The 250,625-nt window shown below is 46.7% G+C and overlaps 2 protein-coding genes across 2 annotated transcripts in view; one reads left to right on the forward strand and one right to left on the reverse strand.

Moving 5' to 3' along the window:
• Window positions 1-3,019, forward strand: part of LOC144160057 (histone-lysine N-methyltransferase SETMAR-like) — a 4,774-nt gene extending 1,755 nt beyond the window's left edge. Inside the window, 3 exon segments of the mRNA XM_077691675.1 lie at window positions 1,796-2,035; window positions 2,037-2,124; window positions 2,595-3,019. Of these exon segments, the coding sequence (XP_077547801.1) occupies window positions 1,796-2,035; window positions 2,037-2,124; window positions 2,595-3,019 (753 nt within the window).
• A 26,569-nt stretch (window positions 3,020-29,588) lies between these two features.
• Window positions 29,589-207,190, reverse strand: LOC144159193 (P-selectin-like). Its single transcript, XM_077690523.1, has 22 exons — window positions 206,575-207,190; window positions 72,728-72,845; window positions 70,039-70,097; window positions 67,277-67,486; window positions 66,096-66,188; window positions 64,380-64,502; window positions 60,166-60,290; window positions 59,165-59,330; window positions 55,564-55,713; window positions 55,242-55,418; window positions 52,988-53,167; window positions 51,997-52,170; window positions 49,430-49,609; window positions 48,795-48,968; window positions 46,406-46,585; window positions 43,743-43,940; window positions 42,868-43,047; window positions 42,176-42,352; window positions 40,453-40,632; window positions 38,113-38,154; window positions 37,909-38,017; window positions 29,589-36,703 (listed from the first exon to the last, which is right to left on the reverse strand). The coding sequence occupies exons 1-22, from the start codon at window positions 206,678-206,680 to the stop codon at window positions 36,265-36,267; spliced, it is 3,540 nt and encodes a 1,179-aa protein (XP_077546649.1). The 5' UTR covers window positions 206,681-207,190; the 3' UTR covers window positions 29,589-36,264.
• Window positions 207,191-250,625: the final 43,435 nt, after the last annotated feature.

A 250,625-nucleotide genomic window follows, 5' to 3' on the forward strand; every position in this document is an offset into this window, starting at 1 on the left:
GTTGTTGCGACCCGCCGTGGTGGCTCCGTGGCTAAGGCGTTGCGCTGCTGAGCACGAGGTCGCGGGTTCGATTCCCGGCCACGGCGGCCGCTTTTCTGATGGAGGCGAAAAGCAAAAATGCCCGTGTGTGCGAGATTTCGGCGCACGTTAAAGATCCCCAGGTGGTCAAAATTAATCCGGAGCCCTCCACTACGGCGCGCCTCATCGCCTGCGTTGCGTCGGCGCGTTAAACCCCAACAATCAATCAATCAATCAATCAATGTCGTTGTTGCGCCGTCCACACCCCTTCTGCGCATACTCGGCTCATCTCGGGCCGGCCCAGCAAGACACCGGTAACACTGTCGCTCCAGGAGCCATTAAAGGGTAAGACACCACCGGGCGTTCAGCAAGCCGAGCATGCGCAGTGGGGGTGTGGACGGTGCAACAACGACAACGAAGGGACATAGCCACGTCTCATCTAATAAAATTACACCATCTTCCCGTAGGGGAACCCTGAGTAGTATGCGAAACAGCCATGGGCTCACCGCAATTTCCAATTTCGTAGTTCCGGTAAGTGAAAAGTGTGGTAGTTACCATGGGACCCAAGCTGTAAATATAACGGTAGCTATGTACCTCAACCTAACGGAAACGACGAACTGAAAACTTATGGGCACTTGAATCGACCTCATGGCTGTTTTGCATACTACTCAGGGTTCCCCTACGAGAAGATGGTGTAATTTTTTTCCTTTTCAGGCGCTTGATCCGCCTTCGGGGAAACTAATCATCATCATGTGTTCTCCAATTGTACTAATTTGGCTTTTGTGCATTGAGTTCTGGGTACGGTCGCGATCAGTAAGGCAAACAAAATGCTTCCCTTTCATATCACGACAACTATGTTCGCCAGTATGAAGTGGTCACCCCTCGTATACAGGTATACAAGTATAAAGAGCGTTTACATCAATGTCTGGTGTGAATCTACTCAAAACAATTATAAACTTTACGGGAATACTGTACGAAAAATTCCCCGAATTTCCCCGAGGGGAAGAATGTGAAAGTGCGAATGCAGGAGTTGAATTTGCGCGGTTCGGTAATGTTCGCGAAAGAGAGATCACAGACACACACACACAACTACAAAGAAAGAAAGATGCATTTATTCACAGACACCTATTTGTGTTGTTGTACTTGATTGCTAGAGCGGATCTCAGCTTTGAAATTTCGTGTCAGTACTCCTTTAAGCAGGTGCATTAGCCCTTCTCACGCCCGATTCTTGGCCAATCCCCCACGTGGGTGTGTGCCATGTCAGCGGCCAGGCAGCGCGCGCCCATCTTCCCCCGTTGCCAAGGAAGACGAGGAGATTCCTGGCCAATCCCCCACGTGGGTATGTGCCATGTCAGCGGCCAGGCTGCGCGCGCCCATCTCCACGTGCGCGGACATCGCCGGTGGACGCAGGTTCAGGGTCGCTTAAGAAGTGCATTGCACTTAAAAATGGCGAGCCCTCAGGACCCCGTGCCTCGCGGCGACCGCCGAGTTCAAGGTGTTAGGTCGTTTTCACCGTCGGGTCACTATCATTGCGCAAATTTCATTGCGTGCAGTCCTTTTGTCAATATTAGCGGAGTCTTGTTGTTTGGAAAAAGTGAACTGCGCAACATACGAGGTCTGTTAGAAAAGTATTTGCCCTTATTTTTTTGCATACACCTGATGGAAATGAAACAAGCGCGCTTGCATGAGCCGACCTTGAACCATCGTCCGTATGCGTGAACTTTTTCCCGCCTGCCGATAGCATCCGTCGCTGGGACGCAGCGTTTGAGTGAGTTAGTGTACAGTGCTCTCGTCGGTTGTTTTAACGGAGAGACTACGGCAGCGCTACTGCATCAAATTTTGCCAGAAACTGGGCGACAGCCAAGTGGAAACCATTGGCAAGATTGAAACGGGTTTTGGTAACGATGCTATGAGCAGCATACAGATTAAAGAGTGGTACGACCGGTTTAAAGACTGCCGCACATCGGTGGAACACGAGCTACGCTCCGGTCGGCCATCGACATGCCGAAATGACCAGTGAATCCTGAACCATTACCGAAGTGAATGCTGTGTTATTGCGGGACCGTCGTGTGACTGTCCTAGAAATTGCGGAAGAGGTGGGCATCAGCATTTTTAGATGCGACGCATCTCTTGCTCTGAGGCATGTCCCTCCTGCGTCGTCGTTGTCGCGCCGTCCGTCCGCATCCCTCCTCTGTTCTTCTCTCCGACAGTTGTGCGCAACAGCTGTACGCAACACTCTCACTCCATTTCATTATCATAAACAACAGCTGCGTGCGCGCGCTTCGCTCGCTTCGCTCCGCTCCCGTCGCCCGGCGACACGCGGTGTGCGCAAGTGCCCACATGCGCGGCTCTCCGCCGTTGTCTCCTCTCCTTCAAGCGCTGTGAATATAAAGCGGATATCGCGCTGCAGTGGTTCGCCCATCTTCCCGCGTATGAGAACACTCGCATGTGATGGAAATTCATCATACGCGTTCACAACATGTTTCACCCGATTTAGAGAATCAACCCAACGGAAACACCAATTGAACCCCTCGATGCGCCGCATCACACCAGGGTTCCCTCATGGGAAGATGAGCGTAGTTTTTCGGCACATTCCATTATGACCAAATATTTGACCATGAATACAGCTGCAGCCAAATTCGTGGCGAAGCTGCTCACGGTGGGGCAAAATCAACTTCATGTTGAAGTCTCACCGGACATGCTGGATTCCACAAATAGTGACGCAGACTTCATGAACACCATAATCACTGGTGACGAGTCTAGGGTGTACGGGTACGACCCGGAAACCAAATCCCAGTCGTCACAGTCGAAGCACCCCAGTTCACCAAGACAAAAGATGGCCCGCCAAGTGCGCAGCAACGTCAAAGCGACGCTGACTGCTTTCTTTGACTCCCCCGGTGTGGAGCACACGAGTACGCACCACAGGGTCAAACAATCACCAAAGAGTACATCAGGGCTGTCCTCCGTCGCCTACGTGATGCTGTTCGGCGCAAGAGACTAGAGTTGAGGTCAACAGGAAATTTCCTCCTCCATCACGACAATGCTCCTGCACATTCTTCGCATTTGATTCAGACTTTTCTTGCGAAAAACCAGGCTCCTGTAGTTCGGCAGGTTCCTTCCTCTCCTGATATGATCCCCTGCGAATGGTGACTGTTTCCCAAAATCAAGAGGTCATTGAAAGGAGCGCGATTCCAGACAAGAGAGGACATTCCGGCTGCAACGACAGCTGAGCTAAACTCGATTCCGAAAGAGGCCTTCTCGGAATTCTTCCAACAATTTCAGCACTGCTGGGAGAAGTGTGTGGAGTCTCAATGAGACTTCTTTTGAGGGTGATTAGGTTTCCAGTGCTCCAGTTATGCCAGTTTTTTTTCTGCGTCCAAAGGTCGGATACTTTTCTAACAGACCTCGTACTTATTCGTAGGCAGGAACTTTCAAAGGTAAACTAAAGACAATGTTCCCATAGCTTTGGAAAATAATTGATCACTGCAACGCTCTATTTTTCAAACAAGTCCAATTTATTTCTACCTACGAAAAAACATTGTACCATCCGATAGCTGATCGGAGAAATTTAACGAAGGCTACTTAATTGGCGTTACCTACGAAGTAAAGAGATTATAAAGATTCAAGGGAGGTGTGCCAGCACAAGAAAGACGCGAATATATAAAAAATACATCAGGGATACGGAAACAATGCACACAATGCTTTACGCATTTCTCATACCTCGCGAAAACACTTCTGAAGTAGCAGAAGCTTTGTATTGGCGGGGTGTTGCAACGTATTTGAAGAACATAAGGCGCAAAAAAGCTTTACGCATTCCCCATACCGCGCGAAAACGCCCTTCCAAAGCAGCAGGAGCTTGATATTGGCGAGATTGTGCAACGTACTTGAAGAAAATAGGGCGCAAAACAGCTTGACGCATATTTCATACCTCTCAAAAACACATTTCTAAAACAAGAGACGCTTGATATTGGCGAGATGGTGCAACGTACTTGGAGAAAATAAGGCGCAAAAAAGACAAGGTCTAAAAGAAAAACAGGTACAACCAATTCCTAGGTTGTCTCTACCCTCGCTGTTTTCTTTTAGGAGACTTGAAGAAGGTCGCGCAGCTATATATTGACCCATAGGTTAGTTTCGCTTCTTCGTTTGACGCAACAAATATGCGCTGTACTGAATTAATCCTGACAGACGTTAGACTTCGCTGACTTGCCTTGCGAGAAAAATTAGGCGCCTCTGAAAATGATTTACGTAAAGTCGCTTGCCGTAGTTACATACTATGGGAGACAAATGGTGAAGGGGGCACGAACATTTGTGCGCATTGGTAAGTCGGCCAAATGGCTCTTCTTGAAAAGGCCTGCACACAACAGCTTACCGGACACGGCACGACAGCTAACCAGAGGTGAGCATCCGCGTACGAGTTCATGCCGTGAAGCAAGTTTATTAATTATCCACTGACATCCATAAGGGGAGGGGGGGTGGGGACGGGTAACGAAATGCGTTGAAAAGTATGAGGGAGCGCAACGTGTAGTGAAGAAGGCGATCAGTCGTATCCTATTTGCGGGCCGAATGTATCCGGAGGGCTCGAAAGACTCTTTTTGTATGCTGTTTGTGCATAGATGACCGAGAAAATATCTTGTGAATCCGCCATATGAACTGCAACTTTTGCCAAGCCATTGCTTGGCAATGGCTTGTCCTTTGCCGAAGCCGTTCCGCAGAATTTTCCTGGTACTGCTCATCTCCTGGGCACAGCGCAAAAATTTATAAATTGGAAATGTCTTGTCATCCAAAGGAAAAAAACTGCTTATGCCGGTATCAGCAAACAAAACTATACCCGATTCCAAGTTTCTAGTTTCTAATTCCGAGTTCCTAGTGTCATCTTCGGGACAAAACAATCTTGCTTCGTCAATTGCGTGCGGGGAACTGGATTACAGCTACTCGGGCTGTAATGGTGACTTTCATCAACATATATTATGCGTGCTAACTTTTCTCTGTGCGTTATTTTAGTCAATCTCTCATTTCCAATTCTTGTATACAGCAACTTGCATTGCAGAAACTCGGTTCCTGCAGTCTTGGTGTCACAGGCAACACAAGAGGGTTGTCCTTGTTACATAGACGAAGGACTAACGTTGGCTACGGCGTTGCCGAACAGAGCTCCGTCGCATTTGTCATATCGTAGTACAGTGATAAACAAGCGGCAAGCAAGAGGGAGAGCTGCCTCCGTTTCGAACGACGAAGAGCCGAAAGCAAAACCTGTTTAATGCACGGTGATACGAGAGAAGCGATGATAGAGAAACAGCAGCCTGCTGGCGAGTTTACAGCATGACTCGGGCAGACGAATGCCCTTACGAGAGCCTTAGGTGAACTAACCCGGCCTACCGGAGGACTAGAATTTACAAACACGAGTACCAACAAACCACACATTTCCAGCGCTTTGCGGACGGTGCGACAAAAGTGCAACCACACAAGAACATCCTCCACAGTTTTGGTGTTAGCCGGACACGTGTGCCGGATAGAGTGGAAGGTAGGCTTCTAACTGACGGTGCCGGAACACGCCGCGCTAGAACTGGATTCCGCCGGTTCCTGAAGCAGCCGCGTCATGACTCATCTACTGGTGAGGGTGCTTGCATGCCGTCTCCGTTTTGCTGAGACCTGACCCCAGTGCGGAAAGAGATGGTTTCACTGCAGCACGCAAAAAACTCCGCTCCACTGCACTAACTTGCACTACGTGCGCACAGGGTAGAGGCGCGCTGAATCTAACACCTTCTAGTCGACAGCTCCTCACAAGTTGTAGACGTAGACGCTCGAGTCACAGCATGGGTGCTAAAAGGTCTCCTGCACTTCAAAAGGTTGTAGAGAGCTTGTTTCCCCGCCCCCCTTCCCCCTTCCGAACCTGTGATATACTTGGGTTCACATCAATACACCGGAGCATAGCACTGAATACAGACCGTCGGACCTATGTTGGAAAAACACCCGACATGTCATCCGAAGGTCATGATTTCGGGGCCCTCACGGAGCGTGTGTATTTCTTCATTTTCGGCTTTTCCTACCGTTTCGAAATACATTAGGCGAAGTACGCCGTGTCTTTTTCATGGAAAAACAAAATTTCTGAATGGTAAAAAATATGTTGCAGCATATCTCTCCGTTTCAGTCTCATGCAACGTAAGTACACAGAAAGGTTAAAAGTTCAAGAAAGGTTTAAGTAATCCAAGAAAGACAATCATGCTTAAAAATTTTTCTCCTTTTGGGATTCGAATGCGAAACTTCTGCTTGGCGCGTCAGATGCTCTACCGATAGCGCTGCAGGTCCGTCTAAAATACTTTAATCCTTTTGAACTTTGGTGAATGGAAGTGTCCCCTGGGGTAAGGGGTGATAGCCAGCGCCGCTCCCGCAACTTCGGGCTGAACTGGACCCTCTTTCTTTTTTTACGAAGTGGGAGAACCTACGCGTATTTACGGTTACATAAGTTTGCTATTGCGTAATTTTAGCGGTCAACTGAGCTGCCCGGTATACTTCTATTTGAATACTACCTTACAGTCGACTTGGGTGGTCAGTGGCATAGTGACGACCTAGGTCCGTTACTTGAGGTTTATGCAATTTGGCTTTGAATTTCACAAATTCTGCATATAAAAATGAAATTCGGACAGTAATTGTACCTGTCCCCGCATCTTCTTTTGAGGACGGAATCTGCCGCTTCACAAACGCCCGTGAAGCGAAAATTTCAGGTGTCGGTAAAAGGCGCTTACAAAGCGCCTTTTTTCCTATCCAAATAAGCATAAACAGTACAAATACGGCCACGTTTTTTACGTGGCCGTAATGTTCGTTTACCCCTTGATTCCGCAATGTTTGAATGATCAATAATTTCGTGAGAGCACAGTGGTTTGAGATAGGTTGCGAGGCAGTGGGAGTGGTGAGCGAATATATCTACTTAGGCCAAGCTGTGACCCGGGATCTCAAACATGAGGCAGAATAATTAGAAGGATAAAAATGAGGCGGAGTGCTTTCCGCAGGCATTCTCAGACAATTAATGGCAGCCTACTATGGTTCTGAAGAAGAAAGTGTATGACAGCTGCATCTTACCGGTACTCACCTACGGGGCAGAAAGTTGGAGGGTAACTAAAAGGATTCAACTTAAATTGAGGACGGCTCAGCGAGCAATGAAACGGAAGATGATAGGTGTAACATTAAGGGACCAGAAGAGAGCGGAGTTGTTCAGGGAACAAATGCGTGTTAAGGACATATTAATAGATATTGAGAAGAAGAAATGGGCGGGGGAGGGCATGTAATGTAAAGGCAAGATAACCGTTGGTCATTAAGGGTAACAGAGTGGATCCCTAGAGAAGGCAAGCGTTGCAGGGGGCGGCAGAAAGTTAGATGGGCAGATGAGATCAAGAAGTTCGCGGGGATAAATTTGTCGCAGTTAGCACAGGACCGGGATAACTGGAGATTAATGGGAGAGGCCTGCACTCTGTAGTGGGCGTAGATAGGCTGGAGATTGATTGATTGATTGATTGATTGATTGATTGATTGATTGATTGATTGATTGATTGATTGATTGATTGATTGATTGATTGATTGATTGATTGATTGATTGATTGATTGATTGATTGATTGATTGATTGATTGATTGATTGATTGATTGTGTGGCTTCAACGCGCAGACACTACACAGGCGATGAGGTGCGCCGTAGGGGAGGGCTCCAGAATAATTTCGGTCACCTGGGGATCTCCAACGCGCGCCGAAATCTCGAACACACGGGCGTTTTTTGCTTTTCGTTTTCATCAGAAAAGCGACCACCGCGGCCGGGAATCGGACCCGCAAGGGAGAGCGGCCACCAACTCTGCAGTTACTCCGGCCTTCACTAGTGCAAGCTTGGCGAAACTTTTTCTTTTGTTGTTTTTGCTGAAGAACTTTGACATTATCGTAGCAGAAACAAATATTTGCCCTTTAACCTGGAATTTTCAGGCTTTCTTCCATTCGTAGCTGATATTGAAGAGAGCGCGAACCCTGCTCATTGCGTACTTTTTAAAGCATCGAGGAACAACTACAGCGAAACTGTGCTGCTTCCCTGAGATTTCGGTGAAACTGGTAGAGGTGGAAATAATTCTTCCGCGTTCGCCATGCCTTAAAAGCTATTGTATTTCTTCTGAAGAAAGAGCAAACAAAACCAGAGAACCAAACATGCTAATCTTGCAAAACGTTTGCTGCTTCGACGTTTTTTTTTCGGATGGTGTGCTTTGTGAAAGGCAATCTGCACTCCACGTGTCGATAGACGGAGTGATTAACTAAGATTCTGGGTTCTTCTGTCAGCCTTAAAGGCATCATTATTTATCGCAGCCGTGTTTCTCCATTAGTTTCGCATTGTACCTCTGAGCACTTCACACTACTGAATGGATGCATGAATTCGAACGGAGCAGACGAGAGAGGTGTTCGTAACTACATCACTAGGAAGACAGTTTTCAAGAACGCGGTCTTCGTGCTCTCTTCTATGTGTGTTGGAATGCCATCTTTCTCTGAGGCGTTGGCTACCATAAAGAAAATTGGCTACCATAAAGGCGTTGGCTACCATAAAGAACTTAAAGAAAATGAAAAATTGTAATAATTTACCTCGAGCTTGGAGGATGATTTCCACCCACAGTTGATTGTTCGACGGTCAGTAGGAGACGGCAAGAATGCATCGAAGGACGCACGCGTAAGATACTCATTCGAAGGGAAAATGAATCTTCCCTGTCGTAGAAGGTGCCATACAATGATTGAAAGTCTCCTAGGAATAATTTACAGCCCGTCCAGAAAAGGTGCTTTGAAATTACAATTGTGAAATTCAAGTTTACGAATGAATGGGTACAGTCTGTAGAAATTGGCGGGTTATGTCGTATTGTTGAGTCGGGCCCAAAGTGCTCCGGGAAGAGCAGTTGGAAAGCGATTAAAAATTAAACATAACGAAAATAAAGGTATTACAACACAATTGCGCCAAATGCTTTGAACGTTCTAGGAATGGGAAGGCGAAAGCCCGGCTGGATTTTTTGATGACTTGGGCTTGAACTTTGTATGGTTCTTTGGGTCGCGCCCATCACCACCTGATAATCCTCCGGACAGTGCCCTTCGAGGCTCGTTCCTCTCGCTTGCCCTCGCTTGCGGTGTTCGCCTTGTTCGTACCTTCACCTACGCATGTGATCGGTTGAAAAAAAAAACAATAAACCTTTAGGTAAAGCACAAGTTTTTTGTTTTTTTTTTTTTTAGCCAGGGTTATGTTGAACAAAACAGACAGAGCTTCTCCGGCAAAATTCGTTGTAATGCGACCAATCTGCAGTTAGGGTAACACTTTCTGAAATGAAGGACTTCACGGCAACTCGGGCGCAGATTTTGAGAGCGGAAGCTCTGCTGGGACTTCTGTGATGCAGCATAAAACAATTATATTATTTTCAGTTTAAACGAAAAAATTGATGTCACACTTAAGATTTTCAGTCATTTGAAGAAAAAAGCCAGTGATTATCGAAGGCTTCTTCACTGCAGTGTAGTGTTTGCGGTGCCGTCGCGTCGACGTTTCATGCGGCACTCATTTGGACATCCTGGCACGGTACAGGGCTAGTGCTGTAGTTACCTTAGTTGGCTGAGGCTCTTAGAGACCGGGGATGAAATCCCATTAGAACCCGAGTAAGTTTTCATGCATATTTTATATACTCATTGTCTTTTCAATTATATATAGAACGACACAGAATGCAACAAGAAATTCCAGATAGATGGGAAAGGGAAGTAGACGGGTGAAATATAAAGATAAAAAGATAGCGGTGGTCGAAGCCAGTCCACGTGCTGTCGTTAAAAAGATGATTCTGAAACTGAATCTCACGCTGGGTAAGCGCAATCGAAGGGGTGCTCACACGTTCACCTTCATGTCCTGATATCATGGAAAACGTTTCGTATATCTTACGGGACATTTTGTCTTTAGCGCGGAAGAAAATGGTGGTTTTGTCAAACGCGACTTCTCACTTGCACCTCGCACGGTGTGCTGCCAGATTTCCCAGTGTGCTGACCTGTTGGCAGGCCATGTTCACGCAGTCTTTCGTTGATACATCGGCCTGATTGTCCGATGTAGAAACGACCGCAAGACAAAGGTATCTTATATACAACACTCTCCGCGCAATTTACAAATTTGCGCATGTGCCGAAGCTTGCATTTTGCCTTAGATGCTCCATTTTCTTTTCTGAGCTTCAGAGCCTTACAAAGGCCACCGATCTTTAAAGGTGCAGTGAAAGCAAATGGGTACTCTATGCTTTTCCCCGACTTTTTTTAACCTGTGGGAAACGGCGTGAGCTTATTGCAAGACGGCAGGTGGCATGCGTTCTTTCACACCTCCTACTTCTACACCTTTCCTTTGACGACCGTTCTCGGAACTTTTTAATAGCAACGCGTCTCGATAGCCACTTATATTTAGCCGGTTGACTTCGAAGCTAAGGCTTTCCGTGATACAATGGGGGCAGGATTTCTTGACCGCGTTCGAAAGACACGAAAACGCGATTCCACGCTTGATTAGCTTTACATGGGGAGTCGAAAGGGGGTAAGCCCTTTTCTGACCGGGTGCGATAGGACCAGCAAGTGTGTTCAGAATTTTTTTCGAGGCTAAGAGCTAAAAATTGCAAGCAGTCATTGTAAGGAAGTTCATATGTAAACTGGAAACCACATTGAGCAGCCTTAAACATCTTCAAAATACCTATCAAAACGTCATGAAAGTTGCTGCTGGATGCAAGGCACACTAAAAAAATCGTCAACATAACGAAAACACTTAGACACCTGGTATGCCTTCAACGAATTTTGCACCTCTCTTTCGCCACGCGCAAGGCATAGGTGCCATAGCCCTGGCGCGATGCAAGAGCCAATTGGCACCCCATCTTTTTGCGAGAAACCAGACCCTTGGTTGCAAGTGTACAGTGCGCGTCAGGCTTGTCTAGGGCAAGCGAGCGCGTGGCTTGGGAGCGTGCGGGCGACATCTGCTGATAGCGGCTGGGTTAGAGATAGCTTGCCATTGCGCGTGCGCCGATCTCGGACAGGGTCAGGCCGGTCTTCGTTTCGCATGTGCCGCTCGAGTTTGCAGACGTCACCACCCTCGAGGGGCGATTGTTTTTCACTGTGGCAGCCAGGAGCGTTGACAGGCCAGATAGACGCGTCGTTCGACGTGGTGCAATAACCCATCAGGCGGTTACGCAATGCTAGAAGACGACCTCCGCTATCTTCTGAATCTCATGTTTAGCAAACGAAAAGCACGCAACAAGAACGCACTGCAGATCTTTCTGTCAAACTTGTGTGCGTTTAAGTGACGGCTGAACTGATAATGCGTGGCGTCAAATTACGCGCTTACCTCGTGTCACCCCCTACGACTGGCACTTCAGAATAAAAGCGCCCATTGTGGTGCGTGGCGTCTCTAAGTTTGAGAGGCCCATGCTATAAGACGACCGACCCGAGCCGTGTCCGAGATCCACGCACGCGCAATGGCAAGATATCTCCAACCCAGCCACTATCAGCAGATCAGCCACTATCAGCATGCTCAAAAGCCGCGCGCTCGCTTGCCCTAGACAAGCCTGACGCGCACTGTACAACGAGTCTAGATACAACTTCAGTAGACACACTTAATTGCATAGCTTCGGTGCTAGTAATAGTAGTCATATGTTTTATTTATTTATTTACAATACTGCCACTCCCATTCGAGAGCATAGCAGGAGGGCGTACATAATGTGCTTACAAGAAACGTGTGAATCTGCAGGCTTGCTTCATGAGAAAGAAGAAAAAAGAACATATGCAGTCAAAGACACAAATAATTATACGACTTTACGCATACACACGCCTATATTACAAGCTGTAGTAACAAAAAAAATAAACCAAAGAAACAAGTTCATCAAAAAGGTAAGAATAGCGCCACTACAAAGCTGCAGCAACAAAATACACAAGAAATGAACAAATTTGAAAGCTGGAAATGCTACACGTGTGCTGTTCGGTTCGCGCAACAATGAGTGTTATTCCTGCACTGAATAATCTAGCATTTTGGCGAACTTAGATAACGAGTCAGTGCTTGTTATCACCGAGAAGAAGAGGTCACTGTCTTCTTCGCTGCGAGTGGGGGATCCACTCGCAGCGGTGCCATAATGGCTTCTAGAAAATGTGGCGGCTGTGGTGACCTCTCCCAAGCAGGGTGTCTTTTCAACTTTAGCATTAGCGCTGGACTTTTAAATGCAGAGCATTTCTTAGTCTCGCCTGTTCCTGCGTCGGACGGTGTCAACAGTTTCGCGTCCGCAGCAGGTGCGCCTCTCCTTCCCTCCTCTCTCTCAACAGCAGCTGGCGCGCGCATGCGTCGTAGTCAGCCCGTTCGCTCCGTCGTGGTCTCGGCCTAACAGGTGCGTGATAGCAGCGCGGTGGGTCGTGGAAGGGCGCGCGCTGCTTGCGCATGCGCGCTCTCCCCCCCCCCGTACTGCTCTCCCTCTACTGCGCGCGCTGCAAATATAGCGGCTAGCGGTCGCTCGTGTTTTAGTTTTCAGTCACTGCGTTGCTCCTTCCTTCCTTGGTTGACGCTCGTGCCCACGTTTACTCGTGTCTGCTACTCCAACATCACGGAAGAAGCGGTGGAAGCAACACTGCCTTCAATCAGTACTGAGGCCCCAATGCTCTGCATTTACTCGTGTTCCCCTCGCGGGAAGGCGCGGGAATTTTTTTTTACATGCGCGTCTTATCGCCTTATCTACAACCTTCTCGTTTTGTCGACTTTCAAAAAAGTGTTTTGACACAATAGAAGCCCGGTTTCATGCGGACGCCGTGTGTCCAGAGATAATATCAGATCTTTTCGGTTGACGAACCGATTTATGGCGAACTGTATTAGTTTTCTCACAAAACGCCATCGGTCCCACTACAAAAGCTTTCGCTCTAAACCACCTACAAAACGACTCTCATCGGCCCTGTATTCTTCCGCCATGATATCAAAGCTGTCCACCTCCATTAAAGCTTAGTGTCGGGCTAGCTGGTGGAACATCATCTGAAAGGGTTGCACTGGGGAAAAAATCACAGCAACATATCAAATATCCTATATGACAGAGTGTAGAAATTTTTTGCTCATTTACGCGAACAGTCCCAGCGCAGCATTTCAAAGGATGTACACCTCACACGCTGGTAAAATTCTCTAGCTACAGCGCTGCCCAATGTAGTTTTATAGCTCGGTCTTATGAGAGTCAGAACGAATTCTTCTATTTTTATATCTACTTTGCTGTGTTTTAATTAATATCGTAATTATGAATCTCCTAGTAAAGGTGAAGAGGACGGGTTACGAGGTGGGGTTCATTCAATGCAGTTACTTGCTGGGAGATACGCTAATTTATTTCGAAAAGGAACAAACATTTTGGGGCACACAGTTAGGCATCACAACTCAGAAATGAAAGATGGCCATACAAAATAACATCGTGAAAACACAGGCATTAGCAAACAGTGTTATACTACCCAAGCACTTCGTCTGCTGACCCCTTCCAAGCCCATTACCTAGGAAATGCTAATGAGTCTGTTGGTGCAGTAAATACGTGCAGAAAATAGAATTTTGTGCGTCGGCTGGCAATGTAATCCCGTTAGAGAAGAGAGACAACGCACCTAAGCAATGTAGGGAAAATCGGCCTGAAAACAAAGTGTTAATATATTCGGGCATTGTCTCGAGGTCTCGTTTCGAAATACTTGAAGATCTTAGACTATATTACATTTTCATGTTTTGTGTCCTCTTTACTAGTCTTCACAATGAAAAAGCAAATGTGCGCACCATGGGTACGGAAGCTAGTGATGTCGTCTCGACCTTTAGAGTGCTTTCGCAACTACCGATGAAGATAAAGGCGCAGTGGCAGAGGATTGCTCAACTATACGTAAAACTTGGATTGAACCGGACAATCCATAAAATGAGTTTACGCGGCTTGCGTAAGCATTACATAAGCACTTTTAGCACAGCTTACAAATGGGAGCTGTCGACTTTCATTATAGTGCCAGTGTAACCGAATCGAATGTTCTCTCTGGGAAGGTAAAACGCAGGTAAAAAGATTTAAGCCTTAAAACCAGTTCGAGTGCAGTAACGCGTACTGTGTATACATCCTTAAATATACCCCACAATAATTGTGCACTTAAAACAGCCATCAAATGTTGCAGAATAGGGCATTAACAACCTTAGACTGCATTAGTTTGTGTATAAGTTCAATAAATTTTGTGAAATTGGTTGTTTTAGGTGCGGCAGAATTTAATGTAGCTGTGACTGTCATGAGATGTTCAAGCAGTTTGAAGAATTCCTTTTCTTAGGTAGCCGAAATTTCAATGAATGAAACTATTTTAAATTTACTTCACTTGAAATACTGAATGCACGGCATTTCTTTATTCCTAATTAACAGAAAAATTACACCGATTCCCGTAGGGGAACCCTGAGTAGTATGCGAATCAGGCATGGGGTCGATTCAAGTGCCCATTAGTTTTCAGTTCGTCGTTTTCATGAGGTTCAGGTACGTAGATACCGTTATATTTACCGTTTGGTTTTCATGGTAACTACCCCACTTTTCACTTACCGTAACTACGAAATGGGAAGTTGCGTTTCCGTGAGGTTGAGGTACGTAGCTACCGTTATATTTACCGTTTGGTTTCCATGGTAACTACCCCACTTTTCACTTAGCGTTACTACGAAATGGGAAATTGCGCTGACCCCATGGCAGCTGCGCTTACTACTCAGGGTTCCCCTACGGGAAGATGGTGTAATTTTATTGGCCGGGGGTGGGGAGTGTTAGAGTGGAGAGGCAATAAAGGCAGAGAGAGAGAGAGAAAGAGAAAGAGTCGCTGTACGTGGCATGAGTTTGTCTTTATTTAAGCATCATAATCATCATGTTCAACGTAGGTGACGTCGAGCTGTGGTTGGCGTCCCGCTTTGATTATGACCGCCTTATGGTCTCTGAAAGGTAAAGTCAAGGGTTGTTGTAGTGGATGAACCCTAAAGTTGCTGAAGATGAGGTCGATGCACGTTCCCCGGATGGTTAAGGGCTGCTTGTAATCACGGGCCGCCGAGACTCGCCGACGCATGCCGCTGCCGACGACGATGAAACGTCGAAGGAGCGTGAAGCATGCTCGTCTCGTGCCGGCCCAGGAAGACACCGGCAACACTGTCGCTCCAGGAGCCATAGAAGGGACCGGGCGTTCAGCAAGCCGAGCATGCGCAGTGGGGGTGTGGACGGCGCAACAACGACAACCACAAGGGAGGGACATAGCCCCGACCATGAGGTGCTTCACATCTAAAAACAAAATCTTCATCAATACCAGTGCCGCGAGAGCACCTTTCTTTGTGGAATTTCAAACAAGGTTTGGAACATTGTTTGGCTTTACCTAGAAACGTGCAGGCTGTTTATTGAATGCGTATTTTTTATTCCGTCATGCAAATAAATCTTGCAGAGTACGCCTAAAAAATTTGGGCCATTAAGTAATAACATTGCGTTTAAATTCCTAACTACTATTATTATAATACGCTACTAATAGAGCAACGAGATTCTGTTCGCGCTCATGTTATGCCAAACCTAAGCCGAATGAATGTCGCCAAGTATATTTAGAGAAAACCCCACTGAACGCCATGTGGCGCTGCAGTGCTCCCTGGTTTGGTAGGAAAATGGAAGTGTTCAAGATACCACTCTCCCGACGCGATGACTGGCACATCATTCGTTGTTAAACAGTTCCTGACTTCTAAAGACATCACATATGGCTTTCTAACAAAGTTTATTGGTTGTCTCTTTCCTCCCGTAACTTTTTCTCGCTCCAGAAAGGGAAACTCAAAGTGAAAGGACGTTAATTTGACACAATTTGCCACAATTTGGTACAAGATGAGAAGGTTTCGCAAATGGTGATTATTTTGAAGGACGCACCGCAAAGCAGGAGTTATAGTCAGCGTCTTTTTTTGCGATTTACTTTCCAAACTTCTGTGTGGCGTCCCCTCAAAGCAAGTGGGGTGCCTTCGTGTTATAAATGTTACTACATCCAGACCAATATAGTACTCACCGCCCTGTCACTTTGAGAAGTACACTGGCGAGTTCGTGCATGTACTGAACAGCAGAAAGAGGTTCTGTTGGGTTCTCAAGTAGGCTGTTCCGGACGCTTTTTTCTCTTATGGAGGCTTGCATTATTAGGCGAAAAAGACTTGCTCGAATATATTCGTGCAGTGAAAACATCGGATGTTTTTTAAGATGCCCTACAACATTCTACAACACAAATTTGCATTGAACTAGTAGTTAGAAAGAAGTAGTTAAAGGCAGTGTGAAAAAAGTATGTCTCACTGTTCACACAATTCCCTGACATTTACCTAAATCATTTACAATCTCAGAGGCAGCGGCTAATATTTTATATATTGACTCATCTTAGGTGGGGCACTTTCTTTTTTCCCATCTTAGTGCGGTTGTGTGCGTGCGTGTGTTTGTGTTATTTAACAAAGGGTAACGTGTTGATGCTTCGCGTGATATGCCTACTAACTCTTACATGCATAATTCCTTTTTTTTTCAACTCAACACTGTCTGTAGCTGGCACGTATTTTAAGCTGAACTTTGCCTGCCGCTGCATGCGGCTGTTTTCCCTGTATAGCACATGTGCTCTCACTGAACTTCCCTTAGACTGACACCTCGGTGTCAAATCACAATAAAGCATAGCGCGGATTGCAAGGTTGAGTGTTACAAGGAAGGAGACGCAAATTACATGCAGGGAGTGCAGAAACGAGCGCCTTATGATCAACGCTTCACTCCGGCAGCGGGTCCTTTGCCACGCCCTCACATCGTTGCTTCAGAATATCTGCGGCTCTCTGAATTATATCAACCGATATTTTATGCCACTTCCTGTCTGATCTGGAAATGCTGAACCCAAAGTGCACAGCCCTGAATTGGAGACCTGCCTACGCTTCAAAATGTATCGTTGGGCGAACACGGTGTGCAAAAAAAACCCTGAGGAACTTGGAATTGTAGCACATGTCTAGGATCCTGATGCGTTCCCTGTAACCTACAGTTTATGCTTGTATTTCCTTAGCCCTAAGTTACACTGGAGGGGTAAGGGGCAGGGGCTGTCACGAGTGCATTTGTTTTATGCTTGGCAAGTTTCCACTTGCAGCAACGAGGACACAAAAAAAGACGTGAAGAACACAGAGAGTGTTCAGAACGTTTTTTTTTTTTTCGGAAGCAATCGAAGAGGTCACTGGCGTGAATTCAGTATACAGTCTTTCAAAGAAAGGTCGATACAGTGCTTCACCAACGCCGCCTGTATTAACATTGCCTGACGCATCGCGCGCTTTTCAATGGGAAGGGTAGGGACGCTTAGTTCAGGCACTGATCCGCTATGTGGCGCGTGCCGGCGGACATCTCGCCTTACGTCACTGCTCGCGAGTCGCGAACGCTGCACCCACTTCTACGACGTGTGTCTGTCAGCTTGCCTGTTGGGCTTCAAGAGCCGTTTCGCTTACATCTTAGCCGTGACGGGGCGCTAGTTCTGTGGCGCACTGGGGATCTCGTTCAACGTGTCGGTCGCTTCATACTTGCTGCATTTTTCCATAGATAAAGACGGAGGCGGACTGAAATAGTCTAAGAACGTACTGATTGTTGGGTAGACATATAGCTAACAGAAAACGATATTTTCGGATGGGGGAGCCATTATTTTACTGATATTTTTCTTTCTGGAGTATTTAGAGAAGAAAAAAATGCGTGCCTGTTTTTTGTTCAGGCGCTCACTTCTACGATTACTTTCCAATAATATCACGTGCTTGTAAAATTCAGATAATTATAGGAAACAAAAGGATAAGCAGCTGCGATCTCGCCCCGCTGTCCGGGCGCTTCTACAGTACAGTCATCAATTTTAGAAGTGCGTACCGATGCGGAGTGCGAACAGGAGGGTCAAAACAATACCTAAATGCGGAGGGGATAGAGGGGGGATGCCCCACTCAGAAAATTTCAGGGCCTGTGATCCGAGTAGATAAGCGCGCAAAGCCGGCATCAGCCTGCGGCAGCGCAAGGGATTTTGCTTCGTGACAAAGGAAGTTTTATCAGTGACAGACCAACACAGACAGGCATGGTGAAAAACAAGAAGGCGTTGGAGCGCCGCCTCGGGAACGCTAAACAAACTTTCCACTATTTTGCATAGTTTCCAAGAAGCGGCGCTGGCTGGCGGACACGAAAGCACGCTGGAAGGCTAGGGAGCGGGGAAGGGTAGGAGAGAGCAACAGGAGAGTGGCTGTTTGGCCATTTTTCGCTCACGCGTTAGGCACTGTTTATACAGGCGGCGTTGGCTTCACAGATGAACACGGTCAGGCACTTTCCTTCAGGAAAGCTCCGGGTTACGACATGTAACGACGTCTGGACAACCTGATTTGTGCCGAAGTGAGCCTCTCCTCCTGTTTCATCCTCCCTGTGTGGTGGCTGGAAGGGTCAAGTGCAAAGGTACCAGATCCTTGAGAATGTCTTGGGAAAAAGATAAGTGGCAGCTTGCAACACTGGGAGAAGGAATCTCGTGCTGAAAGTGCATTTTAAGCTCTTAGACAGAACAACAAAAAAGTGAATTCGAACTACAACAGTCAGGACAAAACTAACAGAAAGATCGTTTACAGTCTGGACACCACATTTTTCTCTGCGTTTTACGCTGTTCCGGGTCCCCAAATTGAAAGTAACGGTGTTCTTTTGCGAGAATGAGAAGAAATCTCTTCCTGTGTGAAATGCTGGAGTACCTTACTTCGTGAAAGAGAAATTCGTCATGGCGACATGGAAAGTTCTCCGAACAGAGCTTGTGGGATGTGCATGTGGTACGCTTGACGCGCTTGAAAGAAAAAAAGCACAGGACGGTGGATCGACTTTTGAAGAGGAATATTGATTTTGCGTGGAAGAGAATGCACTCACAGATGTGGCTTTCACGTAGCACTGGATAAGTGGTGCATCGACAATGATACTACTCGTCACCAGTCTAAACATAGCCTAGATTTGAACAATGCATATCAGCCCCACACCGGACCTCGAGATGGCTATTATTATTTAATCAAACGCCTGGCTAATACAGCCAACTTGTAGTGTTGCTCTGGAGTGTAGTTCTCCTAAAAACTCTCCGCCTTTTTCCTTATATTGACGGCGGAAATTGAATTTTTCGGTCATTTTTACCGTTCAAAATACAGTAAATAAAATGATGAATTAACCTGGGGAAGGATTCGAAAAGAGCTGCTAATGGTTCCAAGAGGACCCACCTGCTCTCCATGTATAGTTCGACTGTTCGTAAAGCCCTGTTGCATATTTTTAATACCTTTTCTACCAAATCTCAATCGCACCATGCTTCAAAGTCAATTTATATGAAGTTTTTATTGGAATGCCGCATCAACTTGAGTGTTTCAATTCGATATGAGCCAACTTCCAACTTATTACCCCGAAATTGCTTAAATTCACGGCATAATTTTAATTACTTGTGGCCATAAACTTCTACATCATATAATAGCTTTGACGGCATTCCATAAAAACCCGGTAATAAATCCGGTTGTTTCCAAAATTCACGTTAGACGGTCTGGATCATTTCGAATAAAAAGAAAACGCTTATTTGTCATTTTGTGTTTCCTTTGCCACGCATGTTTAGCGTCGCACAGTTTCTTTTTAGGTCATAAACAAACTACAGGCACATTGCGCTGATGTTTGCCTCGCAAGCATCAGCGCCCTTTTCTGTGGTTCGGGGGGTCATTTCTTGTAGGAAAGGTGCCACGGATATACCAGGCTCGGCTCGTAGCATTCATAGTACGTAAGCCTCGGAGCCCTATCCGAGACACTATCAGCCGGGGTTATCATAAGTCAAGCACAGGCACCCACACAAAGAAGGCCCCTAAGGTGACGTCACTATAACAGGGCCGAGAAGAACGAACAGTTTAAGTGGTGCTGACGAAAATATGTTGTTGATATCGTAGCCGACCAGTCAGGTTAGAGATAATGCAAATGGCAGGGAGGAACCAATGCTTGCATCGCGGTCGTCTTTCTTTGCACCGTGTATCAGTTTCAACCTCGTAGATCGTTGGCGCGGCATGCTGCAGGCAGTGGGTGATAACTGGTCGAGAAATCGCCACTCCTTTATCGATGCCCTAGCGTGCGCTACATACTTTAGTACAAAAAGTGCTGCACTGACAGCGGCCTCTGTCCGATGCAACGTGCCTATAGCTCGGAAACAAGTTTCGGAAAAAATAATATTCGGCGGCGCACCCATTCTGCTAGATAAGCAATTCTCTTGTTCCGTTTCACGCGTTCGTCTGGGCTACAACAGTGATAAAGGGGATAGCTTGGTAATCGCACACTAATAATTTGCCGCCGCGGAACGACATCCCAATAACAAGGGCACCGGCGCTGCGTAGACCCGCCCTCCCGGAAAGGTAGTGCCCCGATCTGCATATATTGGGCAGTATGGTTGAAAAAGTGCTCACCTCACACGAAAGCGGGATTCGTTACACACACGTGTGATTGCCCACCGAGCGCTGACGCTGCATTTCTAGATTTCGGGCGATGCTAATTTCAACTCGGATGTCACAGCAAAGCTGGTAGTGCCACTGGAAGCGTCTCACGGCGTTATACAAGGTCGGGAGGAAAAGCAATGAAACTGGCAATACATTGCTCAAACTAGAATGCTGCGCCATTCCGCTTAATGCCTCACATGGTTCCATTCTGGCTACCGACTCACTAAAAGTTTCGACTACGAATAATTCCTACCACATTGATGAGAAAACGTGAAGTCAAGGAGCGTTCGAGTTGGGCGTTATAAGGACAAGACCGCACCATTTGGAGCAACGGTCCTTCTGCAAATTCCGATTATAGCTTCATGAACTGCTTGTATTATCTCTGTGGAGTTAAACGGCGCTCTAAATGACATTTTATACATTAAACACAAGTGTTCCCAATGCATAAAGCCGTCTGTCTATTTTCGCCGAGTGGAGAGTGGGTGATGTTTACATGAGGCCGGAGTTTTTAGCGAGTATTGATACACCAGTGTGGAATGAAAATGTGTAGTGTTTCAGCTGTGAGAGGAATCATGAGTGCGCAACCACCATTACTACTTATGTTGTATTCCCGAAGAAATCGGTCTGTCATTCAAAAGGACATCGTATACGCCCAAAGACAGGGTATGTATAAACAAACTCTTGTTGCATGAAGTACCTTTACACCTTGATTCGAGTCTTCTTCATTTTTTCGTTTCTGGTACAGGCTTCTTTAATTATTTGTGGTAAAGTCAACAGCCATGTTCTTTTTTTGTGTGTATAATACATTTGTGGGGTTTATGTCAACGTCCTGTCAGATGCGACATTCTTGTTACTTCGATACTCTAGTTTTCATGAAGTCACAAATGGGCCGTTCCCCGCAAGCTTAGTTCTTACAAATAAAAGCAATTGCCGCCGCTTCCCAAGATTCAATACCTCGAACAGTTCGTATTCCCTGTTCGAAGCGTGCGTAATACCGTTTCTATTCCCCTGAACGTCTTGAAGAATCCGCCAACACATTCAGAACAAACGCTGACGACGCAAACAAAAAAAAACAGCTGACTTTGACACCCGTGAGCAAACGCCCTTTGGAAGACTTGTTTTTTGTCACTGAAGAAAGAAAACACAAAAGAACTGCAAACGCAGACAGAGAGGGTAACCAGAAAGGCACTAAACCCAGTTGCGTATCTCCTTACTTTAGGTACGCCTTGGTTCATGGTGAAAGGACAAACACACGTGGGTGGGTGTTTTCGAGCACAAAAGATAAACAGAGAACCGAGAATGACGGGGTATAAGAAAGGTGAAGAAGCCGCCAAACACTGAAGCGAGGCCTGCAAGAAGGCGCAATGGGAAAATTCCTGAAGTGTATGGTTCATGTGTTTCGTGGAATCAGCACCAGGAAAACTCAGAAGCTGCACTTGTGCAAACGAAATATAGACTTCTACAAGAGTGAAGTGTGCCTGCGGCGGATAGAAGAGAAAATATTGTGAAACAGAAAATAAAAACAAGAAAAAACTATGAAAGAAAGAGTGAAACAGGAAAGAAAGGAAGATGGAAAAAAGGGAGAAATAAAGTCAACTCAAGGAAAGCAACGCACAGCAGTTTTCCGCGATTCAGACCCCAGCGTTGCCAGTGCTGCTGATTCATTGGTATGCTTTGTGGGGCGTTCACCTGATCGATGGCGAATGCCAGGGAGCGAGCGTCCCTTGGGTGGGCACGCCAACAACCGCCTTTTACTGCCCCCGTGGAACGCCGTGAGGTGCTAACGGTCTTGCGATTGCGCTTCTGCAGCCCAGAGGAAAAACCACGTTTGGGATGCAATGTGTTGAGTAATCTGCACGGTTGCTGGGGTAGGAATATACTACAAATGCCCCAGGGAGAAACACACACAAAAAGATGAGAACGGCGGCTGATGGTTGGTTGCGGTCGAGGCACTCAGGGGAAAATTCGCTCGAAGCTTTACTCGGAAATCACTGCACTGCTCCTCTGGCCTTTCACGTCTCAGACAGGCGGACGGACGGACGGATGGACGCACGCACACACGCACGCACAAACACACACACACACACACACACACACGCACAGACACACACACACGCACACACACGCGCGCGCACACACACGCACACACACACGCACATTGTGAGCTGCTTACGGCTAAAGCTTGTCTGTCATCATGGGCAGCACTTGTTAACCATACCACGACCGGCTTGCGGCCATCACTTCTCCGTCTCCTGTACATACCCGGCAACACCGACAATCGTGCTTCATCGGCGGATCATCATCAGTGTTTGGTCCGTGCCACCATCTTGCATTCCTGGTGACTCACCTCCTAATAAAGGAGCTGGGAAGCAACGGGTCCTGTCGCCACAAGTATATATATATATATATATATATATATATATATATATATATATAGAGAGAGAGAGAGAGAGAGAGAGAGAGAGAGAGAGAGAGACCATGAGGTTCAAAGGGCCAGTATAAAAATAGTGAAAGAAGTTGACTGACACGTTTCCCGTTTTTGTTGCCAACAGTTTCGGAGTTAGAAACTCCTCCTTCAGGGCCTGAAGAAGGAGTTTCTCCTGAAGAAGGAGAAACTCCTGAAGAACTAGTTTCTAACTCCGAAACTGTTGGCAACAAAAACGGGAAACGTGTCAGTCGACTTCTTCCACTATATATATATATATATATATATATATATATATATATATATATATACATAACACAGAAATAAGAGTTGGCAGTCAAGAAAATCTCGCAAAGCAAAGGGGAGGATGTGGTAGGTTATTGAAACAGATCAAGAATTCGGAAAGAAAGAAAGAACGAAAGAAAGTGGAGAAAAAATGCCCACCAGGTGGGACCAGAACCCACGACCTCCCTGACGAAGGCAAGTCTCTTTGGTTATACAATGGTAAAGCGTTATATTTTCATAATAGTGGTCATTGCTGTTAAAGCAGCGACTGTGGCTCCGTGCGAAGCACTGCTTCTTCCTCTTCTAGTATCCTATCTCGCGCTGTGGGCCACGTCTTCCTTTTTGTAAGAATTTTTATAACATTGAACATATCATTCACACATTAAGGCCTCGCTCAAGACGTGTTTCAACTGTGGCCGGGCGGCTGAATCAAGCGAGTGAGGGAGGCAGAGAGGGAGGGATGGGCGGACGGACGGACGGACGGACGGACAGACAGACAGACAGACAGACAGACAGACAGACAGACAGACAGACAGACGACCCCAATTTTAGCGTTTCAGTAGCCCATGAAAACCTGTTGTCTTTAAATACCAGCTGCCGGGTGAGCTCTTACGTAATGTTCTTCATTACGTGTCAGCTGGTCAAGTGAACTTCTTATCATTGGAACGTTCTCGAAAGTCAGACTCAGTAATTGAGCTGGAATAAATTGCGGCTGAGAAAAAATGAGAAAGTCCACCAGCAGCCCATGAACTGTTTTAGGGGGCAGGAAAAGAAGAAACAGCAATATCAAACCGTAGTTTTTCCCTTTGTATTTCCTGATATCATATGTCAATATGATTACATTGTACGTGTGATTCGAGCTATTGTTCTTTTTCTTATTTGTAGTCCCACTGTCTTGCTGTCCTGTGTGTTTACCGCGCTTTTTGGGCTGGTCAACTTGCCTGCGAGGACCTTTTTCTCAAATCGGCGTTCGTACTGTTTTTGTGAACTTCACAAGACAGTCATTCATTCATTCATTCATTCATTCATTCATTCATTCATTCATTCATTCATTCTCTCGTGATAAAAATAATAACAGTTTTCCTCAGGGACGTGAATAGCTGGAAAGCCCGTTTTTGGAGATTGGGAAGATCAGAAAGGTCCGTATCACATATATCCTGGCATAATAAAAGTGAATTTTGAACTCGACTTCGAGTTGTTTGACGTGCGGATGATAGATTAAACGAGCTGCATCGTTAGTGCCCTGGCGTTATTTATTGTGTATGCTCTCTGCTTATAGTTTCTAACCTTCATGCGGCAGAACGAAACCATCCAGCGTAAAGTGTTAATGTGTAAGGATCAATAATCTTTCGTGAATGTGCTTCTAAGGCGTGAACTATGAAAAACACAAAACATGAGGCCAGCGACAATAAAAACACGCTTTTTTTACAAATTCCTTCCTCCCCAATCCCCCTCCCCCTTTCCCCATTTATTTAAGAGCTCCGCACGAACCGTTGCCTCGTGGAAGGCATGCGATAATGAAACAAGTAACACTGGTGACAGGACATAATCCCCGCGCAATAGAACCAAGCTGCGAATACATTTCAGTGTATAGAATACATGTTACTGTATAGTAATTGACGCAATAACTTTCCAGCGGCTGAGGACCCTGCAAAAAAAGCATTTGTTATAATTGGTTTTACTCCACCCATGAGTTCCGTGGAGTAAGCGATGAATGAGCAAGCTGGCTTGATTGAGATGCCGGAGCCTTTGCAGTTTTAGAGGCAAAAAGACGTGGCTGTTTTTACATCTGATTAAAATGCGCTCGGGGAGGAAGCAGCGCTCACACAATCGCTTTACTGCGCGACATAAAGCATCCAGGTCTCCTCTCATTGAGGCTCCAGAAAGTTCTCTGGTGAGTTGCATTGTCTCATAATCGTCATTCGCTGCTGTTGTTTCCATTTCCCAGCGCGTACTCTGTTTTTCTGAACGTCATAGGTTTTTTTTTTTTTTGGTACCTCACTTTTTTACCTCAAGACACGACCGTGAAACAGGGATGAAATCATTCCGCCCTTCAAAAAATCTTATAAACTGTGAGGGTCCCCATAAAAGTTTCATTTTTCAAAGGAATTAAGACAGCTGCCATGTAGCTAAAACTTCTTACTTACGGCCAAGAAAACATGAAATAGAGTTGCCTTACTGCTAAGAAAAAGAACACAGAGAGGATTTGCCCGTCGTGCTCTTACGGAGCTTTTTCAACGTCATCTTTCCGAGGATGTGGTCACAGCATATACCGCGCAGCCACAAAGAAACTCTAATGACGCCGAGATACCTCCTAACGTGTCATAAAAGGGATTTAAAAAGGACGAGGTATCCCCGCGTCGTGTCAGTTTCGTAACCAGCTACACTTAAAATTCCCTTTTATGCGGCATGTAATATACCCATCTCGCACTGCGCAAACAAAAAATAATTATACTTCCGAGTGCCTAATCTTCAAGCCTCAGGTTCTAGAAGAGAGCGTCTACAAAACTGGATTGAGAAAGTGAGAACGGCGTTACTTTTGCGAATCCTTTGCCCGCACTACAGGTTTTCGGTGGGAGGACTTTTTGAATTGCCGCTCTGGCGTGCACGTGCTGACTACGCACAAGAATGCGACCCTTTGCTTTCTTCCTGTTAATATGGCTAAGAAAAAGAAGCTCTGGGCTACTGGGCATAATATCGCGGATTTGGGTTACTCGCACAGCGACTTTGGTTCTGACGGTGGCGAAAAACAAAAACGTGCTTATGTACAAAATGTATCTCATATGCGCTCAAAGAAACCGTGGTTCTGCAATAACAATTCATATGCTTCATAAGAAAGCGCCTCTTACAGCTACTTCCCCTAAACCCCCATTTGACCTATTTTAACCTAGGCTCTAATAAACGCCTGGCGTTAACCTCAACCAATCCACGAAGCCGTGGGAAACAGCGCTGCTCAGTTCAGGCACGTACGTCCAAGTCCAATTTGTCCCTATGGCGGAAGACGCCACCGGAGTGTAAGGACTCTTGGGTGCTTCCTAAATGGGGAATGTGGTAGAAGAGAATCTCAGCGGCCCTTCGCGATGACCCGCATACCAAGCCCTATTCTGCCATCCTGATAAGCAAGGCTGACTGAGCCCAGTGCAGCGATGCAGCTCCTGCTCCCGTCCAAAGAGAAGGAAACGTTCGAATAGCTTCCAAAGAAGGCATCCTGGACCACGGGCGTTTGAAAAATAAATTTTATTTTAAACAAAAGTTTTAATATTCTCGTCGAGCGGTTTTGGCGTCGCGGTAAATTTGACTTTCATGTGACTATAGCTGTGCAGTGTTGCTCGCAACGCATGACGTAATTCGCCGGGCCGAGCAACGCCGACATCCGTGTTTGCTGCCGGTCACCGAAAGCCGCCGCCGCTGCCGGCTTTGCGCATGCGCTCTCCGCAGCTGGTTCGCGAACGACCACGTGACCCGCCGCGCGCATGTGGGCTTCGCCATGAATGAGAGCGAATCCCGGCCATCTTTGAGCGTTGCACGGGAGCTGGCGGCTTTGAGCCGCCGTCAGGCAACCTGCGTCTTACCACCCCGTGGATATCGCCTGGCGTGCCTTTCCCCTCGGAAAACACCCGAAACGGCACCAGATCCGTAGAAAAAGGCAGGCTTTGGACAAATAGCACAATAATTACAGCTAAATTAAGGTTAACCACGTGAAACCAAGAATTAACCATGGTACTCCAAAATTACGCTTTGCATATGCAGTGTCAACTAAGCCGCCGCAATCTTTATTTGATTTTTGGCCGCCCTCTGCAATTTTCGTTCCCCGCCACGCTATTTACATGATAAGTACACACTCTTCTTCTCTGGTAACGAATACGGAAGGGCACCGAAACGGAGGGAGTCGCACAGAAGGTTTAACATATTTAGTGTTCCTCGAAGAGGCCATGAACAAAAGATGCAGCGCCTTTTTAACAAAAAAGCATCACACATTTTAAATTTCGCGCTACAGTCAGGCAATATGGGCAGTAGTGAGGCAATAGAGGTCATCACTAAATGTGCTTTGGTCGGCGACCGCCTATTGCACAAACAAGAACCTGTTTGTGCCGGAAAGTGACTGGAGTGTCATCACTGCGTCAGCTGCTCTTCTTAATGTCCCTATTATTGGTGTTTAGTGAGCGAATGAGTAAATCTTTTACTTGGAGCGATTGAATTAGCATTTGTGAAAAACTGTTATTGAAGTTCTGGCCGGCTTCAACCGTCTTAGAAGCCGTGGTCTTCAGCTGCCCGCGCTGGTTATGAAGGATCGGCTTCGACAGCAAGGCCTGCCAGGGTGGTAGAGGTGATGGTAGTGGCAACGAAGCTAATCTTGGCGTGTTGCAACGGCCTCATCACTGCAACATGTGTTACAGGGGGTTCGGTTCGCCTTGACAGTATTGTTACTGAAGCTGGTACAGTTCTGGGCAGAAAATTCAACCCTCCGTCTAACAACGAACAATGCTGTACACTAGGAAATACCATGGAGTGGCCGTGTCAGTGAACCCATAAAGGGCATAGTCGTACTGCATACAACGTCCCGATAAGAAATACCACTGCCGCGAGGATGAAGCGGAAGTGGAAATACCTTATGTGTATGGTAACACCGTGTGATGGTGGAATGTGGGCCCGATCGCTTCTGGTTTGGTTCGTTTGGTGTTGATGATGATCATAATGTCCTCAAAGATTTTCGACGTACCCACAAGGAGGGATCGGACACGGCTAAATCGGTTGCTGAAATACGTGAGGACCTCAAAATACATAATTATTTCTGGAAAGAGGCAGTAAAAGGAAACTTAGTTATGAATAAAATCCGAATTGCCCATTAATCAGCACCATTCAGCATTTCAAACGACCTGAAGCAGAAAGAAAATTGTGAATGCAATTATATATATCCGTTTTTGCAAACCCCAAATTTGATGCGCCAATAGATAATATAAGTGTAATCGAAAAAGTCAACCCCAAACGTTCAATTGGTTCCTTCAAAAGCAGTTGTCCAGCTGTTGAGAAACGACGACAGTCGAGAAAAAAATATTTGAATTGTTTCAGACTTAATTTTGAAAGGTTTCGTGTTCCGTCATCTTTGTCGTTCCGACTTGGGTTAAAAAACTGAAATCCATGAAGAGATGATAATGATGACGATTAACAAGCTAGGCGCCTTGGCCAGGTTAACCTCACCAGTATCATTCATAAGTATTCTCTCTCTCTCTCTCTCTCTCTTTCTGCGACTGAGATTAGTTGACTATCTTTTATTTTTATTTCATGTTTTCATTCAATGACTTTTCGTTCAATTTGTCCTTCAATTTTTTATTTATTTCTTTTTCCTTCGACTACTTGTTCTATTGAAACGTTGACGATGTCGATTTGAGGCAAAATGTAGTTTAACCGACCCTACCTATCGTGAGTCATCTAAATTTTTTTTGGTTAGTATACAAGCCCCAAATTTGCATCTCTCAAAACCCAATACAAAACATACGACAACAAAAAAATCTTGATGAATTACATATATGGGTCAACTGTGAGGCAGCGCCATTTTTAAAGAATGCCACCGAACCTACTGCCCTGCGTGTATGCAACACACAAAGCACTGCGCCAATGATATGTTAAAACGCGCACTTATGCTATATACATTATGTACAGGGGAACTTTACGTTGTTTTTGAACTGGTGTACATATATCTCACGAAGGTCTCGCTGGGAAGCTTACACTTACTCCCTTTTTCTACGCCTGTGCCTTAGTTTTTTTTACTCCGCTGCCTGAATGTTAATGTTAGTTTTCATCGCTTTACTGCGACTTTATTAATTAATCCAACAGGCGCTATAACAGGCGCGAACACTTTATCTTCTGCTATACACAAAAACTCTGTTGCCTTGGTTCATTAATGTTTGCCTTGAGGGGAAGTTACCTCCCTCGACATGTCGGCAATTGTAGAAATCGTACTCGGGCTTGTGTTCATGCGCACGTTTGTACAGTTGTTCGTCATCATCATCATCATCATCATCATCCTGGCCGTCTTCGCTGCCGTCGTCACCGTTGTCACCAGACTGTTTAGGTCCACTGCAGGACGAAGGCAACTCCCCTTCCCCTCCAACCACTCCTGTGTTGGGCTGCCCGAGTCCTTTCTTTACCCCCGCACTTTGTTAATTCATCCGTTCACCTAGCTGAAGGCTTTTCTCTGCGTCGTATAGCCTCTCGGTCACAACTATATGACCCTTGTGGTCCACTGGCTCTCGTGTGCCCGTATGTGTACGCAATGTCTGTCTCCACATTCTGTGATCTTGCCAACGTCCGTTCAAAAGAATCAACCAAGGATTTCGTTTGCGTTGTTTGTGATTCACGCACCCCGCAATAAAGTCATACTGCGACACAATGCGGACTTCAATATTTTTAATAAACTCTGGCAATCATAACTCACGAGTGTGCATTTCTTGCATTCTGTAGCGTGCACCCACAGAACAGCGGGAGGGAACGACAGTACCATGTGATTAGACACCAAGACACAATGCAGCTTAAAGAATTCTGCACTGATCTGCGTCTCTTCGAAATTCTATGCGTGTAAAAAATAACTTAGTAGCGGCCTGTACACGAACAAAGCGCAGTCCCACACACACAGGGGTAACAAGGGGATGGAGGGAAGGGTTAGTCACCGTGCGTCATTGTTGTATTCAGTTCGCGCAAGTGGCAAGCGGCGCATTTCAGTGCAAGATGTGGTTACAAGAGGTGTATTTGCGCTCTAAATAGAACACTAGGACAAAATAGGCAAGAACAACGGTGCTCTAAACGGCCTAGTTGGTTAGGTAAACATGGCCTCAAGTAGGAAGCACTGGCGACATACAGACTTCGAATGAAACTTTTTGTCCTTGAGCGGAGCACCTCAAAGTTTGCAGCAAGGCTAGGCCAATAAAAATTTCGCTACTGCGAAAATGCGTTGACTGCATCTTTGGTAACCGTCAGAAAAGTTCAAGTCAGGTAGCTCCATCTGGTTTTCTGAAGCAGTGCTGTGTAGACCATGGGGCAGGACGTACTGTATACATAACTTGACTCTCCAAGATCTGCGTTTGAAGACCTTCGTTTGCCGCCAGCTCACACCGTAAAAAGGAAACGCCAATTTTATTTCATGGACTAATTTCGCCACGTACTTTGCCCCCCACGGCATCGGAGCAGCCGATGGCGACATATAGGGCCACTCATTTCACCTCAGCGTCTCCCTTTGTTCTCCTTTGTTGGCACTCCTACGTGTCTGTTGACTCCAAAAAACCTTTTTTTACCTTCCTTATAAAACCTCTGCGCTGCTCTGCTTTCTGCACAATGTGTTCCTCATGGTACCTTTCCTCACAGTCCCCCACACTCTGTCTATTCTCTTCCATGGGTCTTGTCTACAGTTATGTGTCTAGACATTGAAAGATTTACCCAGTGACTAACTCAACTGCTCAGGTTGTTTGACCGTTAGAATGAAGCTACCCTTTGAGTTCTTCGACGAGTGCTCCAAATAAAGTGGTCACAGCATTAACTATCGGTCCCATCAGTTAACTCCAGTGCATCACTGGTGCACCTGGCATTAAAGCATAGCTTTCTTTGCCTCACTGGTGGAATTCTATGTCACCCCAGAACGCACCTCGAAAAAGCCAACTTTCTTTGACGGTGATATTGATCGTGGGTGGAGGGAAAGACGGTTAAAGAGTCATTATGACCAAAACGCACTGCTTGAAACACAACTTACACCATGGGATTTCACAAAGGTCCCTCAAGCGGAAGTGCACAATCAACCTTGTAGCCCTGGCCAATCCCCCCGATTGGGTACGTGCCAAACACTTCAAGGGTATCATCATCATCAACGTTCAAACTCGGATGACAACAAATAAATTGCTCACAAGATTGGATTTTGATTGGACTGGATTTGCGGTGGAAAAAGGCTTGGCGTTTCACCCGTCTTTGTTGCTACACGAACGGGTTTTGACATTTTAAACAATTAAACCCTCCCGTTAGGTTCGCTAGCTCGCTATAGAAGTTAAGTCGGTATACCAACCAGTTTTACTGGAAAAGAAAACTATGCGGAGACAGCTTAATTGCAATCTGATCATACAAGCCTGTAATTAAGTAAACTCCGCCAGCAGAATCAATAAATGGGCTCTCATTACTTTTATCCTGCTACGCTGGATTTTGGGGTGCTACATGGATACTAGAACGTTCTGATGAACGTAAATTTCCTAGAACGATCATTATCCACACAAGGAGCGCCCAGCAGACTAGCGAAAGTACGCCTCTTTCCCTATGGGGGATGAGGAATGAAACGCTAGGGAACGGTACCACTTTTGCCTGACGTTATTACATTCAGCTTACCCTCCCCACGCGGGAAGTAAGTGGAGGAGAGTTTCAATAGATGAGTGGCATAAACGGAAAACCGTATAAGAGATGACCCCGCAGAATATTTCAGGGACCATGGAAGCAACTAATTGCTTTCCTTCATTTGAAACGTTTCTATCTACGAGCAACAAACATGTCAAATGCAAATTTACAGCGTTTATTGATCTAATTGATAAAAAGAAAAAAAGAAACTGCGCAGCCGCTCTTTCTCAATGTCATAGGCGATGTGTGTACGCGTGAGCTCGTACCATTAGAAACAGTCGAACATTAAGACGATTTGTTCTGATGAAAATTCAAGGTTTTGTAGCTTAAATTGAAATCAGCCCTATTTTTAGTTTTAAGGCAGTCAACACATGACACGAACGAAGCCATATGCGCTGTCAACATATTTTGGCAGCCGCTGTGAACGTGGCGCCATCCTTTGGGTGTTCTATTTACACTACAACTGACAGATGGATGTTTTTGCATGGTATGTAAAACACCAATAAACGCTGTTCAATTTTTTGCAAACATTGGATATTTTGTACGGTTTCAGCTTTCGAATTCGAGCTCTTCAATCTCCTACGCAGAGCGTCCATTGGTATCAGCGCTAACCACCAGACGCACCTCACGCCGACGAAACGGTTCACATGAATTTTGCGGCAGTGCAGGAAGCCTCCGGTTTTTGCTAACCTGCGGCTTTTCACGCAGTTACAACTACAGACTGTTTGTTCTTGACTACGTTTGCAGTTACGTCACAAAACGGTGTGCGTAGCGGATGGTTTCGGATCCTGTTTCAAATTGAAGCTCCTGAGCTATGGCAGCTTTGTTTTGTGCAGACCAGGGTCTTCACGAGGTACGGTCGTCTAAATCTTTTCCATAAAGCCGAAGAGCATGTTGTCGTCCTGGTCGCTTTCAGACTGTGCCATTTTTTGCGTTGCCTGCTTATTACATAAATTCACGTTTTTTCCTGTGTGCTCACGACGAAATATCTATCATTCACTCAAGCCCGGGATGCTTTATCAATGCTTAATCTCAGAATAAAATGTTATAAGGAAAGAATCCTATTACAAGGCGATAAGGTCCCGTAAAAAGCTACTATACGTTTTTCTCTATGATGAACTTTATGGAAATAATATCGAGTACAATTAAGTGTCATTAGAAATAAAGCAATTGGCACAATTTGTCACCTTGTTTGAGTGTCCATGTAAGACGTGTCAGCTGGAATAAGATTTTTAAAAGAAGACCATCCCATTAACAAAAGTTCTAGTCAAGAGAAAATATTTATTTGGTACCATACCCAGCTTTCTCGCTCAACATTACAACCTCTCGGGAACCTAGCAAAGCCACTGTAGGAAAATGACATTTGGCATAAAGCTAGAAGCCAACGTGAAGATTAAAACGCTAAAAGAAGATTTCAGGTTTCTGACTATTTGTTTGTGTAATTCGCTGTCAAATCTAACTCCCCATGCATTTCTATGGGATAGTTCCCATGGCTCAGGAACCCAGTCGCGCAACGTGCGCTACTTGAAACTGTGCTAAAAGCAAGTATTCACCCCAAATATTATCTGTGCAAAAGAACGTTTCATTTCGCTAAAAAATTGCAGAGTAATCACTGTTGAAAGGACTGCCATGAGCGGGAAAGCTGCACATGTTTCGTGTTAAGTTGGAAGATATTCTGGTGCAGATAAATTGCGTTGTAACTATACACTGGCGTTTATAAATTCCATTGAAATAAGCAAGGGTCGAGTTTTTTACCGCTACAGGTGCATAACGCAATGACTATCAGGGCTTAATACTTTGGTTGTGCATTAACAGGGGAACTCCACAAGGTGTGGTCACGTGATTTAATTCATCTCAAAACTCGGGACAGTGATAAGCCGTTTCCAACAACTCCCTATACATAGCAATTTATAAACAAATAATCTCAAAATTTACATGGTTTTTAAGGACAAAATGAACAATACGTTTATTCTGTCAATTATGCGTTCCATGAAAACTAATATTTCTCGCTGGCCGAATACTAATCTCGTTTTGCCTCGGCACGATGCAGGGTGTTGCCGCCAAAGTTACATGCCTCACCCGAATACACACGAATACATTCCCTTGTAGGACATAACCGAACCTGTACTCGAAAATAAACGCTATCCATATGGCGTCACATTTTCGATAGAACCAACATTCTTTTACTCACTATTGGCTGCTGACGTTGCGAATTCCTTTCAAGTGCGACTGTTAGCAGTGTTTAATATAAAGGCAGAAGTAAACACCACTACAAAGGCAACGCTTTTGGTTGTGTTAGGACCCGGCTGACGCCACATTCTCGACGTTCTACGACACAAGTGGCAGGGACTGCGGGACACTGCGACGTGTATGCATCGTAGTTACTGGCACGCATCACGGTAGTGATGATACATCTTTAATTAGAGCTTCCGCTGGACTTGACCATTTAAGTCGCACATTCATTGGTTGAGATTTTGTTGCAAGCAAACTGAGAGCGTCGGCCACGACATGAAAGATGTACTTTTTTGGGCACAAGACTTTGGGTTGTGCACGTTCTTACAAAGCAAAAAATAAACATCCTCCATCTTACTTCCTCTTGGGTTCCCCAGAAGATGTACTTGAGTGCCGAATACAAGATATTTGTGATATCCTGAGCGCGAAAGTATGACATATTCTGAATTTTCCGTAGACATAAGGGCCCGCGGTGTTTAAAAAAGGAACCACAGGAAGACGTAACCAACATTTTTAAAGTGATCTTTCCTGCCTTGGTAGCATTTTACTTACGTCAATATTAAACTTTGCCGAAAGATGGTGCACGTACGACCTATGCATGCACACCTAGGCATGTGGGACAAAAATATCATTGTCTTCCGTGGCCGACCTGCCTCAGTGCACAAGCACAAGAGCGGCCGCCTGGCCTACCATCACTACATTGTTAAAACCATCATATCTTTTATAAAGTTATTCTCTAATTGACAGTTTTGTTTTCGACCTTAATTGTGTAATTACTATCTGGTGTTCGAGCTCTTTTCGGTCTTTTCATTGACAGTCAATGTTAGACGTGTATCAGTCAGCCTAATTTTCTGTGACAGTGGGGCCTTTCGAGGATGTCCTCATACTACTACAGGGCAAGAAGCCATAAGAGTTCGTAAGATACCGAGACACTGATTCACCACCTGCCTGCCCAGTAATTTCTGGGGGAAAGGCAGTTACCCATGCTGAAGGAGCGAAGAAGGTCTTCGCAAGAATTTACGGACTTTTTGCTTCGTCACGTCAGAACTTTGTTCATGCATCTCCTACGTCTATTCCATGATACGTAATTTTCACCTAACTCCTATGCCAAGATGTAGTCAACAAACATTCTCGTAGCCAGTGCCCCCATCTTTCATCCAGTCCCTATATAAGAATGTATCTTTACCTGTATCTTTCTTGAATCTTCCAAGTTTTGGCAAAGCCATTTATTCTAAAAGTAGACCTGAGGTAAAGCACCAACACAAGATCAAGTACTTCAGGCCTGCAAGGTCTCACTTGTCTGTGGTTATGACAAGAACCTTAGCAGACTATGCTTCTTTGTTCACTTAGGATGCTCGGAAAGTATGATCAGGCGTGTTAGTAATTTTCCTCTTGCAATTTTGTGCGAGCAGCTGTGCTACCTAATGGCGAGTGCAAACCCTTATGGTTAGGTGCGAGTGCCTTGCGCATCTACCCTCTATATAAATCGAGGATTCTTAGTGGAATACACATCCACCGTGGCCCCAGGCCGCATCCCATCCAAGCAGTCATAAATCCGTGCACGTACACGATGTTGTTTTTGAAGAAAAGGGCTGCGAGCTTGCAGCGACGGTGCACTTCCAGTTCATCGGGGTGTGCAGCTTAAATATTTGTGACACAAAAAGGTAATAAAGAATAACGCCAGACAACGCTGCGGCACAAGGCGTCACGGAGCAGTCTTTTCTCAGTTTCTGTGGCAAGTAGATTCAAAGTGGCAGTGACACACCCTCTTGCAGAAATCGTAGCTATCACAACAAAATAATAGCACGGTCTAATACCTTCTCCCTGAAACCACACTCTCAAAGAACTGCTAAAATCACGCAGATAGATCATTCGCACGTAATAATAGCGCCACTCCCTTTTCACCGACCTAGTGCATACACTACATAGCGGAAGCACACCGCCTCCTCCTTGTTTACACGCGGCACTGTTGACGTTAAAGTCCCGCCCAGTGGCGTCCCATGTGGCACAAACTATATGCATGACGCCGACGTTGAATCATGTGTTGGTAGGGCTGTCTTTTCGCGTATGCACGACTGTTTTTTTCGGCAAGACCCGGGCAGCTGTGACTTAGGCTGTCGAGACGAGACAGGTTTCACCAGTCAGAGCGACCAATCAGCCACCGACGTTCTATGGTCACCACCATCGTTACGCCGTAAGCTTCCGCCTAAGCACAGCTGAGGTAAACGAGTTCAACCACTGTCACCACGTCCCGCACCGTAGCAGTTCGCTTAGCGGTGCCAGCAAGAAGCAACCACATCTCGTTGTCGCGCGCCAACACTTGCAGACTCATGATTCCGCGGCTGCTCACTTCATTCGATGTATCGTCAGGGCAGTGTTTCTTATAGAACGTAGTCGACTCACGATTCCCGCACAGTGAAGAGCTTACACAGTGTTTTCAATCAAGCCAAGCAACACGATCACGATGGTATCACACGTCATGGCTCTGTAGTGTGGAGGTCATGTGGTGCCCGTTGCCGTTCATGCCCACCGAACCGCCCCTGTTTCCGTAAGCCTGGTGCGCATGGGGGCTGACGTTGTTGTTGTTGTGCCTGGGTGGAGCGTGGGGAGGAGACGGAGGTGCGCCCAGGCTACTTCTCGTGACGATCGAAGCGTTCGGGGCCGAAAGGTTCTGCCCGTTCACGGTGACGTTGGCGTAGATGGGCTGAGGCCCCGTGGCGAAGGTGACCAGGCCATTGGGGTTGTGCCGGATCCCAGGCCCGTTGCTGTACGGGGTGCTGTTCGCCTCCGCCGCCTCCAGCGCGAGCCGGGAGAAGGACATGACTGTGGCGTTGTCCTTCTCCATACCGCGGCTCACGTCGATGTTCTCGGTGTTCTTGACCCGCTGGGCCTTCCTGTTGGGAACGATACTGATCACCTTGGCTAACGCGCCATCTGCCGATTGCTACATCAACTTATCTTGAGATACTACAGCTTCACGTACGCATTCCGCAAGCTCTGTTCGTGCATCCATGTATGTTCACAGAGCAGATGAAAAGCAAGAGAGCCAGTGGAACAAAGGCAAATTTCGGCTATGACCATACTGATGGCTGCCTGCAGCAGCACTAGACTATTGCTAAAACCAGTCTTCGTTACTAAAAGTGAAGCATGGGGGAATAAACAGTAGCAAAAGGTAAATTTGGGCCAGTTCGTTTGGAATCATGATATAACAGCGCAGAGAACGAGACAACGAGCAGAAAGACGCGGGACGAGCACTAACAGCTGAATGCTTATGAAGACAGAAAAACAGAAAATACACAGACATGCGCGCGCACTATAAACGCATTACCAAAAGGAAAAATGGAAAGAAGAAACTGGAAAGTAGGTATTATCATGTTGGCTTCACAAAAAATTGACTTCACAATCAAGCAGCGCAAATGACGGCGCACTTACTCATGCGTCAAGATGCTTACGGATTGCAAAGGCTTCGGCAATTTCTCTTGTGCGAGAATCACTGGGCACAAAATTGACGGTCGTGCGATTAAATTCCGGACTGCAGCCACACGTGGAGCAATGGGCCGACAAATGTGTACAAGACACTCCTTTTAACGAGCATTGGCCGAATTATATACGAAATAGTATAAACGAAAAATTTTTGGAGACAACATTTGAGGTGTCGGCGTAACGCCAGACAGTTACCGGCCTCTGTCCCCCCTCCCCCCCCCCCCCCCCCAACAACCACTTCATCACCTACTTTCCACTTTCTTGTTCGCATTTTTGTTTTTCGTATAATGTTTATGGTCCGCGCGCATCTCTGTGTATTTTCTGTTTTTCTTCCTTAATAAACATGCGGTTAGTCAGCGCTCGTTCTGTGTCTTTCTTCTCCTCGTCTTGTTCCCTACGCTGTTATATTGTGATAGGAATAAACCCCGCACTTTCTATTAAGAAGAAGTTTTAGAAGGTAAAGGGGTAAAATTAATTTACGATATGAAAGAAAACACCGAAATCTAAATATTTTTATTAATTAAATATTAATAAATATTTTTAATAATAATTTTATTAATAATAATTTTATAATAATAAAAAACCGAGTGTCATTATTATTAGGTTGGAATGAATGTACAAGTGCACTTACGTCCTCATCCAAACGATTGCCACCACGATTGCTATAACGAGCAAGGCACCTGCTCCAACAGCGATGGCGATTCCCACCGTCCTTGAGGAGTCGTAGGTGTAGTCAGCACCTGCAGGAGAGCGGTCGCGTGGTTATGTAAATAAAGACTGACGAGAGATATCCGGGGAAGGGGTGCACGTAGTGCTAATTGACAATAATACTTACGATTGCTGTCGGCGCCTTCTATATCGTTGATCATAGGGATGTCTGTAAGAAACGGAGAGAGAAAGTCAGTTTTTCAAATTTCTGAGTGAATTTGTGTAGTACTTTCCGAAACGTGATAAGCTATGTAATTGGCTGTTTGTGTAATATTGTGTAGTAAAAGGATTTGGAATACTTTCCAGTCCCCTGTGCGCAACTGCAAGTGCTTCATCAAACGTTAAGTACAACAGTGAACTTCCGTGAAACACCGCATAAAACTTCGGACATAAAAAAACGAGGTGTTTACTCAAAACAAACCTAGGAATTGCCTTTATTATTGCATGGTGAGTAATCTGAACACAGTCAACTGCCCATGTCGAGAGGCGCAAAAAGTACATATTTAAGTCAAACATATGCTCAAAAGCACTGACAAAACTACATCCAGTAAAAAATTCAGTGCCTAGTCAGCGTTGTCTTCTGTTCCGTGTGTGTTCGCCCTTTTCAGCGCGTCTTTTCAAAGTAGTTTACAACAGGGCTTCTGCCTGAAGTCTCCATCGTCTAGAACTAATCAGCATACTTAGCATCATGTTTCGATCACACATGTATGACGCAATAGTTAGTATCGCGCTCCTAAATACCTCTTTTTTTTGGGGGGGGGGGAGAGAGGGGTGGGAGCGAAGTATGGGGGTTTAGAAAAGTTAGTGTACTGCTCACAAGTTATCACCGGAAGCACTTTTAGAATATTCATCATTTTGTGAAGCTTAAGCTAGAAAATATCTATCTCTACCAATACCGCAACGCTGCTTGGTATTCAGGTTACAGGAGGCAGAGGGGGAAGGAACTCGAAAGCGAGGCGAATGAACGATGTTAATTGGCCATTGCTGTTGCGAGGGGTGTGCCATCTGTACTCGAAGCTCCATAAGCTTACCAAACACCAATCGGTGTGTGATATCACAGCACGTTGTTAGAGGTGCATTTGAGGAGTAAATATACTGACCAAATTGTATTATGGTCCAAAAAAAATAAATGTTAGTGTCTTGAAATCAATACATTCGCGTAAGTATTTGCATTGATTTCTGGAAGCATACAGTTCCCATTCGCATAACGTGTCAGTTAAAAACTGATATAATATAAATGGTGTGCGATCCACTCCACCGGAGCTCCCTAAATCTTACCTCGCTAACTATGTCTTGAAATACCAGTATATTTATAATCATTTCAAACTTCCCTCTTGTGTGCCATAGGGGAGTATCTTATTACATTCATAGTTTCTTCTACATGAAATGGCGTGGTCATATTTCGTAGTAAGCTGAAGTATTGAAACAATGAAGACGATGAAAGTTTCTAGTCAGCAGCTATTTTTCTTCAATACCTAAGACTATCGATGTGATTGCTTTACTCAATGCTTAAAGTGAAGCGAACTCATTAATTCAAAACACGGAAAACTGGACGAAGCAGCCAGTGCACGGCTGCTTCCAACTCTATCAAATATCCATATTATATTTGCTCGCGCAATGAACGCACTCACATACTGAACACACCGCAAACTCTCAATTATAAAAATACATCACAACAAATGGTTTACGGGTAACTTCTCGGCGTTGCTTGCTAGAAAACCAATGCCGTCTCGTAACCACCATGCTTGAGACCAGTTATCTAATCCTTTTAGCGCCGCGGCAGGAGGCGATTGACCTTGAGCGCTGATAATTTGGAGGCACTCCCTACAAACGGATTAGACAACTCCACGAATAGGAAGCGTTCAAAACACTAACTTTGACTTTGTTTATTTTTTTTTTTTGAATGTTTAGTTACCTTCGCTCTGTACGTGCGCAATTGGGGCTACGAATCTTTTTCCTACGAATAATTATTTTGTAAACTAACACTCGGCTTAAATCTATGCAAAATTCTTCGTATTTTGAATCACCAAAGTTGTAAAGTGTTTCACAAAAGTTAGCTACAACTGATGATTACTTCATTGCATACATGCGCTTAATATATCCTCACTTTGCACAAATTTTTATATGTGCGAACACACTTCCGATGCAATTTTTATTGTCCAATAAGTCCCCATGCAGTCGCGTAACATGCACAAAAATTAGGCAAATAAATGTATGTCCAGTTCGCTTGAACTGTCAAGGGTATTGTTTAAGTGCGTGTGCACGCATATTAACGAGGAGTAAAAGCAAGTGTGGTAAATGCAGCTCATTGAATTTGTTTATGCGACAAAAATTCTACATCTATGTTTCAACTTCAGGAGAGACTGGAAGAACTTCAATACAGAAAAATTGCGATTACCATAAATAGTGCTCCTAAACAATGCTAGGTGTACAAAACATTCAAAATGGGTTAGAAATGAGACTGTACCTGTGCAGCGTGGTTCTTTGCCGCTCCAGAGGCCGTCTTCTTGGCACGTCCTCACGGCGTCCCCAATCAGCTTGAAATCGTTCATACACTCGTACTCAACGACGCTCCCGAAAGTGGTGGTCCCGTTCAAGACCATTCCTCGACCGTTGCTGACAACAGTCGGGGTTCCGCAATCGACCACTGTACGACAAAGATGGTAGAAAGAAAGAAACGTCGAGAAAATACAGATAAGACAGAAAGTTCACCCAGCATGTTCAAATGAGCGCCGCCCGTATTCTGCTCTTCGTGTGAAGATATTTATCGTGTGCTTTTAGTTCAAGTGTGCACTTATGCTAGTAGTGTAGTTCCATTAAACCTGTGCAATTGAAAAACATTATTCCGTAAAGGGTTTTCAGCGTATTTCAAAGCTTTGCACTCGGTTTACCATGGGGTTTTAGTGGTCATTTCATGCCATTTTGCTTGCAATCGTTATTTTAACATTGATAAAAACATTTTTTTTGCAAGCCGTACACGCAGTTGGGCGTCGGTAATCTTAGTGTGCGTCTTGCATTTGTACTTGGTGTTGTAGTTCGTTTTACAGAATACGCCTTGTTACTGGCGCTTTGCAATTCCCTCCCCTTTACAATAAATATATATTCTTTTTGTAGCTGCTCACAAATTCTATAAATTGTAGGCGTGCCGTGGCCTATTGTTGCTATAAGAAGGCCCGAGAAATAAAAATTGGCCGCGTATCTGCTTCTTTCGTTGCAAATGTCGTCAAAAGACGATAGTCTTTATCGACTTTTGCCAAGTAAATGCCTCCCTTCGCTTTCCCGCTCACCTGTCATTTTGTTCCTCGTGCGTCGCGCTAGTCCCATGGTTAAGACGTCAAAGGTTTGCTTAAATCATGTTAAATTTCCCGCGTTCCACTGCTCCAAACCGGGTGTCTCGATGCCAACGCTGTCGTACGGCGAAGACGCGCGTGAATCGCGGCGCCCTACTTCAACGTTTATAGAACCACGTTGCCCTACTCCACGTGCGTTCCAAACAGAACGTAGAACCTATCTAATGGAACCTTTCGTAACTGTTGCCGGTTGATTCCTTAAAATGCCGCAAGAAGCTATAGTGGCGCGGGCGACAGCAGGCGATGGCAAAGTGAATTTTTTTTCTGGAGTTGATGAAGTATTTAATTTCGCCAAAGTCACGCATGTATGATTTTTTATAAAAAAACTCTGCAAACATTACTTGTGTATTAATTTGTTCTCTTACATTTGCGTAATGTCTTGTTCTTCTTCAACAATGTTGACAGGTATGAACATTACACCGGACTTAGACGGGTATATTTAGCTGTGACTATATAAAACTATTGCGCCGGCATTGTTTTAGTTTGGCCGGGTGGCCGAATCGAGTCACAGACAGACAGACGGACAGACATACAGACAGACCAAAATTTCTGGGTTTAAGTAGCCCAAGAAAGACTATCGTCTTTATAAAACTAGTTACGTCACTTGTGTCAATGTTTCTGCATAACCCCATTACGGTGAAGGTTTCAGTTTGCTTTGTACTTATGTTGCCAACCTTAAATGCTGAACTCGAACTCCGAAGCACATATGGTGCCGCGGCTTTCCTGGACCTGCTGTTCTCTATGGTCTTCTGTTTATCTAATAACTGCCTCGGAAAGTTCCGCACACATCAGAATTGGCTGTATTTGTGGGGTGGTTTTTACGGGTGGGGGAAAACTCACGGCCACAGGTAGGCGCGTTCCCGCTCCAGCGTCCGGTACTCTGGCAGACTCGGGTGCTGAGCCCCTCCAGCTCGTACCCCGGCTCGCAGGTGTACTCGACCGATGCGCCGACCAGGCTGCTGGAGAATTTAATTACCGTCCAGCTGTCGCTGGCCTTCGGCTCCGGGCAGCGCACCTCTGTCGCCCAGAGAGAGAGAAAGGGTTAGGGAGGTAGAAGCTTATAATATATACAAGATCTAGCAGGAGCTAGTTGTGGTAGGCCTGACCCTAATGCAAAACACACACATGCACTCATACGAGGCAAACTGCCACACACCACCTTCGAAACGAGCGAACAGAAACACGATAAATAGACTAAACCCATCAATCTGCCTGAGCCTATGAAGTGGAAGCACAGGACTACTGCTAAAAGTGGCGCGTGTATCCTGAGGTAATTAATACCACGCACTATGCACAAGCCAAGGCGTAAAACCAAAATCATGAACCGTTATCTCCCCACTTCTTGCAATGTTGTGCCCTTCGAGCCAGAGCGAAACTAGTATGGTTGAGTGGATAAATTAATTATTTGATGGGTGATTGGGGCCGTTGACCACACGTGTACGCTACCTGACCAGTGAGGATGAGAAAATCCGCATGGAAGGAACGCTCATTATGTAGATAACCGTGCTTCATAATTTCCTTGATCCTCTTACCCAGGCAGAGTGGCTCCGGTCCGCTCCAGGTGCCGTTCTCCATGCACAGACGCCTGGGCGCACCATCCAGTATGTAATTTTTGTCGCACTCGTACTCCACCGTGGCGCCGTAGTGCGTCGAGTTGGTCGAGAGGAGCCAGTGGCCGTTGCCGATGGGAAGAGGGAAGCTGCACTCCACGTCTTTGGAGGTTGGGGAAGACGCAGAAAAGAAAAGCGGTCGCTGTAGCTGCGTAGATGAGGAGCTGTTTTGAACGAAGTGCGCCTGCTTGGATATTTATTTTTCAACCACGTAAAATTCGCATGAGCCATGGTATGCTGGCATAAAGCTTATAAAAACGATCACAAACAACGGACACAACAGGGGCAGACATTTTAATCCCTTTGATTGCAATGGGTGCCTTCAAAGGATGTGTTCATGTTGCGGTAAAACGTGATACAATAGAGAGATGTGGCGTTTGGAGGCCACAAATGGGGAAGACGTGGATTGCAGTGTCTTGAAGTGCGTCTCCCAGTTGCATGCAGAGGTGTGAATATATGTCTGCATGTCTGTGTTCCTTCTGAAGTTACGCCACGCCTAGTTCTCTTCTTATAGTTCGATCGACAGTGTCCTCGAATCAATGTTTCTAGAATAAACTGCGCCCCAAGGGAAATGCCGGCAGACCAATCGCCACGCCAGTCATTGGCGACACTAGACTGTACACACCACTTCGTTTGGTGTGTCTATCATTAAGGCATATTTTGAAATATAACAGATCTACTCATGCGTAGTTTTCTTTTGCCACTGCAGGCTTTGTTTATACTGGCGATGATTACCGTGTCCTTACTAATGTTTGTGTGCGTACTAATGGCTGCGGCATGAAAGGAGCAGTACTCACAGACACACTCTGGCACCTCTGATGTCCAGCGGCCAGTCGCCTGGCAGGTCCTGAGCGAGTCTCCCTGCACCACGTGACCCGTAACGCAGCGGTACTGCACAGTCGAGCCGATCTTGAACGACTCGGCTGAGGAACGGTCGTTGCCGCTGTACACCACGGTCGCATTCTTCGGAATTTTCGGTGGCGGGCACCGTATCTCTGTTCCAAGTACACAGAAGCATATTAAAATTACTCTGTATAGACCTATACTCAACCTCCTATACTTCTGTACCTGAGCAAAGGAGGTTTCAAGCTAAACCTACACAAATACCACTTACCTTGTGATACAATCTGGTGTCGTTTTCTTTTTTAAGTGTCATGCCTAGTTACATGCACCGAGTGTCGTTTTTAAAATGGGGACTCCAGTCTGGCTAGCCACCAAAGGTGTCTTTGACTAAAACTTACCCTTGTGTGTAGCTTTGAGATAAGCGTAAAGCAGGCTACGTCAATTTAGGAAACTACCTATTTTACAATAAAGATAATGTTCGAGAAGAGATAGCACGTCCGAATCAAAGTAATTTTAACTCGTAACACACTGCCACGCTCCTCCTCGCTTGCACACCTGTTATATCTTGTCTCCGCTTATCCATCTGGTGGAGATCCATGTCCCTTCCCGAGAGACAAATTCTCCTCTTCACTTTCTCTTCTCGTGTGTTTTTTAAACAACCGATTACTACTACTGCTGCTGGTACTATTGCTAGAAAAATGAGGGAAACCTAACTCGAACTAGTGTTCTCATCTAAGTATTTTTGCCTAAGTACTTAGCCCTAATTTAAACTAGATTCTTCCAATAGACGTTGAAGTGAAAAAAAAAACTAAAACTTTTACGTGGCGCGTAAAGCTTGTAGCAGAAAAGCTTTATTTTCAGCAAAATATTTTGCTCATAAAATCACTATTAGATCATCCTTCGACTGTTTCACCCACCCGCATTGCTAATTTAGTCAAACGAGTGGCCACTTCAGAATCCGACTAACTGGTTAGCATGTGCTCATGAAACAAAAATCTGACGTCTTTGAAAGGTACAGTTAACTTATGTGCAATTGGGTATGTGTACAAAACATGCCGTTTTTTTTATTTCTCCACGCAGTGCATTGTACTGTGAGGCAGCATGGCGTCTAAGCTGCTGGCGCACATCACTATTCTACCTCACACTTTTGGGAGTAGGTCACGTATCGGAGAACTTTTTTTTCTGTACAAAACTTGCCAACACCTTTCGGGCTTGGTTGTTAATCAAGACCTTCGTACCTTCTCAAACTATTTACAGTAATACCTCGTTAACTCGAACTCGGATATCTCGAAAAATCGGCTAAGTCGAAATTTTCAGAGGCACCGAACCATTTCCTATACGTCCCATGTATTCGTAGCCCTTTATTTCGAAGTATTTTTGGGTCAAACTGCGGATATCTCGAAATCTTTACTGAGAGGGTAACGAAAATTTCGCCGCCGCCGACCATTTCACAAGATTCGTACGATGCTGCCGCGCATAAGTCCCTCGATTTCTTTATGGTTTAGCCACACGTATCACAAAGCCGATGTTTTCCCCAAGCGTGAAGTCTGAGCCTAGAGGCATATGAACTTCGTCATGCAACCCTGTGGCATGTCATGTGACGGTAGAGACATGCGCAGAGGTACAGCAGTATGCGCGCGTGAGTGGAGAACTTATGGACGCCGAAATCGTTGAAATAGCCGCAAAAGCAGGGGACGGCGAAGACGGGGGGGGGGGGGGCGCTGAAAACGAACCTCCTCGAGAGGTGCCGACATCTGCCGAAAAGGGGAAGTTGCTGCACTTGCTGAGAAATAAGGTGGAGTGCAGCGGCGGGGAAGATCGGCTGATGATATGCGTCAAGCAGCTAGATTTCTTACTAGGCCCGAGTGCGATCGCAAAGCAGACCAGCATTACGCAGTTCTTTTATGCTAAGTAAAATTTCAGGGCTACAAAACCCACCCCATGATCGTCTCCTGTGTGTTCTTTTTCTCTTTAAAACCTTTATGAAAAGCAAGATTGGAAGACGCTGGTGAAGAGCTGCTTAGTAGCGCCTTTTTTGCAAAGAACTCGACATTTCGTGGCAATTCGTGCAACTTTGCTTATCTCGAAAATCCGCTTATCTCGAAATATTTCCCGGTTTTTACTACTTCGAGTTAACGAGGTATTACTGTACTACTAATTGTCATTGTCAGTTTCATTCATGGGTCACAACGCAATTAATAACTAACATGAGGACTGGCACAACACGAAGGACAATGATACTGCGTCCGACGAGTTAGGCCACAGATCTGTCTCTAATCCATCGGCACTGTCACAACCACCATTTAGGTGTTTGCAGGATACAGCTACGGAAGGCTGCCTGAGAAAGGCTTGTGGAAATTCGGAAAGGAAGCGCATGGGCGGCGTTTTTTGCAGCAAAACTGTGAGCAGACATAGTACATTTATTTTCCTCTACGTGTTTTGTCCGCGCGGCCTATAAAAGTTTTATATAAGAAGGGAAGGAAGAAGAAAGTAGGGAAGTAGTAGAATAAGGGTTTCGAAAATCACAAAAAGTGATTTTCCTACTTCCGTCGCATCTATCCCTGTATGACCACCGCTAAAAGTGCAACTTCAAACGTGTACTAGTAAAGCATGTTACCTTCGCACTTGGGAGGAGTGCCGCTCCAGCGGCCGTCCAGGGCGCAGGTGCGCACCTGCACGCCGTTGAGTCGGAAGCCCGCGCTGCACGAGTGCGCGATCTGGGAGCCGAGGTACGTCGAGCCGTTCTCGTACGACACCTCGCCCTTCAGGATCGGTGGCACGCGGCCGCAGTCCACGACTGGGTGGTGAGGAAAAAGCGGACAGGGCAGAGAAGAAAGGCCAGTTGAAACAATTCATGGAAGCTTCCGCTTACGCGCACGACTTCAATGGCGAAGCTGTTGTAGGTGAGCACTGCGGAACACATGTTCAAGTTTCAATATCATTTTTGGTTTTCATAGTTGCCGTGCTAGTAATCGTCGTCATGTGCATCGTATAGGTTGTCGTCTTCTTCGAGGCGAGTGGTGGATAGAAAGTCATCCTTAGCAATGTACACCTCTACCAGCTCAACTGGCAGAACCTGCACTAAGTCGAGCAAGGCCTCAACCACAGCGAAGACGCAGGATATATTTACGCGCAAGCACTGAAAGACACATCACTACGCATTTCTACAAGTGTGAAATTGTTTATTTACATGTTCCGTCGTTTCTTTGTAGTGCGCTAGTAGTAGTCATCGTCATATGCATAGATATCATTGTGTTCCTCACGCCAAGCACTACATCATTACATGCCCGGTTTCCCGGTAGCGCTTGAAGACAGCGCTGGAGTGTGTGTGTGTGTGTGTGTGTGTGTGTGTGTGTGTGTGTGTGTGTGTGTGTGTGTGTGTGCGTGTGTGTGTGTGTGTACGTGCGTGCGTGTGCGTGCGTGCGTGCGTGCGCGTGTGTGTGGGTGCGTGCGTGTGCGTGTGTGTGTGCGCGCGCGCCTGCGTGCGTGCGTGTGTGTGTGTGTGTGTGTGTGCGTGTGCGTGTGCGTGTGCGTGCGCGTGCGTCTGTGTGTGTGTGTGTGTGTGTGTGTGTGCGTGTGTGCGTGTGTGTGCGTGGGGGGGGGGGGGGTGGGGGGGTTTCTAAAGCCGCTGTCAGAGTCGGGGAGTCGGCGGTCGCCCCGAGGCACGCTCTCACGAGCGCTCGGCATTTTCTCGCTCCTCGTGTTTTTTTTCTACTTTTTTCTTTCTTTGCTAAAGTCACTACGCGTCCTGGGAAGGCTGGGCGGTCGCTGCGAGGCACGCGCTCATGGTTTTTTCATATTTGTTTTCCAACAAGACGGAACTTACGAGTTCTACAACATCGCCGCTCTTAAACACAATTCGCGGCCGCCGTGAACTTGAAACAGCGAATGCTCGTATTTTGTATCTGCTTAGTTTGTGCAAAAACGTATAAGCCGCAAACAAGCATTAAATCATAAGGAGCACTCCGTTGTCCAGCGGACAATTTAAAAAAGAAAATTTGTTGTCCTGGTTTTTGTATATACCCCAGCTCAATTAAAACCGTGACATGCGTTTTGGTGTATACAAGGGAACGCTAAAACCCTCCCCGGAAGAGCAAGTTTCCACGGTTGTCTTATTTTACCATGCTTGAATTCTGAACTGTAACTCCCAAACACCTACGACGCATAGTTTCTCCTGAACATGTTGCTTTCTATGGTGCTCTGTTGGTTAAATAACTGCTTTATAAACGGGTCCGCTTTGGTCACTGAATCATTACTGCACAAGCGTAGCAAGGCTGACAACCTACATAAATCATGCATGTTCATGGGATCATTAGACGCCAGTGCACAAAAAGCCCGAATTTTAGTCGTCGCGGCGTTCAACAGCCCGTCGTCGTATTCGCCTTAATCATCGTCTTTCACTGGTGGCCTACAGCAATACAATTTAACGTTACATTGATTTTCAAACTGTTGTAGCCCTCCCCTTTTGTATTCAGTGTACGCAACTAGATTGAGGTTCGCTCCTCCTACTTTTCTGTCATGGTTCACGTTTCATCCTCTGCCTTTCCGCCCTTTTTAATATTGTTGATTGACGGAACAGATAACCCCTCAACTGGTGCTGAATAGACTTTGTTACAAAAGAGGTTCGACAACGATTAGTTGGGTGGTCACTGAGTATTCCAGTGAGTGAATTATCTCCGTCCCTCTTTTCGAAATGGCACATTTAAGCAGCACTCATACCTACCATATTTTGCCAGAACCATTTCCCCTGATCTCGGTTCTTTCGGAAAAGGACAAACATTTCAGCTCCACTCATATGCATCAACTTTTCCCGCAGTGTCTCCCGCACCTGTCTTCTAAGTTTTGTGCCACTTGCTACCTGCCCCAGATGACTCCTTCCGGAGAGGAAAGTTTAGTTTTAAGTGCTTGATGTTGACTTGGCTTGGTGATTTTTGTAATAAGCGGTGAAGCAAAGCTGCTATTAGTTTTATTAAACACACATGCCGTGTGGCTGGCACGAAACTCACAAGTGCACGTAGGCGGAGCACCGGACCACTGGCCATTGCGAAGACATGTCCTGGACTCGGCACCCTCCATGACGTGTCCCGGGTGGCACTTATAGTGCACAGTGTCGTGAACCTGGAAGTCCTCCTCCACCACGTAGCCGCCAAGTGGGATCTCCGGCTCCCCGCAGGATATCACTGCGTCGAGATGGAGGAGAACCATTTGAACAGAGAAATATTTCTTCAGAGTCGCGCGCGCCGTGCTGCTTTTTCCGCAGAATCGTGCGTCTACGAGGGCCTCTTAACAGTGCTACTTGCCATAATATTATTTTCCCAATGAACTATTGCTCAATGACTAACTTTAATAAAATGTTCTTCACCATTGAGAAAAATAAGCACCCAACGCCGCTGACGATATTGTACAGCTTCATTTGGTGATGTAAAAAAAGAAAAAAGTAATTACAATGGTGAACTCTTGAAAATATTGATTATTCGATCTTACGTTTTGCGGACCCGGAGACACCACAAACCGATATAATTTAGCTTATGGGCATCGTTATTGCCTTAGTTAGCATAAAAAACAAATATAAAGCCCCGCACCTCATCCTTTTTTCTCTCGTTTACGACCCCATCCTGTACACAAACCACCTGGAACTTACTCTCGCAGGAAGGCTCAAAGTCGCTCCAGAGGCCCGTTTCGAGGCACGTCCTCGTCTCCACTCCGTCAAGGGTGAAGTTTTCCCCGCACGAGTAACGAGCCACGCTCAGGAAAGTCGACGTTCCATTGACGAGGTACACGTCCCCGTCTTCCAACGGCCTCGGTTCGCCGCAGTCGATATCTGCAGCATAACAAGATAAATTATAGTTGTATTTGTGGCAATCAGAAGCTTGACTTGCATGGAAGCTACGCGTGTGTGTGTGGCAGTAATGATATTCCAATATTTTATCACAACACATCGAGACAATAAGCTTACCAATGGAATTTTTTTGCTGATGCTGAAAAGACGGAATATTTTTTTTTAGCTTTGAGCAGTTTTGTTTCTTTATAATGTATTGTGTTGTGCTGTTACACGTTTTAAGTGCCTCCCTTAACCTTATCGCTGTTGCGTGTACAGGGAGCAACAATGGAAACGCGTCATTCAACAAAACAGCGGTACCGTACATATTAGAGCCTATTGATTTTATGCGATTCCGAATGGCAAATTTAGTTATATCGGGATGAAGAGCGGTAATACTACCTCGGAAGCTTCCACAACCCGCCGCGATAGTTTAAACATTTCGAATTCACAAACCCGTAATTGTCGTATTAGAATTCATTTACTTGTTCGCTTTCTATTTTACTTGGACAATGCGGATCGACGCAACGACACTGTACATCTGTGAAGGAAACACTGGTGATGTAAATTACCGCCACGCATAAGCCTCACTACCGCGACAAAATTTCCTAACTGCCGTTCCAGTAACACCACTCAATTTATCCCATGCAAGCTTTGAATGGTAAAAACAGAAAGGTGTCTTTATATGATCTTTGTCAAAATTAAATTGACCGTAATTGGGTTACTATCGTCTTTCTCTTATAATCGCACCACTTTTACAGGAACAGCTTCACAAATTTCTTCTTTTTGTCGATCCGCGCTAAATGTATTTCGGGTTTTGTGGATGTGGAATGTTTTTTAGGAAGGAGCTAGTGCATCATACTTTCGTACACATGAAGCTTTCTCGGCGGAAACACCCAAAAAATGAAAAAGGGGCGTGGTTTTGTTACATTCCCTGGAGACAACAGCCATGTTCCCATTTTATTAAGCGCCGTTAAATTCTCCGACTTATATTAGCTCTCCCCGCAGTTCCCATAAACATTGTGCGTATCAGGTGTACGTTTAATAAAAGAGTCTCGGGGAAGCGGCCTGTATACACAACGGTACCAAGAATAAAATGCTACCAAGTGAAAATGAAAATTTTAACTCAGGGCGCTATGGCAGAAAACGTTTGACTAAACATTTCGAATAAAACATACGCAGTAATGAACTCAGTACCTGCAACAAGTAGCACGAAGCGATATTCGCCCCGGTGGCCTTTTACTGCCTTCGAACAGCGCTGTGGCGTTCACAGCTCATGCCATGTAAAACTACGGTGCTTGAGAACACCACTGCACGGACGCGCCGTTAGTAAGGAAACTAAGACGCAATTCAAACGAAAAAAAAGAACAACGCTTAAACTGCGCACTGTTCGAAGCGGATAGTGACTTTTTGTGAAATATTGCGCCTGAGGTGGGCGAAGGCTCGGCTGCAGGTGCTCTAAGATGACTACTCTAGCTATAACAGAAACAAACAGTAATGGACGAAAATGAATTGAACATGCTGGGGCAGGAAACGTAAGCCTTCCTAGCATGGAATGCGAGCCGTGCGCTCTGCGCAATTGTAGTTCTTTGAGTTGCTGTGAATAGTAACACATCGTATAAGGCAGTGAAGTTGTCGGGAAAAATTGGACGTGTCAAAATGTTGGACAGCGGAATGTTGGGGAAACAATGGAACCGGACGAATAGGAATTTTACCAGAGGCATGATGTCCGCGTGGCTGTGGGATACTGGGAAAATATACCGTCAAACAGACATGTCTTGGCAAATTTATGAGTTATTCCGGTGCTCTTGACCATCTAAATTCAAAAATGGGTTGGGTGGTCATTCGGCCATTACCTGACACAAATTTAATAAACGCTATTAAGCGAAATTGTCAGGAAGCATAGACGCGCGAAATGCTTTACCACAGTTTTACCACAGAAAACAATTAAGATATAAACGGGATTAAACTCCACTTGGCAACTCAAAGATTTATTCTCTCTCTCTCTCTCTCTCTCTCTCTCTCTCTCTCTCTCTCTCTCTCTCTCTCTCTCTCTCTCTCTCTCTCTCTCTTTCTTTCTGTCTCTCTCTCTCTCTTTCTTTCTTTCTTTCTTTCTTTCTCTCTCTCTCTCTTTCTCTCTTTCTTTCTCTCTCTCTCTCTCTCTCTCTCTCTCCAAAGTGGGGGAAGCGAAGGGTCATCCACAGCCACCATTAATCAGTAGTGGAGTGAAAAGTAGTGTGTGTGGGTGAGTTCTCGTGTTTATGAAGGCAACTATCCATCCTTGGGTAAATGAATGGTTACATAGCTACATGCAAAGGGGATGACGGGTGTTTGCGCGGTTGATGAGGCGCATGCGCGGTAGATGGGGCGCAGCGAGAAGGGCAACTCACATTTGCAAGTGGGCTCGTCGCCACTCCACGTTCCTCCCAGCTCGCAGCGGCGAGTGTCGTTGCCGATCAACTTGTGGCCGGGGTCGCACTTGTAGCGAGCCTTGTCTCCATATCGGCGACCCTGGACGTCTAACGAAGAGCTTGGCACGGGGGACAGTGCCATGCAGTAGCTCTCTGCGAGGGGACGAACACGGGGTGTCAGGCGTCGTAACGGCAGACTCATACCAAAGAAGTTATTGGGGTAAACTGCACCACCGTGCTGCAATGGAAGTTTTTAAAATCTGTTTGTATTTTTAATCTCTCTGAGATGTCTTATATTAGCATAAATTAAAAGATTTCAGCGAGCGTAGCCTGTGCGGAAGGCTATAGTACCAAGATTGCCTCATTGTATCTCTCTGCCCCTATGTTCAGTCACTGCTCCTTGAAGTCAACAAAAATAAAAAGAAATCAGGGGGGATGCTTATAACTTCCTAAAAATTTGAAGGCGAAAACGTCGTTGGGCCTTCTATTGTTCTGCTCACGAACTTGTTGATCTGCTCATAAACTATGTCATATTATATCTGTAGTTTTGGGGGACTGGATTCCTTCTGTTGTTCTGCTCACGAACTTGTTGATCTGCTCATAAACTATGCCATATTATATCTGTAGTTTTGGGGGACTGGATTGACTCGCGCACTGAAAAAGGGAAGCATTAAACGGCTCCTATATCAATATCTCTATTAATACATTACAACATACAGTAAATGCACCCTGCTATATTTGAAACTCACTCCAGTTTTAACTACACTTCGGCTAAAAATATATACTTTATCTCTTGTCAGCAATACATCAATAAAGTGAGATAGCTAATACTTTTACATTAAAGCGCCCTTGTGAAAATATGGAACGAAAAGCATCAAGCAGACTTTAACGTATAACTCCCCCCCCTCCCCCCCCCCCAACTAATAGGACAAAAGACGGAAGTCGATTCATAGTAAGTAGAGGGACTCACGGAGGCAGGATGGCTTTGTTCCGTTCCAGCGACCATCCGCACCGCAGATGCGTCGGGGCTGTCCAACAAGGGTGTAGTTGGTGTCACAGACATACTCAACCGTCGCGTTGTACGTCGTTCTTGAGTGCAGCAGCACGGTGATGCCATTTTCTGTAGGATCGGGGGCTCCGCAGTCGACGTCTGTATAAAAAAAGGACACAGTAGTGCAAAAAAAAAATCCCTGCTTTACTAAATTGCCTAGCATTATCACGGACAGCCAACCACCGTCATTTCCAGCGTTGTAAAAAAATCTCCTTCCTTGAACACTATGAATCAATTCTTCCATTCCTGGTCTGCTATGTGCTACGTTACGCCCCGATGTTGATCGTTTTTGCAAACAACTCACACTGAAGGTGCCCTTTTTGACGCCTACGGGTTGATGCATAAAACTAGCAAGAGCGAGAAGCTCGCATTACTGTGTCAGCTGTGGGTGGCATTGTAATCGTTTTGAGGAAACAAACAAGGTTGCTGGATCTCAAACGCCCAACGTAGGCTGACATGCATGCTTACAGGGAGGAAACAAGAAGCCAAACTTTGTTCGCTAAATCATTGTTCCTCAGCGTGGCAGCAGCAGCGCTTGCTGAACAATGTGGTTCCTTCTTCCTCTCCGCGACTCGCTAACATGGTTAGCTGGCGTCCCACAAGTGCCTTCATACGTCTCACCCATTCCACGGTCGGTTAAAGATTAGGCTAGACATAAGTGGACTCCTTCTCACTCACTACTGAGCGCTAAAATAATTCCAAAATCCGTCTACCTCTATATTTCACGCCTCTCCCCGTATGCCGTACTAGTGAGACTGGGTTGCACTTGCCATCGTTTAATAAATGAATTGTCCTTGAGATGAAAATGAGTGTACACGCAAACTTACTTCATCGAAACGGTAATTTGTATAATGCGGAGAGGGAGAGATAGAAATTGAAGCGGGAAGGGTAACTAGGCGCAGAAGTCGCTTTACTGCCCTATACGGTCGTAATTGGTTTAGACGGTTAAAGAAAGGGCACAAGAAAAAGTTGAAACTGTAGTGTAGACGCGTGAGTACTCTTTGCCTTTCCTACAGACAAGGATTGTTCACATAACACAAGATAGAGCGGCTGGTACCACTGTGTATGTGTACAACTGGCGAAGACTGAAAATAAGCGCGTCCTGAAAAATGTCCGCTGTCAGATTGATTTAAACCACAAGACAGCGAAAAAAATTGATAACCACCACTACAATCTACACACGCTACAAGCGTCAGTGTGTCTGACACATGCAGAAAGCAGTAGCGTCTGCGGCAAACCCACGCGTCATTCCGATACACCGTTCATAGCCCAAACTGAGCCACCCTCTTTATTCCACACGACAGAGCGCGCCCCACCATACACATCCTTCAGGCTTATCCGGTTAGATCTGGACGTTTAGTAAAGTTCAGCGCTTTCAAATGGCAGCTCCGGGCATGCAGGAATTCTAATAAACAATGTTTTTTTTTTTAAACTAGCTTCATAGATACTGGTCGATTTGGCCGATAAACCTTTTTTTATTACTTTAATCGCTTCCACCTCCGCATTTCTCTCCGACTAGCGCCGTTCTGTAACTTACGCCGTCTCTGCGGTTCAATGAGCATTCAACAACTACATGGCTTCACTAAAGCGTTTCACAAACCATTCCTACCGCGTCACATTGAAGAGCGAAACAAGCTGCCAAAATCTTTTCACAGTGACAAACAACCTTGCGGTATTTAAAGAACTATAGTTGCCTCACTCTGATCTTTATTTGTTTATAATTCCTGCACTTTTCCACAATCTCGTCTTGCTGCTTTTTCTGTTTATTATAGTATCTTACAAAATTTACGAATGTTGTAGTGGTATTGAAATTTAGGTTTCGGTTTAGCTTTGTGCCAGTACAATATTTTCCCAAACCCGCTTGTGTAACACTCAGTGGGGTCCCCTAAAATTTCAGCGAATGATGTTCTGTTGAAGCTGCTTGGTTAGCACAATGGCGGCCACTTTGAATACTCGTCTCGATGCGGGCATTTACTGTGATGACTGATCAGTGCGCTCGAAAATTTCTCCCCGCACTTTGCATAATCAAGTCAACCGAGATTAAGACACCAAATATTTGTTTTTATTGGCCATCCCCAACAATTGGACATCTCCACCAATTTTTTCCACAATTGCACACTACCGTTAAACATAAACGAATCCCCGTGAAAACTAGCCGGTAACGGGTGCTTACACTTGCATGCTGGTGCGTTTCCCGTCCAGAAACCGGAAACTGCACACTTCCTCGTCTTGCTTCCGACAAGCAGGCTTCCAGTGGGACAGTCATAGACCACCTCCATTCCAACCCGGTAGTCCCTGCCAGCCAGGGTTGAGTTCTCCTGCTGGTCCGGGCTGCCGCAGTTTGAAGGGTCTGCATCAAGGTGGGCAAATCGATGACCAGCCACCTTGAGTTTAGAACGCGGCACTGTTTTAAATGTCGGAGTTCCTACATAGAACTCAAACACAGACCGTCTTGTGTGTGTGCATGTTTTGGGAGTTTGGAGAAGGCCACTCACCGTACTGGCATATCCATGGCAGGTAGTCCAGATCACAGGTGACGTCATTCCAGCGCCACTTTCGGCCTCCGTCTATTACAACGCAGTTCTGTTGACCGTTGTAGTTATTGGGCTGATCGTCCGCCCAAAGAAACTCTCGGACAGGGTCCCCTGGATGATGACACACCTCGTTATATAGCAATGCCTTACTAGTAACTAAAGAATAAATATATAGGGAGAGAAAAGTAAAGCACATTCCGTCTTTTTTGTTGTTGTTTCAGGTTTCGGATAGCTATGAATGACTGTGTCATTGTGAGTTTTTCCCGTTGTGAGAGGCCCTCTTTCCACCATGCTAAATCTTGCCAGAAAACGCTGATGTTCCCGGCTTTAGGTTTAAAATAGCTATATATAATTTTTTCATTTATTTATGTTTTTCATGGGCAATCCTGTACATCGCTAGCTGACTTTAAGTATTAAAAACAGCTTTTTTGAAATCCATCATTTGAAAGTTTGAAAGTTTGAAAGTTTATTGCGACAGCATGTACAGGAATGGCTATGCAGTTGTCAAGGAGGACGGTCAAAAAGGCTACAGGAAAAAAAAAAGCCTGACAAGGTGACGCCCCCCTCCCCCCTCCCGTTTTGGCACGACTCTGCGGGAAATGGCACGTACTTTGTGACAATAAAAAATAACAGAAGAATGCACACAATTAACACATAGAAAATCAGCTTTCAGTGTTCAGAAAGACACAATAATTACAATGAAAATTCCAAGAATCGCCAGCTGTTCTTGAAAATCAACTATACTGTTTCTTAAAACACGCCAGGGCAGCGGATGTGCAGTGTCCCGGATATTTCCCTTCAATACCACTTTGAGATGCAGCTAGGACTTTAAGATCCAGCTAGACCTAGATAAAAACAACTAAACTGGCCACAGCTCACCTGGGTAATTATTATGCCGACAAGTGCACATAAAAACGCCTATAGTTCGATCGGCTCAGGCTAATTCGTTTATCCATTTCCTAAATTAAATTAAAATTGATAAGTACATAAAAAAGGGCTATTTTTGTGAGCTTGAGAGTGGGCTCGTTTGGGCAAAAAGACGCCCATTTTTGATGTTTTGACCTGCGCACTGCGAGGAAAGGGTGACAAAGATAAAAATTGGCGCACTTTGCATTAGCGCTGCAAGCTGAAGAAACAGCAGAGCTGGAGGCCCCTCTCGTTGCGTCGGAAACCCGGCTGTTGTACCTTGCGTGGATTTCCGAAATTGACGCCGACAGTTTCTCACGACTAGCAGGCCCGGATCGTTTTTTTTTTTTTTTTCATGCGCTTTCACATCACACCCAAAGCGTACCTCGTTAGCTCGCGCTAGAACCGGCGGATACCGGTTCGCGAACTCCGCGTCTGTAGCGCCAGCTGTCCCGTGCTTCCCACTTCCGGTGCGAACGCGCATGAACTGGCAAGGAGAAGAGCACACGAGAGATCACGCCACGAACGCTTGGCAGGGTGTCCTGTAGAAGGTCAAGCGGTGCCGGTGCGCGCGATGACGCAATAGCTGGGCAAGGCTTCGCTCCGCCTACGCGACTAGGAGAAGGTGGCGTCGGGCGCCTCCCACCGAAGTAGTTTTTTCTGTTGGTATTTTTCTGCTAACGCCAACGGACCAAGCTCAAGCTTAAACCGCTCTGCTTTTAAAAACAACTGAGCTGCGCCCAGGCTTCCGTTACTTGAGGCCAGAGATTACCAGAGTTTACCAGCCAGATTTTTTTTTCTTTTAACAGCGGAGCTGTTTAGGCTTGAGCTCTGCCCGTGCGGATCGCTCACAGAAAACTCCCCTCCGCGAAGCGCAGAGAAGGACAATGCTAGGCCAAGAAGTATCAGGGAAAGCGGTGAGGAAACACGGAGCCCACGGAGTGCGCGCCTCATGAAAAAATCGGGCCCATCTCCCCGCGAGGGGGACTCGAGTAAATGCGTCGCATAGGGGGTGGGTGTATGGCGTTAACGTTTAGTGTTTGGGGAGTTTGTGGTGGTGAATGCGTTGTATCAGCAGCTTCTTGACGTAGTTTGAATGAGTCAAGGATATAAGGCGCGTTCGTAGCCTCCCATTCTGTGTCGGCTTTGTGGCGCAGTGGGTAGAGCACCATGTACATTGCGTTCCGCCCGCAGGGTCGAGGGATCCGAACCAGGCGCCGGATAGTATTTTTTTTTTATATAGTGTAGGGGGAGGGATGCGGACTACGACTACGGACGTCAACGCGGGTGACATCGTGAGTTACTGAAACGCTCTGCTTTTAAAAAAACGCTTCCGTGGTCGGTCGGCATCGAACCTGGGTCCATCGCGCTATGAAACCGGCGTCTATCTTATCATGCGCTATGATTGCATTCGGGGCACCCAGCATTTTCTTTCATCCTAGCGTGGGTGTTGGCCGTGCACTTTAGATGAGTTCAAATGTACGTTGGTTTCGGACTTTAGCAGTTTGTATTTTGTAGTTCAGGTGGGTAGATTGTGGACTTTTATTTACCGCAGATCGCAATGAGAAAGCTTCGCTTTTTAACCATCTTTCTCTTAAGAAAGGGCCAGATCTAAGGAAAGCCAAGTTAAAGGGACCCTGCAACGCTTTTTCCAACTTTTTTTGAATTCTGAAATGCTTGCAGAACGTAGTCACCGAACACACCCAGTACTTAGATTAGGGGTCGCAAATCACCTCTACCAACAATTACTACTCTATGCTCATCAGATAACTTAGAAACTCGCTCAAATAAGTTTTTTCTCTTTCCCGGTCCTGACGTTCTTCGAAAGCCCGAATTACGTTACTGAGGCCATGTAACGGCTGTTGACCGGTTTTCCTTCAGTTGCAGCAATGAATGGTTTCCGATAGCAACTTTAAAATTAAAGCCACAAAAACAAAGCAGTAACGAAAGACGTATCTGGAGCGACGAGCAAATCACGTAGTGGCGCTCCGTGCTGGCGATAACTGTAGCTTTCGCAGTGCTTCCAGACGCAAAGGAAAGAGTGAAAGCGTTTATCGAAAGTGTTGCAGGGTCCCTTTAAAGCTAGTGAAAATCACCAGCTCCGCTGTTTTCTGAGTCTTTGTATCTCAATTGCGAAGGTGGGCATTTTTTTTCTTTGATGGGAGAGGAGGCAACGCAAGTTCTACATGTTATTTATCTCAGCCATAGCTGTATTGATAGCTGAAGAGAATATAGGAAACTTTTACATGGTGTTGTGTGGACATGCACAAGTTTAAAGGTGGACATCTGTAGCCGCGTAACAAAACTACTGCAATGGGCAGTCACAATTCTTTTTCTCCCTACCAACATCGACTATACAAACATTACAATTATCTTTCTTGCAATTACGGACAATGCAACCTTCTCCCAAACCACGAGAAAGAAAATAAGCTAGCATAACTATCAAGAAAAAAAACTACGCTGCGATTTTCAGTTATTCTGAGAAATGCGGCTAGGCTTGCGGTAGCCACTACACAGGATCTCGGCGGTGGAGAAAAATGTATTGTGTGCAGGCAGGCAATATCCTCAGCCCACCAGGCATTCCAAGCATCAAGCAGATTTCATAAAAGTCGGCAGCTTGCGGTATCATAGTGCGGACATTAAAATTCGCACTTACCGCTCACCCAGTACCAGCCTCGCTTTCCCTGGCCGATTCCGGTGCGTCGCTGGGCACCCATCCAGACCAACTTTGACTTGAGCTTGTCTCTGCGTCGTTCCAGCTCGGCCGAGATGAACGGCAGCGTGAGTTCGTCCACGGTGTGCACCAACAGGCCTCCATGAGTCTGTTGGTTGAAAATGGAGAGACAGCGGTTTGCGAACAGACCAAGCATGAGAATAGTTTTAGCCATGAGTTTGAAAGGTGCACTGCTGTTATCATAAATCACCATCCATGCCTAGCTCCGAGCAAAGGTTTCTCCCTCACTTGCAAGTTTCTCCGTGCAGTAATGAGCAACAGTTTACGGTACACATTGTATGAAATTTTACATTACATTGTATGTTAAGCTTCCAAGGGCAATTTCTCTGTCTCTTCCGTACATCTCTCTTCTGATTTGTGGTTTCAGACTCTAAAGATTTGAGCAGGATAGCAGTTATTCGGGGATGCCCAATGAATGCTCTTCCTCAGTTTTACAGGAGCGGCGAATGCGAGGTCAGATAAAGCGAGAGGAGGAACAACAGAGAGGAGTGCAGATTTTAATTTCATTACTTTGCATACAGATAGCCGTATCCTGCCGACAGTGATGGGGTGCACGTTTATATGGTTTTGTTCTTAAAACCATCATTATTCATTGTTTTGTGTCTATTTGTAAAATCTTGAATAAAATAAAATAAAAACGAATTTCGACCTTTATCCAGCCAACTTCTCCAACCATGCATTACATATGTAACAAATAGGCTAGCCTTTCTGTGAGAAATTCGTCAAGTGCAAAAATATTGCGGGAAACATCCATCATCACCGTCATTTACCCCCATATAGACTAAGGGAAGCGCTATCTGAGCCGTAACAAAAACGTCTAACGCACTGCGTAAGGCATTCAGACACAGCATGGCATGCTCTGCACACCCGGCCAGCATCGAGGACAAGCGGGAACGCAACCAATGAACGAGAATTCGGTTCACCTGGCAGTAGGAGGAGGCGTCCTGGAAAGAACCACCACGGGTGCCCTGGAACTCGTAGCACTTGCGAATAAACGTGGTCAGCTCCAGCGGTTCCACCCGGTTTCCGCACCGGTCCGGAGAGAACTCTGTGCCGTGCCGAAGAAAGGTACAATTCTCTGATGTGCCAAAAAGAAAACTGAACAGAATTGTTTGAACTCTGAACAGAACAGGTTCAAAAAATATACAGGACATCGTATCAAGTGATTTGGATGCAGCTGCAGTAGAACAGAAAATCTGATGGAACAGCGGACGTGCTTTGACAAATGTATTTAGTGCTTATGATAAACTAACTTTTGGTAATTATTTCATCTTCTAACACCGCAGCGGGTGTCTTCCCTCTCCGAATGATTGGGGGCATTGTGTTTGGAATCGCGGTTGCTCGGAGCTTCGGACTGGAAGTCACCGGCCATGTTTAAAACGAGACCTTGCGAGGTGGTCGTTGTTAATCGGAATTAAATTATTTTTGCAGTTTCCAGAGTTTATTAGACAGTCGTTTGGTTCTGTCCACGTGGACACGTGCTTACCTGCAATATATTCTGCTCTGGTGGCCAAAAATAACGAATTTTAGTCTTGGTAATTGCAAGCCAAACGATCGAAATATGATCAAGACGATTACGAGTTTTTCAGTTTGTTTACTCTGTTTGCAGCAATGGCCAGGAGCTACCGAAGAGCTGCAGCCGCACTTGGAGGGGCAACAGCCTTTACCGCATCTCACGACAGCACACAGAAGCGCATATTGTTTATGAGTTCTTCTCACCTCCTCCTTGTATACCTTGCGGCAACCAATATTGCCTATACACCATTCGCTTTTTATTAACTTATGTGGTGGCTGGTGGATGCTTCGAAAAAGATAACAGCATCTTCTATAGCCAGTTTACAATAAAACTGCTATCCTTCCGGGGCGTTCTCACTCAACGGAGTGATATCTTGGCATAATATTTTATTCTAGGGGAACTTTCAGCACTGGAGCCCTCATGAGTAAGCTTCATGACATAGCCCCCCACTCAGCGTATCATGGGATTCTGATGGTGCAGGCTATTGCTTTCTTGCCCTTTTCTGTCTTTTTTAAGTCACATCCACGTCTGCCCAGCGGCTTTTGTTTCCACCATTGTCCGCTTAGTTGCCATCATTGTAGTTGCGCAATTTTTGGCAAAATGCTGACGTTCTTCATTTGGGAAATAAAAAACATCACTTTTAAACTCCGGGATAGCATTTGGTGCCTTATAAAGTACCCTTCTTAATTGTCATTATATTTCTCGTTCGTCATATTACACCACAGTTGAAGTTGAAGGAATTGGGGGCCATCTTCAAGCATGTATGTTATTGCACTTGTTACACGCGAAGGCAAGCTGGTAAATTGAAAATTTCTGGTACTCACCACAGCCTTAAAAATGCAACTCAAAGAGCGCACGCAGACACGCCGCACGGGGCATACTACTGAACTAATTCACGGAACCCCAAAAAAGCCCACATGTGTGAGTGCCGTGGTTGTCGAGCGAAATCTGTAGGTCACAGCAGCAGGACAGGATTCAAACGCCAGCTCAGACTGAACTGATCGAGTACCTTATTTGCCGGGTGTGGAATAAGGAATCTGGGTATTTGAAAAGACTGAAACCAAAGTCTTTCTACCCTCTAACTGCGCCAGTGATCGATATTGGCGCCATCAAAACTTTGGACAATACTTGTTGCAGCGCAATTTTTACAAAATGAGCGTAATAGTGGAAATTCATAACCACAAGAAAGATCGGTCGAACGTAGACGTTGACGTGATACGGCTCCTTTCCAGAAAAAAATAAAGGATATCAATAAACAAGTGTTTTAAAGCACTTCTTTACACGTGTGTTTGTTCACTTTAAGTGCACCATACTTGCTTGTTTGTTCATTCTTCCCTATAAAAATGAAAGGTGACCGTGGATAATAAATATGGCATGATATGGTCTCTGCTTAAAAGCACATTAAAGAGAAATTAAAAGTTTTTTGTTCAAAGCACTGACACGTGCCAGAATGGAAAACACACCAAATTTTGATGTATATTCTGCACTTCAAGAAAAACGTATCAAACATAGCGCCTTAGTTTTGTTGCCCCTTCCTGGACGATGCCCCAAAAGCTAGCTTGCGTGGTCGGGGGCCGCCGAGCACAGCACCGTCGACAAATGTCATTGGGCTACGTTATTGTGCCTCTGTTCCTGTTTGATCCCTCCAATTGAATTCTAGCATGCGGTTAGCACACACAATACTCTGCTTTCGGCACCTCACTACTGAGGTGCCTGCTGACGCTGTGTGGCAAAAAAAAAACATGAAAGTTCGTCCAAAGAGGAAGGAGTCATACTTCGCCGGCTCCCAGTTTCCCAGTGCCAGTGTTCGCCCTTCTTTCTTTTTCCCCATCGCGTTAGCGCTGTTAGAAGTACGTTCCCCAACTAACACCGTCCCACACAGCACGCTCTGACACAAAATATTCCCCACCGAACACTCCCCTTAATGCATCTCATCCTCTTCCCTACATCAAAAACACCATACAACATAGTGTGGGCATGCCCGAACACCCCAGCTTTCCCTCCCAATCCCAACCGTGCCCCTTTAGAGTGGGCGTCGACGCTGACCAGCTCCGACCACTGCTCGCAGCTTCGGCTGGTGAATTGGGCATTGAAGGCCGGCTACAGCAAGCGAGTCCTGTACTGAGGACACCCCTCACTGGTACAGAGTGACCGCAATCACAACGGATGGGATAAATAAAGTTTCGCCTTCGCCTAATGCTCCTCTTCATATTAGTCAACTTTTTTCTACTACTTTGTTTTCGTCAAAACGACGTCCCTGCAGGCCGTAGTGGAGGTAACCTGCTGCTTGTCAAAGGTTAGTTATTTGAATAAAAAATACGCCCATCCGCTCCGTACAGATGGCAAACCAGCGAGCTGCAGCATCGGCACGGCGTATATTCCGTTTCCCGCTCGCGGCGTCGCTGGTCGCAAGCTGCCTGCTCCCCGGGAGTATCCATTTCGAAGTAACCCGCGGCCAGCGTTTTCCATTGCCACGTTGACTCTGCTCAGCCCGTACCACCGCCGGTCCCGCCCGCTGTTGTCGTTTTAACTCTGCTTCAAGCAGAAGCCCGCTGCGAGAGAGACGTTTTTTCGCTCGCTCCGATGCGCTTTTCCCCCTAACAAAGCGGGTACATGCGGTAGTACAGCTACGCCATCTATAAACCTAACCAATCTCTCTCCCCTTACTTCTACTCTTCTCCAACCTGTCTTTTATGCGCATGCGCATGGGGTTGCGCCGAAGGATTTTCCTACGTACACGGGACCGCCGGCGCTATCAGTGAGAGGGAGACCCGCCAGAGTCAAAGATAAGGGAGATATAATCAGGGAATATGGAAAAAATGCTGTAATTTAAGATGCCAGCAATGACGGTGCAACATTATGCGCGAAACTAAATACAAATTTTGTTTGCACGCCAGCATACACGCCCTTTTGACTTCAAGAAGTAACGTGCTTGTATCGGTGCTCTGGAAAAATTACTGACTTGATTCCTCTCGCACAGATAATACAAAAGCCTTTCAAACAGTGAATAAAGCAAAGAGAGACAAAGTGAAAGCTTTAAAAAAGTCTGAGGAGGTAAGCCCTTTAAGGCGGCTTACCCGTTCATCTGAAGAGGCTTATATGAAGAGGTAAGCCTTGCTACTTCAGATGGCGAGGAACAAAGTGAGACTAAAGAGCAAAGAAATTTAAGTATAGTTAAAGAGTCCCTAAAAATGTATATTAAAGAACGTACGGCTCTGAGACCATACAGGAATTTCCGTCGACAGGCCCTTAGATTTGGCCCTGATTCCCTTCCAGGAACGATTCTTAGAGAACAATATCCGTCCCGGCTGTCCCAATAACCCCTGCAAATATACCAGCTGTGGGCGTTGAATTCTGATAGGTGGTGTTGGGAAAAAATCGTGGACCTCACAAAAGCTTTCAGAGCTGAAGCAACGCAGGCAGTCCCGAATTTCTGTGTCAGCAATAAAACGTGGCGAGAATTTCTCCCGCTGGGACGTGCTCCTCTCTTGCATAGGAATGCTGTCACCGGTTCAGTTTGCAAAATACAAACAGCCTTAAAACTTACGTATTCACTCGTTGCGATAGAATTGCTTTTTTTTTTAACACAAACTTTCAACCGCGCCTAAAGAATGCGCGTACCATTTGTTGTGAAGACCATGACTTCGCAGAGTGAGAGAGATCCTTCGCCGCCAACCATGTGTATGTAGACATAACGGCCCAAAATTGGATAGGCGCATTCGAAGTCCTTGGTAGATCCGTCCTCTGAAATGAAGGGACGGGACGTCAGCAGCTGTTGCCAGAATGAGATAGGTGCACACAAGACACGACCGTAATATTTGATTCGAAAGCGTTCCGGGAGCTGAAGCTTCTGGCATGCAGGCTCACCGGTGTGCGCTTTATACGTTTACAAAATATTGCAAATGGCGGCTTTGCTTTATTTCATACGTCCCTTGTTGGAACCACGAAATTAAGACGAATGCAGTTAATCATTGCAAGTTATGCCGGTCGCGTAAATCATATACGATAGTTCTTAACAGACAGACCTAAAATTGCTAAACATGATGCATTCAAATTTTAGTCCTGGATTGAGCACAAGGTGTATCAATTCCAGACTGGATACTAGTTACTATTGAAGGCAAGCCGGGTTGTGAAACGTTCCCAAGCATGCAACTCGTTAGAGTTGCCTTTAGCCAAGTTTACAAAAACCGTTGCCTTCCCGTTAATATTCCCCGATTGAGTCATGATCGTGATGTTTGCTAACCATCAATGACCTTGACGGTTTAGCAATGCAGAGTCTTATAACAAGCGTATCCAACCACAAGCATGCGCTAAATGTTTTTTTTTTAAGTAGGCAACCAATAACTTGTTAGCTTCCACGACTTTCGCTATTACTAACGCACACTACGACGTGGAGTTATACAACATTAAAACAATCTCAAACCGGTACAAAGTTAAAATCCAGCCGTGATTATAGGCCTTTCTTTTACCCGACTTATGGCTGTTAATCTGTTTTTCAGCAAAAAACTATTGCCAACGCCACTTTTTTTCAAGGACAATCTCGAGGCCTGCAGTGCAGTAAATTAAATTAATTTTGGTTCAGACCACCCTCTATAATATCTTCGAATACATGCCATTATAGGAAACGAATAGGATGGTTGGTGCATTACTACAACCACAACAAATTGCACTAGGAACAAAATTTAGAATGGGGCGCAACAGACCATGAGTTGCGTTTATAAGTGATTCGAAGATACCTTCCTTTATGGAGTGAATTGAAAAGGTTCTTCGTACACTTTCAAAAGCCTCGCGAAATCGTTCACTGGAGCGCCTCTAATTGGAAATTCATAAGGATGAAATAATCAAGGAGGCGCGTGGCAAGGTAGATAAGGATTTTCTTAAATACGTGATTCTGGCTGTCACATTACGCAGTGCGATCATGAGCTTTTGCGGTGAGTTATGTCATGCAGTATATTGCTTCTTTTTATTTTGTTGCGAATCTAACATCTCATATCATCGCATTTTCTCTTTAGACAGCAGCAATTTCTAGTAGGAGTACATTGTGTCACGGCCATTATTTCATTTTCTCACTATAAACCTAACCCACTTTTTTCAGGCAAAAACCTAATCCACGTTTTTTTAGGAGGCCTTCTTTGCTTTTATTTATACTGGGTACGCGGATGAAGTATGGCCAGTTATAGTACTTTCACCTTTGCTGTTATGGGTTGTACTCTCGCTGGTACAGCGTGCGATGGTTTCAATGAGACCTAAAAGTTCTGAATCACACTAGTACAAGGCGAATAGGCCTAAGCACATACGCTTGTCAATAAGAAAGTATATTTCAAAGTGAAAGCCTACCTAAAGTTCCTGGATACCAGGCACAAAGCCGACTTCCCTGCAGGCTGGACTGGTTGCTGACTCGAATCTCGAGATCGTGCAGGGGCTTGTGACCTGGCAAAACACATGAATACGGCAACCAAACTTCTGTAAACAGGATGTTACTTTTAGAGCTATAACTTCAATAGCGTGCAGCACTAACAAATGTTTTTACCTTAAGTTCACAATTTTCGATAGCAAAACTGCGCGGTTATTAGATATGCTTTTTAATGAGTTGGTTTTGCCCAACAACATTTACGCACAAAAGAACATCACAACTGCTGCGATTGTGAATTCGAATGAAAGTAAAAATACAGATGGGAGGTTTCCGGAGCTGTTAGGCATGTGGCTACTCCATTGTCATTTCCGGTCAAAGTAAGAATCGCATTGATTTATACAAACGGCTACATTGAGAACCAACGCTGCAATGTGTGCATAATTCTTGTACATAAAAACTGATCTTTCTATCCACTGTTTTCTCTAAGAATTTCATCTGCAGGACGGGTGTCGGCCACGTTTCAAAAGCTGTTCCTAACAACAGTACCAATACTCATTTCTCAAACGAAGATACTCGCTCCGTGCGGTGTCGGCAGGAGTCATTAGACGTGGAAAAACTTTGTATTGCATGTACACAGATCTTTGCTTCTTGATTTTGTTCTTTCTAAGTACGAAAACACGGGAAAGATGAAGAACACAAGAGCATAGCTTTTCTTTTAGGACCAAAAATGTTCTTGGCCTCAAGAAAGTGCAATAAAAAATAGGTCTTTCAGGGGTTTTTTTGTAACTGGATGTCTTATTGCGTGAAAAAAAAACTAACCGAAAAACGACGCAGTACTACTAGCTCTACCGGTACTACCATCACGTTTCTGTAGACACCATGTGTTAACACTTTCGGACATGCTGCTATACGCGCACGTCCTGCTTTCTAATTTGAGCTACCATTGTTTGGAATCGAATGTTGTATGCAGTGGTTTATTGCAGTCATATTGACCTTTCTATCATTCAAACCTCGTTGAGATCAGGGTATGTTCCGACTTTGTTGTAATTTCACAGCAAGGTGGTCCTGTCGCCGGCACCACTAAAAGTCCTGCTAGCTTAGTCCATAACAACATTACGCCTCCACAAGATGTAGAAACGGCCTATACTTGCTATTGTATACGTACCGCAACATCCTCTCGTCAGTAGGCGCACCACGCGCACCTGGTACGGCTGCAGCAGGTCAACCTGCCACCAGGGGGCGTTCTCGGTCTTGGTCTCAGTGCAGAAGCGATTCTCATGGAGAGTGGTGAGGTCGCCGTCGTTGGCGTTCCTCGCGTCGCCTCCGCGTACCGTGCTCGACTGGTTGGCCGGCTTGCCGTACGCCACGTTCACCGCTGCAATTCAGAATTGACGATGAGTGCGTAGTTCATGGTACATATACCCGCTGGAAAGGTCACGTTATGATATGGCATCCACGCCTTCTTGGAGGGACACCCAAACAAGTTATAAACATTTTGTCTGTGTTTATTTCGTAGTACCCCTAATGGCCCTCAATGCAGAGTATACACGGAGGGGAAGCATGCACAGACCATGAATTCTTCACACATGTTTACCAGTAGTACGATAAAAATACTATAAAATAGGAACGAAAGAAAAAACTTCTATACTCTAAAATATTTAGCGAATGCGAAATTTTTTTAGATAAACCAATTCTTAGAAAACATTTTGTAACAACTTTCCTGGCTTCAAACCATCTCCTGAATTTTCCAGTCTATTCATAAGCATTTTTTTCTGCCAAAAAGTGCGTTCAAACTGCCCTCATCTTTGCGCCATCACCGTGGTTAACTTGATGACGCTGACTTTGACGTCACTCTGAAATGTTCCCCGAAGTGAATTTACAGTACGTAAACTCGACTTGAAGAAATAGCCGTTATTGATGGCAAACTGGGAAGTATTACAATGAGAGACGACATTTCGAGTGGCCGTTTATTCGAGCCCTCGAGCGAAGGGACCCCCCAAGCGGTGATGATGATTATATACAAGTGATGCTGATATCTGCCCCATTGGGACTAGCACTGACGATAGTGGGGTGATTGTGAAGAAGCGCCCGTAGCATAACCCAGAGTATTGGGAGCGTCGTCACAGGATCTCACAATAAATTGTAAGGAATAGCATTTTATCAAATCTCATAGCAAACTTACGTGGGGTTATTGCGATTATTTGTGTTGTGACGAAGATGCATGCACGCGTTCTCTATTCGTGTAATATTTATCATAAACTAAGGGTGGGAAATTCCGCAAAAAAAGAGACAAATTAAGACTGCGTAGGTAATAACGCCAAAAATTCAAATTTCTAGAGATAGTGTTCGTTATGAAGAATATAGCCGTCGAAAGTTTGTGCCGTCGAGACTCTTAGGTAATTTCTCATTGAGTTTTATTCGGTTCCAAAAACTAGCGAAAATTTAAAAAAAAATGGTGCCTTTCGTGGCTAAACTTTAAAGCGTTATCCAAGGCACCAAAATATTTCAGTTAGTTCCAATCTCAGAAACGTTTACAAAGAACCTAGAAACCAAAATATGTATGGGGATCGTTGTGGTTGAAGTCTTGATTTCAGCTGTATCCCGACCAATTAATAGCTTACAAGTTCAGCTCTCTTAGGGTTTCGGCAAAGGTGCCACTAGCTGCCTCCCTGCCAAGCTTTAGCATTTTCACGAACATTCCGCTACTTCAAGCTCCCATTTCACGGGAACGTTTTATTCTCTGGTCTACATATTTTAACATGGACACCAGCGACGGCATCTAGCTGGGTATTTACCAATAATATAGGCGCAAACCTCCATCTTGGCTAGAGAGAGCTTATTGCCATATTTCCGCTAGGTGAGTTGTTTCGTGGTTTTATCAAAGACAGCGCCCGGCAAGAGGGGAAAAAAAAGCATAACGAGTAGACAGGATGACGGCTGGTCCCGTCTATCTGCTATTCTATTTTGTCTCTGTCATATTGCAGTCTCCTTTAGTTTTAATAGACCCCATTTTCAGCACGAACTTCCAGAGCCCTCTATTGCCGTCAAATTGAAACGAGTTACACAGGCGGGTGCACAAGTTAAACGTTGCATACGGAAATATAACAACCCTTCCGTTCGTCCTCGTACTAGTCTACATTATGTTTTAATTTATATTTATTTATCCTCGTCTGTAAACAAAAACAAGTTTTTTTGTTGTTCAGAGTCATGGTCATTGGAATTAACCTTAAACACTGGACAGCCTACATAGCGTCCATGGAGCTAGAAAAGTCTTTTATAAGTTCCTTGCAACCTTTGCAGCAAAACTTCCGTGACGTGAAGTGCTTTAGGTAGTGCCCTTTTACTTAGGCTATAGGCTATACAATAGAGACGCGATCAATTTCAGTTACGGGTACCTATAAACCCCGGTATTAAAAGACAAATACGACTTCGACAATTACTGCTTTTATAGAAGGTGACGTGGTCAAGCACCGCTCAGAGATGTCTACGTAGTTCATGACATTTATGAACTTCCAGTCGCTTTTCTGTTCTGCACATTTTTCTTCGTTTCTCTCTTTGCTTACGTGGCCAAGTATGGCATGTCAAATGCAAGCTGTCAGCATGTTGCGCAACACCTTCGAAACACTCACTAAAACACTAACTCCTTAAAACTACCGAATCTCTTACCTGAAATTATAAATCGTTTATAGCCCCGATAACTCATGTTGCGATGGCTGCTACACTAGGTTATACTACCAGGGCCAAACAATTGAAAGTTGTCCCAAAGAGAACGCGGTTGACGGAGTAGTGCTCCATCTTGGTGGCACCACACAGAAGTTGATTGATTACGATGTCCTTCGTTTACCTCGAGTGCGTTTGGAACGGCGCCGTCGGAGCAGTAAAATTGAAACTGCATGATTGCGGCAGAACTTAAGTCGGGACACTTACCACAGTACGGTAGGTTGCCGACCCACCGCCCCTGCTCAGAACACGATCTCGTCGGCGACCTGCGTGAAAAAATCAAATGAAAAAACGCTGAAGTTTTTACAGGAGCGACCAGAAGAGTAGAATGACAAACCCAATCGATAATCGCTACGACTTTTTGAACCGTGTGAACAGCGCCTCTCCAGAAAAGGGACACAATGTTGCTTTCCCCGTTAATTTCTTAGGTAATAAATAGAAATACCGCTTGAGCGTTTGCCTCCGCAAACGCTCAAAGAGCCTTACGAAAGTCCACATGCACCTTGAAAAAAAAGCAACAAGCGGCTAACTTGCATTTAAGACACCTAGGAAAAATGTACACTTCTTGCTGCCGCATGCTGCTCCACAATCAATACAAATTTATGCAGACGCGCTAAAACCTCGCACCGCTTTGGTTTCTTCTCGTAGGACATGCGATGTTAGCCGCACACCATCAAAATTTACGTTATCACCTTACGCAAGCGTGCACGGATGTGACAAACCTGTGAGACGCTCTGACAAGTAGTTATTATTTTCTGTCAATTTTCGTGCTTCAACAAGTAAGGATTTCGATGTACCCAAACTTAAACATTCGTTGCATTTATACAGTTCTACTTCTCAGCCTGCATTGTGCGCGTCTCCTCTGTTGAATCCCGCATCGACGCCTACCAGATGCGACGCGTTCTTTTATTGGACCCCTAAACGTTTCAAGTGGCTACTAATCTCGTCATATACGTCAAAAATTTTTTAATGTACAGATTAGGCGTGTATACGCCTGCGTAATCATGTCTCATCAGCCCACACGGCTCAAAACTGCAATCGATATTTGCGTAAACGCCTAACGATTCGGGAAAATCTTTATTCACGCCAGCTTTGCGTTAGAGTAATTTCCGAAGTTTAACAGTGAGAATCCCTCAATGCTGAGAGCCTTCAAACCAGCGGCATAGTGAGAGACGTGATTTGGAGAATGTCCTTGGTGTGTCCGCCTGCCTGAATTGAACTCCCACGCAACCACCGTTGCGAGGAACCCACCCCCGCAGCGCAAATCCCAATCTCTCTTGTAATTAAACTTTGAAGTAGTCACTTCTGCTACGGCGAAGCCTCTCGGGCATGTGATTAATGTTGCCCAGACCAGCTAGAGCTCCGACCATAGTGTTTCAATCGAAAAAAGTCTATGTGACGTATGCCATGCATACAAGTACTTGTATATGCACCCCGCGTTTCCCCTTATAAGGAAAGTGAATTATAGACGCGGTGGGCTCCCAGGAGAGGCAACTGCTTACACAGTGCATTTGACAGGGTAATACTCTTATACAATGTAGCAATGACTGCCTGTCGGTCGACGGGTAACCAATCCTGCTTGTGCAACCGAGGACTGTGCAGAAGTGTTTACGTCCACTACCTACGCAATCGTGCTCTTTACATCTGACAAATGCCTGACAGAAATGCAGCAAGGTGTGTGCTTTTCTCTCTCGCGGAGCAACGTAGAATAATTTTAAGGTCATGCACAGGGCTTTATTGTGAGCAGCTGGCCAGGTCCTTATGAAGCATGAAACGACAGTCGTTTCAACATTGACGACAGAAATTTGACAAAAGTAACGAATGGTGCTTGTATACGAAAAAAAACCCAGAAGTCCTGGATTGGCGCTATTTCGTCTGATAGTGCTCAAGTATTTCAACAACAAGCAGTCTCGCATCCAGCTAATACCTCATTATTTCAGTACAGAATGTGGTGTGTAGTATGCTCCAGTGAAACTGCCCCGTACGTACACGCACGTATGCAGGTCGCGAAGTCAGCCCAACTCATTTTTTTGTATCCGATATGCCCTCTGAGATGGTGTTCCGGCTAAGGTCGAAATCAGAGCAAATACTTGACAAGTTAGCATAACACAACTTTCTCGTGCTCCGTTTCTGTACTAGTGGGTGATCTCTTCAGGAGGAAGATTGCCTCACAGTCTTTATATTTCGTGTTTTGTCCATTCCGTCTTACAGAGATCTCCGGGCAATTTGAATGCCGAGGCTTGCTTAGACAAGAATGTGGCAGCTGATAAGTAGTTCCTCGACCCTGTCCTTACATCATGACAAACGATACTGCTTATGTTTTTGCCAAATAAAGCACAATTAAGTTCAGAAAAGAAAGTAAAGCAAGGTTAATATTGCTTACCGCGGCGTACAATGGTGTATTAGCTAAAGTAAGCAGGCTAAGTTATTGGCCGTCTAAACAAAATGGAGCTCTGAATTATCCAAGTTCGCCAACGCGCTCCGTCATAAGAAGTATTCGTGAACAACCAATACAAACATTCAAATTTAATACAAATCAAAGAAAAGAGATTGTGAATTCAAGAGATATTGAACCTCTGTGAAACGTCGTGCAGACTCAACCTTAAAAAAAAACATCAAATTTCACAAATTCATAATTCGGGTGTTTAGAGTCCCCACATACACACCTGGGCTATCAGGCGCGCTCTAGGGGAGGGTTCCGGGTTAATCATAACCACCTGGGCATTCTCAACGTGCGCCGAAATCTTGACACAGAAGCGTTTTTGCTTTTCGCCTCTATCAGAAAAGGCGCCACTGTGGCTGGGATCAAACCCCCGTCCTTGTGCTCAGCAGCACAAAACCTTAGCCACTGGAAACCTAGGGTGGTTAAAGGCAAGTGTACAGCACTAAGACTTACCCGAAGAGCTCGTAACCTGGATCGCACGCGTATGTGGCCACAGTGCCCGCCGTCCGGTCATTGTTGCTGAAGCTCACTGTCGAGTACAGTGGCACGGCGGGGGGCGGACATGACACCGCTGTAAAGGAAGATACGCAGAATATGTTAAACGCCATTTTAACAATCAGTCAATCAGTATGCGTTCTGGTCAAGCAGGCAAAGCAAGCATGACTCTCCGCAGTGTCGGATCTCATTTCATCCACCGGTGAACATTTCTAAGAAATGTGGGACAGCTGATATTATTGTAACAAACAACTGGTAGCAAAACAAACGTTCCACGACGATAATACCCCTGTAATGCATGCCGCAACAAAACAAGATGGCGAGAGGTATTTTATCACCGTCTTACAGCTTCGCAATTCTAAGGAAATATCATTCGAAACAAACACACAAACTCGAATTAACCAAGAAGCAGTCGATGACCTGAAAAGCCATCAGTGGTCTCCGGGCTGTTTCCTTGTATCTTAGAGAAAATTTTTGTAAGCCCTTGAAAGCTAGCAACGAATAATTTCCACGTCTCTGGAGTCACGCGCTGCTACAGACTGTGCAGATTCTAAGCACCCTTTCACCTCTTGTAGCCATCAAGTCGGAAAATAACATATCGAAAGCTACAAACTTGTGACAGCTGGTGCGTTGCGACCGTCAACAATTGGGCAAAAGGCATTGGCAAAAAAAAAACAAAGGAGACGGACCTCCGCGCCTTGTGCGTCCACTTGCGTTCTTTCGACCCCTTCTTATCTGTTGTTTTTTATTGTCATAACAATTCGTGAACTAAAAAGGTGTGCTTCAACCTACCAACTGGTCCGGTCAACTTCAATGGGCATCAACAAGGAATTAGACCATTCTCCCCGCCAAATATAAGACGTGTGATTGCACTAGACGAGCACTGTTCAGAAAACATAATGCACGCTTTACAAAGAGCTACGATAGAAGCTGTCTCCGAAACCAAGCAGTTTGGTCCGTTTGTATTCTAACCTTTGCAGAAAACAAAACTGATGTGATCGAAGCAACGCTGCAACATCTGCGCAAGTGGAATCCCCTAGACCGAACTGCCTCCCCCGCTGTCCTGTGTTTTGCTCGACCGGGTGACGTCACGAGGGTGAAAGCCACTCTCATTCGATGGCTACAAACACACTTCTGTCACCCCACATGTGTCATATCCTGCGGATTCTAGGGAACCACCGGTGCTCGCTTTCGTCATCCCGCTGCCCACTCGGGTACCCGCGCTCGGGTACCACTCGGGTGGGTACCACTCGGGCGGGTACCACTCGGCTACCCGCCCACTCGGGTACCCGCGCTTCGCCTGCCTACTCTACGAGCGAGGCAGGAGGCGACACTTGGGTGCCCTGCACTTTCCACTCAACTCTCAAGGGTGTTTTTTAACAATGGGTGCGGCCACCGGCTGAAAATTTCCGCCGTGTAATCCTCGCCCTCGTACCCTGGTTGCAGTAAAATCCCCAGCTACGACAACGCTTGAAGACCGGAGCACCTAGCGACACGAAACTAGAATACCTTTCCCTCCCACCTCCGTCAGCCTCAGAAGATCTGGTGTTGAACGACGAAAGATCGACTGGAAAGCACCGAAAGCTGAACGGGAACATTTACCAAAAAACCTGCACTGGAGGCAAAGGAGGCCAAATTGGCTAGCTTTCAGGAAGCGGAGGTCCGACTCAAGCTAATATAGTCAGTGTGGAACAATTTCATACTAATAATGATAGTCTTTCTGAAACTACCCGACCGTGAGAATTTTTTCTGTCTGCCTGCCACTCGAATGAACTCTCTGTCACCCGGCCTCCGCTGTAGAAGGATGCACTAAGTGAGCTAAGGCAATATGGTCTCACTCTCTCTCTCGTTGCCCCATCTTGCTAACTCTACGTTCGCACAACTTCGCACAGATGGGATGGGAAGAGCGTGATGGGTGGAATGGGGAGACAGGAGATAGCAGGGTTGGGAAAAACCCACAGCTATTCGACGGGATTAGCAGCGCAGCTAGGGTTACGCGGCCAGTTGCATGCTGTCTCTTCGGGCATGGACATTGTAGCTCTTGGCATTTCATTACAGCAACAGCACTAACAAACTTTCGGAGTGCCAGACATACTCAATTCAGAATTGCTTGTTATCTGGTGTAGACTCCTCTGCTGCACAATACGGCCCAGCAAGCTCTAATTATTAGACTCCATACAGACCCCCACGGTAGACTGCCATGCCACGGCATTTTCAAAGGGAAGACGGTGGCGTATGAGGCCCGTCAAGCCCATCCAGCTCTCGGTCGGCGTAATGAATATACGTATCTCATTACTGTTCCATAAGTTTGTTCCACCTGCACTGACGCCAGGCAATTCATCTCCGTCAAGTTTCCTCTCAAGAGCCTTTTTACCGCTCGTTGCTGCACTCCCTAACGACACAAAAGAAAACGGACTAACGAAAACAGCAAATAAAAACGCACAAAATAATAGGTAGGCGCACCCCTTCAAAAACTCGCTCTTCGCCCTTCCGGCGGCTTTGTTGTTGTTATTATTGTAGTTACTTTCTGCCTACCTGTACTCATCCATCTTGTCGAGTGTGTCTCATCGCGATTTGTTGCTTTTTTAGTGCAGTACCGCCCTCCTTTGTGCGTTTTCCTGCCCCACAACGACCTCCCGGTCTGTGAGCTCAGGCGACACTGGCTGGCTTCCGCAAAAGCAGAGAAGTGGCGCTGCTTCTGGCGTGCCGTAGTCTCTGTAGCGTGACGTATCGCTGCCGAACGTAGCTTTCCAGTGTCTGCTCAGATGCGCGAACTATTTGTTTGTTTGTTTTTTACATTTTAAAAAAATATTCCGTTTCAAGCCAATAACTTGTTCCCAGTTCTCGGGCGGTAAATTTCACTTTGGAAATTTCACTTCGGAGAAAAAATTCCGCTCAAAACGCCAAAATCAATTTACATGTAGAGAATTATAAAGCACCAAAGTGGCTATTTGCGCGTGTTAGTTGAACATGACCAGGGGAAAACAGGGCGGCTGGCACACGGACAAAAAACGTAGCTTTCCAGTGTCTGCTCAGATGCGCGAACTATTTGTTTGTTTGTTTTTTACATTTTAAAAAATATTCAGTTTCAAGCCAATAACTTGTTCCCAGTTCTCGGGCGTTAAATTTCACTTTGGAAATTTCACTTCGGAGAAAAAATTCCGCTCAAAACGCCAAAATCAATTTAGATGTAGAGAATTATAAAGCACCAAAGTGGCTATTTGCGCGTGTTAGTTGGAACATGACCAGGGGAAAACAGGGCGGCTGGCACACGGACAAAAAAAAGAACTGGACACACCTAGCACTCGTGTGTGTCCAGTCCTCTTCTTTTGTGCGCGTTCCAGCTGCGCTGTCTTTATTAGACAAAGACTAAAAAATGTTTTATATTTATTTTCCTCCTGGTTAGGGGCAATAATTTTTTCTTAGATTTTGAACTAAACAGCGCTGTTTTGCAAAAAGGCTTATTTAGTCGTCTCCATGTGATAACAGTATAAATGTGATACGCCGTCAACATTTCACGAGGGCGACGCCTGGTGAGGGACGTAGTGAGGCAAAGTAGGCAAACACTGTTCTCTCCAAACACATCTGCTCCTTAATGGCAGTAAGTTGACTTCACAGGAAATGCGCTCCGCCGTCGAAGCAAAACAAAAAAAACTCATAAAGTACCCTGACAACGCTAGCGGCATCTGCCTTTTCCTGCCTTACGGCTGGACCATGTTTTCTCCGTCTATCCCTAGCACGCCTCCTCTCTAATCAACTGCAAATGCCATATCGGCACATTGCGATGTCGTGAAGCCGACTTTAAGAAAGAACTCCCAGTATGACGCTTCATAGCGGCACATGGGTCTCATAGAGGTATTCATAAAAAAGACTCAGGGCCTTCGTATACTCATACATGGCCGCCTATACTACCTCCTGAAAAAATGTAGTCAACTAAGGCCCCTGTGCGTAGTAGTAATGCTGACCACCAAGGGCTTCTGTCTAGAGCACAGGAATACATGGAATCTTATGCACGTATTAAAGCGTCATAGGGCCTTCATACCTTGATATCATTCCGCTGATGACCGGCCGAGAAACGGTCCTCCCAGCAATTCATTTACGCGTGATAACAAAACAGGCTTTCAATTGATGGAGCACAGGCAATGGAGTAGCATCTTCACGTGCGCGTCCGCTGCACGGAACACGTGTAATGTGCGGAGGTCCAAATGACAAGGGATTCAATAAATATTGTTTTCCAACAGGGTTCTTTAAGTTGCAACCGTAGTTAGCCGAACCCCTCTGGCGGAAGTTTCACGGAGGCATCCGTCCGCTGTATGTGACCTCCTCTGTTTAATCAAAACTTCCTTGCCTTGACCGGTGAGTGTAACAGAAGTTTTCTCAGCCACCTGGAATAATCCTTGAGTGGGTCCGTAATTTCAACCCGAGCGTAATTGCAAGCCAGCGTGTCACCTTCAGGTCACACGCTTGAGGATTGTTCGCATTCCACTAGGACATATCGTCGCAGGCTCCAAAGCACCGCACCGTCTCGTTTATCCATTAGCAACCGGAAGCGAACGTTTCGCTCCCGCTACGGACGGTGATCAAAATGCGGCCATCTTTTCCGACAGCGAGCACCTAGCTAACTACACTTCGAGTTCCCGATATCATTCTATTGTGCATGGAAACTGAGACTCTTCGTACTGCCTGATGATAATAAATATCATCAACAAATTATTTAGGTCCACTGCAGGACGAAGACCTCTCCCATCGACCTCCACCCACTCCTGTACTCGTTATGGACACGCAAAAACAACGCAATCAGCTTCCTGAACGCAAATCAGTTGAACGATAATCAATCAGCTATTTGTTTTTTATTCGACGTTCATAGACACCACAACTGACAAATCCACCACAAAACCCGATAAATAATTTTTAAAGCATAGATTTCACACCGACTCCTTCAGTTATTCATATGTTCCGAAAGACATCACAGAATTGAATATGTGACCAGAAGAAGTTGATTTACGTTTCTTTAATCTGCTCTGTCTAGGTTCTCTAACCCTAACTTAGTTACTACGTCTGAACAAAGTATGTTTATATATATATATATATATATATATATTGTGTTACCTTTTGACGAAGAAGTTGCACTGTACATGTAGCTGTACGTGTCGTATCAATAAGCTTCCTATTAAACTGGAACCAAAGCCTTTTGTAATTCCTTCAACCATGCGTGGATGATCACGCCTATTCTTGCCCTTTTATTATTGTACACTTTCCTGCTAAAGCCTTCGTAAGGCCAGTCGTACGTGCCAAATAAATATTCAAATGAAGAAATAAAGGATGACCGCTAGCCGAAGAAAACCGAGCATAACGCAATGTCTCTACTTAATTCAGATAATTTACATCACAACGCGCTACTCCCTTTCTGAGGAAGAGAAGAATACAACTCAAAAAGGAGAAAAATGAAGGATGGGGAGAGAAGCCGGTCACCTAGTTGTCCGAAGACAAAGACGTTTATTCATGTTTCTGGCGTTTTTTCTCTCGAGCCCTGACTGCTGGGTATTTGCTCCCTTTTCCAAGCGACCCAAATGGCGCTTTGCCGTGGTCAGCGCAGACAGACGTCCGGTGCCCGCACAAGCATTATAATGTCTCGCTGCTTAGAAAACAAAAGAAGCCACACTGAATTTCCGGGTAAGGCGGACGACGCTTCGGAGATGGATGGGACAGAGTGCTGCCGCCCCTCGAGAGAATAAAAGTCCTTTACGCAGAACAAACGGGTAATATTTTACATTCGTTTCCTTGAGAAAGAAACTCATAGCCTGGTGGAAGCGTGAACGGATACCCTGAGCTCTCCTTCTTTGAATTTTGCCGTGGTTGCTGTCTAGCCTGCATTGCACTTCTGTAGAAAACGCCATCAAAATCCCTTTATTTCTGCAGCAAAATTGGAGGCGACATTCATAAACGCCAACGATTCCAACTTCGCATCCTGCTTTTCTTAGGACTCCCGTTTTTCGTTCTCTTTTGTCGCTTTGTTCGAACTTGGTAGACAACAGGACTGTTCAATAACAATAAACCAAAGAGACCGTGTTCAACTAGCGCCACCAAGCAGCTACGCCAAGGGTCACACGCAAGTATTACGAGCTATCGCTGAATTGTGAAGCCTGTCATTTTGAACGCCTCTGTCTACTCCGCCTGACACTTTAACGGTGGCATTTATCTTAGTTTCCGTCGGTAATAATACATTTCGCCTTTCGTCGCACTCCTCCTGTTCCCGCTACTGCCATCTTGGCTTGATAAACATAAAACTCGAAAGCGGTATTGCAATGACTGGACGAGAGAACATTTCCCCATCGGTTATTTGTCTGTCCACCGTCATCTTTTTTCTTGAAGACGCTGCACACTGGTACAGTTGACTCCCGTTAATACGAAGCACACGGGGACCGCAAAATACTTCGCATCAACATAACTTCCAATTAAACAAAAAGCACACGAACAGGATTGTTATTAGACTGCAGCACGTCTCCCTTGTTGATTACGTTCAGAATGTCGACTGTCATCGCCAATTCGAGCGTACGGCAAGCGTTGCCATGATAGTTGAGACATCGCTAAAATCAAAGCATGAAGTGACCAACTCGCAAATTGCTCGCACAGCGCTATGCGCAACAAAGAAGGCAGAGGACGTGAAACAGAGACATACGTACGTTGGAGTGATTCTCAACTGACGTGCCACTTTATCGACTGTGCGCTGCATTAGCTGAGATGGCGCCGACATAGTGCACAGCACAGCGGCGTTTGGGCGCTTAAAAACTTTGAATTTTATCGATAAATGACCGTCACCTCTATGCTTTTTTTTTCTGATACTTTCAAGTAATCAGTATAATTGGTCGTAGCTTCGAATTACTGGATGATGTCTTCCATTGGGTTGCATGTCACTTCCAATTAACCGCAACTTCCAATTAAGCGACTTCGAATTATCGAGATCCGACTGTTTATTACTCCATACCTTATCTATTTCTTCCACCACCATCTCGTTTCGGCAGCAAGTATTCTTAACCGCGCAATTACATAACTTATTTTGCGGTATTTGTCAAGCATCCGTTGTTCGCGTTGCTGGCCAGACGACCGTACTCCTTACCCTTGGTCTGCCTGGCACGACGCTCGTTCTGGAAACGTCGCCTCCCTTACCTTTACAATTTTCGACTACGCTACCTCGACATGGTTTGGTTACTTTCATTTCTTGGACTCGTCACTTTTACTGACCAGTCAAAGGCCGCAAAGCTTCTGTGATACAGACGAGAGAGCATTAGGACTGAATGTGGAATACAGCTGACCCGAGAAGCGGGTTTGCGCTCACGCAGGGCCTTCCGTGCAAGTTGGAAGGGTACAAATGTGTGTGAGAGAGAGAAGTCTCCTTATCACAGGAAAGCAGATAGGTCTGTCGTTTTTTTGCTGCCTAAATGCTACTCTCCGGGGATCAGAAGGAGGGAATACACTATAGGAACTATTGCGGCACAGGTGAAAGAAAGTGTGAGGTAAAGGGAAAAAAATACAAAAGAAGTTAGCATGTAGGTTTTAGCGGGCACGTAAAGAGTCTAGATGTTCTCACGGGGTCATGATATCCACTCATAAATAGTATCAGCTGATGTGTCACTGATCAGCTCACTGATGTCATGCAGGCAATGAAATAAAGCGGACAGCACTTTCCGCTGGAAGGAGGGAGATAGATGGTCATTGCCCATGAAGTGCTTGTAGGGTTGAGAAACTGTTGTTGCCGCCTTCCACACCTCCCTATTACACTGCAATGTGTGTAAGTTGACCCATCGCATGATTCGACACGTGCTCTAGTACTTTCCATGTGTTTGACACCTTGCAACGTACCCACCGTGCACCTCGAGCACCGATCTCTACGCAACACATGGGGCGAAGCACCTTAGGACCTCTCTTTGTCGGTGGCTTGTCCCTTGGCGACCGTGACCACAGTGTTGCGCATGCGTGAGGAGCATTGGATTGGATTGAATTGGATTGTATTGCATTGAATTTGGATGGATTAGATTGGATTGGATTAAGTTGAATTGTATCGGATTGGATTGGAATTGGGCATAGTGTACACACGCATTGTCACTCATTTACATGCGCCAGTGGGAAATTCCATGGGTGATTTACGGTAAGAACGATCCCCAGTGGTTCGCCCACTCGTCATGACTCACTTCGTGGAGATGCGTGATTTTTTTTCGTGCCTTGAGTGCACCGTGCACCAAAGACCCCTTATAAGCAAAATTAGCAGTGGCTTAGCTAGGCCGTGCCAGGATATACGTAGCGTGAGCTATAAGGTTCAGCTGGCTCTTCCTAGGTTTCCTCGTTGTCTAGGATTAGCTGATTATCATGTTTACTGCTGCTAAAACGACTTCCAATCCAATCTAGTTCAATCCAGTCCAGTACAGTCCAGTCCAGTCCAGTCTAATCCAATCCAATCCAATCCAATCCAGTCCAGTCCAGTCCAGCCCAGTCACTGCTCCTCGCGCATGCGCAGCACGGCTCTCCAGGAGCCACGCGAAACGGCTACCAAGCGGTTCCGGCTTGGCTACTTCGCCAAGCTGTCAGACATGGCTACTGCGCAACGGAGGCGCACAGCTGGGCACCCGCCGGAGCCAGTGCGCCTGCCGCGGCCATGACGTCACTCCTCTGGAATGTGCAGACCGGCGAATGTGCAGACCCATTTCTCTACACACCCGTACTCCAATCGGATTGGATTCCCATTCCAATCCAATACAATCCAATTCAATCCTATCCAATCCAATTCAAATCCAATCCAATCCAATTCTCTTCGCGCTTGCGCAGCACGGCCCTCCAAGGTCCACGCGAAACTGCTCAACTTCGGCCAGTGTAGCTTACGCTACAATGCTCGAAATGTTTTCCCACGCGAGCATGTTGTGTCAGGGGGACCTTCTCTTGTATTTACCTTCGTTTCATGTTTAGCGCCACTTTTCAGTCAACAAAGAGTTGCGCACCGACCATCGCACTTCCTCCTTCGTTCACCCGGGCCCTCAAACACGGGGATAACCTCAGGGCTTCCCGCTCTCAGCTCCATTCGTCGCGGTCGCACCAAGAAGCGCCAAGGTTAACGCACTCTCCGGGATCCCGTTCCTTTCGCGGACGCTTGCAAACGGAACGGACACATTACGGCCGGCGACAACACTCGCGTCTTCCGCTGCAAAAAACTCTGTGCGTGCACTTCCGCGCCTAATCGGAGGCGTTCCGGTTGCGCAAGGCGACGGGGACGGGTGCTGGGTACGCCGGGCTTCAGCCGAGAGGTTCTGGGGAGAAAAATAAACTGGTGTGCCACACGCACGTAGTAGACCCGAACTGAAACGTTCCAAATCACAGTGGCTTCGAGCAGCACGAGTAGGAAACTTAAGTCTGGCAGTTTTGCATGGAAGGGTTCTGCGGCAAAGGACATATTTTACTCTGCGCCGGCTGCTAGCCATCTTCTTCATCACCATCATTTATTATACCCTTAAGGCCCCCTTGCGGTGTATTACATGAGGAGGGAGCAAGTATAAAAATTCCACAGAAGGCGATGGTCGATGGTACAGGCGTAGAAGTGAGGCAGATTCATAATGAAATGGCAGCAACACAGCAAATATATATACATATATACATAAAGGCACTGTAGCAATGAAAATAAAGATTCAACTGAAATGATTTGGGATTAACTGCTTTAACACTGAGCGGTAACGTTCGTTGACTATGGTTTAGGGTGGGGTATTCCGATCTTCTACGGCTGCAGGTAAAAAGGATTTGTTAAAGCTTTATTTGACCCATGTAGGCACTGCAAACTTAACGAGTTAAACAGGCCACTCGATGAACGGGCAGGAGGGAGAAGGACTGTACTGCGTGAAGAGAAATTCTAATATATTTTGTGTAAGCGGCATAGCTGAGTAACTTGTCGGCGGATTTCGAGGGAGGGAAGGTGAACAGATAGTTTAACATTGGTGATACTTGAGCGTGGGTTGAACTGTGAGGAAATAAATCTTGCGGCATGATTCTGAATTGATTCAAGTGAATCGATCACGTAATTTTGGTGGGGGCTCCAAATAGCTGACCCATATTCAAGTGTACTACACGTAAAAGTTTCGTAAGCCAGTTTTGAATTTGGGGGGGGGGGGTGGGAGGGGGACAGAAGGTTAGAGATCTTTTGATATAGCCAAGTGATTTAGCCGAGGTGGCGGTTAGTTGCTGTATGTGCTCGCACCATGTTAGATTGCTTGATATCACTACTCCGAGGTATCGATACGAATCAGCCTGGGTTAGAAAATTGGAGTTCACCGAATACTGGAAAGAAAATTTACTGCGCGTTGTACGCAAAATGTAACACCGAAGCAGTTTGATGTGGCTCTTCAGAATATTCGATGTCCTACGCCCCTCTCAGCGCATATTTTGAGTGTAATTATTACATTTGCTGCGTCCACTTTTAAAGGCAATAATTTTTCCAGAGGTATCTGGCGTAAAATTCTTGTCTGTGTGTCTGTCTGTCTGCCTGCCTCTCTGCCTGTCTGTCTGTCTGTCTGTCTGTCTGTCTGTCTGTCTGTCTGTCTGTCTGTCTGTCTGTCTGTCTGTCTGTCTGTCTGTCTGTCTGTCTGTCTGTCTGTCTGTCTGCCCGCCTGCCTGCCTGCCTGCCTGCTTGCCTGCCTGCTTGCCTGCCTGCCACCCGGTCAAAAGTTCAAAAAAATTCGTGGCCAAGAAGCATATGTAGGCAAGGCCCTTTCGAACTACTGAAATACGTGGCACGCATCATACATATCAACAGTGCTCACAAAAAAGAGCTTAGGCATATTTGAGGCAAAACATAAGTACATAACTGACTGTATAATTACATAACTGACATAACTAAGTACATAACTGACAGCCCTCAGGCCCTTTTAATTAATAGACGGACGGGAAATTGGTTGTTACAAAAGCAACTAAAAATGTGGTAAAAACCAACGTGAATGACAGGCGGAATAAAAGTCAATACTAAAGAAATATCTCCTCGAGGTGTTCGAAGAACAACGAAAGAAAAGGTTCCTAAAGATGGCGCACAAGCTGTGCGAACGCGGGAAAATTGAATCAAGTTCAGCAAAACTCCACTGCATCTATTAGGAGAAGACGAACACGGTAAGCGAACAGCAAGGCGGGAGGAAGGGGAGGGTGAGAGAGGGTAATACGAGGCAGGGCGGCAGAAGTCTATCACCTTTACACGACATTTGCCGCGAAGTGAGCTGATCCTTTATTAGATAATATGTCGCCTCATTGCCAAGGAAGCTGCTAACGCCGATTGAGTATCGCTAAGCTTTCCCGACCGTATGGATTGGGGAAAAAGGACGTCCAGCCCTTCACTGCTTCGCGTTGGATTCTGTATTCCGTGAGGAAGACATGGAAGGCGGCTACACATGAACGACAGGGCAAGGTTTTAGCGACTTCCTCCAGAAAAGAAGCCAACTGAGAATACAGGTAAACAGTCGATCAAGCCATACTTTAGCCCACGCGTAAAGTATGCCCAAGCAAACACCAGCCAGTATTGCATTATCCCAAAATGATTTCTCACCGAGTTCCCACTGACTTTAACAAGTACGTATTTTTGCAACAAAAGAAACTTCACCCTGGCGCTCGGCGACTGTAAATGCGAGGAACCCAGAATCCAGGGCTCATTTGAAGGGCCGGCTTCAGCAAAAGGGGAATAAAGCTCCGGTCAGAGCCCAACTGCAACACCGGTCGCCGCTTGGAACGTTCACAGGGCTGCGTGGAGTCAAAAGCACTGCATAACGCTTGGGACTAAAGGCATTGCTCAAGCGATGTAGCCTCTCTCCGCGCATAGTGCAAGCGTACAACACAAAAGCGCCGCCACCGCTAGGCGCTTTAAAGAAGAACCACGCTGCGGAGCCCTCCCGCTGTTGGTGTGTGTGCGCGTTGTGTCACAAACGCCGCTGCTATTGTGGCCTCTCGTAGAGAAGAAAGGAGTGATAGGAGAAAGGCATGGAGTCCGCGTATCTCGACACACGCGGCAGGAAGAAGGCAAGAAGACACGACGACGGGGCCGGCAGAACAGCACGAGGCCGACGACGCTTCTTCTCCTGCCTGTGTTAGCCATTGTGGGTCCTTGTGAGAGTGCGAGGGGCGGCGGCGTCCGCCGTGTGGAAACCGACGACCCGCAATTAGGCAACAAGGTCCACGCCAGTCCATCCGTCGCGTCGCTTTCTCTTTCGACAACCCGGCGTAAAAGGCGCTCTTCTTGAGTGAGGCTGTCGTACCATACCATGGCTTGCTTCGAAGGCCAGCTTTAGGTTTCTCTCCTTCTTGTTTGTGTAGGGGGCGGAAGGGAGAAAAGATCGCTTCCTCGGTGAAGCGATGGTATCCGACATCAAGGCTTGGAGGCTACATTTAAGTTGCTTGTTAAGTTTTTGTGTAGAGTTGAAGAAGAGGCAGACAAGTAGGAAGGATAAACGTCGTCCTTGGTTTCGGGGTGAAACCCCTTAGGAGCTCGAGCTATCGGCGTGTTCTGTCATCGTCTCATGTTTTCACTGTACTGAAACACCGGGACACTCGTTTTCCAACGCCTCGCGCCACAACGCAACGCGTACTAAAAGAAAACTGTACTATGGAAAAAACCGGTTCAAAATAAACTAACCTGATTTAAAGATTTGTGGAACTCTCCCTGCCTACTTCCCTGTCCAATCGTCAAGCACAAGCAGAAGATGTTTGTAGGCGGGTTATAATTTGTGTTAACCGATTAAACCGAGATTAAACCGACACGGGTTTAATTTAAGCTGACCATTGTATACTGTCCTCACTGTTCGAGTCGGCTTTGGAAGAACCGACGCGACTTCCGGTGAGCTGACAGGGCTTCGTTTGGGAGCTCAGTGTCAATCGACGCGGATTCGTGGCGGGTGAAAACAATGCATTTTTATTTATAGGCGACAGCCCTTCTTGAGCTCTTCAAACGCGACAAGTTGGTTTGTCTGTCTCCCTGTCACTCGATTCAGCTAGCAGGCCAAAACCTGAAAGACGCTTCCCACGACAACGACATATAAGCCAAACCGTACCGAACTACTAAAGCCTTTGGTATCGGTCGTACGTGTTGACTTTATCCGGCGCCAAAAGAAAAGTTTGCACACCTTGCACTGGTGTTGCAAGGCTGGAGAAGCAGCAAAGCTGTGGGCCTACCTGGCTTCTCCACACACTGACTACGGATTCCAGGAGGCACGGAGCAAAAAGGGCAAATGTATGCACGTTCCTCGTAGAGCCAGCGCAACCCAAGACTACCACCCCCGACATTAACGGCGGCCAAGACGTCGTCTCCGCCTATCGAGTCAAGCCCGCTTACGTCACGTCCCTCAGACCCACTCAGGGCTTCCCCGCCTCAACAGCCTCACCCCGAAATTCTCAAGCTCAACCGACCAAACACGTCATGTGGGAAATACAACGGCCTCCGACTCAACGTGGGAAGCCCTCCAGCGACCCGCGCTCCACAGGTGCGCCATGCCGAAGATGACGACGGCGAAGGTGGGAGCTCCTGACGTGGGGCGAGCCCGCGCGCAAACCTGGATCACGCCGGGTGCTCCTCCCAAGGCGCACACTCGCGTGCGCTCTTTTTTTTTTTTTTTTTGCTAAAGCCACTGCGCGAAGATCGTACCAGGCGCCTTGAGCCGGCATTTTTTTATGGCATTTGTTTTTGTTAACGCCAAAGAACCAAGCTCAAGATTAAACAGCTCTGCTTTTAAAAAGCTCAGGCGTGTTGGCGGGAAGCTATCAGTGGACAGCGCACCGAAGCAAGGTTCGTTTAATTTAAAAAGCGGGTTGTAATGGTTTGTGCCATAGCACATGAAAACCTAAGCTGTGTGCTATCCCACCAGAAGCTGCATGAAGAATGCGAGCGCGGGAAAATTGAATGGTATTGTCATTGCATTAAGCATGGGAAGAGCGAGAGGGGAGACGAAGAGCCTGAAAGGTGAGAGAGGGTAGAGGAGAGCGTGTTACATTGCATGGCAGGCAGAGGACTATGCTCTCAATGATACTTGCAGCTGACAAGCAGGCACCCGGCAATTTGTTCCCCTGGAAATGACGGCCGGAATCGCTAGGGACCAACTACAAACACAGTGAGCTTCCCCTTTCCCACGCCATTCTATGAAAAAATTCACCTTTTTTCGAGGCATTGGAGAAGAAACACAAATTTTCGCAAGAAGCCGAAAAAAGTAACATAATTGCCACATAAGGCCGTCATGCGAGCTGTACTGTTGGTCTTGTCATATGAAAACCCTTTACCACCCCCCTGGTATTCAGATCACCACGCGAGGATTTGTTCCATCAAAAAGGGCTACTCGTCCACTTCGAAAACATTGCAAAGGCAAATGCGTGCAAAGCCTATTTAAACTCGTCTGGGGCTAACCCACGGCCTTGCATTGGGGAACCTAACCGGCATTTCAAATAACAAAACGGAAGCACCTAAACTGCACCTCCAAAGTGTTCTTGACGTCCGTTTGTGGGGACTCTTTCTACGGCTTGTGCTGGTGTTTTGTTGGGGATGCGTATCTGCAAGAAATGCATGCTCTTGCCCATATGCTTTGTTGCATATCTCTCGACAATGTGCGCATTGGACGACCGTCAGACGGAAAAAAACAAATGTATTTTCTATACTGATGTGCAGCTATTCTGATATCCTATTTGCCGAACATTTATGCCCTTGGCATCACGCGTTCAGTGCTCTAAGATACAGCAGAAAGCGTAAATAATAGAGACATACAGTGGTTATTTCTTGCAGTGGAAAAACTCACATTCACGAAAACATCGCTACGTCGTCGTTTGCGTAGCCACTAAACATTTGCACGCGTTTGGTTTCGTCAGTGTAATGGCTACCCACGCTTCCAAGTGGGTTCCGTACTCGTGACATTATCACGCGAGAACCTTCAGTGCACCTGAAAGCAGATAATCGCCCGTAGAACCCTTCCGTTATCTGGCAGAGTGTCTGTCATAGGTTATCCATTTGAAAACGACGGCAATGCTTAGTGCATACTGCATAGTTAGGATCTTCATATGCCGTAAATACGTTTTCCACAGATGAGCGTGGTATAGGAGAGCAATTTAATTGCCTCAAAAAGAAGCGTCAATCTTTATATTTAAACTGTGGTAAGAAGTACTTTCCGGTGAGGAAGGCTTGACGGCAAAATATTACACAGGGCGTGCGAAGTCTTGTACTAGTGAGGGATGCTTGCGTTCCCAAATCCAGCTCCGTTTTTGGTTGAGTAACCTCTTCACTAAATAAATATTTGTATCCCTGACTCTCTCTCTCTCTCTCTCTCTCTCTCTCTCTCTCTCTCTCTCTCTCTCTCTCTCTCTCTCTCTCTCTCTCTCTCTCTCTCTCCACTCTCCACACACACAATTTTGTTCAAAAGTCCCTTTCGAACGAGGGCATGGTTGAAAAGCAAGAGGTTGATTTTCAGCATCACCAACAATCGGCTTTTTCGTCTCACTCTTCGCTCGCTTGCTCTTTTCCTGGCTTACTGCACACAAAAAAGGCGGCTGCTTGGGCCATTTCTCGCGGACTGGGCTACCTTCAGGGGCCCCTTCCGCCACCCACCGTTTCTTCTTGGCCTCGGTCTTTCCACAAAGACACTCGACCACGTCGTCTCCGCGCTGATCGCTATCTATCGCTCCTATTCTTTCCCGGCAACTTCCGCCGTCAACTTGCGCCCGGCCCCGGGCATTTTGCGCTCGCTTTCATAACGGCGTCGCCTGTGCCGACGGGGTTGGCGTCCGTCCCGACACAGCGAAGCAGCAGCTAACGGCGCACACGCCATAGCTTCCTGCTGTGAAGCCCACTGTTTTGGCAACGCGGCTAACGACGCCCTGGGCTTCGGGTGGAAAGCGCGACGTACCCCCATTCTGGATAGCTGGAGGCCTAATTAGAGAGATCGCTTTATGGCGGCGCGCACAGTCTGTACATTATATGGCCTCGACATGGGAACGCCTTTTCAAATCCCGGTTTACACAGGCCAGCCCCCTCCGGGCCCTTACTCACGAGGTTATATCCATAACAGTGCACCACACGGGCCCTACAGCAATGCTGTACTCTTAATGATTCCAAGCGTGGAGCAAACGCCGGATCTATTGTTTGTTTTCAGCCTCGTTATAACGGCCTGTTGCAATGAGATTATGCAGGCTGGTGCACCGACGTCAGAACTCGATTGCCCCGCTCTGCTCTGCTGCAATTTGCGGCCCTCCGCGAAATTTGAATTTTTCAGGTCGGGCCAGTGACGCCCATCATTATCGAATGCACCAATTAGCCTGGTAAGCACTTAGGCCCCTCGAAGCCTTACCGATGTTTTGTTATTCTGTCTAGCGATGACGGCGTACGCAAATTCTTGTGAATAACAATTTTATTACTACCGGTTCATTACTTAGGTGGTCGTATGTAATATTTGAAGCGATCTCTGCTACTCTACGTCGTTGTTTGAGGTTGACCGTCTTTTGATGCTGCGGCGTTCATAATCTCCCCGCAGGCGTCTCGTCCACCAGACGTTACATGCACTACTAGGCGTTTCTCGACTGCTAATGCCAGGCAACGAAAAAGGCACGATCAGGTAGGAAAAGCACCACATCCAGCTTGGCACACTGTGCCAAGCTGGATGTGGTGGCTCAGTAGCCCGCCGTGGTGGCTCAGTAGCTAAGGCGTTCTGCTGTTGAGTCAAAGGACGCGGGTTCAATTTCCGGCCGCGGCAGCCGCTTTTCTAAGAGAGGCGAAAAGCAAAAACGCCCGTGTGTTCCAGATTTTGGCGCACTTTAAGGATCCCCAGGTGGTAAAAATCAATCCGGAGCCCTTCCCTACGGCACGCCTCATAACCTATGTAGTTTCGGCACGTTAGACCCCATAATAAATCAATCACATTTATACGTATCAAGTCGTAACCATCGCTGAGCCGAAGCATCGATGCGGAGTGCCATACAGATGACACAAACATCCGTTCGTTAATTAAGTCCAGATCGAGGCTGTTTAGGACGCTCCACAAGGAAACGGTCTTGATTGCTGAATTTTCTTTCTTAATTTTTTGACACGATCTTGTCCAAATATCACCCGGTTTTTGGCAGCCGCTCCGTCATTTTCCCACGGGATTGGATAAAATAAAAGCAAAAGATAGCAAGTTTCGAAAGCCCCCACAATAGGAAGTTGTGTGCGTGCATCCGTGCTTGCGTGCTAGGAACCTGCGAACGGGTCAATACATACAAGCACGCTCAATAAACGATACAAGCATGCTCAAGCACGCTCAGAACAAGCATGCTCAATACTTATTTGTGCTGACCACCCCAGTACATATCCGCACTGAACCCATTAAGCCATCCTTCCAGCGTCCCGTCAAAGGCGGCGGCTCGAGCATCGCACTCATCCGTTAGTGATGCTACGTGCACCGGTCACGCGTGGAAGCAGGAAAAAGCGCGTGATTGCGTTAAAAGGAACCCGCGTCATGTACTGGCCCTACAGCGTGAAGCAGCGAAAGCAACGGGCGAAAGTACAATGGGCGTAATTACAGCGTCTTACAGGACCACTTGGGGCTACGCACGTACGCTAAACCGACACCAAACATCGGCTGCCGCCGAAAGTAGCTTCGCCAGAAGGCGTACCGGCTGCGCAAAAGTGCCGCAGTCCACATTGTTCAACGGCCCGCTGCCCGCGTGGTGGTGCTTAGCCTAGCCCCGACCAGGCGTAAAGGAGAAAGATGAGATTAGTCTAGCAAGATAGATGAAGCAATTAGCTCGGAAAGTTTCCCGTCACAGCTGGCTGCGCAGACCGGACTGCAGAATCCGTCCTGACCCTCGGGGTGTGCCTTCGTCCGAGGAAACCCTTGGGGCGTATTCTTCCTTGTTATGTTTAAATGTAGCGGTTTGTGTTTGTATATATCCGTGATAAAAGGAATGTAGCCAAAAGTGTGTACATGCAAAATGACGCCTAGTTGGCGCGTTAGCTGACATGAGTAAATGCTTTCGAAATTCGAAAGGGAGCACCTTTACCGATTTTTAAGACTTCTTTGTTGTAGTCTTATTGGAAGCGTGTTAAATATATGGCGACGTTTCGTGTGTGTCGTACCGCACAAGTCACGGAGACAGCTTTTTTTTTTGTTCTGTCTAGCCTGCGATCACTGTGACAATAGGTACACTAAACTATCAAATGTGAATAGGCGACACGTACTCACGGAACTGCATTGATACAATTGAACAACGAATTCAAAAACAATTCGTGACTAGCTCCCCTCAGCAACGGACTTCCCGAAATCTATAAAGTGCGTACTAAGAAAACTGCCCCTCCCCATGACAATCTCTTCTATGGGTATGAGCGGTTTTCATAAGAAAGTTGGTTTGGGGAAAATTTTCGCTAAGCAGATACCGCGAGTAAAAATTTAGCAACAGAAAGTTATGCTTCACGACTTCGTGACGTTCGCGCGTCTGTGCGTCACCAAGTTCTTCAACCTACGCGCTGATTTTGACATGGAAGGCAATGCAAATGTTGTCTTCAATGATAAAATCAGCGCATATCTGCTTCAACTACTGCAATGACATCGTAAATGCGCCCGCGTAGCTAACCAGACGTAGCCGATACATCGCTTAGTATTTATAAGTTTATTAAAAGAACTAAATACTTAAAATGTGTTTGTTACGCTTCCATGGCAGTTTTTTTCTACCAGTTAGACCACACAGAAGATTGGCCAGTGCGTGTTAAAGCACGATGCCTACCAGAGCCCTCCTTAGTTCAGGTGCCTGACAAGCTATATGTCTAGAGTGGCACCAAGCCAGAGTGTACGTATTTCCGTGTATCCAAGTAGCATCATATAACCTATCTCTAGGCATCAATTGGGCCAGCCCCATGTCGGCGTCGTGTACAACAATCTCGTCACGCACACAAGCACACATGGTGACGGGGATGGATTTGTCGTTCGCGTGCTCAAGGGCGACCTGTGTCATTGCGCTGAACAGCGAAGAAGACCAATAGGATTGTTCATGACTCGTCGCCTTGATCTTGTTTGGATATGACTGAGAAAAAGATGTACACCGCACAGATCGCCACTTACACGCCCTCTAACGTTTACTAATGAAGCGTGATCCCATTGCAGGTGCACAGGTTTTGCGTGTTTAGAAGCGTTGATTGATTGATTGGTTGTAGGTTTTAACGCGCCGACGCAACGCAGGCGATGAGGCGCACCGTAGTGGAGGGCTCCGGACTAATTTTGACCACCTGGGAATGTTTAACGCGCGCCGAAATCTCGCACACACGGGCGTTATTGCTTTTCGCCTCCCATCACAAAAGCCACTGCCATGGCCGGGAATCGAACTTGCCACCTCGTGCTCAGCAGCGCAGTGCCTTAGCCACTGAGCCACCGCGGCAGGTTTGTTTAGAAGCGTCTTCTCCCGTCTCCGCGTACGTGATTGCAATGTAGCAGGCATGTAGATGTCACCCTTCTTAGGAAATAATTTAATTGCAGAAATAGGTGCGTCTATTTCACTAAATTAAGCATGCTTCTTCCCCACACCTGTTTCCATTTAGCCTGTGTGAAACTGTAGCCGTTGTCATGTCGGCAAACACATTAAAAATGATTGTTTACAGAAAAACATCGACAAAAAGTTGTTTATATGAAGATTTATAGTAAATCAGCTCCCATGGATTGTACCACAAAAAACGAACAAGAAAGAAAGAGCAAAGTCACCGGACCTGCGCAACTAACACTTGTTAAACCATCTATGCATACATGTGTTTATCATCTTTGTGTTCTATCATGCGTTCTAACATGTGTTTTATAGCATGTGTGATATCATGTGTTCTATCATATAACATGTATTCTATATCTATGCATACATGTGTTCTGTCATGTTTGTGTTCTATCATGCGTTCTAACATGTGTTCTATAGCATGTGTGATATCATGTGTTCTATCATCTAACATGTATTCTATCATCTATGCATACATGTGTTCTGTCATCTTTGTGTTCTATCATGTGTTCAAACAGGTATTCTAGAACAGGTGTTCTATCATGCGTTCTATCATCTAACATGCGTCCTATCATCTATGCATACATGTGTTCTATCATGCATAAATGTGCTCTATCACCTTGTTCTAGCATACATGGGGTCTATCATCTTTTCAGCTCAAGATAGACCACTTGGATAAGAACGCGACATCAATTCCATCATTTGCCCGATGTCCGTCATACGGTCTTCACCATGTGTTTGTCTTTGCGCAGTGTTATTCCTTCAATACACACAAGGTGAGGTCCAAATTTCACTTTAGACTGCATTGTCACCATCTTAGCGGATCATCCGCGATATTTAGCCTGGTTCTAACTCGAAGGAAGCAACGAAGACTCCTTCGTGAGGACAGCATCGAAATCAAACAACAATGCAGGTGACCTGACTGACAAAACTGAAAAATGAAGCCAGCCCCCCCTTTTTGCATATTAATGATGCAACAAACTAACTTCTTCTTCAATTTAAATACTTCGTATAAATTACTCCTTGGGACGGTCCGCGGCTTGCATTTGTTAAAATGTGTACCGCGGGGCATAACTTTGCGGTGGTTGCCCCTGCGTGGTCCAATTCTTGTTGATCTAAACGTGTGATTGACTAAGTCTCAAGCGGTCTACAACGCTTCCCACGAATTGGAAACCAGCCAGAGCGTAAGTCAACCGAATGAGCAATTGGTAATGTTGTTTTCGTCTCATTTACGCGCTGTTTAACGTAGTCAAAGAACGTGAATATGTAGACCAAACTCAACTTCCTCTGCTGTAGCCTACGACAAATTAACTGACAACTTTCTCACTGAAACGTAACCCGTGAACAATTCCGCCCAACTTCCAGGAGCCGCAGGCTCTGACGCGCAGCTCAGAATTGGCGAGGCCCGCGTATTAAGCGCGCTCAAGCGCGCTCAAGCGCGGCAGTTTCCTTTCCGCGAGGTCGTTCACGTGGACGCGATTTCTGTCTGCCTTGCATCGAGCGAAGACGGCGCTTCGGGCTCAGCAATTAAAGCCGCGGCAAGAATAGCGTGGCGTTGTAGCTTTGCAGACGGTTTTCGTGTGCAGTGGACAACACGTGTGCGTTGGGAAGGAACGTGCATACCGGAACATGGAAGAACGCTTCTCGAGCATAGCGGAACCTGGGGCGACTAAGGCAAAGTTTCCAACGTTGAGTTTGCTCGTACGTGCGTAGCCAATGAAAATAGCACTTAGGGGAAGCAAACGACTACTTTGTTTTACAGCGTAGCTGTCTTCCGCTAGGTTGTTGCCGAAACTACGTGAATCTGTCAGGTCGCGTCGACAAAGCGGGTCGCAAGTGCCCACTGCAGAGCTTGTGTAAAATACTCTTTAGCGCTCAATTTATTACAGGTACCTTTGAAAAAATTATACTGAAATAGGCTGCTCAACAGCTCTATTATTACACTCAGTTTCATTTTCTTGCCATAATTCGTTCGTTCACAGTAAATTTGTAAACATTACAAAATTACCGTTTGCTGTCAATAAACGGCCGCCAACGGAGGGCGTCTGGTTAGAGAAAACGGCTGTAACTTTTGTTTTGCCGAAGCAGTTCCTGCCCAAGACGCCGAGCGCATGAGTCATGCTAGGCAGGACCCAGCATTTGCCGCCGGAGAAGCCGAGCCTAGTGTCAGTAGATAATGTAGTATAGTACCGCCACTGAGGCGTGCAAATCAGCAACGGTGGGAATTTTGGCGTTTATCAGTGTTGTGAGACTGCCGCGTCTACTGCCTCGCCGTTAACTTCGACGAGGTCGTTTGTTAAAAATACTACCGAAGAGGCAGCAAAGCACTTCTGTTGCTGAAATTCTGTTACACGCGTTATCTTTGATGCGCATTCGGAACTACATTATTTCCGCACAGCCTCAGAGCAGGGGGGACACGCTAAGCCCACCAGAGTTGACCGACCAAAAAGGCATAGACAACAAAATGGCAGTGCTCATGAACGGTCTCGGAGTAAACAAATGTCACGTAAAGCGAACTGACCAATGATCATGGCGGCGGAACGGAACAACCGGAGAAAAGAGTGCCGATACTATGTACCCTTATCTAGTGACACTAGCCGAGCGCAAGCGACTAGCCCGCCGACACGACGAGAAATATTTCGTACCCTCCTCCATCACCATTTTCGGTGGTTTACAACAATTTTGTTGGACATCCCGTTTCGCAGGGCAGGATGGCGACTAATTTTTTTTTTTTTCAATACAAACCGGCAAGAAAGAGCTGGGGGTGCCTGACACTAACAGATTTCGTTGTAAAAGCTATTGTCTAGCTAATGCTTCCCGAGAAGATAGCGGGCATAAAATGACAAACAGTAGTCAATCTAGCGCTAGCAGTTTCCAGTAAAATATTCATTTCAATCACCGAAGTCTGCATCTGCTCTTTTATTGCGTCTACTGTTTCGGAGGGCGCCCTACTGTGAACCACTTCCGGTTGATTGGTGCCAGTGGTGGGATTTCGGCTATGTGCGCCGAGCCTCACATATTAGGTGATCATCGTTCTGCTTTGGCTCACCAAAACTACAATTGCCTGCCCTGTCACAATAACCTCTGTCTTCGTAATTAGCAGCGAAACGGGGTATATGCTGCTACTGCAGAAGACATTGCGTTTGTCGGTCGACGACAATCCACAGCAGTCCTGCTCCGACGGATGCCCATCGATGCGCTTCAGTTGCTCGTGCATCGTGAAAACCGTGCACCCGGATTTTACACAGGGCCGCTATATCAGTTCACCGTCCGCCTTAACAGGACCCGAAATCTACCTCCGGGCACACCCCTGACAGGCGCAGAAGATAAAACGACGGGCCTATAACGCTTTGCGTGTCTGGAGGTGCTTCCAGAGACTCCTGGTCTATCAGCGATTCCATCACGATGTCCAAACATCGCAAGAGTGAGACAATTTCTATGTGTTTTTTTTCTTTGGCTGTAATAGGTTGTGCGTAGCAATGCTGCGGTCGCAAAAGGTGGGAACCGCTCCCAGTTTGTACCTGTATTGACCGACACGTGGCTATATGGGGACCAACGACGCCCCTAGGTCTTTGCTCCGAGTGTGGTCATGCACTGTCGGTAGAGCGGACAGGGGGACCACGCTAGGCCGACGACGCTCAAGGCGGTGGAAGGACGGATGCGTGGTGCTTTCACGGTGCATGCTGGCACGCTGCAGAAGCATAGGACGGCGACCACTTTCTGGAGCGGAATTGGCAAGCTTGCGCGTCCACAATTCCTTCTATTTCGTCCTCCTGGGCATCTACCTGTCTATAGCGGAGCAGTTAGAGAGACAACTTTCTCTGGCTACCTGCACAAACATGCGTGCGCGTCTACTATCGTTATCTACGAATGCTGGTTCTTAACCTTGCTTTCAAATCGGCTTTCTTCAATGTTCAGTTCTCCTTAGACGTTATGCACTAGGAAGCGGCTACTATGACCGCAACGGGGTCAACTAGTGGTCATTCAAAGGAAGGCTGACCAAAACAAAATCATGGGCAGGTTGTCGGACGGCTGTTGTGATATCTTTGAACAAGAAATTCGCCCGGGCCCAAACCTTGTGTTCCGTATATGTGTTAAAAAGACGCCCAAATAAGGTCATCATAATTTAACAATTTAGAACATAACCGTTAACATTTTTTTGTTTGGTGTAAGTACATCTATGACCGAAAGTATGCTTACCTAAGCGGTCCGTGCAAGAACATCGGTTGGGTTTTCTGAAATTGTACTCGGTACAAACCTTATACAAATCAAAGGCAGCCTAAATGTTCCACCGCCTTAAGTTTTATTTATTAGCCTTAGGGAGAGCTTCCCCCAACTTGACAGAATTCTTACTTCACATTCACTTGACATTGTAGAGCCAAGAAGGAGTTACTGGCCTCCGAATGTCTTATCACTGTCTCTTCGTCCTTGAAGGCCATGATGCGGCCAGCCACCCAGCAGCACGAACCCCCGGCGTGCTCCACCTATTTTTCTCCCCGATTGTTTGAGGCGCTTCCGGTTCCGCCCGCATATGCCTTTTCATTGGCTCAGTTCAAAAAACGTCACCGTTCCTCGTCCATCCTTAGCCAATTGCGCGTCAAGTCGATGAAGCCAGAGGGGCCGACGAGCGCACGAGCCCTGTCCCATTCAGGCGGTCTCAGTTCGGCTCGCTGACCAGAGACACAGGTTCCGGCCATCTTCGCGGTTCGTTGGGCACCACGACACACCGAGTGTTCCCCGCGTCCTGTCGCAGTCGCCGTCCCCTACAAGACAAGCAGACCTCCGGACGGGGACAATGATTGCTAGGGTGATGAAAGGATCAGTGCTTGTTTCATTACCCGAAATAAAGGTTAACCGTCAAGGATTAAACTTAAAGCTCACAGCCAGGTTGGAAAATGATGAGAGGGGACAGCGCACAGATTATTTGCAACCTAGGATGTGGTCTGGCAACAACGTGACAGGCATGCGTTAAAACTCACCAAAGAAGAATACAAACAAACGCTTAGCAAGCAAAGGTTTGAGCCTCAGGACAGCATTCCAATCTGGCATCTCTTTGTTCTTCTTTTTTGGGGAGTCCGTTTTTGCTTCAGTGCTTCATTATTGTCCGGTCTGGTTGGAAGAGTCTTTTGGACCTCTTCGCGGAGATAAACATTCGTTCCCAGTCTCTGTCCTCCTATAGGGGCTACACAATAACCCGATCTCTTAATTTGCAGCAGTGCAACTTAGTTTAGAGACATTTCTAGATCAAACTGCATACAAAGAGGACGACGCGTAAAAGACTCAAAGAGAGTAACAACTTTCTCTTGTCTTGCCTTTGCTGCTACATTTGTTCCACGTGGCATGTTAACGCACCAGCAGCCTTCAATCCTTGGTGCTTAACGCTGGTAACAGGCCCATCGGACTTGTTTTGTTGTACCACCCCGCTCTTGGAGACAGCATGGCTTTATTGGAGCACCCTTAAAACACCCGAATCATTTGCACTTCGATGAGATGGAGACAGCTCTGACAACATTTTAGGAAGTGTTCTTACTGTTTCTATAAAAAATTATTGCACCCGTGAAGTTTTTGAAGACATCTTTTAGAAGCTCTGAGTTCCAATTCTCAGGTGTCGACCAGACTTCCCCGACCGAAGTTTCCTCTGTGAAAATGTTCTCACAGGCCTTACGAAGTCAATGCATTGAGGTTGCGGGCGATTTCCCGGTTTCTCAGCCACAAAGTTTACACCATACCTTCTCTTTGCTATCTATTTGTTCGGAAGCCGAACGGGAGAAGCTGGAGGTACTATGTGGTGGTGGTGGTGATGATGTTTACTAACGGAAAAACCTCGCCTTGATTGGTATGCCGGCGGCAATTGCTCCCCCGATCCATACCTTCTTGCCGCTATGCGCAGAAAAACACCAATGCTTCAGAAAGGTTACATTCTCGATGTCATGGGGTCTTGCCACGTTGTTCTAGATACAGTTGTAAAGAAGTTGTCAATAAATTTCAAAAGATTTTGTTATAGGGAAGATGATAATTGTCAGTAGCCATAAAATGATATCACGTACTGGTAACAGGGGGACCACGCATGCACATCGTTCGTAGAATATGTCGGTGGGGACGAGCAAACTGGTGAGCGGACAAGGTTATGAAATTTCGGGCTAAAATTGGTTAGCAAATGATAGTACGAGTATTAAAGCTTGGGCGCGTTGGTTCATGATATGATTGAATATAAAAAAAACGCCAATAAAAGACGCGCACACGAAAATTGAGCAGACAGGATGATACTAGATTAACAACTGACGTTGTCGCTCTATCTGTGCTTCCCGCAGTAGCTGGGTGCTCGTGCTCTCTGCTGACGAGAAGAGAAGCGGTGCTCCTACGGCAGATGCAGACTAAGACTGTGCTCACGCCAGCGCTTGCGCGACACGTGTGCCCGGACGTTTACGAAGACAGTGTGTGCAGTGTGTGTGCGCTTACAACCGCGGACCTCGCCCACCTCCTGTGGGGTTGTGGTGGACACGTAGCAAGCGGGGGCTGCAAGGACCTCCCCCCGGACATTTACGGACTCATGAGCTCGCCAGAATGCGAGCGGCAACTGCAGGCAGTCCAGCGGCTCGAGGCTGCTCTGGCGCATCAGAGGCGAAAGGGGGACCCGCACCTTCTTCTTTCTGCCGCCCCTCGGGGTGGCGGAGGGAAGAGAGATGGGGACCCTTCTAGTAGCCCAGGCTGTGGTCCAGGCCCAGTGCTTCGAGGTCTGCCTAACCATATAGACAGGGGAGACGGCGAAGCCCTGCGTGGCCTGACCCGTCTCCTCCCGCCGGACAAATGTTCAATAAAGTCATTTCTCTCTCTCTCTCTCTCTCTGCTGCGACAGAGACAACACTGTCACGCTCCCTCCCCTACTTCTAATTCCTCTGCAACTAGGTTTTTCCAGACATGTTTCTCACGCACAACTTTTCTCCGCACACAAGACCGTCGTATTTAGGTTTCACCTAGCCATGTAAAGATTCGCTTTAAAAAACTGGTTGTGGAACTATTTGTCAATTCAAACCGACGTCTTCAGACTATCAAGCCCCACATTTTTACGCGCCTTGTCTTCCCTCCAACGCCTTCTTCTATCGCGCGTTCCACTAAAAAAGACGAGTAAAAGGGGTGTCTCTCGTAACAGACATTCTTGAAGAAGTGTTTTTAAAGAACTAGCTCCTTTGGCTTTCTTCTCGGTTTACTAGAGGAATTTTGTGCGGTGCCATCTATTGAGGGCTCTAGGGCCGATAGGGTTAATGTCAGCGTCTCCGAACCCGTAGTATCAAAAGAAAATCCGGCATTCCATAGCAAGGCGTGCAGACGTCAGGACGAGGAACGTGCCGTCGTCGCGAACTCGACAGCGCGAGCGGTCGTGAGAAGTTCGAACTTTTTCCCTTTTCCTTCTAGCCAGCTTCGATTTCCTCGAAGACGAAAAAGGAGGCGCCTCGCGTTTCTCTCCGTTTGCCGGCTCGAATGCGCTTAAAGTATTCAGGAAGGAGACCCGCGCCGTTTTTCCTGGCCATCCATTGAAGTCGCGCCTCTCGCGTGCGTAAGCTCCGGGAATCCTGGCACGCTCAGACTTGAGCTCACCTACTCACTCCCCTTAAAATCTTCATTCTATGCTGGCTCCATTTGAAGTTTCTAATTTTCTGAAGCTAGGTTGAAAGTGCAGGTTTATTCTGAAACCCCGAACCTGGTAGTGAGCGTGCTTTTATCGATAGGCCTCATCTATTTTTGTATCAGCAGCACATCATCGTCAGCCTACCACTGTACAGCGCTGGACAAACACCCCTCACTTGCACGTCTGACCTTTCTCATCTTCTCCTGTCTGAATGCATCGCCTACATCTATCGTATCATTTGAGCACTGAATTTTCTGTCATTCCGTACTGATCATGACATCTTTTCACTGGGATAGACCAGATGAAGTCGATCTCCCGCCGCACCAACCCTATCCTACTGCAATTATTCCCTTTCGGGTGGCAGTCTCTTGACCGAGAATTTATTCCCCGGTATTTTTTTTTATATTTTTTGGGTTTAATAATTTTGTGTGGCAATTTTCAAGTCACTCCTCTGACTATAGGTCTGAATTAACTGATATTTTTTACAGCTGTCTGAGTCTGCCCAGGGTTAGATGGCATTACGGTGTCAATGTTAAAGGAGTACCGACACGAAATTTCTCGCTTTCAGTTTTTATGCTGTAAAGAATACCTATTGGCCCAGTAATTACGAAAATCGAACCGAAAGCCGTCAGCCGCCAACACAGAATTAATTATAGCACGTTTTTTGCAACCAATTTCAAATTTGGTCACCGTGCGGGAAAATGGCCGTTCGAAGGCCAGCCTGCAAGCGGGCCAGCCTTACGTCACGGTCTCACCCGTGACGTCAGGGACGTTTTTCTTTCCTCCACGCGTTCGGCGCATCGTCTGCTACGATTTCACATGGTCCGCGACTAGCCCGCGCAGTCGACATGTCGTCTAAATCGTCAGACTCGGGTGAGTCACTACCACCCGACAGACAGAACAACTTTATTTGGCCAGGCGATTAGGCCGGCGATGTCTTCGCCGACGTCCGTTTTTTAATATCACTGCGGCTCGAACCGGCGCAGACCGTGATAGCAACAGCTTGTCGCCACTCTTCTAATCAATCTGATCACGAAAAAGAAGCTCCACATGCGAGAAAGTAGATGTTAGTGTGTTGAAAATTGTGCTAGGAGTTGTTATCAGCGCTGAATTTGAAAGTGGCGTTCAGATATTTGCCGCGATGGTAAGCCTACGCTGACCGGCAGCGGAGGTTCGGCGCTCCGACCCAGCACTGCCGGCACCACGGTGCGGCGAGCGGCCGAAAGATGGCGCCACCTGCGCGCTAGAATCAAAACAGGCCACGACAGATGTCTTGGTCGCCGATCGCTGGAACGGAAATTATTGCCAAAATAAAGCTTCATATGCGAAAAAGGGGATGATAGTGTGGCGAAAAGTTGTGTAATGGATGGTCATTCGCAGTTGTACAGATACCAGCGATCAAATAGTTACCACGATACTAAGTTCCCAACACCCAATGTGACCCGTGCAACCCCGAGCCCGTTGGCTTGGGCGAGAGTTCTTGCGTCCGCCGGCGCGGACGAACTCAGTCCACATTTAGCGCTGCATGTCGTCGCGTGGAAAATAATGCATCTTGGCGTCGTCGTCGATTTGCTCGGACAGGCTTCCACGAGCAGTACTTCGCATACCGCGAGCTTGCCATAGCACAACTTGGGCGAGCTCGGCGACGCGCACCGCCGCGTCGCCGCGGTGCCCGTCGACATCGCGCAGTTTTCGGCACCAGTGCCGAACACCATGCGCCGGCAACGAACTGAAGAGCAAAGACGTCGAACACGCAACGTTTGCAAGCAGTGCTCACACAGCTACGCCCACGTCTCCTGCCCAAACGAATACCACCGACAACAGCAGCGCAGGGTATCGTTTCCGGTTCTGAAAACGACTATATGACGTCACCCTGAAACGGCCAGACACGCAGGCCAATGTTTCGTCACGCCGAAAGCGATTGCGCTAGTGCTGCCGATTTGTGGAAGCTCGCGGCCTGGATAATCAAAATTGATTTTAGATGTGATTCCGTCCTCGGATCGCTGCAAAAATTTCTGTGAGGCATCTGCCCAAACTACTGAAGCCAATTATATCATTTTTTAGGTATCAAAATTTGGTGTCAGTACTCCTTTAAAATTTTTGTTTGAAGAGTCTCCTGATGAGTTGATAAACTTTCGGGATGTGAACTTGCTAAGATAGTACCATTGTTGAACAACGAAAGTTTTGGTTCCGTCCCATATTAGGCCCATTTCTTTGACTAGCAACCTTGTAAAGCTGGTTTATGGTCGGTTCATGCAGTTTTTTAACAGTAATAATAATGTAAGCACCACCCAGATTTGCTTCAGACATGGGAATTCTATTTGGAAGGCCCGTGTCGACATCGAGAGCGGCATTAAACTAATTCATCGCAGAAGACATATCAGTGCTATTGTAACCCTCGATATAGCAAAGGCTTACGACAGCTTAGAGTACAGCACGTCAATGTCATGCCTTCAGTCTAGCAAAATTCCAAGGTAGATTCGCTCCGGGATTGGATAGTTTTTAAAGGGAAGAAAATTATTTTGTTCCAAGGAGGCTTTATCGACACCCTAGTATCATCAATTTCCCGAAGTTCCTCGGGGATCAGTTCTCTCCGGTTATTTTAACATACCCCTCAGTTATATTCCACATCACAATGGTGTATCTACTTACATTTATGCCGAAGACATTGGTTTTTTTTTTCTCATCGGACAGGGAAATCCACGAGTTCTGTTGGCGACCGCCGAACTATTCGGTTGTCCTGGATAATTGGTGCAGCCCGTTACATCTATGACTAATTGTCAGGAAAGGCGTCGTTATAGCATTTCCCATTAATTACCCTATATCATTATGTCGAACATACAGGCTACCATCCATCCCTCAGATCATGGCAATTAAATATCGGTAAAATTTATTAAGACCACCTCACATGGCATCCTCATATTTTCAATGTTCAATTTTCAAGGTGCAGCCAAAGGTGAAAAAGTGGTTGGGGTGCTGGATAATCCTGTTATTCGAGGTCCCCGGCCCCGCAGGGATCATCTTCAATGAACTGACAGACCAATTAGCCAGCTTGGGTTTTAGTGGTCCTGTCGTCGTGAGCTGTCCGATCGGAAGTTTTCTGTTGGGGCGAGGTTCAGGCGTCTTCAAATTTTACTAATTAATCGGCACGATACTCTTCGTTCATGCGGTGGCTACAATTACTTCTTTCACTTTTGGAAGCCAGAACTCTCGGATTCTTGTAAATGCGGGGTGGGAATCACAAAATTCTGATGCAGTATTACCCCAATAAACTTTAATCTGCACAAATCTGGTCAGGTTTTGTCTCCTCAGGTTTTGCCAGGTTTTGTTTCCGCAAGGCTCCGGAAAGTATAGAACACTTTCTTTTAATCTTCCGCAGGTTTTCCTCGATGCGACGCGCGTCCCATGAATACACGTTTAATCGGCTTAATCGCCCGTTATCTTCCACCGCTGTTCTTTCCCAGGGTGCTTCGGTCCTATGGGAGTTTGCCACAGAGACGTTGAGCTCGCCTTTATTCCTTCATTTGTTTCAGCGACAAGCCAATGGCCCTGATAGACAGATATTTCTTCCTTCATGATTTATTTTTTTTTCTGACTATTCTGTTATATCCCGACTTCAGTTTTTGTTGTCTCTTTCTTTCTCTATTTATTTTTTATTTTTCCTCTAAAATCAGTCGAGTCACTGTCTAATCGTTACAGGCAGCATCTTGGCCGATCCCCCACGTCGATGCAGGACATGATTCAAGGTTGCCACCAAACCGACCTAGTTGTTGAAGGACATTTGTCATGTGTAATAAGTTCAGGACTCGAATATATGGCGCTGGATGCACTACAGCGGCCTGGAAATGCGCCTAAAAAATAAGTCCTAAACGATAGCGTCAAAAGCAGTTCGACGACGCAAATAAGCGCGGTTGGCGATGCACAGACGATTGCAAACGAGGCGGAATTTCGACGATACCCTGTTTGGGTATGTGCCCTTCACCAAGGGACTTCATCATTCAAAGGAATGCATCGACGCTTACGAAGTGACATGTAACGTTTAATTCAGGAACGACAGAGATAAGAAAAGCTGCGGTCGGTTAATGCAGTGTGAACTCAAACAACGAAGTAGTGATATGCTGAAGGGAACAGTATAGAATAAGCCCGTCAGTCTGCCGACATCACTAGGGCGACTTCTGGCTTTTCCTGAGACGTGTCCAGCGATACAAATGGAGGAAGAACTAGAAATAAAATGAAAGGGAGAAAAAAGGTAGAAAGCAAGCAAAGAGGCAAGGAACGAAGACGGAAAGAAAGAAAGGAACAAAGAAAGCAGGAAAGAAAGACAGCAAGCTGGAACAGAAAAAAACGAATGAAAGAAAAAGAGAAACAGAGAGGAGAACGAAACAAAGGCAAAATAAAGAGGCAATAAATGAAGAAGTGTCTAAATAAAGAAATAGGGAAATGAATAAGAAAGAAAGAGAGAAAGAAATTATAAGAAAAGAAAGAAAGAAAGTAAGAAAGAAAGAAAGAAAGAAAGAAAGAAAGAAAGAAAGAAATGGAAGGAGAATGGAGAGAACCAAAGAAAGAAAAGGCGAACGCGGAAATAACAATAAAAGAGATAAAATAAATAAAAATAAATAAAAACGCAAGGGGACAGACAATAAAAGACAAGTTTCGTCCTCCAGCAGCACCGAATACCGAGAAGCGAGTTGTAACGGCAAGATAAGCGCACTGTACCGATCGAGACAAATGTTCACTTGGCCGTGGCCGAGTCGCTGGCCAGACCTTGACGAATAGCGCCGTTGGGGGCACATCAAAGATCGCGCACGGAGAACCGGTTGCGATAGTGTCTCTCGCGCCGTTCTCGGACACCGCGCGATCCGGCTGACTTCTCCCGCCCCAACTGCGGCCCCAAAGTTCACCGTGTCACCGGCGTAAGACTGCGTGAAGTCACGCGATACGTAACATTCGAAAGCGTTTTGTTTTCTTTTCGTGGGTAAAGTGATTTTCGTTTTAAGCTTCGCTTGGGACGACAGACAACGCTTGTGCGTAAAGTAGTAACTGCTTTACGTCTCGTTGCGCGCGCAACTCGTAGCGAATACGGGCCTAAGCCGCTGGGATTAGGCACGCGGGAACGCAAGGCAAAGGTCGACTGCGTAAGTCGGCCGATTTTCAGGGAGGAAAAAGTGATAGGCAAGACACCTTGCGAATTCAGGCCCAGTTCAGGTTACTATAACTTAAGTGCAAGTTCTTTGACCTCCGGCGTCTCTAACGGGCCATGTGTGCTGTTAATCTATCGACGTAATTGTGTCGTGCGCCGCCTCAGTGCTATTTCGATTAGGGTTAGTGGGCTGAGAGGCGTTGTGGCTATGCGCGGGAGGTCGGGATATCCATATGCGACAACGCACGGATAATTCCTCTGGGAGTCGGAAAACGAGAACGCGAGTACGTAGAGGATTGCAACGCCCTTTAAATAACCTTAGGTATGCCACATTCAATACAGCGAGCCGAGTAGTCCCGCACGTGTCGCTTGAACCATTTGAGCCTTAAAAAACTTTTTTTTTTTAAAGTTGGATAGGGCTTTTAAGCATCGGAACTGCACACTGGATTGCGTATGTGGTGCTTGGAATAATTCAGATCACGTGCTCTCAACGCGGAAGCCTGGTTTTCGTTTCGTTCTTACGCGCACACCAGATAACAACGAAACGAAACACGGTGGCGGGTATCAAACTCGAGTTGTCGGGCTCAGAATCAAAGTGTTCAAAGTGAAACTAAAAAGGGCCGCGAAGAAAAAATACAAGTTTGGTTCGTGAAAAGGACTCCTTTGTTCCCATAACAACAATACCACTCTTCTCGGGAACATGATAAGAAAAAAAATATGAAGGAGTGACGACTCCACAGTCACTTTCCATCGGCCATAATGTGTCACTGAAGCGGGAAATTTGAATATCTTCAAATATTTCTTACTTTTTTGTTGTTGTTCTTCAAAAACGTCTTTTGTGGCTGGAATGAAGCTGAGTAAGTTTCAAAAGGTATATTTTGTATTTTGTAAGTTGTATTTTGGCTTCATGGCCACTTTAACTATGGGCATCGTCGCTAAGCACGCTGCGTTATTATTTGGTCTATGTCTTGTTACCGACGCCTGGCGTCGGCATGGCCTTGTTATGCTGTTGTGAGAACTACTCGCCCGCTTGCAATTGCCGGTGTCAGGCCGCACCCAGCACGGTTATTTGAGCGAGAGGGAAACCGTATAGCATTGCACGTCCACCGAGATCGTTCCGCCTTGATCGACAATGTCCCCCATTTGATTACTAGCTTCTCGAAACTACAACGCTGAGGTATAAATACCCAGCGACAAAACACCGTGGTATTCAATTGGCAAATTGTTGGCTGCGCATATCAGTCTGTTTGACTGCTTCTTCGACAAAGTGCCATTTGTCATCTAACATTGGCGCCCAAGCTCGCTCTGGTGAACTTTGTTATAGGCCAAGAGCGCGTCATCTGTAACTTCATTACAATGCATACTCATTGGCAGCATGCCATCAAGTTGAGCTTCTCTTAACTAGCAGAGAGCATAGGATTTTATGCTAACATATACTAGAGTGAAATCTGCCGCTGCGGTCATGGGCGCTGCCATATCAGCTGGAAGTGTCCCTCTCGTACTTGGCCTGGCTTGCAACGTGCCTTCTTGTGGCCCCTGGCGAAACGGGCAACGACCTGTCCAAACTTTTTTTCGCGTTCTGGTGGCAAAAAGTTTTTAAAATTTATGACCAAGAAGTTGTTTGGTAGCTATTCTTCTATAATGCTGAAATAACTTTAATTATTCAAAAACCATAATTACGCTTTGTGCAGACACAGGCAACTAGTGAGCTTGTTGACGAGCCCGGCCAAATAGCGATGGAACGCTTCCCCGAGGAACATAACGGCACGCTGGTTGAAGAAGGGCTCCCGTAGGCACTAGCTACACGTTTCCCTCTACTAGTTTACATTACTATGCAAACCTATGGCAGAGAGAACATAATTTGCATCATTCATGACGCCTCTGATCGTCAACACTTGTATCAAATACGCATTGTGATACCTACAAAGTTAAGCACTGGAAATTTCAAATACATAAAAAAATGAAACGACAGGAGAACAAACCGCAAACACCATTTACGTTCGCAGTGTTGTTTTCTTAGTTTCTTCGTCGTCGCCCTTTGTTTAGGGATGAATGTGTTAGCACGCATACTCACTTAGATTTACCTTCCTGTCCGCAAACTCATCCCCTTGGAATTGCTGGCATTTTGTTATTCAGTATGCCCATAAGCCCCCTAGCAAAGTGAAACCCCACCAGAACTGCTACCTCAGCACGGACGCGACTAAGCATAAATGCACCAGGATTTACTCTGGATACGGTGAGGAGGGCGTCTGCACGCTTCTGCCATATAGCTGTTGGTTGAAAGTCTGCTCGCTTTGTAGAATCGTGTACAATTCCCTATTAGTTAGACCAACAGCCTGATTAAGGCTGCAGGCAGCTGCGCGAGGGATATCGGAACAATGACTACGACTGCAGCAGGACGTCAGAAGCTGGGGTGAAGCATAGTTGGCCTTATTTATCGTTACGTTCTGCGCACAAGACACTAACCCTGATTAGTGCGGCCGTTCGCCGGAGATAATACCGTTCTCCTTATTTTGTGCTACGCCAGCAACCGATGAAGCACTGACGCTGCGTTCTTCTTCTAATAGCCGTCGTGATGCGTACATTTTGCTTGTTTACTTCTTGTTGGCTTTTTATGCCGGGCATAATCGCGTACCGTTGCTTTTTCCTCAAATGAAAAAAACATGCTGGACACATCTATACTCTTTCTCCGTCCCATTTTTATCAATCAATAAAAAAATTCATGGCATGTCCCGGTACAGCTGAAACAAGGCTGCGTGTATGGTTCACTGATTAAAAGTTTTCGCGCACCGACGCTACACAGCGCCGTAGTGGAGGGCTCCGTATATTTTTTTGACCACGACGGGATCTTAAAGGAGCCATGAAGACAAAATACAAGTTGGGTTTATTAGAAAGACTGCTTAGTCCCGATAACAATAATACCAATATCATCGAAATCTTCGAATAAATAACACAGATATTAACGAAAACGTGTGAAGCAGTCGCGACCCCCTAGGCAATTTCCCGCAACTTTTCTGTGACGTCACGGAACCTTGTTTGTGCAATTGGCGGCCGCCTAACTGACCTGTAGCGACGACAGATGACTGGACGTCTGTAATGGGGCCTCTAGTTCCATTTGACCGCATCACTTGAATGCTAACGTGCAGTTAACGCGCTGAAAATTATATTTTATTGTTGGCCGGTATGACGTCACTCTTGCCCATAACACGTCACTGTGGCGCAAAATTTGAAAGTGTTTAAATACTTCTTGCTTTTTTTTGTTAAATAAACATCTTTTGTGGCTCTAATGGAGCTGAGTGAGATACTGAATCCTAGTTCTTTCAAATTAAACGAAGTTGTATTTTCTCTTCATGGCTCCTTTAATGTGTGCCGAAATCTCGAACACACGAGCGTTTTCGCTTTTCGCCTCCATCAGGAAAGGCGTATCTGCTTGTTTCCCCGCAAATCTTCTCGAAAGCAAATAATGTTTTGCCGCCCCTGACACGTCGCTCCCTCTACTCTGTTTACCTTCCACCCCGAATGACATTACCTCCCCCCTCGCTTCTCCCTTAATGAATGCAATGAAGGTTTGCTCCATGCAGATCAATTTACCCGCGTTCCCACGGCTCACCCGCCTTCTGGAGGGAGGGGGCAAGTCTTTTTCTTTGTTTTGTTTTTCTGTTCCGCATGAACCATCACGACCTCGAGCTCTTTTCTTTTAGCGTTTGCTTTTGTCTCGGCCCTTTCTGATACCGTTTCAGCTCGTCGCTTTTGCATACGCTGTCGTAAAAACCAATCCGTCGTGTATTTGAATTCAAAAATACTGGTGCTCTCCATGATGCACTTACATTTTGCGGCTAGAATGCCTCAGGTTTTCACGGCGCCAACTCATGTGGAAATGCATGACCCACGCCATCAGTTTTACCAGTTTGCAATCGTCCTACCTATATATACCTCGTGTTAAGCGTTCTTTCACTTTAAGCGGCAGGATGAATCAAGTGACCAGTGGATCTTTCGTTAATTTGACTGACATCATGGTGTGTTCCCAGACAGCGCTAGTTAAGTATTAGATGCGACGCATCTCTTTAACTCGCCTTGTCCCTCCATGCATGCATCCGGCGTCCATCCGCACGCCTCTCCCCATTCTCCTCGCCACGCCAGCTGCGCGGTAACTCCGCTCTCACCGCAGCGACATCTTGCGTTAGCGCTCACTCCCCTCGCCATGCCAGCTGTGCGTCAGCGCGCGTTAGAGCTCGGTTAACACATGCGCATGCGCTACTCTCTCTCATTCCCCTCACCGTTAACGCGCGGTACATATAAACGCGATAACTGCGCCGCTCCGCTCAGTCGCTCCACCACCGCCGCTCCGATGACATCCGATGACCACCGATGATTTGAATGGAGACTAACAGGTCTGCTACCGCGATGGTCGGAGCAACCGTAACAAGCACCGCCCAGATGCGTCGCATCACCCCATGGTTTCCCCCCGCGGAAAGATGTGGTCAATTTTTGATGGTCTTTTATTGTCAGTGTGCGTTTGAGGCAGGACTCTAATATAAGCTTGAGCATAAGAAGTTGCAAAGATAAAATCACTTAATCTATGACCCCTCACTTTGTTTAGCCCTTGCGCTACCACTTTCCGCTGTTCTACGGTGGTTATCCATCTATTTAGGTTGGTAGAAATTATTCACCTGAAAGCCAACGACGTCTGCGTAGATCCTGAGTCTTTCCTTCATTCTTTCTTTCCGCAAAAAGACTTGCTGTTAACCCTTCGTTAAAACTTCTAATCTCTTCCGTAGCAAAAAGGAACTTCATAGCTGTTATCGCACCGACACTGCAGCTCGGAGAATTTCATAAACAACACAGCCAGATTTTTGTCTAGAGTTGCTTTGGATTGCGTCTCATTTGCTGACTGTTGCTTTAAAAGAAGGCAGTATAAATCAGTATACGAGAATATAAACACACTGTACAACGCAGCAATAAATATGTACGAAGGGTCTGTATAATACAAAGTCGTAAAATAAATGTTCCGGTAGAAACAACCCAGGGCACATCCAACAAAGTTTAAGGTTCCACTACATTTGCATGAAACGTGGTGTTAAAAATATCATCCCTTAAATTATCTGAGAAAGATTTACGGCCTTCACGTGAGCTATTGTTATCCGGAAATTTATTACAGAGCGTAAATATTGCTCGGGCATTTCAGCGTGCGCTTACGCTACTGAACACTATCACGTTCGTCCGAGTGTGCGCGTGGATTGCTTAAATGTTCCCCCGCGTATCTTTGTGTGTCAACGTGCGTATATCTGCGTGTATGAACACTTAGGCGACGCGCTATTTCCCTCGCGAAGCAGTGCATCAATCTTCCTATCTTACAGACCGCCATTCGTTAGTAAAGCAAAACTCCATTCCGTGTAATCGCTCCGTTTTCTACCATTAGGAGCTCAGAGCGTCGATTCGGTGCCGTCGGGCCGCTCCACCGGGTATCGCACCGCGATCACCGCGCGGAAGTGTGCCATGCGGGGAAGCAGCAGTGCACTGTTACGAAAGAGGAAGCGTACAGCGAGATGGCGGCGGAGAAACATGTAATCAGCACGAGCACGCTATAAAACTGGGCGTAATTGCTCGGCGCCGCACTCAAGGCGCGATGATGCCGCGGCATTATTAAGCGAGGGGGGAAAGGGAAAGGGAAAGTGGCGGTGTAATAAGCGCTCCCGAGACGACGTATCCGTTGCGCGTCATTTATCAGCGCCAAGCAGCGCGGTCTCAACGACCCTCGTACACGAAAAAGGCGAGGCGGAACCGACGCTGGCAATGTCCTGTCGCACCTATTGCGCCACTTTTGCATGTACGCCGCTATCAACATGCGACCGCGTTCCTAACGGTCACTCTGCGCATAAATTCATCTGGAAGTAACCTAGTAACAAGCTGACGTTAATGTTTTTGTGGGGTTTGTGTTTTCTGTTAAACCCTCTTAGCGGCAAATCATGGAGCGTGCGCTCTAGCCCATGTCGTTAAGGGCCGCTGCGGTCAAGCTCGAGGTCGTGGACTCAATTTCTACCATCGGCTGACCAATCGGAGGTGGAAGGCAGAGGCATAAAATGAAAGCGAAATAAAAAGTCCGGGAATGGATTTATTGCCTCCTGCAAAACCTTTTATCTTCGCGCTACAATAAAGAGTAGGAGATACTGTCCCTCCCAAAGGATAAAGAAACGAACTAAAACATTTGTGCAAGAATTAACCATGGAAACTGCAAATTTTGGAGCTTTTACACCAACAAATTGGTCATTTCGGAAAGTGACGTTGGGTCACAGCAGGCGAGCCTAAATTGCGTTCTCTCGTTCTCTCTCTGGCGCGAGATCACTAAACAGATGACAAAACGAGAAAACAAGGTGAGATGCACATTGGTCATTCTGGCTAGCTGCGTTGTCCAAAATGTAACGTCACGTGCTTCGCGGAGTCCCACTGCGCTCCTAGAGACCCTGCACGAACGCTAAGCAAAGGCACAACGTGCATGCTGTGTCTGGAGCAACAATAGGCCTGCCATGATGGCTTTGTTGCGGACAAGATAGGAAGGTGTAGGCAGCGCACATTTTGGACGACTCCAAGTTGGAAGTCAGCCCCTGTGTTGTTTTTGCCCAGCCTTTGTTAAAAATATGTGCGCTGTTCATACTCCTGTATTCAGCAACAAGTTCCTCGCGGGCGTTCCTCAAGGGTTTGTGCACCGAAAAGGCCGCACCGAAACACCCTGTACCAAAACGTCCTGTACCGAAAAGACCTAGACACCATTGCTGTCGGTCCTTCACAAAGCGGGCCATGCTAACGCTTGCTTACGAGCAACTGCACCCTCACTCGCAGGAGCAGCACCGAAGACATATCTCTTGCGTATGTGGAGATGAATAGTAGCATTATAGACTGTCGTAGAAATTTCCCGTCTCCCCAAGAGCTTCGTTCAGGTCGTGCTGCACCGAAGAACAGCTAAAATAAATAGCTGGTAACTGTCACCCCATGTTGGCGTAAGTGTGTCTGCCAGGATTTTCGAAATCATCGATAAGGTATTGTATCCTTTGAGAGATTTTCGAGCGTACTCACGTTCGGTGCACTGTTTACATCTAAGATGGCTACGTCCGCAACGGCTCACTCCACGTTCGAGGAAGAGTGAGCATGCGCGTTGGTAGCCTGTTCTGTCTTTTGACAAACGAAACAGTGCTCTCTCTCTCACCCACTGCCAGCGTTCATGCAGCTCCCGCAATATCACGAGCGATTATTTCCGCCAGCCCGCATTCACGTCCTCATCAACTTCCGCCTCATTTATCTCTGTCCTCATAATACGCCCACGGACAGCACGCTGCTGATGTCTAGGCAACGGCTGGCTGGGCGTCAGCAAAAGTTACTTGTTCGTGACGCTGTACGTCTCTAGAACACGTAACACAAGGAACACCATTTGCAAGAACAACGGCAAATGCTCCTTATAACAAAGCCGCTTTATTATATTTCTCGCTTTATTCGAGAGAGATATAGAACGGCCGCTTTAATCCGAATTGGTGAAGTCACTCACCCCTGCTGGCGGCAATGCGTGCTACGCGAAATGCACAGCTGCCTTCAGTGATCTGGGGTAAATGTAGAACACTGCGGATGCTGCAGGCAAAGTTCCGGCAGAAACAAAATTTCAAAATGAAATTGTAAAGGTAAACATTGAATGAAAATGTAAAGAAAACGGTGCAGCAACAAAAAAGGAAAGCGCAGCTGTTTTAGTGGTCCTGGATGCCATCAGGCCAGACGGAGTTGTTCTTCATTTGCTCGTCATTGTTAGACACCGCGTCCAATTGAATTAATGATAAGTTACGGAATACGTTCTTAACAAGCCACCAACTTGGCCGAATTGTTGATTTGCTTGGTTCGCTCTAGGGTAGGGGACATTATTAACAGACATATTTGATGAAAGAGAACTCCGTCGCCTCGTGCTTGCTGGTGGTAGCACGTTGTCGAAGAAAACAGCGGTCCTAAATGGTTGGCCAAAATTCATTAAATCCACCGCAACAGGATTATCAGACATACAAGCATGCAAAAAATGTTTCCTAAGCATTTCAGGAATCATTCCAAAACTTGAAACTTAAACTTGCTACGTCAAACGCTACTTTCATTCTTACTTTCTAATGTTCGCAAAATTCATTACGCAAAATTTACTAACGTCGGTAAAAACACGTCGCGCGCACTCAATTCAAGGTTTACACCTATCCCCGTAGTCTGCACTTCCCTTTGTGGGCAATATTTCGTGTAGTTTCAAATATGCGGGCTCGGAGAAATGACCAAGGCGCCACCAATATAAAAATAAAAGCCAACTCAGCCGTTTCCAGCGACAAATCTAATGACTCGTGACCGTTTAATGACTCCCCGTTTCGCGGAGTTACATGATTCGGTCCAAGACCGTCGATGCCGCCGCATTACTTTCAAGGTGGGAGTGGCCCCCGCTGACCCAATTCTCACGCTTCGTCGCGCGCGATCTGTGCCCCCCAAGAACGTGCGAAAGGGCCGGAAGGGACGCGATATTTCGCTCGACGCGTGTGCCCGGCCACTTAGGTCGCTTCGCATATTCGTCGCACGCCCGACGTAACATGACACAGATATGTTCGCGCGATATCACTCTAGACACACGGTAGGGAAGTGGGAGATCGAGGAAGAAAGAGAAAGAAAAGGCCGTACTGCACCGCGGTCACAATCGCGTTCGAGTTACCTCATAAATCACCCTACTACAGCGAAAACGCGCACTTGAGAGCGGCCGGCTACGACTTGTCATTGGTGAAACTAATTGGGAGAGACTGGCCGCTGCCCGAACGTTTCCTACGAAGAATCAATAAAGCACCCGCCGCCCCTTCCTTTCGCATGCTAACGACGCGATGTAGGGGGCCCGAATTTCTTTGTATGTCGGTAGGTGCAAGCCTTCATCAGTGGCGTCGTGTTAAGTGCAGAGCACTTTAGGCGCTCGCATTGTAGTCTTAGCTCGCTCGCTCGACCCAAGTATATAGCACACCAGGGCGGCGTCCGGGGTAACGCTGTTCGCGGCGTACCCCAAAGGCTTCGAAAGCCAAGCGGTTTATGTAGTCATAAGCGTTCGCAACTCGTGAAACGCTGGCGCTTGTCATACATCTTCCCGTTGTTTCGTGCAAAGAAAAATATAGCTATGCTTGAGGAAAAAAAAATGGCCGCGTATCGGCTCCTTTCGTTGCAAATGACGCCAAAAGACGATAGTCTTTATCGACTTTTGCCAAGTAAATGCCTCCCTTAGCTTTACCGCTCACCTCTCATGTTGTTCCTCTTGCGTCGCGCTCCTCCCAAGGTAAAGACGCCAAATGTTTGCTTAAATCATTTTAAATTTTGGGCGTTCCACTGCTCCAAACAGGGTGTCTCGATGCGAACGCTGCCGTACGGCGAAGACGCGCGTTAATCGAGGCACCCTACTTCAACGTTTATCAAACCGCGTTTCCCTACTCCACGTGCGTTGCAAGCAGAACGTGGAAACTATCTAGTGGTAACCTTGCGTAACTGTTGCCGGTTGATTTCTTAAAATGGTGCCAGAAGCTATAGTGGCGCGGGCGACAGCAGGCGATGGCGGGGTGAATTCTTTTTCTGCAGTTGATGAAGTATTTAATTTCGCAAAAGTCAAGCATGTTTGAATTTTTATAAAGGAACACTGCAAATATCACTTCTGTATTGATTTCTTGTCTCATAATTGCGTAATGTCTTGTTCTTCTTCAACAATGTTGACAAGTATGAACATTACACCGGACCAAGACGGGTAGATTTAGCTGTGACTATATAAGACTATTGCGCAGGCATTCTTTTGCTTTGGCCGGGTGGCTGAATCGAGTCACAGACAGACAGACGGACAGACAGACAGACATACAGACATACAGACAGACCAAAATTTCTGGGTTTAAGTAGCCCAAGAAAGACTATCGTCTTTAATATACGTAATTAACCGGCAGCGCCCGCGTTCCTCTAGTTAAGGACGCCCGTTGGGTTGGTTTTCAAGATATAAAACGCAAAATGTGCCAGTGCAACGCCGGCACGTGCGGGGAGAGAAGCACAAAGAGAACAGTACTCCCGCAGGCGCAGTTTCAGGCAGGGGGTGCGCGAGCACTGCGAAGGCGGGAAATTTGAATTGCATGGGGCGGTAGCAGTAAGCAGATAACGGCGGTACTACCCATTATGACGAATCACTGCTCTGCACTTCCGACAGGTTTCCCATTGAGTGGAACGGCTTTAATTTTTTTAAGAGAGCACGTCCAAGGCTGCTTTCTGGTGGCCGCAGCAGAGTCACGGATGGTGTCTAAATAAGCTGCCCAATCGGAGGCTCAGCGCGACCGGCACCGAAACCCATAAGTGCGCACCGCCAAAGCCGCAGCTATGCGCAGTCGCCGAGAAGCTCGGGCAGTTCGCGCTGCGCTCAAGTGTCCCATTAGGGAGTATCGTAATCGTCAGACAACTTTTTTTGTGCGTAAATACCTCTCAAGCTTGATCCCGATGGTTTTACCAGTATAGAACCGGGTAGGAAGAATATTTCTAACATAAAATTGCTCATAAAAAAGCTCCTGCCTCCAATATAACACGTTTACTTTAGATTACACTCAAGCACTCCAGAGCAGCCACACCTGGAAGAACTGTCATGCAGACAAAACCATGCGAGGGCAACTTATTCAAGCTTCTTCAGCCGAAACCTTTGCACAGTAGTTCCCACGCCAAGTAACGGCTGTTCTTTGGTGCCAAACTTGCGAAATCTTTACTGAGGTAGTCTGTCTGTCTGTCTGTCTGTCTGTCTGTCTGTCTGTCTGTCTGTCTGTCTGTCTGTCTGTCTGTCTGTCTGTCTGTCTGTCTGTCTGTCTGTCTGTCTGTCTGTCTGTCTGTCTGTCTGTCTGTCTGTCTGTCTGTCTGTCTGTCAAGATTTGCCTAAATACTTTTAGTTTGACAGCAACTACTATACCTTAGCTGCCCCAAGCATGGGCTTGTACCATGAATGCCTATGTTCGTGTGGTGCCAACGTAGTGGTTCCACAGACCTCTTTAACAATTAATTGGGCTTGGAATTCTTGGCGGCTCTCCTGCAAAGATATACACCATTGGGGAGATGAGGGGGTATGTGAGGCAGTAGCGGCATTATTTTTAGACGCTCCAACATTCGATGGTGCCGAAATTTAGCAGCCATGTTGAATTCCCCACGCTTACGCTACTCCTAAAAATAGGCAGTATAGCTTGCATAGGGTGTCCCGCAATTATTCCTTCATAGAAGCAAAGAACCGTGGCCTAAAGATTGTCTTTACTGCTTGGGAAGCAGTGCGGGTTGCCTTCATTGCACAGAACTTCCAAACTGTGAATAGGTGGTACTGCTGGAGTACTGCTGGATACAGGGGTACTGCTGGAAGCAGTCTACGCCTCGAACTTTGCCCTGCTAGTTTGCCTCGTGTGTCATGGGTTTCGAATGGTGATGGGATTTGAATAACGCTCTTTCGCACGGAACTGCACAGCATCGTTTGCTCATTAAACATAGCGAGAAAGAAATTTGTAACTGGCGGCTAACGCGAACGTTATTGCAAATGCTGAAACAGTGCGACAATTTATCGCGGTCGCAAGCTTCCGCCATGTTTTTTCTCTCTCGTTTTTTCTACAATACTTCCGCCGATCGCGCCATGCTAAGCGCTTTGAAATAGACTCCACGAAGCACACTGAGATAACGATAAAAAGCAGGTTTTTAATAAAACCGCTGAGCACGGAACTGCACATTACCATAAGCACATGAAAGACAGGAAAGCATTTTATAACTCGACCCGTATCGCAAGTAAAGCAGTAAGAAAATTTATTGTGCTCACAAGCATCCTTTGTGTTTTTATTCTTCGGAGCGTGAGATGCCAAGCTCTCTGAGGCAAAAAGTTTGGAAGAACGCTAAACAGTAGGTTCCTTTACAATGTTTACAATGCAATCTTATAATCACGTTTGGGGCCTTCGCAGTCCAAAATTGCTTCCCACTGCCATAAACAATCACTAGCTTTTCACACTCTAATCCTTTTTTCCCCGAGAAACAGAAACTTTTCGCTCACAGCTTAATTCGGCTAGCCTAGTTATGACCATCTTCGCAGCCTTTCTAAAAGTTTTTATCGCCCCATCCTCCGTGTACACGACGTTCCGCCTTCTTGCTCAGTGGATAGCAAGCTCTTCAGAGACCACTCGTCAGCACCTCGACCCCTGCATGAAGGAATTCCGCTTGGCTGCTCTAGCGCGGAAGCAATTGACTCCAAAGAGAACAAGAAAAAAATAAACGCAACGTCTCTCCATTCCGTTCTTTCTGTTGACCCTATCCTCTCCACGCCATTCCGGTCTCTTGAGCAGTGCCTCTATGGTCTCTCACTCGTGCTTTGACTCTGACTCCTAGGCTAGCACTTCGCGGTACATCCTAGCTGGGGCAATTTGTATCCTTCACTCCTCGGTTGCTTTTCCTATTTGCTTTTTCCGCAGATTGCTGCACTTCAGTGATTCCCTTCTCTTTTTTTTCATTGATTTTTTTTCTTTACTCTTTAGTTTTTCTCTTATCTCATATATGGACTCCCTATTAAGCACCGTTCCTCGAGTTCCCATGTCCGTCTCGTCCGCTGCGTTCTCCGAAATGAGGCACTGGCGTATGCTTCATTACTTTAGCCTATCTCTATTGTTTTACTCAAGTCTTCATTAAGCAGCTTCCTGGCGGCCCCGCTATCACCGTTAGCGCCTCGTAAGAGTCCTTGCCACCCGACCGCGCTGCGGTGACAAAACAGAAACCGGCGACATTCTCCCACATTTCCGTTGCGGATCCCTGCGCGGACGCTGTTAAAGGATGCGCCTATTCTCTGCGGGTTTTCCTCCGGACGAGGCCACGGGGCCGCTGCAAATTGCGGACGGAAACGGGTGCTGATTAGGGGAACTGCGGTCGGCGTGAGACGACCTCTCGACACCTGTTCGTCCTTGGAAGTGGATAACGTCTTTTGGAAGACGACTCCAGTTTCCGCGCGTGGAGGTCCCGCTGCAGTCTGTGACTTTGAGACCTCCTTCTGAATACCCTAACCATGTACTCAACTTTCTGTTTACGAAAAGCTCTTTTGACTTCACTAGACTTGAAGGTTCGTTTCTTATCTGTTTCTTAAATGAATGTCTCTGAGGTTGGTTCATTGGAGGGAGTGCGAAAGATCACATTGTACGGATGGGTTGGCGATTCAGCAATGTGGACTCATGCAGTTATCACAGGAGTCCAAGGCCTGCTGGGGAAGGAAACGTGTAAACGTACCCGCGCGCAGCCAAGATTGTTTTATGTATGCATGTATGTACGTACGTACGTACGTACGTACGTATGTATGTATGTATGTATGTATGTATGTATGTATGTATGTATGTATGTATGTATGTATGTATGTATGTATGTATGTATGTATGTATGTATGTATGTATGTATGTATGTATGGGTGCATGCAAGCATGGATGCATTTATGCATGTATGCACGTATGCACGTATGAATGTATGTATGTATGTACGTACGCATGCATGCATGTATGTATGTGCACATGTATGTGCGTGCATGTGTGTACACTGAGATACAGCAGTGGACACTTATGCAGTCATATCACGGCTCCTAATTGAGTAATATCTATCTTTGCTGTCTTGAAATATGTGCAAAATCTTCCTGATAAACATGCAGAGACCATTACTTCTTTCTGGTACAGTGCTTCCAGGGAAGCAACTATCAAGGTTCTAAAAAAAAGGAATTTCAGGAGCTCGGAACGATTTAAAAAGGCTATAGTAATCGCCCATGAAGCAAGAAAATGTTGGGCGCATTGAAGAGAAGGCCAAAATTAAAAGGAGTCAGCGCATATTTCTAGCACGTGGCACAGCTTTACTTGTTTTAAGGCAGAGGTGAGCAAAGAAAAAAGCCGTCATATTTCTCTTAGTCAGGCGACATCGCGTTTTAAGGCATTCTTAACTAGCACGAAATCATTTGCCAGAACGTAATACAAGGCCAACCTGCGTCGCTTTGTGCATGCCAGACAAATTACGTCCTCAATTTATCTGCTTTGGCTGTTTGGTTTGTCCTTGCGTGCGCGGATAATACGGCTGTTATCTAAATTACGGCGTTGGCACCCTCGCCTGTTTTCTACCGAGTGGCCCTGTGCATTGGTGAGAAAAGAATGACACGTCCTTCACCGCAAGATCGTGAAAACCACAATTCTCCTAATCAAACTTATGTATTAAAAGAATCTGGGGTTGTATTTGTGGATTATCGTGGACACAAACCAGGTAGTCACTGCACTTGACAACTTGATGCTAAATTTGGCAGGGTTAAATAACACAAAACGCGAATAATGCAACAAATTTCTTCTACCAACGCATGGCGAAAATTGGGAAAAACAGTTTTAGCTAAAAATGTGTGGGTTGGCTCTTCCTAACGCGAACAAAAAATTATGAACAAGGGATGTTTCTATTTTATGAAATTTCCGTGCCAATGATGTGTCGCATCTCACACGTAGTTCGTACATAATATTACAAGCCATTTTGCGCTTGATGCGTTTTTTTCTCTTCACAGATGCTGCTTTAACAACGTTACTCTGTTCTAAAAATGAGAGAACTTTTGCAACATTACTTTACCCTAATGACCTTCAATTTTTGTCCTACCGCTTTTAATTTCTTGTTATTCTGCTAACTCCCGCTTACCTGTGTGGAGAAGGTGCATTTAGAAACAAATCTGTACCTAAATGTCTAAGCAAGCAACCAAAACTACAAAAATATCAACTAAACGTTTTACCGGGGACTTTCGAAGTTTGTGCGCCAGCCAACGCCTACACCCTTTTATTAAATGTTTATGCAATGTTACATTTCACCCACGTGTGTAGTTATAGCAAACGGTAATGGCGATGGTTGGGGAAAATGCGCATACTTAGCCAGAAACCCCCACCGTTCAAAACAACGCCATCGCATGTAGTTTCACCGTGATGGCGCCAGCTGCACGTTTCTTGCTTCTTCCGTGAGGACGATGACAATGAGTCTGCACCGACATGTGAAACTTCGCCCCTGGTAAGCAACTGTCTCTGCAAATGTTGGCAGCTATTTGCATCGTTATGAGCAGTGTGGCGGTATGGACGCTGAAAACATTTTCCTGGAGGTTTTTAGCCAATCAATGAAGCGTTTCGCTAAACGGGGCAACAGTTGTTACTCCCTCTCCTTCCTCGTTAGCGTGGAGAATGGTTTAGGGTTTGGAACCATGTTCCTGTTCTTTGCGAGAGATACAAGATTGTTACGCTTCTGAACCCTCCATTAAATTGTCCAGAATGACGGCACAAACGAAAACTGTTGCGATAACGTACACCTCAAACTATTTTGCAAGAACTCTAATAAGGCATCAGGCAGTAAAAGCTTTAGTTAATGCTGATACCCTGTGACTATACCTGGAGCAGAAAGACGCCTTAGTAACACCCACCTCACCTTTTTCTGCAATCAAAATTTTTATCCGCCCAGATCAACTCCCGCCTATCATTTAACTGACTTTCCGTGTTCGTAGTGTACCATTAAATAGGAGCTAGTACGCTGCATGTTTGGTGGTAAAAAATTCAAAAGGCATTCCGTCGACAAAAGCTATCAAGGTTTCTATCTACTTCATCAAACCGTGCTTAATATCAAGCGGACCTTCTCAACAAAGATGCGCCTGATCAACATCTTGGTACAGCCAAGAAAACCGAACTCCTGACTGCAGGTGAAGAGAGTGGAGTGGATAAACTTTATGCAGACGACCTTCAGGCGCTGATGGTTGGGCGCCCGCCCGGTGTTGAAAAATGTTGCCTTCTTTACCACCAACCTCCACATTTTATCAAATCAAATCTAATCAAACCATTTATTTTCCAGTATCAAAATGACACTGTAGGAAACACAGAAAAAAAGCCACTAAGGCTTGACAGGGACTGCGCCCCTTCAACAATAGCATGCAGTCAATATTTTAGCAACATGTTATAAAAAGTCGATTTTACAGGTAACAATTGTTTACGGTCTTCCAAGTTTCATCTGTGCACCGAAATCAAACAAGCAAAAAAAAACAAATTTAGGAAGTGAAAATTGAAGCAATTGATCTTAACAACACCCTTATCTTTTTTTTTTTTTTTTTTTTTTACAGTCTCATCGCACATGAAAGCGCTCCATAAAGCGAACCGGGCTGCCGCAAAGGCATACGCGTTTCAGGTGTAGAGAAATGAGCGGTCACAATTTCTCGCAGCTGTTCCCAGCTCCTGTACGGAGACCCGTGGTAATCTGCGGGCCGGTGCAACCTAGCCCGGAGTAATATCTCTCCCGCATTCTTGGAAGTTGGCCGTTTCCAGGTGCCGGCAGCCGCAACGCTGTCCCTTAAATCTTTTCCGCATTTCCTTTGCTTTTGGGCTTTTCGCCTTCTTTTCTAGTCCACAGCTTCCACGTCGCTGGCACGTCATTTTTCACAGACTCGTTTACTAGGCTGATATTCACTCTTTTTACGGGTGTTGGGTGTGTGAACGCATTTCTTTTCCATTACCGTATTGATTCCCGACGTGCCGGGCTTTAAACGTTGCCAATGTAAAATACACTAGGCTGGTATTATAAATGACCTCTAATGTTGATTTTTTTTTAATATGTTGTCAGGTTGCTTCAAAAACAATCGGCGCCAGGTAACGAATCATAAAGTGCAAGCAGCCGGATATATCGGATTTTTGTCTCACCGCGTACATTCAGATGGCTACACAAAAAAATTTTGACTAACACAATCATGTGGCGAAGTCGGTTACAAGACACTAACAATGGATTAAAATCTTAATTTGAGAAAGACATCTCAGTGTCTCATGAAATCTCGCATTTTTGATAATTGAGTCACCATCTAATACAGTGAGAAACAGCCCCATAGAACTATGAACAGCGTAATGTAGGAACTGTGCCGATCGCAGCCGTGAAGGTTACATCCATATATTTTTGCACATAGAATTGGACATGCTACGCTTTACTGAGCGTTCGATGTTGACATTGCGGAGAAACGCGGGAGCGGACACAGAGTGGATTAGAGAGGTATCGGCGGCTCTTTAACCTTTCGTAGCCGGGCGTGGTTGTGCGTGTGATGGAAATACCAACGCGCACACGAGTAAAATTCAACTTGATACGCCGGTAGGCAACGCCCGTGCAAAACCGTGTGCGAAATTAGGCGTGGCGGAGTACGTTATTAGCGTAAATATTCATATCCCTAGTAAGTAAGATAGTTTCATAGCCCCACCCCACTACAAACCCATCTCGCTAATTTCACCCTAGGGCGATAGGGCAGGGGATTCCCAAAGCTTTTACGCTAACCATTTTGCCCACCCTGCTGAACTAGTGTTGCATGTATTTTTCGGCAAGTGAAAAAGCTGTCTTCCATTCGAGTATACATTAGAACCATGTCTCCGTGAGTGCTGTAGAGCACTTTGCAGAAAATGGCCGTTTTTAAAATGAGGTCACCCATGGTAAAAAAGTTTCATCCCTTCCTAAAAAATACTGAGAGAAGTGCAAAAGCTTTCTCGCACCAAAACTGCGTCAAAAGTGCGTCAAAATATTCCCTCAAAGTGCGTTCAACCATCGCTAAAATGGCGTCTACCCGATCGCCAACCATTCAAGCACCCAAATCGCAAAGGAATAACAAACCCCTCCAACGATTTTGCACACACTAAGTAAACGCATCTACGAAAAATCTAAATGTATACCGATACTTGGTTTATGAGATAAATATATACTGTTGTGCTTCTTTTTCATGATCGATGCGTATTGTATGAGTGGAACATTCTCGTTTTCGCGATTTTCAAGTTACCGTTTTTACAATGTAAGTCCGGTTTCACGCACGCCCTGTGTGTCCAGAGAATTTATCAGAGCTTTTTGGTCGGCCAACTGGTCCATAGGGAAATGCATTACTTCTTTAACAAAATGTCATAAGTCCCGCTAAGGAAGCTTTTGCATTAAAAAGGCTGAGAGACCAACGAAATGGCATTGTGATTTGATTTAATGTGTAGTTTAATTTGCCGAAGCTATACCGCAGCTATGAGGCGTGCCATAGTAGAGGGTTCGCAATTATTTTCGAGAACCTTGGGATCTTTAACATGCGCCTAAATCTCGAAACACGGGAGTTTTAGGCTTTCGCCTCCATCATGAAAGAGCAGCCACAGCGGACGGAATCGATCCCGCTTCCTAGGGAATCAGAATTTTCGATGCGGAGCATCTCATGTTCGGGGCTGTGTCCCTCCCTCCCTTGTCGTCCGCCGTCCGCACTCTACTGCGCATGCGCGTCTCTTCAGCCCCGTCAGCGTTTGGGCTGACGTCAGCGCAGTCCACTATAAAAAGAAATAGTTAGGTGGCGCCCGGTTTCAATCCCACGACTCTCTGGCCGCAACGGGAGGTACGTGGCGCTCTTCCCACTGCGCTACATACCGAGACGGGAGCACGTGCTACGAACGCGCCTTATGTCCTTCACTCATTCAAACTACGTCAAGAAGCTACTGATACAACGAAGGCACGCGGAGCTGAACGTCAACAGAAACGACGAACTGGAATCTAATGGGAACTTCAGTCGACCCCATGGCTGCTTCGCATACTACTCAGGGTTCCCTAACGGGAAGTTGGTGTAATTTTTGTAATGATCATTGCGAGCCTACATAAGATAAAGATCGCTCTGTTTTGAACGCATAGATCACCACCCAGTGTGTACAATAAACCCTATCCTTTCCTTAATGACGCGGGATCGGTAACAAAAAGGAGTGTGTAATCTCATGTGATTTCGACCACCTGAGGGTGAGCCTCAACATTATTATATAAGGTAAGGTTGGGGTATGCTTAAAAGGTGCGACATGGTAGATGGGAATAGTGGGGAGTCTTTAACCGCTACCGTACTGCGCTGAAAGCCACAGCTGATATTGAACTGAGAAGTCAAAGTCTACGCTCTTACTTTTCTGGGTGGCTGCTTATTCATACTCTGGCAACTGTTTTTTCTCTCTATGAAATCAGACATGCATTTCAAACCAATGATTTCTACATCTATCCCAAAAGGATTCCAGCAACCGCCCATACAAGAGAGCAAATGGAATGAAGAGGAGATACGATACTGTCTCCAATAATATCTCGAGAAAATGGTATTTCAGCTAAACAGATCGTGCTATTATACACCTTGTTCATGAGACGCGTCAAATTACAGGTTTTGTCAGAGCTATACGTTTATATGGCTGGAATAGTTGACGCGTACCTTGCGCTATTCAACACGGCTAACTCTGAAACAATTCACCGAAGTAGAAAATTTGACCCTCCGGTGAGTTATGGTTGTTGGCCGGCCCTGTCACCGCTGTGATTCTTCGTGAATTCCAGTGGGTGGAGGTGGAGGAAAACACCCATCGAGACAATACAGAGAGAGCTAATAAAGTGAGGCTTTTTATGTCTTCCTGGTGGAGTATGTGGCGTCTAAAACGCACTGCAGGAAAGTCAATCTTCTCTGACGAGGGTGATGATCACGCGTGAAGTTAAAGAAGACAACGCTTCCCGTAGTCGGAGTCGGGAACATTCACCAGAACACCCAGGGACTTGTCCCAAGTGCCCTGCCCCGTCGGCTGAGGCTGATGCCAAGCATCTTTTGTGGATGTGTGCGGCAGCAAGGACAGCTCAAGACGACACGCTCAGAGGGGTTGGTCTCCGGTGGGCACGGAGCAAGAATATATAGGAGGCGAAACGGCCCATTGCGGCAAGGGCGGGTGAGCGCCCAGATAATGTGACAATGTAAACCAAGGCGGCTGCAAAGCTTTGCAGTTGCGATGGCGAAGGAGAAAGTAGCGGCACCTGACGGAAGAAATGATAGGGGCCACAATTACTTCCGTGGCTGCTCAGTGCAATACCGAAAGCGGCGGCCGCGCAGTTCCTTCAACCGCGGCAGATGCCACGAGCTTAACCTATGACAAGCGGTTGTGACATTATCTGACCGCGCTAGGAAGCCTCGTTTCATCTCCTATTTTATTTCTTGCTCCATGCCGGTGGGACAGACCGGATGGACTACAACCGCTGGGTGCAGAAGATAGATAGTGCAGGTCATTGATGGACTTTCTACGCGTAACTGGACTGCATGCATACCTGCAGATTCGACAACTTACCGGTTTCGTGACAATCTCTGCTTTTTGCGACACCTATCTCCCTTGCTTTCCTACTTTCTTCTCTTTCCCCACCTTTAAACCTCTTCTAATATGCCACGAGGCAAAAACACAAAGCAAAAAAAGTCTAACCTTGGTCTCTCGCGTTATGGAGCCGACGTCTATCGGATACCGCCATCCCTACACGGTTGAAGCAGTTTAGATTTGGAGAGAGGTGTGCGGACGTACTAAATTAGGCAGAAAAATCATGCACCCGTCCGTCTAACGAGACGATTATGGTTGAACGCAAAGCTGTCTTCGTGTGCGGAATGAAATGGCGAAGGGTCGAAGTCAAAGACAATGCGATCAGGAGTTCAAACCGTCTGCGAGTCGAAGTCTAAACATATACGAATAAGGAATCCTTCACAAGCATGCTTCGTGTTTAACAATCGCGGGCGCTCGAAAGAGGAGTGCATGATTTTAAAGACGATAGTCTTCCTTGGGCTACTTAAACCCAGAAATTTTGGTCTGTCTGTGACTCGATTCAGCCACCCGGCCAAACTAAAATTTATATTGCGCAATAGTCTTATATACTCACAGCCAAATGTAAACATTTAAGCCCGGTTAATGTGTTCACACTTGTCAACTTTGTTCAACAAAAACAAGATTTTACGCAAATATTAGCTAGGACATTAGTACACAAGGAATATTTGCAGTGCTTCTTTATAAAAATTTATTGATGCTTCGTTTTTCGATTGCAAATGATATTTTACATCTACTGCAGAAAACCGCCGCCTCCTCACGGCATATGAAAAATCACGCGGCAACAGCAACGAAAGGTTCCACTAGCTATGTTCCACGTTCTGCTTGGAACGCACGTGGAGCACGGCCACGCGGCTCTATAAACCTTCTAGTCGGCCACCTCGATTCACGCGCGTCTCCGCCGTACTGAAGCGCTGGCGTCGAGGAACCTGGCCTGTAGCAGTTGAACGCGGTAAATTCCAATCGCCTTGCGCAAACCTTTAGTGTGTTTACCTTGGGATGAGCGTGACGGTACAGGAACAGCATGAGAGGTGAGCGGGAAAGCAAAGGGGGGCATTTCCTTGGCACATTTCTACAAAGACTATCGTCTTTTGATGACATTTGCTACGAAAGGAGCAGATACGCGGCCAATTTTTTTTTAAGTGCCACCTATAGTGGGTGACTCCTTTTACTAGGAGGAATCCCTAGTTAGGGACAACATTGGGTTCCACCAGCAGTCCCGCATGCCCACTGTAGTGCATGCAGTTTTATTAGCTTTAAAGAAATATTCGCGGCGACGGCCATCTTCGTTTGCAGAAAACAGCGTTATTCATCAGCGTGGATGCACGAGATATTTTGCATCGCGCATTGGTCATGACTGCACACACAGCGTATATAACTACAGGCAATGCCTTCAAACTGGCGAAGTGTCTGAGAATGTCTCCCGCGAGAGCCGTACGACTGCAAAACGGTTTTTCCCCGAAACGACCTTGATGTTCTAAACGGCCACCGTGAGAGCAGTGTCTGCATAATTAAACGTGCACAGAGCCAGAAACCTTTTGTTCGCTTTTCATTGTTCCACCCCGTCGTGAGTTGTAATTTACGGAGGGCACGAACAGACAGACACGCGCATACAAAACCTTGATTACCGTTTTTATAAGTTGCTGAGGGAGAGCTATAAAGCATGGAATGCGGGAGTTAAGTGCGTATTGCAAACTAGGCCACATCAAGCAGGGGCTGCTGTTTGTTCCGATCCAGAGTTTGTGCTACGATACACTAGAAAGGGTAATGCACTCGTACCGACGATCTGTACGTTAGTTCAGACAAAATATACCGAACTTTAACAATATATGCAAAGTTCATTACTACAGAAGCGAATAAAAGGAAATTTTCCATTCTTTTGCGCACTTTTTTTTTGCTTTTTAGTGATCGTCGAAAAGTTGCGCCATGCGCTTTCCCACGGTTTTCTAGCGCAAGACCGAAGCAGCGTCATTGCGCGAGACCGCGGAGTCGCGGGCGCTTTGCGTATATGCGCTGGCCTCATTTTCATTACCCTCGAAGAATATGTCTTGTGCGCACTCTACGTAAAAGGAACCACCTCTCTCTTGACTTTTCAAATACCGCGAGAGTTGTGACAACGCCTTTAAGAAAAGGAAGGCCTCCTTAGACAGTCATCACTGTTATGACACCCATCTAATCTAGCAAGTATTTAAAAACAAAAGTTACAAAATGCTTTATCATGCCGAGACCGAAAATTAGCCTTTGTAGCCAACCAAGTTCAGGGATTAAGATGATAAGCGTAGTGAACGCGGCATTCTTACCTGTGGGTGTTTCCGAAATGACTTCGTCTCCAGCAGTAGGAGGAGTTCGTCTCCGCAAAAGCCGTACCGGTAGGGGAGGGAATAGGTTATGCCTTTCTTGCGTAATCGCAGTCGCCAAGAGGGCCACGGCAACATTGAACACTTCAACTGCGCTGCCTTTTGAAACGCTGCAGCCGGGGGGCCCTGAAGATCATTTAAAAACAATATTTCTCGCGGTGCCACAGCAATGTACGCACAACTGTCTTGGGGACGCTGGCCGACGTCTGTTACGAAAAAAAATGCAAAGATTCACCGGCGTTTTCTTTAGCCTGAGAAGGAACGAACCGACTGGGGTCTCTTTGCTGGCGTGGAGAGTGTGCTGACCTGGAAATGGCGCAAGTTGCCTGAGTTATTCGGCTAGTGAAATGAGTTTTGTGCGCTTAACTTTACGATAGAAAGAAAAATCTGAGAAGGCAACGTAATGAAAGCACAGAATTCAGGCTGCGCGATTGCTGGGTAGGTTCTCCTTTATACGTCATGTGGTACCAAAAACACTAAGGCAAGAAAATTTTTAAAAAATTCTCACTTCGCGGCAAATGTCCTCGAAAGGCGATAGCCTTCTGCCGCCCCTGCCACGTAAACGCCTCTCTTCTGCCCCCCCCCCCCCCCCCGATCCCCCAAACTTTCACAAGCTTTTCCCTTCCCGTCTTGCTCTTCCCACGGAACATGGTAAAGGTTTGCTCCAATCAGTTCAATTTTCCCGCGCTCAACTGCTCGCGCGCCGTGCATTAGAACATTTGTTACAGTTGGACTTCGAATGCCTCCACGAGGTTTAGGCTCGGTCACAAGCTCTTTTTGTATTTTCGGTCAAAATATTGTTTCAACGCGTATTGGTGTTGGTTGGTTGCCTGGTTGGTTCGTTGGTTCGTTTGTTTGTTTGTTTGTTTGTTGGTTTGTTTGTTTGTTTGCTTGCTTCCTTGCTTGTTTATTTGTTTGTTCGTTTGTTTGCTTGTTTGTTCGTTTGTTTGTTTGTTTGTTTGTTTGTTCGTTTGTTTGTTTGTTTGTTTGTTTGTATGTTTGTTTGTTTGTTTGTCTGTCTGTTTGTCTGTCTGTCTGTCTGTCTGTCTGTCTGTCTGTCTGTCTGTCTGCCTGTCTGTCTGTCTGTCTGTCTGTCTGTTTGTTTGTTTGTTTGTTTGTTTGTTTGTTTGTTTGTTTGTTTGTTTGTTTGTTTGTTTGTTTGTTTGTTTGTTTGTTTGTTTGTTTGTTTGTTTGTTTGTTTGTTTGTTTGTTTGTGTGTGTGTCTGTGTTTTTTTTTTGTTCGGTATGACAACTATCTAGCGCACACCTGATTTAAATTAAAAGAACACTACCTAATATAAGTTGCGTGTTCATTTGTTTCCGCAAATATGTCCTGTGTTTTCTTTTTGCTTAAGAATGTTCACAGGCATGACGTATTCTATAAGGCTTAGTAGATTGGAAAGGTACTGCCCATTAATAAACTTTTCGTTTCAGAATTGTTTTACCGTTTGGCGAGTGGCTGCATCGCGGGACAAACGCACGGACGGACGGACGAGCGGACGGACAGACAGACAGACAGACAGACAGACCACAGCTTTCCCGTTTAAGCAGCCAAAAAAGGCTATCGTCTTTAAATAGCCTGGACCTTGGCTGGAACCTTCAAGGAATTCATTCTCCGTGAAGGTCCTCCAGAAAGAGAAATGCGTTGTTTACGGAACTTGGGGCGTTTTACAAATGTTCACACGATTTGCCCACAAGGCTCAGCATCGGCAATCGATACCGAAAACGCGCTTCCGCCTTGAAGCTGCCCACGCGTGGTAGCTGTGGAGGTAAACGCACATTTGTATTCTTAGATGCGGTCTCACCTCCTGCCGAGGTGTCCCCACTTGTACAAGTTTTGTTATTTCGTGCACAATGTCTTGCGTGGGAGCCCTCAAAGCCGTTCCGGTCCCTCTACGCGATACACTTAAAACAGCCTTGAAGAAAAAAAGACAAGTTTCGTTCATTAAAAGCCTGCTTTGTCCCGATAACAACGACACCGTTTTTATCGCAAACTTCAAAGAAATAATACAGATATTAAAGAAAAAAGGCGAAGCAGTGGCGGCCCCCCAACCAACCACATTCCGGCGATTTCTCTATGACGCCACAGAATGTTTTTTGCGACGGGCGGCCGCCGACCAATAGCCTCGGCCAAGATACATTGTAATGTATCTTGGCCGAGGCTATTGGTCGGGAGGACGTAGGTTCGATTCCCGGCCGCGGCGGCTGCTTTTCTGATGGAGGCGAAAAGCAAAAAATTACAGCCGCTTTACTCAACGTGAAAACTGACGGGATTGTAAAGAAAGTGATTCGTCATAATTGGTTGTAGCGCCGTTATCCGCTCAGTGCTACCACCCAAACCAATTCAAATTTCCCGCCTCCGTAGTGCTTGCGCGTCCCCTGCGTGAAACTGCGCCAGCTGGAGTTCTGTTCTTTTTGTGCTCGCTTTTCCTCCCGCACGTTCCGGCGTTGCACTGCCATTTTGTTGTTGTTGTTGTTGTTGTCTCGCTTACTATCGCAAAAACCAACCCAACTAGCGTTCCAAACTATATGAACGCGGGTACTGCCGGTTAATTACATATATTTTGCGTCAAATGTACCTGCCGCTTTTTTTTTTTTTTTTTTTTTTTTTTTACAGAAAAGCTGTAAATGGCTAGGATCCAGCAGATCGTCTCCGGTCCCAGAGCGATGTAGGCAGGAATCGCTAGCCAGCGTAGCGCCACGTTGCGAAGCCCACTCACATCCCCGGAATCGTAAAACTGCGCGCCACACCCCCCGGGCATGGAAAAAATCATACAAAATTAAAAAGGTCCTAGGGCCGTCATAGAGCATGCGCCGTGAGTACCGTCCCCGCGCTATAATAAATTTCCACCCACGGTTCCTCTGTGTTTTGTAGCGTAAGCTACACTGGCCGAGGTTTAGGAGTTCCGCGTGTGCCGTGAAGAGCCGTTGTGAGCAAGCGCGAGGGGCATTGGATTGCATTCGATTCGATTGGATTGGCTTGGCTTGGATTGAATTGGATTGGATTGGATTGGATTGGATTGGATTTGGATTGGATTGGAATAAAGTGGATTGTGTTTTACCGTGTTGCGTCATAGCCGCAACAGACGCACTGGCGCCGGCGCGTGCCCAGGTGTGCGCCTCAATAGTGCAGTAGCCAAGTCTGACGCTGTGTCGGAGCCGCTTGATAGCCCTTTCACGTGGCTCGTAAAGAGCCGTGCTGAGCATGCGCGAGGAGCAGTGACTCGACAGGACTGGACTTTCAGTTAATAACCAGGAACAATGCTCAATCGCAAATTACAAACAAACGTGTTTTGCTTCATGCACCCCTTGGACTACGACCCAGTCAAACCTCACGTTGAGGCTCGGCACCGCAGCTTTGCTGGCCATCCCTCTTCACGGGGGGAAGGGCTCTGAATTTTTGCGCTAAACAACGGGGAGATGTATGACAAACGCCAGCGTTTCACTATAGTTTCGAACGGTTGTGACTATTTAAGCCGCTTGGTTTTCGAAGCCTCTGCGGGACTCCCTACGGCGGAGCGCCGGGCTCTACAATTGGGTCCGTTGTCTCGATGCGCCGCCTGATTCCGACAGCCGCTTGACATCGAGCCTTGCGTTACAGCGAGATACGACGACTAGGCGAGCCCCTAAAGTTTTCTGCTCTTAAAACACCCGTGTGTACGAGATTTCGGCTCGCGTTAAATATCCCCACTTCGTCAAACTTAATCCGGATCCCTCCACTACGGCGCGCCTCATCGCCTGCGTTGCGTGGACGCGTTAAACCCTACAGTCAATCAATCAATCAATCAAATCAAGATATATGACTTGGCGGATGTAGTAGGGCCGCTTGTTCCGCTTGATCGCATCACTTGAATGACAATGTGCAGTTCACGATAACTACGTTTTTAGTGCTGGTCCATACTGGTCCTTTTTTTTCCGATATTACGCCACAGCGAATAATTCTGAAAGTTTTCTAGTGTTTCTTGCGCTTTTTCTGTTAAAAAAAAGCATTTTGTGGCTGCTGGAATGAAGCCGAGTGAGTTACCGAAGGCGTTTTTTTCTTCTGTTTTCATGACCCCTTTAGAACTGAAAACGCCTACTTTACTATTATAAACCGCTATTATTTTTACTATTAGTATTATTTACTATTATATATATATATATATATATATATATATATATATATATATATATATATATATATATATATATATATATATATATAAGACAGCTTTGTAGAAAGGTTACGAAGCAGTGTATTTAGACGTCTAAAGGAAGAAGAACTGGAACCGAGGAGCGGTCACCAACGCAGACGACAACTATGCAGCAGCGGACATGTTGGAAAAAAAAGCAAGCCGCAGGTTTGTAAATAATAAAACAGTTATTATTGCAAACATTAAGTGATTAAAAGCCAAAACAAAAGCATCTGCCCCACTAGTAAACAATACTAAATATTTCAATAAAATAATAAGTTAGTTTGTCACGACATTTTTACGCAAAAAAGGTGGCGCCAGTGTCACTAACCAGTTTAGACAGGAAGGTAGCCTGCATAATTGCTGACTTCGATGCGGTCTCCTCTAAGCTTCGTTCTAATTGGAACGGGGATTAACATGACGGACTGTCCGCGAAGACGGCAACGAAGCCGTCTAAAGGGTAAATACTGTTCATAAAGAAGTTGGGGTGAACACGACATTGCGTGCCCCTCGGTGCTCCCATAGCCACCGGCTGGCGCTACCCACAATTCACCGCACGCATCTGCAATATTTTTGCGGCGAGACTAGCTCCCCAGCTTGGGCAGGCGCAATCAAGGCGCTCGTCTGCCGTTTGGTCTGAAGAGCGCCGTCTGGTGCGCAGCATTTCTGAAGCGTGCTTTCTCTTTGACTTAATATATACGCTCACGAGGGGGCTTTATCAAAGCGAAAGACTTAAGTGCCCATTGCGCAAAATCGGGGCACTGATTTTTGTTTTACGATACAGAAAATTGCCGCCACCGCTGTACGGGGTAACAAACGCATTTGTGTTCGTATGGTAAATTGAACACGGGTCTCCATTGCAGGAGCCGACTGCGTCATCACCACGCTACACCACCTCGCTGCCAGCAACGGAACAAGAGTTGCCGTGGAGCAGCCCGCACTGACGTCATGTCGCATGATACCGGAACGTGAAGGCACGTGAGTAGAAAGGGTACAATCCAGCCACGCACAACTCTGACTCGGGGATGATGTGGCGTGAGGCACCGCCAGTCTGTCTCTCGGAGCACAATTGCCGCCAAAGTACGAAAAAATCAAAGCGAAGAAGGAGACGCCAACGCGACGACGTAGGAGTAAAGAATTATTTGGCAAGGGTCGCCAGTGGAATGCAAAAATGATTTCGCTTAAAACGCACGTAAGCGCACTTAAGTTCCCCGAGAATCTTTTTTTGTTGGTGTTGTTGTTCTGTTTTCTACCTGAAGTTACCGTCAAGCGATCACTTGCTGTACCAGTACTTTATCGGCCGTTTTGATTCGTAACAGTTTAAGATCAAGAATTGTGCAGGAACACCTCCCTAGTGACTTTTCTACAGCACGTGTTCCAAACTAACTTAAAAACGTCTGAAAATGTTAGGGTCATGCAGTCCTGCCACTCTGCTTGGCCAGGCATGGCGAACAATCGACCCCAGATCACAAAGAATGAAAGCGTATACCACACGACGCAAATGCGGCAACATTTACAGCGATGGTCGGGAACCTGGTGATAGCATAACACTGGTCTGACTCATTCTGGTTACAATCAATACGTTTCACGGAAACGGGATCACGTTTTATTATCTGCTAATAGGCTGCATGTTATGCGCAGGAGTACCATTGTAAGCCCTGACTGCTGCAATACTGAGAAAAAGCAATGCGCTAACGAGGGCTTTGGCTCCAAGTCGTATCGCATTATGGAGCCATCCCACGCGCAAGCGGTATGCCGTAAACAGACCGCGCGCAGCTACAGCTGGCGGCAGACGATCACTGCAGACGGCAGACGGCAGACGACCACGGCAGAATGATACGTGATGCTAAGCTGGCCTCGCTGCACAAGCACTGCGCATGCTCACTTACTTGGCAGCCTCATCGGCGTTCTGCCCGGGTAGTACCACGAGCTTAGGCGTTCCCCATACCTCTCATCAAGCCATCTAGATGACCCCCCCAGATAATCAGGCGCAAGTTAGTCGCAAACTGCCCCGCATGGCTGCAACCCGTTTAGAGAGGTGCCGCAGAGGCACGGTGATCGCACCAGCCTGGCGACGTCGTATCGGACTCATCTTAGAAGCAGGCGTTCGAGGCGCACGATGCACGACAAACTCTAACGGTGATACCTGCCGGCCTCCGTGGAATTTCCCCCACCACCGCGCGACATCGCGGAGAAGCGCATGAAAACTGAGTCCCGTCGTGATTACCAACAATCTTCGGGCTTTGTTGTGCCCGGATCGCGGATCGCACTTGTAGCAGCAGCTTTACAAGACCTGGCTATGATTCTCTATAGGGTGAGCACCATCGCTCTCTATATTCAGCGATAACATCACCCTGTCCCCTTTCTCTTCTCCCACACGATTACTCCGTATAAGCACCAAACAAAGAATTAATAAAGACACTTGAATCAATTTAGAACGAAGGTGAACTGCCAAGTATATGGCGAGAGGAGGGAGTCATATGAGATTCTAAGCACCATTTATTTGCGGTTTAGCTGCTAATAAAATTCTCACGCTCTCTCTTAAGGCGGGCGGCCACCCTTAAGAGTCAATACTTTTACTCAAATCTTTCGTTTTTAAATTTTAGCATCCTCAAACGCTTGTCAACACGCCCCAATCATGGCTATTTATAAAATTACGGAACGTTTTCAATCCCCAACCCTTGTATTCGTCTTGCAATTGTCTTATCGTCATCGTCCATTGTTTCATGAATACGCCATGGCACAAAATTCAAATAACCCCACACCAATAACTGAGACGAGTGCGGTCGAGCAGGCATTTGTGGTCCCAGTGACAGGTGACTACGAATCAGGCATCCTGAGTGAAGACTTATCGCGTCCACTAAAACGAACCAAAACAGATAGAAGTTTGGTGTTCATCTAAGTAAAATCTATGCAACGTACAAGACCTTCCTGTAGTATTTCTCTCCTACGAAGGCAGTCCATGAATGCGGTAACAATTCTTACCCCTGGCGAGCTTCTTAAGAAGGGAGCCGTTATGGTCAGCTTCGTTCGTGCGTACATTTAGCTCTGCTTAGTTCAAGAAGCCTGCAAAATAACTATAGAAAGAAGCGACTGAAATCTTCTTGTGTTTATGTGGGTGCATTCTCCCAGCAAGTAAGAACAACCGACCTCCTTCGCAACCATTGAGCCGTCAGTGAAATTTACGCCTTTACGAGGACGACGCAACCGCGCAACGTAACATTGTGCTGTAAGAAAACAACGACGGGAACTAGGCTCTCGAGGGCCTCTTCTACGCTCCTGCGTCTACGACTTTTTGTCGTCACGTCTTCTCGGCGGTTTTCCAACCCGAATTCTCCCTTTACACGTGGCAAAAAAAAAAAAAAAAAAGGATGAAGCTGCTTGAGCATGAGAAGGACAAGTAAAACGCTAAACGCCACGAAGCACGATGTGGGCCGAAAACAGCGTCTCCTCTTATTACGTCGACCCAGAAACCCTACAACGCGCGCACAGCGGCAGCTAAAGTCGTGCGAGACGCAACGAGAGAAGACGGTGACGCTGCGGCTCGCGTCTGCTTGTCCCGTTAAGCCAGACAGAGCCGAGCCGAGCCGAGCCGTTCGGGCCAACAACGCAGATGAACTGCTACGGAGAGAAAAAAATGCAGCTACAAAAGCTCCGTTCACTTGCTATTTGAAAGTCCTTCTCAAAGCCCTATACTGTGTACCGTATACCTCCAACTTCCAAGCGTGTCTTTGACTCAGTTTTAGGTTTTCGGTGGTCTGTTTATACCGTTCGTTACCGTCGCCTTCGCTGCCGTTTTTACCGCGTCGGCTGCATACATTTTGCCGCGCCGCAGTGGTTCCGAACTCTTCGCCCTCTGTGGTCTATGTTGCGGCGTTCTTTATGAGAAAGGAACGAGGATTCTCTTCGCCCCCTCCCCTCTATCTCTTTCTTTCTCCTCACCTCTCGTCGTTCTTCTTTAATCCGGTCCGCCACCGAGTACATATGCCTAAATGCATCCTCGGAGACACATTGTCAAACAACGTCTAAGATACTAGGCAAAAAGCAAATAGACGTTTGTGCAAGACAGAAAATAAAAATAAGTATAAAGCAAATACAACGGAAAGCTGAGGGAGATACTCATACACAGCTAAAAAAACGTTTTAGTTAGGTTAAAATGCAATGACAGCGCGTAGTAGTTCCTGAAGTTTCATTGGATAAGGGCCAGTTGCAATAGCAGATACTTTTCTAACTTGTCTTCAACCGCCACAGAGCCCTACTCCCACCCCTTCCTTCCTCTTTCCAAATAGACCTAAAGCCTTCCCTTCCAATAGAAGTATTTCTCCTCCTCCTCCTTCTCCTCCATCTGCACGTTTTTGCGGGGCCAGATTTCCAGGTCTGACCTTCATTCCCGCGGCAGCGGTGGCGGCGAGGCGACGACCACCGCAGCAGCCGTGTTGAAAGTCAAGGCTTTCACGAGTGCGCGGACGTGACTTGGAAATGGAAGGTCGCGAAAGCTGAGCAACGGCAACGAGACCGCATTCGCCGCGAGACGAAAAAACTAGCGGCACTGCAGACGGCTGCAAGCAAGCAACAACAGACGATAATGCCCGTAATGTCGTCTGCCTCTCTGCAACCTAATTATCCCGCCATAATCTCAGTCAACGCGTCGGCCCCTGAGGCGCAACCGAGAAAAAAAAAATGCGTTACAGCTTCGTAAGGACGTATTAGCAGCTAAGACGAGCAAATTGTGGCGTTTCGTGTTTAGGTACCCGTCGTCGTCTTGGTTGACTAATTGGGAAGGCGGTAAGGCTGTGAGTGTCCGCGACTCGGATTCCACGCCGGTGAATCGAGGGCACCGTACGTGTGAAACTTACACCACTGTCGAAATCAAAACAGGCAAAGGCGAGAGGACGCGTAAGCGCTCGTTATGAGCTGTGAATTCGAGAGACTTGGTGTCCAGTTCAACGCTACTGAGTGATCCTCCCAGTTTTGCGTTACGAGTAATGTTTTCAAAAAGAATTAACTTCTCTTTCTGAAAGAAGTTTATTTCAGGAAGAGCTTTCAGGAAAGAATAAATGCCCAGTATCTGCGCGCTTCTGCCTACGTAAACGTTGCCAATTTGAATAGGCAAAGGTTGTCGATCGTCTTTCGCTCCACTGAAAGACGATTGGATTCTGACGTTTCTGCCAAGTAGCTTCCTCTTTTGTCTCTCTTGCCCACCTCTATGCTCTTCCCCTCCCTTTCAATCCTCCCACAACATGCACGGAGGAGGCTTGCTGAAGTAGATTCAATTTTCCCGCCTTCCGTTGCTCCCGCCATCTAGTGGAAACTTTTGGCACTGTTGAACTTGCAACACTGCCACGGGTCCAGGCTCACGCCAGCTCTGTTTGTATTTTTTCAACGGGTATTTTTTTCTTTGCTACCGCAAATGTCAAGCACACATTTATGTTCAATTAAAACAGCACTGCGAGTATCAGTTGTGCATTGATATTTTGCCTCAAATATACCGTTTTAGTTTTATTTATTTATTTATTTATTTATTTATTTATTTATTCATTTATTTATTTGTTTATTTATTTATTTATTTATTTATTTATTTATTTATTTAGTTATTTATTTATTTATTTATTATATACTGTGAACGATTTAAGGTCCAAGCAGGAAAGGTTCAGCACGTTGAAACGTAAAACAAAGGTACAATGAAGTTACAACAGAATTATTACCAGGATACATCAAAGGTAAGAAAAACCCGTCAATCACCATGAAATTTTTCGCGTTTTCACAGGGCAGAGCACACAAACTGCAACGCAACCCAAAATCGAAGCACCACACTCTTAGGCACACAGCATGTTGTTAAATGAAAGAAATATTTGAAAGTCCGGAAACAACGCGCACTTTACGTTTGAACAGAAAGTGGTGTTGAGTTTCGGGGCAACAAATTCCACTCAGGTATTGATTTCGGGAAAAAAATAAGAGTGTTTCCAACTATTAGTTCTGGCAAAGATTGGCTTGATGCTGTAGCTGTGTTTGTGAACTTTTGCTCAAAAATGTTGACAGGCATGAAGTATGCTTCCATATTTATTTTTTCTGAAAACTTTTGCCTTTATAAACTTCTTGTTCAATAACTCTTCTAACTTTTGGCCGGATGGCTGAATCAAGAGACAGACAGGGAGACAACAATTTTCCGGTTTAAGAAACAGCCCAAGAAAGACTATCATCATTGAAAACAAAAAGTTATTACAGACTGAAGGCCTCTTTTTCTCTCTGTCCTAGTCCTTGCTTACGCAGCTAATTTTGAAAAACAACGCAAATCAATTAGCTCGCTAAAATTAGTTCATCGGCATTACAAGGTCGACGTCGCAGGCAGTAGACATTTTTCCCCATGGATAAGACGCACACGCGTGGCTCGAGAACGGATAAAACTGTGGTCACTAAAGTATAGGCGCTGCGCTACTGCAAGATAGCATCAGGTACTCCCCTCGACTGATCTTAAGTCCCTGTGTGAAAAAACAGTCGTGCATCGTCCTCGTCCGGGAATTTTCCGATGTGTTTTTGCCAGCTACGAAATACCTGTGACGCATGTATGAGCCCGCCGGTGCAGTACAGTTCGAGGGTGGCCTGTTGGTGAATGCTAATGCCGCCATCACGCTTCGGGACGTAAACTCTGCTCCCCTGCGCCCTGAAGTTCATGGCAACCTTGAGAGTAAGCTTAAGAATGTGCGCTATTTAACGTCGAGAGTGCGTGGAGCAGCGATCGCTGCAGCCTTACCGGTCGCTAATCCGCCCAAGAATAAGCGAGTGGCGATTCATTTGAGGGAATAACGTTTTTTTTTTTCGGAATAAGAGAGATTTTTCATCGAATTTACGCCATGTAAAGCAAATCCATTTCATACGGTCGAAGACTTTCGGACAGAAAGATCAGCCTCATTGTTCGTTGTGCCCTCTTCGTTTATAGTGAAAGCGTCCGTCTCTTCACATCTATCAGTAGGATAGATGTGAATAGACAGAATAGATAGATAGAATGTGGGATAGATGGGATAGGACTAGGCGGGAAAAGAGTAGCGCTGCTGTGCCGAAATTTTGCTGGTAGCGGAGAGTTACATCGAATATCTGTCTTGAGCTACAGTGTCTAAATGGAATGGAAATTTTCATATCGTTCCTGAGCAGTGGGAGACTGTCAACCGCCTGTCGGCTGGGGTACCAAACCCTTCTGGTGACCAGGACGAAGATGGCTAGGACCACACATGGATTCCCTAGATAGCGTATCCTCCCATATCGCGGTCAATAAAATGTCTACTCTATCCACTACCCTTGATAGAGCGGCGCGTCGTCCCCAGCTTAAGGACAACGCACAGCTGTGTTGGGGGCAACGCACATAATTGGGCTATTGGGGCAACGCACAGCACTGCGGAACAGCGTGTGATCGGCACTTGTCACTTTCTGCGTTTGCGGTTTAACGACAGCGCGTATCTCGTTGGCCGCTCGCCCCGACGGTTCTGTGCACCAAAATTAGTCGTGGTGTCAGCAGCACGCGACCTTGTATTTACGTCTCTGTTCAATAATTTCAGTTATAGATAAACTTATGCGCATTCCAAACGCGCACGTCGTGTGACTGGGGCACTTGCACAGGCGCGGTTTTCTTATTTGCTGCTAAAGTATGTTAAGCCGTCTGAAAGAAATGTTCCTAAAAATATTCTTAAAAATTAACAAACACGTTTAGACCACGTTTGCGCTAAACCGTTCACGGGTGGCCGGTGGCGCTGGAACTTGTGTTTCTGGATTCTGGCCTCAAAAGAGCAATATTTGATCAGGTACCTACAATTTAGACGCAATGAAAGCGAATATCTTGCATGGATAAGTTCCTGACTGGTAAAAGCAGCGTTTTTTTTTTTTTACATCACGGCTGGTTAGATTTAACTCTCCCATTGCCGCCATATTGATCGCGTTGAAATAAACATCACCATGGCATGCAAATATGCCATAACACTGCTCGCCAAAAATGCATACTAGCATTCCTCTATAGTTATAAGATAAAGAACTAGCAATAAACCAAAACATTATGTGGATGCAATTCTTCATAACGCTCATTATAGTTTCGCCGTGAATTAAGTCCAAATAAGTTTGGAATAAATCAAGCTGGATAACTTCACCAGCATGTGTGGCTCTGCGAGTTGTAATCCAGGTGAATCTACAGGGTAACATGCAACCATAAAAACATGATGCACCGGGCATACCCGATCGCCTTGCTCTGGGAATGACAACATGGCCAAGGTAGGGCGTTTTGTACTCACCTGCGAATGAGAAAGGGTCAAAAGTTAGACAAAACGGCCCAAAATGGCTAGAATGGCACAGTTTCACTGAGAGAAAACAGAGGCATTGATTCCTTATTAGGGAATTTTCAGTGGATTCGTTCACTAACCAGCTTTTAAAGGGGCCAGGAATACAAATAGAAGTTAGGTTCATTGGAAAGACTTGTTTGTCCCGATAACAATGATACCAATTTTATCGCAAGCGTCGAAAAATAATGGAGTTATTAAAGAAAACACGTGGGCCCCCTGGCTACATTCCAGCAAGTTTTTTATGACGTCACAACTTCTTGTTTGTGTGATTGAAGGACCCTGACCTAAGGCCCCCGACCTAAGGCACACGAATGGACGATTGTAGTTGGGCCTCTAATGCCATTTGATCGCATCTCCTGAATGTTAACGTGCCGTTAACACACTGAAAACAGTTTTTTGTGCTGGCCTTTATGACGTCATTCCTCCCCACAGCACGTCACTGTAGCGCTAAATTTGAATGTCTTTCAACACTTGTTGCATTTGTTTGTTAAAAATCGTCTTTCGTGGCGGGAGTAGACCAGAGCGGGGTACTGAAGCGTAGTTATCTGAAATAGAACAAAGTGTTTTTTTTTTTGTTGTAGCTTTTATGGCCCCTTTAACGGGGAATGGTACTTATTCCTTAGAACCACTCGCGAGCACATTGTGGGGTGCAGCCACTCCCGAAATTTTCAAGCCAGAGGAGAAAACGGAGGAATCACCGAATAAAGAGAGCGTATAATTATTTTCTGTCACAGAGTACGCATTGAGGGGGCCTTGAAGACAAAACACAATTCCGCGCTGGGATTACCGAATAAAGAGAGTGCATAATTATTTTTTGTCACAGAGTACGCATTGAAGGGGCCTTGAAGAGAAAATACAATTTTGCTCGATTTTACAGAACTAGCCACTGGAAACTCTCTCAGCTCCGTTTCATCCCAGAAAGACGTTTTGTTACACCGAAAAGTGCTACGAAAATTGCAAAATTCAAAGTTTGCGCTTCATGGGCGCAAAATGAGCAGGAGTGACGTAATATGGTCAGCAATAAAACCAATTTTCAGTGCGTTACCTGCACGTTCGCATGCAAGTGATGCGATAGAACGGAACTATATACCCCACTACAATTGGCCAGTTATGTTTTCTGGTGGTGGCATACGCAGGCGTACGCCAATCCCACAAGCAAGATTCTGCGACGTCATAGTAAAATAGCCGGGAAGTGGTTGGGGAGTGGCCACTGGCTCATATGTTTTCCGCAATATCTATCTTATTTGTTTGACGTTTGCAACGTAATTGGTGTTTTTGTAATCGGCACAAAGCAGTATTTTTATGAAGAAAACTTGTCATTCGCCTTTATCTTCCATTTAAAGGGACACTGAAGTGATATGCAAACATCACGGGATTACTAGCACAAATTGTAGTCCCGAGTCCCCAGGCCATGTTTCGACCACTCTGAGCGCGTTTACGCGATTTTATGTAGTAGAAAAATTAATTCTAAAATGCTGTCCTCCTCTCTTTACGCTCGCCCATTTTCTGTGGCGTTTTCGTGTGACGTCGGGAGGAGCCGAGGTCGCAATTGGCTGCGCTACTGCACGGCTCCCCGGCCTACAGGCAGAGTCAGTCGGCCCAGCGTTTCGTCCGCCGGCCGACGACGGGTCGTCGCAATTCGTTCGCTCAGTTGAAACGAAGCCAGGACACGTTTGTGAATGGAAGAATGTGCCTTTCTTTACTTCGTTAGTTTGTACACTGTATCTAGCTCCAAGTCAAGGTCGCTTCACACAAGCGCTGCACAAGCGCACATGCGACGCTTCACTGACTCGTACGCCAGTAGGAAAATATAAGGCCTCTTGAAGGCGGGAGAAGAGTAAGCGAAGTCAATATAGGTACTAAGGAAATAAAATCAACTGATATTTTTACCGTACAGCGTAAAACTAGGGTGCGGGAAGCACTTTTTTGCGCTGGGCGAACAAGCACAGCGGTCAGCAGCACGACTACGCATCTGCGAACGCTTTTCCGTCTACGAAATGCAATTGCTAAACGTGAGCTATTGTGGAAACTTGGGGGATGCTTACTGCACGAGCGCAAAACAACAAATAGTCACCTAAGCCGCTTGAAATGCCAAAACTAAATAAAAGTGTAAACTGGTTTACAATATATACCTTATATTACCAAGGTGAGAAGAGCCCGTCCCGTGGCTGAGTGATCTAAGCGCTGGGTATGATGTTGTAGGTGTTTTGCAAATCGCGAGTTCAAATCCCCACGGGTGCGTGCTTTTTTTTAAGTTAACTTTTTCGTTTTCCGCCGATGTTTTCTATACTGAGTTCACCTTTTTTTGGGCCGCAACTTTCATTGCTCCGCGAACTAGTTCACAGAACGCGCGCAGGCTGGTACTGACGCGCTAGCGAGTTCTCGTTGGCGTGCTGTTGCCATAAGCACCGACTGCTTGCGGGCAGTGGGCACAGGCCAGAATCAACCTTGGCCTGGTGCGAACACGCTTTTTACTATACAGGCATGAGTGAGGCAAGCTCCAAATATGGGGGGAAAGCGCATGGCATTTGAGGGTCTGCGGGGACCCGGAGGGCGTTCATGCACTGCGTAGGCCTCGGCTAGTGAGTGCTACGATTCCAAGCCGTCCTGCGAGGCTTATCTTACGCATTTTACAGCCGACAACATGGCAGAAGCGCGGTACGATGATTACTGAGATATTGAGAATGCCCATCCAACAACGCCATCGGTTGTGTTTTACAGAACCGAAACCGAAACCGAAACTTGTTTGATTGCAAACCGTGGGCATCGTCCAATCACGGTGTACCTCCTCCCAACGTCACACCTTTAGTTGGTGTGTCCGCCGCAAACCGCGCATAGTAGTTTTTCTTCTTTCGCGCTGTGTAAAATAATTACCGATTTGTCAACCGGATAAACGATGAAAAGTGGGCTAATTTGAGCCAGTCTACGCAGTGCAAGCAAAAACGGGAGCTTGACAAATTCACTTCAGTGTCCCTTTAAGTGGAACTAGATAGGAATTCAGTGGAGCTTTATATCAATTAAAGGGACACTGAATACAAAACCGAAGTGGGCCTAAATAGACAGATTGGCATCCGCAGAAAACCAATATACCAGTCACTGGGGCAGTACCTTCAAAATAATTTCGTAAATAATAAAAAAATGAAGCTATATCAGCACCCCAGCAGAGATCACGTCCACGGTGACCGAGCGGATGTTCTAAGTGGGACGTGACGAACAACAGAACGAGAGCCACGCACGTAAGCTCTCAAAGAAACACAAAATATTTCTTTGCACGTTCAATTTCATAAGTCATAAACAATTATCAGTGCACAGGTATAATTTGATTCGTGCCGATATTCGCAAGCTGCCAAGCAACGGCGCCGGTGGCGGTTGCGATAGTTAGTGCAAGTTTGTTGTACTCACATATCTGTGATCTCCTCGTTTTCATCAGGGCGGCAAGTAGCGCGTAGGCCTACCACAGTTCCGCTCTTCTGTTTACTGTAACTCGCGTCTGATAGAACAAGTTTTTTGCTCCCTCTCTTATCGCTGTCTGCCGGAACGAAGTTTTCAAACAGGCTGGCGGCGGCGGAAGCTGTGTCTGTGTTATGATTGCGTTCTCTTCGCGATTACATTTGACGGCGTGCTCCTGCGGCTGGAACTGCGCTTACTATGTTGGAATTATCACTAGCGACGATTCAACCCCGCATCGGGCATGTAGTGTGTGTGAGAGGTTTTTTTTTTTTTTTTTTTTTTTTTAGCTACCTTCTCGGCTTGCGCCGAAGTGAAGTGACTTGTTCACCTCCGCAAATCGCAAGAAGCGAGTGCAACCCTTACGACGGACAGGAGGCATTCGATCCCCTGTTAATTTCGTGCTTCGGCCTTAAAGAGTATGCTGTGGCGATGTTCTTGTTCATAACCATGTCTTGATTGTCTTGAAGTTGATTGATTGATTGTGGGGTTTAACGCGCCGACGCAACGCAGGCGATGAGGCGCGCCGTATATATAGTGGAGGGCTCCGGATTAATTTTGACCACCTGGGGATCTTTATCGTGCGCCGAAATCTCGTACACACGGGCGTTTTTACTTTTCGCCTCCATCAGAAAAGCGGCCGCCGCGGCTGGGAATCGAACCCGCGACCTTGTGCTCAGCAGCGATTGTCTTGAAGTTGATTAAAATGTGTGCATCAAACTGAGTCTTTTGATTAAAGGAGCCATGAAGACAAAACACAAGTTTGGTTCATTCAAAAGATTGCCTCGTTAGAATCACACTGACACCTTATTTTAACGTAAACTTCGCTCAAATAAGCTATATAATTAGGAAAAAGGGATTGGCCATGCGACCAACTCGCTCATTTCCCACAAAAGAATCTATGATGTCATACCAGCCTGCTCTGCGATTGGCGGAGGCCGGCAAAAGCAAACGTAAATTAGGCTGAGCTTATAAGCTTTTAGAACGAGCTATTTGTGCTTAAATTTAGGGCACATCCTTTTTAAAACGATAAGAATGGTGGGACAAACAGTTGAAGTTATGAAAGTACATGCAAAAATAGAAATACTGATGCGTACTGCTGTAGCTACTGCGATCCTTACGCTTGGTTTAGCTGCACAGCACTGCGGGGCTTTGGGGTTGTCTAAGACGACACTGGCTTATTGACGCAAGCAATGGCGTCTTACGTGACCGTATTTGTCGAGCGAGCACTATGTTTCACGAAACGAATATTTTAAATTTGGACACCACGGCGTTAGAGGCTCTATTAGAATACATTAACGAACATTGGATTGCCGGAACACTCCCATCCCAGTGGAAACACGCCGACATTACATTGATACCAAAACCCGGTAAGCCACTAGCCCCAGGAAATCTGCGACCCATTTCACTCACATCTTGTGTTGCGAACAAAATCGCCTTTCCCCGTTTATCGAAGATAATGGGCATTTCCCAACAAATATGTATGGATTCCGCCCCCATTTATCCACGCAAGATATCCTGCTGCAACTTAAAGAAGAAATAATAGACATGCTTTCCAATTCGCACAAAAGATGCATACTAGCTTTGGATATCAAAGGAGCCTTTGATAATGTTAACCACCAAGCCATTCTTCGTGGACTAGCCTCAATTGACTGTGGCCAGAGGCTATATAACTATGTTGCGGCCTTCCTGACAGGACTATGTTGCGGCCTTCCTGACTATGTTGCGGCCTTCCTGACAGGCAACCATCGGAATAGGCCACCTCCGTTCAAGAACATTTAAAACAATACCAAAGCGCACTCCACAAGGTTCGGTTATATCACCGCTCCTATTCAATATAGTAATGAAAGATCTCCCTCGAATACTCAATGACATCCCGCATCTACGGCATGCGCTTTACGCAGACGACTTGACCCTTTGGACCCCCACGGGATCAATGGGGGAGCAACAAGACGCCCTTCAACTAGCCATTGACAAGGCACAAGAATACCTTCGAGCCCGAGGACTACAATGCGCCCCAGAGAAGTCAGCTCTGCTTACTCTAATATCTGGGAAAGCTACGCAGAGGAAGAAAAGCATCCCTGAGCCCGAGCTCACAATACAGGGCAAACCAGTTCCCAGTGTGCCTCATCTGCGTATTTTAGGGCTTGTGATTCCCAAAAATGGATCAGGAATGCATACAATTGCCCCTCTCAACCGCACTCTCAGCCAGCTAATGCACCTCATACATCGGGTGTCGAATAGAAGGTTTGGCTTGCTGGAGTCGGATACCCTGCGCATCATACAGGCACTGCTCATCAGCAGGATCGCATATGGCACTCCCTATCTTGCCCTTAAAACAACGGAGAAAGCCAGATTGAATACTATAATTCGACAAGCTTACAAGATCGCCTTAGGACTACCGTCAAAGACATCAACGAAAAGGTTGCTCCAACTGGGAATACATAATAGTTGGGAGGAGATAGAGGAAGCACACCGAACCTCTCAGCTTGAACGACTGAAGCTGACTCACACTGGAAGGACGACTTTACGACAGCTAGGATATGCGACGCCACCCAGACAAGACCACAAGATACGTGTTCCATTAGAGATTCGACAGCACATCCGAGTTCTACCGATACCAAGAAACATGCACCCCGTTCATAACAAGGCACGCCGCATCGCTAGAGCTAAAGCCGTCAACGCCAAGTATGGAAATAACCCAACAACAAGATTCAGCGACGCAGCCACATATCCGAATCACCCAGCACACGCCGTCTGCGTTGTTAACGCGGCCGGTCAGGAAATGACAGCTATGACTGTGCGTACAGCCTCAACAGAAGCTGCAGAGGAAGTTGCAATTGCCCTGGCTGCCACGACCAGCGAGGACTTTATAACAATACTAACTGACTCGCAAGCGGCATGTCGAAGTTATCAGCGGGGGCGCATCTCTACACCAGCACTGACCATTCTGAAAAATATTGCAGAACTACCTGATATGGAAATCGTCTGGGTTCTTGGGCATGAATCCATCGACGGTAATGAGGCGGCTCACACCGCTGCCCGCGCGTACATACACCGGGCCATTACCCGAGACGGAATGTTCTCCGCTGACATCAAAACGGACCCACTTCTCCGGTACTCAGACGTCCTGGGATATTATAGGCTCGGCAGAAGAGTATTCCCACCACCTCATCTTCAATTAAGCAGAGAAGAAGCCACCACTCTTCGGCGATTGCAGACGAATTCTTATCCTCACAGCACCCTCCTCCATTCCATCTACCCGACTCAGTATCCCTCCCTTTGCAATTTCTGTGCAACGCCGGGCACCCTGTACCACCAGGTATGGGAGTGCCAAAAAACTCCAAACCTACCCCCAATCCCCTACCCAACTTTTGAGCAGTGGATGGCTCGTCTGGTCGATCCGGACCTTGGACACCAGCAAGAACTGGTCAAGAGGGCCTGGACGGCAAGTCGCAGCCTGGGTATCCCGGAATAAGGATGCCCTCCACCGGGCGAGTGCCCTGCCATCAGCACTTATGCTCAATAAATGTTTGTTCTCTCTCTCTCTCTCTCTCTCTCTCTCTCTCTCTCTCTCTCTCTCTCTCTCTCTCTCTCTCTCTCTCTCTCTCTTCCCATAGCAAAAACAAGCCAGGTTTAAATACGGTCAAAAACAAACCAAAGGCAGAAAACGACTTGCCACGGTATGGCGGCGCCATCTCGGTTCAGTAACGTAAACAAACGCGCGAACGCCGCCGCTCTAGCCCGGCCGTGCGCAATCGGCTGCAGAGCGGTCGGTTCCTGTGATGTCATTGCAGACCACAAAAACACACGATTTAGTGGAAAAATCAAAATTTTAACTTAAATTCATTACTTTCTCGGTGAAAAAAAAACATCGTTTGCGTCCGGACAAGCCCTGGGGGCACTATAAAGCACGAAATCTTTCGAATAAAACAAAGTTTTATTTTGTCATCATGGCCCCTTTAAGGGTGTTGTGTTCTGCTATGCTTGCACTATGGTTCGTACGTTTTTCATTCCATACTCGCGCCCAGGCGTTTGTTAGTAGTGGTTTGGGTGCTTAAAGAATCTCCAGGCACACCTCTGGCAGATGATCTAATAGGCTACTCGCTTCGGAAAAGATTCAAGAGATGGCGCAATAAGCAATATTATATCGCGACGGAAAAAATTTACCAAGTTAAACTATCAGATGGCACCACGTTGTTAATCCGAGCGCATCGAAGCGACTAAAACCCGACTATTCGTTACGAGATAGCAAACCAAAAAAGCGCCCCTGTCGTTGTTCGCGCTGTGGTTGCGCTGTCCGCTAGACGTTTTGTAGGCCGCGCGGCACATTCACATTTCACAGTTTAACCACCAACTGACGTTCCGTACCGCATGAAGATTGACGCACAGAGTGGCAGGTGACGGAAGTGTGGGACGGGCAAGTTGTGTTGCCGTATTCGTCGAGTGCGCGACCTGTGCCTTCTGCGGCCGCGATGGTTCGCTCGGTAGGTTTTAGTTTTCCTGCTAGAGCACACCGCTGTCTCACTAGCTTCTGCTAACCGTTGATGTCTCGCGAAACGTCATGAAATGGCGCAAGGAACGAAGTGCGTTTTGCAATTGGTAATTTCTCGGCAATTAAAGCATCTTTCGACGCCGAATAAACGCTGAAAGGGCTTCGAGGCAGTTGAACTTTCGTCTGAGCCCAACTTGCTATTTTCCTTCAGAGTCCCTTTAAGCACAGCCAGGGAGTAGTTTACTGGAGCTGGCGTTTGTTACAGGCCTTCCCGCTTGAATTTGCGTTGCATCGTGGTATGAAGGAGTATTTTACTTATTTTTATTCGTAATACATACTGTTATTACCGCAAGTATCACAGCTGCTTAACATTTGATTTCTTCTCGGGCGCGCGGCTGCATACGTAGCCTAACCTAGTTATGTAAACACAAAACTGCCTCCGGACTTCATCTGTTGAAATAACAGAACTGTCCATAAAGACAAACTCACTTCAGCTCGCCCAACGCAATCAAAGAACAGCTGTTCGCTACGACCAAGTTTTATTGCAAGGAAGTCGTGTAAGAATTCTAATCTGCCGGACACTCCCAGAATGTTTGCGCAGTTCTCTGATCCCCGTTCGATAGCAACTCATTTTTCCGGGAAAAGCGCCCATGTGTCTGTAGAATACTGATGCCGACCGCCTGATAACAAACAGCACTCACCCTTCAAAAAGGAAAGAAATATTCGGTTTTCTCAAAGCACGTGCCTTAGCATGAAAAAAAAAACACCCAGGAACATCTGCGAAGGAAAAAAACCCAAAGAGGAGCAGTGAAGTCACTCTCAACGAAGATTGCCCGGCCAGCCGCCCACTTACATGCTGAGTCCAATATCGCACGCTTAGGCCCATGTCACTTGTAAGTGATGGAGGCAAAAGAAAGTGAGGAAGGCCAATCAGGCCGGCAATTTTCTTTTGGGGGCGCTTAGAAACAAGAAGTGACCCCAGAAGTCCCGAAAGAGCCTCAAGTGCGTAGGCATCCACAGGCACTGGGCAATAGCTTTATAGGACAAAGCAGTTGCGTGCAAAGAATTTCATATCGTAAAGAGGCAAAGATAAGGTGAGGGGGGAGGGGGGTCCCCCTGAATAAAAACAGGAAGTTGATCATGAACATAAAAAGCTGAGAAAATAAAAACAAGGTATATATTTAATATTTTAAACACAATCTCGGGGAGGGAGCGGGCGTACTCTGCTTAACCTTCGGACTGTTTTGTTTTTGTTTAGTTCAGGGTTTTGTAAAATAGATTTTGCTCGTGGTGAGAGTAGCTATCGACGCAATAAATATTTATTGAATGAATCGCTTGCGAGAAACAAAATGGTTAAAATACACCCCTTGCAAAGGCTGCTGCGGGGATGTGACGCATGTAATTGTTGAATTTCGTAGAGACTCCAGCCGTAACGGGTTGCTACTCATGTTTGACAAACCAAGTCTGTATGAAAGCACTACTATGAGTTTACTTTCGCGTGCTTCAACTCATGTCGGGGTGTCCTTGACCCAAACGAATCAGGACTTACGCTCCAGTAGAAAAATTCCTATGGTCTCTAATGTTCTCCCTAAGACGACTTGGAGGCGAAAGCCTGAATGGAAATGCATTTACTGAGTTTCCTTTTCTCATTTTCCACATTCGCGTCCACCAACGCCATTTCTTCCGATTCTTGTGTGACTATTTTACCGATAACCGTTATATTAACGTGCCCATAAATTTCCTTCTTCATCCACATTGCAACACTCCGATTGGTCAGCTTAATTAGCTTCACTGCATGGCCACTCCTGCGTGTGCGTTCTCCCGCTGCTTTCTAATGCGCGTTACTGGCGTGGACGGACACCCCTCGCTACTGCCGAGTTCAAGCTCGCTATGGAACACCTTTTAGAGTTGAAGCATCTCATGCTCGGGGCTGTGTCCCTCCCTCCCTCGTTGTCGTTGTCGTTATCCGCCGTCCGCACTCTACTGCGCATGCGCATCTCTTCAGCCCCGTCAGCGTTTGGGCTGACGTCAGCGCAGTCCACTATGAAAAGAAATAGGCGGTGCCCGGTTTCGATCCCACAACTCTCTGGCCGCAACGGGAGGTACGTGGCGCTCTTCCTACTGCGCTACAAACCGAGACGGGATCGTGTGCTACGAACGCGCATTATGTCCTTCACTCATTCAAACTACGTCAAGAAGCTACTGATACAACGCAGACACTCGAAGCTGAACGTCAACGGAAACGGCGAAGTGAAAACTAATGGGAACTTCAGTCGACCCCATGGCTGCTTCGCATACTACTCAGGGTTCCCCTACGGGAAGATGGTGTAGTTTTTTTCTCCCTGTGCCCAACGTGTGCTCGCGGGCTCGTCTTGAACTGTAAAATAAACATCCTGAAAGCTTTTCTGGGACTGCCTCTATCCGCCCAGATCTCCTTACGGGAACTTCTTGGTCTGTGGTTAACTTCAAAAACGGCCAGTAGAGCAAGAAAAGCAGTGGTGGCATTTCTTCGTGACACTCGACTCGGCAGGAAATTGTAAATTCTTGATCATATGAGTTCTACCCCCGGTACAAGAAAATCTGTACTACGCCAAACTTCGGCGCCACAATCAACGTCAAGGAAGCGACAATCAGTGCAAACATAAAAAAAGCTTCGCTTTAACACTGTTCCGGACATACCTTCGATATTAGTCGGGTGCCTTCTTATGTTGCGACTCGAAACAGTGACCTGGCCAAGGAGAAAAAACTGCAGATCAAGAGAGAAAAAGCTAATGGAACAGAAAGGAGAAAACAACGAGGATGAAGAAAGGAGGATAAGCACAAGTGGACGAAATAAAGATCAAGAATGAGGCTATGGGCGTTCGACCGCACCCCTAACCATTCGCAATCTAGAAACGACAAATATTCATAATTACTAGACCAAAAGTTGAGGGACAAAGGGTACGACCATAAGGTCCACCTTTCCACGCGCTGCACGGTATTAGCACTAGCCGGCGCAGGCCACGAAAAGGGTAACAACGGAGGATATATCCCGCAGGCCCAGTGGTTACTCAAAGGGCAAGGGACCACACCATTCATTACGCAGTGAGTGAGTCGGCTGCCCTGTTGTTCGTTCACGGGCCCCGCCGTTTCTGGCCGCGTATTCTAAAATTACCCTCCAGCCACTGAAGGAACGAGTCCGCAATGCCAGACACGTACGCACTCGTCTTTGGCGGCGGTCAAGACAATGGCGGCCTGATCTGTGTCCTGCCATGCAGTGAACTAGAAACCGGCTGCTGCCCCCCGACGGGTGAGCGCACGCACGTTTCTTTCGGCTCCACGGCGGGAAAAGCCGTGCCTGAGACATTGAATGAAATGGCGTCCAATGTTGCACCTGCCCCCTTACCACCGCTCCCCTGCTTTGTGTTTCCCGTACCGTTTCTTGGCTTTCTGCACTGGGAGGAATAACATCCATTCGCAAGAAGAACCACCCAAGTTTAGGCATCCTACAGTGTTGAAGTCTTTAGTGGGAGATATATTCACCGCAGTTGGCCTGCACGTGAACCGTGGAGCAGATTATGAATTATTACAGAACCCTCTCTAACGACCTGCGGATGATGCATGTTTAGGCACGTCTATGGAATAGCATGCTTCCCGGTCAAGGCGATAGAGTCCTTGTACATATTTTAAGAATTTTATTTTTTCCAGTGGTCGCAACTCTTTCATCGCTCGACCATATATTCCAGCAGTTCTGTAATTGTGTCTGCGCCAATTCTACCGCTACCCACCTGACCTGGCGCTGAAAAGGCAGCCGTTATGAAAAAGACTTCACTCTGTGAAGGCCCAGGGGTGTATACTCAGCCCAGTAGTTCTCATCAGGTCTGTTTCTTTGTGCCATTAGTTGCGCTCAGAGCAAATTAATACTAGCAGGCGCACGACCAACACCACCCCTGCAATCGTCACCATCACCGACACTACCACAATACCTCCCATCGCCCTCGTTTTATTACTACTGCCCTTATGCTCCGATGTTGTTCTAACGCAGATCAAACACTTTGAATAATTCCAAGGAACTGCTGCCCGAGTCAACTATCACCCTCCAATGCACACGAGGACTCCAATCACATCCGTCCCCCCAGCGATCGGCATCCAATGTTGCCCGTGCGGCACACACTACAGGCCAACATGGAATATTATGGAGCCCAGCACACGAAGGCCTTGAAGGAAACAAGAGAACCGACTCCATAGCGAGGCAAATCAACAGCCTCAGAAAAACGGACCATTCTTACACCCTCCCTCCCTTCATATCACTTAATGAAAGGCTTTTCACGCAAACGCAAGCAACAAAGACCATGCCCGCACCGCACCACATGTTAGATGCCGAATAAGCAAGAAACATAAGAAAACTACAAACCAACGTTTTCCCACACAAATGCAGGCTGTCCCTCATGTTTCCAGACAGATATAACAAAGAATGCCGCAAATGCAAATTAAGAGCAGACGCATTCCACACAGTCTGGAACTACCTTATAATTTGGCAACAGAGCACCTAGGAAACTTTTATAGACTCCTGGGATTTAGCACTATCCAGCTCGGACCTTTCGACACAGCGTGAGCTGCTAGAGAGAGCCAAGCTGGGAATTAGGACTTCACCCAAAACTCTTTCCACATTCCCTTCTCCCTATTTTCAAATAAAATTTACTCTCTCTCTCTCTCTCTCTCTCTCTCTCTCTCTCTCTCTCTCTCTCTCTCTCTCTCTCTCTCTCTCTCTCTCTCACTACAGCATCTTATTTCAGATAGGCGCGTCACAATCAGCGGCAAGGTGCAAGTTCCGAGCTACTGCGACGGAGCGTGACATGATGGCGTACAACGAATCGGTCCAAGCAATAAAATCAGCGCAAATAAGACAACACTCACGAGTTGATATACACGACCAGGACTGACGGATCTCCTCTTGCGTGCAGTGTTGATTATGCTAACTTTATTGCTTAACAAAGAAACAACTAGCCAAAAAACAAGTCCTAATGAAACAGATAAATTCTACAAAAGGGCTAACGTCTGCCAAAACGAACAATCTTTGGCTGATGATGTTTTAGCATGCCCAAATCTTTCCACATACATCACCACCGTAAACGTGATTTCACAAAATCGTGGCTTCGTACTGTCTTCAGCCGGTAGCGGCAGACGCGCCTGCAAAAGGCGACAGCCATCATATAGCAACATCCCCAAGTTCAAGCGTTGAGGTACTTTTTCTTTGAAACCTCGTTAACACCGTCTCCATCATTCGGTCGGACGCTGTAGGGTAATGTTTTGAGACTCTAAGGCTCTGACCGGCAACCGGCTGATATTTACCAGTATTAGTGCGTATGTTAAAGCGGGCTTTAATAGTAAACGAAAGAAATACGGACTCATGGAAGCATCAATTTTATTGACCTGCATAACCCTTGACCTCCATTTTTTTTGTATTCGACGCCTGTAAGACACCGCATATCGCACAGCCAGAACTTGCAGCACACTTGGCGGACAAGCATGTGCTACCAGTGCAGGCGTGCGCCGAATTTCTTCTAAGTAGCGAAATAATCGTTAAACGAGTTCACAAACATATTCTCTGTGTAACCACAACGCCGCATAAACGAAACCGCGCATCGGTTTAGGCGCTGAATCCAACCCCCAATAAGAGATAACTTAAACTGCACTTGTTTATTTGCGCACAACGTTCGAGTGGTCTGACCCGTTATTTGCAAAAAAAAAAAAAAACTTTCTTTTTGCCCAGTGAATCGCAATTTTGAAAGCGAACAGCTGAAATATACGGGGCGCATTCCGCACAGTGGCGTTTTTTTTTTCCTCCTCAAAGTAGCCTGTATTCCCTCTGCTTTCCTCGTGCATTGTTTAGTCTACCTCCCTTGTTTCTCTTCCCAGTCACTATACATTTGCTGGAAATGGTCACCATGAATATTCGCTTGCAACAGAAGCGATTGGAAAAGAACATTCCAATCTTATCGAATGTTATTCTTGTAGAAATTGCATGCACCTTGACGCTCTGAATAAAAAAAGCAACCGCTGCGAAATGTACTTTTTTTTACTTATCTTAAATAAACCCTTGTGCACGTGGAACGAAAGATGCGCTATAAGTTGGTACTCGGTGCAGATTGCCGATACTTTTAAATGTGTGTTTACCCGTTCAGGTCGAAGTCCGCTAACCATATTTATTCACCCCATGTTTTTTCCATGAGTTCCTCTGTGTTCGGGAACGCCAACGTCCAGAAGAAAGAGAAAAGACATTCCAAAACAGCAAACGTTCGTGTCATGGTTGAGAAACCACAGAATCATAAAAACGTGCACCCCACATTTACTGATATCTCCTCTCCTGCAAAAAAAAAAATTAATTGAGCATTCGCAGAGAGAAAACCAAACAACAAGCTTTTTTTTTTCTCGCAGAAGTGCTTTTCGCCTTGGCCCGCTTGATGGCATTGCCAACGGAGTTAAAAGAGACATACGAGTACGCACGAATAATACGCTACGCCCACACCCACCACACCCGCTCCCCCACTCTCTTTCTTGTTCCCAGGCTTTGTCTTATACGCGTCTCTCCGACTTCACCGTGGGAGCGCTGGTCACACCACGTGAAATATCTCCTTATTAACGAAAGTTCGTGGGAAAAAAAACCTCTGGCTGTGACTTAGCACTTCTGCGAGTCCCTGAACTTGGAACTAGGCCTTTGAAAAAGGCAACACACGGTGACTGGCAGAAAGGAACTCATGCAGGGCACGCAAAGGGAAAAGAAGGTGAACGTCCACGCGTTAAACAAAGCGCCGTTGTGACTTCAGTTGGCGAATTGTTTTTCGGTGGGAATGTGCTTTGAATGTTTAGGGGGCAAGACATTTTGTGACATCTGTGTCAAGCATTTACGCCCTTACTTCTCTTTCCTCCCCTTCTTCCTCGAAAAGCGCTACCGAGCGAAAAATGTGTGCCACGTGGAAGGATTTCGTTTCCCGCAGTCGCTTCTTTCTTGCATTCTAACCGTGAGTCGTTTGAAGGAAAACCAGAGCACTTGCCAGCGGCGCAAATTGAATTGCAAAGTGGTCGCCCGACTGACTGCGACCGCTGTCGCTGAGGTGGGGCACGGGCCCCGATTGACGAGTCAGGCGTGAAGCAGCCAGGGCAGGAAGGAGCCCATTGACGTGGAACTCGAAAAACAAATTCTATTTTTATTGGCAGTTCCTTCCGACTTACTTTTAATTTTTCTTCCTTGTTCCTGTAGTTTGTAACTATGCTGTGAATTCTGCGCCTTATTGGCAGCTCCTGATCATTGAATCATAGTACAGCGCGCAAAATAGTTTCACGTTGAACAGCAGTATTGTAAAATGATTGTTGTAAACCTTACTTACCGCGCCATAAGTGAGGCTAATAAAGGTGCAGTTCTAAAATAGGTGAGATCGATTCTCTAGTTTGCGGTTAATGTCGTACACAGTACTTTAACCTACAGCTGGATGTGCAGCTACTGCTATATATAGCTCATAACAGCAGGGCAGAGCACGTGAAAGTACAATAAACAGACTAAATGCTTTAGGCAATACTAAGGGTAACAAATAGATTCAGATTCCGATTATCCCACTCTCCGGTGTTTACGGGAATCGTACGGTTCAGTATTAAACTTTGCTGTTCCGGGCCACCCTCCTTGACAGGACCGAATCACAATCTTAGGGCAAAAGGCTTAGATATGCCTCATAAAATGCGAAATGTGATCCCAGTCGCTTTTGGCGACAACACGAATGGTACCAAAACAGACGCTGGTGTGAGGGCAAAAAATACAATGAAACCTTGTTAAACCGTAGCTGACGGGGACACGAAGAAAGTACGTACTAACCGGCACTACGGTTTATCCGACTGCATTAGGTTAAAAGGAAACTGAGTCGGGGATTAGGCTTTACTACGTACAACAAGAAACTACAGCTTATGCGAGTACGGTTTAACAAGGTGCCACTGCAAATAAAAACACACTTGGTTTCATGTGGAATTTGAACCCGGGTCGCCGCAGCAGCATCCAAGTGCGCTGACCACAGTGCTAATCCGGTACCATGGCAGAAACGAACAAGAATGAGCCTGATGTGTTCCCCGCGACAGGAGAACGCGACGGCACGTGCATATAACAGGTGAATGCGGAAGGGGAGTTGCTGCGTCACATACGACCTTGCAGTCTGCCTTTCGATTGATTGTAGGGTTTTACGCGCCGACGCAACGCAGGCGATGAGGCGCGCCGTAGTGGAGGGCTCCGGATTAATTTTGACCACCTGGGGATCTTTAACGTGCGCCGAAATCTCGTACACACGGGCGTATTTGCTTTTCGCCTCCATCAGAAAAGCGGCCGCCGCGGCCGGGAATCGAACCCACGACCTCGTGCTCAGCAGCGCAACGCCTTAGCCACTGAGCCACCGCGGCGGGTCAGTCTGCCTTTCGAAGTAGCAGTCGTCGAAAGACGATGAAACGAAAGCCAAGAAAAGGACGCAAATACGGTGACAGAGTGGATAAGTCTGAGAATCGCTAGGCTATCGCTTTCAAGTCACGTCGTCGTCGTGGTCGTCGTCGTCGTCGTCGTCGTCATCAGCAGCGGCAGCAGCAGCGGCGTGTCTACGCCCACCGCAGGGCAAAGGCTTCTTCCATTGATCTCGAATTATCCCGGTTCTGTGCTAATTGCGACCAATTTACCCCCCAAATTTTTTTACCTCATCTGCCCATCTAACTGTCTGCCGCCGCCTGCCAAGCTTGCCTTCTCTAGGGACCTACTCTGTTAGCCTGTTGCCTTCGCATTACATGCCCTGCCCACGCCCATTTCTACTCCTTAATTTCTACTAATATGTCCTTAACACGAATTTGTTCCCAGACCCACTCGGCTCATTTCTTGACCCATAACGTTATCCCTATCATCTTCCGTCCCATTGCTCGCTGAGTCATCCTCAATTTAAGTTGAACCTTCCTAGTGAGCCTCCAAGTTTCTGCCCCGTAGGTGAGTACTGGTAAGATGCAGCTGTTACACACTTTCTTCTTCAGGGACAATGGCAGGCTGCCTATCATTACGTGAGAGTTCCTGCCGAATGCACTGCACCCTATTCTTATCTTTCACGTCACGTAAACAGACTTAAGTGCACGAGGAACTGGTACCGACTAGCCAAGAGCCCGCTTTAGCAAATAGAGCTCGCTGTATGAAATAGAAAGACTACAACCATTGATTGATTGATTGATTGATTGATTGATTGATTGATTGATTGATTGATTGATTGATTGATTGATTGAGTGAGTGAGTGAGTGAGTGAGTGAGTGAGTGAGTGAGTGAGTGAGTGAGTGAGTGAGTGAGTGAGTGAGTGAGTGAGTGAGTGAGTGAGTGAGTGAGTGAGTGAGTGAGTGAGTGAGTGAGTGAGTGAGTGAGTGAGTGAGTGAGTGAGTGAGTGAGTGAGTGAGTGAGTGAGTGAGTGAGTGAGTGAGTGAGTGAGAACCTGAAAATCTGCGCATAACTTCATCGTTAACCTTTTGGACGGAACAAATGTTCTTCCTAAACGAACCCGTCTGCAACAACTGACGCAGTCTACAGGACCGAACTGCAGCGCATACACAGCACATTAGAAAAATTGCCTTCACGTCGCAAAGTCGTAACCCGGGAAAGTTATGTGTACGTTACGGCAGTAAAGTAAAGGAGGGAACCAAATTCGAAGTTGTTATTACACCACCAAATACAGGGCTGGGGGGAAAATTAAATGTTTCGGCATAACCGGCTACGTTCGAGGTTGGTCGATTACGACCACACGAAAGCAACCTCGCGGACTCATTCGCTCCTTTCAAAACCATGTTCACGCTTCCTTTGCACCGACCCTCACACGCAGTCTAACTGGAGAACCTTACACGTCACGACACGGCGACAGAGCAGACAAAATCGCGGAACAGGAACGTGCGTCCCTACATTAGCACCGTTTTACGCAAATGGTTTTGCGAACGTTCCCGGGCGTGAGTTCTATGCTTCTTATGTAACCTTCTTACACTCATGACTTTAGGTTCTTTGCTACCGCGCTTGCTATGGGCGCACCCAACGAACACCCCTTAGGCGCAAATGCCGGGAGAAACTGGGTTAGCTTTGCCGGTGTGAACGCACACATCGGATCCTCTGATTGGCCTAAGCGAAATCAGCCACCCAAACATACTCTGAGCTAACCACTGATGTGGCCGGGTGGAAAGGAGTTAAGGCGATGCCGGCATTTCGCACTATTTAGGTGACGTTATGAAAGCTGGCGTCTCACGAAGGCCGCACGTCCCCGCTGTTTTGACGCGAAAACAGGGACAAATTCCATGGGTCGCGGAGCAAGCACACTTGCTTATGCGCGCGCTTTTTCTTTTCTTCCGCTTTCTGACAAAAACTGGGGCGTTTCTTCTGCAGAAGGGTGGTGGCAGTTCTTGCGCGCCCGCCCGCGTGTGAAAGGAAAAAGATTCGGCTGTATAACCACGAACAAAAACAAAACAAAACTGCGGAGTCGTTTGCGTCAAAAGCGTCAAATGGGGTACTTTGTGATCCCGACAGTCTCCGGGTTACACGAGCGGGCAGCGGTCAGATCGCTGTACAAAAGGCGTGCACGCTTAGTTGCAATGGGGCACATGGCGTGTCGGCGCGTTTTCTACGCTTCTCTAAATCCTTCACCACACGAAAGCTACTCTTAGACTATAAAAAGAAACACCAGTATATTTACTAACGTGACGATAAGGTGCCTCGACTTCATAGCTGCGTTTTCCCTATGCTTCACCTTCACGAAGAGCTCAAAGCTTGTAGTCTAGCCTACTACCCGTTCGTGTAGGCTTTCGGCTTGCATGGAAGGTGTTTGCTCCTCCTAGCATCTCCTGGAACAAAAACGTGGCTCACACCCCTGGCGATTGATTTAGAGCACGCCTGAATATATAACGCCGTTTTTCACAATACATTGCCGCCTGGCTTCGCTGTTCGTTCGGCGCCATTGCTTGAGGTGGTATGAGGCTTATAAGTCACGAGTCGTGCAAGGTGGCTATAATTTTCGCGCTGTCAGATGACGGCCGCACGAATCAGAAATAACGGGGGCGCGGCAGCAATCGTGAACGGCTTTCCTACGTCGTCGTTGGAAAGAGAATGCGCTCCGAGAATGACGGGGGAGGCAGTTTGGTCACACTCGCGACAGTTACGATCACTTATTTTTTTCTTGATTTCATTCCTGATAAGTGGCGGTAGTAGGAGCGGATATGATATCCGGGGGCGGTAAATATTACCGGGGAGTGCGCGGAATAATGTGAATTAATGGGTTCACACGGCCATGAAAACAAGCCCCTATCCTAAAGCACCGACTGTTTTGGGTACCCCGTTTATAAAATGGCCTCCATCTGAAGCAGCAACGACAGTTCCCTAAATCAGCAGAATCCGCAGTTGGTTTCAGTTCATCGTAAACATCGTGAACGATCGGTGATATTTGTGAAGTGCCGCAGAGAGGTACCTTCGAAAACCGTAAGCACTATGTGCGACGCATATTTCCCTTCTCGCGCTTATTGCTGCTGCCTCTACATTCGGTTTATTCGTCTATTTAGAGTTTTTTATACGTACCAGTGTGCGGCAGGTGTTACTTAGTATGTGTCTATGGGCAAAGGATAAAACCTGTTGCTATAATATTATCAATCAAAATGGATAAAAGAATTTATCGTGAACTGTTTGGAGATGGTGTTGTTTACGTTGAACGTTCGTTAGGAGTAACACTTAACTTTAACAATACCCGCGAGTGTTTAAAGATATAAATATCATTCCATAGCACTGTGATATGCTTTCTTCTTAAGAAGCGTAAATTCACTGACTATATACACTGTCAGCCTGTCCCTGCCCTTTTTTATCCTAAGTGCCGGAGCCTAGCCGAGCCGGAGCCTATAGCCGAGAGGGAGAGATCGGCTCAATGGAATCAATGGTCTTGGAAACTTCCCTTCTAATCTCCGCAGCTGTGGTTATGTGAAAGCCGATGCTGGGACAATTACGGAAGCGATAGCTGTTCGCATATATGTTTAGGTTCATACTGTGACCCACTGTTTTAGTGGCGAATCCCCTTGGGGGATTGGGCTGTCGGCGTCTCATGTCGTCGTCGTAACCGTCGTCTTATGTAGTCACGGTACTAAAACACCACAACACTCGTTTAAGCCTCGCGCTAGAAAGTGAGGCGTACTAAAAAGACACAGGGACACTCGTTTACGCCTCACGCTTGAACGCTTAGTGCCTCAAATTTGACACGAGACTTTTAATTTTGTACCCCCTAACGGTTTCATCTGCGCTGACAAAACGCCAAGGCGCCAAGAATACAGTTATACACTTCATGCTTCGCCCGTCCCTAGGTTTCACGTTAGTGGACATGGCCCGGGATTTTTTTTTTTCATCCGATGGGGACTAAGTAACGAGCTTTGTCTTAAGCGTCGAGGCGACAGAGTATAAAAATTTATAGTTGTGTTCTTATGCAGGCATCAATGTCCGAATGTACTCATCCCCTGACAAAGCTCTTCAACCATGTTTGTTCATCACTTCTGACAAAAAAAAACCGTTCCTGTAGTTTCGGTATTCATGCCTCTTTCTTCTAGGCTCAGTTGTTTTTTGTTTTCCTAGATGCCGCCGTGGCTGAAAGATGCCCCTGAAACACCACGTGATGCCCGTTGACGCGATCCTCGTGGCGTTAACAGGCAGTAATGGAAGCGGTCGAATGTGGGAAATTGGCTGTATGGTTGTACGGAGGCAGATCTCAAAATCGTTCCTTCAATATAGCGATAAACTATTCCAAGTGTCTTAGTTCGATGTGTTTGGTTTCTGCTGTACATGGCCTCCAAGCAACGCGCTCTCGGAATTCTGCATGACAAGCGTTGGAGCCACGCTATTTTTTGAAGACGGCCAAAAACTTCAGTCTACAGAGAGAGATAGAAATAAAAGTCGTGAAAATGTCTAAATTAACGTTTTCATTCAGTAGGAGCATGTTGGCATCAGTTATCACCGAAAGACCAACTGGAAATAAATTTCCTCCAAATAAACCGGGAGAGCGCGTTACGAGTCCACATAACAAAAAAAAATTATCGTTGTGTCCTAACTGGTAACAGAATAATTCCAGCTTCGGTGTTAGAACTCAGCCGCTTGAGCGGCTAAGTTCCCGTGCTCCCGATGCATTTATAGGAGACCTTCTATGAACGCATTGTTCGCTCAAACAATTCATAAACTCAAAGGGCGTATTCACTCCCCCACAAACATCAAATGCGCGAAACATTCAACGAAAACAAACCACAACGTTAAGAGCATGCAGGCAGGCTTATAAGTCACGAGTTGCGCAGGAAAAGATGCATGAAAGCTGGAGTCCACAACCCCGCGTGATCATTAGGAGCAAGGGCTCTGCACGATCGTGAAAAAAAATCGTGATCGCCTGCAACCCGGTAGTCCAGTTCCATGGTAAGGCTCGCCAGGGTGTCGATTGACGCATTGCCGTAAGAGCATGCGCCGGATCACCAGGAAAGCGTATTAAGCCACGCGGGGCGTGTGACTACTCCCTTTGTGTGTGAGAGCGTATTCGTTTTGCGCATGCGTGTGTCTACCACGATGTTTATCTCCATCTGGCATTGTCGCAAGCCTGGTGACCTACCGACAACTTCTGCAGGTCATTAGGGACTATCTCTATCTTTCTCCGCTCTCTCTCTCTCTCTGTGTGTACAGGGCGTGGTACACGGAGTTTGAGCAGGACAATATGCGGGTATACAAGCGTGGAAAAGATGTGAGGTGCCCTCCAGCAGCAACCGGACCACGAATTGTAGTTGAGTCGATGTTGACCAGCGGTAAGACTAGGAAACGTCTGACAACTTATCACGCATCGGATGCGTGATACAGTAAGTGAACCCTTTCGCTGTGTAGAAGCAACTTCAGACTACCCTGGAAAAAGATATCAAGTTAAAAAAATGCGTCGGGAGAAGCAGCTCTAGACCACGAGAAACAAGTCAATCTCTATCGCTCTGCAGACAACCCTTCTTTTCTTACATCAGCCGTGTCAACGTTGTTTCCCGTCACCTTTCACTCCATACTATCTCAAGCTCGATATCGCGTATAGGGGTGAACTTTTTATTAAATGCTATAGTGCTTTAGTCTGCTCCGAGTTGTACATCCTGCGAAGGGGGCTCGCGGTGGCGAGGTGTCTTGGATTGGACTACAGACGCGCGAGTATGAGTCGTTCATGCGATGTCGCTTCTTTACTGTATCGACTCCCGGCCCTTCTCGAACCGTACCCCAGGGTTCTTGGCGGGTTCGGGTTTGTGCAAGGTACCAGCGAAGATCGTCATACCCTTGCTGGAGGTAACTACCTCCAGCAAAGTTATCTATCAGCGGGGTTCCTGGTATGGTCTCGTATATCTTTCGTGCAGCGTTTGTGTCCCTCGTAGTGAGAGACCATGGCGCTGCCGTGCAAATGTGCTTCTTGGGCGACTTCCTGCATGAATTTTATTGGACAATATCCGCATATCGCACTTACAGGAGTAAGTGTATAGTTATAGGTGATTTGAGTTATAATTATAGGTGCGAGCGTTGTCCCTTAAGAAGAAAGTGTATGACAGCTGCATCTTACAGGTACTCACCTACGGGACAGTAACTTGGAGGCTCACTAAGAGGGTTAAACTTAAATTGAGGACGACTCATCGCGCAATGGAACGGAAGATGATAGTTGTAACATTAAGGGACAAGAAGAGAGTGGAGTGGGTCAGGGAACAAACGCGTGTTAAGGACATATTAGTAGAAATTGAGAAGAAGAAATGGACGTGGGCAGGTCAAGTAATGCGGAGGCAAGATAACCATTGGTCATTAAGGGTAACAGAGTGGATCCCTAGAGAAGGCAAGCGTTGCAGGGGGCGGCAGAACGTTAGGTGGGCAGGTGAGATCAAGAAGTTTGCGGGGATAAATTGTCGCAGTTAGCAAAGGACCGGGGTAATTGGGGAATAATGGGAGAGACCTTTGCCCTGCAGTGGGCGTAGGTAAGCTGGTGATTATTATGATGATTTGCGTTGCCGGTGTCCATGCGACGATAAGCGAATGATTTTCATTCGTTGGCAGATTGTTTAAGTATTGAATGTGCGTGGCACGTACCCGTTGGCTGTAGATCTGCCATTGTATCATAGTTGTTCCTAGTTTCAGCAACTTGTTCGAGATTCTGATCAGCGTAAACCCTGCCAAGGACAACGTGCCAGCGGTAAACCTGCCCCAGCCTTTGAGCAAAATATCAGTTTCAGTTCCCGAACGTGAAATGAACTTATTTTTTCTCCATGCAAGGCAGAAAATGCTTAAGTGCACGACGTTTACACTGTGTTAAAATACCATGTCGTCTGAATTCTCCCCCAGCCATTCCAGGAAGGACTGGTTCCAGTATGCGTGTGTTTAACGTTGCATCACAATTGCGAAACTGAGACGAGAGCGCCCAACGTTCTTCTTTGTTGCCTGGGCCCGGCCAAACAGTCAATGTGTTGTGTAATCGGGTTTTAATGCAGTTTCGCAGAACATGGTTGCACTGTGGAAGCAAACACTGCAATCAACCGAGTAGACGTTCCGCAATAAGTGCTACAAAATACCTGTAATGACAACATGGTTTCCTGTCAAAAATTATGCCCTTATGGAAGCACCGCGAAGCGAGAGAATAGAGGAAACTTTCGTTTTTCTGACAAATTATACAAACTTTTGGCACCATTAACATTGAAAACACAAATAAATGTTATGTTTAAAGACCGTTCGTGCTGCGGAAATAGTCTGGCAACTTTTTTCAACAGGAGCAAAACATGTTGCCGGAGTCACTTTACACTGCGCCGGCACCAACTGCTGAGAATCGATTGATTGATTGATTGATTGATTGATTGATTGATTGATTGGTTGATTGATTGATTGATTGATTGATTGATTGATTGATTGATTGATTGATTGATTGATTGATTGATTGATTGATTGATTGATTGATTGATTGATTGATTGATTGAAGGTATTAACGCGCCGACGCAACGCAGGTGATGAGGCGCGCTGTAGTGAAGTGTTCCAGATTAATTTTGACCAGCTGGACATCTGTAACATTCGTCAAAGTCTCGTGTACACGGGCGTTTTTGCTTTTCACCTCTATCAGAACAGCGGCCGCCGCGGCCGCAAACCGAACCCGCGACCTCGTGCTAATTGCTGAGAATCGTTGACTACAGCCCACAAGCGCTCAGCTACTGTACCGGCAGCTGGGCAACGAGTTATTGCGAAAACTAGCTCGCGTCGATATCACAAGGAACCGCGATTTTGCGGCGCCACTACCCCCAAAGAGCGTAGTAAACCACGATATAGGGTTCGCCTCAAAAAAGGGGGCGAGTTCTCGGCTCGCTGGGGAAAAGAGCCGCGCTAGAACACAAACGGCACCATGTTATCACTCTATGCAGTCTACGATTCGGGGTGTACTCCGCCGCCACGCACCGTTTTTTTTTTTTTTCTGCTAATGCACACACATCTATCAAAAAAGCACGAGAGACCCATAAATTATCAGTATAAAAAAGCGCCGCTACGTGCGGATAAGGCTTTCGTCGATAATATACTATGCCGCACGGCACCGCATTCGCCCCGTCGTACGCCGGGGAGCATGCATGGTGTTGACAATATGGCGCCAAGCAGCTCTGGGCCCCTCCCTTTTTCTGATTTCCTGTGGCGAAATATTTGAATCTTGCAGTATAATTCATTCGCTCAAATCTTTTTAAAGACGTTGCGTGGCTTGCATGTTGCCCTAGCGGGACGCGAAACCGACGTGACTTCGCTGACTTTCCGCGGCAAGAAGGGACCGACTATTTCCTCCGTCCGCGATATAATCGCGTAGAAATACCTCCTCCCTTTCTGCTTCAATGCATTTGCGAAGCGCAAACGGCCAGAAAATGTCAAGTTTTATTTTCTCGGACTTTTGAAAGGTATACGCAGTGATAAGAACCAGATTGCTCTGCGCGGCACGCCTTAATTTCCGCCGTGGACAACCGCTTTCCAGCGCAACTTCCTCGACAGGCGCGCCGCGGGCGTGGTAATGGTCGCCACAGCGCGTGGCGCACACAACAATGACACCGATGTTGCCACGTGATACTGCGGCGGCGAGCGACGCAGTACGTTCCGGTCAATTGAAAAGGGGGAAGTTAAACAAAAAACAACATAAACAAACAACGCCTTCAACGCACTCAACGCCACCCACCGGACAACCCTCGTTCGCTCTCTGGCTATCATCGCCTCTGGACACTTGGAAGCTCTGTGCTATAGAAGGAGTGCGGATCAGTCATTGATCGAAATGCAGGTGCAGCCATGTATCGAGGAAAAAACAACAGGGCTGAGGCTGAGATTCTTGGACTTAGTCCTCTGGTGGCGTTGTTCGGCGTCCAACCGCCTATATCTCCTGATCATCTCTGAAGTCAAAAAAAAAACAAAACAGGAAGGGTCTGTGAGGTATATTACCCGTCTAATAAAAGTGGCGTGGGAGGTGTTGTATGGTTCATTGTAAAGCTGAAATTTTATTGAGGCCACCAGAATCGATTCGTGTGGATAGAAATAAATATTTAAAGAATGGTCTGAGGACAGGGCGGGAATTCAACAAACCTTTCTGTTCCCCAGTGGCGACGGCCTCGTTTGCGGGGTGCGATTATTTCCAACGTTATTTACTGTGTCGGGATAGATTAGACCAATCTCGCCTAATGGAGGCCTAGAAGGCGGAAGTTACACGATAAAGAAGCTGAACGCAGCTCTATAACTTCTAACCAAACCAGCGCTTTCTATAGGGTGCTTTTTAGGCGCGCTTTATCATGAGTCTAATTGCGTCAGTCACGGTTGAAGGATCCAATCTAGCACTTGCTTCTCAGTGATTTCCGGTTTTGTCTGAGTTCTTTCGCTCTTCGTTGGTCGTTATTTTCCGTGTCTTAAATGAAACCCATAAGAAAGGATTCTTACAAGAAACAAATTATTGTGTGTGAGCGGGAGGGGCTATAAACTAATACAAAAACATTTCTCATCTAGTTGATCCTTTCAGAGAAAGGGCAGTCGTTATGTCTGCGGTAGCGAAGAAATGTGATTTGGGACAAAGCTAAATCGATTCGCTGCAGCCTCCGTTATAAGTCCTGGGAGTAACTACTGAATTTTCTTCAGCCTAGATTACCAGCCCGTAGGGTATAAGAATGGGGCGCTCGATGCGCCTATTTACAGTAAGAAAAATGCAAGGAAGCTCACACTAACACGTAAGACTTGAAGGTAGCGAATCTGTAAGCTATTTTTACGATCATCACGAAGTCCACGATTGCAACCGATTTGCTTCTCTTTCGCTGCCGCTTGGAAGTCGTAATCATTGGACATCACCGTGGACGGGCGTACGCTATGAAGTTTCTTTCTTCTTCCGAGAAAGTGTTGCCAGAATTTTGGTGAACGCTGGAGTTCTCTTTTTTAGCCAATCTTGGCCAATCTCCATAAGTGGGTATGCTTGGCCTGACAAACTTGCGCCGGGGACGCTGGGCGGGCGTTGCGAGCCACGCATAGCGGAGCGCTCGACATTTTCTTGGTATTTTTAACTGTGGGCAGAAAAAATCACGATTTGCTAAACAGCTTCGCTGTTAAAACCGAACTTTCAGGTTTTTTTACGCCAACACTAGAGTATGGCTAGCCAGTGTCGTGAGTAATTCAGGCAATCTTGAGTGAAATGAGACCAGGGGCGGTATTCTCGAGTTTTGTCCCTTTTGCGTCCCTTTCAAAAGTGTCCCTTCTGGCGAGCCCTGATTGGCTAAAAGCAAACAACCGGAAGTGACGTAACGCAAGCGCGGCAAACCTACTGCCAACCTTCCTCCATGCTGCCAACGTCCACTTCTTAACCGGAAGTACGTCACGATGAAAGGGACGCAAAAGCGAGGTTTTCAAAAGGGACAGTTACGCGAATACCGCCCCAGTTAGATGGAATGAAGGTTCACGCTCGCTCCTATCTTTTGCTTCCATCTGTAAGGAAGCCATCCAGCATGGAAATCAAACTGTCATACTCGTGGTCCACTTCAGACGGCCTTCTCGGCGACTTGACGTCGTCCGCCGTTCGCAGAAAATTACCGTTATGCGAATGATAAAGCAGCGTACGCACGAGGGATCGGTGATGACGCCAGGGGTGTCCAGCTCACACCTCAAGCGCATGACATAGCACAGGGCTCATCCAGAAGAAAGAAATGATAGATTTGTGCTGCACGCGACCTTCCAGTGCAATATCGGCATCGGGTGCGAGATGGCGTTGTCCTAGTCACGAGATCAATGAACAATGGACAATGAACGAACGGACAATAGGCTGACAATCGCCACTGTCTACATATCATCCAATACCATTGCCGTGAAAGTGCCGTGTGAAAGTCTGAAATCATTTGTGAATTCATTGTGCGGCCATTGATATATACAATCACGTGAGTGAAGACTCCCAACATTGACCCACATCTTCGACCCTAAGTGTACTATGCCATCCTGGAAGGCAAGGTGACCAGAGCGGAGGAATCCTTGGTCATTACTTCCCCAGAAGGCGCCCTGGACTAAGGGGGCTTTGGGTACCACGAAGTGTATTACCTCCCTTCCTGCAGTGTGGTCGACACACATTTCTTTTATCCCAGAATTTTGTTACGGCGTTCTCCAAAAATATGTCGTTAACTACATATGCACATCACGATGACTCTTTACAATAACTCTATTCCGCGCACCAAAAAAAAAGAACAAACTATCGAGGAGTTGTGCTTCCCCTCAATATCATCTCCACCTCGCTGATGTCGTTATGCATACCTGGCTACAAGGGAAATCTCCGTATGTTCATAAGTACCTGACGGCGCTCGTCCGCCCTGACCAGCATCGTGACCACCCAGTCACTAACCGACAACTGACCCTGCCCTCTCCTACGGGAGGGTGTCATAAGAGAGGCAATGCCAGTACCCTTCTCGTAAGATGCTTCTTCTCTTTTCCTGCTTCCTCTTAAGTTGGTGACCCGAGCACGGACGGCCAGCCGAAGTCAAGGCATCCCGGACTAGGGGCGCCTTCCACGGGGCGACGCCCACACATCAGCCTCTGCTGGAAAAATAAAAATATTTTCTCTCTCTCTCTCTCTCTCTCTCTCTCTCTCTCTCTCTCTCTCTCTCTCTCTCTCTCTCTCTCTCTCTTTGTGAACCTGTCCTATTCTTCGTCTTCTTTTACGTCTTGTTCTTCTCTTCGTTACTCCTTTTCTTATTCCTCCTATTCTTTTTGTTGTTGTTCTAGTTATTCCTTTCGCTTCTTACCCAACACATAGCGCAACATATAAGGGGGGGGGGGATGGCCCATGGGTTGATAGGAGGAGGAATACACATTTATTGCTCCCATAGAATAGGCAGACGGGAGCGGGAGATGGGGGTTGGTCTACCATGGTGGGTGGCGTCCCCAGTCCTGGATGCTATGACCAGCTGCAGCTCGAATGGCACTAGCCACTAGGCCCCGCTGGTTTTACAGGACATCGCTGGTAAGCAGGACCTCCAATGGCTGTGGTGTCAGTGCGAGGACTTCTGGTAGTTCTGTGACGCACTTACGCTCCCACACCATGTGGTACAGGGTATTGGGAGTCCCAGAGCAGACGTTGCAGCGATAGCTGAAGAGTGTGGAGTGTACCCTGTGCAGCTGAGTGGCGTTTGGAAATAAGTTTGTTTGCAGTCTTCTAACTTGTGTGGCTTTTTTGGCTGGCTACGGCTGGGGCGTCGGATATATTCTTCTTGATAGCCTGTAGTGCTCGAGTACGAGAATGTCCCTGCTGTGTTTATGGATAGGAGTTTTTTAATTACAAACACTCTACAAAAGGCAAATCAAAAGTTACGCCTTATCTCGTCTCTGTTTCGTACGGCTCAGCCAGAAGGACATCTCGTCAGGCTTAGCTTTCTAGGGGTAGTTTGTGGCATTGTCTTCAAGGATGCGTTCAGCCCCCACGTGGCTCTTCGAGGTCTCGGAGACGTCGCCGTGCAAGCGTGCTAGACATGTCCCGTTGTCTGGTCAGAGCACTCGCTTCCCGGTCACGCCCACACCCCGACTGAGAGCAACCGCGGCACGACGTCCCTCTTATCGGTCGAACTCGCGGCGCCGGAACCGGCCCGTCTCATCACCGCGAAATCGATACGGCGTGTCGACCCGTGCGACTGGTTACGTCGTTTCTGTCTAGCAATACTTTGGTCACAAACGAGGCTCTTAACGACGCAGGTGGGAAAAGAGAGCCGTATGAAAAAAGAGCGGCGGCGTAGCTTCACCTCAGTCTGGTTGACTGAACTCGTAGCGCCGTAAAGCATTGGGGGTCTTATTCGTCTTGGTTTCGTTCCGTCGACAGCTGTGACTAGGTTTCTGCGCTTCCGAGACAACCCACCGACCGACACAAAAAAACCCCTGTGGAAATTGCCACACTGAAAGAACGCTGTTTTTAAGGGAAGCAACTTCGTGAGAGGCGGTGGGAATAGAATAGAAAGAAATTAATGACTTTATTCGACAGAGAATGCCAAAAGACCTCGTTGTGGAAAACAGAAACAGGCGTGTGTGTAAATGGTTCGAGCAAAGTTTGTGAATGGCACTTATTCGCTTAAGGGCGAGTTGTACATTTGGGGTACTCCCCTCTCTTCCCCCCCCCCTCCCCCCCCCACACACACACTTGGTACAATGATTGAATGCAGTCCGGAGATTAGAAGTAATTTTAAGTCATAGAAATACCACAAAAAAGCTCTTCAAATAGCTTGAAGGGCCCTGGCCACCTTACACACAGAGCAGCAAGTCAAGCACGGCGTGAGGAATTACAAAACAAGTGTAGTACAGTTACAAACCAAGGGTAAAACTACTACGCTAGTACAAAACATGTCTAGTACATAACAAGTGCAGTACATTTCTCAATACTAATCAGAGCAATCAGAAATGTCAGGCACAGCCTGGAAACAAAACTCATTACGGTGCATTGGGTTTAGGAATAATATCACGCTACTGCCTGAATGGAGGAGGAGGAATAAACGTGTCTCTAAAGCAGTCGGTCCTGGGGAAGAGTCCTCATTCCAGGACCTCTTGAGTCCGTCCGGCTTCTTGGGCTCTCTGAACCAGCCAAAGCTGGGTGAATGGAGCCATTGAAAGAGCGACTTTTCTTTTAATGAAAACGGTCTTTAACATTGTAGGTAATAAGTAGTGGATCATCGGCGTCCCGTACTTCCTCCCCTAGGGACTACCCTAGCTCATCTTGCTGGGCCTTCATCCGTATCAGGGTACTCCTAACTTAGTAGCCAACGCAGTCGTGCTTTGATACACTAAAATATCCGATGGCTTACGTAAACATGGCACGCAATGGTCTGTGGACATGAATGCCACATAATAGGTGAGGTGAGGGAAAGACGTACATGTTATCCCACATCGGGCAGACTGGCATGCGCGCTATGCTAAGGAGACTCCCACGCCGCTGTTATCGTCCACCCATCAATGGGCGCATAGCGCGCTCTCTTGGTCTGTGCTACGCCCTTTAGTAATACTCTATCCTCGCTCCTATTCCGTTGAACGCTGCTCTGACGCCTGCCGGATTCAACACCAGCTGAGCAAACACGCGCACCTACCTTCCAAAAGACTTCACGAAAACGAGCATGACACCTTCTACCGTGTGAACGGGGATGATTAGAAAACTTTTTTAGCGCAGAACAAAGCCGTGACCAAATTTAGATGAATGTTATAAACAAATTTTATTCCTCTTAAGGTCTGACCGTGGTCATTTCTAAGAAAGACGCATACATACACGTCTACACACTTCTATTCTGACTATACGGACATAAAAAAAAAACATCCCGGGCCATCTTCGCTAACGTGAAACCTGGAGAGGGGCGAAGCATGCAGTCTGTAAGTGTATTCTTGGCGCCTTGGCGTTTTCACCAACGAAGATGAAACCGTTGGGGGGTACAGGTATACAGCTTTCCTGTAAAAGTCTCTTGTCTTTGAAGCACGATGCTCTCTAGAGAAAGGCGTAAACGAGTGTCACGGTGTTTTTTTTTTTTAGTAAGCGTTACCTTCTAGTGCGAGGCGTATACGACTTTCCTGGTGTTTTATGACCGTGACTACATGAGACGACGACGACGATGGCAAAGACAGGAGACGCCAACAGCCTCCGCCCCTTAGGGGCTTCGCCACTAAAAAAATTGCCGCAGGGTGCTCTATAGTGCTGCACGGCTGGAGAAAAGGCAGATCTGGCGCGGTCCCTCTTCCCTTGGTTGGAGACCCGGCTGTTGCATCTCACATTTATTTCCAAACTTGCCGCTGAAAGTTCTCCATGGCTGGCAGGCCCGGATCGTTTCGTCAGCAGGCTTTCACACCTCTCCCAAAGTGGACCGCGTCAGCACGCGCTAGAACCCGCCGCCAAGTCCAAAGCCAGCGCCCGGTCGACGAACCCAAAGGAAATGCTGTGCGCCCGGAATGCGATGACAGCTATTTTTTTAAATATCTCAATCGGATAGACGATGGTTTCATAACGCGTAGAACCTAGTTTTGATTCCGACCACGGGAAGCGTTTTTGTTTCTTTCCAATGGACTGCACATGTCATTGTTCCCCGCCGCGGCTAACTCTGTACCCCTCGGGCCTTTGGTTGGCCTACTGGTTAGGTTGCCGGTCACACGGCGATACTTAGCTTACCATATTTTTTTCTTGTGGCGCACACTTCCAACACCTACTTGTGGGCTCCTTTGCCTCCTCGCCAATTTCCCCGCACTTCGAGCTTTTTTTGATGCGACGGACGGATATTTTTCCGCCTAATCAGCTCCGCATTGATAAATTGTCTACTGAAAATGTCTATCCATGTGATGGGACGTGCAAGCTTGAGGTCGACGTCACGTTTTCCTCTTGCAAATGGTGTCTGTTATTAAATAAGTTACACAAGAAACATATTCAAGTGAAGCGGTGCATAAGCTTGAGGTAAAAATCGATGTTTTGAACGGCGTGCGACTTTGCTGTTGACCGCGTGCTAATGGTACATACACCAGGACGTTCGTTTTCCAACGCCTCGCCTTTAAAATAACTACAGGAGGGACCTCGACGGTCTTTGTTCGCATACATATAAAATACAGCGAACCAACGCCATATTCTCTCCGCTTGAAACTGTTTACAACAGCAAATCAAAACAACGGAAAATGGCATATCCCAAGTATGCCGCTGCGCCCAGAACGTGAGCGCGCACGCGATTCCAACGCGCCGCGCCGTCGTTCGAGGCCAGTCGGTTTGCGGTGCCAGCCTTTTGTGCACTCAGCGTAGGCGTCGCCGCCCTTCCAACAGCCTTCCCAAGGCCCAAGCGCTGAGGGCGATTACGGGACCCGCTGCCTTCGCCGACCGCTACCGCTTCCGCCGAACACCGCACCCCTCCATCACAATTCTACTGCAAGGCGCGCCTGTCAGCGGCGCCAGCGGGGCTGTATCGAACGCGTGCGCTATATACTACGACTCCGAAGGCGCCGACATTGCTTCGCTACACGGCGGCCTCGAGTTTTCGCTGGGAAGGGCCACGTCAACAATGTAGCCGCTACGCTGACCTCAAGCGAAAACGGCGTTCTTCGAAAGGCCAACGAACGGTGTTTGTTGCTATTGTCAGGTAGCGGTTGTATGGATCAGCTTCCTGAAAAGCACTTCCTCCCTAAAAAAGGGTATATGTTGTGACAAGGCAATAACGGCCAGTGAATGGCAGTAACGATCGGTGTTTCCTTCCGGGTTCGAAGACATTCTTTGCGATTTTTTTTTTTTGTGTTTTCGTCTTCAAAGTAAACGAGATGTTCTACCTTCAAGTCCGGCGTAATTTATTGAATTCAGTGCAGCATGTTTCCTTTTTGGCTTACAATCATATAGCCGAGAATAAATGGATGAAATTGCAGCTATGCATGCTGGCGCACTGTTCAGTTCATCCCATCAGCAGACTGGTGTTATGCCCAACTGTCCGATCAAAAACCAAGCTGAGTAAGCATGTAAGAATGCAGCATGATGGCTTAATTTTAGTGCAAGCTAGGACTTTATACCCGCAGCCTATCCTCCATCTCCCCTCCCAAGAAACGCCCCTTCATCGCGCTGGCCCTGGAAATACTGTTTGTTACAAACTACGCATTGCGCTCATTGTGCACTCCCTACCAATTCTGCGCAATCTGTTGTGCTTGAGCGGCCGCTTCTATATTTCAGAAGTGAAGAGTACGACTAATTTTACAATGAAAGCTGTCTGTTGTCTACTAACTCCCCAGCTTGGCTCGCTATACCACATGGTATGGGCGTGCCAACGCACCCCAGATTTGCCCCCTCTTCCCAATCCCACCTTCGTGCAGTGGAGAGCTTCCTTGGACACAAATACCCCAGCTGAACCTGGTGAACCGAGTGAGGACAGCCAGTCAAAGCCAAGGATTCCTGGACTAGGGGTGCCTTTCACGGGGCTAGGCCCATAACACCAGCCTATGCTCGACGAATAAAGATTTATTCTCTCTTTCTCTCTTGCTCTCCCTCTCGGCGCGGAGCAATGAACCTGTGTTTACCACGAGCGTTCACGTCACCGCTATCACAGCGCATGCGCCACCGAGTACACGTCGCAAAACTAAAGCGTTTTTGCCAGTTTGAAGGATATAGGAATCAAATGTGGAAATTGTAACCATTTCGGAACTTTTTTCTCGTTATTGAAAGAAATAAGTGAAGACTTTTCTATGATGCTTTTCTAAATAAAATGCTTGTTTTAGATTCCGGCTGAAGTCTTTAGAAAAAAAATAATCTAATTATGTTCCCGAATTAACATCAAAATGGGTAGGCCATGTCCAGATTTTTTTCGAAATATCTACATGTATTTTCTTTAAGAACAGTTTGTTCGAAAGTGCCGTTTCCGCCACGTTATCCTCCCCGCCGTTTTTCTGTGCGTCAGCGTTGACGACACACTAGGGAGTCCATGGTGCTAAGTAAAACGTATTGCTAGCGTGCTTAACCCGTGCAACCGGTCAGTTAACAGAACACGCAGTCGCTATCATCCATGCCTGAAAATAATTTTTCGCCCTCAACAAATCCTGACAAACGACTCTCCCGTTGCTCCAGATCACTCGCCTGAAATTCAGCGAGATGACTTGGGCGTCGCCACCATCGCAGAACTCCAGGTAACACACTTGCAATTTACTGCCCTCATCCACTACATTACCCCTCAGCACTATAGTGCAAGGTCCACTACAAGCTTGTGTTGCCTACCTACGCTACAAATACGACTCCCGCTCTGACACCCGATAAACCGATCTTTCTCCGTAGTCTACCAACCCAGCACATGCCATGTTAGCTTTGACTCCAAGGGCAGCCATTGATCCTCACCCATTCTCAGAGACTCATCGACGCTACCGATACGGCCGCCGTCGACCCGGCCTCCCGCACCGATCCCGAATAAGTGGCTATCCTGAACGACTTGCAATAACCACGCTGCCACCATCAAACGGGCGGTTCCCCTCAAGATTCTCACCTAACGACCCATCGTGCCCGACATCCACATCCTGTGACCTCCGGGTCCCGGAGTATGAAGCAGCTCCTAGCTCGGCACCGCGCGATCGCACTCCGAGTATCTATGGGAGCTGCTGACTCGCAAGGCCATACACAGCGTCATCTTTCAGTCTCACATCGATGCAACTACATCCTGACCCGTGATCGGCTTTAACGACGGACTTCCTTCTCCCCCATCACTCACAACACAAGACCGAAGAAATAAGGCTATGCTAAATTTTCGCAAATACCTTTTCCAATGAAAATTCGCGCACCACAGAGTCTTCCATTTTCCCCAACATGCAGCTTTCGTCCGTCCCCTGCACCCTACACTACATGGTATGGAAGGGAGGAGGAACTTTGTCTCTTCTTCAGCTTTTTTTTTCCAAAAGCAGCGCAAGGTGAACCGTCCAGCCCTCACTTGGTGGATCAGATTGAGCTGTTCTTGAGATTGCAGTTGGCTGCACATGCCAAGGACAGCCTAGACTGGGGACGCCGCCTTCGCGATCTACCAGCTCAAACATCTTCCGTTTTGCTCTTTGAATAGACGTTCCTCCTCTACGCAGGATGGCCTGTTCACGTGGATTATTCCTTCGTTTTTTCTCTGTTCATCTGTAACCGTAATACAATCCCGACCTCCGTCTCAAGCGTGACTCAGGAACGTCCAGCGCACGCATCACAGCAGCTCGGAGCGGCTTCACCCAGACTAAAACTTCTCGATGAGAGCCGGGTGCTCTTCTGGGGCTCTTTGTTAGTTGGCAGCCGCCCTAACAAAAAAAAAATGTTGTCCGCCGTATACGCACGGAGTCTATACGACATCCCGGCAAGGCCCGCAGACCACGGACGGACGGTCGCATTGCGGGCTATCTCACGTGGCGTCGCAAATGAAGGGTACAGCGGGCGGCATGTAACTAAAGCCACGCCTCCGGTCACTGAGCCGAGTTGTCGGCCTGGAAGTCCGGCTTCGTAATAAGCGGACGACGCCGCGGCGTCTCGCGGGGTATCGCGACGCATGAGAGCGCACGCTGCCGGCGCCGCGGCCACGCCTGCGTGAGCAGCGACAGAACGACGCGGGGCACCGCTGGCCGCCCAAAATGGATCCTCGGGCCGAGATAAGAATGGGCGCAGACAGTGACGGCTCAGAGAAGCGGGGATGATGCGTCGCTGTTGATCTCGTGGGGCCGGCCGAAAATGATCACAATGACTACGCGAGAATGAGCGCGGCGAGGAGACCGTTGCTGCGCGTATTCGGTTCAGCGATCGGTCCCTTGGTGCAGCGAGAAAGAACTGCGCAGTGGCGGGCCTTTTGTTTCGTCGCAAAAATAGTGCCGGATCTGAGACCGGAACACCGGAAATAAACGAGAACAAGGCCGTGCGTGAAAGAGCTTTCGTCCTGCCTTCCAGACTGGCAACTATGATACGCGAGCTTCTGCGATAGCCCTAAGAAAACCGATGCGTAGTTCCAGCCCGGTTCCCCGGCGAGTGTACTATATTAACGTTTCCGCGGTTAGCGTGAACGTCGTAAGTCAGCTTTTACGGGCTTTCCTCTTTTCAGTATTTTTGGCCGCTTAGTAAATCTCCCGTAATTTTTACCCCTGTGCAAAAAACGTCGACGAACGGTGGCAGAGTCGGATGTAAAGTCATGGGCAAATGAAATTCTAACACGAGTATATGAACTAGAACACGTAAAGTCGGAAAATACTATTACTGGAGGCCAAATAATGGCGCGCTATTTGTATGTTTAGAAAGCCACATTTTCAAACATTGTTATTGCAATTAGGCCACGCGTCAGTTTGTCTGGCACGGAAAGAGATCGCGTTATTTGTGTGTTCTGATTATTATTTTTGTGGTCGCGTTTCATTTGGTCACAAATGTGATGTGGTTGGTGCTTGTGTGCGTGCTAGCACGAGCACTATACGTTACTCTGATAACAGTGACGGTTCAGGTCGTTTCAACTCGGCATGCGCACATATTGCGTACGCGTTGCTTTAACGAGTCCTGCGTGTGATTCAGCGGCTCTGATAGGCCTCTCAGGATGTACAAAGTTGAGCCTTCGCTGCTATATTGAGTGGCGCTCATGATGAGTGTATTCGTCTACCTTAATGCCCTCCGACCCCTGCCCAACGAAAAGACGGTGAGCGGTACGCTTCATATGCCGATACAGACGTCACTATAATAAAGGAACAGTGACAGAGGTTAAAGTGAGGGTGATTTACCCTTAGCGCAATGCTCCACACCTTGACCCTAATCCGCGGCTTCATTTTCTCGTCAAATAAAAAAATAACATCAAGGGGGATGGAAAGATATTACTTCGCTTTACGCTGATAAGACCTGTTGTGCGAACGGATGAAGGGTACAAGTTCAAATAAATGGCATACTCGGAAACGCTTCCTATGCGGGTCTCACCATATTTTTGTCCCTTATAATTCAGCTATAACAGTACGCTATGCACCGCATCATTTTTTATCTATTTGTATTGTTCGCAAGAAAGGGTCCATGAAAGCTGTGATGACTCACTGCTGGCCAGTTGTTGGACTTGGTTATCTCCATGAAGTTGCTGTGCTGGCGAAACCATCAAGAGTTCCTGCTGGAGCATCGCCATGCCGCTGTTCCTAGGCGCAGTGAATAAGTTTAAACGGTTCTTCTATGATGAACATCGTACAACCAATGTTTTTTGTACTTCACACTTCGCAACCTTCCGCAGTTCTGCTGTTCTACAGTCAATGACTAAACAAAACGAGGTTATGCTACCAAAGTCAGCAGCGCATGGCTTAGTGATCCCGCAGGGTGCAAGTGTCTAAGACATGATAAAATCTTAATTTGCCGCTGAGCAATAAATGGATAGAAATGTCGCCAATATGGGCAGATCGTTACCTCTACACGGGACCAGACTGTGGAAATTGTGACAAAGGCACTCAAGTATGTTTACAGTGCATTTGGCGCTTACTCGAGTCTGCCGCTTGCAGGGGGCGTGCAAGGGAGTTCAAAATACCTAGATACGTTTTCACACTGGAATTTGTTATTGCACAATACATTACTTTGGTAGATGCCGCCTTCCACCTCGCTTTCACCTGTAGGTTCCCTATAGGTGAGTCCTTCCTTCGCGATTACCATTGCCTCTAGCGATTCGTTTTCGCAGGGGCTACATTTAGTCCGAATCGTTCATCTTTGCTGTATTTTTAATAAGCGCAGTAGTGAAGAAGCAGCATCGCGTATATATCCCGAGGAGGGAAAAAGCTTTCGACGCATCAAGAATTAACGAAGTTGGGACTTCGTTCAGCGTCATTTAATGTGAACTGCTGAGGTCAGCCCTGCCAGTGAGAGGGTTTGCTACGCCTTCAGCCCAGATACAGATGTCGCCTGCGTAAAGTGAAATGGTTGACATCTCTGGGCAGGACTGTTGGGAGGCATATGAGACACAGGCTGAAAAGCGCCGGGCTCAAGACGCCGCCTTGAGGAACTCCTTGCGTGACGAAATGTTTGGCCGTTTCGCCATCACTGGCGACCATGTAGACGTACCAATCTTGTAAGTAGTCACATAGCCACTTGCGTCCTCGCCTGTCATCTCTCATTTGGCATCGAGTATCTCCATAAAGGTCAAGACGGTTCTGACTATATCCCCTCCACCACCCCGCCTCTGGTCGTAGCCGATCTCCGTTCAGTCCACGGCCCCGGGACGCCAAACAGCGGGGGTTCGTGTACTCGCCCCTGCCGCTCTGAACTCGTACACACTCAGTGCGTGCTTTGTTCCGACCCGCAGCATCCTCGTTAACCCCCATTTGGCTGCAGGCACGGTCGGCGATTCGCAAACAGCGCCGTGCTGCTCAACATCGATCCGTCTGCCTTTAGGTCAGAGCTGACAGTATAAGGACGTGGTTCACTGCGCGGGCGGGGATGCGAGGGCGACTTCACGTGTCACCGACGCCGCCGCCGTCGTCGCCCTTATACAACTCGGCTAACACACTTCCACGCCCTGGGCACCTCCAGTTCATTATTGACAACTACCCTGACGGAGTGGTGACATATTCGCAAACACTGCACCCAGCTACAGAGAATGGCCGCGAGAAGGCGGAGGCGTTCTAGTCGACGCCGAAGTGCACTTATGCGTGTTAGCTTCGCGCGGTGTTGTGGATCTGGATAAGTAAGTCACGAGTCCTCAGATCCAAATATAGACTCATCGAGGCCCTTTCTTTTTTACTTTTTTTTTGTATTTCCAGCGCGTTCCTGTGGCCACTTCCTCCAAAGTACAGTAAACCTTCGTATAACAGAAGTTCTTGGGTCAAACCGTTATCAGCGGTATGTTGTAAAAAGAGGGGATCATTTGCCCTCCTCGCACTGCAGCTGGGACTTTTCACAACATCGTATCAACAAGGATTCGTACCAAGCAATTTTTTTTTATTACAATGAGGGTTTGCTGTTTTTTGTCCCTGTCTGGTTGTAACCTAAATGCATATCCTGAGACGAAACGGTGAAGTTTACTCAGTCCTCCTTGCATGGTGACGTCCGTCCTACTCACTCCCCATCATACCCGGGCTCCGCCAAACAGGAGCAGCGTCTCCAAGATGCGAGGTCATTTTATGGCAGTGAAAACTGTCCTGGTATTCCCGTACACAATGCAGTCATTCACAGCGCCCCAACACCGGACACACAGTTTCGGTTAAATGTTTACTTAGCTAAATGTGCGAAAAGCAAAAACGCCCGTGCGTACGAGATTTCGGCGCACGATAAAGATCCCCAGGTGGTCAAAATTAATCCGGAGCCCTCCACTACGGCGCGCCTCATCGCCTGCATTGCGTCGGCGCGTTAAACCCCCACAATCAATCAATCTTAGCTAAATGAGGTTCTTAAACGCAAAATATAAGCAAAATTAGCTTGGGTTGAAGTGACAAAAGTTTACACAAGGAATGAAGACGAAGCACTAAAGTGGGCCCCAAGGATGATGATGAATATGATGATTGTGATAATGATGATGGCGATGACGATGATGATGGTGATGGTAGTGGTGGTGGTTGGTGACAGTGGGGAAGGAGTGCGATGAGAGTATTGGTCAATAATTTTTAATTGGAAGAAAATGTTCCTAACTAGCGACATGGCACCGAATGAAGGCAATTTAAAGCGGCGGGGAGCATTTTTATGTCAAAGTAAATCGGACAAGAAAAGTTCAGATTTGGAATAATGAAAACGAATTGCGGTCTGTGCGTGACATATAAACATGTAGATAATAACAATGGTAATCATCCCTATTGAACTGACTTTAACTATTGTGTTTCCATCATTCGGCATGCTCATTCCTCTTTGATGTCGAGAGATAAGAGAGAGAGAGAGAATGGTTTTAACAAAGCGGTTGCAAAATTCACTAAGCCTAACGCACGTTCCCTCCTGTTAGAAATTCTGCGCCGAAAAAGAAAACGAGATGTGCTACCAATTTCTCCAAACGGACAGAGGCCAACGTTTTTCTTGCCTCCTTTTACTGAGAACAGGAGCGGAAACCGCGTTCAAATAAATCGTCCGAGAAGCGGCGTTATTTTGAAGGCGAAGTGGCTGTTGTTCGGTGTCGCAACCTCGTCTTACGAGACATGCGGCAAATTGCCTACAACAAATCACTTATTACTCTGCGAGGAAAAGCGGGAAAGTTGCGCGACTAAGTTACCAAAGTGCGCCAATAGGATTGAAGTGAAGTAATGAGGCTTACCAAAGTTCTCTTGCACTTTGTTCTTTTAAGTTAGACTTCTACCGTATTAGCTTCTTGAACTTCCGACGCATTTTTTGGACAGAAACGTATAAACGAATTACTCTACCTGCGGCGCTGCAATAGGTTGTTTCGTGCTTCAAACCGTAAAGTTCGCTACGAAAAACAAAATCTAATGCCTTTCCAGCGAAAGCACCTCGCTCGTCGTCAGGAATCGAGTACTTCGGTGTCCTCCGCAACGCGCAGGAAAGGCTTTTCTCCCACTGCAACAAGACAATGTTTCTCCGCGAAACAAGCAGGTATAAAAGTACTCCAGCGCCGAAGCCAATAAAAAATAACTGCGACTCCGCAATCGCCTTCGACTCTTTCCTATCACCTACGCTTTCATTGCTATTTTTTATCCATTGATTTCTCCTTTGGGCGCTCATTATCCTTTGTTCCTCCCAACCATAGAATTTCCTTTCATTATCTGCCGCGTGAGGCACGCGTAAGACCTTTCTTCACACCCACTTTTTTTTTCTTTTCTGCTATTCATTCAGCAGGGAGCAAACCGCCAAGCGGTGGCGGTGATAGCAATGATCGGTACACCACGTAGAGGGCTCGCGTCGAGGCACGTTCTACCTCCGAAATATATCCTGCATCCCCGAAAAAAAAGAAAGAAAGAAAAAGCATCGGCGCCGCCGTAACAAGTACGCCGACAACAAAGCAACACGATGCGCTATCCTCTCTTGCCGCCTTGGGCTGATTACGCGGCCTCCCGGGGGGATACCGAGGCCACCGCCGGCTAACGAGCGTGGCGTTTAGAGGTCTTCGTTGGGGAATCTCGCCTATAGCTCCCCCGTTGCTCTATTCACCGCTGTAGATGCCTGTCCTATACTTACTGCAGTGAAACATGGAAGAGATCCTACGAATAAAAGACGATTTCAGCGCAGGTATCGGGAAGCCCGTTCGTACGCATTTACAGTCAAACCTCGTTATATCGAACAGTGCGCGAACCGTGAAATAGTTCGATATAACCGGAATTCGATATATAAAATTTGATCAAAAACGCGTCAAAATTTAGCGCGATTCAATCACTAAAAAGGGAACGACAAGAATGACTACTCACATGAAGCGTTAAAGTGAACTATTTATTCCCAGGGGGAAAAAAACTGCAGCAGCGTTGACTGTTTCTTCGAGTTGACCATCACTACGCCGCACGCGGCTGACACAGCGCCTTGCAAACACAGTCACGTAACTGCGCGAACAGTGTTCGCTAGTTTAAACCACGCACGACGCTGAAGAGTTCGTTAAGGCGTTGAGACTTGAGCTTATCGACTGAAACAAGGCAAGACGATGACTGAAGCTGATGAACAACGACTGATCCAACTGGTGAACCGGCTGAGCCTGAGTCAGGCAACTGCGTATGCCGCCTACCAGCGCCTCAGGCATACGTTTGAGTCGCAAACGCCTGCTGCGCCACCGCTATTCTCCCCTGCGTTGCGGGAAAGCCTGCCGCCTGTCTCCCGAGCGCGCGCTTTTGGCCGGCGCTGAGTTCGATATATCCATTTCTTAACCGACCGAGTTCGATACAGAAAATTAAAAATGCATGTAATTCTTTTATAAAACTGACAATGGTTCGATATAAGCAATAATTCGATATACCCGTGTTCGATATAACGAGGTTCGACTGTATACGAGCGATCAAGTATGCATAAAAAAGAACGCGGTAAAAGTAAATAACGGTCGATACACAAAAAAGCAAGGTACCAAATGTTTCCTTGCAAGTCACCGAACGCATTCAGACACGCTCCCCGCTGGTTCTCAAAGCAGCGGTGGTCGTAGGCGAAAAAGGATGGTAGTTGCGCCTGGAACCCATCGGTCATTGCATTCATGGCGCTCACATCGGAGTGAATCTTTGTCTATAGATGGCTTTCTCTAAATGTCGAGATGAGTGAAAGTGACATAGTGGAGTGTCAGGACTGGAAGCGGAATGGCTCAGAAACTACTTTCCTTTCATAGCATATGATGATGATGATGATGATGATGAAGGCATGTTGCACAACGATCGAAACGTGCGCATCGGCATTGTTTGTAGCAGCAACGTGCACCTCACCCGGCCGCGAGAGGTACCTTCACGACCTTCCAGGAATATTTGCGCCCATTTAGTCGCCTTTGCCGTCAACACTCATCTATTTATTTATTTATTTATTTATTTATTTATTTATTTATTTATTTATTTATTTATTTCACAATACTGCATTCCAATGCGCTGGTCCAAGCAGGAATGGGCACATAAAACATAATTGTACGAAACAAGTGACAACAATAAGGCAGAAGCATACGAGTTAAAACAAGGTGACTCTTCAAGTCATTGAGGAAACTATTAGATTGAAGAATTAAAAGAGCAGTGAACTCCAATGTTCCGCTAACGCATTCCAATCTTTGTCAAGAAAGAAGATACTGTCTCCAAACTCACAATAGAAAGCTCTAGCGCAACGCCACTGCGTACAGTAACTACGTAAACCTCTCGCAAACCCTGCCAAATATATATCGTACAGGGCGTGGAGGAAAGAACACTACAGGAGGTCTCTAGTATGCCCCACGCGTTCAAAATGTGGCGGAAGTTCCGCCCTCAAACATCTCCATGGAGCGTTAGTGTAGTCTTGTCGTTAGGGTCAACTTCCGACAGATTTCGCGTTGTTCCGGGGTTTCTTCGGCGTTCGCCTGCTGGACCAGCTGATATATGACCGGCAGCAGGGCAGGAGCATTCAAATCACGACTGAGAGGAGTGAGAAAGGGTAGCGAGCTCTGTGGACATCCAAAGATGGCGGACCGGTTTCACAAAAAGTGACGTCAGGACCTCTTCCGAGTATTCGCCCCTCTACGCTACATAGCTTTCGCCGTTCGCTGGAACAGCCAATGCAGAGGTGCATTCGGCCAAAGGTGCAAGCTTGTGTACGCAAGAATATCCGCAATATGCTCCTAAACTATTTTTACAAGCTTATATTAAGAGGCGCAGAGACGGTTTTAAAGGCTCTGCATTTTATCGACCAACGAGGCCAGTGACGCTGGAGCTAAGAACTGGAGTAGTTGACAGGGCGAACCGCACTGCGAAAATGTCGACGCCACATTGCCAGGGGTGGGATAATAACGCTCAACCAAAAAGGCAAAGATTTAAAGGTCAATACCGTCACAACTCAGTCGCAGAGACCCTCACGGCAGTTCATGCACATATAAAAGGCGTCGCGTAGGACGAAGCAAAGAACGGTTGCAATAACGCTCCTTCCTTGTAGATTCCAACTGTATTCTTCTCTTCCCCTTTAACCCCCTTTAACCCAAGTCGGTACCCGAAATCCAGTAGCTTGGCGTGTAGGTATGCGTGTATCTTCTACTTTGTCTACGGAAGCCCGCACCGGGGATGTGACAGTGGAGACGATGCGTCCTCCGGTCGCACGTACGGCAAGCCACAGCTGAAGCGGCAGTGGATGCGGCCCCGCACGCTTTCGCCCTGGGGAGAACGAGTTCCCTCCGATCTGCCACCACGCGTCTTCCGTCATGCGTGTGCTGCTCGGAGCAGTCTTCTTTAGCCTGGACTAGTCACGGCAGCAGCGAAGAGACGTCTCTCGCGACCACCTTGACGACAAGGCCTGGAAAGTGTTCCTCGCTCTACGATGTCGTCGATCTCTTAATGTTGTGCACTTCCGGTTTGACTAAACAGGTCAACCAGAACAGAGAGGCGCATTGTGGGAATTAATAGGGTAACAGACACAAAAAGAACTTAGTGAGGCGTCATTGTTGTCTGAGTGGTGTCACCCTACTGCAGCTATGCCCGCTGGACGTCACCTAGACAGCAGGGACCTCACCCGGCGGTGACGTTCGGATTGACGTCACCTGAGTCCGAGACCCCGGAAGACCAAAATAGATGACGTGCTTGATGGGAGCTTTGAATATATCTCAGAAGTTCTTGAGTAATGCCTCTTGTGGAGAGAGTGTGCGATGCATTTCTACCTTAGCGGCGTTCTCCGGAGTCGTGGTTGCGCACCGGCCGTTTTGCATCGCTCTCGAGTCAGCGTATACTCGCATAACGGCCGACCTCGATACACCGACCACGCCGGGGTGCGCGCGCGTGCGTACGTTCGTACGCCGTACACAAAAGAGCACGAACGGACTGCAGGGGGTACGCCTGCTTCGACGAACGACGTTTCGGTTCGTTCACTGTCCCGCACGCGGTCATGGCCTACAATAATTATCGGGGGCGATTGTAAGCATTACTATGTATCTGACGAGAAAGCCTGTCACTGCTGTAGGTCCCCGATGGTGCAGCAGGATAAGGAGGAGTAAACGTTTTTGTAGAGCAGTCAGCAACGGGGAATAGGTCCAATTCCAGTACCCCTAGAGATCGACTGGCTTTTGGGCTCTCGTCATCAGCCAAAGCTTTTCGTCGGGGTCCGAGCTGGACAGTGCTCTCTTTCAATGCTCAGGGGAGGGGAAGTGGAGGGGGCGTAGGGGAGGGGGTTGGGGTTGGGGGCTCTTATCACAGCCCCACAAGATATGATAGAGGGTGCGCGGAGCATCGCAGAAGTGGGATACAAATCCTTCGGCGGGCACTAGAATCATGCAAATAAATGAAAGTAAAAAAAAATGTTGAATCAAAACGTGGCTTCCAACGCCGAATGAAAAATCATGGTCATGGATTTATCGAAATGGGAGCAACTAGCACGTCTACTGTTCTAAAACAAATACCCGGCATAAGAGAGTGTTGTGCGTGAGTTTCTGCTTGCATTGCCTCGCGTGACGAACTCAGCTAATCTGAACACAAGCGTATTCGGAAATACCGAAGTACGGATTTAACAAACTTGTGGTTCAGTGTTAAATCGTGCCCGGTCATCGAACGCAGCCGTAACGTTAGGCTCACAAAGACGGTTACTTCCAGTAGTTGGTTAACTCTAAACAGGAATTCCGTGCTTACGACTTGCAAAATAAAAAAAAAGAGTCGGTGCAACGAACTATTCACCATTTTCTTTTACATTCGGAGATTTGTCAAACCCACTGAATTGGAATAGGTGTAGTTATTAGCCGACCCATCGTTGTATTGTTATCTTGTTGTTAAGAAAATATTTAGCAGCACGTATTTTTTTGACGGCGCTGCAGCCGTTAAAAGACGTTTTCAGTACGTAGGCAGCGTTGACCTCGTTGTTCATAAAGCATGTAGTCGTTATTTTCGTCAAAGGTAGAAGCAACGCCTGTATAACCACAAACGAGTTTTGTCCTTTCTGAAAAACAAGCAAGAAAACGGGCAAGTGAACAAAGAAAGCCAAGAAACTTCTTTATCGCAAAGAAAGCAAAAAAATGTAAATTTATGGAATAAAATTGAGCAAGAACAAAAAGAACACATTCATGTTCCGCTCCAAAATTTGTTCGTAGAGACCCATGAAACTTAAAGCCCATATCAGGCCTGAAACTTTACGACAGGCACTAAGGAATGCCCACGGCAGATTTGACCATGGCGGCCGACAATTAATAAAACCCCTTCTTTATTTAAGCTTGCATGAACCAAAATGAATGGTGAGGATTAAGCCCTTACTGCCATGATAACTCTTGACCATCTGGTTCAAAACTTGCACCAAATTCTTTGTCGCAAAGATTTATTGCAACTTCCTGGTTCTCGGCTTTAAAACCGGGCCGATGGAAGCAGTGAAGCTGCGGTGATCCTCGGGCTATTCCAGGGCGCGATGAACTGCAGGCCACGAGACGGGCTCCGCAGCTGACTTAGCGGTCTTGCGGTGACGCGCCGGCCTCTTCCGCGGGATGTCCGCATTCCGGTGTTCACTGACGCGTTCAGACGGTCCGTTACGACAGCCCGCTTTGGCCAGGAAAAAGTAGGCCTGTCGTGCTGTAAGTCACACCGACAAAAACCCAAGAAAAACTACGGTGGCTTCCAAGAAAGCTGCCGGGCTTAGTTTTGCCTTTGACGTTTGCGGAAGCCACGCAGGCAAGAAAAGTATAATCGAGTGGAAGTTATTAGAAACGTACCAACGGACTCTGATTACTTTAGGCTTACTGATGTTCCAAGTAACTGGTGTGCAATATAGGCATTACTATACAGTGGGCTCTCAGAAATTAGGTAAGATGAAGTGCTCGAAACGGCGTTGTATAAATACAAGCCATTTGCTAAATGTCAGCTCAAATTTCCGGTGCTGTCGGGCCCACGTGGTCTTTATTTGTTATAATGAGATTTCACACTAACTGAACATAAATAGCCGTAATGCATATAGTGTGACGGTCGATCACGTCAAAATTGTTCTTGAAAAGCGAGAATTCCTGTCAGTCGCGGACGTTACAAGATATTTCATTTCTGTTATACTGCTTAGTTAGTATGTTAAAAAAAGACACAATAGATGTTCCTTGGGTGCCGCGTCCTAAGAGAAAAAACAGTGGCGGAATAGAGAAACTGTCGAAAAGTGGCCTGTCTTTTTTGTGGGCTGCTGGGGCACGTATAACGCGTCCGCTACTCAAACACGGTGGCATCTCTGATGCAGAAATATCTAAGATTTCATGACTCAATTCTATTACCATAATACGCCTATATGTGATAATACAAACAAACCCCAGGTCACAAGAAGCCCGCATCATCGCATGGTCATCGACCTCCCTCGTGTAAAATCGATCGTCATGCTAAAGTTACAAGTAGTGAAGAATTTGTTCTGAGTTTCGCCGGGTGTTTTTTGTGGACTAACATGCGACAAATATTAACAAAGAAGTTACTTGCCGCTTGAAACTTGATTTTAAACTCAGTTCATTATAGCACCTCAGCAACCGCATTCTACATATAGGAAAAGGTATATGTGCAATTTAATATACGACGTGTATTAGTAAGTGTTACTTTCGTCGGCTTACGAGCGGCGCCAACTGACATTTGCGAACTGTGACAAGACTCGAGGACACGTGCTCCAATTCTAGTCGGCAGCTAATTAGATGGCTCCATCGAACAGCAGCCACCCTGTCGTCGCCTCAATTACGACGACGAGTTAAGACATTTCAGGCAGAAGACGTTGAAAGTTTCAAACGAGGTAGGTTGTATATTAGAAAGTCTGTCATATTTCTTATGGGGCTTACTAATTCATCACCCACAGGCTTAAAAAGCATCGTGTACCGATGAAGAAAGTATTTCGAATCCACAAAAATGTTCCTGACGTCCTAGCTTGCTTGTTTTAAAAATATATCATTTCTTTGGTCAAATAAAAAATAAACAACAAATGCATTTTGGTTTATCCACTTTTTACTAGATGCCGCTAGCTGTCTAGCAAGCAACAGCTTTAATTTTTTTTAGTACAGAAGATACATGCACCCAAAGTTAGCGAACTAGGCCATTGTGAACATTGATTTGTATTTGCGAAGCTTTTCTTATTGGTGCACGATGGTTTTGAAGTCTGTGGATCATGAAGTGGTAAGTTCCAAAAGAATGTTAACAGGTGAGTCCCCCTTAAATGTACCGTTCTACAAGGAAACACGTTTAAAATTAACGTTCAAAGCTATTTAATTTAGGCGCCATACCAAGTCAAGCACACTCTACAGAAACTCCCTATCCATCTATACAAAAACCGTACACGTCGCGGGTGCATTCAAGAGCCATTCGGCTAAATGCGTGGGAGACAGCGTGTAATAAGCCTCTAAGAACCAGCGCCAGTTACTTGTCATAGACGGCACTGCGCTCGGGGAGTTCGTTCAGGTGCCGCCGCCAGCTATGTCGACAGCTGGCGATCTTCGCTTGTCAAGGAAGCTGCCGCATTGCGGATCGAACCGGCGCAGACCCCGTTAAGCTGCGCTTTATCGCAAGCAGGAAGATCCTGGCGTCCGCGACAGGTTCTTTTTCGCCCGATGCGGCTACAGGAAACTAGTGGCGCCTTCGACCTGAGCCTCTATCGAGTGAGCGCGCCCGCTCTCGAGCCAAAGTCAATATATAGCACCCAAGGTTGTGTACCCTCTCGTGTTGGCACCTCGCGGAGATGAAGTGATCCTGTAAGAAGCTGGAACCCGTAAAAAAAAAAGTTCACCTAATCCCAGCTTTGGCATCAAGAGGAAAAAGCAACGAGAAACGTCGTTTTTTTTTTGTTCACTATGAAAGAAGGCACCAATTTGGTCAGGAAGTTAAAAATAAAAATGCAGAATTCACAAAGCCAATTTAAATGAAGTCGATGCTTCATGGTGGCCAGCATTTATGACGTATCGTGCGATTTCGTATATCCGGCGCTGGAACTGGCGTCTAATATAAGGAAGTTTCCGCTCCTTACTAAGCAACAATATACTAGCAACAATTACTAAGCAACAATATACTTGACCGCCATTTTACAAGACGCGTATGCCAAAACCTGATACCAGCTTTGAAAATTCAGGGAGTTCTAGGTTGTGCTTGCGTGTAATTCTGACCTGTACATGTGTGACGTGCAAAAATTACCAAAACTTTAACGAAGCGTTGTAATTTTAACGTTTTATCCCCTTGCACAGTATGCCTTTGCGGGCGTATATACCATCGGAAACATGAATTCCTCCCACTCTCTCATACGTCTGGTGCGTTTGGTTTCATTAACTAGTTTTTTAATATACCGGTGTGTAGTACGCATGTATGTATGTATGTATGTATGTATGTATGTATGTATGTATGTATGTATGTATGTATGTATGTATGTGTGTGTATGTATGTATGTATGTATGTATGTGTGTGTATGTATGTGTGTGTATGTATGTATGTATGTATGTATGTATGTATGTATGTATGTATGTATGTATGTATGTATGTATGCATGTATGTATGTATGTATGTATATGTGTGTATGTATGTATGTATGTATGTATGTATGTATGTATGTATGTATGTATGTATGTATGTATGTATGTGTGTGTATGCATGTATATACGTAGTATGTAAATATTCTCAGCAATAACGCTGCCTAGTTTAGGCCCATTGCATAGGCAGAATGATGACATTTGATGCGACGGAGTGCGACGTTTCATCCACTGGGATAAAAAGGGTGTGATGATAGCCCCCATCAAGAGGGACCTGGATGCCGACGCGGACTTCCCATTCGCGGGAGAACACTCATCGTGAGTCAACAATGTAACAACGATGCCATGGTGGAGAGGTTCTGACATTTGTCATCTATCACTAATTACCTGTAATTCCAGTTTGAAGACGGAATGCACTCAGTTCGTATCTCCAGAGAAGCTCCACATTTCTCTAATGAAGCCTGGAGCTTTTGTGTTTCATTTCCTGTGAATAATGTGGAGATGTTAAGTGGCGCTGGCATCGCGCATGATTGCAAAGCTATAGAAGTGTTCTAAACTATGTGGAATTAAAAAAAAAAACACTGACTATAGCAAGCCGCGCTTAGCAGATATCACGTTGGAACATTGCTCATAGAAAGCTCGCGTCGCAGAGTCGGTAGAGCATCGGCTTCGCAACCGAGAGGCTCGAGGTTTTATGCCGGTCTTAGTATCGTTTTCCTTTTGCTAGCTCAGAAGAGGCACCACGCAAACAAAGGTAGCATCCAGTTCGCGAGGCTAGCAGTACTATTGCGCAAAAATCGAAAGCTATTGCGCTCAATGAAGGTGGATGATCAGAAAAGTTTTCTAGCACACGAGAAAGAGGTGGCAGAAAGTTTCGGCGAAAAGTATGAGCAAATTATACTTCTCTTGAGCGTTGACGATTGTCGTATCCCTGAAGAAGAAATACATACTCGCACAAACTTTTATTTTGTTTCCATTGATCTTGAAAATACTCGCACAAACTTTTATTTTGTTTCCATTGATCTTGAAATTAGTGCCTTTTGATCACTCATCTACCCAATAGGCATATTCATGTGATGACACGTATAAGCTTCAGATATACATCAATTTTATCTTGGAAATAGCGCGTATTGTTATCTAATCTACTAAAAATACATATTTAAGTGCTGAGAAATGCAATCTTGAGGTCGAGATCACTGTTTTAAAAGACGAGCTAATAACACAGACGTCGGGACGTCAGTCCTCCAACGCCTTCCGCTTGAAAGAAACGTCGGACATTGGGAGTTCCCATGAAAAATGCCGGCGAAATAAGATTCGCTTAAATAGACACTGCAGCACTTACCATCGACTACTCGGAATGTATTTTGGGGTAAAGTTTATTGTCCCAGCAATCTCCTCCCGCAAGAATTGTGAAAATCCGTTCACTATCACCGATACTACGCGCGATAAGAAATAGCGCATAATTGTTTCTTCTCAACTCGACCGCGGACAACGCGACGAATGCTGCGCGCTCTCTCCCGGAGTGGGGGGGGGGGGGGGCGGCTCGTGGCATTCTCTTCGGCGGTTTTTGTTACATCACAGGCCAGGGAGTTTTCTCCTTTTCTCCGCAATGTGGAGGGGTCTATTTCCAGTCTGGTGCCAGAAAAATTCGGCCCATCTCCCCGCGAGGGGGACTCGAGTAAATGCGTCGCATAGGGGGTGGGTTATTGCGTTAACGTTTAGTGTTTGGGGAGTTGGTGGTAGTGAATGCGTTGTATCAGCAGCTTCTTGACGTAGTTTGAATGAGTCAAAGATATAAGGCGCGTTCGTAGCCTTTGATTATGTGTCGGTTTTGTGGCGCAGTGGGAAGAGCACCATGTACCTCGCGTTCCGCCCGCAGGGTCGTGGGATCGAAACCAGGAGCCGATAAGTATTATTTTTTTATATAGTGTAGGGCGAGGGGTGCGGACCTATTGTTGAGAGCGAGGAGGGCAGCGTGATGCGGGAGAGGAGGAGTGGGGGAGAGGGCGCACCTGCGCGCTGAGCTGTTGCGGACGGACGGCGGACGCTACATGTGAGTTAAAGAAATGCTCTGCATTTAAAAAGCAAAAAAAGCAGACATGGCTGCCTGCTCGCAAGCGCGCGCTCAGGCTGGTAGGGCGTTTTTGAAGCAACAAGCGTTTGTTATTGAGTGGTCTCGTTGAAAGGGGAGTATTGAGCTCGTAACTAAAACTCGCCGCGCACTCAAAACACAAAAGAAACGCCAAAACTGTGCCTACAGGTTCAGGCATAGAAGAGGTTGGTACACAGCGTTGACGACGGCCGATCGTCACAGGAAATGCGCGAAATAAGACACGAAGTTGACCAGAGACAGCCAATAGGACAGCCATGGCTGCAATGACGTCGTTTAGGCCATGCCAGGGGTGCATAATGAGGCAAATTAAGAGAGAGCTCTCGTAGCCACACGTGGATCTATCGAAAGAACACGAACCATCCTCTGGATCTGTGAAATAAATTAACAACAAAATAATACAATGGCGACTGGGAGACAGAGAGAGACGTAAACTTTATTGAAGTCTCCGGCGGAGGTAGCCGGGTGCCACGCAGGGCCGTCCACACACTGTCTACGATTGGCCCACACAATATTTCCCTTTTACTCTTAGCGCGCAGATTATAAGGCTTCGGAATTCAAAATTTTTTTTCTACACAAGTGACAGCTCGGGACAAATCTTAACGCCGTTGTCATTTATACCAATATATTGCATAGGAGAAGCTTGTCAACCGTCGCGTTCTGTGGATAAATGCACCAAAATTAATCACACAAACATAAGCCAAAATGTACACTTGCGGTGAAAAAGCGGCCGTAACGAAAGAGTTAAGGGACAAGAAGAGAGCGGAGTGGGTCAGGGAACAAACGCGTGTTAAGGACATATTAGTAGAAATTAAGAAGGAGAAATGGACGTGGGTAGTGCATGTAATGCGAAGGCAAGGTAACCGTTGGTCATTAAGGGTGGTTGGTTTTTCCACGTCTTTCACAGCAATTTGCGCAGTCAGCGCTTCACGTGCACGTGCAATATTTGGCTAAGGTATTCCACGCAGTGTAATCTAGACGTAACGCAAGTCTACTTGCACTGCTCGAAGAGTGTTGCAGGGTCCTTATAATACAGCCACCGCCACTAGCAACTGCACCGGCGGCATTGTGGTAATAGCACAACCCATTAGCCACTCTCTAAGCTCGGCCGGTCACACATGCCTCGGCGGGGTAAACACTGAGCCTAACTCTACGGGGACGACTACGGGAATTCGCTCCGTTTACATCGCGCTCCGGTGGCGGGCCCGTACCCTCTCGTGGAAAAGCGTCCGAAGGTGGGTCAAGCAGCCTCCGTGCTGGACAACGCCTCGAGTGGCCCGACAACCGACACTCCCACTCCCTTCCCAGCCAGCGCCTCAGCAGCACTCGAGAACAATCGACAATAACCATTTCGGACGGGTAGCGGACTCATCGAGGCCTGCTTGCTTGCTTGCTCCGGCTTTTCCCTGCAGTGCGTTGCGAGTTGGCGATGACGCTTTGCGAGGTGGGAACATGGCAAACAAGAAGCACGGACAAACTTTAGTTGTGCGAAAGGCGGCGCTGTTACGTCTTCATTACGCGGTGCTGTTCAGCCACTTCACTCGGTCACTTTTCTGGGTCACTGGTTATTACTGGTCGGAACGTACTCTGGAACGCTCACGCGAGACATCTTATAAAGGCAGTATGTTGCCTGCAGTAGGGTTTTACTGGGAACGCTAATTTCGCAAAAAAAAAAAAGAAAAAGCTCGGCAGAAAGCTCTAGGTTCTATTTCCGTCAATAGTCAATAAAACTTGTAACGCATATGATTAGGGCACTGGCGTTCATCTCAAGAAAATGTTTCAAATAACTCCTAAATGTTGCCGTAGACAGAAAGCAAAATTTATTTTTGGTATTTGCTGTGGGGGGAAGCTTTGCCCGATACTCAAGAAATTTCGAGCATTTGATCATGATGGTAAAGTCATGCCCAAAAGGCTAGACACGTTCTGAATAAAATGTTTTGAGTGTAATTGCTGAACGGGCTATGTGAGCGCCAGTGTCAGGTGCGTTCGCAATCTAGGTGCTCTGACGCGCACGTCTAAATTACACATCTTTGATGTGCTTTCAGCGCTCGTCCTGTCTGGTTCTTTTCTTTCTTGTCCTATTTTAACGAGCTGTTTCCAAAACCATGCCACAATACCAACTCGCCCAACTCTCCATCTTTCGTGCTTTAGCGCTTTAATTCTTCCATAGAACTTTTTTTCCTTCGGACACATCTCCTTTGCAGGGCAGTACTGCCTATGAGTTTCTGTGGTGAGTACTGATGTGGAACGCGTACACGTATTGTTAAGGTGCGCCAACTTGCCTAGCTACAGATTCTCCTAAAATATTTGGCGACTGAGTCATCGTAACCAATGCTTTACTTGCCAAATGGAAATAAAGCGTAATACATTGGCAACTTCGCTGAAGAAAAACCGTTATACCGCCCGCGTAAAAGCCGCTTGTAAGAGGATATTTGCAGAAAATGAGCTAGGAACAAGCACGTGACCTTTAAAACGTGTTTTGCCTCCATAAACTTAAGGAAAACCAATTTTTTTTACGAAGATCTAGTTCGGGTAAGAATTTGCGCATAAAAGTCGGTTTATTTGTGCACTTCGAATTCCTGTTTCAGTGATAAGGTAACAGCCTGTACGAAGTACTTAGTGCATTGGTGTGAGGTGCACGCGGCTTGCACAAGGCTAAAATCTCGGAGCGTGAAACTCCACTATGCACAGGATTGCTCACATCATTAACTAGTATTTACTAAAGCAAATTCCACCTACGTTGTTCATGCAGGAGATTGGGGTTGCGTTGAAGAAACGGCTACGGAGCATTGAACCATACATAGAACACAACCCCGCGGGCTAGTTGCAATCACCCAGGGCTCCTTAACATGTTCCAACGTACCCTTACTTCGCCTCATGCTTAAGATTCGGCAGCCGCTGATGAGATTCGAGGCTCGTGCTGAGACTCGGTTGTTACCCGAAGCTGTCAAAACCCTTACTAGCGCTTCCGACACTAAGAAGCGCTATTGTTAGAAGTAACATCACAAAACGAAGTACCTCGGCGTCATTCTACCTTTGCTTCCTTAAGAAGTTATTGTTGTCCAGACCGGAAGTATAGCTCGGCACCACCGTTAGGGCTCGTGTATATATAGGGTGGTACATTGATTAATGGATGCCTGCAGACATTTTGCCTTAGCGAACCGCTGCTCTGTTCTTGCTCAAACCCTACACGAAGGTCGCATTTTGTGGTGTATACTGTTTAACACCAAGAGCAAGAACGGCGCTTACCTGCTTATGTATAAAACAAATAAGGACGATTTTCGCGTATGAGAAACCTGGGCGCCATCTTCGCAATTTTGACCTCCCTTTTAGTGCGGCTCCAACTCCCTTATTCAGCACAAAACACCCATTGCCAGTTTGCTGCACGGTCGTGGATAATCGGGTGTTTTGTGCTGAATACGCGAGCTAGAGCTGCACTGCAAGGGCAATCAAAATTGCCAAGATGGCGCCCATGTTTCTCATAGGCGAATTTTTTTTTTGTTTTCCACATATGCAGGTAAGCGTCGTTCTTGTCCCTGGTCTTAACCAACAACCCCGAAATGCGACCTTCTTGTAAATTTTGAGCGCAAATGGAGCAGCGGTTCGCTCAGGAATTTTTTAAAAGACGTCCATTTATCGATATACCCTTGGGATAGGCCACTTAACTTTAACTTTTTCTGGCGATCTCTATAATAGGCGAGGTCTGAGGGCATGTACTTAAGGTCTGTCTAGTTCATGGAGCGCCGCGGATGAAGTGTCGATCACCGACACTCTTGCAGCTCTACGAATCAGCTACAGGGTATAGACCTCAGTAGCACAATGAGTGTATTTTCAGAACTAGTTTGTGTGTACGTGCGAGCGCGCTGTGTGGAAGTGCGCGTGCGCGTTGCTCCGGCTTGTCGCTAGGGTATATTCTCCGCTTTCTTTCAACGCAGTTCCCCGTGACTTCATTGCACCTGCTCTCGCCTCCGGTTTACTGCACGCAATTAGGGGAACGACGTGGGAACGAAATGAGTCGCTCTGGACCTCGCTGCAAGCGGGCTACCACCACCGTTGCCCGGGTGCCCTACACGAGCGTATGCGGGGCGACGACGGCTACTCCTGGGAGTGGTGCGAGAAAAGGTGTGCATGAGCGCGCCTGATTCATCGAGCACTCAACTAGAGGAGAGAGAGGGGGGAACTGGTGCGGGGGCATCTGCGGAGTTTCCTCCTCTACTCTCTCCTCCTCCTCCTCCTTTTTTCGTTGTATGTGCTCACTCCTGCTGCAACGCGTGCTTTCCTCTCCCCCCGGTCCCTCCCTTAAACGCGATCTACATCGTGTACGTACGAGGTGAGAAGCTGCAGTAAAGCGTCGCGCGCTCCGTGGTCTTTTTCCCAGGGCTATCTCGCTGTTCTTTTGGTCTATTTGGGTTGCTCGTTCTCACCGCTCTTTGTGTCTTAGACTGCTGTCGATGCTTTCTTTTTTTCTCTGCTACCTGTATACCGTATAGACGTGTGTAACACCCGCGTCCCATTAAGACACCGCAGCCCTGACTTTCAGAATAAAGTGTGTAACAAAAAAAAAAAAGCGAAAACATTCTTGTAAGGGAAAATTTCGTTTTACCCTCAAGGTATGGATACATTATAGAGAGGAATACATTATAGAGGAGAATTGTCGGATAAACGCACCTAGGATGATCTGGAAAGGAGACTATGCGACATGATGAGCCTCCGTGTGCGTCGCGAAGAAGTTGCACTGTTTTATCTTCAATACTACACACCATTCGACTTCAGTGACGTCGCTAAGCCTTTTTTAACGTAAACGCGCCACGCGACATCAAGAGGCGGCATTAGAAAGTGTGCACCGTTGTCCTTCGTGCCGAACGGAACGGGGTCATATGCGGCTGAAAACTCAATAATGGCTTCGTAACGATCAAAAAGGACCCAGGTAGGCGGCGCTTAACGACCGCTACACCCTGGGTATGTAGGCATACGTCTGTCCGGCCACATATGCGTCCAGCCTTCCGAATTTTCGCCCTCGCGCGCGCCCATATAGACTCGTCACGCCGGGGACACGGGTAGCCGCATTTTCCGCGGAGGAATACATTATCATTTCCGTCACCGGGCGGCGTGAGCAGGCTTCCGCCGAAGCTGCGTATGCATTGCGAGGTTTGCGATGTGCGATGCCTGGTAAATTACGGGTCCACGGCTGCTTAATATTGTGACCGGCTCGCGTAAAGAAATGGGGCTCAAAGGGGCTTAACGTGCAGTCTCGAACTCCACCATAAAAAGCGGGGGTAAAGGGTTGGGTGGCGGGCTTTGTTGCCAACCAGGCGACGTCTTCGTACGTGCAGGAGCTAAAAGAAACTTTGTTCGTACGTATCGTACTCAGCGTCAACAATTTGCCGTAAACACATTACGTCGTGCCGGCGCACATAAATGTCGTCGTCAAGCGAGGTGTTGAACGAAACTAACTTTTTGTGCTTTCTTTGTGCACGGCGTCGTCATGCATCCGTTTCTGGAGACAAAAACAAGATCGTAAACTTTTAGAGTTTACGATCGGGAATTTGGGAACCGCCACAATTTTCTGCGGCAGTCGGGCATCCCGCAGTTCCGGGAAAATTGTTCTCGCGTCTCTCAAACGACCACCGCATGTGCAAAAAAAAAAAAAAAAAAAGCAGTGAAACTACAATTGCCCTTCCTTGCTCCAGCATGTATTTTGGACCCTTAATGCCTAATGTTTGCAGAAACTACGTTCCTCGCGCGCCTAACATAAATTGAAACTGTAACAAACTTTGCAATTGGAAAGTTTTGTTTTCAATTTACTTTTCAGAATAAGCTTCAGTTGTTTTCCTGTCAGTAATGTTCAGTTTTACTGAGTTCGTGTGAAATCAACGGGAACAATAACTTTCGGACCGGAACCCCAGCGTGCCAGCCAGCTTTTTCACCGACAACCTTAGACGCGTTTTCTACCGCACATATGTTACAACGGTCGCAGGAAACTTCCGAACAACGTAACAGAATGCTGTTTAGCATTACATGCTTGCGACGAGTCGTTTGCGGCTTTTAGTGCTAGTGTTGTCTCATAATACCGTTCAATTGATCGTTTCGTGACTGGTTGATTGATTGTAGGGTTTAACGCGCCGACGATTCACAGGCGATCAGGCGCGCCGTAATGGAGGGCTCCGGGTTATTTTGGTCACCTGTTTATCTTTAACGTGCGCCAAAATCTCGTTCACACGGTAGTTTTTGCTTTTCGCTTCCATCAGAAAAGCGGCCCCCGCGGCCGGGGATCGAACCCGCGTCCCCGTGCTCAGCAGAACAACGCCTTAGCCACTGAGTCACCGCGGCGAGTCGCTTCGTGACTGGCCGACATCTAATTCCGAAAGCGATGATGGAATGGTCGCCCAGTGAAGCGGGCAGTAAAATTAATCCCTTTTAAGTAAGCAGGGCCGCCAATATCCAAACAAAATCCACGCGTTTTTGTTTTGCAACGAAATAAAAAAAAACGCATTTTCTCATGTTACAACCTGGGAGAGACGCAATAGCCAAGTTGATTAGTCCACTATCATACCGAACTGCTCAAAGACATCGTTATCGCAGTAAGCTCCAACAAGCAATTAACAGGCAGGAAGTTCTTTTGGTTAATTGCTGGGAAGACATTTTTACCGAAACCATTAACAGTAACGCAGATACAAATTTTCGTGCACTGATGACTGTCCCATCCACTGATACCACAATGATGCTTTGCGACCCGGACACGACGACGTGCGGCAGCTGGTTCATTGTTCAGTTTTTATTTCACTTGTATTTGGTGATGGTCTTTTTTTTTGTGCCTGTGCATATTCACATGCCCACCCTGTATAAGCCTGAAAAAGGCTTGCAGTATCAGTGAAATAAATGAAATAGTAATAAACAACGCAGCTGTTGCAACGCGCAATTACGTTGATAAACAATGGGGAGAGCAGCGGACAACAAAAGTGACAGACAGCCTTTGGCGCTGCTGAAGCAAGCAAGCGCCACCCATTGAGGCGGTTAGAAAGCGAAGCATGGTTGGCACCCTGTGCGATGGCAGCGCGAAAAACGCCATGTTTCTGGCTTCTAAAGCCGGAACAAGATGAGAGAGAGAGGGAGTATACTTTATTCCTGTGACATTCAGTGAGAACTCCACACTGGACGGAGATGGTTCCCGGCCCACTGGAATCAAGATGCTGCTTTCGCCGCCTTGACCCTGGTGGTGGCGTGCGCATCGGTCCGATGTTATGTGTGCAAGAGGGAGAGGGATTAGTTAGAAGCTCACGCATTCTTAAAGATCTACGAGTGGGTGTTTCGTTAGTTTTTAAAAGCGAAAGCGTTCCTACTGGTCCTATAGCGTTCTTTAAAAGAAAAACTAATGCATTTCCCCGTAGACCGGTTGGTCGACCGAAAAGCTCTGATAAGATCTCTGGACACACGGCGCATGCGTGAACCCGGGCTCCCAGTGTGTCAAAAACGGTTACTTGAAAATGGCGAAAAAGAAACGGTTCTAGGTAAGAAAATACACGCATCGGTCACGAAGAAGGAGTACAATAGTATGCATTTATCTAATAAACCACTTATCGGTATACATTTGGATCGTTCGTAAGTGCATTTAATTAGTGCGAGAAAAATGGTCTAATGGGTTCGTTGTAACTTTGCGATTTGGGTCTTTCAAGGATTTACGATCGATTGGAGGCACTTTCAGCAGAATGTTGCACGCAGATTTAGCGAAGGGTTTGACGCACTTTTGACTCAGTTTTGATTTGAAAAGCCTTTTGCGCCTCTGTCAACTTTCCTTGGGAAGGGATGGTAAATTTCTAGCGCAATGGTTGCATTCTTGTATGAAATACCAACTGAAGTACAAAAATGGCGAGCAATCGTGCAGAACGCATGAGACACCCTCACGCGAGTAGTAACATACCATCATGCATTCAGTGAAACGTTCTAACAACGAAGCTATTTACGGCCAGGTTGTCACGCATTTTTGTACTGCGAAGCCAAAAAAGCCTTGCGGCAGAGCCACCTTATATCGAATGCTCTGCCGAAGACGTCCGTAGCTCTTATTTTATCAAAACTTCCTAATAAAAATTGTGAAAAAAGGCCGCTATAACGACTCTATCACGACGGCGTGGTTCATTTATTTTTCGTAACTATTATTGCAGTGAAGTTGTAAACGTTTAAGAATTCTCGTCTTCGGTCAGTACATGGTCTTCTACAGGAGGGAAACGGACAGCCCCACGCTTGTCAGCTGGGAAAACGCTCTTCTCCTTCTCAGTTTTATGAAGTAACCACAAAGCCATAGTTACTACCAGAACCAAATGATCAGAAAAGCAAAATCGAGTACATTTTCTAACCGTGTGCGTAACATGTATTTTAGACAGCTTTGTTGGTCATTCAGCTTCACCGAGTAGACTGGTTTGGAATGATCAGGCAGGAGTTACTTTTTGCTTTATAGTAATAGCTTTATTTACATTCAGACTTTGAGAGGGTATTTTTCGTAGATGTGTTCCGTTTACGAACGACACCGGCAAGTGTTTGGGTAAGAATGGTAGCAAAGAACATTCGCGGTTGTACACATCCAAACGCACAAGGCCTCCTTCACGTAGTTTTCCTGCATTTTGTGCATGCTTGCAGTGAATCCTTTCTTTCGGGGAGGTTTGGTATCGACGGCGGATGGCGCAGGACTGGCCTATCGCATTGATATGAAGGAGGTTCCCTCAAAAGAAAAAGGATGAAAAGAGAAGGTGCAGCGGGCTTTTGTGTATCCAGAGACATAAGGCACCGATTCCACAATGAAGTTCAAGCCACATAAGGTGCAAAAGTGGCACGTACAGTCTTGGTCAAAATTTTGTAGTCATGCCACAAGTTTCGGGGTTCCAAAGAATTCCAAACAGAAGCTTAGCGTTTAACTGTGGCTAAAATATGTTATATTAGTAAGAAAGAAAAGCGACTTTCACAGCTTTCTGGCATAAAACTTTGCCGCCTGGCTGGACAGTTACACTTGTACTTTGAATTTTTCGGCATGTGCACTTTTGGCATGAACATTTTCACAAGGACTGTACGTTTCCCTAGCTCTACGTCAGCTTCAACAAGACAATAAAATTTGTCTCATTGTGTATCAGTTCGAACTTAGTCTCTTCCGTATTCAACTAGCTGCCAAAACACTGCTGCGTCTTTGCGAGCATCACTTCTACCATCACCAACAATTGGCTAAGAGTCCAAAAGCACGTGTGCCCCTTTAGGTTTAATTAGGTTGGCCGCACACACGAACTTTCTCCACGATATCCTTAACGCCACCCACCGGACGTATAGTATAGGAAGCCCCTGCATGCCCGGTATAATAACGCACCCGCTAAAACTAATGCCTGGGCGTTTACGCCGTCACCCTCGCGGGCGGCTATTTGCATGGGCAATCAAGCACAGGCCCGCGCTTCCATCGCCCACCGCGATCGTATCGCGAAGCCGCTAACCACCGCAACGCTTCCTTCCAAGTGCTCCGAAAAACCACGCGCTGCACGCGTCCGAGGAGGGCAGAAGTAAAACAAAGACAAAGACGAAGACAAAGAAAAGAGTCCGGCCAGGAGGGAATCGGCCGACGCGAGACTCACACCGAGGAAGGAAGGCGGCCACTGGCTTTTCCGCCATGGGTGCGTGCGCGCCAGGCCGCGTAACGGTAAAACAAGAAAAGTCGTTACACGCGGCGGCAGCGGCTCGCTAGCGAAAGCCAACCGCAGCCAGCCCGCCGGTGCGGACAAGTTTCGCGAGAGTGGTCGTCCTTGCCAGGCGCACCAACCCCAGCCCGTGATGACGGCGCCGGCAACGTTCCTCTCGCCTCGTCCGAGTCTCTCAGCAACGCCGCCGCGGTAGCAAGCCGCTGGCCAGGTGCACAATACCTTATTCACGTCACGTGACATCCCACAGACACACCCTAGTAAATCGTGCCACGTGCAGGATGTATATTTAAGTTCTTTTAAAAGACAAAGTGAACCGCTTGTATCACCTGTGTGAGTCCGTACGATGTTCAAGTGCAACGCGCTAAGCCTCGCCGCTTTCGCTGTTGCTGTGCCCAGTTGGGCACGAACTACTCGCGGCCACGCGTGAGCTTTGAGCCGCGATTTTCGTAACGCCGTGCCAGAAACGGTGCATGCCTCGGCTGCGCAGTTATGCACTGCACTTCTACTTAGAGGGGTTGGCCGAAGGTTGCGAGCGCAGTGAGGCTGGGCGGCGTGAGAACGCGAGCAAATATCTGGAGCAGAGAGTAGCCACCGCGCGGAGATTTACAATCGGTCTTCTATGCATTATAAAGCCTACCAGGGCTAAATAAATGGATTACAACTGCGCATACTTTACGCTGCCACAAGTAAGAGGGAGGGTTTCGTTTTTTTGTTATCGTTCGTGTATTGTAATGACCGCCCTTGTTCTTTGATGTGGACAATAGGTCCATACCCGTACATTGCCTTCCAGCGTAAGACGTCGACTGATATTCTTATGTAAAAAAGGTTCAAAAATAAAAATGCTGTATAATCCACATAAGCGCCTGTCCCTAATTAATACTCTTAAGATCGGTGGAATATGAATCAGACCTTTCATCTGCGGTGCCACCCGCATGGCCGGTGCACTTCTATCGCCGGCCGGCCGAGAAGTGATTCCAGAGGGCGATTACAAACTTGTAGCAGTGGATTGGTCGGCGTCCTTCGCAGCGCGGCTTTGTCCTGTCGACAGCGCCAAACGCACTAATGTCATCCGCTCGCTATTATCAGTTATGTGGTTTGCATTCCTCCGGCATAGAAACCCAGAGCCAGCATATATTATTATGAAATTTATTTTCTTGAAAAAACTTTCTGTTACATTACTTAATAAAATCGGGTTCAAGATATTACTTAGGTTCTTTCTATAAAGCATCACACTGCTTTCTCATAGCGAAAGTTGGTTGTAGTTTTGAGGCTGGCGCGACTGTCGCTTTATTTGAAACTGGGCCCTAAATACTCCCACCGAATAAAATAAATCCGAATCCTAATCTTGCGGAGGCATAAGATATTAAAAAGCAACCTTCAAAATATCTCCAATTTTCCAGAAATGAGCCAGAAAGTGCAACAGCTTCGTTCGTAATTTGTGGTTTGTTAAGACTATGTGTGTCCGGCTAACAGTTAGGATATAATAATCACCTTGATGACAAATCCGAATAATAATTGCTACGTGACAACCGCCTTGATCCCCCCCAAAAAAGATTTTGTCCTAAGGCTCACATTCTCGCTCCCCCAACCCCATCACATATAGCATGATGCTTAACAGCAAATGAAATATGTTGAATATACTTGACGGGTCGAGAAAATGCTCTCTTGAGCTCAGATAATAACGACGTCTCTAGCACGTGAAGGCACTAATATGTGATTTCGCTGTTTCATATTTGTTACATTCCATTAGATTTTAATAACAGGGTCAGGTTAGCGTATAGGAATAAGAATCACGAAAATTGCAACGCTAACTTCAACCAACTAGACTGGATACAAAGGAAACCAAAAGAAAGAGTTACAACCACCCAGCCACTTCCTCGCATTCTTCTTATGACATCACAGGGACAGTCTGTGTGTGTCTAGGCTATGTGAGTGGCAGTGGCCGACGAAAGCTGTTGCCAATAAAAATGATTGTGTTTGTGGGGGTGCTTCTGGTTCTGTTGGCTAGCGCCACATTGAACCTAGCGTGGAAATAGCACGGTTATTACAGTGTATTGACCGTTTCCCAATTGCGTTACTGTAGACGGTGTGTAGCGGAAAATTTGAAATTCTTTTTTTTTTCGAGAACGCAACGTGTGTGTAGGGCCGTAATGGCAAGTTCAGCGAATTACCAGGGGCTGGTACTTTCAAATAAAGTCATTTATTTAACATTTTAGAAACTTCATACTTTTGTGGTTTGGGATTTTTTTGCTGGAAGTTGTGCAGCTGCAGAATAGGTTGCAAGTGTATTTCAACTAGCCGTTTCCAGATATACAATTTGCGCCGTTAGTTTCAATTTCAAACATAAATCATGGCGGGTGCAGGCTAAAATCACAACAGGAATATCGCAAAAACCCAACAAGAATTCCTGCCGTACGACAAAAAGCTTTGTGTGACAACAGAAATCCTGTTGTTACGACAAAGCCATCTGTTGTTACAACACACATTTCTGTAGTAACGACAAAGTCAATTTTCTCAACGACAAACATGCCTGTAGTCACAACAGAACTGCAATTTACGCTAGTCTTCAAATGGGCAATAACATTCAAACCATGTCCAAGTACTGATGGAACATTAGGGTCACGACAAGACATGAATTCGGCACGACTGAACATCAAAATCAGGACAGGAATGCGACACACGACAGAACACCGGAATCCCGACATGACAAGAATACGACAAGACGGCAGTACTACACATGAAAATACGACAAACTACAGGAATTTTTCTTGTCGTCTTTTTCGACTGGGGTACAGATCGCGCATTTATCGCCTGTATTCGCGGCGGAGGCGCCGCAAAATCATCAGGGTTCGTGAGACCTTGGCGCACGTCAGCTATCTCCACGTGGTCTGAATCGATCCGTGAACCTCCACTACTGCACGCGATCCATAGCACAGGCGTAGTTTCACCGATTTACTCCCCCTTATTCGTATTTGAACCGCTAATTAAACTCACCCGTTCGCAATAACTCATCTTCACTTATACTTTCCTGCCAAGTAATTTATCCCGTGGTCAAATTAAAATCAAACAAAAATGGAAGATTCGAGTTTTTTCTCTGACGCTACTTCCGCATCCGCATGCACTTTACCGTCTTCGTTCAACTGCTAAGGGAAGACGTCTTTAATCAAAATTAATCATCCCCTAACGCCTTGCGACCGATCCGTAACAAAAAAGGAAAAGAACTTGTTGCTACGCACTGTGTGTCTATTAGACTTTGGATTGATTAAACCCCAGGCATACGTGAGTCGGTTTTTATACGTAGTCAATTTGCTTCGACATTCTGGATGGCAGGAAGAGAAAGAAGTAGGGTAATTCCCGACATGCAATGCGGTCAGCTGACAACCGGTGGATCACCAGCGTAATGGAGGAGGGGCTAGTGAGAGACGGGACTTGAAGTTGAAAGAGACAGGTTCAGTAAACCGTCGTTCCAACTGATTCCTCGCGGAAGGTGACTGGCTTCGTTATAAACAATACTTCCCTATAAGCGAATACAGTTATTTTTGAGTTTTACTGCATCGAGGTCCGCGAATGTCTGCGAATAAAACGACATTTCGGATAAACAGTTTTCGGTATACGAGAGTTTATTTCAAGTCGATAAAGAAATAAATTCTGGCTGATTCGACAGGACTGGAAGGATTGCAAGGGTACGGAGAGAGAGAAAGCACTATCTTTATTGTGTGTGGGAGTCTGTGGGAGGGGCCTTCGTCCGGCAGTGGACATGAAAATGATGTTGATAACGATTGGGGAGATAGTGATCACAAGTATGAATGTCTGGGAGAGTTGGTGTTCCATTCTAAAAAAATTGTAGGGAATCTAGACAAGGATTAGGAGAAAAGGGACACCACACAAGCTGTGTGGTGTTTCTTTTCTCTTATGCCCTGAAGAGTTTTAAAGGACGGTGGAGATTACTTTACTCGACAACTTACAAGTTCATGATTGATTATTTCTTCTAGTCCCCGAGGTATATATTGATTTATTACTACGAAAGTAACCTCAATCGCTCTAAAATTCGCTTCGCAGAGAAAAAATTAGTATTCACACAGAAAGTTAGTTATAAGCCCGCCAGCAACCAGCCGGAAAATGAACAAGGAAAGTCCGAAAATATCTAGGAAAACAAGTGACCACGCAATGGTATTGACCCCCCAACTACGTATTCGACAAACGGTGACAGCGCCCGTCGTCTTACCAGAACAAAGTATCAAAATTTGTTTTCAGAGCTAAGTATAGAAATGGCTTTTCAGTACAAAGTACCAAAATGTGTACAGGAATGAATATCGCCGTGCTTATTTGTCTCTCATGAAAGTCAGCCACAACACGTTGTCGTCGAAGAGATAAACAGCCTCCGTGCGTACGACCGTACGACGCCCGCCTTCGTTTAACCAACGTGGGAGTCGAGGAATGTTTCAGTCGTCGAAGGCAGGCTCTTCAAGAGAGCTACGCAATCCGCCCCGCGTGGCCGGGTAGACTCGTAGCCGTGGGATCTTTGTTTCCTTCCCATCGCGGGCAGCCACGCAGGCAAGCGAGGCAGTGAAATCACTCTCGGTTTCGCTCGGGAGAAAAAGCTGGAAGTTTCTGACCCTATTTCGCCGCCGTCGCCGGTTACTAACCCTTACCTGCCGTCTTCGCGCCGTCTACGCTGCCGAGAGCGAGTGGCTCAAAGCGTGCACAAGGGATAACTGGAGCAACGCAGAGCTGCGAGACGGACGTATGACTGACAGCAACCTCCTTATTTAAAGCGTAAGCAACCGTGAGAAAGAGAAGATGTGGACGCGGCAGGATAAAGAAATGAAAGAAAGAAAAATTAGGCTAAGCAGGAAACGTAATGCCCGCACTTTTCCTTAAGGACCGGCGATCCGGTGGTTCATTCGCTGTATAAATGTTTTTACAGGAAAGCGTAGCGCATCTGTTTTTACGCGCCTAAACTGCAAAAAGGCAAGCGGCACCATCTACCACATGGTCCTGGCCTGTCCCAACCATCCGACACCTCGAAACGCCGCACGACTCAGAGTCCACCCCAACACCTGGGAGACGGCCATCAGGCCTCGGACACTGAGGGTCAGCGCCAGCCGATAACCTTAGCGGATGAGGCGTGCAAGACCAATGGAACCGCCGGCGTATGACCAGCTCAGAATGGACACTCGGAGTCATCACTTATGTCTTCAATAAAGTCTATTCCTCCTCTCTCTCAGTGTAGCTTGTTGCTTCGAGACGGCTTCATCTGAGTTAAATTTTGAGGGTATTGCAAAGGACACGTTAAGTTTAAGAAGGCTAAAGACATGGAGATCGGCGTGTGGGCCAGATTATCCCTGTATTCTTCTTTTGGTATACACGCGCAGTCATCAGACACTGCACGGCATACAAGAAGCCCCCCTTCCTTGTGGACTGTGGCAGTACGTATAAAAAGGAGTAATCATGAACTAACCTTAGGGTCACACAATGTAGTGAAGTGGTTGTTTCTGTTGAAAAATACTGCCTAGTCTTGTTCCGCATTATAAAAATGCGCCCAAGTACCATCAACACAACGTTTGTTATTAAAAGAATAGCAAAAGAAGAGTTTTTGGCTTAGTGGAAAAACACCATCAAGGCGAGGTAAATTTTTCTCTGAGTAAGTTTTTTTCAAGTTAACCTGGGAATGATAGCATGACTATTATTTGGTATCGAAGACACCAACAGGGAACAATCCTAACTAATGATGAAGGTAATGGAATAATAAAAAATATAAAACAAAATGGCAACAGGAAGAGGTTCCGTGAGTAGGACGCGCTCACAAAAGCCAAGAGCCAATGAGCAACTCACCGCAAATTCCAAGCGGAAGAAAGCCGAGTAATATCAGGTATCCCACAGGGCACACGAGGTATTGCCACCGAAGTCGATGCTTGTCCCCTTCCATTGTCAGTTTCATTGTGGTTGATCACTCAGGGTAAAATCACTCGCAATCTCCAACCGAACCGGGCACACGAGCTCACACACACGCGCACGCACTTTCGGACAAAAACAATAATACTTTTACAAAGTAGGTAAACAAAAAAAATCACACCACCATCATTCGTCACTTTCCAGACCGGCTGACCGAGGTTGCCGCACACTGCAAGGCCCCCTTCCCCGGAAGTCACGTGGTCTTCCAAAGACGTCACATCCAGCCGTGGGTCGACGGGCCCCGTGGACGTCCCGGACCACCACCGCCGTCACAGGACCTTGCCGACATCGGAATCGCGAGCAGGAACGTCAGGTAGCGAGCGGCCTCGCTGCAAGCCCCGCCAACCCAGTTCCCGTCGCACGGCACGACTACGGCTTCACCTGGAGAGAGACTGAGCAGAGATCCCCGTCTGCTTTTCGGCGCGAACCGGGCCGGCGTCTGTTGGTCTTGAAAAAACAGGTTGGGGGGCTCGGTAGGGTAGCGGTCACGTGACACCTCCCCCTCCCGCCAACTCTTCATACCCCCTCTCTTGTTCTTCCTCTTTGTGCTCCGGCGCGTAGCATGACGTCACAGCGACGACGTTTCGGCCGTCCGTTTTCTGCTCTCCCGTCCGACGCCTCCCCTCCTGTAACGGAGGGTCCCGTTCGTTCCTGCTTTCTTTTTCTTACGGAGGCGCATGAATCCATCTCGCTCTTGCGGAGTTATTTTCCTGATGGCCCCAGGTGCGGTATGGGGCGCCGCTCTTGGCGCGTCGCGGGGCCAAGCAGGTCACCCCCTTCCTCTTGAAAGAGGTTCGTTTTGAAAAGGAAGAACGACTCGTTCTCGAATGCGTGGCGCTTGATGGCGCCGACGTCTCCTTCCGCCCCTCCTTTTCTCCGGTTCAAAGAAGAGCCTCGGGGTCGACCTGACTAACCGTTAGCTCTTTCCTCGGCGGCCGCGAAATGATTTACTAATCTTTTCGTGGCGTTTGACCAGGAAAAATGAGCGCTAAGTGCACTCTGCATACTCTGAGTGCATCTCTCTCTTGGCGTTGCGTATTGCTCGTTGAGTTGCCGCGTTTTAAGATTCGGCTTGCTCAGTAGAGTGCGTGCATGTACTCTGAAAGTGCCGTAGTGAGTACACTTGAAGGCTTGACAGTACCTGACGCGCGAAGGGACCACAGAATGAAAAAAAAAAAGACACAATAACGTTGCCGCGTTGTTCGGTAGCTACCAAAATGAAAATAATGTTTTTTTTTATTTATTTACCCGACACATTTAGCGCTTTGCCCGGAGTGTACGTATTTCCGAGAAAGACTTCCCCGTGCACATATAGCACACGCCAGACCTATAGAGGCACGTGGCGTACTCAGTCGAGCTCCTAAATAATTTTATCCTCAGCATTTTGTGTATTTCTTTTTACACCACCTTTTCGGGCAAAGGTTACGGCTCTACAGAGTCAAAACAGGGTGATCTTATCTATACAGACGTGTCCCCAACAGAGAAATTGTAAAGAGCAGAAGACATACGTCATGACGCATCTTAATTGTCACCATCCCGACTCCCCTATTAGTAAGCTACCCAGCAGAGTGAAAAGAGGGGTCATGCTTCCGCTGTTAAACTGAAGCAGTTGGCCATTCCCCTCCACACGTTGGTCATTCCCCTCCATTCCCCTCCACAAGTTCAGCTGGTCCATCATGATTCCCTCCTCGTGAGGGATGGCGGGTTGTATTCGAGAGCAATATGATTGGAACATGATCCTCACCTCTACTCCAGACACGGACAACAGCTGGTCACAACTGTGCGTGCGTGCGTGCGTGTGATTGCGCGTGTTTGTGTGTGTGTGCGTGTGTACAACTTTGTTTTTTTTTTATTCTTTGAAGCTGTTAAAACGAAATATTAAACCGCGCGGTTAAGTCTGCTTACGGGGTTTGAAGTCGAAAGCCTAGCTTTTACGTAGCTTTTATTTTTTTATTTACAAAAGCATCATAATCATTATCACCAGCCTATCTGCGCACACTGCAGGGCAAAGGCATCTCCCATTATTCTCCAATTATCCCAGTCCTGCGCTAACTGCGACCAATTTGTCCCCGCAAACTTCTTGATCTCATCTGCCCATCTAACCTACTGCCACCCCCTCCCACACTTGCCTTCTTACGGATCCGCTGCGTTACCTTTAATGCCCAACGATTATCTTGCCTTCGCATTACTTGACCTGCCCGCGTCCATTTATTCTTATTAATTTCTACTAATATGTCCTTAACACGGGCTTGTTCCCTGACCCATTCCGCTCTCTTCTTGTCCCTTAATGTTACACCTATCATCTTCCGTTCCATTGCCAGCTGAGCCGTTCTCAATTGAAGTTGAACCCTCTTAGTGAGCCCCCAAGTTTCTGCCCCGTAGGTGAGTACCGGTAAGATTACGAAAGCATAGTGATTATCAAATACTTTTGTACTGCTGAGTCCTGTTTGCGTCTCTTTCTTCGCTTTCGCTTCTTTCTCTTTTGGCGCAAATTACTCCGCCATGCTGACTGGCCGCAATTCACGGGGCAGTTTCTTTACAGTAAGAGCCCTCGTCCGCGTGTACCAGTTCTACTGACGTGCCCTCCCGTTCACCTGTCACGAGGCAGACATCGGGCCAGTTGTTGATACCCCTCCGGCGGGGTACCAGGTTAGGACAACGATTAGCCCGCTCAGCTACTGCTCTGGCTATTCGAGTTAAAAACCCCCAGAAACCCGAATGAGATTTATTTATTTATTTATTTATTTATTTATTCTTTACAGCGGAGGCCTTTTTCCTACCATTCGTGTAGACGACGGCCGTCATTTTAAGGCCACGTTTTCTACCTGTACCAGTCAACGGTTTCGCCGTGGCGTGCGCGACAAGAAACTCCCAGCCAGGATAAACAAAACTACTGGCACCGCCAGGGATCGAGCCTGGGCCCGAAGAGTAGCGGAGCGATGACGCAGTAGCCGCGCGTGCCACTCTCCTCCTCGCCCTTCGGAAGACGCTCCTCTCCGTTTTCTTCCGACGTACGGCCGCTGCTGCGTTAGGGACGTAGCCCCCGCGAATCCCAGGTAGAACCTGGGCCCCAAGAGAAGAGTATGGCGAGAGCTTGTCGTCTTAGAGACTAAGCTACCCCCACACAAGGAGACGGGGAGACAGACGCTGGTTTTGATTCAGCGGCTGAGGATGGGAAGGACGCTTTTTGGCGTGAATCCCAGGTAACGGATGGCAGAATGTCTGGTTTTCCTCTTTGTAGAGCCACATGTGTGAATTCAAGTGACGTCGCATGGGCATTTGTTGCGGGTGTCTTTACAGCTTTGCTTTCCCACCACCTTCACAGCGTGGACTGGATCCAACCTTTTTTTTTTTCATGTTAATGAAATATATAGGCGTTCGGCCAGTTGTTTCACTGCACGAAAGGAAGACAAAAACGTAGGTGTAAAGTGTTTTGCACAGCATGGTGTTGGTAGTCACTGTCGGCCGAGTAAAGGCGTGCATCTGCAAGGCTGGGGAAAAAATTGCTCGTTCTGGCGTTCATTAGAATTCAAAAATTTAGCGCTGCATTTAGTGCATCAGTGTATGTGGGGTGTCCCATGCACTTCTGTGTGCTTGTGAATGGGGTAATCAGCAAAGTCCCTATGTGCAACACGTGTTATCACTCAACTGGAACACTTGCTCCGTGACAACTACGTTATTCGTGCACCGTTTCATATAGCGCTAGATCTTAATGTAAAAATCCATCGCACTTTAGTATCTCTCGGCGCCTTTCAGCCGGCTCTACGATGTCAATCACATCACGCAATGCGTGCTGAAAGGACGCAAATATTTACTCGTTACCTGGCAATTTCGGAGTCAAAGTTAAAGCTCCAAAAAAGGTACAACCTCGAATTCCATTCAAAAGGACCGGTTACCTTAACGCCAACTTACAGCTTCAAGGCCCCCATTTGCAGAATGACCAAACGCTTTGCGCCAAAGTGAATTGGGCGCTCCTTGTTCGCGGAGTCAGAAACGCTCCTCTGAGTGTGGCTGTATTGGCTCTCTGCTCCCTAGAAAGTGCGGGGAATTTCCTTCAAACAACGAGACAGCCTCCGTCTTCTTGAGCTGTTCCAATGACTCAATAGCAACTTGTGCCGGGTAGCTCTCGTCAGACCCTATGTAAGTTAGAGAAGACGACGCAAACGGGTCGAACTCTCCATCATCAAACATTTTCAGCACAAAGTATGCGCAGCTACTCCAACCAAAAACAGCAAGGTTCGTGAATGGCGAGTGTACACAAACTACCGGAAAAAAATGACGAAACATCACGTGCCAGAATTTTAATGCTGTCCGGATCGATTTGTATTCTATAAAAAAGAAAATTCGAGACGATTGTGTCTCAGGTAAAGAATGGTGTATGTTTGTGTTGTCTACAAGTATGTTTTTGCTGTTTGTGTTGCGTTGCAATACATTGTTCTCTTATGTGATTTTCAAGCAACAAGTGTTTGTCATGTTAAAATTCGAGAATGTGCTTGTTATCGTTTGTGTATGTTTACACCAACTGCCTGGAAAGCCTCCAAGCATTCGATGCTTAGGCAGACCAGATAAAAGACTTGTTTTACGTATACGTAAAACAAAAGTGAATTACGCTGAATGAATGAATGCAATGCATTTCGCAACACAGATGCAAGACAATAAAAAGCGGAGTAACGAATTATTCCTTTTTTGAAGCAGGGGGGGGGGGGGGGGGGGAGGCGAGTAGCACTCCACTCTTTGACGTTACTCTGCTGCGTACACAACCATTTCTCGCCATCAAAGCTTTCATGCTTGCACTTTGCTATACTCGGTTACAACTCAAGAACGGCACCACCTCATGTAGTGTATCACTCCGCCAAAGCGCCGGACCCGTGACGTCAGTGCGCGCGCGTTTTGAAAGGGGTTTGCTATGAATGCGTGATATCGTCTGCCTTGTCTGACGCAGTTTGTTTGTCGTAACTGGAGTCGTTTATAAGCATATTAAGTCCAAAAAATCACGGGGGCGGCTCACGCCATGTTCAAAATATTCTCATAACGCCCTACTTGCGCCGCGCGGAGAAACATCCGGATACGGTGATAAGGCACAGCGGCAACTTTCGGTGGCGTTCTTAAGCTGTCACCGGGTATAGGAGCGTTCTGAACGCAAATGGCGTTTCGACTTATCTTTCCCTTTAACGCATGCGCGGCACAAAAAGTGAACCCTGACAAAATTACCCCTAATATGACCGCTTTGCGGCTTTTTGTTTCAACTCGTGCCGTGCATTTACTCAAACTCCCGTGTCCTTGTCGAGTGTGCTTCTACACCGCCGAGGTGTAGCTGCCAGCGGAGCCAGTACGAGCCTTTGTACGAATTTAGAAAAAACGGTGCAGACTAGAAAAGGCAAGCTTGACCGAAAAAGAATACTGCGAAGAAAGTTTCGGCAATCACGCCCTCATAACAGCAGTTACGACAACTGGGACCTATCCGTTGACCGCTGGGACCCAATGCACCCACTTGGTCGATGTGAATGTCCACACTAACGCAACACAATGACCAAGACCCCGCTAGACCTCTTAATACGCCCGTTCGTTACGATGGTCCCAAGTGGCTGAGAATAAAGCGTCGACGCAATGAGCTCTCAGAGGTTGCCGGCGCCTCAAGGGAAGAGTGGGGCGGAGAAAAGTAGACAGTATGAAAGGCAAAGTGAAGGGAGGGGCGAGGCACCCGCTAACGTAATGAGCCACATTTAACACCTGAGGACTGAGTTAACGCTAATATGTGGCTCCGCTGAAAACGAGTTAGAGCCGACTGGGAGCAAAAGCCTTTACTGAGACGAGCAATGGCTCCTTGGAGAGGGAAGAGAAACGGACCTCGCATTTTGGGCAGCGTTGATCGCAGCCGAACACCACTACGTTCATATACAGGTCTGAGAAAGTTTGTGTGAGTTTCCCTACCGCTGCGTCCTACGTAAAGCCATTCGAGATACACTGAACTTTCAAAATTCAGACAGACACTTCAGACTTATCGATCGCTGCGTTTTATTCAAGCTACGCAATCGTTTATGTCTTGTAGTCTGTCCATCGTACGTTACCGCCTGTTGCGACAAGCCTCCTTCATCAAAGCAGTAAGTCTAAGTCTGTAAGTAAGTCTAAGTCTGTAGTAAGTATAAGTCTGGCATGCATTCTCTGCGCCGTAACGTTTGCGGTGTTGCCGTTTGCGGGTGGCACGAAATGCGCAAGGAGCACCTGCCGCTTAGCGAGCCGTGTGGAATGTTTATGTTTCTTCACCACTGTTTTTGAGCCATACTTGTGTGGGCGCCAACTTTTCATAGCTGTTACTAAGGTAGGCGTTTCACAGTCAGTCGCAGTCAGTCGCCACGACACTTGTCCCTTTGCGTCTTTCACACCCGAGCTGTATATGGCTATGACCGCAGAGTCTCGCGCTGGCGCCTACAATTTACCCAGCGGCGTGTGTTAAGCGCATAAAAAATATAACAAAATTGATAAAAAAAATTAAGCCGTTCCACTCAATGAGAAAGCTGTCGGAAGTGAAGAGAAGTGATTCGCCATTACGGACTGTAGCGTCGTTATCCAATCACTGCTACCACCCAATGCAATTCAAATTTCCCGTATTCGCAGTGCTCGCGCGCCCCCGGCCTGAAACTGCGCCAGCGAGAGTTCTGTTCTTTTTGTGCTTGCTTTTCCTCCCGCACGTGCCGGCGTTTTTTCACCTACCATCGTAAAGACCAACCCAACGAACGGTCCTAACTTAATAACCCTGTCACACGGGCACTTTCAATCGCGATTGAAATGAATCGCGATCGAGTTTCCGAGCGCGCTCGGCGCAGCGCCGCTGCTACACGGCCCGTTTCAATCGCGATCGAGAAGTTGCACCGGTTGCGCTCGTGTACACCAGATGGCGTTAACAATTTACTTGCGGCCGGCGTCTGGTAACTTCGTGCGGTCGTAGGTATACGTAACTATGTAAATGTTACCGAACGCTTATTTCGGTCAAGTTATTTGACACAATTTGCGGCGTTAGTTGAAGTTGTCACCTTCTATGCCATTGCTGTCTGTCAATTCAGATTTTTTATTCTCCCTAAGCATTCTGTGGGAAGAACATAAAGAGCTGCGTTTAAGACACTGAATCACACGTTCAGAAAATCGTTTAACAGCTGAAAAGAAAAGCGACGTGAAAAATGCTTTACAACGTTTTGGCCTGGCGCTGATCGGTCATTGGTCACTCTAAACATAGCCTACCTTTTCCTTCGGGCTTCAAAAAGCTGGTGCACTAGTTTCAACAGCACCGAGTGTAATTGCGGAATTGGCGACACCTGAGTTTAGATGCCTCAGACAGCGAAAGATTCACGGAGAATGCGGCATAGACCACTCGCACGGTAAGGTATAGCCATGGTGATGTCTTCAGACCATTTCGTTTTATTCTTATAACTGAATTAAATGTGTCCAGAACGCGCGTAGGGCGGGTTGGGTGACACTAAAGTTTTTTCTGCTACATACATACCGCCTTTATTGCAGGGATTAGGCTCGTGGTTCCTTTCGACGCCAACACAATTACTCTATGTTCGCTCCCCTCCTTCACACCCCACTCCCACTCATCTGTCACTGTATTCCGCGCCAACAACGAACGCCGATTCAGTCACCTTCAAGAAGAAGGTCATGCCCCACAAACCGAGACTATAGCTACAAATCCCTGGTTTCTGTGTGCACGTGGCAATGATTTTTTTTTGTTTAAACACGTGATTTTTTTTTGTTTTAACAGCTACCTTAGCATTTTAATATGAGACACTGAATCAAATGCTTTCGAAAGGTCCAAAATGATTAGGTCCATTTGTTTCTGATAATTCAGGCACTGTGACTTATCGTGCGTTAGTTCGATTAGCTGTGTGACTGTAGATAGATCTGAAAAATACAAAAAAGATGATGAAGACGTTAAAAAATGAAATAAAAATTGATTGCGCATGATTGTGCTTCTGAAAAAATCTCGCCGATTTATAACTCACGCTCGTATATAATGAGCGGAACACCTCGGGCTAATGTAACTACGTTAGCAAACATAAATATCGCACTAAATGCCAAAAACAACACATAAAGAAGTAAAAAAGGAGAAAAATGAAGGAAGTGTTGCCAAATTTGCCCTGAAACACTTTTGCGGTAAGTAAAGGCAGCCTTCGGGGTTCCCCGCCTCGGAGGCCTTCTCCTTGGAGCGATGGGATTTTTTTTTTTTTTTTCGCGTTTCCGAAACTTCGCTTCAACAAAGGAAGCAGGAGCAGAGCGTTCACTTCAGGCCCCCAAGGGTGGTTTGGGAGGTTCGAGAAAGGGTAGGGCATTCCTGAGACGCCGTACTGCAGAGGTTGTTTCTAGCAGCAGGGAAGCAAGATTGATGGCCCCAAGAGTTTCCCGTCGTGAGCAGGCGCTAAAACCAGAGCACTTGCCTGACTTCTCTGCATACGCCGTGATAATGTCGGGGTGGTGTTATGCTGGGATACTCAGAAAAAGAGTTTAGTAAGAACTGAGCACAAAAATCACCGTATATAATAAAACGGGCAGCTTCCGGAGTGAACAGATACTGCACATGATGAACAGTTCATTCATTCATTCATTCATTCATTCATTCATTCATTCATTCATTCATTCATTCATTCATTCATGCATTCATTCATTCATTCATTTTTCTTGCTTCTGCATTCACTCTCCCAGGCTGTAGTTTTCATTGGTTGCATACTTATGGCGCCTGTGGAATTATATGATCCCGTGCACATAGGATTGGGCATCCCGGGTGATGTGTCGATTGCCTGCGCAGCATGGGCCGATTCAGTTGGATCAAGTCTGTTTTAAGGAGCTCTTTATACCCTTCTTATTATCATCATGATCCTCATCATCAACAACAACGCAGCACGCAGCTTTATCGCGTCCACCTACATCCGCTACTACCCTGCGCTGTCCGAATCCATTCTTTGTCATTAAATTTCCTTATCGCATACGACCATAAAATTGTCTACTTCCGTCTGTCGGTAACCACTACGTTAACTTCGTGGTTCAGCGGTTGTCAGTTCTCAGCGTCAGTTGCTTGTCCTGCTTAAATCCACTTTTTGTCTTAATTTGTGCCGGACTTTTTTGTATCCAGGTTTGCTCCCTAATCCAAGACACTCGCTTTAATGCTTTGTGGAAGCCTATACCTACTCGTTTACCATGTCCTAGACTTGCTGATTCAGACGTGTTAATAACTCCCAGTATTTAGCAGTCATCTTATAGTTAATCACTTGAGGAATATTGTCAATCTGTGTAAAAATAATCAATTCTTGCTTCGCCCCAATTTAGATTATGCGTTACTTCTATATCTCACAATGTGGCGCATTGTTTGGCACGCTAGATTTTGCTTTCATTGAAAGCCCTATTTTCTGGTACGACATTAGCGAAGACTCTGTACTAAGGCTGCTGGGAGTGCATCGGTACCAAGCGTTGCTTATAAAACAAATCTTCCACATAGTAGCAATATACTAAGAATTCGTCGAATTACAAATGAACGGTCCCAAATTCTACGTTTCTTGAGAGACCTTGATTTCTATGTTTGTCTCCTCTGAAGTTCAAATCATATATCTCACTGGAAAACCATATTGCACAAGCAGGATTTTACCCTGCATTACTGAGATCATCACTTAAATAAACAAGTGAGTAAAACGTGTAATGAGCCATTAAGCGATATTAAGGGAAGCGCTAACATCGTCGCAGTGCATTTACTTTACTGTACAATTTATTTCTAATCGCTACAAGTTATTGCTAATGACAATCGCGCAATGAAGTTCGCTGCGATGCACCGCAGGGATTTTGACTCGCTTAGGGTGTAAATGCTTTAAGGAGTACGTGACCAATTTTTCAAATTTTAAGAAATTTCGATTTCTAACATATCTTCAAAAGCTCGCGATCAAACACCTTATCCCAAGTGTTCACACGAACTTATCAGTACCTCTGCCGAGCCAGTTTTCCCCTTTATTTAGGGCAAAAAAATCATAGTGCCGAAAAAAAATGTCTCAAGCGCGCGGAGAACCGCAAAAGTGATCAATCGCTAAATTTTTTAGAAATTCATGTTGATGCCAGTATAAATAACGGCGAATTATTCAGGTTGATTAGGTGACAATGAACAGATGTTGCGAGTCGACAGAACTTTATCTGAGGTTGAAAACCTAGTGCAGGGTAAATTTCTGACCACCAGATTTTTGAGCAAGCCTGAACCCCTCTTATAGCCCGGACCTTGTATGGTTCGTTGAATTACGCCTTGATACACATAAGCTGGATGTTGTGAACTAGAGAATAATTAGTACATTTGCACAACCCTGTTACTTACAAAGACTACTTCTGTTCTTCATATCGAAAACCATTAACCCTTTATATCAAACTCATAACAAAGCTACTACCTGGCTCAGAATATACTCCGATTACTTATCAGAAAACCGGCGGCATTCCTCATATTACGAGCATATAGGGTACAAAATAAGTGATACACCATATTACGCGAGCCCTGCCATGTGGGCTAGACATAAAAAGTATTTTTAAACTCGTTCAAAATAACTCCAACACTTGTTTCACTACAAACCTTCTGGTGATGTACATTTTGTGAGATCGTATCTCCCCCTCCTCTTTAGTTGTCTTGTAAGACAATTTTACGCCACCATTGTACATTGTGCGGCCAAGCGCACGCCTCAGACACAATAGAAGGTTAATCACACTAATCACCGTCGAAAGTCGGACATTGCCTTTTAATGCCCTCAATCTTACTTCCGGTTGTTCTGCCTCGATGAGTCTGAAAAGGTACCCACCCCTTGGTGGAAGCTATTGGCATAGCTCATTATTGGTAACCAATGCTGCTATACTCTCGCGATTTGTCTGTCAAGCAGCGAATTTCTTCACTCCTGTTTCATTGTTCTCTTCTCTTGCAAAAATACAGCCGCTGCTCTCTTTTAGGGCGTTGCGACGTGTGATACTGAAATACGAAAAAGAACATTTAAAATCATATACAAAACGTTTCTCTGCTTACTTCCGCTCGGCAGAGGCAGTACAGCGAAAATGAAACGGCAACAAACGCGACGTTACGTCACATCTTCCTGAGACTGGCAGCCGCGGTGTTTCTTATACTCGCCGAATTCAAAACACAGGATGCCCCCTTTCGGCATCTTCATCAGCTTTAGTCGCGATTGAGCCCCTAACTAGGTTTCCAACTGCATAGCAACAAGACAATTTGTTCGCTGGTCGTGTGAAGCATCCAGTTAACGATTTTAATGAGGCGGACTGCTACAGCAGGGAATTAGCCACAGCACTTCGAGGTGCATTCCTTCCAGGCATGGTCGCGGTCATAGTGGGCAGTCTTCTTCACGGGCCACGGGATAAGCACCTCTGCAAAAAAGAATTGCAAGAAAAATTACAGGGGATGCTTAGAACTCTTCAAGAATGTCAAGGCGAAAGCTTAGCTAGACCTGTTTATCTGCCGTCGAACTTTGCTACCGTGGCCGTCCTCCCCTCGTTCCGATCTCCCGCCTTCGCCAGGACCTAGCTCATATTCTACCCCGGCTGCTCTTTCCCGGGGAGTTCTGCGTCACCCTTTCTCAGATCCCTGCTCCAACCCTTTTCTCGGACTGGTCTTCTTTTAACAGCAGAGATGATTAGGCCAACACAAATTTTCCGGCGGATACAGAAAACCCCGAGTGCACGTGAGCGCGTGCCTCGCGGCGACCGCCCAGACTCGTCCATGCTTCGGCGTGGACTTCAGCCACAAGACGAGCTCCCGCCTTCGTCGTCGTCGTCGTGTAACGACCGGCGCGCCACAGGTCCTCCACGCCGAAGACAATGACGACGAATCTGTCAAGCCATCCCTTCATAATCCCAACGTGGAGGCGGCCACTGGACCAGCTGACGAAAAAGTGAAGTCTACCGAGGCGAGGACGAGCTACAAGAGGATCTGCCCGACTCGGCTGTGCCATCGTAAGACGACTTTGAAAGGGATGACGATTACTGCTCTGAATAAAACACTGTAATTACTTGAATGGTCTTTGCTTTACAGTGCACTTCAAAATCACTTTCACTGCTGGGGTCCAGTTTCGCCAACTCTCCTGGGATTCGCTGTCATTGGGGAGGGAAGCTAGGTTGACCCCTTCCCCCCCCCCCTCTCCTGTTTCTCCAGCCTTGCACCCCTAGTGCAAGCGTCGCATTTTTCTTTCCTGGCATGCGCTACTATTTTTGTACGTCCCCATTTTTTGTATCTCACAACGCACGTGCTTGAACCATAGAAATCTAAAGTTTTCGACTTACAGGAAAGGCTCGTGATACAACCGTGATCGTTGCACCGTCGTGAGTCGTGACAAATATATTCGTCGTTTATTGCACCACATGCCAAGGTGGGTTCTTTCGACAATGAACGAAACTCATTAATTTAACAAGTTTTCCCTTAAATTGACCGCATTTCTACCCAAACAAAATATGATCTAATTGGCTGGTAAGCTGTTGGGTTCCTGGTACCATAAAAAGCGTAGTTGTGTGGTGCCCCAGCGTTAGCGAGTCCAGAGATAAGTGTAGGGGCTTCGCGGGTACCGTTCCAATAGTTACACAAATTATTTCCATTGTGGCCACAGAAAAGCATATTGGTTATATGTTTCCATATCTAAGGTGACTTTATTTTGGCCATTAGAAACAAATTATACATCGAAGTTGGGGAAGGTAAGCCAGCTTAACACTTTGCTGCAACTTGTTGAGTCGCCACAGTATCCGGCTGGGAACCATATGGTCTCAAGGTCGGATGCGGTGAGTAGAAAAACTTATCCAGGAGGCCATTGCCAGATTCGATAAATTCATAGGCCTTCAGGATGGTTCTCACATGAACCTTCCAACTTACTCTTACTTCATTGTAAGAAGCCATGAGCCATGCCTGCTTTTATTAAAGTTTTCATCCATTCACTTTCGTTTTTCATGCAACAACAACAAAAAAACGTAGTGTAGACGTTTAAAAAGCGAATTACAAAGTCTCATTATTTCCAAAAAATAAACGATTATTTTCTACCCAAACCTCCGGGGAAAGTGAGGGATTAAGAGAGTACTTTCTCCCCAGGAACGTAAGTACGCATCGTAATCACTTTACTATTAAGGGTAATCTCTCTGGGACTAGGAATCGACGCATTCAGAAAGGCGGGGCTCGTTTCACGCTTCCGCGATTTGATCGGTGAAATGTGCGGCGATATCGAGTTATTGAGGCGGCAAATTGGGCAATTCTCGGCCCCCTCACGTCTCGCGAGTCCCGGCATGGCCTGAGCGCAGACATGCGGGTGGGACGTCGCGTACGCTCCAGAGAACACCGTTGGCACTACGCTTTCTTTCTCTCTCTCTCTATCCCTGGTGTCGCTCTTTCTCTCTCTTATCACGACCGAGAACTCTCTAAAGCTGCAGTCACGGCTTTCCGTGAGAAAACAAGGAAGGGGGGAGGATAAAAGAAGAAAGAAGTAGCCGTACTGCTTCAGCAGCAGACGACAGAGTAAGATTGAAGGGGCTTGTCTTCGTGTATTTAAGGAAGCCGTTACGCAACATGCACATAATTACAGTGCATCACGGCGCCTGACGAGACGCCCTGTTTTTTCCGGTTTTTTTCTCTTATTTACTTTGTATTTTATTCGTTCTACGCATTCATGTGACTTGTAGACACCTCCCAGACGGAAGCCCTAATGGCATCCGGAAGAGTCGAGGCAGGACAAGAAGTAAGAAACCAGAAAGCGAGGAACGGCTGGAAAGGAAGAAAAAAAAAGACGCGGAGTCGTGAAGTTTTGCAGTTTGTGCAAAGAACGCTGCAGCGAAGAGGAAGCAAGTGCGGGCGGAAGAATAATTTAATAAACGGTGAAAGAAGAATCTTACTGAATGTCCGAACTGATCCTTCTTTCCTGTTCGATAGCCACGTTTGGTCTTGTTACGTTCATTTGTGGGAGATCATTTTTTAAAGCGAAGCTTTCTTAGCCTCACTGATGGCGACCGTCCACAACAAAACGCGCTGCAGAAAAGCCAACTTTCTGTCACGATGATGATTATGATCGTGGGTGAAGCTAAAGAGGGCTGAAACACAAAGCTTTCTCTGGTCGAAAGTCAATGCCCTTAAAGTCCAAAGTCAAAGCCCGAAATCCAAATCGTGACGCTCCAAAACGCACTGCAGAAAAGCCAACTTAAACAATGAGTCGCCACAAAGGCACATGAAGTCCCTCTGGAAGAGAAAAATCACGGGTCATCTATACTAACGCGAAACCTGGGGAGTGGCGAAGCATGCAGTGTATAAATTTAATTTTGGTGCCTTGGCATTTTTGACTGCAGAGATGAAACGATTTGGGATTAGAAGTACACAGCTTTGCTGTTAAAAAGTCGCGTATTTCAAGCACGAAGCGTTCTAGCGCGAGGCGTTGGAAAACGAGTGTCCCGGTGGGTTCTTTCAGTACGCGTTTTCGACCACGGAGATGAAACATGCTAGCTCGAGACGTTGGTTAACGAGTATCTCGGAGTGTTATTTTAGTACGCGTTACGTTCTAGCGCAATGGGTTACAAAACGAGCGTCCCGATGTTTTAGTACCGTGAACACATGAAACGATGGCGACGACAGGAAACGCCGACAGCCTGAGCCCCTTAGGGGCTTCGCCCCTTAAAAAATTCCCTCACAAGAATGGGCTTCGATTCGACTCGATTTGAGGCGGAAGAAAGCTTCGAGTTTCAGCCATCTTTGTCGTTAAACGAAGGGGTCTTGGATTTTTATTTTACAGCGTAGCTCATGGGTAAACTCGACATTCGAATGGAAACCAGAAAGCCTCGCTCCTACATCCAAATTCCCTAAAAGAAATAGGTATCCCACTAAAGTGCGCCTGATAACTTAATTCTGTAGAAATATGACTCTGTTTGGCTCCGAATTACAACGCAAGTCCTGGCCACCACAGAATTCCTCATTAGAAAATAGTCACTCGTGAACCCACATGTGTAATCTATATTCCAAGGTGGTTCTCTAGGCTCAGGATCAAAGTTCGGAGTTGTATTTTGGTTTGTGATTATTTCAGCGCAATCTTGGGCTGGCTCAAGCAGAAGTGAGACTCCCTGCGTGTACCAACAGCCCCTGAAAGCTGGATGCGCAGTCACTTTAAAGAGGCTATGGAGACATAATACAAGTTTTCTTCACTAATTGGAGACTGCTTTGTCCCAATAACGATGATACCATCTGTATCGCAAACTTCATTCAAATATTCCAGATATTAAAGAAAGCATATGAAGCATTGACGACTCCTCAGCCGCTCTCCAGCGATTTGTATATGACGTCATGGAATCTTGTTCGGGCGTCGAGTGGCCGCCGACCTATAGCCACCGCCAAAAGTGGGCGATTGTAGGGGGCTTGTAGGTTCGTTTGATCGTATCACTTCAATGCTAATGTGCAGTCAACAGAGTGATAGCTATGTTTGAAGGGTTGGCTCATATTACGTCAATTTTGCCCACATTACACCTCTGTAGCGCAAAATTTTGAACTTTTAGGTGCAGAGCACTTTAGGGGCTCGCCTTGTCGTCGAAGCTCGCTCGCAGGACCCAAGTAGAGGCACACGGCGTTCCGTCGTAGCGGCGTCCCACAGAGGCTTCGAAAGCCAAGCGTTTCGAAACTCGAGCCAAGCGTTCGAAACTCCTGAACCGCTGGCGCTTATGATACATTTCCCCGTTGTTTAGCGCAAGGAAAACTGTAGGTACACTCGAGTCAAAATATACGTAAATAACCGGCAGCACCCGCCTTCATTCTTCATTTAGTTATGACCACTCGTTGGGATCTTTTTTTACGCTAGTAAGCGAAAAAAAGTGGCAGTGCAACGCCGACACGGGCGGGAGGAAAAGCGAGCACAGAAAGAACAGAACTCCCGCTGGCGCAGCTTCAGGCAGGGGCCACGCGAGCACTGCGAAGGCGAGAAATTTGAAATGTGTTAGACAAACCTCCGCTGAATTCTTCATGAGAGGAATGAGACAGAGCGGAGAAGAGCATGGTGGCTGGTAAAAGGGAGCGGATAACGGCGCCACAGCCCATTGTGGCAAATCACTGATCTGCACTTCCTACAGCTTTCACATTGAGTGGGACGACTTTAATTTTTCAACATTTCTTGCATCTTCTCGGTTAAAAAACGACTTTTAGTCGTTGGAATGGAGCTGAATGAGTCACCAAAGGTTAGCTCTTTCAAATGGACTAATGTGAATTTTGTCTACGGCCCTTATAGCGTAATGGCTGGTTATGATTATCTTCGAGGGTCAATCTGACTTGGTTTTCGCAGGATCAGATTGTTTCCATTCCTGTGGACATAAACCGCAACTAATGACTTCACCTAATTGACGGTACATATTTCTATATTCTTTCAGGTTTGCGCCAGTGGCGCAGCCCAGAAAGGAAGTTTCTGCATGAAATGGCACGAGACTAACTCTGATCTATATTGCAACCAGTTCATTTCACCTCAAAGACTTAAAACTATAGTTCTGTTACGCAGCAAGCAAAATAACTCGGGGCGTTATGCATTGCTACTAACATATAGAAGTGCCGAGTAGTTATTTAGGTTCCCAAAACTTTGAAGTGAAGACAAATCGCTCAGAGCGGATCTGTAGATCTCCTTGCGCTGGCCAATACCACCCGGAAGAATTGGTGTCCCTGACTTAGGTGCCTTCACGGTTAAAATACACAACGTGTTCAGCCCTCAATAATCAGAACGACTTTCTAATTACGGCAGCTGTTGGCATCTCCGTGTGTAAGCCGAAAACCTGGGCCCACTTGCTCGTACGCACCAGTTCCCGCTTACAATAAGATGGCGTCGTCGAAGTTTACCACGGCAAGTAAGTCGGTTGCCGGAAAAGCGGACGGAAAAGCCAACTTATCCGCGCGCTTGTTTCGGTTTCGGGCAAACGAGCTATTTTTGAGGGAGCGCTTAAATCGTAGTTGAGTGCTTATTCACCGACTTATAGCGATCAGGCAAACGGGCCCCGGGTTTATAGTCCTATACGCTCTGAATCTTAAAGGGACAGACAACCGATTTTTGTCGCGTATATTTTCTCTAGCTCATATGGAAGCTATCGTTTTGCATAGCCCGGTTACCATAAGCAATTTCTAAACAAATTGGCGGAAATAATTTTAATTTAGCAGCAAACTTCCTGAAATCGGAAGGGTGGTGGTTCGTAGTATCGAAACTTGACACTACAATATGTGTCCCTGTCACGTGACCTGCAAACCTAGCAGCTACTGTAACTGCTGAAACGTGTACTTACATATTGAAAGCCTTTTCACACAAGTATTTGTAAAAGGTTAAATTGTACGTGAATTTCTAAACATTATTTTGAAAATTTTAAAGACACGCCACCCGCCGTCGCTGGGTGGCTCTCAGTGCGGCTAACTGAGCCTCCATGCCCAGAATCAACGGCAGCGTTCACAACACAGACCCAGTGAAGGAGCTTTGACGATTCTTCCTGATTCAGGGGCGTTTCTTCTGCCAAAATATTTGATTTCAGTTTCTAAAAACGCCAATGGCAGCTTAAAAAAAACGTCATGCCCGATGAGAATCGAACTTCCCACCTCCACAACGTGAAGCCAGATTCTACCTATCGTCTATCTCAACAGATGGCGCATTCGTGCAAAATAGACCGTGCATTAAAAAAACACATAAACGAACAGGAAAGCCTACGATTCAAACTTTTTTAGCTGGGGACAAGTTTTTAAATATCGTTTTTCACTTCGCAGATAGACAAAAGTATGTTGCCGAGCTACTCTACGTCATGGCTGCCAGTATTTTTTTGGGAGGGACACATACGGCTCGTACATATAAAAATTTCGATTTAAAAAGTTCTAGCGCGTAATCAGCAAAACCGTTTCTCGTCAAGGTGCTTTAAGCCCTTTCATTTGGAATAGGGAATATATACTCGACCAAAATATGTTGTCTGTCCCTTTAACGGCCATTGCACAGTAGTTGGAGTCTCACTTGCACGTAGACGTTTCTGTTCCCGTATGCGCATCGACTGTAACGATCAGTGCTCGATTTAGCTCACTCAATCGCCAAGCAACAGAAGGCACTGACCTCAGTAAGGCCTTTCACTTGGGGCAGCTTGACGGCCGAGTAGGAGAGCGCACAGGCCATGGCATTGATGGCTGGCGGCTGCGACGTACCCGTAGCTCGACCAAACAGCGGCACGTGCTGCATTCATAAAGACATAAGTAAACCCGAAAAAAAAATTAACTATTTGCATAAACAATGCGCCCATGCAATCCGTACAGACGCATTATCGGCGAAGCTGCAACATGGGCCCTATTTGCCCTTGTGTTACTCACTATGGTTCTTTAAGGTCTTTCTCACTATACGTTGCGCGTTTGCGATATTTTCTTTCCTTCCGTATTCCTGCTTGCGTCGAAGCTGCTCGTAACCTGCCTTGCTCCTCGGGAGTACGTACGGTGCGTGGTCTACCCATTTAGAAGTAAGATGCGGCCGTTGCTTGCAATTGTAACGTTAACGCTACCCCTCCCGCACCGCGGCTCCGCCGCCCCTGCCCGCCGCTATCGCTTGGCTTACACAGTACTTGATTGATTAATTGTAGGGTTTAACGCTCCGACGCCACGTAGGCGATGAGGCGCGCTAGTGGAGGGCTCCGGATTAATTTTGACCACCTGGGGATCTTTAACGTGCGCCGAAATCTCGTACACACGGGCATTTTTTGCTTTTCGCCTCCATCAGAAAAGCGGCCGCCGCGGCCGGGAACCGAACCCGCGACCTCGTGCTCAGCAGCGCAACGCCTTATCCACTGAACCACCGCGGCGGGTTACACAGTACTTCGCTGCGCACTCGTTCTGCTGCGAGAGAGATAACGCAGCGACACTCTCTTCCCTTACTTCCAACTCGTCTTCAACCTGTTTTTGTTTTTTGTTGTTGTTGTTTTTCACGCATGCAGGGGGAGCCAGAAGAGGTTTTCGCGCACACGAGACCGGTGAATTTTAATTCCGCGTAGCTACAAAAAGCTTGACTTTATTACCAGAATAAATGGCCTTCACCACTCTTCCTTGGCCCCCCTTACGGTTTTTTTTTTGTCTGAGCTTGAGGACTAGCCAGTGATAGCGACGGACTTGTGATTATTTCAATCGAATTCCTACCCTATTCGCTCTCTTTGCCTCTTCCCATTATCAGCGCCGGGATGTAAGGTACGTGGCAGAGCGAATTCCCTCCACGTGATTGTCAGAGTGCTCGCAAATGTCTCCTGCAATTTCTTTGCGCTGGCATCTTCTCATTTCTGAATACATTAGAACTTCAATTTGAGTGCGTATCAGGGACAAGAAAGTAATATTTATGGCCTTACAAAAGTGCGCACTCCGCCTTCAAATTTCAATAAAAATCCATATTTTAGGTACCTTTTGTGCTGGCCAGTCTAACACCGGTGACGAAAATTTTCCTTCCTGTTCGGTCGCCAAATTGAAAAGAGGCACGTGGATCAAATATGGGCCGCGAGAAACACTAATTAAAACTTCCAGGCACGCTACAAAGCAATAATCGAGGAAAGAAGAATTTACGAGCCTCGACTCCCACAAAAATGATTTTTTTATATATTACGGACAATATAGCGATTAAAATTTCGTCCGGTGGTTCGGTCAGGGAAAAACAGAAAGAAAGAAAAATAATGGTGTCACAGAAGCAATCTGAATTATATTTCGGTATTTCATTCAGCAAAATCATTATTAGGCCTTTCTCTAAGACCTAATGTCATTTCAGCATTGGCACGTTATAATAAACTAATAAAACAAAAGAAGTTGGCAGAATGTCCGTGTCAATTTTTCGGTTTTAATTTTTTTGGATTTACCTTTTTAGCGTTTAACTCGTAGGAATATAACAGCGCATGCTTGGCATGCATTGAATAATTCAGTACATTTTACAGCTCTGTTTTCTTTTAAAGGTTGAATAAATGTCTGTGTGCTTTGGGGTGCTGCGCGAGTACACTGCTTGCTCTGCTCTGCTTCTTTGAGCTATAGCTCTATGCCTCCAGATGCAACGTACGAAAACGGCTCGTTAGCGTTCATCTGACCTTCAAACTCAGCCAAGGTCAAGCCAGTGACTCAAGCGCTAGCGCGAAGTGAAAGCGTCTTATCACTCGCTTGTTCTAAGGGGAGGAGTTCGGAAATGGGTATAGGGGGAAAGATTGAGGGTGTGTGCCATCAGAAAATGATGCAGGGAGGCGCTGTTTGCATCCATGTGAACTGCGCGTTCGCGCCTAGACCGGCGACTACGCCGAGAAGCGTCTGTGTGTCGTCTTGCGGTAAAATTGTGCGCGCTCGCTGCTCGGAAACCAAGCTTTCGTTCGACATACTTGGTCTAACCGCGTTGAACAACGGCAAAATGTTTCGACGGGTAATATCGCGGTGTTGTTGTAGCATTCTATATTTATCTCTAAAAACGAGCCGATTGGCCAGAGAGTGTGCTTTCCGCAGGATTTTAATACAGGCTTTAATCAAAAGCGTCACTTATGAACGCAGGAAGACTGGGAATTACGTGCAACCCAAAGCCTGTAGAGTACTAATAGGGGTAGTCGAGTTTGTTGCGCAGCACAATTATCCCAAATACAAGGACTTCGAACGACCAAAAAATGACGCAGAATGTATTAATTGCCACGCTAATAGCGCTAAACTCAAACAAGCTATCACCGAGGCTAAACCCATCTGTCCTTCGCAAGCACTATATCGTTGTTTTCCGTAACCTCGAAGAGCATGGCCTAACGAGGCTAGCTAAACTGGTATACCCCCGGGCACCCTACAGTTATTCGAAGAGCTGGTGATACGAGGGAACCTCCGAACCTCCGTCCCATATCTCTAACGTCTTGCTCAGGCAAGTCCCTCGAGCGCGTAATACTAAACTCCACACACTGTATACGCAGGAAACAAAGTGGCTCCCACATCAAATGACTGGTTCCCACACCACTATTGCGATACAAGGTGTACTCCTTCAACTTCCACAATACGTCTCCTCCGACTCAAGTTCGGCAGAGATTCCTGTGGTCCTAGCAGTGGACTTCTGATGGTTGTGGGGTTTAACGCGCCGACGCTGCCCAGGCGATGAGGCACGTCGTAGTGGAAGGCTCTGGATTAATTTTGACCACCTGGGGATCTTTAATGTGCTCTGAACTCTCGAACACACGGACGTTTTTTTTTTTTTTTTTTTCGCCTTCATCAGAAAAGCGGCCGCCGGGGCCGGGAACGGAACCCGCAACCTTGGGCTCAGCAGCACAACGCCATAGCCGTTGAGCCACCGTGGCGGTTTAGCAGTGGAATTCACCAAAGCGTCTGACAATGTTATCCATGATGTCATTTTCGATGACTCCGAGGTCATCTGCTGTGGTTTACACTATTACGTTCGCAGATTTCTCCACGAGAGAAAACTTCGTCTCCCGATAGGTCCTCATTCGACACAGACTACTACAGCCAGGTCATGGTACGCCTCAGGGTTATGTGCTTTTCGCCGACTCTGTTCAACGTGATGTGTGGGATCTTGCGGTGTCTCTATAGAAAGTGTAGATATCAAGTGTACTCTACGGTGTCGGTAATAATATCTTGGTATTTATGGGTTCTTTGGGATTATTCGAGCGCTCTCTTCAAAACCCTATCGATACGGTTCTGTCAGGTTCTGTGTTGTCAAGAATTTATTCGATTTGATGTGTATACGCATAGCAAGTCCTAGAATAACATAACCACTGGAGAACCCCCAGCTTACCAGTGTAGTTTAGCTCAAGTATTAGAAAGCTTTATTGGTTCGCGTTTAATCCCCGAGAAAACGCGCAAACTTCAGTTGGAGCAATTATTAGTGCCTGGCTTGTCCTTGCGTTACAATGCAAATTGTACTGCAGCAATACTGCCTGGCAACAACAAAATGTATGAAAATGATATGCGCCAAAAGGTCACTGCAATTAGCTCCCCTATACGAAATTTGTGGTACATAAGTCAGTAGATTAGTAGTACAGAATTTCATCTCGAAGATATATGGGTGTGGTTCCTTAGTCCAGAGGTCAAAGTGACCGTTTGGCGATATCTTCCCTGGAGACCAGTAGTTTCTGGGCGTACAGACGGTCATCCTCACAGTGGTTTACAAAAAATCTGCATTCCGAGGATTAGCCCGAACTTGTCAGACCATTACAAAGTCATGATAAACTCTCATTCATCGGGCGTGGCTTACCAAGTGGCGATTAAGAGATTATTTCGGTTCTACTAGCGTAGCGAGGAAAGAAATGGCGAATAAAGGAGGCGGGTAAACATCTACTACTAATTTATTACTTGAACATTCCTCCGCATTGAACAATAAATGTAATAACGAGTGCGCTATACAATGCATTAAGGCTTATTTTAACCCCTTAGCTAGGCGGAAGTTTGGAGACATGTGCATCCATATATTATTGTACACTTACGAAATAGTCTGCTGAGAAGCTGCAACAACCGGCTGTGCTGTAGCATTGCCGTACTTTATCGACATTCTGTATTGTCGCGATACTATTTTTACGTCATGCAGCTATGATGAGGCGCTGCTTTCGCGTGGGCTGTTTTGGTGGTGCTGCTCTGACGCAGACTTCATTATCGGGTGTTGTTCAGTCACTGTGGCGCGCCATGATTTCGAGAATTTATGTCTCATTCGGCCCGTTTTTCACTGCTCCTATACGGCTCCACAAAAATGTTGCTTTGCAAAGTTACACATATACAAAATTATACGAATCAGAAAACACAAAGAACAATGTATGTATGTCTGACAAAGGATGCCGATAAAAAATTTTTAATTACGTATCACTGAAGGCCCTCATTAGTGAGAACGATTTAAATTATACGAGCGTTGACGTTAAATTAAAACAACCAAACTATGCAGACACATCGGAGACAAAATCAAGAGCGTCCTTTTTCGCTAACTTCCCGTCCTTTTTTGTACTCGTGCTTTCTCGAAGGTCTAGACAACTTCCTTTGAGATATAAATTTTGTGCCTCGATTAACTAAACCTTACGCAGAAAAAAAACGTATTGCTAATGAACCCGAAGTAGAGTATTTCAACAGCCAAGATTTCGACACTTCTGATTGATTCCTTCGCTGGCAGTGCAATCCCATTACTTGGCCAGGGAAGTTACTCCACTTAGTACGCTCCCTGGGACCCACAAAATGCGTTTTTAATGGAAGATTGCTACCTATAGCGCTTCCAGCCTGTAATTTTGCTCCGGCCCTCGCCAGCCTGATAGGAGCATCTGTTCAGAGGCCGGAGAAAGTGAGCGAGTGATGAGTGAGAGAGTGAGTAGGTGAGTGAGTGAGTGAGTGAGTGAGTGAGTGAGTGAGTGAGTGAGTGAGTGAGTGAGTGAGTGAGTGAGTGAGTGAGTGAGTGAGTGAGTGAGTGAGTGAGTGAGTGAGTGAGTGAGTGAGTGAGAGTGAGTGGGCGAGTGGGCGAGCGAGCGAGCGAGCGAGCGAGCGAGTGAGTCAGAGAGTGAGTGAGCGAGTGAGCGAGCGAGTGAGCGAGCGAGCGAGTGTGAGAACGTGTCAGAGCAGGTACGTCGTGTACAGTGAACGCCAATGCGCTGAACGGCCAATTTCGTCTGCATGTCTGAATTGTTGACCTTTCTTCCACTTCCAGAAATTATGTTAGGTTTTTGTTACCTGGTTCTGAGTGTTGAAAATATTGAAATATGTAGCATAAAACTGTTTCTCAAAAGTTTATAAGCATTTCTGTGGCAGTTTCGTAATGTTTGCATATACCGTTTACCTGGAAGCATAAACCTGCTACAAAGACAAGATTTCAGCCCCCCCCCCCTCCCCCTCTTCGCACGGTCTTCCCATGATCCTTCCGTATATTGAGCAACCTGGACACACCATGTATGCAAAAATAAAGTTGGAAACAAGAAACGACTGATCTCAAGTTTTACTTTATAGGCAGCGAACGACCACAAGGCAGTGCTCTACCAAGTTGCTTCAAGGCATTTTTTGAGAGGGTTCTAACGGTCCGAAGTTGCACCTGGTCTATGAGATGGGTCGTAGTGGAGATCTCCGGGTTTATTCGACCACCTGGGGATCTTTGACGCACGCCCAAATCTCGGCACACGGGAGTTTCCGATTTTCACCTCTATCTGAAAATCAGCCATAGTGGCCGGAACTGAACCCGCGTCCTCGAGCTCAGCCCCAAAACGCCTTAGCCACTGAGTCGCTTCAAAACAGCGTCGCATGCCTCGGCTTTTTCAACCAGATAAATCGGCCTCTGAGTCAAGTAAAAACCGCCACCCGCGTCAAAGCTGTGGAATGTCGAATATCTGGGCCTTCTGCCTTCGTGCTCCTTTGAACCCGCCACATACCCCACATCGCAGGCAGTGCACGCCGAGCACGGCTCAATCATGACCGGCGAAAGATGCGTGTTCCAGAGCTCGCTGAACTTCGTCCGGTACGTGTTTTCTGGTGGCAACGGCACCTCCATATCGGCATCTATTCCATCATAAAGTGTGAGCGGGGAAATAATAGTGAAGCAAGGAACAAAAAAACTTTAATTTGAAGTGCGATGCACTGAAAGCTTCTCTAATTTGCGAACGCCCACTACGAAACATATTTATACGTACAGTGCGTAGCCAACGGATCCAAGTACCATGAAACGGTCGACTTAAGGACACTATTGCATGTGTTTGAGGTAGCTATTTGGAGATGCTCGGTTGACGTAATTAATAAAAAAAAAATACCTCAGCTGAGCCGCGAAACGTACACCTTCACACATGTCCGAGCACTCGTGTGTCTCAAGTCGTGTATACTTCTATCCGCACCTCATTTGGCTGTTTCTTTTAATTTTTCTGCTGAATTTTGCTCGTGATCGCACTGCAGCGGTTCTGTTCGTATCAGGAATAATTCCGTTTCAAATGTGCCTTAGTGCATGCTCACAACAAAGAATTCGGAACCTTAGTGCAGTAACTGAATAAGCATCAATCCTCTCGTAGTCCAGGAACTTTGTACCTAAATGGGTAAGTGCAACGCACGACATAAACTACAGATCTACGCACCTACGATAATTGTAATGCTTAAATGGTCGAGAACTCCCTGCCCCTCGCATAGGCACGCCAATAAAAGAATGTCTACCGGACGATATTAACTATAAAACTCCCGCCATCAATTTGTTTAAGCGTGCTTTCTGTCGCTGCTGTGATCCCGCCATCTTGACAGAGGAACGGTGCACACATCTTAAAACAAACTGCATTAGAGCGGCCGCAATCTGCGCGTACGCACATCGACAGAGCATGAACTAGATCAGCAAATGAGTCATGCACATAAAGGTCCCGCAAAGCTAGCTGGAAAGCAAGTAGCTCAAGTTAAGGCAAAACGCTCGTAGAGTACAGCCTCGCTGCTCTATTCCGGGCGTTATTATCCCCCGGAATCACCGATATAATCGTCGCCAGCAGCTCTGCTCACTGCCCCCTTACCTTCCAATTTTGTACCGTTCTGGACCTAAGAAAGCCCCCGGCTACCATATCTACCGCACGTACACGACAACTAAACCTTCCTTTTCCAACACACTCGCTTCTACGAATCGCACCGCCGCGAAAAACAACGAGTGCGTTCGCCCGAGGGTCCCGATTTCAATCACGGCGGAAAGACGGAGAAAGAGAGAGATAGAGAGAGATAGAGGAGAGCGGGAGAGTAAATAACACGAAAAGAAACACTATACTCGGGAACAAGTTAAGAACGGGAACAAGTTAAGAACGGCAACAGCTTGTGTACCGTATCACTCCGCCTAAGCGACGGACCCGGATGGCAACGGGCGCGCGCGTTTTGGAAAGGAGATTGCTATGAATGCCTGATATCGTCTGACTTTCCTCACAAAGTTTGTTTGTCGTGGCTGCAGTAATTTATAAGCACACGAATTAAAATCCCGATAACGATTCGTACCATGTTCACAATATTTCCAGTAACGCCCTACTTCCGCCCGGCGGAGTAACATCCGGCTGTGGTGATGAGGCACAGCGGCAACTTCCGTTGTTCTTAAGTTGTACTGGAGTATAGGAAAAGGCGAGAGAGAGAGGTGGAGAGAAAGACGGAAGAGGGAAATAAAGGCGGAGAGAAGGGCAAGGAAAAGGCGAGGCGCCATGCATGCCCACCGGTGCCGCACTGCCGAGTCCTTCGACGGCCAGCGGACCTCCGCACAGCGTTGCGAGGCCGAAGTCCTTCAGCTGCTGCTGGGCCTTGAAACTGGACCGAACGCACTTGGCCAGGTTGCTCGGGAACTGCGCTCCGCAAAGGCATCGGCCATTCGATTAATCACTCCCTGCTCGGCCCCCGCCTCGGGGCGAAACGTGTGGGAAATTGAAAGCGTAAAGAAAAGAGATCAGAGCATTGTTGTCTGCTCGTGCATCAGACTTCGAACTGAGCTCACAACGCCTTCTAGATATATAGGCATTTTCGTCGTGTCGACATGTGCGACTGATTACGGAGGTGTATTTTAAATGCGTAAGCATTTCTCCAGGAACACCGTCTGTCTGCCTGTTGCACTCTTTTGTTTACAGGTCCAAAACAGCTTTGAACAGTTACTCGACAGCCCAAAATTACTTTGGCAATGGAAATTCCGAGGGCAAATAAAATACTGAGTTCCTGCGATCAGCATGACAAACAAAAGTGGAGACCTTTTTAGGGAGACAAAAAAGAGAAAGCGAGACGAATGAAAGATCCATTTCCGTCAAATACGAAAATTGTAATAATAAAAGGGCCTATCTATGCAAGCTCGCCTATATAGCCCATTAGATGTCTACCAAATAATGCCTTTGTTTAGGTTTGTAAAGCTGATTTAAAGGGGTTTCTTGTGTAGCGCACTGTAGAAATATATAGGATCCTCGAGTATTTAATTAAAGGTGCAAGACTTTACGTTGTTTACGTTTATTACGACTGTTTATATGTCACCTTAAAAAAAGGGAATCGTTTTGTGTAGCAGTGTAGCCGAAGTAAACGTTCTCAGTGTATAGCACTCTAAAGGAATACATGGAGCCTTTCGATATTTAATAAAGACGCTAAAGCCCGACACTTTCATTTCCGATCGCTTATATTGGCCCTGAACGTATTTCCTCCCTGTATTGTATAGCGGTACATGTACAGCAGTGAAGCCGAATTTAATTAAGTTTAGTCAGGAGCAGAGTACCTTAAGCGTAAATAACACAGTTCCTAATATGCGAGTCTCGCTAAATTGATTCGTAAAGTTAAATATGTTCAAGACTGTCGCCGAGTAAAGACGCGATTAAGGTTGCTGATAATCGCCCGAAATAAAAGAGTGCCCAAAATATAAAAGACGCAAGCCATTCCTTATCTGTGTGAACTAGCGCGTGTTGCGCTTTTAAGTCTCTCCGGGATTAGCCCTAGCGCGGGTCTTTTTCTTAATTACTCGTTTAGCACAGACATACTCGTACTAAATGCTAAGTAGCTGCGTAGTGACGTGGGAACAATCAGATAAAGAACGCCACTGGCGCACTCTACCGGGAATAAATGGCCTTACTAGGCGACGCGTTGAAACGGGGTCAATGAAAACCGAATTCAGAGAAACCAGTGCGCGTTCGCCTAACGGGCGTTGAACACGTGGCCTGCAAAGCGACGGCTAATAGAAAATATAATGCTCACACAAAAATACACAACCGAAACGAGGTTGCTGTTTCAATCGGCGAAGTGCGAGGTGTAACTCGCTCCGCTTTCGATCTTCCGGTTCCCAAGAGACAGCGGAGTTTATGCAATATTGATTCGCCTCGTCTCGAGGAGCTGTTGGTGACGTGAAAGCGCCTAGGCGAGGCGGGACCGCGTTAAAAATGCCCGAGGCATCGACCGCTCGTTATATTGAATTCCAAGACAGGCGAGAGACTCGGCTAGCTGGTCGTGTAGATCAGCTCTCCAGTCCCGGCTCAGCCGCCTTGAAAAATTCCTTTTCGCATTCGTAGGCTGTTCGAAAAGCTGTCGTAGAATGCGGAAAAAATTGTTTGCGTTCCGAGGGGAGCGAATTCCGGGCGCCGACTACAAGGATCTACGTAGCCGACTAAAAAACAGTTCTTTGACGAAAGCGAAACCGAAGTACGGCTAGGAATCGTTGCAATCATCGCACGTCTGTTCCTGGCTCATGTGTGGTAGTCTGCTGTCAGTATTTTATGATACTTATTTTGCGGATATATTCTATATGTCCTTCCTTGATCACCGCAGGCGAATTCCACTGGAAAAATTGCACAAACAGGCAGAGTATTTCTAGAATTTGTGTAAATTTGCAGAAAACATGCGGTATTCACTTCGGCAAAGGAGAAATCTGGCTGTTAAGTTGTCTTTTTTACCTTTTTTTTCCTTTCGACTCATATCCCCGTGACTGTCTTGTTCTTCTCTTACATATCCATGCCTGTCCCACGTAACTGCTGTATCTAATATTTGAGTGTGTCCTTTTTGTACCAGTAATGCCATGGCCACCCGCCAAGGTCTGCACTGTATTCAAACAAATGAAAAAATAAAAGACAATGTATTTAACCATAGTGAAACGCAGTAAGGAGAGACATAACCTCGGTTTCTTAACCCTTTCGGCCCTGGTGTTGTCAAATGACGCCATAACATAAACGTTTACCTATGGCATAGAGAACGAAACCAAAACTGCTAGTTTTGGGGGGATTGTTCTTCATTGATGCCTACGGCGATAGATATCACTGTTGTTTCTTCATTTTAGAGGAGTTCCACGGTACAACGATTGATTGATTGTAGGGTTTCACGCGCCGACGCAACGCGGCGATGAGGCTCGCCGTAGTGGAGGGCTCCGGATTAATTTTGACCACCTGGGGATTTTTAACGTGCGCCGAAATCTCGTACACACTGGCGTTTTTGCTTTTCGCCTTCATCAGAAAAGCGGCCGCCGCGCCCAGGAATCGAGCCCGCGACCTCGTGTTCAGCAGCGCAACGCCTTAGCCACTGAGCCACTGCGGCGGTCCACGGTACAACGAAGAAGCTCCGGTGAAGATGAGATTTCGACATTGAGGCTGAGAAAAATGGCGGACGGAGTTTTATTCCCAAGCTTCTAAGTCTATAAATACGTTCATTACGAAGCTGATTTTTCGTTCGTAGGTTCATGTAGTCATACAGCTTAGGAAAATACGCAAAAGTGATGTCTCTGCTCGACATAAAATTTTAATTGCCATGTTAATTAATTTTCTCATTAAAAATTTGTTAATACTTGCACTTGCAGCTCTATTTTTGGTTTGGGGGCTTATGGGACCCTACCATTTAAGAAAACACACAGACAACATTGCTTTGCTCAAAATAAGAAAATCAAGGTTAAAAGGGTTAATTCTTTCCGACCGTATAAAAGAAGCACTGGATGACCTAATCTGGAGGAGGAGGAATGCCTTTATTATCAGAGGGGGCATGAATGCCCTGTTGGGGAAGGAAAGGGACATGAAGGAATAATCTGAGCATATTAACGAGTGGTTACACCTGTTAAAGAAACAACAAGATCCTGCGTAGCTTTATGAAACGTCCACAAAATCTTATGTGTCATACCTACGAGCGTTTTTTCCGGTAGGGGGCCGGGGGAGGAGGGGTCGCCTGTGCCCACCTTCGCTACGAGGAATAGGCTTCCCTTAGTTTTGAATATAAAGGCCATCATGAGGAGAATAGGAGGTTCATTTTGGCTCGATATGTTTTAGAACTACACCACTTCCTTATGCTAGCGCCGTCGGCACAATTTTTAGGAGACAGCCATTCAGTTCTCTTCTTTGTATACTCTACAGACTTGTAGCCACCGACAATCTCTCTCTAGAAAAACATTCTGCGGACACCCATGGACAACATGCGCATAATATTGCTACTCCGTCATTACACTAACCACCGCTTTCCGAACGTACGGTTAACTGTTAAAAGAAGTAAAAGATTGCCAGAACAATGTTTCTGTCAATTATGGTAAACTGAATTTCCATGCCTGTCAGCCACTACCTACATCCAGTGTCGCCATTCCAGTCATGTTTTTCGTGTATGCTCCAGCACATCGAAGTGACTAACCTGTCGCGCCTTTTTTGCGTACGTTATTATTTGTCATTTCATGTACCTGAAAACTTTATTGCATAGCTCCACTTCGTAAGGCTAAGGGCCCAAAGTTTTTTATTGCACAAAAATCTCAAATAAAGAAATTTCTTCTCTATCTCTAGACGAGTTTTGGTCCCAACCTATCCACTCGCAATACCCTCCTTAGGATTTTCGACGATATTTACGAGTTTTTTATTCCTCAGCTCCGTGGCATCTTTGCCCGGGACTTTTATAAGGTATTGGACAACTTACTGCGCCTTTACATTCGTGCGCAGAACAATGACAGCAACTTCGAGAATGTACAGTTAACTATTGAAAATAGTAGCAGTTTACTAGAACAAACTTAGAGTAAATTTTGGGAAAACGTTTCCCTAAGATTGGGGCAAGTAATACACCTAAAACAGATTACATTGTAGGAGAAGAGTTCAGAGGGTCTGCATTCCACTTTCGGTTGTTCTGCAGACGCCCGATAGACGTCTGTTGTTGCTAGGGTATTGATGTGCGAGCATAGCTTATATGGAAATGTTTTCGGGTTCAAGCTTCGAGTTTTTATTTCCTCTGGTGCATTCCGCATGCCCCAACACTGAGAATGTATCTCAAAATCCCTATTTTTAGAGTTTCTCAGCTGACGCTCAGACCCTGTGCGCGTGCGAATATGAATGCGCATTGCGCAGATTCATAAGGTTCAACAGAGCGGAAGAAAAGAAGGGTGGAATAGGACTGATCTCGAACCACTTTTTGACTTCGTCGCCAGTGCTGGAGAACTCTATTCCACTTCTAATATCGGTGTTGTATGCAAGGTGGTTTTCCCCTTTTTGGCATTTCTGGCATTTTGAATAGGCTCCTTTCCAAACATTCGATCTCCCGTTACCAAAACGAAGCAGAGATGAATCCGCAGTACGCATAATTGGGCTACTTGCTAGGTATTCATCTTGGTAGTCAAGGTGCTCAGAAAACAGGGAGGGAGTAAGAAATACGACCCGGCGCTACTCAGTTCCTGCCCTTTGTTTATGTGCTCCTATTTTTAACAATTTCATCCTTCCCTTGCCGAGACATACCAGCTACGGCTAGCGCACTGCCGCACTTTTTTTCTCGAGAAAATTTCACGGAACGCTCATGTTCAAAACATTGGCCACGTATCCGCTTACATCGCTGCAGTTGTGGTCTAAAGACCATGGCCTTGAGCCGCCGCTGCCCAGTAAATCACTCGCGTCTCTCCCCCCGCTCATCTCTCACGTTCTTCCCCTCCCACCTCGTTCTTCCCGCGATAAGCACGGGGGATGTTTGCTCAATTCAACTTTACCGTTTTCTACTGTTCCCGCGCCATCTTCTGGAGCATTTCCTTACTGTGGGGCTTCTTAGAAGCATAATGGGAAACAGCGCCAAAACAAAACTTGCACAAGAAAGCAAAACGGGACGAAGCACCAAACGAGACGAAACAAGCCCAACTCGCAGTTCTAAATACTTCTTAGAATGCCGCCTCGAAAAACGAGCCACGGCTGCGAGAACTTTTTGTATTTTTGGGTGAAAACATTGCTCTCAACTTGCTTTTTTTTTACTTCCCATCGCAGAAATCACGTACATATACTTTAAAACAACACTGCAAATACCACTAATGCGTTGATGTTTTGCCTCAAATATGCCTATATTTTCTTTTTCCTGAACAAGGTTGACAAATGTGAGTATGTTTTCAGATTTAGTGGTTTGGAAAAGTTTTGCCTTTATAAACCTGTCGTTCAAGTATTCTTCGCGATTTCGCCCGGGTGGCAGGATCGAGGGACAGACAGGGAGATCAATATTTTCGCGTTGAAGTAATCCGAGAAGGACTCTCGTGTTTAAAATATTACATCTTAAAGATTTGCCCTAGAGGCATCGCGCTTGCTCTGCGTGGCGAAGCGTGTACACTGCCGCATCCAGGCCTTTTCCTTCCCCCAGTCGACACTGGTGTGCCTCCTTGAGAAAACCGAAAAACTCCAGCCACAACGGTGATCGAGCGCCATCTCTCAGCTTAAACGTGAAGTCCCTCGCAGCCAAGTAGATCTCCGAGAGACACGCAAGCAGTATAGACGCTCCATCTGTTAGCAAAGTGGTTAAATTTATCGTGCGCAACACGCCTTCTTTTTGAATTATTAAAGTGGTACCGTTGTCACACGATCAGACTAGTCATGACAGCGCAAAAATGAATCGCAATAATTGTCTTCTTTATTATGCCCGAAGCGATCGATTGAATATTTGAATTGAGGTTTCGTTTCAGGCAAGCACACCGTGGCAATCACCACGGGTAACGGTGAGGGCCGTTGTGGGGCCTTCTACAGACACCTAGAGGCACCTTGCGACGCCGTTGGAAAACTATTGTGGGCCTAGCTCTCGGCGTGTGGCGCGAAGGTGTGAACTTCATCTCGCTCGGAGGTGTTCCCATTGGGAAGATTTGCATCTAAAATCATCCCACGCATAACCACAAACACACAAGGACCAAGTTCGAGCATGACAAGTTTCACTGTTTCAGTGTTTGGGCTGTTACATTATTATTTTCTGCACACGTCTGCTTTCACTTACACGTGTATCACTGAATTTATGTGCGTATGCATGAACCACTAGCACCATTCGGAGTCATTTTTCCAATCATGTTTATCATGCGTACTCCAGCATTTTGGAGCGATTACCTCATTGCACCGGTTTAGCATACATGTTATCATTTGTCCTTTCATTTTCTCCCACAAATCACCTGAAATCTTTATTGAATTTGCCCACTTTCTAAACAGATGGCTGAGGGCCCAGATGGTCAATGTTTTTTACTGCAAAAAATCTCAATGAAGGAATTCCTTCTATCTTCACACCAGTTTCTACCGCAACAAATCCAGTCAGGACACCCTCCTCGGTATTTCCCATGACATTTACGATTTTTCTAGCTCTCATCTCCGTGGACTTTTATAAAAGCTTCGGAAAATGTACTACATCCTTAAATTCTCGGTAATCTGGCCTACGCCAACGGCAGATCTCGCATGTTTGGTTACGTCGGCTCTTCCCTCTCTAACGGGGCCACTTCGTTCACTTTTCCCACTTCTATCTGACATCTGGTGCCTTTTAGGAATTCATCTTGTCACACAGCCTTTTAAACCCCCCCATCCCCCTCCTCTCTCACCCTATATAAGCGGATATAACGATCTGCTCAACCAGCGGTAACCAAGGCCAACTGGAGAACACTGTCCAGGATGTCATACGACACTATACGTTACTTCTGTCGGCTCCTTATTTTTTGTCTTTCAAAATTCGTTCTTCTCGTACTCAGCAATAAGCATGTGGCGGAAACTAACCGCTGTCTTCAAGTCATCCGCCGCGATGGCTCAGTCGCTAAGGCTGCTGGGTGGCTGCTTTCCGAGTGGAGGGGGAAAACGGTAATACCAGTGTCTCGAGATTTACGCGCACTTTCCACTACGGCGCGCACCAGAGCCTATGTAGTTTCGGCGCGTTAAACCCAACAATAAATAAATTAAAATAATATCTTCCTCAAATCCAAATTTCTGGCACCTCACAGCCTGCTGCCCCACCAACCATTATGCGGGAAACGAGGGCCTTCACTATTACCTGGACCTATATAGGTTCTTTGGCCACTGAAGTTTTCTCTCTCTCTCTCTCTCTCTCTCTCTCTCTCTCTCTCTCTCTCTCTCTCTCTCTCTCTCTCTCTCTCTCTCTCTCTCTCTCTCTCTCTCTCTCTCTCTCTCTCTCTCACTGTCTGTCTCCGGGGAGTCCCAGTACACTTGCAGCTGAGGCATGCCAACCCTGTTTTGAAACGTTTGAAACTTTGCTGCCTATCTGCGTGGGAAATACAAATACACCCTGTTTAAGGTCCTGCAATATATAGCATATTATGACAACAGAACTGCATGAAGACTTCATAAAGGCCTCATAAACTGCGTAAAGAGCACTTCAGCGTTGTGGTAACTGCATTGGACGAAGACTTGTCTTCGTTTAACGTACCTCAGTCTTCGTCTGCGAGCCGATGCAGGTGACAGCATCCAGGCGCCGTTGATGCCTTTCAGCTGCAAAACGAGGGTGGACACCAAGTTCTTAGCTATGTTACCCACCACTTATCAAAGAACATATTAAAATGGAGAGTATAGAGGCATTTTTCTTGTCTCGACTAATGTCAGTTACCGCGCGACTATCATTTTTTTAATGAATGCAGGTGAGTAAGCCAGGGCTTTTTTAATGGCAAGGTGTTAATTTTGGATCACTATTGCAACACCTAAGCCACAATATCCACGCTCTACGAAATTCTATAGTGGGCATGCTTCATCAATGCACACGGAAGCTTAGCGACTGCAACAAAGGGAGCAAGCTGCGCTTATTTCGAGGCAAAACATGATATTTCACAAGCACAAAGTATATTCTACGCATTGTGGCGTTGCTCCTTTCTAAGTGGTCACGCTTCAGTGACAGAAGGTATGCAACATTTCTATTGCAATCTCATCGAGCTGTGCTTCTTTTGTTGCTCTGAACGGGCACTAACGGTGCGTTGCGCTGAAGCAAAGTAACATAAGAGTTTAAACGAAGTTTAGGCTGTGCCGTCTGATTCTCTCAGTTCGCTGCTGCCGGCGTTCAGTCTTGCTTTGGCAGCGGAAGCAGTAATCGGCTTCCTACTCGGTCTCTATCTACTCTTACGCACAGGTGCCTGGACAAATGTACCCCAAACTACAAGTCTATGTCACTTCATTCGATGTGTTTGGGAATACAACTGATCAGAAACGATTTTTGTGTTAGTGCTCTATACGGCTGTTCGTACCCGGTTCCTTCCACTGTGGTAGTTCATAACAGGTGTCCCGTCGCCTTCTCTTCGGAGAAGCCGCATACTTTCATGACGTTGATAAACCTCGATGCCCTTCGGGTAACGTCGTCAATGCCCCCAGTAAAACGTTTTCAGAGCGCTTCGTTTAGGTCACTAATTTTTATAAGACATCTAGTTAAACCGAGAAATAAATTACGTATCAAACGCGCACAGCGTTGAGTTTTAGCTATATTGTTATAAACAGGTCGCTTTGTTCGAAAGCTCTGTTTAGTCGAAGCGTTTCCTGGTCCAGAAGTGTATAGATAACATCATAGCCGCTTTTGACGTAGTGTCGCCTATAACAAAGCCAGTTTACTGTTTTAATTCTTTTGTAATAACGATGGTTTGTTGTACTTTTATATGCCAATTTCAGGTGGTGAGCTGCCCTTTGTCTCTCCCCATTATTTTTCCACACAGTAGTTTGCAAAATCAGCTACGCCTAAAGAAACAGTGCGTACTGAATGCAATTTTCCCGACTTTACTGCGAAGAAGGACGTACGGCGTGTGTAGTCAGCGTTGCGTCCTTACAGTCTAATCACGGAGAGTTTGCTCACCGCAGAGTCGAGCGGTGAGATTTGAAATCACCAGATCATTTGCTTCCCCACCGTGGACGACTATGAAGCCCAGGAGCACGTGCAAGGCCAGCCGGATGTTCTGTGGGGAGACATAGATCTAAGTATGGTTGCAGACCATCCTGTATTGTCGGGCTGAAGCGTATAGGATACCAATACTGTTGAAAAGTTGCCCGAAAATAGGTGCGAGCACTTGTGTAGTCCCTTTATCAGGTTCAAGCCTATAAAGAATAACCGATCCTGTGAGGTGTTTTGTTCTTGTCCGCAAATTAAGACGAATGCTTCCCCGATAACATTGCCTTTCGGGTTAACATTTTCCCTTTTTTTTTTTTTCGCACGGGATCTGTGACCTTGCTACATGATCGCTCGTTCTTTGAGCAGCAATCATCGTGGGGCAAACTTGTATGTTCTGCAAGCTGTGTCTGAAAGGGCGAAAACCACTTGAAACACGTCACATCCTTAGGAAGACACTAAAACTGACAATAGTCAGATCACTGGTAGCGTTGACTCGGATTGCGTTGCACCGCTGTGGAAAACCATTTTTTCCCCATTGGCAATGCCGAGTGATGCGCAGCAACAAACGCACGTGGTTTCCTGTTGCATGTGAAAAATAATTAAGGCTCGAAACGTCAGTTACATAGTGAAAGAGGAGTATTTCATGAGTTGAGATAAAAAATACAGCGTTTGATAACTTCATTTTAGCGCCCCCTTACCACCAAGGTCGTTCAAAGTAGCAGGGTGAAGTATGTTGCAGAAAACAATTGCAGGAGGTGTGGGCTTTCCACAACGCAGGTACTGAGTGCTTGCGTAAGAGTGCATAGCGCAGTACTCGCTTGTCTTGGTTAGCCGATATAAGCCATGAACCATAGAGGGGAAGCCAGTGAACCGCGCCGTACATATTCATTGAAAAAGCACCCAAAAGGCACGGACGACGTATCTTTTAAGGGCTTTTTCAAACAATATGAATCGATACCAACTGGCCCAACTTCCCGCTCGCTTCGAATACACGCCCTACATTTCGCGTCACAGACAGACAGACAGACAGACAGACAGACAGACAGACAGACAGACAGTGACGGATGGACACTGACGGACGGACGGACGGACGGACGGGCCGACAGTGTTGACAAATCTTCCTGCCGAGTTATATAGACTGCCTGTATTGAACTAAATACGAACAGAATCTATGACCGACAAATTGGCGTGTGGTTTGGTGCACGCTTTTCTGCGGCCCCTGTGTGTGCGCGTGCTCGAAGGCAAAGTGCTCATCAACATATTCGACATGGGTGCTGCTACTGCGTGCTGTTACTGTAACGTGGCTTGCTTGGGCGTAGTCTCACGTCCACTGAACCTAAAAGGCGAATGAGACATTACCTCCATGTGCCTCAACGGACATTAAGCGCCCTTCTACAACCCTAGGGCAACAAATGCTCATCAGACCCTCTGAAAGGGGGCTCACCAGATCACGCTACCATGGGACTTGATACTTCCTTACCCACGGGCTTAGAAAAGTATAGTGTACTGACACAAAATTTTTTACAAATACGTGACGATGTTCCCAATGGCCCAGTTTGCTTCTTTTTGAAATATGTCATCTCTTTATTGAAATAAAAAGTAAACAAGAAACACATTTTGGTTTATCCAATTTTCTCTAGATGGCGCAAGCTGTCTAGCAAGCGAGAGTTTTTTCTTTGTTTCGGTACACAAGTGATATATTTCCGAAGTAAGCGAACTACGCCGTTTGGAGCATTTTCATGAGTCGGTAAAACTCCTCATATAGGTGCACGATGGTTTTTAAGCCCTTGAGTCATGAAGTAGCACCTCCCACAGAAATGTCAACAGCTGAGTCCCCCTTAGCCCTGTCCTCCAGGATATCTCTCTCATCCCCCCCCCCCCTACCTCCAGCGGACGCAAGTAAAGCAAATCTTTATACGCACAACAGAGGGCAAGAATACTGAGATGCAGAAGTACTTTTTGAAGCTTGATGTCCCAGTAGCGAAAAAACAACATTGAGAATTCATGTATGTGTATGCGGTGATTGGTAGCTATTTCTGTGTTCTCTAAGTGTATACTTGTGATGAGGAAAATGCCACCCATGTAGCTGAAACCCATGTTGATTTATTGTATCTTTGTTTGTCTATTTGTCTTCGTCTCTTCTGTTTCTTGGTTGTTGTTTGCTTTCCTTTTTTCTTTCCTCCCTTTAATTTTTTCGTCTTCTCTCTTTTTCTGTTTTCTTCTTCTCTTTTTTGTTTGCTTGTCTGTTTTTTTTTTACCTTCCTATTCAGTTACCACTGTCAAAGTGTTTTTTTACAGAAGTGGAGGCCGTTGCTGCCGGGCGACGCCACACAAGCCCACCTGTAGGCTTTGGCGGCCCCATTTTTGCTTCTGTGTGTACCCCTTGATAATAAACAACGATTATTCCTCACAAAAAATCATCCGATGGTAAAATTAATGTACCTACTACATCAATTTCCCACTGATTAAGAGGCCCATGCGTTAGAGGTGTCCAAAGAAAAGTGTTGTCCGATACAGCCCATGCATCCCTTAGAGATATCGCAAATAAAAATACTGCGGCGCATGTACTTACAATTCTGGTCATGGTCGGCTGCTCCCGACTAACGTTGGAGCCCCTGTTTACGAAAATTTCCGCAAGTGCCTAACGACATGCTCAGACTCAGACTGGCATCTCAAAGTCGTAGGTGACTCATACTCAATTAGTAGGATTGACCCCTGGTCGAGAAATTTTATGTCTAATACACAAAAATACGTTTATCGAGGAACAAATTTGATCAGAAAATGATCTTCGTGGCGCTAAATTTCTCCTGTTTGTGTTGATAGCAGATTGTAAGACACCTGCTGCAACAGTCGTCTATTTCTTCGTGAGGTCTTGAGGCGGAATCCTCTATTGAACAAATTCGATGCCATCGAGCCGCCAATACACGAGATGATGATGATCATGTACAGGTGAAGTGAACGCAGTGTAGATTTGCTCGCAAACAGGTGATGACGATATGACCTCAAAGGTGAATTGAAAGCTTTCGTCGAAACATTTTTCCAACTAATTTTCATTCCCAACAACATCTTCATTCTGATGCCGGCGCCGGCTAGACCCCGGCAAGCTTCTAAGCCCCACTGTGGCCTACGTTCTGTTGTCTTGTATATGCTCTGTAAATATTCCTCAATATACACTCTACATAGTCTGGATGTCAGAGTCTTCCTCTTCAATCACGGCGACGAGAGACACCGCCGCATTCCTGGAGAACTCCTGGAATTTACTTACACTCCAACCGCAGAGAACTCCGATTCCAAGGAACCTGTGGCATGAAGTGTCTCCAGAACGCTCGTCGAAGTGATTCGCGCCAAAAGACAAACTAACGAAAGAACAAAAATTTGGCGAAACTTGCACTAAGTCACTCAAGAATTGAACCATATACCAAGCTGGAGGATTTATTTCTATGTAAGCAGTGAAGGACGCACCACCACGCATCGCATTAGGTTTGAAATTGTTTATTTAGATGTTCCGTCCTCACTTTTCACAATGCTAGTATTAGTCATCGTCATATCCATCTATATCGTCGTCTTCCTCATGCATTACTGGGGGCCCGGATCGTTTTGTGCGCAGGCTTCCACATTTCTCCCAACGTGGAACGCGCCAGCACGCGCTAGAGCCGGCGGCAACCGGCTTCGCGAACTGGGCATCTGTAGGGTGAGCTGTATTCTGCTCCCCCCTTGGGCGCGGACGTACACGAACTGTTTTCGTATTTCTTTGCGAGCGCCACGCACAAGCCTGGACGACGCGAGGCGCTCCTCGTAAAATGCGTGCTCACATCTGCGTAAACGGCGGGGGTAACTATGACTCGCGGTTTTTTGATGACGCTGCACACATTACTCCAAGCAACCACAGCTCCGCTGTTACAACGGACACACGATGAAGCACTAACAAGGTCTTCGACAACAATTGCCAAAGAAGAAGCCACAACGTTATCACGTTCAAAGCACGTAATCCGACTGAAGGGCCCCGAGCAACTTTTACTACGCTAGCATTATATGGGGCATGCCGACAGGGATTTCCCCCATCCATCAACGGACACAAAGCAACAGAAGAGCAGAGAAAAGTGGCGCCAATACCACGTGTAGGGGACATTTGATGCCGTAGTGCTGCCTTCGCGCCTCTACCGGCCAAGTTACTCGGGGCAATGTCAAGTCCACGGGACAGCGGCGGCGGTGCTCGAGGATGTCTTTGCGCGTCTCGGTGCTGTGAAAGAGAGTGTGGATCGACTGCAGGGCCTAGTAGGCGGCACAAAAAGACGGAAGCTTATCGATTGTTGTGGAACGCCGAAGCTGATGAACAATGCAAGAAGCGGCAGGAATCCAATGCTGGCTATAATCGCGTAAACTTGACGAGTGAGACTGTTAAAACGCTCAACGTGGTTAGAACGATGTACGCGCGCGAAACGCAGCGCTCCGTACAACTGAAGCCACAGAAAGGCGTGCGCATTGGGCGAGCCTCATGTTGGAAGCTTTGGTTGTTCAATTTTTCTTTTTTTTTTTTTTTTCGCAGAATCGCCATGTTAAGGAAGTGGCAGGCTGACTGCGTCCCTCCTCCAATCAACCTAAAGTGCGAAAGGAAAATCTGAGGTGTCTGCTTAATGAAACACTATGTCTGCTAATAACACACAAGGCAAAAATGACCCTTTCCTTAGCAAGGTGAAATATCTCTACTTGAGCTGTTATCGCATTTAAAGACGACAGCCTTTCTTGCGCTACATATGCTCGAAAATTTGGTCTGTTTGTTCGTCCCCCGATTCAACCACCCGGCCAAGAGACAAAAAATTATAAAACGAGAACTTTAAAAAGGCAAAACCTTTCTAAACCACTAAATCTGGCACTATACTTCATACCTTTCCCAATTGTGGAGCAAAAAAACTGGCCAAGCGTGCACTAAGTCGCGCAGGGACACAGCACCACGCATTTGTAGAAGCTTGAATTTGATTATTTAGATATATTCCATCGTCGCTTTGTACTGTGCTACTAGTAATCGTCAGTGGCGAAGCAGCAGGATTTCTTTCTACGTGAGCAGTGAGGGACACATCACCACTGCGCGAGCAGGGGACGCAGGGCGGTCGCCGCGAGGCACGCGCTCACAAGCGCTGGGCATTTCCTCGCTCCCCTGGGTTTTCGCCAGCTTTTGTTTTAAGTGCGAATGCACTTTATAAGCGACCCTGAATTCCGTTGACCACCGTCCGTCCACATAGCAACAGCTGCGGGTGCGCGCGCTCCTCGTCTTCCTTGGCAACAGGGGGAGATGGCACATACCAACGTGGGGGATTGGCCAGGAATCTCCTCGTCTTCCTTGGCAACGGGGCGAGATGGGCGCGCGCTGCCTGGCCGCTGACATGGCACATACCCACGTGGGGGATTGGCCAGGAATCGGGCGTGAGAAGGGCTAATGCACCCGCTTAAAGGAGTACTGACACGAAATTTCAAAGCTGAGATCCGCTCTAGCAATCAAGTACAACGACAACACAAATAGGTGTCTGTGAATAAATGCATCTTTCTTTCTTTGTAGTTGTGTGTGTGTGTGTGTGTGATCTCTCTTTCGCGAACATTACCGAACCGCTCAAATTCAACTCGTGCATTCGCACTTTCACATTCTTCCCCTCGGGGAAATGCGGGGAAATTTTTTGTTCTTTAGTAAAGTCACTGCGCGTACGCACCAGGGACGCTCGGCGGTCCCCGCAAGGCACGCCCTCACGAGCGCTCGGCATTTTCATGGGAATTTTAAAGCAGTACGTGTTACTCGCCGCACATTACGGACAGCTACAAGAGCTCCGCTGCTAAAGTAAAATATTAGGCACATTTGAGGAAGAACATCAATACATAGGTGGTACTAAGCAATGTTCTTTTAATTGAAAATAGATGTTGGCTTGATACTTTCAATAGGAAATAAGAAATATCAATAGGAAATAAGAAATATACCGTATCTTTAACCCCCCCAAAAATTAAAAAATTCTGGGCCATCTTTCTTAACGTGAAACCTGGGGAGGGGCGAACAATGCAGTGTATAAGTCTACTCTTGGCGCCTTTGAGGTATACGGCTTTGCTGTGAAAGTCACCTGTCTTTGAAGCACGAAGCGTTTTAGCACGAGGGGTTGGAAAACGAGTTTCCAGGTGTGTTCCTTCAGTAGGCGTTACGTTCTAGCGCGAGGTTTTGAAAAACGAGAGTTGCGATGTTTCATTATCGTGAATACGTGAGACGACGACGGCAGAAGACGCCGACAGCCTGAGCCCCTAAGGGCTTCACCGCTAAAATACAATACAATATTGTTACGTGGCAAGAGAACAGACGGGGCGAGCAGTGGTTGAGAACGATGATCGATCTATGGACATTATATGCAAGGCGGCCATTACCAAACTTCTGTAAGCTACGCTCCTGCCACTCCATCGTCGTTCTTTGTGCTAGGCGCTGTGTAGCATTGCCTATCTGCATCCTGTAACATCACCGACCCGCGGGTCAACGACGACCGTCCAAGTCGACGCCGAGGCGAGGTGAGGATTGCGATGCGGATGAGCAATGCGTTGAAAACAGAGGGAAGATGTGCCTGCCACCCCAGATGTCGATGATGTCCTGGATGATGCCTAACTCCGCAACATCGATGTCGTGAAGGCAGAGACGAACCGTCTGGGGTACTCGAACCACGTCGGCCGAGACGGCTGGGCACACGGCCTCTTGTGTGGATCTCGCTTGTAACAGCTGGTCTTGAACGGCTGCTCACGGGCTGTGGACGCGGGGTGGGGGTCGAATGCTGGTCGCAGTGGGCAGGTGCTGCCCGACACGGCCCACGCTCCCTCGACGACTTGGCCCAGACCGAGACGATTCGATGCGGGGGCCAGGTTGTGGATGAACACCCATACTCTACGAATATGTTACGTGGTGACAGATAACAGGACGCAGAAGTCACGCAGAGGCGACAAGTTAAGCCACAACAACTCTGTGGACAGCCAGTGCACTCGCCATTTGTACAAGTGCGGCACGCACACACACAGCTGGCTGGCGCCGCATCTTTTCAAAGCGCTACGAGTTGTGCCACACCTCCGCCAGATGGCGCCACGGGTCCCGCGACCGAGAGAAGACGCACTGAAACATCCCCCTCGCGATGGGCACGATCAAATGCAGAGCATTTCCGGGGGCGCACGACGTTAAGTAGTTTGCGTTACGTTAATGTTGTTGCACTTGTGGCAACTGCTGATGAGAGAGCGCTCGTCAGCAGTAATTTGAATGAGTCAACGATATAAGGCGCGTTCGTAGCGTCCCATTCTGTGTCGGCTTTGTGGCGCAGTGGGTAGAGCCCCATGTACATTGCGTTCCGCCCGCAGGGTCGAGGGATCGAAACCGGGCCCTGGATAGTATTTTTTTATATAGTAGGGACAACGACGGTGCGGACTACGCACGTCAACGCGGGTGACATCGTGAGTTACTGAAATACTCTGCATTTAAAAAGATGGGGCGAGCCATGGTAGAGAATAGGGATCGATCTATTCACATTATGTACAAGGCAGCAAGCACTCTCAAGGTGGTGGTGGGGGTGGTTCCAGTGAAATGGCGCGTACCCACTCAGGGGGATCGGCCAGGAAATGGGCGCCTTACCGAAAGAAATTAGGTAATTTTTGTATGGAAAGAAAAATATTTAAATATTAGGATGGATTAGCAGTAGATGAGTAGAGAAATACGCGTCAGCCACTTCATCGTCATCATCGTCGTCCTTTGGTCAAGGCGCTGTGTAGCATTGCCCATCTGAGTCCTTTTGACAATATTTGACCCAAAATACAAAAAGAGCGCTAGCCCGCGCCTACACTCCGCGGCGGCGTTCCAATAAGTCCAACAGTAAGGAAGCGTTCCAATAGATGGCAAGCGAGCAGTGCGACGCGGGAAAGTTGAATTGGCTCGAGCAAACCTCCCCCTGTTAGTCGTGCGAGAAACGAGATGGCAGGGGAAGAGAATGAGAGGTGGGGTGGGGAGATAAGACAGGCATTTACGTGGCAGAGGTGGCTGAAGGCTATCGTCCTTCGACGACGTTTGCAGCGAAGTGAGCAAATATGAGGCCGGTTTTCTTATCGTAGCCTCTCTGCAGACGCGACACGCTGTCGCTCTCCTCTTTCATCACTGCGTGGGAAAACACGCTCACTGAAATTTTGCTGTGGGAGCCCTCTTCTCGGGAGAAGCTCGTTTCTTGGCCAGGTTTTTCATGGTCTGATGGGCAACGCACTTGCCCTACACTGGCTTGCGTTGGAACCTTTGAGGATGAATAGTTATTCCGTCCTTCATGGTGCAGCATTCATCATTGTCTTGCAAATTGAAATAAAAAAAAATAGCGGGATTAAGGTGAGGTAGTAAATAGGGCCGGAAGAATTCAGCTCTGTCTTCTGCACCTCTTACAAGTGCTGAGGAGCGTTCATACAGTTAGCGAGGAAGGTGTCCCGG

Source organism: Haemaphysalis longicornis, unplaced genomic scaffold, assembly GCF_048455015.1.
Source record: "Haemaphysalis longicornis isolate Haplotype H1 unplaced genomic scaffold, Haemaphysalis longicornis Haplotype H1 scaffold_10, whole genome shotgun sequence".
In the NCBI taxonomy this organism is placed as follows: domain Eukaryota; kingdom Metazoa; phylum Arthropoda; class Arachnida; order Ixodida; family Ixodidae; genus Haemaphysalis; species Haemaphysalis longicornis.

Bases quoted from the DNA above. Each gene is read 5' to 3' on its own strand.
- LOC144159193 (XM_077690523.1), bottom strand. From the start codon at position 206,680: ATGAAACTGACAATGGAAGGGGACAAGCATCGACTTCGGTGGCAATAC. The intron at 66,189-67,276 runs GTACGTATACAA...GTGTTTTGCCAG, and splicing joins ACTGACGAGAGGATGTTGCG to GTCACAAGCCCCTGCACGAT. The intron at 38,155-40,452 runs GTACAGTCTCAT...CGTTTCTTACAG, and splicing joins CAAAGAACCACGCTGCACAG to ACATCCCTATGATCAACGAT.